Source organism: Rhipicephalus microplus, chromosome X, assembly GCF_043290135.1.
Source record: "Rhipicephalus microplus isolate Deutch F79 chromosome X, USDA_Rmic, whole genome shotgun sequence".
NCBI classification, from domain to species: domain Eukaryota; kingdom Metazoa; phylum Arthropoda; class Arachnida; order Ixodida; family Ixodidae; genus Rhipicephalus; species Rhipicephalus microplus.
The window spans coordinates 328,312,704-328,556,748 of record NC_134710.1 but is presented as its reverse complement, the minus strand read 5'-3'; the positions used below and the strand labels follow the sequence as shown (position 1 = coordinate 328,556,748).

General features: G+C 44.1%; 3 protein-coding genes and 1 long non-coding RNA gene across 9 annotated transcripts; 2 read left to right on the top strand and 2 right to left on the bottom strand.

Moving 5' to 3' along the window:
* Positions 1–43,509: 43,509 nt before the first annotated feature.
* On the bottom strand, positions 43,510–93,988 carry LOC119161267 (aldo-keto reductase 1B). 4 transcript variants are annotated; one of them, XM_075879623.1, is made up of 12 exons: positions 93,315–93,453; positions 93,008–93,145; positions 82,745–82,912; positions 80,192–80,308; positions 67,363–67,440; positions 67,145–67,261; positions 62,640–62,746; positions 59,729–59,810; positions 48,166–48,249; positions 47,277–47,359; positions 44,882–44,926; positions 43,510–43,643 (listed from the first exon to the last, which is right to left on the bottom strand). In XM_075879623.1, the coding sequence occupies exons 2-11, from the start codon at positions 93,080–93,082 to the stop codon at positions 44,902–44,904; spliced, it is 936 nt and encodes a 311-aa protein (XP_075735738.1). In that variant the 5' UTR covers positions 93,083–93,145; positions 93,315–93,453; the 3' UTR covers positions 43,510–43,643; positions 44,882–44,901. The 4 variants fall into 4 exon arrangements, with proteins under 4 accessions (XP_075735738.1, XP_037269552.2, XP_037269551.2 ...); XM_037413655.2 differs by lacking the exons at positions 44,882–44,926; positions 93,315–93,453 and adding an exon at positions 93,853–93,988; XM_037413654.2 differs by lacking the exon at positions 44,882–44,926.
* On the top strand, positions 93,563–117,937 carry LOC119161268 (dnaJ homolog subfamily C member 12). The gene is made up of 5 exons (XM_037413657.2): positions 93,563–93,797; positions 95,250–95,328; positions 97,490–97,620; positions 102,428–102,503; positions 117,747–117,937. Exons 1-5 carry the CDS (start codon positions 93,708–93,710, stop codon positions 117,836–117,838), a joined length of 468 nt encoding a protein of 155 aa, XP_037269554.1. The 5' UTR covers positions 93,563–93,707; the 3' UTR covers positions 117,839–117,937.
* A 12,271-nt stretch (positions 117,938–130,208) lies between these two features.
* LOC119161269 (inhibitor of nuclear factor kappa-B kinase subunit alpha) lies at positions 130,209–234,165 on the bottom strand. 3 transcript variants are annotated; one of them, XM_075879621.1, is made up of 19 exons: positions 234,027–234,165; positions 226,182–226,321; positions 225,239–225,457; positions 223,064–223,222; positions 220,142–220,231; positions 209,343–209,467; positions 209,154–209,261; positions 207,107–207,227; positions 203,952–204,146; positions 199,077–199,303; positions 191,058–191,159; positions 177,877–177,923; positions 173,074–173,153; positions 167,995–168,107; positions 167,857–167,903; positions 154,843–154,945; positions 153,838–153,985; positions 138,691–138,845; positions 130,209–130,546 (listed from the first exon to the last, which is right to left on the bottom strand). In XM_075879621.1, the coding sequence occupies exons 2-19, from the start codon at positions 226,293–226,295 to the stop codon at positions 130,477–130,479; spliced, it is 2,223 nt and encodes a 740-aa protein (XP_075735736.1). In that variant the 5' UTR covers positions 226,296–226,321; positions 234,027–234,165; the 3' UTR covers positions 130,209–130,476. The 3 variants fall into 3 exon arrangements, with proteins under 3 accessions (XP_075735736.1, XP_037269555.2, XP_075735735.1); XM_037413658.2 differs by lacking the exon at positions 234,027–234,165 and adding an exon at positions 226,675–226,809; XM_075879620.1 differs by lacking the exon at positions 234,027–234,165 and adding an exon at positions 226,575–226,707.
* A 1,400-nt stretch (positions 234,166–235,565) lies between these two features.
* On the top strand, positions 235,566–240,153 carry LOC142777246 (uncharacterized). The gene is made up of 2 exons (XR_012887988.1): positions 235,566–235,688; positions 239,176–240,153. It is a non-coding gene; the product is annotated as an uncharacterized LOC142777246 (long non-coding RNA).
* The last annotated feature ends 3,892 nt before the right edge of the window (positions 240,154–244,045 follow it).

Genomic DNA, 244,045 nt, shown 5'->3' with positions numbered 1-244,045 from the left:
CTCCGGGGCATTGCCGAAGAAGGACTGTCGGACACGCAAAGCTTTGTCACTGTTGCGGGAACGCTGGATAATGCGGCGGACACTTCGGGCCTGCGACACCTAAGAAAATAAATGACAAATACGATTTCTTTTTGTAGTGGCACCAATGCGAATAACACAGTTACATCTAACATTATTAGAACATATAGCGTTTGCCGGAAATCAAGCGGCGATTGCAATATGTGGTGAAAAAAATTTCAAAGATGTGGCGTACGACGCCGTGACAGAAAAAAAGGGATTTTTTTCTGTGGTTAAGCCTATGTCAACAGCTATACACACCTAAATCTAACAATAAAAGATATAGAGTTTTCTGTATGTCGAGTGGTCATTTAATTAAGTGGTGAACCAACTTTCAAAGATTTGGCGTAGTTTAACTTTATCATTACGTTGTTGCACCGCCAATGGCGTCGTCTTCGATTTAGCCATAGAACGAGGGGACAAGGTTTTCATATATCACTATTCTCACAAGTGAGTATTGCTAGGCAAGATAATTTAGTTGACTGTAGTTGCATCAAATATAGATCTGAAAAGAATCGGGGAAGCTTGAGTACAGCGAGTATATTTTTGCCAGAAGAAAGACCACTCAGACTAGACGAGGTCTCCTGCAGTTTCGACATGCCAGAACGACGCATTCCTATGCTGTGGAATTTTCAGATAAGAGCCCGAGCTGGAAGTTGCAGGAGATATCTGCTATATGTTTTCCACAGTTTATATTTCTTTAAGAAATAGTATATGACAGCCACGCACCCTTTAGAGGAGAGTTTAACTGAAAAATCGAAGGTTACCACCAACGACCGGAATGCCTTTTCTTTTTTATTCACAATAATTTCACGTGATCCGACATGGCATTTGTATGCCGATAGAAAAACAACATGGAAGAAGTGCTCAGACCGTAACTATCCCAGGCGAGGAAGTGGCTTAGCGTGAATAACAAGCGGAATGCATACACTAGGAAGACCTGGGATTACTTGTGGCACCAGAGCAGTGGCCAAACAGAGAAAAAAGCGCGTGCACGAAAAGAGCGAAGGAAATAAACCTCACCACCAGAACCACGCGGCGAAACATGCCTCATTTACACATTTCGAGCGCCCACCAATGTACGTCAAACGTTGTGATGGAAAAACTTGGCCAGTAAATTTAAAAGGAAATATTAGGAACCGTGGTTTAGAATTCCAGCGCGTGCTTTCTGGCACGAGCACGAGAAAAGTGTTCTCTCGTGACGGCGTGCTCGTGCAGTAGCGTGACGTTTCACACACACACCCACAAAATACTACCCGAATGGGAATTTCGCCTTCGGAAATAGGCAGTGGGTATCGATCGATCCAGGAAGTATTGCTCGCAAGCCGTCAAGTCAGCTTTTCCCATACGCCGAGTTTTTTTCAGGACCTGAAGGTCAACGCCAATGGAGGTCTTGAGAAACACGCGGCGTATGCCAAACACTCGGCGTATGCAGGAAGCCCGGACACTGGCGATGGCGGCACTCAAGTGCTCCACCTATAACCTTTGGGAGGACGATGCTTACCTCTGGCTGCGGACATGACTGGCACCGAGCAGCAGTGAAGTCAAGCCTCCGACGAGCGTCTGAGCACATGAACGACCTGCCGCTGGAATGGCAAGAGCCACAGAACGCCTACCAGCGCGAGCTGCACGTGAGACCGAGCTCGCTTCTTCGTCTTCTACAGAGCACACGCAGCCCCCTAGCGCAGTCGTGGCGCGCAGCGCGGCAAGCAACGAATTATTTGTGATTGTTAGCCACTCAACACGATCATTCCTTGTTCTTGTTTACCTTCACTTGAGGCTCATACCCACTGTGGCAGATCGGCCACGAATTGAGTGGTCTTATAAAATCCAAGGCCTCTCCACAGAGTTCCTTCCTGTTAGCTGTGTGTTCTTTTAGCAGCAGCACGGCATAAGCGGGCGTGTCCAGAAGCTTTCTCCGGTCTTCTACGACCGGGGTCGATATTACAATCGATGCGTTGCAAATGATAGAAGCACTAAGCAAAAGTCGAGCATTAATTCTCCCTATTCGTGGATTCGCGTAGCTATAGTTACAATTTGTGTGAGATCAAGGAAGAAAGCTAGGTCTAAAAGAACTTGAGACACAGCTTGTTCATTTTGACTTTCCTGATAATTAAGCCAATATGTACGCGGTAAACTAAAGTATCAGGCCAACATAGTATTATAATTTGGATGGTTAATCTCGTATATTATAAATCGTTAAGCAGTACCATGAATTCTTCAGGAGTACCTGGGGGGCGATACACCACGATAACTAAAAATATTGAAAATATCCATCTGTGTCGTGCACGCAACTCGTTCTAATTCCGGTGAGGTGAACATTTCAGTACAATGAACTGAAATTTTTGGCTAGCTCACATATACAACATTCATAAAACTGGATAGCCAGCCCTGCAACCACAATTGACGTTTGGCCATTACGCCTAGATAGGGTCTTTTTTTCGAAATCAGTGTCAAGATCTGGCGGGGTTCTGTGGTAGTATATTTGACTGCCACACTGAATGCTTAAGTTTGAGTCCTGCTCTGCTGTGATACTGACTTAAATTCTTTGAATTTGTCGGGCCGACGCTGCCGATGGAATAGCTTTTCTTAACGCTTTCGCATCAAAATTAGCCAATGTTCGCGCCGTTCTAGGGTAGAACTGTAAGTCACCTGTGGCACATACCCGCATACTATGGCGTATACCCAATCGTGTTATACTTGTGCGTACCATACGTATTTGGAGGAAAGAGTTTGATGAGGTACGTGATGAAATTGTCACATTTATGTTATGACGAGGCTGTCGCATTTGTCAAACCATCGTACTCTGCCAAACTAATTTTGGTTCACTCCAAGTGAAGGGGGTGATCGTGAGGGCACCCAATCGTAGCTGGTCAGATAGATAGATACGCATATACATTTATAGGCTCGCAGAATTCTCTGCAGTCCGCGTAGAAATGTCTCATATTTAAAACCACCGGCCCTTCGCTCAACACGGCGAAAATACAGCGGAAACTGGAAGGGTGGACTTGGCACATTTTTTAAACACTCTTGAGGCAACTACTATGATTACACAACACTTGTAAGGTACCCACTACGCCATTACTAGTTTTTTTCGAGTAGTGAGTGCACTATGCCATTAGTTGTCATTCTTCGGAAAAGCGTGGTATTCGCTTAACACTTGTAAGGCATCATGTGCAATTTGTTGATGCTGTGGCGGACGACGGTAAAAGATGGTGCCTGAAACATTTGTGACGAGTGGGGGAGGGGGCAATACTCACCGACTAAGTCGCTGTGTCACCTGGGGTTCGTACTTCAATGTTGTAAAACGTGCTATTAGAAATGTCAACGTGATTCCTCAGCCGACATGAATCCTGCATAGGGTCAGTCTGGAACGTAGTTAAAACAACATCGTAGCTTAGTGGTAGAGCACTTGCTTGTCACGCCGAGCTTCGGCTCAAGTCCTGCCCTTGGTTTCAGTTTGTGTAGTTTCTTTTTTTTTTTTCGCGCGACTTTGGGTGCAGACACTAGCGTGTGTGGCGGTGGACAACTACGGGACCAGAATCAGTCATTTTTTTGCGATCTCAGAACAGCTTTGGCTTTAAATTCACTTAGGAGGAAAATATCTCTGTCGCACTAGTCGCGTTTTAGCTACGTACATGGACTCAGTCAAACATTTGTTTTGTTTTGATGATTGCTCTGCGCATAAATGCTCCTTTTAGAGACAGGGCGATCTTCGTTGTCAATCAAGTCTGTGAGCGCGAAAAACAGCGTCTGTGAGCTTTCGACCCCCCCCCTCCACACTCTCTTTCCACAAAATAAATGTCAGAAGGAAAACACAAAGGCTGGTCGTGGGGACGTCGACATTTGTGTCTCTGTACAAAAACAAGATACAAGTTCTGCACACTTCGTATTTCGGTATGAAATAGGCCACAATATGAAGCAAACGGGCGACCGAGGTGATACGAGTGGCCCTGCAATCGCCACATTGATTAGTAACAGCTTCCATAGTTGTACATGCAGAGCTCTAAATCGTTGCGGCGGATCTGTATATGGCACACCTCCTTGGATTCGTGGCGTCGTTGCATTTCCAAAAAAAAAAAACCCCACGTGAGCTCTTTTGAAGTGAATAACGTCATTACGTCACATATCTTTGAAATTTGTGATATCATCGTTATGCCTGCATATTTGGAGTGTCATGCGGTTGCATCACTACCGCATTACGTCGCACAATTACGTCATCAATCAACATCGTAGATTAGTCAAATGTTTGTCGACACCGGAGGTAGTGCCACGCCTCATGAAGTGGAGAAAGTTTTAGTGGAGCGGCACGCCTTTCGTAGGCCTTTCGTCACATCTGTCGTGTGAAGGCACCGGCCACCTTGGCGCAGTTGCGCGTGACAAGTGTGGGCCCACCCCGCATACCCACGCTAGGGGATTTGCCAAGAACCGGGTTTATTTAACAGAATACTTTAATTTTCTTTGCCTATGTTTTTTAATGATGAAAGACCTGGATAAAAATAATGAAATAATAGAAATTGACTAATAAAATATACGAATATAGAAATTGAAGTAGATGATTTCAACAACAAGCACAATAAATAAATAGGTAAATAAATAAGTAAGTATATAAATAAATAAAGTACTTTGGGAACAAGTATTCAATACCTATTCCCTTTCGTCATCCTTTTGTTCTTGCCTTTCTGTCCAGGTCGCCTTCTCTACGCTGTTCCTGATTGGAGGCCAAGTTGAGATCCTGCCTACGGAAAACTAGGTCAGAATTCACGGATCTGTTTTATCCATACTCGGGGAAAGATACTCCTACTAAGAAAGCACTTGTGCTAGCCCGGCACTTCAACACTTTTTTTTGAAAAGACGGCACTCTTGTTTCCCGTAATGTGGTGTTAACGTACCCCTTCGCGATCAAACACAGCACGCGGTCAGCTTTCATCAGCTGCCATCCACACCCGCCTTGTTTGAACATTCTGGGGGGGCGTTAACTGGTCCAGTTACAACTCGCTTCACATGAACGTTCGCGTACCGTGGCAGCTTCTTCGAATTCGGCGTCCGAGACCAGCCCAGGCAAAATGAACTACGTCGTCGTGGAGAAGATTGGGAAAGCATGGTGCGTACTGCGTCGTGTGCAAGGCTAAGTGCAAGTTCAACGGCGAAATCCTGGGAAGAAGGTCAGAGTCAAGGGCAAAGAGGAAGGCGTGCCGGCCACGTTCATACGAGAGGTGTCCATCCACATGGCAGCTAAAACACGACAACGTAGTGCGTCTCGTGTACGTTATCATGACGGCGTCTGAGGCTGCACACTTGCTCTTCGAGTGCATGACCATGGACCTTAGGAAGCGCTTGGGTGCACGGCCCGAGCGCAACATCCTATAGACGCCTCCGTCGTTAAAAGGTGCCTCAGTCAGATCGTTCTTTAGTGTGGCAGCAAGGTCAACAACACTTCGAAAAAAAAAAGCAACAAAGGGGTCTGGGATCCTCCTACGTAGGCGCTTCCAGCTTATTTCATTGGGGCGTCACGGGATAGTTAAACGTCACGGGATAGTTAAATCTGGTCAAGTGACCCGCGAAACTCGAGTTGAGGGTCGGCTTTTTTATATTTTAAATTTTGTAAGCGTAACTTCAGACTGCGTGGCGTTATCACTGCCATTTTGTCTGCATTAGCCTGTATGTGCTTCAGTATACAGAATCTACGAATAAAACATGCTGCTTTGAATAGTGGTTGAGGGCACCTTTAATTTTCCGGAGTCCTCCAGTACACCATCTCTCATTATCATGTGATGGTTTCGGAACGTCGAACTCCACATATCTATTTATTCATTAGAGGCTTCAAATACGTAGGGGGTTGCCGTGTACTCTGCTCCCCGGCCAACTCTACCCAGGGTGTTCTCGATAAATACATCTTATCTTGTCACCTGTTTCAAGAAAAATGCCTTTGCTGGTTCGCAACAGCTTGTATTTCGTACTCGAAGGTACTATGTCAAACGTTGCCAAGACGAGCACCAATTACGTTAGATATTGATGTTAAAAAGCATCGACACCATCATAAAATGCTAATTGTAAATTTACGGACTCATTAGTCGACTTACTCGTACTCCGACTAAGATCAAGCCGCGAGTCCGAGCGAGTCCGGTCGAAAAATGTTTTTCGTAAGCGTGACTCCGCCTGAGTGAGTTCGGCTCAGGAAATCTTTGCGAGTCCATGTCCGAGTGAGTGTTGAGCGCACAGTATTGTTTCGGAGTGGGTCTGACTGAGCTCCATCTGTAATCCTGCTTTTTCTGTAGCGTATTATACGTCGAGAAATATTTGTGAATGGGTGCCATTATTGGTGAAGAGTAGGATGTCATCTGTAAACAATGAGGTATTCAGAGTTAATCTTTATTTCTAACTTTTTCAAGGCTTCAGTCATTTTTCTTCTAAAAATGCATATAGGAAATGATGAGAGGATCGCATCCCGTCGGCTGATCCTTTTTTCGTCGCAACATTTTTCTTTCCTTCATAAATCTGTGTATATCGGAGATTTTGTAAATTGCAGATAACGGTTGTGGTATTCAGACATGTATAAGTTTCTCTTTGCGATGCAGTGTATAAAGCTTCTTAAGGGTAGATGGCTTTTTCGCATCCATGAACGTCGGATATGGATGATTTTTTCAAAATATTTCCCTATCGCTGGATTAGTCGAAAAACGATGGTCCATTCTACATCTCTCCATGAAGCCATCTAATTGTCTCGGTTGATTGAAGTTAGACCTTTGTATAAAGTTAGTGCAACTGCCTTTGCGAATTTTTTTACATATCGGAGAGAATAAACTGACGGGCTTATCAATAATGCGTTGTTTGTTTCGTACTAGGGCTATGAAAGTTCTACCTATAAATCTGTAAGCGTGCCTAACTTAAAATTGCACATTTATTGGCCAAACTTGTACTCCTCAGCCCCTTTGCTCAAAAAAATAATTTTCTTGTGCAGGGAAAAAAAAGCTTTGTAGCAATTCACCGCTTTGATAAAGAATTGATTTGATTGATTTGTGGGGTTTGACGTCCTAAAACCACCACATGATTATGAGACACGCCGTAGTGGAGGGCTCCGCAAATTTCGACCACCTGGGGTTCTTTAACGTGCACCCAAATCTGAACACACGGGCCTACAACATTTCCGCCTCCATCGGAAATGCAGCCACCGCAGCCGGGATTCGATCCCGCGATTTGCGGATCAGCAGACCAGTACCTTAGCCGCTAGACCTTCACGGCGGGGCGCTTTGATAAAGAATGAAGTTTTACATAGGTGTGGGCCTTGGTTGCTAAGGCATGCTTGCATTCCTCGCAAAATTCACACACTAAAGCGACAGCTTCACGTTTTATTTCGTTGCGTTAGGTTAAGCTCAAGTCTCCGATATTGCAAGCGAAATATTTTACAAGCGAAACAGTCAGATATTACAAGCTAAACACAGTCTAGTGCGACAACATCGGTGCGGCCTTTGTCGACGTACCAGAGATCCGCCAGAATATTGATGCCCGCAACATTTTTTGCGAATGTCCTTCACCCGTGCGCGCAGTGCCTGCCTGCTGTAGTCTTTCGGCAATGCCACCACGCAGTACATGCTAACTTACGTCTTAAACATGCTGTCGCTCCTTCGTCGGGGTCCATACCGAGTTGCGAGGCGAGATTACGCTGAACTAGCATACCATGTGTCCTCCTGAGGCGGAACTCAGGGAAGGCATCAACACGGAATCCTTAAAACGTTGATAACGCCATAGTTTGTGGTACTACGTAATAGGAAAGTTAAATTAACGAATTTGTACGAATCTATATTGACTGTACGAAAAGATAGGTCAATCACGCATAAAAATGTTCGCATAAATTACGCAAAAATAGCAGTCGCTTGCAGCAAATCAGGCTGCCAATTCGGACGTGGCGCTCGTCTGGTGACCTTAGCAGTCGGCCGGTCGTGATGTCGTGCATCTTTTTGCTTCTCCCGCCTTCCGCTTCGTTCAGCGACGTGTCAACGCAGGCACCCTCGTCTTCAGGGTCATCGTTGTTAAGGCGTGGCCCAGTGGCCACGAGAGCCTCAAACTCCTTCAAGAGGTTTCTATTTCCCGGACTGAGGCTTCGGGCAGAACTACGTCAACTGGAGCAATCCGTTGGCTCTTGTATCGCTGCACTTCGGACTCAGGTCGCTGTCGACGTGCCCTTTCGTAACGACGTATTGGATTAGGGCTCAGGCCGCCAGTGCTTCTGCTTCGGATTTGTTGCGGCCACTGCCTTCGTACACTCGCATGGCCACTCCAGTGAGATACATCGAAGGTGTTTGCAGAGGACATTGTTCACCATCCACTTCTAGGGCTGGCCTTTGTTTAATGTCTTGAAGAACCTATTCTCTGCAGAACTTAGCACATGCGACCACTGGCAATCTTGATAGCACCCTTCTTAGTTGATGTTATTGCATCAACCGACAATTCTCTGGGCCAGGAGACAAACTTGTGCTTTTCATAACTGCTGGCCATCTGCGAAAAGGATATCAGATTTCAGGGAACGATTTCATCACGGGTGCTGCCACATGTGTCCGTATGCTGCTGCAATGCTCGTCAGGGCGCGTGCAAGATGCTCGGTGTTCTTTACAGTTCCGCTATGCTTGAGACCACCCTCAAGGCGCACATGGCCGACGGAAACTGCGTTGTGACTCGTTAAATCACGATACAGGCCGTGTCGGGAAGAGGGGCGAAAGCGAATCTGTTGCGCCTGCAACTCTTTGGCACCCGAGGGCCTCATCCTTCCCGTAGACTTTTGTTGACGCTTCACGAATAAAGCAGAGACAAGTCTTCGAGAGGTGGGCGCCTTTCGTAGCTCTGGCCACCTGAAGCGAGTTTCGCGGCCTCAGAGAAGTCGAGTGTCTGAATGGCGTGTACAAAACCAAGCTCAGCTCGCCGCTTTCAGCTCGACACTGTGACCGGTGAAATTCATTTCCTCTTCCGATGGTCTTGGGCGTACGAGATGCCCGAACCTTGCTGCTTCGACGATGTGCGTAAGTCGACCCGTAGCGGCAGTTGTCACCACTGCAACGAGTTCGGATCAACATCGTCCGGCTGGTGGACGGGGACAGGCAGGTCGTCGATCAGGCACGGAGGAACCAGCAGGCCGCTTCCTAATCCACTCCGGGGCGTTGCCGAAGAATGACTGTCGGACACGCAAGGCTTTGTCACTGTTGCTCGAACGCTGGATAATGCGGCGGACACTTCGAGCGTGCGACACCTAAGAAAATAAAAGAAATATGCGATTTCTTTTTGTAGTGGCACCAATGCAAGAACAACACAGTTACGTCTAACATTATTAGAACATATAGCGTTGGCTGGATATCAAGCAGCGATTGCAAAATATGTGGTGAACAAAATTTCAAAGATATGGCGTACGACGCCATGACAGAAAAAAGAAAAAATTGGATTTTCGTTGTGGTTAAGCCTATTTGAACAACTAAATCACACTTAAATCGAACACTACTAAAAGATATATCGTTTTCTTTATGTCAAGTGGTCTTTTACTTAGGTGGTGAACCAATTTTCAAAGTTTTGGCGTAGTTTATCTATTTGTTACGTTGTTGCACCGCCAATGGCGTCGTCTTCGATTTAGCTATAGAACGAGGGGACAAGGTACTCGTATATCACTATTCTTACAAGTGAGTATTGCTAGGCAAGATAAGTTAGTTGACTTCAGTTGCATCAAATATAGATCTGAAAAGAATCGGCGAAGCTTGAGTACAGCGAGTATATTATTGCCAGAAGAAAGACCACTCGGACTGTACAAGGTCTCCTGCAGGTTCGACATGCCAGAACGACGCAATCCTATGCTGTTGAATTCTGAGATAAGAGCCCGCGCTGGAATTCACAAGAGATATCTGCTTTATGTTTCCCACAGCTTATATTTCTTTAAAAATAGTTTATGACTTCGGCGCACCCTTTAGAGGAGAGTTTAACTGAAAAATCGCAGGGGACCACCAACGACCAGAATACCTTTTCTTTTTTTATTCATAATAATTGCACGCGATCTCAAATCGCTTTTCAATGCCGATATAAAAACAGCATAGAAGAAGAGCTCAGACCGCACCTATTGCAGGCGAGGAAGTGGCTTAGCGTGAATAACAAGCGGATGGCATATACTATAGGAGAGGTGGCATGATTTGTAGCACCAGAGCAGTGGCCAGAGAACAAAGCGCGCGCACGATGAGAGGGAAAAAATATACCTCCCACCAGAACCTTGCGGCGAAACATGCCTCATTTATACATTTCGAGCGCCCAGCAATGTACGTCAAACTTTGTGACGGAAAAACTCGGCAAGTAAACTTAAAAGGAGATAATAGGAACCGTGGTTTCGATTGCCAGCGCGTGCTTTCTGGCACGAGCAAGAGAAAAAAGTTCTCTCGTGACGGCGCGCTCGCGCAATAGCGTGACGTTTCACACACACACGCAGAAATACTACCCGAATGGTAATATCGCCTTCGGAAATAGACACTGGGTATCGATCGATCCACGAAGGATTACTCGAAAGCCGTCAAGTCAGCTTTTCCCATACGCCGAGTGTTTCTCAGGACCTGAAGGTCAACGCCAATGGAGGTCTTGAGAAACACGCGGCACATGCCAAACACTCGGCGTATGCAGAAAGCCCGGACACTGGCGATGGCGGCACTCAAATGCTCCGCCTATAACCTATGAGAGGACGATGCTTACCTCCTTCTGCGGACATGACTGGCACCGAACGACAGTGAAGTCGAGCCTCCGACGAGCGTCTGAGCACAAGGACGACCTGCCGCTGGAATGGCGCGAGCCAGAGAACACCTACCAGCGCGAGCTGCGCGTGAGACCGAGCTCGCTTCTTCGTCTTCTACCGAGCACACGCAGCCGCCTAGCGCAGTCGTGGTGCGCAGCGTGGTGAGCAACGAATTATTTGTGATTGTTAGCCAGTCAACAAGATCATTCCTTGTTCTTGTTCACCTCCACTCGAAGCTCATACCTACAGTGGAAGATCGGCCAAGAATTGAGTGGTCTTACGAAATCCAAGGCCTCCCCACAGAGTTCCTTCCTTTTTGATGTGTGTTCTGGTAGCAGCAGCATGGCATAAGCGGGCGTGTCCAGAAGCTCTCTCCGGTCTTTTAGGACCGGGGTCAATATTACAATCGATGCTTTGCAAATGATCAAACCAAAACAATTCCTGGCATCGCGAACCACAGCGGTTTTCAATTTCTCTGTGCTTTCTTTATAACTCGTAGTCATAGGTGGCGGCGGTGACGACGATGGGGGCGGCGCGTGGTGACGAACACATGGGTCTACGTGCGCACCTAGCAGACGAAATGTCAGCTGAACTTAGAGGTGCGCGCTGAGGACTAGTTTTCTCGTGGCGATCGGAGTATCATTTAAAAGGTACGACTAAATCTTTTTTTCACCAAGCATACCTTTATTTTGCACCTCCTGTCACTGGTAAATACTCAGTGCTTTCTGGATTCTGCCCACTAGCAAATACATCGCATTCGATTCGCCTGCTGCTTGAAGTTAAATAACTGGACCCGCGAAACTCCTTTAGTGCTCCAAATAATGTGGGAAGGTATTGTTGGATCAAAAGAAAACATCGATTTCAATATACGTTAGAGTTCACAGATGCAGCTTTTATGGACATCGGCGTTCAGTTCACCTGTCTTTCGACACGTGGAGCATGACCTTAATCTTTATGAATCTCGCGCGATGGCAAGGAATGCGGCACTGCAAGAAAGAAGAAAAATAAAAGAAGAAAGTTTTAGACGTGGCTTAGTTTTCCACCGTTCATCGTTAATGGCGACAGAGATAAGACAGGTGAGTTGTAACGTTAAAGAGGCTAGCCGTTCCGCGATTATACGACCACAAATCGTTCTACGCACCAGAAAAAAAAAATGCTGCCCAATGTTACGAGCCGCGTCGGTGGCCGTAGCAGACCCAGTAGGTAGCATGTAGCTGGGTGGTGGTCGTCATTCCGCAGGCCACGTGGACGTTCAGAACTCTCGAGAGCTGAGGCCGAGGGACAGGCGTAAAGGAAAACTTAACTAGACGTTTATTTGCAACATGTTGGACAGTAACGTCCGAACGACGACTCTTCTCGCGACACTCTCCTGATTGCCTCTGGCGGGCTGCTCTCCTCCCTCGCCGTGCAGTTCCGTAGATATATAGGCGGAATGTCTCTTCGGGGAACCAATTACTCATGGAGAGCACAACACAAGTGTCACTTCACACACGTGACAGATGCACGTGGCACACGCGCGGGGACTCGGAAGCGACCACGCAGGAGAAATTCACGGCAGTCCCTCCTGTAGCACACAACCGGCCTTCCGCACATTCCAGAGGGGCCCGCTTGTAGCCACTGCCCCGCAGGCAAAGCGCACAGCCGAGACAAACAGAGCCGGTGCAGGTGACAACCCGCCCCCACACAGAATGTCCGAGATGACGGGAAGGCACGCTTGGGGCCAAACAGAGCCGGTGCAGGTGACGACCCGCCCCCACACAGAATGTCCGAGATGACGGGAAGGCACGCTTGGGGCCATCCGGCCCAAGGACTTCGTTACTGCTTTGTAACAGCTTCCCCGGCGGCCGGCCGAGACCTCGTCGTACGAAGGTCATCCACCTTTGTGGGGAGAGGTCGATGAAGACAATGCTGGTGTGCTGAAGCCGTGGACACCTCGATGCGGCTCTGCAGCAATCCCCTGGCACCCTGGTGATCTGCAGCCTCTGGTAGCGTCGTCCGAAATTGGAGAAAGGCTCCCGCTCTGCTGGCCAACATTCTTTCTCGAAAGACAGCACATGTGTCTACCACGCGAGAAACACAACTGCCAAGCAGGCAAGCGCCCATACTCTCTTCCTGAGACCCACCAGGCTTTTAATTCATCCAAAACGACCTGTTCTTCATTACAATAGCAGCAGCAATTCTAACAACCCAACCTGAAATAGGCTGCTCAAATTCACAAACACGTGTCGTGATAAAACACAAATACAAAAAAAGCAATTGTAAACCTGTCGCACACACAAAAAAAAATGGAACCTAAATACCCAAGCCAGATTACCTGAAGCCATCAAGATCCCTAGAAACAACGACTTAAGCCGTCAGCGTTGCCATTCAATTTGCTTCTCTTGTAACGAATTTCGAAAGAGTATTGTTGCAATAGCAAGCTCCAGCGAAGTAGCCGGCCGTTCTTAGGCGACATCGTTTGCAACCACGTGAGGGGACAGTGGTCCGTCTCGATAATAAACTCTGATCCCGCGAGATAGCATGCGAGCTTCTGAACCGCCCGTACAACACAGGCGCATTCTTTCTCTGAAGCGCAATAGGCTTCCTCCCTTACAGTTAGTTTGCGGCTTGCATATAGCACGAGATGTTCCACTCCTGCGTCGTTTCTCTGACACAATACTACGCCCATGCCGCGGTCACTTGCATCGCACTGAACCACGAAGGGTCTAGCGTAGTCGGGGGCTTGAAGTACAGGTTGGCTTATGAGCGCATTTTTCAGCGCTAAGAATGCCCTCGCTTTCTTCTCATCCCACTCCAGAATTTGAGGTTCGGTTTTTCTAAGAGCGTCAGTAAGCGGGCTGGCCAGCTCTGAATAACGGGGAATGTAATGCTGGTAGTACCCTGCCAATCCTAGGAACGACCGCACATCTGTCTTTGTCCGGGGCTGCGGAAAATTATTAACTGCCGCCACTTTGACATCGGAAGGTCTGCGGTGGCCTTGCCCCACTATGTGACCCAGGTAAGTAACCTCTGCTCGGCCAAGTTGGCACTTCCGAGCCTTCACGGTCAGACCTGCTTCGCGGAAACGTTGAAGCACTGCTCGCAAGTGGGTGAGATGTTCGGACCATGACCCTGAAAATACTGCTACATCATCCAGATAAGGCAGGGCCAACCCCTCTAAACCCCGCAATACCTTGTCCATGAGAGCCGAGAAACAGTAGGGGGCATCCTTTAAGTCGAAGCTCAACACCTTAGGGCGGTATGTTTCTATGGGAGAAATAAACGCCGCATATCTGCTGGCCCTTTCGGTCAAAGGCACCTGCCAATAACCCCGAATGAGGTCGAAGGTAGAGATGTACTTAGCACTGCTTACTGCCTCAATTCTTTCCTCTATATTTGGTATGGGGTAGGTCTGATCCTTCGTTATGTGATTTAACCTCCGGTAATCAACGCATGGTCGCGGATCTTTCTCAGGAACCTCCACTAATATAAGCGGAGAGGTATAATCGCTTTCACAAGCTTCAATCACATCGAGCTCGAGCATTCTTTTAATCTCGGTCTCAATAATGGCACGCTGACGCGGCGACACTCGATACGCTTTTGACCGCACGGGCTGAGTGGCCGCAAGCTCTATGTCATGCACTACCAAATTTGTTCGGCCCGGTTTCTCCGAGAACATGTCCTCATATTATATCAGGAGGCCTTCTAGGTCACGCTTCTCGTTAGCTGTGAGCTCAGCTACCTCAACCATGGCCTTGAGCGTTTGACCAGCGTTATCCTCCTTTATTTCCGCTCCCGAAAAGGGGAAATCTAGTGGTGGCTCTTCGGGCACGTTTACCGCCATGTTTACGATGTCACATAGTCCCGTAAATTGGGGATGCGATCGCCGGGCTAATTCCAAGGGCCGAAGTATTGGCCCCCCGAACCGCACCACGAAAGCGTGGACAATTTAGAAGTGGTCCTTTTTGGCGCGCCAGCGGTCGCCGGCTGTGGCCCAAAGAACAAGTCAGAGCCGAGAGTTGATAAACAAAACAAATATTATATTCTCAAAAATGGCAGATCGAAAACAATACACAAGAATGCACACTCCACAGTAGTTACATACAATACGTCACCAATCAAACAACGTACTACACAGTACAATCAGCCACACTCAAAACAACGGACACAGACAACGATACGCACTACAATGCAGTCGCATGCATTGAACCACCAAGACACTTAAAGACTAAAGAAATAGAAAACCTATCCAGTCCAAAGTTCTTGGAACAAAAGTCTGAATGATACTCTTCCGAGAATCACTCACTCAAAGTCCAGCGTTGTTGTCGTTCCGCTGCCCCCTGAAGTTTTTCTTCCAGGAAACCTCGCGTCTTCAATTGGCCACTCTTCAAGCTTCAACTTCTTCGCCGGAAACACGTCGGCTTCACACACGCAGCTGTTGCCTCGCGTCTTCGCTCGATAGCGGTAAACACACGCTCTTGCCTGTAGCTCGAGCCTTAACCCCGCAGGTGGAAATCCTCTTCTTTTCCTGCTTTGTCGCTACCGACAAAACCTTCGCCGACTACACGGCGGAATCCCTAGGCGCTCTGGCGCTAACTCCGTCTTCTCCTGATCTCTCATCTCGGCTGCTCGGTTAAATACCTTGCGCGCGACATTCCAGACGGTTCTCGTCATTTCGTCGGCGCGATACGCAGCGAAGGCTGGGAAGAGGGCGAGACGGTTGGAATGCCCTCCGCGGCCGATGACTCAACTCGGTATGACCACGCCCCTTTCGTTTTAGAACTTTCGCGGGCTATCTCGGCCGCCGATGTGGGGTGAGGAGGTTCGTCGGCGAAGCCACGCTTCCGAGGGGAGAGCGCGCGCCCCGGGGGGGGGGGGGGGGGCTTTAGATGTTTGTTTTCTTTTTCTTTTGACCTCGCGGCGCCACTCCGGCGTTTCGTCGCGACAATTTGGCGGCGCGCCCATTTTAGCGCTCGTTCTGTGACATACGACAACCTCTCTCTCTCTCGATACGGTTTGAGCAGATTGCTGTGGTAGATCTGCTGCGTCTTACGTCTACCTGGCATCCTTACCAGATAGTTTGTGTCGGACAGCCTTTGAACGACTTCCACCGGACTTTCCCATTGGACATCTAGCTTATTCATTGGTGAAGGTTTCAGCCGCATTACTTGATCTCCAGCTTCAAACCGGCGTGATCTTGCCGACCTGTCGTAGTAGCGTTTGGCCCGAGCCTGTGCCTTGCTCATCTCATCCCCTGCCAGCTCCTGTGCTCTATGCAGCCTTTCTAGCAGAGTTAGCACATATTCAACCACCGTAGGGTCCTCCGCTCGCCCTTCCCATGACTCCCGAAGAATACGGAGTGGGGATCGCAGAGAGCGACCGTAGACCAATTCTGCCGGGGTAAATCCAGTGGCTTCATGAGGTGCAGTCCGGAGCGCAAACACGGTTGCTGGCAAGCACACATCCCAGTCGACTTTGCGCTTGAAACAGAGTGCTCGAAGGACGCGTTTCATTACCGAGTGTAACTTTTCTACTGGGTTTGACTGGGGGTGATACACCGAGCTGTGGATTAATCGGATTCCACATTTCTCTAAGAAAGTTGTAGTCAGTGCACTCGTAAAAACAGTCCCTTGATCGGACTGTATTTCAGCGGGAAAACCAACGCGTGCGAAAATAGACAACAGCGCGTTTACCACTTCTACCGAGCTCAGTTCCTTTAAAGGCACTGTCTCAGGAAACTTGGTCGCGGGACAAATTACTGTTAAGACATGACGGTAACCGGATGTTGTTGTTGGAAGAGGCCCTACTGTGTCGATCACGAGTCGTCGAAAGGGCTCAGTGATCACTGGCACGAGCTTCATTGGGGCACGAACCTTATCCCCTGGTTTTCCTACACGCTGACAGGTGTCGCAAGTTCTGACAAAATTCTCTATTTCCCGGAAACAACCCGGCCAATAGTATTCCTGCAGCAGGAGATCCTTCGTTTTTTTGACCCCCAAGTGACCCGACCATAAGCTACCGTGAGCTAAGTGTAAAAGATCACGGTGGTAACGTTCCGGTACCACTAACTGATCAAACTGCACCCGTCTGCGATCTAGATACTTACGATAAAGTATCCCGGCCCTGTTCTGATACATCACGTTTTTCTTTGAAATACCCTCATTAGTCCGACTCCTTATATTTTGAAGAGTGGGGTCTGCTCTTTGCTGCTCTATAAGGAATGATCGATCCACTCTCAGCAAAGTCTGCAGGCTACTAGATGCAGGAGTAATCATTTCCTCACCCACACTTCCAGATTCAAGAGGGTCTTCCTCGTTTTCATCCGCACCTTCATCGCTCACTTGATCAGTGCGTGTTGTGATCGTGTCTACCGTGTTCGTGGGCTCTCCGTCTCCGGCTTTCTCGGTGATTCTCGAGGGAACATCGAGCGGTGCGGCTCTAGTTGCGAGTTCTCGCGCCTTTGAGCGAGTGAGCGCGCACACAACCCCATCCCCGTACGCTAGGTTCTTCTGTCCTAGTAACCTATCGGATCTGTTTGAAAACAAGTATGCATACTGCTTTGGCAAATAAGCAGATACTGCAGCCTCTGTGTGCAATGCGCCAAAGGGGCCCGCGATGCATACCTTAGCAATCGGAAGGCATACGCTTGATGGCTCCGCTGCTTGTTTAATCCAAGCGCACTCTCCTGTGGAATGTTCAGCTTCAACATACGAGGGATGGACTACGTCCATTGTCGCTGCCGAATCCCGCAGCACGCGACACTCTTTTCCATTTACTATCAGCTCTCTGATATATGGCCCCAGCAGTCGCATGTTTTCACCCTCGCTGTCGACTGAGAAGCAAACAACTTTTGGACTCTTGCAGACGGCCGCAATGTGACCTGGCTTGTGGCATTTATAGCACACAAGTGGTCGCTTCTTTTCAAACGCACTGTTTTGGTGCTTTTCCTCAACCGTGGTCTCATTACTTACCTCCTGTTGCTTTTCGGGACCAGTGTTGCGCTCTCGATTCTCTTGGACTGAATGTCCCCTCCACCCAGTTGCCTTTTTGATTTGGCCCTCCCGCTGGGGAATTTCTCTTCTATCAAGCGCGCGGCGCGAAACAAAATCCTCCGCTAGCTCCGCGGCCCTCGACACAGTGGTTACCTCCTCCCTGTCTTGCACCCAGAGCCTAACGTCTTGGGGCAAACGACGGTAAAACTGCTCGAGTCCGAAACACTCCACGATTTTCTCTTTATGCTCGAACGCCTTAGCCTCTTTGAGCCACTCCCTCATATTAGACATTAACTTGTATGTGAAATCAGCATACGACTCGTCTTTCTGCTTTACGGCGCTCCGGAACTTCTGCCTGAATGCTTCGGCTGACAATCTATATTTATTTAGCAGGCTCGACTTAACTTGGTCGTAATCATCTGCTTCCTCTTTTGTCAAGCGGGCCATTACCTCGGCAGCCTCACAGGGTAGTAGGGTAAGCAAGCAGTGCGGCCACATCGTTTTGGTAACACGCGCCTTGTCGCATGTGCGCTCGAAATTTACCAAGAACAGACCCATGTCCTCTCCGGAGCGGTAAGGTTGCATTAGGTCTTTCATCCTGAACGACTTCCGTTCTACTCCGCTAGACGCTTCGCTACCTTCACTACTACCTCGAGCCTTGAGCAGCTCGATTTCAAGGCGCTTCATCTCAAGATCTCTTTCTGCTGCTTCGCGTATGAGCCTCTCATTTCTCTCTTCAGCTTTGCGCCTTTCATGTTCGTCTATCAGCTCTAGATACTCTGAGAGCTCGTCGTCGTCTGCGTTAAGGTTCTCAATAGCATCGATAATCTCTGGCTTTCTCATTTGTTCACGAATATCCAAACCCAAACTTTTAGCTAACTCTAGCAAAAGCGGTTTTTTCAGTGCCTTCAGATTCATGGTTGCTACAAGTGCTGCTAACTTCACTACTACTAGGACACTACGTTCCCATGCACAGGTCAAGGTAGAGTAGTTATCCAAATTTACCACCTTTCCTACAAAACTCTAGATAAAGCCTGGTAAAATCTCAGTGAAGAAAAGTCAAGCACTCGCCGCACTCTGCAGCCATGATCTCAGCGGAGACGATTCCGATGCTGGCCCGAGCTTGTTGCGACTTGGCGTGAGCAGAATCCCATCGCTGCCATCCAGTTGTTACGAGCCGCGTCGGTGGCCGTAGCGGACCCAGTAGGTAGCATGGAGCTGGGTGGTGGTCGTCATTCCGCAGGCCACGTGGACGTTCAGAACTCTCGAGAGCTGAGGCCGAGGGACAGGCGTAAAGGAAAACTTAACAAGACGTTTATTTGCAACATGTTGGACAGTAACGTCCGAACGACGACTCTTCTCGCGACACTCTCCTGATTGCTTCTGGCGGGCTGCTCTCCTCCCTCGCCGTGCAGTTCCGTAGATATATAGGCGGAATGTCTCTTCGGGGAACCAATTACTCATGGAGAGCACAACACAAGTGTCACTTCACACACGTGACAGATGCACGTGGCACACGCGCGGGGACTCGGAAGCGACCACGCAGGAGAAATTCACGGCAGTCCCTCCTGTAGCACACAACCGGCCTTCCGCACATTCCAGAGGGGCCCGCCCATAGCCACTGCCCCGCAGGCAAAGCGCACAGCCGAGACAAACAGAGCCGGTGCAGGTGACAACCCGCCCCCACACAGAATGTCCGAGATGACGGGAAGGCACGCTTGGGGCCAAACAGAGCCGGTGCAGGTGACGACCCGCCCCCACACAGAATGTCCGAGATGACGGGAAGGCACGCTTGGGGCCATCCGGCCCAAGGACTTCGTTACTGCTTTGCAACACCAACTACTCCGCGAATTTTGAAAAGTCAGCCAGACGTACTCCTTTGTTTTCTTCTTTACAGAAACGGTACGTGTTATGCCCGCCGTCTGTGCGGTGCGCGACGTAGAAAAGAAACGATGACCATGCTGGCGCAGCGCCTGCGTAAAGCAATATTAACAACAGCTGTGCCTAGCTAAACCAATGTAACCATAGGCAAGTATTGTAAAGCATTATTTGGCATTGAAAACCTAAGTAGCCACGCATGACTCCCCTAGTGAAATCAATGCAACTAGCACCTATTCAGGCTGAGAGGAAATTCTTGTATGCCTAATATTCCGTGCAAGGTAAGATGCGCGGAGCTTAGTCTAATACTAGTCAAGATTGAGCCTAACTGTAGTGCTAATTTTGGTCTATTAGCTAATTAAGGTTAGTATAACATATCACGCGACTTAATCGAGATAACACGCGACCTAACCAACGCGGTGTCAGCCAACATATGGCTCAAAGCAAATAGTATGGCCGGTGTGACCACATTTTTGATTAAGGCAAAAATACTTGAGGCCCGTGTGATTAATTGACCTTGATCCCATTAAAGCATCCCGAGTGGTCGAAATTTTCGGAGACCTCCACTCATAATCATACGGTCTCATAATCATACGGTCGCTTCGAGACGTTAAACCCCCAAAATTACTATGGCTGTCGAAATACAAGGTCATCGTTCTAGAAGATGTTGGCTCGCGGTACACACTGATCGGTGCATATACGCACGCACGTGTTATCTGCCGGTCATTTCGCTTCATTCATCAAAGTACTCAACAAAGCAAGAAACACTACCATAATAATGTCATTGTCATGCTCGTTTGTACATGATTTCATTAATAAACTCGACTTATACCAATACAAATATCTGGGGTTTTACATGGCAGTCCACGATGCGATAATGAGGACCACCAGAGAAAACTACAGAAATTTCGACCCCCTGGTGTTCTGTAACATCCACTGATATCGCACTGTTCCCGGTACTCTAAGGTTTTACCTCCATCGAAATGCGACCACTGCGACCGGTACCGGACCTGCACATTTCGGGTCACCAGCCGCCGATCTCCTTAGCCGCTATACTATCGCAGTGGCATATCTGCAGTGTCCACACATACACCATAGCCCACGACCTCCTCTAATCTATAGAGGAGGTCGTGCCATGGCCCCCAATGAAAAAAAAAACGAAAAAAAGCAGAATAACATTTGATTTAGGAATAGTGTAAGGCATGTACGGTATCTCCGATGTTGTTCACCACATTTTTACAGGAGGTTTTCAGAGCGTTGAACTGCGAACAGCACGCGATAACAGTTAATGAAGAGTAGCTTAGTAAACTGTGATTTGCTGATGAGATTTGACATGTTGAGTAACTCGGGAAACTATTACAAATCATGATTACTGAATAGAGAGGGAAAGCAGGACTATGGGTCCGAAAAATAAAATTCCAAAAACTGAAGTAATGTGGAGCAGCCTTGGAAGAAAACAGTGGTTTGCGATATTGATGGAGACACTATATAGTGGTAAATAAATAAGTCTAAGTTAAGAATGGTTTTGATCACAGACGCGAATGATCAAATAGAAGTATTTAGATAATTGAGAATGTTGTGATATAGATTTGGCAGTTATTATGAGATGAGGAAAGTTCATCGCTAGAAAAGTTTTATAACAGCTGCATTTTACCTGTACTTACCTATACAGGAAAACATGAAGCTTTACGAAAAGGCGAATAGAGTTGAACTTAAATTGAGTACGACGCCAAGTGCCATGCAAATTACAGTGGGTGACAGAAGAGATGAGTCTAAGGATATTTTAGTTAAAAATAAGAATGCAGCGAGAAGGCCAGAAAACTGGTGGCCATGAAAAGGAACAGCATGGATTGTAACAGAAGGCAAGTGCTACAGTTGAAGGGGCAGATGAGATTCCCAAGTTTTAGGGGTTAACGTGGGTGTAGTATATGCACAAGACCGGCCTGATTGGAGAAACATGGGAGTGGCTTGTATCCTGCAAATAGCATAGTCATGTTGCTCGTGATGGTGATGGTGCAGACAAGCCACTTGTGAAACTAGAATGTGCAAGTTTCATTACGTGATTGATACACAGTTTTTATGATGTTTGGATGTGCTTAGGCTTTTGTTCATTTATTCGTTTATCTGAAACCTGAAATTCAGTCAAGTGCCTTGGCATTCTAGAGGGGAGTGGAGTACACGTGTGCAACAATAAAAATAATACTAATGTTTCAGCGAACACTTGTTTTAGCAAACACAAATGCTAATGTTTCAGCAAACACAAATAATACTAATGTTTCAGCAAACACAAATGTTTCAGTGTTCTTCAAGAAACTTGATCATACCATAGTAGCTATGTGTTCGATAATTTTGCAACATTGTGAACTTAGCGAGATTGGACGGTAATTTCCTAGTGCTTAATGGTCTCTCTACTTAAAAATTGGTACAACATGGGCTGTCCTCCAGTCACTGGGCAGTTGGGAAGACAACAAAGAACAGGGAAAAATAATTCCCAAGAACTTTGCTAGAGATAAAGCATATGGTCCTAGAAATACATTCAGTATATTATCAGTGCCAAAAGACGTCCGATTTTCCATATTTAGCAGCATAGATACCACACTGGGATAAAATATAGAGAGTGCTTCATCATAAAGAAAGGCTGTCGCATTAGATATACAGTTGAAATCGGAAGTGTTGAACACACTCTGGAAATATTGATTAAAATGCCAAGCAATGTCTTTCTGATCGGTCACGTTGGTTCCATCAATTTATATTTGCGATACCGGTTTTGTCTCTTCACAGATAAAATTCCATTATTTACTGGGGTCATTTGCAATAAAGTTAGGCAATACGGTTTTAAAGCAATACTTTCTAGAGTTGTTCACAGCTTGAGCGAGGCTGTTGTGTGCATCGTGTATCAAATCAGCTGTGGCCACCTTTTTTTCAGTTGCTTAACTTTGCGCTTTGATGTTTAGAGTTATCTAAGGTGTCTGTTTATTAATTTTTTTGGAAGGCACAAAATTATCTAAGCAAAAATGACACATTTGTTTGAGTCGTCTCCAGAGCACACTAACTTCGGTGTAATCAAAATCGGTAAGGCATGTTTTCATGTGTTCGATTATGTCTACATCATTAGCTCTTGAAAAAGCAGCGAAATACTGTTTTTATGGCCAGTTACTGGAGCTAGAGGAAAAGAAGCGAAGACATAAATATGATCAGAAAAACCTTGTCCCACCTCTACTGTATGTTCAGAGAAATTGCGGTTCAGAAACACATCTAATATTGAAGCCGAATCACCTTGTACGCACGTGAGTACGTGTACTACCTCCAATAGGTCATGTATAAGCATAATGTCGAACACTATGTTAACATGTTTTGAAGTGTTAATGCCAGCGTCAAGGCGCTCGCAGTCTATTCCAGCTAGGTTCAAGTCACCAATCTACCTTTTTATTTTCAAATTTGTCCATACAATTTTTCAGTGGGCAAAGGTATTTTGGATTTTGGAGTAACGTCTGTGGTTCTGTACAACCCAATTACAACAAGACTATGACCCCAGCATCTAGCCCTAATACATAAGCATATAAGTCAACAAGATCATCCAACAAAACAGCATCGGCACCAATATAGCCACCCCTCCTCCCATAGCACGTCTGTCCTCACGAAAAAGCAGTGTAGGACGAGTGGGGGGGGAGACATCATCAGGCAAACGCTCGTGTAGCCAAGTCTCAGTAACAACTGTAATATGTGGATCATGCTGCAGCAGAAGCACTTCGAATGCTTCAGTTTTATTCGCAACGCTTCGGGTATTAATATTTAGAAGCCTTAACTGTTTGTTACCTGGTGCTGGCATAGGTCACGAGTGTGGTTTGGAAGATTGACGGTCTTCTCTTTTATTCGCCTGTTTTGCAATTCATCCCAATAAAATGTATCTTTATCAACTATAAGCCTGTCATACACTAAGAACACTTTTTTTTGCTTGTCACTTTTCTTTCAAAGCGCTGTCTCACAGCAATTTTCGTTTCTTAAGTGTCAATTGTGAATAATCGTTCTGAACACATCAGATACTATAGATCCTTTCAGTTTTTTGGCATTTTCTAATATTACTTTCTTTTAATTGACATCTTGAACGTGAAGGACGGTGGGTCTTTTACTAGTTTGTGTTCCTATTCGGTGAATGCGTCCGATGGAATCACATTTCACACCAAGCTTTTCTGTGAATATTTCCTTAACCACTTTTTCTTTCAGGGTTACATCAGTTTCAGTAGGGCATTCGGAAATCCCATAAATAATGAAATTTTACCATCTGGAACAGTCTTCAAGGTCGGTAAGCTTTTTGTTTTGAAAGTTTATAATGTGTTCCTGTCATTTTAACGTATTTTTCACCTTTACCCTGTGAACGGGAATGCTGCGTTCCTGGGAGTCTTTTTATGCCGTAATGACATCATGTACCATATATTTCAATTCAATAAACTGTTTCATTAGTTCAAGCACGTCATCGTGAATTTTCGCTTGGCCACTTAGCATTTCTTCATATAGTTCTTTCTGAGTGGGGCCAGGGTTTGTTTCCGCATCACCGCACAAAATCAACCGACAAGCAAGAAAACACTCATATTGTCACAATGCAGAAACAGCAGCAGTCGAATCCAGGGAACTCACTTTAATTGTACCAGAACACTGGCAAACTGATCGGAAGAGAACTTCGTTGTCTTCTCTCGCTGCGCGTGTTCTTCGTTGTTATCTTGATGCTGCATATTCAATGTGGCATTTGCCCCCCACCAGAGAGCAGCGTCCCGATGCTCTTCTACAAAAGACGGTGTAGTAGATGTTTGGTGTAAATCAGTCCGAAAAGTAGGGCTTAATTCGCACAACGTGCACAATTTCTGGTTTTTGCTGGCGAGTTGTCGAGGGGCTGTCAGGAACGACCACGTAATTAACGTCGCTCAGGCGTTGTAAAACTGTGTAGGGGCCAAAATACTTCTTCAGCAATTTTTCAGACAGTCCCCGGCGGCGGATAGGACTTCATACCCAGACTGTCGTTGGCCCGATAGACGACATGTGGGTGTCGCAGATTATAACGTTGGGCGTCATAATCTTGCTGCTGGGTGATTCGGACGTGCGCAAGCTGCCTCGCTTCTTCTGCTCGTTGGATAAAAAATGCAGCGTCCAAATCGATGTCATTGCAGTCGTGCAGTAACATGGCGTCAAGCATCGTCGTCACTTCACGGCCATGAAGGAGACTGAACGGTGTTCTTCGTGTAGTTTTTTGCTGCGCTGTATTATAGGCGAACGTGATGTACGGTAGAATGTCGTCCCAGTTCTTATGATCCACGTCAACGTACATACTCAACATGTCGGCAATAGTCTTGTTCAGGCGTTCTGTTAAGCCGTTGGTTTGTGGATGATAGGAAGTGGTTTTCCGATGGGCTGTTCCACTGAGCTCAAGCACTGTCTTAAGGAGCGCGGCCGTGAAAGCGGCACCTCGATCCGTTATTATGATTGTTGAAGCACCGTGCCTCAGGACGATATTTTCTACGAAGAATCGTGCGGTTTCAACGGCGGTGCCACTTGACAAAGCCTTTGTTTCCGCATAGTGCGTAAGATAATCAGTGGCGACTATTACACACTTCTTGCCAGCATGGGAAGTTGGATATGGTCCAAGGAGATTCATTCCAATTTGGGCAAAAGGTACCGTGGGCACTTGAATTGGTTGTAATAGTCCAGCTGGTTTTAACGGTGGCGATTTTCGTCGTTAGCAATCGAGGCACGTGCGCACGTAATGCTTCACAATAGCTGGAAGTCTTGGCCAGTAGTATTTCTGTTGGATTCTGGCCAATGTGCGTGTGTATTCAAGATGACCGGACATTGGCTCATTGTGGCAAGCACAAAGTATCTCCTCACGAAGTGACGTCGGAACGACAAGTAGGTGGCTGCTTCCTCTGGGAGAAAAGTTCTTCTTATAGAGAACACCACTACGTAAGCAGAATGACGGCAGGCTCCTTGCAAATCTTCTAGGAACGGTTGTTGTCCGGCCATTCAAAAATTCAATAAGAGGAAGCAACTCACTGTCTTCTTTCTGCTTGCGCGAAATCGTAGTGGTGTCAACGACTCCTACAAACGCCATGCTGTCATCTTCTGTGTCATCGTCGTGCTTTATCGGTGACCTTGATAAGCAATCGGCGTCGGCGTGCTGCCGTCCGGACTTATACACGGTCGTCATATCAAACTCTTGAAGGCGTAAGCTCCACCGTGCGAGCCGACCAGACGGGTCTTTCAAGTTGGTCAGCCAGCAGAGGGAATGATGGTCGCTGACTACGTGGAAGGAACGACCATAGAGGTACGGACGAAACTTTATAACCGCCCATACGACCGCAAGACACTTTTTTTCTGTTGTGGAGTAGTTGGACTCGGCGCGGGAAAGCGTCCTACTAGCATATGCGGTCACACGCTCGGCTGAGTCTTGCCACTGGACGAGTACAGCGCCTAAACCCACGTTGCTGGCATCTGTATGGACCATGGCAGGAGCATCCTCATCAAAGTGAGCAAGCACAGGTGGGGTCTGCAGGCGTTGTCGGAGATCGTCAAATACCACCTGTTGATCGTCGCCCCATGTGAACGAAACGTCTTCTCTTGTGAGTCGTGTTAACGGCGAGGCTATGAGGGAGAAATTGGCAATAAATTTTCGGTAGTATGCGCATAAGCCAAGGAAATGCCTGACTGCTTTCTTGTCTTTTGGTACCGGAAATTTTCTGACGGTCGCAATCTTATCGGGATCAGGTCGAACACCTTCATGGCTCACCACATGGCCTAAAAATTGAAGCTCTTTGAAACCGAACTGACACTTCTCGGGTTTCAGTGTCAGGCCAGCAGACCTTATTGCCCTGAATACCGACAGCAGCCTGCTCAGGTGTTCCTCAAATGCTTTTGAAAAAACAATGACGTCGTCCAGATAGACCAGACATGTCTGCCACTTAAGGCCTGACAGAATGGTATCCGTCAGTCTCTGAAATGTAGCGGGGGCTGAGCACAATCCGAATGGCAAGACTTTAAATTCATAAAACCCGTCAGGGGTTACAAAAGCCGTTTTTTCTCTATCTCGCTCGTCGACCTCAATTTGCCAATACCCACTTTTGAGGTCCATTGACGAAAAGTAGCGTGCATACCTCAGCCTGTCGAGTGAATCATCGATGCGCGGTAATGGGTATACGTCTTTCTTTGTCACACGGTTCAGCTTGCGGTAGTCGACACAAAATGGCAAGCTTCCGTCTTGCTTTTTAACCAGCACTACCGGCGATGCCCAAGGACTTCTTGACGGCTGGATGACATCATCATCGAGCATTTTCTTCACTTGTTCCTGGATTACTTCACGCTCTTTCTGTGCTACGCGGTATGAATTCTGTCGTATTGGCCTTGCCGTCTCCTCCGTTATTATCCGATGCTTCGTCAGTGGCGTTTGACTGACCCTCGAGGTCGATGAAAAACAGTCTTTGAACTGGTGAAGAAGATCTACTAGACGCTGTCTCTGCGCTGATGACAAATCCTAGTTTACGCCAGTAGGTAATGGGGCTGACGTGGCTTGCGGCTCGTCCTGTTGTACTACACAGCACTTGCCAATTTCGGTGATCTCGTCGAAGTAGGCAACTGTAGTGCCTTGTGTAATGTGTGGTCGCTCGTTGGTAAAGTTCGTCAACAGAACCTCTGCTTCGCCGCACACAACATTGACGATACTTCTGGCGATTGAAACACCGCGAGAGAGTAGGAGCGTCAATACTTGTTCAGCGATTCCTTCTCCAGTATTCTGCTCGCTGCACATGACTGAAACAAGGCGGCACGATAACGGAGGTACGGTCACATCGTCAATGACTCGTAGGGATTTTCGGTGTAGCGCTGCGCTTTGATCCGCTGAAAAGGTCAGTATACCGTCCGGAATATTGATGATGGCACCATATTTACGCAAGAAATCCATCCCCAAGATGGCCCGTTTGCAACACTCAGAAAGGATAACAAAAGTTACGACGAAGGATGCATCCCCTATCTTCATTCTTGCGGTGCACTTTCCGGTAGGTGTGAGTAGCTGCCCTCCAGCTCCTCTAATCTGCGGTCCTGTCCATTCCATTCTAACTTTCCTGAGCGTGTCTGCCAGACTCTCACTCATTATTGAGAAGTCCGCGCCAGTGTCGACCAATGCCATGACGTCATGTCCGTCAATCGTAATCGCAACTTCGGCAGTAACAACCCCATCTTTCGTCGATTCATTGAAAATGTGTCTCTCTTTGCTCGGCAGTAATGGGGGATTCTCAGCACTTCAACGATTCGCGTCCTTCCCCCTGAGGTCGCTGCTTTTAGTTTCCCTGGCGTGGACTAGGAGATCTCCCTCTTGGCATGTCAGTGGTGCTCCGTCTAGAGGATGGAGAATAATGCCCAGGAGAGGGTGAGCGTGACCGAAACCCAAGAGGAACATCCCGCGGGGTCATAACACTTGTGTCGACGTCAGGTGTTCCATTGAAATGGCGCCGAGGAACCGTAGAAGGAAACCCTTGGTACCCTGCGGCGCAATACGGGCAATACCGAACGATGTGGCCTGCTTCCCCACAGTGAAAGCACAGGGGCCTATGATCAGGGGTGCGCCAGATGTCAGTTTTGCGAAGTGGTGGCCGCCTCGGCATCGAAGTTTCTCTGTAGTACCAAGGCGCTGTCGGCGGATGTTGCTGGTGGTACTGATGTGGTGTTGGCACGTTTGCTGGCTGTCGGCGGACTACGTCTGCATAGCTTGCCCTGGGAGTGCTCGTGTTCGGCTCAGGAAGCGAGAGCGCTTGCCTGATCTCCTGGCGTACAACTTCCCTTACTGAGGTGATCGCACAGTCATTCGGTTTGGCGACGAGCTTCTTGACCTCTTCTTGTACGTTTTCTCATATTAGTTGGCGCAAAGAACCTTCGTCGGGTGTTGTTGCTGTGGTCGTGGCTGCCACGCTCATCGGTGCACTGTGAGTTGGGCGGTCATACTGGCGATAACGTAGATGCAGTGCGCGTTCGATAGATGTCGCCTCTTTGGAGAATTTCTCCACACTTGTAGGCGTGTTTCGTACGAGACCAGCGAAGAGCTGCTCCTTAACACCCCGCATGAGGTGGCTAACCTTTTTCGCTTCGAGCATATTAGGATCTGCTCGACGAAATAGCCGCGCCATGTCCTCAACAATTATCGTAACGGATTCATTTGGTTTCTGAATCTGTGACTCGAGGAGACTCTGTGCGATTTCTCGTCTTTCAGTGCTCGCGAACGTGTCGAGAAACTTCTGCCGGAACTCGTCCCAAGACGACCACACGCGATTCGTGAACCACGTTAGGGCTCCGTCTTGAAGCGGAAAATAAACGTAGCCCTATTTCTGTGTGGTGTTCCAACCGTTAACATTCGCTGTGTGCTCGAATTCCTCGAGCCAGTCATGTGCATCCTCATGCGTTTCCGTGAAAGTCAACCGGAAGTCGAGGGTTCAAAACAGTCACCTGTGCCGTGCTTGGGCTGGACATGTTGGGGCCAGTGCTTCCAGGCGCCGCCATGCTTTCTGGCACAGTCACGCTTTCCGGCAATGGACCAAACTCCGGGCTGAGGCCTAACAGGAGCCGGCTGCTGCGATGAACGGGGGTGTCGATGCGCGGAAGTCTTTTTTGACCAGATGCGGGGCTGTTGTCAGGCGTCCCGAACATGTACCCAGTGCCTCCACCAGTGTCACAATGCAGAAACAGCAGCAGTCGAATCCAGGGAACTCACTTTAATTGTACCAGAACACTGGCAAACTGATCGGAAGAGAACCTCGTCGTCTTCTCTCGCTGCGCGTATTCTTCGTTGTTCTCTTGATGCTGCATATTCAATGCGGCAATATGCTATATTCCGACAATGCCGAGGGCACGCCAAGACCAAAATACAGCGAAAATCGCTACGAAATGAAGCCATGTTGGAACTAACTTGCATGAGGCAGAAGATAGACTTTAGTGCCATGGTCATACCGGGTCTGCCGTGCCCACGAAGGTCGAAGGCTTGCGATGATCCTTTTATAGCGATGTCCAGCGATAAAGTGGCTTTGCGCTGCGCACAGGTAGCTACCCATAGACGGCCTCCTGTGCAGTGCGCGGTAAGTTGCACTGTCATGCTTGCCATATCATTTAGTGACAATGGCCCCATAGGATGACGCATTGGCATCCGTTGGTTCGCATGGCTGAAACACAGTTTGCCGATTCGTAGACAGTCTGCTGTTGGGAATATAGAGAATCCGAGAATGACCTGCACGGGGCAAAATATAGACGTAAGTGCGATGGTTGCGCCGGGTCTGCCGTGCCTACAAAGGTCGAAGGCTTGCGGTGATCTTTTTATAGCAACGTCCAACGATTAAGTGGCTCTGCGTTGCGCACCCATAAACGGCCTCTTGTGCTGTGCGCAGTAAGTTGCGCTGACGTGCTTGCCTTATCATTTAGTGACAATGGCTCTATAGGATGACGCATTGGCATCCATTGGTCCGCATCGCTCATACACAGTCTGCTGTTGGGAGAATCTGAGAATGCCCTGCATGAGGCAGAACATACACCTAAGTGCCATGGTTGCGCTGGGTCCGCCGTGTCCACGGCGAACCCGGCGTAATTGGGTTTGGTTTGGAAATGCTTAATTGTTATTTTGCCTTAATTATTTTTATTTATTGAATGACGGAGAAGTGTTGCCTTCAACAAGTGATGGGACGCTGATGTCGGGTTGTACGCCACCACTGGTTAAAGGTACTGTTGCTTTCATCGCATATACTCGAGTCAAGCAAAAGCAATGCAAAGACGCCAAATCAGTACTGGTTAAAGGTACTGTTGCTTCCATTGCATCTACTCGAGTCAAGCAAAGCGTCAAGTCAAGCAAAAGCCATGCAAAGACGCCCTTGACTGAATTCGAAATGTGTGATCCGGTTGCTTCATATACGAGTTTGCTGGTGAACGGCTGTACAGCGCGAGCAGTCAGTTTTTTACTAGCAGATGCTGCCTGCGACGGCCTTCAAGTTATTACTCTCTCAAAGACATTTCGTTTGATATGCATGAAGGCAGGTTAGGACAGCGCGTGTGTTTGTGATAGGCGTGATAATGTGAAGTGAGTCACTAGTGATTACGTCACTAGGCCTAGTGATAGATTTCAAGTTATTACTTTCTCAAGGACGTTTGGTGTAATATGCCTGAAGGCAGGTTAGAGAGTGCTTGCGCGGGTGTCAGGTGTGATAACGTCGCGCGAGTCACTAGTGATCACGTCACTAGGCCGAGTGACAGCGTTGAAATTATTACCCTCTCAAAAACGTTTCGTTTGATATGCATGAAGACAGGTTAGGACAGTGCGTGCTTGTGCGATAGGCGTGATGACGTCACGCGAGTCACTAGAGATCAGGTCACTAGGCCGAGTGGCAGTGTTCAAGTTATTACCCTCTCAAGGACAATACATTTGATATGCATGAAGGAAGGTTAGGACAGCACGTGCGTGTGTGATAGACGTGATGACATCACGCGAGCCACTAGTGATCAGGTCACTAGGTCGAGTGACAGCGTTCAAGTTATTACCCTTTCAAAGACGTTTTGTTTGATATGCATGAAGGTAGGTTAGAGAGTGCTTGCGTGGGTGTTAGGTGTGATGTCGTCACGCGAGTCACTAGTGATCACATCACTAGGCCGAGTGACAGAATTCAAGTTATTGCTCTTTCAAAGATGTTTCGTTTGATATGCATGACGGAAGGTTAGGACAGTGCGTGCGTGGGTGATATGCGTGATGGCGTCACCTGAGTCACTAGTGATCAGATCATTGGCCTGGGCAACAGGTATCAAGTTATTACAGTGTGGACGGCATTTCCTTTGATATGCACGTCGAAGGTGTGAATAGTGCGAATGCAGGTGATAGGCGCAATGAAGTAACACGAGTCACATTGTGTCACTAGTGACTCATTCATTATTTATTTTACGCATCTTGATAATATCTCCTCCTAAATTCACTCTGAAGCTGTTCACTCCACGGGTTCCCGAAAATTCTGAGTCGCTTTGAAGTCATGATGCCGTCAGGATTAAATTCTCTGGTGTCTGGATTAAATTGGCTGGCAGTTGGATTAATTTTATTGGCACTTAGATTAAAATGAATGGCACCTGAATTAATTTGAGTGCCAGCTAGATTAAATTGACTGGCACCTAGATTAATTTCACTGTCGCTTGGATTAAATTGGGTGGAAAAACCTGTAAAACTCATATAGCGCCCATTATGCTCGCAACGCCCGCAAACATTATTCTAAAACTCCCTATTCTTTACTTCTGCGTGCGTGTGTGCTTAGTGGCAGGCGGCAAGCCAGAGCAAGAACACTACAAAAGCATTACGGTAACAACTCAACCGTCTTCTACCCAGATGCCTGTAGACTGCAAGGCAATAGTTACATGATTGTTGCGACCAGCGGAACTATAACTATAGCAGTGTCGATTAAAACCCCGTCCGTCAGCATGGCCAAAACGGCGGCGCATGCTTTGGCGATCTGATGCGCTGAACAAAAAGGAGACTCAGCCCTTGTGATTACCGACCTTCAATCAACCTGCCGTATGTTTCAGGGCAGCTATGAGAATTCTAGGAATGCAACTACAAAATAAGCATGCAATACTTGGGTGCCCCGCACATGTGGGACTTGAGGGCAACGAAAGGGCCGACCGGCTTGCTCGTGAAATAAGCATCCAAGCACCGGTCGCAACCCTCAAGGAACCCTCAATAACTCCACGCGATATCCTCGAAAACCAAAGAGGAGAACAAAAAAGATACAGTCATCCCCATCCGGATCTTACCAGAGAACAGGCGCGAAATTGGCGTCGAGTACACACCAACACATACCCACGCTTACAAAGAAAATACTACATAAATCCCACAGTATATGCACGAAGCTGTCCGTGGTGTGGCGAACAGCCAACTCTCGCACACATTACGTGGGAATGCAAATCATGGCCCCAAAATGTCAATTCTCCCCTTTTAGGGGCAACAAATCGACCGAGGCTGTAGGATACCTGGCTTGCTAGCAAGGATCGAGAAAGCCAGAAAGTCAGCAGGCTTTGCTCGACCTGGTCCAGCGAGCCGCAAAGACCAGTGGAGCCCTAGACTGAGGACCCAACCACTTGCCCAGAAACCTTTTATGGAATAAAAAGAAAGTTTATTATTTCTCTTTGTATCCTACTCTCCGATTCCTTAACCGGATAGACCCCCACCATTTGCAGTTGTGCCCAAAATGTGGCCACGGCTTGTGTTCTTTTCATCCTATGCTCTGGCTGTGCCCAGCCCTAACCGTATTTTCGCCCGTCACGAAAGATCAATGGGATGCATCTTTGAAGGGCACCAGCCTTCACACACAACTCCAGGCCGTACAGAGGACCCACGACATCACGATTAAAATTCGACTTCCGGTCCCATTGTGGGTAGAGCCACAGACTTGATATGGTGGGAGGCTTATGGCTCCTCTAAATATCTGTCCCCCAGGACCTAAATAAACTTCTTGTCATGTTATGCACGTAGTCTGCGCAATCAAGTTGTGACTGTGATGGTGCCAGTGTGACCATTTACTCTATGGTGTGACTGTCAAGCGTTTGATGCGGTGAACGCTGCGTGGCCAAAGCGAGAGAGCACCCCTGCGCACATACGATGCGCTTTTTATCGCCCTCTGTGCCCGTACACACACTTCTCCTGAAACGCCGACTGTGTTTTACAGCATTCCTGTGCGACCCGGACCGCGTGTCACTGGCACGCTGGTGCGCGTTCCTTGCAGTGCACTTGGGAGTGTTCCCGTGCTCTTGTGGAACACGGACAGCATTCTCGTCGACGAGCACCGCTTGAGAGAGCTCAGCTGATGGGCGTTTCTTGCACTGCTAGTCCCCAGTCGTGATAGGGTGCACTTCTGCATTCAGTGGAGCGACAAACAAATGTAAGAAGACGCCTCTGGTTTGAGAACACCGCCTAACTTAGTCAACTGTCCTTGACGCGATGACTGGTTTCATCGTAACCAATGAAACTCAGCACCCTGGGAGTGGATTCGATGTCTTCGTACTGTTGGCTTATTCATGAGGAGGTGTCCTTAGAGCTCGGGGAGATCCCGAGTTTCGCGAAACTCGGCTGATCCTGCATAGCGTCCCTGGTGTAGCTCTGTGGTAGAATGCTTCATTGCCACGCAGAATGCTTGGGTGCGATTCCAGCTAGGACCCTTACATTTATTCTTTGCGTTCGTCGGGTCTACGCTACTGATGTCAGGTATTTCTTAATGCTTGTGCATTAAAATTGCCCATGTGTGTTCTTGTTGTTCCTCGGTAGATACTAAGTGTCAATCACCTGTGGTGTATACACACATATCAGTAGCACATACTCGCCCGTGGGTGTGTGCCACTGTCTGGCGGGAAGTGTGTGATGACATACGTGACGGGAATGTTACATTCACGTTTTGACCAGCGTGACATATTCGTCGAACCACCTTACCCTCCCATGCTAATTTTAGTTAATGCCAAGTTAAGGGGGTGACCACGCGAGCACCCAAATGTGAGCGGCTATATAGATAGATACACTCAAAGTCACTAAAGTTCGCTAAGAAATGCTTTGCACTTAAAATACATGCACAAACTAATTAACATAGGCTAATTAGTGCACTGCTATTTCAAAAGAAGCAGTCGGCTGAATCGCCCCACAGTGCCAACAATGTGGCAGTTCACATTAGCATTTGCAGAGCCGGCCAAACCATCTGACGGGCCACCTAGCAATTCGGGAGATTCGTAAAGTGAGAACGAAAGAGAGTGGCAAAGAAAGAGAACCGACGCATGGTTTTGTTTATATTGATACGGTATGAGCGGTATGTAAATAAACATAGTTAAACTCAATCTAACCGTAACAATATTGTTTCACACCGCGCTCAATAATTGCCAGTAATTTTTTTGGCTTATAGACGATCGGAAACATTCTACGATACCGGTACAGTCACCGGCATTCTGGTTCCTGAGATAAGTGATAAGTGCACGACCACTGGCGAAGTTTTGTCTGCATTCACCTTTGAAAAGAAAATTCTAAAGTTCGGTACTCGTTACTATATGGCTTATGTATGCATGAGTAATGAAGAAAAAATTTTGCTGTCTCCTGTGACAGCGAGTACACTTTACCGCATAGCAAAAGTGTGCTGCGCCAAAGTGGCTCAAAAAGTGTGCTGTACGTAATAGAATGCCAGAAAATTGTACAGCCACTGTCCCCTCGCCCTTCTTTTTTCTTTCTATTGCAGTCAGGATGGGTACAGTAATCTAGTAGTTAGGATTATGGTCTGTGTGTCTGGATTTAACTGGATGATGATGCTCGAGCTGCAGGTGATTAACGCATTCTCCATTTCTTGCTAAAATGAAAAAAGGCCCTGCAACACTTTTTGAGCATAGTCAGAAAAGTCGGCTGATTGGTAGCCATCGCTCCTGAGAACACGTTAGCCAAATATTGTCACGACGTCAAAACAGAGGTCTTGCCGTAGAGACTGAGACACTAGAAGCAGGTCAATTTTTTTAATTAGAATGCGCAAGCGAGTTCTTCTTCTTCGTCCATTTCGTAGTTCTTCGTGGCACATGCACAACTGTCATCGTCTTTCTTGGGCAAGCACGTGACATTTGCCTCCCTCCGAAAGAAGCATCGTCCCGATGCGCAACTTAGGTGCTCTACCAGGCGTATGAAGTGGTCGTACGAAAACGGTAACCGGGAGCTAATTAACTCGATAAATACGGTTTCATACGCACGGCGTGCTTGACTTCGGGCAACGCTTTTGGCGCTTAGAACTACAATTAGTGTCGAGAACGACTTCGTAGTTCACGTCGTTCAAGCTTTGCGTGACGCTGTATGGACCAAAGTACCGTCTTAGCAGTTTCTCAGACAGTCCACGTCGACGTATCGGAATCCAGACCCACACTTTGTCGCCTGGTGAGTAGCTAACAAACTTGTGTCGGGTGTCGTAGCGTTGTGCATCTTGATGCTGCTGATAACAGATGCACACGCACGCGAGCTGTCTGGCTTCTTCGGCACGCTGAGTGAATTCTTCGGCGTCTACATGGATGTCGTCACCCTAATGCGGCAACATGGCGTCCAATGTTGTCGTGACTTCGCGACCATAGATCAGACTGAACGGTGTCATTCCTGTGGTTTCTTGTCGAGCGATGTTATAAGCAAAGGTCACGTACGGCAATATCTGATCCCAGTTTTTATGCTCCGTGTCAACGTACATACTGATCATGTCTGTGAGGGTCCTATTGAGGCGCTCCGTCAGTCTGTTTGTCTGCGGATGGTATGCAGTTGTTCTCCGGTGAGCTGTACCGCTGAGTCTGAGAACCGACTCCAAAAGCTCGGCGGTGAAGGCAGGTCCTCTGTCTGTGATCACTGTTGTCAGAGCGCCATGCCGAAGGACGATGTTTTCGATGAAAAACTGAGCGGCTTCTGCTGCTGTACCACGCTGCATAGCTTTAGTCTCCGCATAACGGGACAGGTAATCAGTGACCACAATAATCCATCTGTTACCTGTTACCTGTTGTGGAAGTTGGAAAGGGACCCAGGAAATCCATTCCAATCTGGGTGAACGGCTTTTCTGGTGCTTCGACTGGATGTAAAAGACCGGCTGGCTTGCTGGGAGGCGCTTTGCGTCTTTGGCAGTCGGTGCACGTTCGCACGTGATGGTTAACAACAGCAGGTAACTTTGGCCAGTAGTACTTGCATCGTAGTCGGCACAATGTTCGGGTGTAGCCTAGATGACCAGAAGTTGCTTCATCATGGCACGCTTCCATAATTTCTTTTCGAAGAGAGGCAGGCACGACGAGCAAGTGCGGGTTACCGGTTGGTGAGAAATTTTTCTTATAGAGAACATCATTTCGCAAGCAAAAAGATGGCAGTCCTCTAGCAAATAACCGCGGCACGTCTTTACGTCGTCCTTCTACATATTCAATGAGTGGTAACAGCTCAGGGTCACTGCGCTGATCTCGCGCAATAGTGGCCGTGTTGACAACTCCCGAAAATGCCGCGTCGATGTTTTCGTCATCAGGAGCGACAGTTTCTACTGCCGACCGTGAGAGACAGTCGGCGTCGGTGTGCCTCTTCCCAGATTTGTAGACGATGGTCATGTCAAACTCTTGAAGTCTTAGGCTTCAGTGCGCCAAACGACCAGATGGATCTTTAAGGTTGGTGAGCCAGCAGGAAGAGTGATGGTCGCAAACAACCTTGAAGGAGCGGCCGTACAAATACGGACGAAATTTGATGACTGCCCACACCACGGCGAGACACTCCTTCTCGGTGGTCGAGTAGTTCTCTTCCGTGCGAGAGAGAGCTCTGCTGGCGTAGGCTATTACTCTTTCACGGCCGTCTTGCCACTGCACCAGAACGGCACCTAGACCTACATTACTGGCGTCAGTGTGAAGTACTGTAGGGGCGTCCTGGTCGAAGTGCGCAAGGACTGGAGGTGTTTGCAAGCGTTGTCGCAGTTTATTGAATGCCATTTGCTCCTGTTCACCCCAAAAGAAGGGGACGTCCTCACGTGTGAGTCGTGTCAATGGCACCGCAATAGACGAAAAGTCCTCGATAAATTGCCGGTAATAGGCGCACAACCCTAAGAAGCGTCTCACAGCCTTTTTGTCACGGGGTGCAGGAAATTGCGCTACGGCGTCTATTTTGGCCGGGTCAGGTTGAACACCCTCGTGACTGACGACGTGGCCTAGGAAGCTGAGTTCGTTGAAACCAAAATGACATTTTTCTGGTTTTAAAGTCAGGCCGGCCGAGCGTATGGCTTGGAGTACGATGGATAGACGGCTGATATGTTCCTCGAATGATGCTGAGAATACAACAACATCGTCCAGATATACCAAGCATGTTTGCCACTTCAGGCCCGATAGTACGGTGTCCATGAGACGCTGAAAAGTGGCTGGCGCCGAGCACAACCCAAAAGGAAGCACCCTAAATTCGTAAAGGCCATCAGGCGTCACAAAGGCTGTTTTTTCACGATCTCTCTCGTCAGCTTCTATCTGCCAGTAGCCGCTTCGGAGGTCCATTGAAGAGAAATAGCGCGCATGACGCAGCCGATCGAGTGAATCGTCTATGCGAGGCAGTGGATAGACGTCTTTCTTCGCGACTTGGTTCAACTTGCGATAATCAATACAGAAACGCAAGCTGCCGTCTTTTTTCTTGACCAAAACCACAGGGGATGCCCAAGAACTTTTCGAAGGTTGTATGACGTCATCCACGAGCATCTTCTGTACTTGCTTCTGAATCTCCTCGCGTTCTTTCGGAGCCACAGGGTAGGGGTTCTGCCGAATCGGTCGCGTGTTGTCTTCGGTAATGATGCGGTGCTTGGTCAACGGTGTCTGCTGGACCTTTGACGTACGCGAAAAGCAGTCTTCGAATTGGTGTATAAGTCCAAGCAGACGCTTCCTATCAGAGGGCGGTAGCGTGGAGCAGATGTCCACCAACAAAGTTGTCGAGGCAGGGACTGTCGCGTCATCTGGTTGCAAAGCACAGCAATCCCCACTTGGTCTATATCATCGAAGTAGGCAATTGCAGTACTCTTCTGGATTTGACGGCGCTCGTTGCTGAAGTTCGTAAGGAGCACTTCTGCCTGTCCACCAGTAAGCGTTAGGATGCCTCTCGCGATGGAAATGCCTTGCATGAGCAAAAGAGCGACTATGTGATCCACTATCACATCCTCATAGGAAGGCCACCCACTGGACACAGACACAAGGCAGCAGGATCTCGGTGGGAGCGTCACATCGTCGGCTATTCGCAAACTGCCGCGTAGTTCGTCGCTGCTGTCGTCGACATACGGATGTGTGCAAAACGTCACCATACGTTGAGGGATGTTGATAGCGCCATGATCTCGAAGAAAATCCATGCCCAAAATTAGCTCTTTACAGCAGTCTGGCAACAGGACGAAAGTGGCCACGAAGCTAGAATCCCCAATGCGAAGTCGAGTGGTGCATTTACCCGTGGGAATCATCAGCTGACCACCAGCACTCCTTATGTGTGGCCCTGTCCACGGTGTCGTGACCTTTCTAAGGCGGTCGGCGAGTTCTTGTCGCATGATTGAGAAGTCGGCGCCAGTGTCGACCAGTGCTGTAACGTAATGTCCGTCAATGAAAACGCTAAGATCAGCACGTACAACTTCACCGGCATTAGTATTCGTCGTCGTATTCGTCGTGGTTGTCGTCATATCTTCTTGCGATGATAGGAGGAACTTTACGGTGTCTCGACGATTGGCAACCTTGCCCCCGGAGGTCACAGCAGTTAGTTTCCTCTGCGCGGGCTAGGCGAACGGCCTCTGGTGACGTCCGCGTAGCTCTGAGGGAAGTCACGGTGACGCGCAGGAGATGGAGATCGCCAGCGACGCGGTGTAGTTGCTTGGCCAGTCGACAGTTGATCGGCATCGTGGGCAGGGCGGTCTTCAGAGCGAAAAGAAGCGGGACGAGAAAAGTTCCCGAAGCCGGAACCGCTATGACGGCAATAGCGAGCAATGTGACTTGGTTCTCCGCAGCGGAAGCAAATAGGTCGACGGTCGGCCATGCGCCACAAGTCAGTTCGGCGAACTGGTGGTCGTCTCATGGAATCCCGTTGCCACCAGGGTACGGCCGCGGGTCGTGGCTGGAAGGGTGTCGCCACAAATGACGGTGGAGGACGACGGACCACATCAGCGTAGCTCGCTGGATGTGGCTCAGGACTTGGTGCCAGTGGTGTAACGGCTTGCCTCAACTCCTGGCGGACGATTTCGGCAACTGATGCGACGGGCGGTTGGGTAGGAGGGACGCAGAGGGCCCGAAGTTCCTCACGCAGTATTTCCCTAATCATTTGTTGCAGGGAACTTTCACACACGGCAGTGTTCTGAGCTGCAGCACTTACTGCCGTGTGATTCGGCAGGCGGTCAAAGTGTCGGTATCGTTGTCGCAGCGCGCTCGATGACAGTCGCCTCTCTTATGAATTCATCTACTGTTGTAGGTGGATTTCGTACGAGGCCCGCAAACACTGGTTCTTTGACACCCTGCATTAGGTGACACACTTTCGCCTCGGGCATGTCAGGGTCAGCTCGTCGAAACAGACGGATCATACCCTCTGCGTACATGGTGGCTGTTTTGTTGGGTTTTTGTGCGTGAGCCTCAATCAGTTGCTGTGCGCGATCCCGTCGGTCCGTATTGAAAAATGTGGCGAGGAGCTTTAGACGGAAATCTTCCCAAGATTAGAAAGTAGCCTAGTGGTTCTCGTACCACGCGCGAGCGCCATCTTCCAGGGCGAAATATGCATGGCCAAGTTTGTGCTGTTCGTTCCAGTGGTTAGATACAGCGACCCGTTCGAATTGTTTGAGCCAGTCCTCGACATCCTCCTACTCTTCCCCATGGAAAACTTCAGGAACGCGAGGATGTTCAAGAGTCACCTGGGAGGGAAGAGTGGTCTGCGATGGAAGGGTAGCTGTGGATGTGGTAGGAGCTGCCATGCTGGTTAGAGACGGAACAGGTACGGACTCCGGACTTAAGCCTAGTAGGCGCCGACTGAATCGGTGCACCGGAGTCATGACGAGGGGCTGGGTCTCTGGACTAGGTGAACGGGTCCGAGCAAGACTGTCCTGCATCCGGTTGTAGGCTCCAGCACCTCCACCAGTGTCACGACGTCAAAACAGACGTCTTGCCGTAGAGACTGAGACACCAGAAGCAGGTCGATCTTTTTAATTAGAACGCGCAAGCGAGTTCTTCTTCTTCGTCCATTTCGTGGTCCTTCGTGGCACATGCACAACTGTCATCGTCTTTCTTGGGCAAGCACGTGACAATATTATAGTACAGCACGTGGCCTGGAATTTACAATAAATTCTCAGCTAAACATTTCTCTCTCTCCTCTTGAAGAATACTACTATGAACACAAAAATCATCGCGTCATAGGCCAAGGTATCACGCCATTGGCTGATTTGAGCATGGTGCGCTTGGAAGTTACCAGGGCCTCTGCAAAAGGCCGCAACGTGTCTGCGCACGTGCACGATCGCACTGAAAAGCCACACGTTCGAAGAAAAAACAAAGAAAAGAGCTCGACATCATGAGGAATGCGTAATCTTTGCAACTCCTCTCGTACTGTACGGATTCTAAAAAGCCATTACATGGCTACTTGGAAAAGTGCTGCAGGGCCTCTTAACAGTACCGGGAAAATGTTGAGGCTGGTCGAGTTTTTTGGCGCAATGTGGCGCAATATCAATAAATTTAAGCTTTTACTCAGCTTGGTGCGACAATGAGAAATTGTATCCAATTGGCACAGCTTTTGCATCCTTGGCACAGTCACAAAAAAAAATAAATAAATGGTAGATTCCACATAAAGTGGGAACCGATGATAGGCGAAGCATGAATTCGGAAGGTTGATATGTCACTTTAAAATCACCACAACGTTATGAGGCGCATGGATGTTGTAAACAGAAGTGAGAGTGTTATGTGCACTTACGTATCTAGATAAGATGCAAAGATATTATTTATAGTCGTGTAACTTAGGCACCACAAACGTTTGTGATACCAGCCCAAGCAGTGGTAGGCATGTAAATTATGTCGCACATGACTTCCTTGCCACGATTATCATGTTTGTGCCTGGGATTTGTGTTCATCGTCGATTCACGTCACGTAATGCCAAATTTGGTATATGTGAAGCTAGAAAAATGACCGCGAGCGCGCTATGACCGTAGCATGTAGTCATGTTTTACATGACACTAATATCTTGATTAGCATGTTTGGATGTGTCACTTTTGTCATCTATTCATATCATGTAATAGCAAATTCAATAAATGTGAAGCTAGCGAAAAGGCCACGTGTGCATCATGAGCATGGCATGTAGTCATGTTCTTATATCACACACGTCATGATTATCATGTTTGCACCAGTAATTTACCTTGGTCATCAATTCACGTCATGTAATACCAAATTTGGTATATGTGAAGCTAGTGAAATGGCTGCGAGCGCGCTTTGAGTGTAGCATGTAGTCATGTTTTACACGACACGAATGTCATGCTTATCATGTTTCGACGAATCATTTACCTTCATCGTCCGTTCGTGTCACATAATACCAAATTTAATATATGTGAAGGTAGCGAAACGGCCACGAGCGCATCGTGAGTGTGGCATGTAGTCATGTTCTTACATGACAACCATGTCATGATTATCGTATTTGCACCACTCATATACCTTCGTCATCAATTCACGTCACATAATACCAAACTTTGTATATGGGAAGTTAATTGATTGATTGATTTTTGGTGTTTAACGTCCCAAAACCACCATATGATTATGAGAGACGCCGTAGTGGAGGGCTCCGGAAATTTCGACCACCAGGGGTTCTTTAACGTGCACCCAAATCTGAGCACACGGGCCTACAACATTTCTGCCTCCATCGGAAATGCAGCCGCCGCAGCCGGGATTCGATCCCGCGACCTGCAGGTCAGCAGCCGAGTACCTTAGCCACTAGACCACCGCGGCGGGGCTATATGTGAAGCTAGGAAAATGACCGCGAGCGCACCATATGTGTATGGCATGTAGTCATGACTTGCATGACGATTTCCATATTAGAACCTGCCACTCATGTTCGCCATACAGTGACGTCATACCATTCCAGTTTTGCAATATGTCATGTGAACAAAACCACCACAAAAGCAGCAAGACTAGGACATGTAAATCATGACATTCATATGATTTTTATGTTATGACTAGCCATTTATGCTCTTCATACAGTCATGTTATGTCATAAAAATTTCAGTATAGATCCCATCATCTAAACGGCCAGGACAGCTAACAGCCGTAGGCAGCTAGATAGATAGATACATAGATGGATAAATAGACAGATAGATACGCTCAAAGTTGCTGAAGTTTGCCAAGAAATGCTTCACATTTAAAAAAACATGCTGTAGCCTTATCAAATGATCATCAAATGCACTCTTTGGTGTGCGGCAATGCCTCGCACATGCATGGAATCTTTTGTCCCGCATAATCTTAGATTTAGCCTCCCCCCTGTCCTCTCCACACCTTGACATTCAGGGTGTCTCTGAAATACATTTTGGCTTGCAGAGTATTTGAGTTGATCTTCTCCCTATGAGCTACAAACTGCACGAGAACATTAAAAAGGCCAATTTGTTGTTGCTTGCCGGTTAGTGAAGTGAAAAACACAGCGCCCGATGACTTCGTTATATTGTATGGAAGGGTGCTGCACCATTAACTAGTGTTTTCACATTACGTGTATGCAGAATGCAACACTGCAGTGAAGATATAACTCACGACCTGCTGCTAAGACACACCTGGAACGAAACAGCCAGTAATTCATTGCAGAAGCACAAATAATTCGACACAACAATGAATAGTTCCATCTACAAACTAAGGAAAGGTTTAAGTTTGCAGAACTCAGTTTCTCTACATTTTCAGTGGAATAAGAAGGCACACGTGTTTAGCCCACAGGAGCAACACTCTCTTTTGATGCTGGCTCACAGTCATTAGGGCGTTGGGGCAGCTAGAAGTGGGCAGGTTCGAACAACTTAAAATTTTGACAAATATAGTACATATATAATATTACATGCATGCCAGCACACACACATGCACACTGATGTATTATACCCTATACACCGCTTGGGTTATGTGCCAGCCTTAGTGGGGTAGATTTTTCACTGAATTATTCCATCAGTTAAATTAAAAATACTAATTCACATGCCAAGAGAACAATTATAGTATTAGAAAAAAGAAAAATTTTCGCACCTAGAATATAGAACTTAGTGAAGTTGGCAACAACTACATTATATCAAGGTCACATAGTGCTTATAAAATCAATTTAATCAGAAGCATTTATTATTAACACATGGGACACAACAAGCAGTATTTTGAAACTTGCTTTATTTAATGTAAAATGGAGTCATTGAAGACTAACATCAAACTTGCCAAATGAGGTTAGTAAAGGTGTTGTCTCATACTTAAACCTTGAAAGGGTAGTACTTGTGGCTGCTGATCCTGCACACACAAAAGAAAAAATAAAGTACAGACAAAAAAAAAAAAAAGCTGTGAAACAAGCCACGTGAGATTACATACTTGAATGCTGCACTTTCAAAACTATATCCTGCAAGCCTGCAGTAATAGCCAAGTGAAAAAGCGTGGGAGTGCAGGTGGCAGCTCCAATGATAGCTTCTACAGAACTTGGTGCATACCTTTGGCATCATTTACACAAAACATTTATATGTATAAGTCGCCAATTATTAAAATTTAGTAGTTGAGTAGAGTAGAAAACAATACTTAAATGTGTGTAAAGGTACTAATTGTAGTCAGAAAAGAATCTTGTTGATTAAACTATACTTGAGACAAGTACTTTGTCATCCTACTTTATTGGAAAAAAATTCACCTTTAACCCACTAAGGCACAGATGTAAATGAACTACAAATACTCGCAATGCCCATAGACTGTCGCGCCGCCAAGCGGAATTTGGGAGCATCCTCTTGAGAATGCAGCAAGCAGATGCTCCCTTGTTCCACTGTGCTAGCCTCACTGTTACCCCGTTAGCAAGAAATGAACACTAGCACTTTGCATGTTTCCCCCATCAATAAACAAATCGGAACATCCATGATACAATAAAATCTAATTCGTTCTTGCACCACACGAAGTTGAAAATACGTGGCAACCCGCACTTTCGATGATAGCCCTTAGTAGAATACACATATCAGCTTTGTGAAGTTTTCTGTAGCCACGTAGGTTAGTTAATATCGCCTGACCGATTTAGTCAAACTCAACATGTTTTACTTGTATATTGCATTCGTCAGTGCTCTTGTAGTGCATGAATCCCATTCATTGTACGAGGGAAGTTGCGTGGGCTCGCACTTTGCAGTCTCAAATTGGCCAGCGCTGCGCAGCTTGTTGACAGGATGGCGAAATGTTCTCTGTGCAGTGTGGTGACGGAGTGTTGTTGGTGTTGTCAAGTTGTTCGGCAAGAGGAAATTTATTGGATCACTTGCAGCAGTAATGTTGAAAAAACGTGGTTTTAATGATGTTACATGTAACACAATTACTGTGGATATTATGGAGCGCCGCATGCTGCCAACATGCTCGAGCTCGACCAATGAAGCGAAATGATAAGAGCGATGAAATGTGCAGTTATGGATACAATTCACTCATCTCAACTTCTCCTGAACTACCGGTACCTTCCGAACGGCGATTTTGTTCAACGAATTTTTGCAATTACGAAGTTCCGAAAAACATACCTGCGTACTCTTTCCGATATTCAATTTCGATTGTGCCGATCGAACCTGCAACATCCGAGTGCAGTGAATGACGCACGGCTAGAGTCTGAGCATAGCTGTGACACAGGTGCTATTTATTCAGAAGTTGCTTGCGCTCAGTTGAGAAAGCATCTCTATGTTTTTGACAGCACAAGTAATGAGGACAGCATAATATGTTTGCAAGCCATCACCACAAACATTTGGTCCTGTGCAGCAGCGATGACACTACTGGCTAGCTGCCTGCTGCGGCAAGTCCTTCAGGCAGGCTCTGTACATACTACCTCGAAGCGCCGTCAGTTCATATGTAAACTCAAGTTTGTGCAGTTTTCTGTAGCAAACACAGAATGTTGCAAAGCATCGTTCATGCACGGTAATGGAGCTGAAATATTATTCTCACATTGCGGCAAATAATCAGGTGGCCAGCTTTCTTGGTTTTGGAAAGTATCTTGGTCTCATATATATTTCAGTGCTGCTCATGACTTTATTCGGTGGAAGTAGCACGGTTCGTACGTTCACTTGTTCTATATGTTCCTATGCTAACAAAACGAGTTAACCATCCTCCAGGAGCCACCTTGAATCGTACAGCGTGCCATCTACAGTTCGTGGGCATCCCAAATATTTCTTCTCAACGTTTTACAAACTAGCATCATTTTGAAAATTTTTTCTTTGACTGCACCAGTCTTGTGAACCCGCCAGCTACAACTTGTAAGCTTCAGCACATGCCATAAGGTAAGTAGTTAAAATTTAATTCGTGAATTATAGTCATTATTATCACTCCAGTTTCTCATGAAAGTAATGTCTGCTTCTTTGAGCAATCTAGCTCAAGAACTTGAATTGTGTGATAAAATTAAAAAAGTATAAAAATGGCACATTCACTCCTGAACACACACTCACATTCGTGCAGCCAAAATGCCTAGTATTATAGTTCAGTAGGGTTGAGAGCTGGGCTAGTTGGTGAGACATCATTTAACCATATGGTGTAGTAGCGCAAAATTTCACGGGGACGAAGAGGACAAGAAAACACGACACTCGCTACACTCGCAACTAATTTTTATTTCAGAAGCAGCACTTCATATATAACCCATAACCCTAGCGACACAGAAAAGAACTACAAACACTGAATCATTGCCAACAGAAGCCATTGCGCAGACTCAAGCTAAAGTACACGGCAGTTAAGCTTAGACACTCTTATAGATGACATAACTAAAAACAGCCCTGGGTAACATCAAATCTAAAAAACCAAAAAAACCAAAAAAATCTTTGCGGGAATTCACACGTGTTTGAAACAAAATTTTTTGAAACGACAAAAAGGAGAGTATGACACATGCAAACACTGATCTCAATAAAGTCCTTCGAGGTAGCTGGCTTCTTGGTTACTTAACGAAACCGATGACTGACTAGAGAAATTGTCGAAGCCTTTCACATTAAAAAAAGAAAAGAAGGATGCATTAGTCAGTCATCGGTTTCGTTAAGTAACCAAGAAGCCAGCTACCTCGAAGGACTTAATTGAGATCTGTGTTTGCATGTGTCATACTCTCCTTTTTGTCGTTTCAAAAAATTTTGTTTCAAACACGTGTGAATTCCCGCAAATATTTTTTTGGTTTTTTGGGTTTTTTAGATTTGATGTTACCCAGGGCTGTTTTTAGTTATGTCATCTATAAGAGTGTCTAAGCTTAACTGCCGTGTACTTTAGCTTGAGTCTGCGCAATAGCTTCTGTTGGCAATGATTCAGTGTTTGTAGTTCTTTTCTGTGTCGCTAGGGTTATGGGTTATATATGAAGTGCTGCTTCTGAAATAAAAATTAGTTGCGAGTGTAGCGAGTGTCGTGTTTTCTTGTCCTCTTCGTCCCCGTGAAATTTTGCGCTACTACACCATATGGTCAAATGATGCCTAGTATTATGCGCGTTTGCTAATATGCTGTATGTGTTTTGGTTTCATGACTGTGTGGTTGTGTGCACGAGTGAATGCGCCACCTTGGTGCTCGTTTAATTTTATGCCAAAATGAATTACTGACTAGATTACATCTAGTTCTTTTAGAGTTAAATTATGATACCTACGCGTGATGTTCTAAGAATTTTCGGCAATTTATGCAAGAACATCCAGGGTGCATCATGTATTGTCTGAAATACGTTGATTTGTTAGCGTTGCTGTGCAAGTCGGTGGTAAAGACAAAAAATGCCAGCGAATTAAATTGTCTTGCACAGTGCACACATTTTAAAATGTTTGTTGATTAAAAATTATTAGAATGCTTCTAAGATTTGTTCAGTGTCTGGAACATGATTAACAGCAAACATTTATAGAAAACAAAAGCTCATAATTTCAAAACTTGTTGACACAGAAATTTTATAATATAGTGATAATGGTACATTGAGCTTACCATGAAAGAACAAGGAATCTGTGGTCTCTATTAAAACCATTAATTGTTTTCATTTCTTTTTGTGTGAGCTTGAAGTCGAACACCTTGGGGAATATGCAACCAACAAAGAGGAAAGAAAGGTCATTAAAATATTTAAATGCCACTCATGCAGGTATGAAACCCTCTGTTGGAAAAAAAATTTCACTCTGCTTTAAAAGCTGGAGAGAAATCAACAAATAATTATTAGTGAAAGCAGCGTGTTATTGAGCCAGCACAATATTCATAGGCACCCAGAAGTTTACAGTGAAGGGCCTTAGAGATACTTTCAGGAACATTTAATGCACAGCACATTACTTTAAGAATGAAGCAAGTGCTAGATAGTGTACGGAGTAAAGACATACTGCAAACCTCCAAGTTTTCTCATGGTTACAGATGTGACATTACAGTCAAGCTTTGCTTTAATAAAAGGCACATAACATGCTAATGAATATGAATTCTTAACCTACGAAATTTAAAACCTCCCAATAAACAAAGCATCTTACAAATGAATATGAAGGATGCTTTTTTTTTCATAATTAATTGCAGATATTCATTGGTCATTTCATCCAACTTGGGTCTAAATCTGGTGATGTGCAACATTGCCTGCTGTGAAAATTCAAAACTCCCAGCTGTCAGCCCTCTGTATTGCAACAGAGCTATTGTACCATCCACGAACATATGATACTATACAAAGCACTCAGCATTCAAGGCATATATTCCTATAACCAGAGGCCGAGATGAAAAATGGGAGCTAGGGTAGGAAACAAGTCCAATACAAGCAAGTGGTGTATTGCAACTTGTCTCCATGCATGCAGACAGAATGAAAATTTCTGAGTTACAACAATACGCATTATTATAAAAGCATACATACATTAAAGTTGGAGATGATCCTCTCTTTCGTCACACTTTTTGGTATGACAATCACTCCTCTTTCAATCTGGTACCGAATCAAAACCTGGAAAAAGAAAATTTATGAGGCTGATGCTGTTTCCTGCATGGAATGCAACAACGTTCCTATCTGGTAACATTACATTATGGTCCACTGTTAAATGGGTAAGAGATATTCTCTGTTTCCTCCACTTGAAAGAACACTAAAGAGAAAAGCTTTTTTTTGCATATTAGCGAACTACAATTCCACAATACTGAGAACATCACTCTCACCACGAGAAGGCGCTTGGTAAGGTAGAAAATGCATGAAAAGGAAATGCGGGTAGCAATGCCACCTTGAAATTCCTGCATCAAATGCCTAGACGTCATAGATTTTGATGGCGTTTACTAGATGATATGTGGTTCCTAATTGGTAAAAATGAAGTAGTAGTGGAACCCCTTTATAAGGGGCACTGATATAAGAGACTATTGTGCCTACAGTGAAATACAGGTTGATAAGAAAATGCATACCAGGTACCCTGCTTATAAGAGACAGTTGATAACAACATCATCAGCCTGACTATGCCCACAGCAGGACAAAGGCCTCTCCCATGTTCCGCTAGTCAACTCGGTCCTGCGCTTGCTGCTGCCACTTTATATACGCAAACTTCCTAATCCCATCTTCCCACCTAACTTTCTGTCTCTCCTTGACTCGCTTGCCTTCTCTGGAAACCCAGTCAGTTACCATTATTGACCAACTGTTATCCTGGCTATGCGCTACATGCCCAGCCCATGTTTATTTCTTCTTCTTGATTTCATCTACGATATCTTTAACCCCCGTTTGTTGCATGACCCGCTCTGCTCTCTTCTTTTCTGTTAAGGTTACACCTATCATTTTTTTTTCCATCACTTGTTGCGTGGTCCTCAATTTAAGCTGAATCTTCTTTGCAAGCCTCCAGGTTTCTCCTCTGTAGCTAGGTACCGGCAAGATGCAGATGTTATATATCTTCCTCTTGAGGGATAGTAGCAATCTACCAGTCATGATTTGAGAATGCTTGCCGAATTTGGTCCACCCCATTCTTAAGCCGCGTTCACACTGAGCATTCCAGCCGCCGAAAGTGCTCCGAATTCGGTTCGGCGGCGGCGAGATCCGCCGAAAGGGCCCTTTCCACGCCGATCGCTCTCGGACCGATTTTTGCGGCGTCTGCCGCCGAATCGGTCGCCGCTGACCAATAGGAGCGCTCGTCAAGGAATTTTGAAAAATGGCGCTAAGCCCTACTCACTTGTTATGCCGCAGTGCACGTAACTGAATGTTGAAACCAACGGGAGTTTAACCTACTCTGTGCCTACTTCGCCTCCGTATTTCGTGAAAGAGGTGACCGAGCTTGCTGTTGGCGTGACCGAGCTTGTTGCGGTCTTGCAGAGCAAAACGAACCCACCAACGCTGCTGGCGTCGGTGGTTTTTCTGCTCTTTGTGCATTACAAGACAGCCACTTGCCAGCAAAGTAAGCAGTACTGTCTTTTCTTGCTTCTTGCGTACGAGAATCGTCAAGTATACACCTCTGGATAGCGTAGTAGCGTTTACGAGCCGTGACAACAACCGGGTGACAGCGCATCCATCCCGTGTTTGCCCCGTGGTAGATGGCATATTCGGCGGCGCGGGGCGCGTCCAGTGCGAACGACACTGCGTTTCGGCGGCAGGGGAATTTCGGTCGCTGTAGAAAGCGGATGTTTCAGTGTGAACTAGGCATTATTCTTCTAGTTACTTCCATCTTGTGGTTCAGCTCCGAGGTTATTACCTGTCCTAAGTGACATAGCCTTTTACAACTTTAAGTGCACTGCTACCTATCTTGAAGTGCTGTTCCATCCATGGTTGTAGTACATTACTTTCATTTTCTGCAGATTGAAGACCTACCTTCTGCTCTCCCTGTCTAATTCAGCAATCATGAATTGCAATTCATCCCCTGAGTTACTCTGCAATGCAATTTCATTCGCGAAGCGTAGGTTGCTAAGATACTCTCCATCAACTCTTATCCATAAGTCTTCCCAATCTAGGCCTCTGAAAACCTCCTGTAAGCATGCAGTAAATAGCATTGAGGAGATTGTATACTCCTTCCTCACACCCTTCTTGATTGGTATTTTGTTGCTATCTTTATGGAGCACTATGCTGGCAGTTGATCCCCTGTAGATTTCTTCCAGGATGTTTATATATGCTTTATCGACGTTCTGATTCTGCAGTGCCTGCATGACTGCTAATATTTCTACTGAATCAAATGCCTTGTCATAAACTATGAAGGCTATGTATCGTGGTTGGCTGTACTACTTGATTAATAGTAAGAATGTGGCCGATTGTTGCGTAGCCTGTTCGAGATCCGGCTTGTTCCTTTGGCTGATTGAATTATAATGTCTTAATTCTGTTAGCAATAACCTTTGTAAATAGCTTGTGTACGATGGAGAGCAAGCTGATTGGCCTGTAATTCTTCAAGTCCTTGTCATCTCCTTTATTATGTATTGAGATGATGTTAGTATTCTTCCAAGATTCTGCTACTCTTCCCGCCAGGAGACACCTTGTAAACAGAGTGGCTAGTTTTCTAACACAATCTGTCCTCCATTTTTCAGTAGATCTGATGTTACCTGATCCTCACCAGCAGCTTTGCCTCTTTGCATTCCCTCCAAGGCTTTCCGGACTTCTTACATCATTACTGGTAGGATGTCATCTGGATTACTGCTAATTCTTACATTATGGTCGCGGTTGTCCCGGCTACTGTACAGATCTCTGTAAAACTCCTCTGCTATTTTAACTATCCTATCCGTATTGGTAGTCTCTTAATGCATGCATCTGGTTTTTGCCTATTCCAAGTTTCCTCTTCGCGGCTCTGAACCTTCCTGCGTTTTTTAGAGCGTGTTCAATTCTCTCCATGTTTTACCTTCTTACATCGGAAACCTTACGCGTATAATTCAACTTCTACTGCGCTTCCAGTTCCATTTTGTCGGTTGTGTTTGAAGCTTTCATGCTTTGACTTTTTTTAACGAGGTTCTTCGTTTCCTGGGACAGCTTGCTAGTGTCCTGTCTAACTACCATACCTCCAACTTCCACTGCACACTCCGTAATGATACTCGTCAGATTATCATTCATTGCATCAACACTAAGGCTGGTTTCCTCAACAAGAGCTGAGTATCTGTCCTGACGCAAGACTGAATTCCTGTACTTTCCCTCTCAGTGCTAGCTGATTGATTGGCTACTTGCGTATCAGTTTCTGTCGTTCCTTCTTCAAGTCTAGGCAAATTCAAGACCTTCATTACCATTCTATAGCCACTGAATTGTACCTTACCGAGCACTTCCACATCTTGGATAATGCCTGGTTGTGCAATCAGCATAAAGTCTATTTCGTTCTTACTTTCGCCATTAGGGCTCCTCTATGTCCACTTCTTGTTCACCCGTTGTCGGTAAAAGGTATTCAAGATCCGTAAATTATTGCGTTCTGTGAATTCAACTAATAACTACCCTCTGGCATTTCTAATACCGATGCCATAATCTCCTACTGCCTGGTTTCCAGCCTGCTTCTTCCCTACTTTAGCATTGAAGTCGCCCATCGGTATAATATACTGTGTTTTTACTTTACTCATTGCCGATTCCATGTCGTCATAGATGCTTTCAATTAGTGCATAATCATGGATGGATATAGATGCATAAGCCTTCATACCTTCATCTTGTATATCTTAATGAGTTTAATTATGATACCCTTTCATTAAGGCTATAGTATTCCTCTATGTTACCAGCTATATTTTTGTGGATAAAAAACCCCACCCCCAGTTCTATTCTGTCAGCCAAGCCACGATAGCAAAGAATGTGCCGATGCTGTAGCACTGTATAGTAGAGCACCGCACGGGATGATATTTTTGGCTTGGGCCCAGTCCGGCCTGGCCTGAAAAATCAACGTTCCGGCCCGCCCAAGCCCGGCCCGGTGTTTTTAAATACGGCCCGTACCAGGCCCGGGCCCGAAAGGTTTGGGCCCGACCCGGCCTGTTTTAGCTAAATATGCCTTCGGCATAAACGAAGCACTGTCCCATCTTCGCTGATTGTGTAGACACCTGCGGCACACAAGGTAACTTCTAAAGAGTGTTTTGAGAACTTCTTTCAGGGCCACAACTAACTTTTCCTGCGTATATTTACGGTTAATTGCACCTGTAACACTTTCGGGAAATAATTTTAGAGCAATATGAAATAAAATCCGAGTCATAGCTGGCTTTTTCATCTATACTAACCCCGCTACCTTATTTTTGCATCTCAAAAAAAGACTGCAAAATAGAATACCCCCATAAAGTGGAAAAAATGCCAGACATTTCTACTTACACTATATACAAAGTGCTTATGAGCTATGGCTATTGAGTTAATATAGCAAGTCTCCTGCAAATTTCGTTTGTTGCTCGGAGGAATGAAAAAAAAAATTGCCTCCAGCATCTCCCCACGAAAGGAACCCAAGTACAGTAAAACCTCGTTAATTCGAAGTCACTGGGGCTGCGAGAAAGCTTTGAATTAAGCGTGTTTTCGAATTAACAGAACATACAAAAAGTGGGATGCAAGGAACTTGTAAATATTCAAACTAATCGGTGCTCGTCGTGAGCTGTGCCGGCTAGCTTGTGGCTCCGAAAGGTATGTTTTCCATCAATACCTGGTCTCTATTTTGACATGAACATGGAGGAAGGTGGGCCTCGCTGCTGCTACTGAAAAAAAAAAAAAAAAAAACGCAGTCGTGATCGATTGAAATGTGCGCCTGCAGAAACAAGACATCTTCACTGCAAAACAGTAGTGACACGCGGGCAGCATGTCACCTGCTCCTCGCTTCGTCAGCACGCCATAATGATGCGACCATTCGCACATTCTTTCCATTATAATTATAAATTTATTAATGACCAGTATGACAAAGATCACGATGTATTTTGGCAGGAACAAAATTATCTTTGAAACTTTTGAACTTAGTTTTCGAAGTAGGTGTTGCTGGCAAGAACTGCGCCCGCAGTGCAAAGACGCGAATTGCTGGAGCAACCGGCAATCGGAGGTTCGAATACATCGCGATTAGCGCTAAGCTTTCTTTATTAATTTCTTTACAATCCCAGAAAGAATAGGTAAAGCATGACGCGGTGACGTTGCGAGAAACATGCTATAAGCTGCCCGCGTGTCACCGCTGTGTTGCAGTGAAGCACAGCTCGTTTTCCGCAGACGCACGTTTTGGTTGACCACGAGACTGTTCTTTCTTTGTTTTTTTTTTTTGCACTGGAAGTAGCGAGACTGGGGTGCTTAAGCTGCCACTCATTATTATCAATACATTGCATCGCCTTGTGGCAATCAATGGCCGTCGTTTCCGCGGATTCGCGGCGAAATCGGGATCTGGAACTGGCACATGGCAACCAAATTTTTCGAATTAACCGGACTGGTGCCAGCCACCGCTTCAAATTATTTACCCTAGCTTACATTGGAAAACACGGGCCCACAGAAATCTTTTGAATTAAGCGGGATTTCGAAATAACAGAGTTCGAATTAACGAGGTTTTACTGTAAGTGCATCACACAGTGGGGGGTGCTTGTCATTGTTGCAAGAGGTTTGACAACATATGCGACGGGATTGTCTCATTCTTTATGTCATGAATAGCTAGTCATAATTAGTTATTTGGGTCATCACGCGAGCACCCAGACGTGATAAATAGATAGATAGATAGATAGATAGATAGATGTAGGAAGGTAGGTAGGCAAGGAAAGGCAGGGTAGGCAGGGCGAGCGGGCAGGCAGGCAGGCAGGTTGGTAGGTAGGTAGGTAGGTAGGTAGATACCCAGGCTAATGGTGCTTACAGCACGCAAAGGAATGCTTCGCAAATTAAAGCCACGTATCCACCAAACACAACTCGACAAGCCAAGTGATAGGTATTCTTAGAATTTTTAACAAACATATGGTATGCAGTGCACGCCGCCCCCTCATGTCGTGATAATGCAGCAACTATGCAGCTTGTGAAACTATGCAAGGCAAGCAAGTTGGACCTCTGCAGACACAAAGCAGAGATTAGCTAAGCACGTACAACCTGTATACATTAAAATTTTGCAAGACACAGGGGTCATATCACAACTTTTGATCCGTTTTACTTTTTCGTTTGATATCCAAAAACTGCAGACGCTAGGGGAAGGAGTTTGAAAGAATCGAAAAAATGCTCGGTATGGGGTGTCACTGGAGCCTTTGGAAATTTGTGCAATCAAATGTGTTACTACAGCCGTGACAGTACACCTTCATGTTACAAAGGGTGCAGCAGCAAATCATCATCATAATCATCACCTTCTTTAGAGCTTTTACTGACTTTCACTGTGGGAACATTTTTACGTTAGTTTGTTGAAGCGCAAGCGCCATATGCTTGTGCTTTGACGAATTAGTACACTTATAAATAACTGACAAAATATGGCAAAGATGAAGGAGGCCGTATACGATGCAAATTCTAGTTAGGTATTATTAGTTAATTACCAGGTGCTACATACATGAAGCTGCCTCGCTAGCACATCACATCGGCAGCATTGGCATTGATAGGCGCGCCTGGGATAAGAGTCACTCCGCATTATGAACTTCAAGTGCATGAAAAACAGCTCCTGATATATTAATGACTCATTAGTCGTGTCTAGCAGTCTACGAAGTCACGCAGCTGGAAATGGGCGCGGTGGGCGAGAGAGCGTAGCTGCATGGTCGAAAGTTTTCCCGAGATAAGCGTATGTACTAAATACGCTACTCTAGGCAATGTATCGTTGAAGTTGCAGCAATACCACCTCATAAATCTTTCATTAACCGGTACTCAAAAGCGTCTTTCATTCAATGGTGTAAAGTCATATTAAGGGTTTTTTAAGCATTCCGATGGAGCAAATTGCTAGATGCCTTGTATTGTGCCATTACTGTGCAGGCTAATGAACTAAATGTGTTCTCAATTGTAACGTTTGAAATAGTATGTGTCCCATCGCTACATTAAACCCCACAAAAGAAAGTAAAACAGCATACCCTTGCCATTATTGAGTTTTTTTTATTGAGTTTTATTGACATAAAAATAGTGTACAGTATACAACAGTGTAAAAAAATGGATCTGAATCCCTAGCCAAAGGCTAGTTGAGATTCATTCAAAAAAGTAATTTAGAAAAGGGCATGTCATTTACACACAAAAGAAAGTTTACAAATGCAAGTATTTTACACATGGAGAACTGAACATAACGTAATGAATTTACAGTGCTTGGCGAATGATCATGATCATGGATGCAGGCAGAAAAAAAAAGATAAAAAGAAAGGTATGTAAGGCATCGTTTGAGAACATTTGGCTGGAAATGAATGTGACGGATATGAATGCGACGGATATGAATGTGACCCGGACCTAATTCGGGCCTAAGGCCCGATGCTTCCAGGCCCGAGCCCAGCCCGGGCCCGATCCAACAACCCCTTACCCAGCCCAACCCGGCCTGCAGGCCGGGCTCGGGCTTTCAGGCCGGCGTGGGCCTGGGCAGTGCTAGACTGTATAGGCCTCATCTGTCTTCCTTATCCCATTAGGCCCAATAGCTTTATCCCAATAGCTTTATCCCAATAGCTTTATTATATCCCATTTAACACGATGACTTGCTCCTTGAATAGCACAGCTAGACTTTTCTCACTAGATAAGGCTCTAGCGTTAAACATTGCCAAGCTCAGGTTCCAATGGCCGCCAGTACGGACTCTGAGATTTTTAGCACCCTCTGCTGCGTCGCAGATCTGACCGTCGCCATGGTCAGTTGCTTTGCAGCCACTGAGGACTGAGGGTTGATTGGCATACCCACATCTCATATAAAAGACAATAATTGCTGCCCGAAGCATGCCTCTTATCATCATCATATCAGCCTAAGTACGCCCACTGCAGGGCAAAGGCCTCTCCCATGATCCCCCAACCAACCCAGTCTTGTGCTTTCTGCTGCCACATTGTACCTGCAAACTTTTTAATCTCATAAACAAGTTCAACTGACAACTGTTCCTTGTGCTCTGAGGGGCCATAGGATTAACATACCGATTTTCAGAATACTTCGTTGAGCCAATCTTATTAAAATATGAAAAGTACACTTTAAAATCCGTGATGTAACATGCAAAGATCTGTGTGAAATTTAAAAAATAAAATTTGAACGTCATTTTTCGCACAATTAATAAGCATATTATGGTAAAATTAACAACATTAGATTTTTAAAGGTACTATTTATTAATCTAAGCAGATTTAGTGTTCTACTTTGTTGTCCCTTTTTAGGCTCAATTCACAAGCAAAAAGTTGTTGCTGGCATTGCCAAGATGTTCCCTAGAAAGTTCAAGAGCGATATTCTATCGTGCCCAGTAAGCAGCCCATTGAAATCAAGACAGGGCATGTAGATGTGCAGTCATTGCTCGGTGGGGTGACTGAGCTTGCCAAGGCAGCGGAGGGGTGGAATAGTTGGTTGCAGGTGAAGTGTGCATCTCCCGATTTAGTAAGTGCGACTGTTAATATTTAGTAAGTGTGGCTATTACTATTAGTAACAGCAGTGCCAAAGTTTGTAAAAAGTAGTGAGAGTGTGCTATCTTGAGAGTAATGATTAGCGGTTCCAAAAGGTGGGTGAGGTGTGCTGGAGGTGCCGCAGTTGAGACCCTCAACTGTCTCCACTGTCGCACCTACAGCAGAGTCGCCAGTTCTGCTTATAGTAAGCAGACTTGGTATCTTTTTTTTTGTTAACCGAGTAGCTAGTCGAATTTACTAGTCACTTGTCACGCTTTTTTTGGCTTATCGACTCGTACAAGGGTCGCACTTTTTTTCCGTGATTTTGATGGGATGCAACCCTTTCACGAAAGTGAGAAATTTTCATACAATTTTCGTTCCACGTATAAAAAAGCCTATTTATTCACACAATATATCTAACGATGGAATATCTGGCATCTAGCTGCGGACACCCTCGCTAGATCTCTTCACCACTATCGCTGCTTGGGTTCGGCTCATCGCCACTGCACGGGCCACCCACATGTTTGTGTGTCCAATTGTCCCCAGTGTCGCCCATTGCATTGGGAATCTCACTGATTTTGAAACTCTATACAATAATTTCTGCGGACACCGCATGCCCACGATTAAAATCTAAGAGCACACCAGCTGAAGTGACACCATCCTTAGTCATTCAGTCGGCGTTTTCTCATGCTGGCCCACTGCCATACATTCAGAGTACTGTCATCTGAATTCTGCCTTAAACGACCTATTAATAGACACATCTGGTGGTTGCAGTATGCTTGTTAAACCACTGGGAATGACCGTCAGATCCAAAAACTACCTTTCACACAGTGGTTCTCATGACATGCGCTCTATGCGAGACGTGACGACGCTGCTGTTTTCTGGTGAGATTTTTTTAAAATTTGGATTGCCAAGTTGGGGAGAGTGAACCTTGCATGACCACGGCCCTCAGTCAAGTGCATACTGTGGTTAATGTAGTGCTCATCACAATCACTATTAGCATGCTTGTTGATGACTGTGGAGCCGAGCATCGAAATCAGACATACTGTGGGAGTGAAAAATTAAATGTCAACCATGCACTGGCAAAAGCACAATGAACGCAGTGCAGACTACCCTGGAGATCATGTTAAAAAGTACATATGTGCTTTCGTTTGTAGTTGTCTATATTTCTACTGTACAAAGTGACGACAGTTTTATTTCACCTTTCCTTCATATTTGCACAACTTTTTTTTAATTCAAAATATTTTCAAGTAACACTTCTGGCTCTTTTTCTTTTAATGCGAAAGTCACACAGCTTTATGAAGCTGCTTTATGAGAGCATTATGGGAGCTGCTTTTAGGATGATTATTCGCTTTTTAGCTTGGCAGCATCTGGCAATGCTGATCTCTCGGCCTCCAAGAGTTTAATGTTGAAGCTCCTGTCATCTCAAAAAAAGCGAGAAACAACTGAACGACTTTATTCGCTTATGTTTATGCTGTTCATCCCACCATCACTGTGAAATCCAGCGTTTTTGGTCATAGAGTGAGACGTGCTAGTGTATCTCCCTGCGTGCAGGCACCACGCTCATTAACTTCATTAGTATGCAAATGTTTACTCCAAATGTAAGGCCAATAAAACTACAAACATTTTTATGGTGTAAGATGCACTGCTATACCTATCTGTGGTTCACCTTTTGGGTGAACTCACCTTTTTTTCAAACTTTACGCACCATGTTGATGAGCACCATGCACCATGCTGCCTATATCTTGGCAATTAACAAAGGATACAGGGAGATTCTGCACATGAGCTCCCATGCAAAGTAGCCCTGTTTGATGTGTGTTTTGTACTGTTCTGGAAAGTAATTGTTACACAGCTTAAACGCTGCATAGCATACCATTTGCGTTGACTGCGATGAAATTCACTCACAAATGGCGATTTGTGCGTGAAGTTCATCGCAAATTTCTGAGGTGAGTATACAGAAGAGCCCGCATCTGACGGATGCTCACCTTAAAATGCAGACTACTCTTAGCGCTTGGGGTGCATTCAAAGGGTGTGAAATTCTCACACATGCAAGGAGGCAAAATGCTAGAATGTAGGGTAAAACAAATATACATATATATCTTATTAGTGTGCGTTGCATTCTCTGTTAAATCGCTTGTTGTATAAAATGAAGTAATGTTTGCAGAAGTTAGTTCTTGTGTAGAAAACACAGATGCCACTGTGGAATTACATTTATTACAGGTATGCCCTCACGCAATGCGGCTCTGTAGCCTTCGCTTGACTGTCACGAAATATCCATGAGTGTACCAAAACACGGTTGGTGCAGTGCATGAATCTCTGAGCCAGAGCCTTGTTTGATTAATCCAAGGCAGATTTCTTTCCATCAAAGCAGATCTCCAAATTACACTCTATGCATTGGAATGTAGAGATATCAACTAATAGATCAGTAGATAAGCTGTAGGAGTGGAACATGAAGAGTATAGCATTGAGCAGTCTTATGAGAACAGATATGAAAAATAAATTTCTTTTAAAGGAAGACAGACGTAGAGTTACTTAAAAATCAAAGGGACAAACTGTTTAGAGAGGAATGTTGGGGCACCTGTGTGCCTCAGTGATAGAACGTCTTTAAAATTAGACTCTGCATGCATGTGTAACAGGACTTGAAATTTGAGTATGCAATGCACAATTTGTAGAATTTAAAATATCAATGTACAATCCATGTATTTTAGGTATTAGTAGTAGTTACTAGGTATTAGTAGTAGTTACTAAACATCTGAGTCCATGTCAGAGGTACACATTTAAAAATGTATGATGAGATAAACACAGCACATGCATGTGCAAACTTCAAGTGATTGGAGGTGCGTAAGAAAGTGGATTGTATATATATGGCTCAGAGCAGCGAAAAAGAAAGGTTTTGAAAAATAATTTCAAATCTTAGCATGTAATTATGAAATTCTGATGCTGAAAAGAACTGACTGTACTAGTTTTTGCATTCGGATGCTTATTGGTGCCCTCTAAGAATTTGACAGGCTGAATATAGCTTTACGTGAGTTTCAGAACTATGAACACAAAGAGTACAGCTACATACCTGAGCAGGAGTTTTCCCATGAGCTTCAGCAATGGCCTTGATTGCAGGCTCTTCCATGAGAAGTGGGTCTCCTGGCTTTGCCCTGAGAAATGCGTGCATAAATTGTTAATGCACAAAGACACTTATCTGCAGAATTTCAAACAATAAAGGAATATCATTTCATGAATGTTAAACTGTCTTAAACATACAGGAAAATTGGGAATAAATTTTGCGAGGGTATAGCCAGATCACCTTGGTGATCAAAAAATGCTGAAGAAGTTTGACAGGAACTGCAGTAGCACACAATGCAATTAACATGATATAACACTACTCGACTGTTATGGTGAGTATTTCCTACAGCATTGAGCACGAAAGGCAACAAAAATTATCCCACACACAAAAAATACTGGAACAGTCAGATATACAGCCTTATTCAAAATTACTACTTGTGCACTGCATTGTTATATGATCAACAGAAGGTATACACGACACAACAGCCAAGAAATGTGGCAGATAGCTTTGCAAATATTGTCAGTTTCTCGAGACGCTATAGAAAGAACTTAGTTCAATATATTGTTGCTCGTAGCATACCTAGGAATGCAAATAATGAACACATGTTTCAGACCTTATTTGCATACCTATGTTACTAAAATATACCCACCACTGTGATATGGCTTTAAGAACATGATGGTGACTGACTGCTGGGATTGCATGCCGTGAGCATGTGAATGCCTTCGTATGGTTCTCTTCCACTCTCAGGGACTTCAAACACAAAAGCAGGAGAACAATGAGCCCTGCCCTTGATTCTTGAACAGGTATAATAAGCCTTCATAAGTCTCTAACGGAGCTCCCAATTCACCCCGTGTAAATCATGTCTCAAAAGGAGCTCTCAATTCACCCCATGTAATTGAGGCGAGCAATACTACTGCATGGTGCATAGTCCATATTTCTTGAAATAAGTAAAACCTTGTTAATTTGAACTCGGCTATTTTAAAATCCCGCTCAATTCTAAGTATTTCTACAGTCCCGTATTTTGCAATGCAATTCCCTATTCCTGTTTCGTCGCAAATCCGCAGAAACAACGGCCCTAAAGAGTTGCAAGACAATGCAATGTAGCGATACTAATGAGTGGCAGCTGAATCACTCCAGCCTCGCTACTTCCAGCACACACACAAAAAAAACACGGTCACGTGATCGACTGAAATGTACGCCTGCAGAAAACAAGACATGCTTCACTGCAAAACAGCAGTGATGCGCGGGCAGCATGTCGCATGTTCCTCATGCAAAATAATTTACCCATTTACCTAGAAATATCTAAAAAAAACTGAATTAATAAAACGCAGTCTCGCGGAATTCATGATGTATGCGAACCTCCGAGTGCCGGTTTCTCCAGAAATTTGCGTAATTGCACTATTGGTGGAGTTCTTGCCTGCAACACCTACTTCAAAAACTCTGTTCGAAAGTTTGAATGGTGATATTTTGCAGCCAAAAGACATCGCGAATTTTGTCATACTGTCCATTTTACGAGAAAGAATGAGCAAATGGTCGCATCATGACTGGTGACCCAGTGAGGAGCGAGTGACATGATGATGATGATATGTGGGGTTTAACATCCCAAAACCACCATGTGATTATGAAAGACGCTGTAGTGGAGGGCTCCGGAAATTTCGACCACCTGGGGTTCTTTAACATGCACCCAAGTCTGAGCACACGGGCCTACAGCATTTTCGCCTCCATCGAAAATGCAGCCGCCGCAGCCAGGATTCGATCCCACGACTTGCAAGTCAGCACCTGAGTGCCTTAGCCACTAGACCACCGCGGCAGGGCGTGTTTTCACAGGAATGCATTTCAGTTGATTTTTTTTTTTTTTGCGATGGCAGCAGTGAGGTCCGGCATTTCCCCTTGTTTGCGGCAAAATTGTGACCAGGTATTGCTGGAAAACATAACCCCTGGAGCCGCAAACTAGGCAGCACAGAAAACGACCATCTCTGATTGAATAATTTCAAGTTATTGACATCCAACCTTCTAGATGTTCCATTAAGTAAAAAACCTGCTTAATTTAAAGATTTCTCACGGTCCCAGTGACTTTGAATTAACGAGGTTTTACTGTAATTAAGCAGAGTGTAGTAAAAATAACAAGGCAGAACACCAAGACAATGAATACTATGTCAATAGGAAGTTTTTAAATAGGGGCGCCAGTTGTTTTGGGACCCCCAAAAAATAGCATCTAGGCCACTGCACATGCGCAAGACCCAGACAGGGTTTGGGTTTTGCGTTGGGGACAGTATTTCTCGAATTTAGCCGGAGTCCCAAAGCCTGCCCCAAAAGCTTTATGCCAGACACACGTGACGGCACTCACTGAAGCCTTGGGTCTTGGCCAAGGCTACGTAGCAGACCCTATTCAACAACTCTCCACTCCTGCTAGACCCAAGCAAAGCGTTTTAGGGCATCTAACTGTTTAGGCCCCTATTCGAAAACTTTCCATTGTTATAACTTTCACTGATCCATCGCCTACGCTAGCATACATAGCTGTGGCTGTTTATCACAAAGTGTCTGCAAAGAAATTTTTAAATATGTTTTTGAAGGGAACAACACAAGAATATCAAGCAAATGAAAAATACCACATAGAGACAATTATATGAATATAAGTCATTCAACCAAAATTAATTTATCAAATTTTTAGTCTGAACTAATGTTCTACAGAAAAGTAGAAAGCCACAGCATGATGTGGTTGGAATTGCTGTCAATGACACTGTGCACAGAAATGCACATGAGAGGACAATAGCATGGTACATCTAGTGTAAAGATGTTTATCTTTACTGAATGCAGGTTACAATTATACTAAGAGCTCCTCTAGTAATAGCATACTATATGTTTTGGTTGGTTGTCATACAGTGGTAATTTAGAAAAACAATTGCACGATTCAGTTTACCATGGGCGATCGGGAGAACCCAAGGGACTGTAGGCAGTAACAGCGATGTTATGCTTTTTGCAGAAGTCGATCAATTCACTCTGGTTCAAATAGGGATGGCACTCAATCTAAAAATAGACAAAAATAATCAGAATAAGTAAAAAATGCAGTTTAAAGGACTCAACACTCCTCGAAGTCAACAGTACTTTAAAAGTCAGGCTAATTGAAGCACTATAATTAGACGAGAGCAGATAAATAAAAACAGACACACTGTCCATTACACTAATTTAGCTTTCTGCGACACTTTTCCAAATGAGCACAGGTTACAGCACCTATCACAGGAGTAAGTCCTGGCCATCTAGTGCAACTTATAAGCATCCCCACAGCTGTGCTGCTTTGAAAAATGAAGGACACTCTTACGCTGACCACCGATTCTCTTAACATCTAAGAGTGCCGCATAAGCACCATTACAGGACTCGGCAACAGCATTATTTGGTCATATGTGGAATGGTTTGTGTATTTTTAACAAAAGCTGCTCGGTTTTCAACAATTTTTCTAAAAGGGGAGAACAGTCTGCTTAGATGCATGTATGCATGTGCACAACAAACTGCACGTCACGAGCCTAAAAACTTTACCATGGGCTAGCAACAACTTAGTGGAAGGTTCCTGCTAGTTACACTGTCTTATAGGCAGCAATGATGCTGATTGTGAGTAATTAGTACCTGAATGAGGTGAAAAAGAATGCTTTCACTTTCGAGCTTGGCAACCGCTGAGAGTAGGGAAATGTTATGGATTAAAGAAGCAATGAAAGTCAATTTCAGAGTAAGAAGCACATTAGCCAGCTCATTCGCATGCTCAAAGTACAGCAATATCTCGCTAACTCGAACGTGCATATCTTGAAAAATCGACTAAGTCAAAATTTTCCGTGGCACCGAACATTTTACTATATGTCCCATGTATAATTTTCCCTTTATACCGAAGTATTTTTGGTTCGGATTGCAGATAACTCAAAATCTTGACTCGGAGTGGAACAAAAATTCCGCCGCTGGACCATTTCACAAGATTTGCGCAATGCTGCCATGCCTGAAGCCTGTCAACTTTTGTTTCTTATTTAGCTGCGCTTGCCACTACGTCGATGCTTTTAGTGAACACGAAGTCTCAGCCCAACAACATATCAACTTTGTCACGCAACCCAGTGGCACGTCATGTGACACATGCACTGAGCAGGGAGACCCTCTGCCCACGCTTGGCGTAGTTTGTCTCGTTCGCTTTGTGCAGGGCACATAACTTTCCTTGAGGTGTGATTTCTGTTCATCTGTGCAAACCACGTGGTATAGATTTTTGTCTGACTGTGAGTGCAGTAATCGCGACTTTCCCCGAGGTGCAATTTCCGTTCATCTGCACAAACCGAGTGGTACAGATTTTTCGCTTACTGTGAGGGGCGGCAACTTAGCGTTAGAGCGGCAAGCATGGCGTCAAAACAATGCAAGTCACTAATGCTAGAAAAAAAAAGGTTGCCCTAATTAAAGAAGTAAAGAAAGGAGGCCAAACGAAATTGAGCATCTCACAGGAATTCGGCATTCAGGCTTTCGACAGTGCTGAAATACAAGCAGAAGGCGCTGGATGGATTTCTGCATAGCTTCTCCAGCCAGCAGAAGCGGGTTCGAGGGTCGAAGTTCCCAGAAGTTGAAGCGACGTTGATGGTACGGCTGCAAAATGTCAGAACGCCCAACCTTCCTATCACCGCAGCAATAATGATGGAGAAGGCAGACACTCCGGCCTTGCAAATGAGGCACTTGGACTTCAGTTGCAGCAGTGGCTGGTTTGACCGCTTCAAAAAAAATAACAGTGTGGCATCCAAGTCAGTGCACGGTGAGAGCGGCACTGTCGACACAGCCACTACAAACAATTGGCGCAGCAGCCAGCTCGCAGAGTTGCAGGAGAGTTACGCCGACAATGACATTTTCAACCTTGACGAGTCAGCACTTTTTTTCATAAAATGTTGCTGAGCCTCACCTTCACACCGAAAAGTGGAGCATGCTCAGGAGTGAAACAATGCAAAGACTGGGACACTGTCCTTTTCCGGGCAAACACCACAGGTGAAGAAAAGCTGCCGTTACTCATAACTGGCAAAAAGTCTAAGTGCTTAAGAAATGCACGAATGCCAAATGGTGTTATTTATCGCATGAATAGAGCAGCGTGGATGACTGCTACTCTTTTCGAAGAGTACAATTGCACTATAGGTAACAAGATGGCCAAGAAAAACAGAATAGTCCTGAAGTGTTGTGGCTCGGGCGAGTTGGTTATCCATGGACTTAGTTTGCATTAGCGCGGCCTATATGAAAAAAGGAAAAGACGACACAAACTTCAAACTGCTTATTTCATGCCCTTCACATCAATCTTATACATGCGTAAAAACACAGCTCATCTTGCACGTGGTCTCATTCCAAGATACGACAGTTATTTATCTGTCAGTGCATTTGATGGCGTACTCACACAGCGACTACCTTTCTTGGCATCTGTGTCGTCTTTTCCTTTTTTCGTATGTGCCACGCTAATACAAGCTAAGTCCACAGAAAAGTCCTGTTCAATGGAGACATCTGCCTAGGCCACAGCACAATAAAGAATTTGGAGGCAGTGACAGTCGAGTTTCTGCCTGCAAATATGACGTCTGTGCTGCAGCTGATAGACCAAGGTGTCATCGAAGTGGCCCGAAAAATCTACCGAAAACGCCTTCTCCCCAAAATTTTGTTGTCATATGAAAATGGCAAAGGTTACGAAATTACACCTTCTCAGCAGCCTTTGGCAGGAAGTTCGCGCAGCGGCTATTGCCAACTGCTTTGCACACGCTGGGTTTTTATGTGCCGCCAGTTTGCCACAAGCAGAGACAGCAGTGACAGATTACTTCACAGACTGTGAGGAACTTTGTCAAGAGGTCATCAAGCTTACAGGTAACAGTGCCACCAAAAATGACGCGACTTTTCTGGAGTATGCGCCGTATGAGCAGGATGTGGTGGTGACCAAAAAAATGATGGAGACCGAAACCATTCAAACGGCCACTAATATAGGGTACGGCGGAGACAATGGCAATGACGAACCACCTCGAGAGGTGCCAACATCTTCTCAGACGAGAAATTTGCTGCACTTGCTTCGAAATAAAGTTGAGTGCAGTGGTGGAAAAGATCAACTTATGCTATGCATCAAGCAGCTCGCGGACGCCTTCCTAGGCCCGAGTACGACCGCAAAGCAGACGAGCATTAGGCAGTTTTTCTCTACTAAATAAAATGGCAGTGCGGCAAAACCCAGCCTGTTAAAGTCTCTTGTATGTTGTTTTTTTCTCTTTTAAACCTGCATGAGAAGAAATATTAGAAACCATCGCTGAAGAGTTGGTAAGTCGTAGTAATTTTTCTGAAATGTGCCGATTTTTCGTGGCAATTAGCGCAACTTTGCTTATTTCGAAAATCCGTTCATCTTAAAATTTTACCTGGTTTTTACTACTTTGAGTTAACGAGATATTACCGTTTGTTGTCTTGACTGTAGACTTCCAGTAGATGGCACAAATAAACATGTGAATGTGTTTATATATGTAGCAAGGTACTTCATTATGTATAAAGCAGGAATGATGATTGATTGATTGATTGGATTGACATGTGGGGTTTAATGTCCCAAAACTACCATATGATTATGAGAGACAACGCAGTGGAGGGCTCCGGAAATTTCGACCACCTGGGATTCTTCAATGTGCACCCAAATCTGAGCATACGGGCCTACAGCACTTACAAAGCAGGAATGTCATATGCACAGTCTACATATATATGGTTGGCAATGATTACATGAAAACTCAATAAAGTTCATGAAAACTACTTATAAACATTTAGTGCCATAATTATTGTATCTTTGTTGGTTTCCTTGTGTATAAAACTCGGTAATAAGCACAACATTGTTCCAGGTAATTGTGCAGACTACTGTAAGGCATTCTTAGCTCTTTCCACAACCCATCACTAGCCAAAATGTAACAAAAGAATGGTGCAGTAGGATCAACTATTTCCTCTCCAAATAATTACACATAGCTGCACACATGACAAATTATGCATAACATCATTTAGCTCTGCTATTAGCTTAAGTTTACTTAGATTTCTGTGAATAACAGCACAAATGTAGTCGTGGAATTGAAACCAATGAGCACTCAAAGCACGTTCATTTAATAGGAGTGCAGAAACCAGCATGCTCCATGACAAGCATTCTAAAACTTTTGTGCAGATACACTCTTGTGTCATCTGTTATTTCCCTACAGTTTTTACAGGCTTTCTTGTATGCACTGAGAAGAAACATCCAGATTTTTTTTTATCGAATTTCGAGATGACCACTTAAGCAAAAAAAAAAAAAAAAAGACCCAAAGAATGGAAACCTAACTTGGCAGCTACTGGTTTAAGGATTCCTACAGAACAGTAATTTATTGAGAGCTTGCTGGCTTCAGTTTTCTAACTAGTACAACATATTTCCATGCTACAAATGAATGTGTGAACCTGTAACATAGCAGGTTTGATCTTGGCTGCTTCTATGAGACGATGTAGCTGGTCTTTGTTGAAGTTGCAGACACCTATACTCTTTGCAAGCCCCTTTTCTACACATTCTTCTAAGGCCTGTACAGAGAAAGGAAGAAAAAAGAAAGGATAGCACAAACAAAGGGGTAGTGAAACTTTTATGTAGAGCTTGCCAAACTTGATAACCAAGATCAACTTACTGCCCAAGTTTCAAGGAAGTCCACATCACTAAAGATGAAATCTCCATTTTCATTACGAGGAAACATATCACCACCTTCCTACAGAAAAACAAAGCAGCGAATTAGTCACCAATGAAAGGGTGCTTAGACAACACTTATAGAAATATTCATAAATGATCCAGAAGGCCTGGACTCTGTTACCTCAGACAGTATAAGCAGGGCAGAGGCGAAAAATTTTTGGCACAACTGATAACTACTATCACACAAAAAGCAAAGCACTTCCAAGACCAGAAAATGTTAAGCTCTAGCAGGAGAGTGTAGGAGAAAAGTAGACCGTCGCTGCTAGAAGTTACACTGAAGCAGGTCAGTGATTATACAAGAACCATTGCCTTGATATCGTAGTGATGTTTTCCTTCCCATAGCAATTTTCATATTGGGGAAGTCCTATGGAGGTTTCAGGCTCTGGCAGTTGTAACATCTACCACCACTTGAGGCTGGTGCACAACATCTAAAGACTGCATCAGATATTTACAGTTGGATGTTCACTGTTTGCTGTACCAGAGATGGAAGTGACTTTTGACTTTTTGGAGCATACTTTGGAGCAGAAAAAGTAATGCTTTCGAGCAGCCATAAGTGTTTTTGGAATGGAAAAAATGCTAGTTTTGATCAGCTATTGGTGCTTGAGGAACTACAAAATTTGGCATACATTAATGGGAGTTTAAAGTATTGTCAAAGCATCTCGTAAGTATTATTATTTTTATGAAATATATTCAACAGAGAATAGCCAATGTAAATTTCAAGAAGCAAACAATTTAAAAGTTGTCAAAAATGTGCTGCAAAATGAGCTATATATTTAAAATAATAGTATTTATGGCAGAAATAAAATGAAACTGGTAATTCTGAGTGTCACATTATTTATTATTACGTTAAGTTTTATTGGTGCAAGGGCATTGAAGGCCAAAGAGCGCCAGTACAAGCGTTGTTCCATTTCCAGTTATTAGTCTAAAATTTAAAACAAATGCTATATAGAGAATGTCTATAAAATATTTAAAACAGTGTGTTTAAAAAGAACGCCACTTTGTTACAGGCCTTCATTTCGCAGGCTGGAGTCTGATGATAAATGTGTCAGCAAGGCTCACGGTTGAAGTTCTTGCCTGAGCAAGAACTGTGAAGGCTCAGATTGGATTGGATTGGATAAACTTTTATTATGAAAGCTCAGATATACTTGTGTTTTTTGCACCAGGCGGTACCTCACACGTGAGGCCCAGTCTGGTGTCTAGGATGGAAAGATATTAATACGAGGCAGTGGGCATGACTCCGCCGTCGTAGACGCATCGATGAAGAAGAAGTGGATTCAGTTCACGAGATCCTAGCAGCCTTGGGGTGTCCCACCTACCTGTAAATATTGCAAATACACTCGTTTGTTCCGTGTATTTGTAATCCCCATAACAAATTGGTGGACGTGCTGGGTAACGAAGCGCCATACAACGGAGCTCCGCAGTGGTCGTCAAATCAAAGTTTCCCTGATGGAACATGGGACTGATCCCACAGCCACCTCTCCATCGGCATCGGTGACGCCTGCACCATCTACGGCAATGCCGCCACCGGTCCCAACCCCACCCACATACGTGCTGACGCATCCGAAACTTCCAGGAACGTTCTGCGGTACGGACGAAGTTAACGTTGACGACTGGATAGCTGACTACGAACGTACCAGTGCGCTCAACCGGTATAACCCGACTCTCATGCTGGCCAACGTGCTGTTTAACCAGAAAGGCACGGCCAAAGTCTGGTGCGAGAACCATGAGGAGGAAATCGGCAGTTGGGACACATTCAAGGAGAAGCTTCGAGACTTATTTGGGAAGCCCATCGGTCGAAAGGCGGCTGCAAAGAAGGAGTTGTCTATACAAGCTCAGACGTCCACAGAGCTGTATATCCCGTATATACAGGACGTGCTGGCTCTATGTCGTAAAGTCGACAACAACATGTCGGAGTCAGATAAGGTTGGCCACATCCTCAAGGCGATAGTGGACGATGCGTTCAACCTGCTAATGTGACGGAACTGCGCAACCGTCGAGGAAATTATTCAGGAATGCCGGCGTTTTGAACAGGCCAAAAGCAGGCGTATTTCAAGATCATTCACTCGACTGCCAAACACCGCTGCGACGTCCTCCTGCGAAGATGGACTGACCTCTCATCGGCAGTCTTCACCGGCGTCTGAAATTATGCGAATCGTCCGGCGAGAAATCGAAGCAATTACACCTGCTCTTCTCACGAACGGTCACGTCGATATGCAAGTACCTCAGGTTTGCTTGGTACAGTCGATTGTGCGGGAAGAACTCAGCCATTTGGGCTTCAATGTCTGCGCCGTTGCTCAGTCTCGACCAATTGGCTTCCGTTCAAGGTCGCTGCCTCGCCATAGGTCACTGCCCCAGGAACGGTCTTTTCCATGCTCTCGCAATCCGGCCGAATGACGAACGGCGGATGATCGGCCGATCTGCTTTAACTGCCGCCGCATAGGGCACGTTGCACGGTATCGCCGCAACCATTGGTCTTCGTCCCGAACACAGTATAACACTGCTCGCCTCGCCGACGGCTACCGCCTTTTCCAGCCTCCTGTGCCGATAACCAACAGCTACCGCCACCTTCCACCCTTCGATGCCCTTGATACGCAGCACAGCCGCTCACCCTCGCCTCGACGTCATCAGTCGTTCGTCGCCTGGACGTCGCCCATCGTCCCCTTCTCCTCTATGACGACGCCCGACCTCCCCGCTCAATTCTCATCAGGGAAATTAAGCGGTTCAGCTCTTAGAGGTGAAGTTGCCTCCTTGATCCCGACCTCAAATCCTCTCCTCGTACTGCCGACCCGATGAAATTCAATCGACATCGATGTTGACGGCCTGACTGTTTCTGAACTTATCGACACCAGGGCGCATATTTCTGTGATGAGTGCCCGACTTCGTCGCCGCCTGAAGAAAGTTCTCACAGCGGCTGCTTCTGGCATTATTCGTGTTGCCGGCGGAAGAAGTTTTGCCATCACAGGAATGTGCACAGCACGCATCACAATCGCAGATCACCCCACATCTGTTCTCTTCGCAGTTATTGAGCAGTGCCCCAATGACCTGATTCTTGCATTGGATTTCTTGTCCACTCATGCCGCTCTCATGGACTGTACAACTGGCGTTCAACTTGAACTGCCTTGACTTGGGGCTGTGCCGTCCTCACCTTCACACCGCTTGTGCGCTGTTAAGTTCGGCTGTCACCGCAAGCCACCACGTTTGTGGCCATAATGATATCACCAGCTCTTCCTAACGGTGACTACATAGTGTCTCCATTAGTGGATGTGCTCTTGGCGCGAAGTGTTGCTGTGCCGCATACTATCGTGACAATCGTGGACAACTACGTTCAGCTTCCTCTTCTCAGCTTTAGTGATTTGACCCAAGTTCTCCCGCAAGGCATTTCATTAGGCCATGTTTCCCAACTTGATGCATGTAACATCGTGGCATTAGACCCTGAAGACTGCTCATACCCTATTGCAGCCAGCCGAGCAAACGCGCCTACCGATGAAATCAAGATGATGATTGCCCCTGATCTTCTGCCCTGTCAGGCTGCGCAACTCCACCACATTCTGACCATTTATTGAGATATTTTCGACAGAGATGACCACCCTTTAGGTCAAACATCCGTCGTGCGTCATCAAATACATACCGGCGATGCTAGTCCTGTTAGACGGCGCCCATATCGTGTTTCCCAGTCCGAACGCCAGGTCATACAACGAGAAGTCGAGAAGATACTCTCTAAAGGATTCATAGAGGCCTCTTTAAGTCCATGAGCGTCACCTGTTGCTTTAGTCGAAAAGAAGGATGGCAGTTAGAGATTTTGCGTTGACTACTGTGCCTTGAACAAGATAACCCGCAAAGACGTATATCCGCTGCCACAAATCGACGACGCCCTTGACTGCCTTCATGGCACGCGATACTTCTCATCTATAGATCTGCGTTCGGGCTATTGGCAAATTTCTGTCGACTTAGACCGCGAAAAAACTATCTTTGTCACACCGGACGGCCTTTATCAGTTCAAGGTTATGCTTTTTGGGCTGTGGAACGCCCCGGCAACGTTCAAACGCATCATGGACTCTCACCTCCGTGGTTATAAATGGTCCATCTGCTTTTGCTAACTCGGCAATGTGATTGTTCTTTCCCCAACATTTGAAAGCCACCTAACTCGTTTGTCGACCATTCTAGTCGTTTTTTGTCGAGCGGGACTCCAGCTGAACTCGAAAAAGTGCAATTTCAGCCAACGAGAAATCACGGTCATCGTGTAAGTGCTGCTGACGTCCAACCGGACCCTGATAAGTATAGCGCTGTCAAGAACTTTCCTCTGCCTTCTACGACCAAAGATGTTCGTTGTTTTGTGGGCTTATGCTCATACTTCCGACGTTTTATACACAATTTTGCTACAGTTGCACGACCACTCACTCATCTTCTCAAAAAGAATGCGCCCTTCTCAGGGGGCCAACACCAAGCAGCTGCGTTTTCCACACTGATCCAGCTGCTCACTTCACCACCAATATTGGCTCACTTCGACTCGTCTGCGACGACTGAAGTTCCCACAGACACCCGTGCTCACGGCATCGGCGCCGTCCTCACTCAACACCAGGGGGGCCAAATGCGTGTTATTGCGTATGCCAGCCGCCTTCTCTTCACATCTGAGCGAAACTATTCGATAACGGAGCGCGAGTGTCTTGCGTTGATCTGGGCTGTGGCGAAATTTCGCCTCTACTTGTGTGGACGGGAGTTTTCAGTTATTACGGATCACCACGCTCTGTGTTGGTTGTCGTCGCTTAAGGACCCAACTGGTCGCCTAGTTCGCTAGGCTCTACGTCTCCAGGAGTATAACTTCGACGTAATTTATAAGTCTGGCAGGTTACACCAAGATGCCGATTGTCTCTCGCGTTATCCGGTGGACCCTGCTAGCCTCGCTGTCCATGAAAGCGATTATTGTGCCGATTTGCAGCGATTATTGTGCCGATATCCGATTTGCACGACATCAGCACAGAGCAGCGCCGGGACGCAACCCTCAAGACGGTCATTGACCGAGTATCTTCAGGACATTCCGACCCTTCGTTCCATCAATATGTCCTCCACAACGAAATTCTGACCCACCACAACATGAAGCCTAATGGCCCGGAATTTTTGTTAGTTATTCCCCGACACCTGCGTGCCACCAGTCTTCAACATCTGCATGACGCTCCGACGGCAGAACACCTGGGTTTTTCATGCAGCTATCAACGAACGCGCGCGGCAACGGTTCTTTTGGCTTGGCCTGTATAAATTTGTGCGCCGCTATGTCGCTGCTTGCGAGCGCTGTCAGCGTCGCAAACCTTCTGCTCTTTGTACGGCTGGCCTGCTCCAACCTATCGACATTTCCCAGGAACCATTCTTCCGCGTCGGCCTCGACTTGCTCGGACCTTTCCCGACGTCCGTGTCAGGCAACACATGGATCGCTGTCGCAACTGACTATGCGACCGGATACACTATAACTTGTGCCTTGCCAAGTAGCTGCACTACAGACGTCGCAGACTTTCAACTGAATGACGTCATTCTGCGGCATGGGGCTCTGCGCCAGCTTCTGACGGATCGGGGTTGCTGCTTCCTCACAAAAGTTGTCAACGAAATCCTCAGTAGCTGCTCTACCGAACACCACCTTACTACTGCCTATCATCGCCAGACCACGGTCTCAACCGAACTCTTACAGACATGTTGTCCATGTACATCTCTGCTGATCACGACGACTGGGACGCAATGCTCCCCTATGTTAAGCTTGCGTACAATTCATCAAGGCATGACACTGCCGGCTATTTGCCATTCTTTTTTCTGTACGGCCGCAACCCTGCGTTGCCATTCGACACACTCCTTCCTTCCGATACTACCAAACCAATGGTGTATGCTCAGGACGTTGGTTTTCAAGCCCGTGTCGCTTGCCAAATTGCGCACACTAGGCCCGCTGCTTCTCGGGCCTCACAAAAAGTCCGCTACGATGACTGGCACCACGATGTTGACTACCCTGCTCACTCTCTAAACCTACTTTGGACGCCGCATCGGCGTGAAGGCTTGTGCGAGAAGCTCCTTCCACAATACACTGGGCCTTACAAAGTTCTCCGCAAGGTCACCGACGTCGACTACCTCATCACTCCCGTTGAACCACACTCGTCTTCTGCCACACCACCTACTGATGTTGTTCATGTGTCGCGACTAAAACGCTACTACACTGCCAGTCCTGATTGACTTAGCAGCGCCGTGACGGCGCTTCGCCCGCCGGGGGTGATGTTAGGAGGCAGCGGGAATGGCTCCACCGTCATAGACGCATCGATGAAAATGCGGATTCGGTGCGCGAGGTCCTGGCAGCCCTGGGGTGTCACACCTACCTGTAAATATTGCAAATACACTCGTTTCTCTTTTCCGTGTATTTGTAATCCCCGTAACAATACCACTGTGAGAAATTTTACTTTCACAAGATAATCAAACATTGCATCGAGTGATAAAAACAATGCTGGATGAAGTGGAATATGATACCGATAGAGCTCTCTGAAATGTGTCAGTCGTGCTTGGTAAAGCACAGGGCATTCAATCAGAACATGCAAAACAGACTCAGAACATGCAAAACAGACTCTCTCCACAGTGTATACATGTAGGCGAATCAGTGCCTGACAAAAGGTGTTTATGTGTGGCATAAGTGTGGCCTATTTAGAGCCGTGTTAGACTTCAGTGAATCTGTTGAGTTTTTGTGGAATAACTTTTTTAGTTGGGGTTTTACAAGTTGGAGCTTGTTGTCGACCTGCTTGTCCCATTCATCTTGCCAGTGGTTGCGTAGCCCTCTACGTACAATAGGTTCTAGATCCACCCCCGGAACAGTGATTATATCTATAGCTTGCCTATCAGCGGCTTCTCGTGCATTTTTGTCTACTATTTCATTGTTCGCAATCCCAGAATGACCTGGAACCCAGCAAATAACAATACTAGAAAGTTTCAGGTTATAGGCTGCATAGATTTCATTAGGGAGCTTGTTGAAAGTGGGGTTCTTGCTCTACTTACCACAAGACAGGGCCGTGACAACACTTAATCTGTGTACACTAAAGACTTAGTATCTTGTGTTGTATAATAAGCAGGATACCATCGCATTCCGCCGTAAAAATGCTCGTATGTGTACGCATAATTTTGGCGTCCGAGAACTATTGTCCGTAGGCTGCACAAGATACAGATGTTTGAGACTTTGAGGCATCGGAGAAGAATGCGGCTGAACAATATTTGTGTTCAAGGGCCAAGCAATGTTGCTCAAGGAATGCGCTAGGACAATTTTTCTTTTTGAGGTCTTTGAAGGACCAGTCACAAGTGACTGGACGCTGCTGCTAGGGAGGGATGTGTTCGGCATGGTTACTTTCCTGTAAGTCATTGAAAAAAATTCCAAGTTTTTCTACAGCAGGTCTTATTGCCAATGGAAATGGTGGGGCGATGGAAGGACGGTTTAGATATAACTGAGTAGTGGACAAATCATTCATAAGTGTTTTGCATGGGTGCTGTTCATAGACATGATTCTAACTGCATAGTTGACTCCTAGATACGTGCGCTGATAGTCCAGTGACCATGGATCTGACTCAGCATAAAGGCTGTGGATAGGGCTGGTACGGAAGGCACCAAGTGCCAGCCGGATACCTAAGTGGTATACCGGGTCCAATAGCTTGAGTGCTGTCCTTGAAGCTGACTGATCTACTATGCATCTGTAGTCTATGCGTGACAATACTAGGATTTTAAACAGAGATATGAGACAGTGCCTGTCTGTCCCCCCCCGACTGATGCGATAAAATCTTTAAAAGGTTCATGGTCCTGAGACATTTTAGCTTCAGCTGTTTTATATGCTGGATGAAAGTGAGTTTAGCATCGAAAATAACACCGAAAAATTTTCTTTCTTTCGCGATGACTAAGCTTTGTCCATTCATTAGTATGCAGGGGTCAGGATATACACCTCTTCATCTAGAGAAAAGCACACTAGTAGTCTTGCCAGCGTTCAACTTAAAACCCTTCTCATCAGCCCATTTAGCAAGGCGGTTAATACCTAACTGTATCTGGTGTTCGCATACAGTCAAGTTACACGATTTGAAACTGATTTGGATGTCGTCCACATATACAGAGTACGATATTGCAGGTGGAATAACAGAGCGAAGAGAGTTTATTTTAACTATAAATAGTGTGTAGCTTAATACTCCTCCCTGAGGCACTCCATTTTCTTGAAGAAATGTACGCGATAACACAGTGCCTATCCTTACACGAAACTTTTTTTCAGACAGGTAATCTTTTAAGATGATAATCAACCTGCCCCATACTCTGAAAGACAATAGGTCTTGCAGGATTCCGTATCGCCAAGCAGTATCATATGCCTTCTCAAGATCAAAGAAAACAGACAGACAGTATTGATCGTGTACAAACGCGTCACGTATATGTGACTCGAGAAGGACAAGGTCGTATTATATATTGTATGTATGTAGGTATATACCATTGTAGTCTAAGTAATAGACCAAACGGCAGTTAATCATTTTTTCAAGCACTTTGAGTAGGCAGCTTGTGAGGGCAATAGGCCTGTATCTATTTACCGAAGAGAGATCTTTGCCCAGTTTGAGGATTGGTAGTACTATTGCCTCTTTCCAAGAAGAGGATATTTTGCCGGTATTGAAAATCTTGTTGTAAAGTGCTAAAAGGCAGTTCAGGTTTCCGTCAGGGAGATTTCCGATCATTTCATAAGTAATTGTATCAAAATCAGAGGCAGAGCTTCCACTGGCACCAAGGGCAAGCTTCAGTTCATGTAGTGTTAGTGAATTATTGTATGCTTCTGATACAGGCTTGTGCGGGCGCAGAGGTACACTTTCAGCTATGCTTTTGTGGCGCAAGAACTTTGCGGTATAATTTTCTGAGCTTAATATTTTCTCGAAATGTTTGCCAAGAGCATTTGCCTGTTCTTCTATCATATCACCACAGTCATTCACGAAGGGGAAGTAATTTGGGCGTTGTCTTTTAAGTTTATGCACCCTATTATACACCTTGCTGGTATCTGTGTAAGTTTATTGAGGATACGTAGTGCGTCCAGCTTTCCGTTTGGCTATACAGCGGATACGCCTGCCATTCACTTTGCAACTTTCGAAGTTTATCAAATTTTCTATAGTTGGGTATTGAGAAAAAGTGCTCCACGCTTTGTTTTGCCATTTTTTAGCAAGTTCACACTCATGATTCCACCATGGCTTTGCGATGATATTATTGCTAGACTCTGGTATACACTTTTTAGCACAAGTGAGGATATATTTGGAGATATAGTTGGCCATCTCTTCTACGCCCAAATGGTCCACCTCTTCGAGGCGTAGTGTACATAGCTCTCTAAATTTCACCCAGTTTGCACCGTGAAAGTTCCACTTTTTAGGATGAAATGGTCGGTCATCCCATTGCCTTGTTCCTAAAAGAGTCGGAAAATGGTCACTTCCATATGGATTATTAATAACTTTCCAATCTAGGCAAGGTAGGAGTGACGGTGACCCAAAGGCTAAATCTATGCATAAATATGTATTGTGTGTGGTACTGTAGTATGTCGACTCTGCCTTATTGAACAGACATGCTCCAGATGAGAGAAGAAAGTTTTCTATAGCACGACCTCTCGCATCACATCTGGCATCACCCCATAACAAACTGTGAGCATTAAAATCTCCAATAAAACATATGGTTCTGGGAGCTGATCAATCAGCTTTTCGCACTCTAATTTATAGAACGATTCGTCCGGGGGTATGTAGATGGAACAGATAGTTATCAAATGATTAGCACGAACAGCCAATAGCGCGAACAGCCACAACCTCAAGATAGCTTTGTAGCGGAATGTGCTGGCATGCTATGCTTCTTTGTGCAATTATTGCCATCATTCCGATCTTTGCGAAAAACCACGTATTTATTTAAAAAATTCATGTGAGTTGACTTTAAATGAGTTTCTTGTACAGGGAACACTTTAGGTTGATAATCATTTAGTAAGTCTTTGATATCATCAGGGTTATGAAAACTGCGCCTGGCATTCCACTGTAGCATTTGTGTGGTCATATTGAGGATAATGTATGTGTCCTGTGTTCAGATTAACATGCTAGAGATACGTGTTGAAGGAAGGTAACCCTTCAGGTTACCGGCCCTTTGGCGGAGTGGCTACGGGATGTTTCTTTTTCTTATTGAGCTCCAAAGAGCGCTGATCTTTGGGCATCGACGAAGCTGGTGCTCGTCCATCGATTTCCATTGCCTTCTCCGAGACGCTGGAAGGTCGAGAACCAGGCACAGAGACTTGCGTCTCTGGCCTTGGAATTCGATACAGCTTCGGGGCCTGTTGAGCCGAAGCCTGTAAACCCACCTTTGATGTTGGTGGCGCAGCAATAGCAGCAGCCACCTGGGGGGTGGACGAAGTGACCACTGGGCCACTGTTGGTGACCGCAGTAGACTGTCGCGGCACTTGTGGCACTACCCCCCGTTGCACCACCTCAGCAAAACTGGTGGGATCAAGGTATGACAGACGGTTCCTTGCTTCACGAAATGTTAAGTTTTCTTTTACTTTTAGTGAGATTATCTCGTTTTCAATCTTCCATTTAGGACATGTTCTAGAGTAGGCTGGATGACTTCCATCACAGTTCACACAATGTGGAGATGATTTGCAATCGTCCGACTTGTGTTCATAGGAGCTGCATTTCGCACATGTCCGATTTCCCCGGCATGTCTGGGATCCGTGTCTGTACCGCTGGCACTTAAAGCATCTCTGAAGGGTTGGGGATGTACGACCTCATGCGAAGTTTGATGTAGCCTGCATCTAGTGTGGTAGGGAGCACAGAGCTGTCAAAGGTTAGTATTATGTGCTTAGTGCGGATCTATTATTTCAGCGAATCAGGATTCTTTCAACCTTTATAACATTTTGATTCTGGAAGCCATCTAGAAGTTCGTCACTGAGGTGCAAGAAGTCATCTTTTGATAATTTACAATGGCTCATGTTCATTGTTCTATGTGCAGACACGGTAACTGGTATGTCACCAATACATTTCAAGTCATTCAATTTCTCAAATTGGTCTTTTTCCTTAAGTTCGAGTAGCAAATCACCGCTAGTCATTTTCGTGGCCTTGTAGCCTGGTCCAATGATGTTTCCAAGGCATTTCGCTACCAGGAAAGGAGACAATTTACGAGCAGAGTATGTAATCCCTCACTATGGATTACATGATATTGTGGAAAATTGTCAGTGCTTTGCAGGAAGAATTGGAAAGGTGCTTCGGTGCGCCCTTTTTTCTGAGAGCGATCAAGGAAAAAGGAAGTTTGCTTAGCCATAAGGTACTGCTTGTGTTCGGCGACAGCGCCAACTGCCCACCACGAAGCCCAACAAGGGGATGCTGCAAGACTTGAACGAAGTCTGCACAACGGCAGCTGTAGGCTATCACTATAACTGGATATACAATACCCAAGGTTGGGTACGCCACCAGGAAACAATGAAGTAAATGGAAAAGAGAAGAAGACAGGGTAGATTTAAAGAGTAGAAAAAGACGAAGATGTAAGGAGAGAGAGATAGGAAAAGGCGACTGCCGATTTCCCATGGGTGGGTCAGCCCAGGGGTGCTGTCTACGTGAAGCAGGGGCCAAAGGGGTGCGTTTCCTCTGCCGGGGGGCCTTAAAGGTCCAATCACCTGGCGTCAGCTCAACCCCCAGAATCCCCTTTTCCCCAGACACGGCTTAGCCCCCACAGCTAGGCATCGGTGAGGTCGAGAACCCCCATTAGCTCGGGTCCGTAGTATCGCTACACGCCAAACACCTGCTTGCGCAGACGCCCCTGCGGGGCTGAGTGCCACAATTTAGAAATAACTACAGTCCCATATAACTGTTCCGAATAAGCAACATAATATAAAAGCAATCCTGCTTATTTTTACATTTCACCACACTAACCTGAATGTCTAGCTGAAAAAAAAAAAAAACAGCCAAATGAGCTATATGCTTAATATGGCAGTTCTTGTTGCATAAATGAGATTAGAGCTGATAATGCTGCACAATAGTAGCACACTGGGATGATAGTATACAGATACTTTTCAGTTTCTTCAAGACTTACGAGTTGGTCAAAGACTAAAAATTTGACATTCTCATTCTCTCATGCCATTACAGAGCGGGTTCGAAACAATTACCAACGAAAATTACTGTTTGTAACTACACTGAGCAGCATTTTTCTTTCGGAGCAGTTTGGAGCAGCACTTCCATCACTCCAAGACTACCAATGAAAAGGCATGACAGGCAGATTATTGACTGACTAGCATGAAAAATATGCAGGATGGCTCATGGCTAACAATTTTTTAAATTGTGTTTCTTGCATTATTCAATGACACTGGTTTAAAAAGTTTTGTCTCCCATTTACTATACTCTAAAACAATACCTGCAAATTGGGAGGAAAAAAAAGGTCAATGCCCACTTATGTTAATCCTTTAGAAAGATGCAAAAACAGATAGTTGCAGTGAATATTAAACTTGACTGATGCCATGTGAGAGCATACTACTCACTGTGCAATGATGGTGATTGCATATTCCTTCAAATATTCTGAGATGAATTACGTGCTTGTCCTCTCCCATCAAAATGCAAGGAAAATAGCCACAGCATTTTATTAAACTATGATGTATTATAAACATAGCTTTAGCAACAGGGAGCTTTGATTATGAAACAAAAAATTCTCAGAGCTTTAAGAGCTCCCTTATTTCCTTTCTTTTACGAATTGGCTCAGAAATTCCTATAACAGCATGAGGAAAAAAACTTCACTTTCACCTGGTAGCCCATTGGCCAGTGGATGAGATATAGGTCAAAGTACTCCAGGCGCAACTTTTTCAGAGACAGCTCACAGCACTCAAACACTTTGCTTCTGCTGTGGTAAGTGTTCCAGCACTGAAATGTCATAAGACCATTTATATACCATTGAAGCGACCATTTCATCATTGGGAGCCTGCAATGCATTGTTTGAAATAACAGCTCCGAAGCAGCTTCAAGTGTTGACACCACTCTGTAGCAGAACATTTGCCTGCCATGTGCAATGTCTTGGTCTGATACCAACTGGAATACTTTATTTTTATTCTTTATATCGACTATTATTTATGTTCATGGACAACGCTGCCTACATCGGAATCTGTGACATGCACTCTTCACTGCTATCATGCTGAAGTGTCTTTTTAAAACCTCGAAAAAGGATTTTGTGAGAAGCTTCCTCGTGACCTTGGAAGTCATATTCCGACCAAAACTTTGTCTTTAACGGTTTATGACTAATATTACCGATTTTAACAGACCATACTAGTTCCCAGTAAAAAATATTTCTTACACTGTTAATCTCAACTGGTAATGTTTAGTATATTACCAACATTTTTCAATCAACAATTAACTTACATAAAATCTCTCATGCTAGGAGCAAGAAATTATAGAACTTCAGGTATTTGCCTTGTAGCCCTCCAGAACAAATTTCAGCAAGAACTGCCTGATGGCACTCAAGGACTATATGTCAAATGCTATAGGTACAAATGGCTTATCATAAGGTTAGATGCTGACACTGCCTTCACATTCTGAGGTGCTTCATCGAAGGAAATGCCATAATGTACCAATAATGCAAAACTGTTAGCTTTTCATTCACTTCTGGGAGCATGACACTGAGCACACCAATGTTCCACGTACTACTAATTGAAAAATGAGTCAATTTGACAGGCAGTGAGAATTAGCATGAGTCCACAATAAGCAGAATGTCTATCTCCTCACTAAGTGAGTGAAGGACTCAATGTGTCCATTGTAAGTCTGCATATGTTTGTTACACATGAAACATAGTGGCACTGTTCCTATGCAAATTACAAAATAGCACTATTTCCTCTGTACACCTACATTTCTATCCCACCACTATTTATCACTACACCTCCATTTTTAAGATCACATGTTTGTTGTGAATGAGAGTACTAAAGAGCCAGCTAACATGTATTTATAGACTACAGAAAATATATGAAAAATCTCAACGAAAAAAATTCTGTTGCAACAGGCACTCGTAAAATGTTGACAGTTTTAAGGTATGTTGCCAGCTTTTTAGAAATCTTTGAATTTTGACCCGAAATTGATAGTTTTGCCTTTGCCTATGGGAGGTCAGTTGAAAAGTAAACTTCAACTGTGTTCAGTAAGAGAACCAAAAATAAAAAAAAGAAGGAAATAATTATAATTATCAAAATTACCCAAAATACACTTAGCACACTAACAGTCACAATTCTGTATATCTGTACATTTTAAAATCATTAAAAATAAAACTTTATCTTTATTTTTAATGAACACAGAAAAAAAGAAACAAAGAAAAGTCCCTTTAAAGGGTGGCAATATACCTTGAGAACTGCCAATGCTAATGAGCAAGCATCAATCAGTTACTGAGCATCTATGTAAGAGGACGAGGTAAGCTGGATCCATTATACCAAGGTTGATATCAATAGCGCATTATACTTTGTTTATATATATACAAGTCATTGCTCCTGCATTTTCATGATTCAAGACAAATTCAAGTCAGCTGAGGTTTTACTGTAGACATTCCAGTTCAATGCATGGTTACGTTTGCATTCCATCAAGGTCTATTAGAAAATGCAAAGATTGCAGAATTGATTATAATAACATAAAACTACTAGTACTACAGTATCCAGGTTTACCAATTAAACACTTAAGTGTCAACTGACAGGCTGCCCAAAATTATGTTCACACAGGTCATTATTTTCCCTGCGAGATATAACAGACAATCATGCCAAAGAACATATAGGAGACGTTATTCGAAGTACTTGTAATGTAAATGTGAAGAAAAAAATGTGTACGAAAGGCTAACTTGCCGTGGGCAGGGGCCGAACCTGCAAGCTTCAAATAACGTGCCTAACTTGGTACCTTCATGTAGTATACGAGGTATTATTGGTCAGCTGCCAGCTCGTAATAAGAGCACGCGATGCCAAACAGGCAGAAAAATGGTATTCCACACTTGCCGTCACTGCTACTGGCGACGCTGGCTGATGGTCCTACGTTTAATGCGCATATATGCCCCATAAAGTGGACGGGGGGATAGCCGCCATGGTAGCTCAGTTGGTAGAACATTGGACGAGTTATTCGAAGGTCACAGGTTTGGTCCCTGCTCCCAGCAAGTTATCCTTTTGTCCACTTTAGTTTCTTCACATTTACCATCACAATAATTTTTAATAACATTCCCTATACTCTTCTTGGCATGATTGTCTATTAGATCTCATTATTATTTGATTTAACAAAAAAAAGAGCCTTTAAATGTACACTTTTTTTTCCTAAATTTTAAATGAGTATTCAAGCAGTGCATACCTTCCCTGTAATCCAGAGGTCTCCCCTCTCCACAGTGCCATCCTTAATTTTGTCTTCAATTGCTCTGCCTACTTCTTCTTCATTTTGATATGCAAATGCACAATCAATGTGCCGGTATCCTGTATCAATGGCAGTCTTCACAGCCTCATACACCTGACCTGCTTGAGACTGCCGGATAAAAGAGCACAGCACTCTTACGGAACGTCAGTCAAGTCACTAGACAAGTATGTATGTGTTTAGGAAATAAATCCATGTGGCCTTATATGCATTGCTAAGCTGGTGAATAAAATGTTTTAAAGATACATTTTACACGTTCGCTCGGATGTACAATACACAATAACTAGGAAGTTGGGGGGGAGGGGGGAGGGGGGGGGGCACTTGTTGAAGGTTTCGAAAATGCTTATTTTTACTATTTTTTTTCTCAGTAAAAGACCCCCCTGGCTAGAGGCCTGACTATAACATACCATAAAAGTTGCATAAGTAAACACTATGCAGTTTGCCTCATAGAACTTGAGCCAAAAATTTAAAAATGAAAGACATTCCGGTTGCGAGTAATGCATACTAGTGACGCTCACATCAGTGTTTTGAGCAAGTATATATAATCTTGACTCCAGTCAGCATTTTTCCGCACGGTCAGTGCAAGAGCTGCAGGTATGATTACGTCGCAGCAGATGGTGAACAAATAGCAACAGCAAGCATGCAAGAAGGAGAGGCTGGACAGAAACCGCTGACTGCATCCACCAATCCTGGTATGATAGTTTTCACAAAGTTCTTTTTCCCATGCTTCAAAGAAAGTCCATGAAGTGTGAGAAAAGCCACAGGACGAAGGCCTTACTCACTATTGTGCTGTTTTGAAGCATGCAAATGGCAAACAAGATCGCCTGCAGTGTTATTGTGGTCATGGGGAAGCAGTAGAGTATTCTGATGGTCGCTGGAATCTGGGCTGTCAGCTTTTGTAAAATGATGATGCAAATGCATACTTAAGGTTGAGTGCTGCTTGGGTGGTAAAGCACCCATAAAAAGCTGCAGGTTACCTTGTTCATTGACTGCACACTTACAAGCAGCATGATATCCGTGTGCAAGGGCTCTGTCACATGGCTTTTCCTATATCGCCGGCTTTCACGGACTGAGAAAAACGACTACATGAAATGCATCATACACGAAACAATTCAGCCAATAATTAAAAAGTTGAGTAACTAAATTTAATTAATAAGCTAGTGAAAGGAAAAATAAAAAATAGCTTGAGTAACTATAGGCTAGTTGAAATCGAATAAATTAGATTCAATTTATTTCTAATGCACCTTGAATTTTTAATTTTATGGCTTAAGTTACATGAGACATCCTGTGTTGCAACTTTAAAGCATACTAAATTCAGTGTTTTTTATTCATCTGCAGTGTTTAAGAATTGCTCAACAAGAAATGCACTCCAGTGACCTTTCCTAATAAACGATATTCAGTCACTTCAAACCATAAGCTTCCCTTTAGGTTGCGTCATGTTTCGATTTCTTTAAATACATACTGTACTCAAGCCGATCTACACTAACAAAAGAAAAAACAACTATAGACCTGAATGGTTCCTGCCAACAGAAAATGAATGATAGAGTGCTTGTGACGATTATTTTTGTTTTCATAATGATGTGTATACTAGGATAGATCTCAATTGGCACGAATTCATTTTATTGATTGCAATGAGCTGATTTACTTGACAAAACAGAGCAAAACCAAACATTGCGGCTATGTAGCATGTTCTGTACACTTATGTAGGTTTAGTGAATTGGTAACCTTAATTGGTCCCCAATTCAAAGCTACGTAAGTGTACAGAATATGCTACTTAGTGTACATACAGTTATGTGAACAAACAAGTGGGAATATAGGACATTTTCATAGGATGAAATGCAACAACTTATTTATGGTATTGCAGATAATATTCTATTGCTCATTAATATTTTCTGTCAATTCACTGATGAATGCATCAATTTAAATATAAATAAAATACCTTTGGAATACGAAAGAGTTTTAAAACAAGCTGAACGAGAAAATCTGATTCTGTGGGCTTAGGAGCATGTATGAATACATGATAAATGCCCTCAATGCCAAAACTAGGTTAACCTTGCATGAAGCCAGCTTTTGATATGCGGGCAGATGTTACAAGCAGGTATCCAGGCAGGGAATCATCAACCGTAGCATGCCTTCAGCACTTGACGCTGTAGGTAAGTTTGCATGCTTATACTGTGCTATCAATAAACGAAACAGGCTGGACAAACATTAGCCATATACACAGTGGCGTAACAAGATAGGAAGGTGCCTACGGCAAATATATTTCGGTGCCCTTCAGGATGGTAATGACAGTGATTCGTTTTATTAACAATATTGTTTTGCTTGTAAAAAAATCCATTTGGCTATTTTGGGCAACCAAATAAACGATCTCTTGATTGACTACTTGTTCACTACAGTGAATTAGTTGTCTTGTACGTCTGCGCATCGTATGACACACCAAAAGTCCACAAGGTTAGAAAAAGATGCGACAAGAAATGGGCCTTGTCGTTTTACACAAAATATGTCATGTTTGTAGATTACATACATCCACACAAAAGAGAACGACGAAGTAGGCATGCAAACGATTCCTATCACTACATCACCATAACAGTTGTTATTCCAAGTTATTTATTGTGCACATTAAATTTGCATATATGTCTACTCTTTTTTTATTATTGCTAATGATACATTCAAAAATTTGCTCTGCCAAATCCTTTTATTCTATATATCATCATACCTTTTGCGATGCCAGCACTAATTTTGATGATGCACAATAGTTGTAAAGAAAAACACGTTCTTTATATTTGACAGGAACATGGTGCACTCGAATTACGAAAAGAGCTGTCACTCTCTGGTTACATTTCCCCCCTTGGCTGCCCTAGACCAGCCTTCTCAAACGCGCTGCTTGCAGACTTTTCGCCAGTGAACAGCGGCCTTCATTGCACTTTTTTTTTTTCGCTCATTTTCCCTAATGAGCTAAGCAGAGATGACTCTTCTAGAGCTAGCTTCTAGAGCTTCTAAGGTCAATGTGTTTTAATACATAACCACAAAGCAAACTAAAATTATTTTGAAATAGTCATCCACATTTTAATCGTTTTAGGTACAGTAAAATCTCGTTAATTTGAACTCGGTTCTTTCGGAATCCCGCTTGATTCGAAGGATTTCTGCGGTCTGGTATTTGCCAGTGTAAACTAGAATGGATAATTTGAAGCGGCGGCCGGCACCAGTCTGGTTAATTCGAAAAATTTGGGTGCCATATGTGCCACTTCCAGATCCCGATTTCGCCGCGAATCCGCGGAAACAACAGTTATTAATTGCCACAAGGCAATGCAACGTATTTATACTAATGATTGGCAGCTTAAGCACCCCAGTCTCGCTGCTTCCAGCGCAAAAAAAAAAAAAAAACGAAGAAAGAAACGGTCTCGTGCTCAACCAAAACGTGCGCTTGCGGAAAACTAGCCGTGCTTCACTGCAACACAGAGTGACACGCGGGCAGCTTATTGCATGTTTTTAGCAACGTCAGCGGGTCATGGTTTACCTATTCTTTCTGGGATTGTAAAAAACATATTAAAAAAAAAGCTTAGCGGAAATTGCGATATATGCGAACATCAGATTGCCGTTTGCTCAAGCAATTCGCGTCTTTGCACTGCTGGCGGAGTTCTTGCCAGCAACACCTACTTCAAAAACTAAGTTCGAAAGTTTCGAAGATAATTTTTTTCCAGCCAAAACACATCGTGATCTTCGTCCTACTGGCCATTACTAAATTTATAATTATAATGGAAAGAATGTGCGAATGGTCGCATCATCATGACGTGCTGATGCAGCGATTGATTGATTGATATGTGGGGTTTAACGTCCCAAAACCACCATACGATTATGAGAGACGCCGTAGTGGAGGGCTCCGGAAATTTAGACCACCTGAGGTTCTTTAACGTGCACCCAAATCTGAGCACACGGGCCTACAACATTTCCGCCTCCATCGGAAATGCAGCCGCCCCAGCCGGGATCCGAACCCGCGCCCTGCGGGTCAGCAGCCGAGTACCTTAGCCACTAGACCACCGCGGCGGGGCTGCTGATGCAGCGAGGAGCAGGTGACATGCTGCCCGCATGTCACTACTGTTTTGCAGTGAAGATGTCTTGTTTTCTGCAGGCGCACAGCGTTTTTTTTTTTTTTTCGGTAGCAGCAGCGAGGCTCACCTTCCTCCATCTTCGTGGCAAAATAAAAACCAGGTATTGCTGGAAAACATACCCTTCGGAGCCGCAAGCTAGCCGGCACAGCAAACGACGAGCACTGATTAGTTTGAATAGTTTCCTTGCATTCCACTTTTTGTATGTTCTGTTAATTTGAAAACCCGCTTAATTCGAAGCTATCTCACGGCCCCAGTGACTTCGAATTAACGAGGTTTTACTGTACGTTTATGTTGCTGGAATATCAGTGCCAAATTGCCTTCAGAAATCACCCACATATGAGAGGGGATAAATGTATTTCAAATGGCAGTGTTGCACATATGAAACATAGCCTTTTTTGTGTTTTTTTGGCCCGTCTGGTATCTATATTGACCAGATGAAGCTGATACCATCTCATGTAGCCACCATAACCTGTTTACATGAGACATCAAACACTAAATCTTGAGCTTTAATTGCAGAAAATAAAATGTCGTAGCTTACAGCTTCACGGACGCCGACAGTGAAGTCAATGTTCGTGACTGCCTTGTCCACCGAGGTATAGTGGGTAAAACATGAGCATATAGATATTTTGTGGTGCAACTCTCCTGCTTGGGCATATAATACACACAATCAGTTAGAAACCTTAAAGGTGCGATAACGAGAAACACGAAGTTCATGTGGAATGAGCAGGAGCATTGAAGAATGCGTGCAGTTTTGGGTGGATGTGAAAAGATAAGTCAAAAGAGATAAGAAAGCAGGGACTAAATATCTTTTACTCAATTTCTCTAACCTAAGACTCAGTGCTGAAGGGAGGTTGTCAAGATACTGATGGGTCACAGCGAATTAGAAAGTGCCATCACACGTCACCATGCGTACAATTGGCCGCTGCTTGGCCGTGGGGCAGTGAAGTCGGAGCTTTCACGATTGCCACGATGGATGTGGTTGCAGACTTTGAACCTTGTAGTGAAGAGCAAAGACCTCAACATGGAAGGAGTATTACATTTCAGTGAGTCTGCATCGATCCCCTGTGCTCTCGGAGCGGTAGCAGCTTTTTTTGCAAACGAAGGGTGGCTTTGTCGTTTTCGTCAATGGCATATGGGAGGCCTCCGATTGCCGAATGCTGTTTGGGTACTTGCATATGTATTTCTTGTTTTTAATAATGGCAGTTTCGTTTTGGAGAACTCAAGCAGAGATGCCGGGTCATGAAGACTCGCAACAGAGCAGTGAGAGCAGAGCCATACAGGGCTACTCAATGTGGTCCTAGAATGCTGCACGCAACCGAAGAGCAGGTGCGAGGGTACCAGTGAGAATAATCGTAACATGAGATCAAAATCATTGCAGCTCCATAGTTTGCTGCAGCACAGCGGCAGAACACGTGCAGAATCCGACACAATCACTGCGAGGCTTGCTTGTTTATATAATGTCATGTCAGACTACACCTGGATGCTGTTAGTGCCAACGCGCACAGCGGCAGATAAAAAATATAAAGATAAATAGCTCTATGCTAATCACGGCTGTAACTGCGTTTGTGACCATTTCGAGAAACGTGAACCGCAGCAAGCATTAGAAATGGTCTAGTGCGCCCCATCTAGTCATCCCCGTGGATATGCACAGTGTTAGAAATGGACGTGCCTTTTGTAGATAGTGAAAGAAGATGTCGACGCGACTGAGAGACTTTCGTGCAGTGTTTGGCCTGTGTGGCATTTGAGTTTAGCCTGTGTGGCGTGTCTTTTATAATGTGTTAGTGAATTGTTCTTTTATTACGAGGTCCAAGACAACACTTCAGAAGTAGGATGAAAATCTAGTCGCCAACAGATGAGTAAGTGCGAGTTTTACCAGTGCACGAAATCGCTAACCCTAACTCTGGAATGGAACACACCGACGATCGAGTCAACCTGACTGGCGGCGGAGACACGGACTCCAACGACGGGGACACCATCCTGGCTCATGAACTGCTACAAGCCCTTTAAGAAATGAACAGACAGATATTTACCCTGCTAGAACAACTGTCTGTGGCCAGCGCGACGCAACCTCAACCAGCGCCAACGTTCCAGGTGATTCTCAACTTGAGCCGTAACATAGGCCCCTTTGACGGCTTTGAAGTCGCTCCTTCGGCGTGCGAGTGGATTGAGAATATTCGTCCAACATCTAACCTTCATGGGTGGCCAGTAGTGTACACGCTAGAAACTGCCAAGGCCCGACTAGTTGGAGCTGCCAACTACTGGTACCATTCGAGGAGCTCCCAAATCCCATTGTGGGAGGATTTCGAGGTACGTTTTCGTTGCACCTTCATTCACCATGGCTCTAGAGTTTACGCGACAGGCCATCATCTACTGTTAACCGGAAGCCCCGTAGTGGAAGCAGGGGACGTCCAGTGTCTACAGGAACCAGAAGTCGTGCCAGTTGTGGCCCGCAAAAGACACGTGAACCCGTTTTTTGAATGAGCCCCGCCACACGCCGAGAACTCCGGAGATAGTAAGGTACAGACTGCAAAGATAGGTGAAGAACTAAAGTTCGAGGCGTCTACTGGAGCCAACGAAAAGCTGGAAGACAGGAATGAAGCCGAAGCTGAGGGCAAACAAAAGCAGACAGACTTGCAACATGGTACTACGGAAAAAGACAGCGAAGAAAAACCCAGAACGACGAAAGAAAGAGCAGTACATTGCGGCGAAGAAGGAAAGAAAAAGGAAGATGCCAAAGGAGCAGCCCAGGAACAAAAGGCGACACATAAGGATAATCAGGAGGAAGGTGACGTTGCAGAAGACAAAAAGCCAGAAGACCAACGAAGCCAAGACTACAATACGGAAGACGAGACACTAGAAAAATCGTAAAAAATTGCCGTAGAGCAGACGGAAAAAAAAGAGAATGAACAGTCCTGGACCGACCCAAAGGAAGATACTGAGCCGAAAACAACAGAGCCAAACGACATCAAAAAAATGAGAAACGCGAGAGCAAATCGGCAGGAAGATTCACCGCAGACGGGCTAAAAGCTGAAGCGCAAGCTGGACCAAGCATCAAAGCCAAGTCTAGGCAAGAAAACACCAGCATCGTGCGTGTTGTGCCTTTCCCCAAGGACAAGCCAGCCAAGATGGCCAGAAACTATGACATTCCCTTGCACGTTTCACGCTACGAATGGGCAAACTTCTGCGTGCGATGAAGAACTTGACGCTCTAGTGTATAAGGTGTAGCTGTTTTTTTGTGTGTTGTTTTCCGATTCTTCATTTTGTTTCTTTCGTGTGTCATTTATGAGGTATTTCACGTGAGAGGATGGCTGAACATTTGTAAAGTCAGTCATGAACATTCTCGGGAGATCCTTAACGAGGACATTAAGCATTGCAGGATGGCCGAACGTTAGAAATGCACATGCCTTTTGTAGATAGTGAAGGAAGACGTCGACGCGAAGGAGAGACTTTCGTGCAGTGTTTGGCCTGTGCGACGTTTGAGTTTAGCCTGTGTGGCGTGTGTTTTATCATGTGTTAGTAAATTGTTCTTTTGATTGACATGTGGGGTTTAACGTCCCAAAATAAATTGTTCTTTTATAATCAGGTCCAAGACAATAGCAGTGATGCCAAATAGGGCTGATGTGCACCTATCAAAGGTGATTACTAGAGGGTGCGCACAATACAATTTTTAATGCCTATTGCTGTTCACATTCCACTGCACGCCAATAGTACATATCCTTTAGGTTTTCACAATTTCCTCTCTTGTTCAAGCTCAGTTGACAGCAATAATGGCATGGATGTGATCATAAAAGGGCAATTTGCCACTGCAGTTTTACTTTCTGTATCTCTTTTGTGCTATAGTGTGAATGAGGCCAAGCACTAGAGACACGGGCGCTGCAGTCGACATATGCTACATCACGCTCACATGATGGCCTCTCGCTTTAAAGACGGGGCGCCGCCGTCTCGAGCACTTTTATTTTTCTGCGTTTCCCCCTTCAATCAGCCCAGTTTCACAACCACTTCATGTGCACTGGCATCTATAAACAAAGAGCTTAGAAAGCGTGACCAATGTCTTCGCTGTGACTGCATGCCACAATTATTGCACCACACATATAAAAGAGCAGAATGTATTTCCACATTTACACTTTTACTTAAAAAATAACGAACATTAGACACATGGCTGATAAAGCTAGCTTAGAAGGGTCAATTAACCAAAGTCCTACGCGTGTGTTTGCTGCAAGCACTTCCGAGAAGGTGACTGTCTGCACACTAGGGAACACAAATGTTAATTTGGTGAGTGATAGTGAGTTCACATGCGACACCTCCCTCTCCACGTGAAGACATGAATACGTTGAAGTCTTCTAAAAAATTACTTGGGGAATTCATTCGTCATAGTCAACCCCCTCCAATGCATGCTGATCGAGGAAAGTGCCATGGGGAAATTACCCATAAACAGAGAAAAATGAGGAGATGTGATGCAATTTGATAGGAAAAAGCAGTATGTGAACAAGTTCCTGATTTGAAAAAGGTAAGAATGAAACATTGTAGAAAAGCCTATACATACTTTTTTTTTTCCTTAGATCTTGACATATGCCTATAAAAGTCGCTGTAAGCTTGGATACTGACGTGTCTGATGAGATGGTAAAGAACTTCTCGATTCCAACTCTCCAGCAATAACACCATGGGCTGGGCAGCACTTTTCCTTTCAAATTTTACTAGGGTTGAAGGACCAAGGTGGTTTGGGCCAAACCAGAAGAAAACTAACATTTCAAACGATAAGTTCAGTGGCCAAGCTAGAAGGAGGTTTGGGCAGTTCTACCTCCCACTGCGCTGATATTATTACCTTTGTACTTGTATATACATCTGCACACATACGAAGACAAGCCAGATCACAAAGTGAACACAGAACGAGAAGAAAGCTTTTGTACAGGGCCCTGGATACGCACATTCATGATTAAAATACTGATTATGCGGAAACAGGCTTACATAGACCTATTTATCTCATTGTTTTTCATGGGCTTGATTATGAGCAAGGGGCCACGGGCTCCTTGTTTATGTGAGCCACAGGTTCCCAGAAGTCCTAGGCTCACAGAAGATTGTGTTGTGTTTGTTAAAGGAAAGGAGCAATATCTAGCAGGTAAAAGGAGTCTCTAGCCTCCTGGGTGGTACCAGGGGAGAAGAAAGCAAGGAAGGGGGTGTTGTTGAAACAGTGTGGCCACGTGCTCTTACTGGTTTTGAACCTGCATGGGTGACCTTTCCACGGGACGCGGGGCACTAATGCCCCCGTTTGGGTCCTCAGGAAGCCCTCGAGCCCATATTGGGCAGGGTTCGGCTTGGCACCCCTCGCGAGTGGCGCCCTAGGCATTTGTACCACCTCGCCTTGCCCTAGTAGCAACACAGCATATATGAACAGATGCTCGATCCTTGTATGTGACCGTCCACTCTTTGAATTATGAGTGGCACACAGTCGCAAGGTCTCCATAAATGCATAACATAAAATTTGTGCCAACTATCTTGCTTCACTCATTACATTTGTAAGGAATTTGATATCTTATTTCTCAAATAATCTGTTTGAAATTGCTGCACCAACATGATTCAAATGCAAAAGCATCCAAGTCTTAACATATGCATGAACATCACAAGGTCAATATGAGCTGCATGCACAAACGCTTAGGGTTAGCAATGTCTCGCGAAATCTATATCTCCCCGTGGTATCCTAAAGCTTTTTTCCGGTCCGAGAACACTGGGAGACAGTGCTGCGTGCAGAATATTTTTTCTCATATATTGCATGCTCCAGTCGGACAAGATGCAATCTTGCACCAACTTGTAATCGAACTAACCTTATTTAATTTAGAGAAACTCAAGAATTAGGCATTAAGTTTTTTCTACTTTGAAATTTGTATTAGTTGTAAATATACTTTGTTTCCACTTTTTACTGGATCACAATGGCTTTACCATTAATTTCTACCCGTTCATCTCTCATAAGCATCTTTTTAAAAGGGCATTTAGTTATTTGGACGAAAGCTAAATAATCGGGGGAGAAAATGAAAGCTGCTCATTTTGCCCAACACACGTTTAATTTGAAAAGCGCGCCGCTTTTTCCGGACATGTATGTTACCTTCCAAGTTCCAAGGCCAATCGCGGGAATCTTGTACCCTGATGAAAGAGTCACGAGAGGTACCTTGCTCGCCATGTCGCCGCAGAGACTGCAAAGTTGTGTTTGTCAGTTGACTTTTCCGGCGCCAAAGGACGTAACCTGTAGAAAAACGGTTCAACGTGTTTGTTGACAGGTGGAAGTACACAAAATATGCAGTCGTAAACTTTGGTGAACAGTGCAAGGTGCATGCCGAAACACATTGACTACGTAGGGCCACAGGCCGAGTGATCTACGAGACGTAAACGGAGAATAAATGATAGAAACGAACCGACGTGCACTACCGCTGTGAAACGCAATGCAGACCGAAGAGGCGTCCGCCAACACTTCGGAATCTGGCGGCAGGTCAACACTAGCTGTCTGTCGTTTCCCGGCGTGGCTTTTGAGTCTTGAGAGCTTTCTTTACCCTTTCTGCCGCTCCCGCTGTTGCCGGTTTCCGCCCAATTAACTTTTAAAAACAGATAAGCTAGAGAAATAGCTCTTATCATGCGCTGTACCTAGCACAGTCTGTATCCCTAGTTCCCTAGACATAACATGGGCAGACCGCGGTGACCGCGACTGACCGCGATGCGAAACCATATTATTGATCTGCGAATAGTGTAAAGTTACCCGAGTGCTGAGCATATCTGACCCGGATCAGCGAAAGTAAATCTATTTGGTGCTAATGGAATCCTTTCTGGAAAATGTTATGAAGGGCCCTTGTAACACGCAGCCAGACTACTACGAGATACTTGGTTGTGACGAACTCTCGTCGGTACGTATATTTACTGAACAATTCAATCATTATGCTGTGTTTGAATACTACGCACCTTTATCGGGCTTAGAGTTCACTCTACTTGTGAGGTGAATCTAGAGCAAGTTCGTGGAAAGCTTGCAATTGATAAGGCTCGCACGCGAGGTCGTCCAGTGATCAACAAGTGGCTGATTACGGAAACTTGTTTAGCCTCTCTCCTTTCGCTTTATCTAGCTCGAATATGTGCTCGAACTGCTGCTTGCGTTTAAAGGAGGCTGTCGCATGAGCGTTCACTCGAACTTGTAATGCAATAATATTAATTTTATTTACCGATTCTGGATGCGTATAAAATAATACAGCCGACTCTTGAACACAGTTAGAACTGCTGCATGGTGGACAAATGAATATCCGAAAAGTATCGCATGAATTACGTAATTTTGCTGATATTTCTTGTACAACGCTGATGCTCGTCCCTCTTTTTTTGCATCCTCGATCTCTCAGGATGCCACCAACTTTATTTTCGCTTAATTCGATCGCTTTGTTTTTCAGAAATACGTAAGTTGGTACATTTCGCACATCACGTTTATGTTCCTAGAACAACGAAAATAAATGCGTAAGACGGTAGCAAAGGCGAGCTCGAGCTGCACAAAAGACAAATTCTACGAGCTGGCGTTATTTAATATATAGCTATTTTTCGGACATATTTATTTGCCGATGCGCATATGTGGGGCAGCTGCGGTGCTTAATTAAATTTACCAATCATAACCAAGTGCAGCTGATTCTGATATGAGAAAGGTCTTTCGCCAGCAAATATTGTAAGAAACTCTATGCTATTAGCCAGATTCTACATTATCATACAATGAAAGAATCCGTAAACAGGGGTAAATTGTGTGCTCCAGCCGACGTTTCGACAAATGGACTTAATTGTCATTTTTAAGGCTAGAACGAAAAAAAGACAAGTCCACCTGTCCAAACATGGGCTCGAACACATAACCTATTTTTACGGATTTTTTCATCGCAAGCTTAAATCTGCCCCTTCCTGCCATTTTTTGGACTAGTGAGCATAATAATTTCACGTATTGAACATGCGGAAACTGAATATATTGGTATGTTGAGCTTGGGGGGGGGGGGGGGTGATCAGGAAAAAAGCTATGCATAAAAGGCAGCATTTGGTAGCATGTGAATGCATCACCCACGTCTACTTTTACAATCTCATGAACGCATTAAACATACACTTGAATTTCCTAGCACTAAATTAAGGCCTTTCTCATATCACAATAATCAGCACTTAGGTGTGATTTGTAAATTTAATTAAGCTCCATAGCTGCCATAAGTTCAAGATTGTATTCATAAAGAGATGAGTAATTATATAACAGCATATATTGCATGAAACAATTGAATTACTTGCAAAAAATTGTGTATGCTTACAAGAATTCATAAGAGATCTAATTTTTTACTTTGGCCTCATTGTAGGATGAACAACTCCTCTGCGAGTATAAAGTAAAAGCTCTTAAATTCCATCCAGACAAGAACCCAGGTGACCCAAAAGCAGGTACCCTTTCAATATCCTGAGCGCATGGAATATGTGATTAATCCACCCAGGAATTTTTCTCTGGGAGATGTTTATGTGTAGAAGTGCTAACTTTGGCCACTGGTGGTTGATTTGAAGGTATGTAAGTAATTTAGTGTCACTTGAAAAGTTAAAGCATGAATAAACTTTGGGGCTGTCTGAATCCCCTCATCTCCCACTTAGTTATGGCCTTGTCTACAGATGGTGTTTTTGTTGCAATCTATATAGCACCACAAAAACAAGGTGTGTTGCATGGTGTGCTTTCTTACATTTTCATTTAATTACCTATCAGGTAAACTTGATATATTATACATGCACTGGGGCAGCTCTGATTGAATTACCAGGCTAGTCTTGAAACCAAACCCTACAATCTGTGAATATACATTTTGAAAGTGACTGGACTGGTTGAAATTTGTATCCATTTATTTTGCATGACAGTACATTGTGAGAAGCATGTGTTATGTAGTAATTATGTTTGAGTTGCAAAGTGCATGCAGAATGGCAAAGGAGGACCAGGGTGATGTAATATGATTCTATTCTTTTTCTTTCTTCATGCGATTTGTGGCTTGAGCAGTGGTCCACTTACGTTATCATTAGGCTTGGCCAATTGTGACTGATACAGGAAAATAATAGCATTGGACAAAAATAATTCTACCACACTATTCAGGGTTGTAGCCTCAGTGCTTTTCATGCAGTTCTGCTTCACAGCTAGTGTGAGTACCTTATAAATAAAGGCTCCATTATGACTGCATGCTAGTACTGTTGGCTGTTTTGACAAGCACAAGAAGGAGGAGTGTCAGCGATCTGCATAAATTATATTTCATAAAGAAAGAAATTTTGAAGAGCAGGGGAATGTATTTCGGGCAGTAATGAGGGTGTCCTCTCTACTTGCATAGCCTTCCGCCTTGTTACTTTATTAAATTGCACTTCAGCAGTAAAGTATACACCAAGTAGACGTTGGCACATTTTTTTCTCTTGTCTAATTTTGTGCATGTTATTCAATTCTATGATGAGGGAAGGGATTGTATTTTGATAAGTAAAGAACAGAAGGGCCCGTGTATGAAGGTTTTTGTGCACAATAGCATGTGGTATATGCATATGAGCTGTCCCATTTGCCTTACTTCATAGGCGATATATAATGCACCTAAAAGGCTTGAATGACCAAGGAGTTATTTTAAAGCATTCTAGATTAATATGGAATCTGAGATAGAACAATATATTTCTAATGCTCATTTAGAATTATTTCTCATTGATTGTTTATGAGGATGTGATTATGGTGATAATGTGGGTGGGGTCATCTTTGTGAGCTCTGTCGCCAACTGCTATGTTGAGATTTATGTACTTGGTATTCAGAGGGCTCATTGAGCTTTTGCAAGGTTACATTATAGGTCCCTTTAAAAGATTGAAGCTATATGCTGAGTAGAAAATGGTTGTTGTGCCTTAGCTTCTGGTACTTTTATGTAGAGAGAAAGCCAAGTATGTTTAATCATGCTTGCAAGCCTTGAGCTCTAGTTTATATAAGTCAACACTCAAAAAGCCAAGTGCTCATGCTGTTTTTTGTAAAGAAAGCTACGCTATGTGTTCATGAGCATGGCGTACAATTTAGCGCATACTCTTGTTGGAAACCTTAAACGCTTGAAGCGCTGTAGACTTTTTAGTTTCTAATAGCTTATTGGCTTTGAAAACTGACTGAACAGTGGTGTAGCCATTAGTATTTTAGTCTAGCCTTAGTATGAGATAGTCTTGGCTAGACTATAGCCTTAGACTAGCATCATTATTGTATCCACCGGCATAAATGGAATCTGTTGAGTTGATTTACTGACGAGGTGCCATATGTTGGCGAATGCAGTTGTGAAACATTTTGCTTGCTGCTTTCACATGGATCTTTTATTGTACACATACTGCCAAAATGCAGTTTGCAAAGGTTTTTAAAACTGGAACTCCAGGCCAAAATTCCTTTGCTAAATTGTTTCCTGAAAAAAAAAAAAAAAAAGTATCGTCTTTCATAAGAACGTAGTGCATATGAGATTTTTAGTTCACTAAATGTGAATGTTTACTCCTAATAGTATTTTTAAAATTAAGGTTCAAAAATTTGTATAGCTGATGCTTTAATAAAAACATACCTCTTTCTCTTTGCAATCAGCTAGGCAATTCCAGAGCATTCAGGAAGCACGTGATGTCCTGTTGAACCCTGAAAAGCGTAAAAAATATGACAAGTGGAAAAAGTCAGGCCTCGGCATGTCGTTTCAGCAGTACGTCAACCTTAATGTGACGGTACGTTCTTGTCTGTATTGTGATGACTAATTGTTTATTGCTATGATTGAATTTTTTTAATTGGATGTGGAATACTTATGAATTAGTCTATTTCTTTGACTGCATTGTTGACTTGTACAGGATGTGCTTATTACTGCTTTAACTTCTGCGATATTGCATGGGAAAGAAATACTCGTCTGCCTAATTGTTAGAAGTGTTCTGAGAAAATGAAATCTACAGCCAGTGCGTGGCCCTCATCTTCAGTGTCTTAAATATTTTGACATATAGACGGTGTCTGCTCAGCTATTATGCACCAAGTAAAAAATATGTAAAGAAAAAGAACAAGAGCAAAAAAAAAAGTATCGTTCAACACAATAAGTACCATCTGTGCATAGTTAAGAACCTTGTTCAGAAACTTTCAGTAATATTCTGGGCCTCATTGTCAGATTAATTAGATAAATAAGGTAAATTAAACATTTTTGTATCTGTAAAAAGGCAAGTTAGGTTATTATAGAGAAGGAATCTTGAACGGGTCATGGCCAGCAAAGTGCACATGCTCATGGTATTTACTTTTTTCACAAAGCAGGAAAATCATGAAACGAGTGGGAAAGCAAGGTGTTCATCTGAGGCTTGCCATTTAAGGCTACCTAAAAACCTGCTTTTCAGCTCAATCATAGACTATTATCTTGATTTATCACTGAGACTGTTTCTTGGCAGTGCTCTCCCATGTGCAGAGGTGCATGGCAGCATGTTCTTTTTATGTTGCAGAATATTTCTTCATTTGCTTGTAAAAGCAAGAAATGTAATGTGTAGTACTTCTCTGTTTCTGTAAATGCCTCATTTACAATTTTTTTATATCTCTTATGGTTTATTACAATACCGCGACATACTATGCACAGATGGTACAAAAAAAATGCAAATGCTTTTACTACATGTGAAAGTACCTAAATAAACGTGATGGTTTCTCAACAGTATTCTCAATAAAATGCACTTGATCTTAATGGCATAGTATAATTTGTGTGTGTGTATTTTAATTTTGGTTGTAGGACGGCTGCAACACCCTGCATGCACAATTGTAATTGTAACTTGTAAATTTTATACTGACGAATAGTTTTATTGTGAGAATAGAAGGCAAGTACGTAGCTGCAATTAACAAATTACAAAATTGCTTATGTTCTGTTCTGTTGTGCATTTTTGATGTGAAACCGTAGAAAAATAATCAGCACTGTTTACATGTTCATTTTGCAGCCTTTTTGTATTGCACATTTAAAAATGCTGAACTTTCATAAATGATTATTCACAGCCTCTCAACGAGCTCTTACACAAGAAGGGCCTTCATACGTTTTATTAAGTACCCACATATGCCACAGGACAAACTCTTTGAACTAACAAACAAAATAAAATGAAGTCATTGTGCTGCTGAACTAACAATTTGTAAGTTTACGTGGTGCTTTTTTTTACTGAGATGCTTAATTGCCACATTGTTAATTGTATTCAGTAGCTACTCTGTCCTAAATCTGTAAGATAAATTCAAAAGACTTTAGGACTAGGATTAGGATGTTGTAGGTAGTCGGCAGATCTAGCCTTGCATAATTTGCAGGCGATTGCCCCGCCCGTCCGAAAAGACAAAAAGTAATGAACGAATTGGCTCTTTTAAAATTATTCAATATTTGAAATTGCATTTGTAATATTTAAAGGTATTCAAAATTATTGGGTTGCTTACTTACTTTGTAGTATACAGGCTCTATAATGTTAAGTGAGAGAGGTGCGAAACTAAATCGGTCAGTGCCAAAAATATCACAGTTCTTTCATAACACGAATCCGCATTGTTGTTCTAAGAGTGATCCATTACATTTACAGTACTTCTTTTTGTAAAGCTTTGGCGATGTTGGTGATCTGTCCTTGGTGTTACATGTACAGTTGACAGTGATTATTTTATGTGTTATTGTTGCATGTCGTCTTCCTGCGTTTCTTGACGCTGTGCTCGTTCTGACTTCGATGAGTTTTAATGTAATTCAAATACAGATGTAAAAAGAATTGGGTGAACTGCACTTATTCAGCTGGAAAATGTTGGCATGCACAGTGGAATAATTGCTCTCAACTGATAGTACTACTTACCATTTCACCAGTTTATCATATGAAATACTGTGTACAGTAGCAAGCTATTATAATGTATACATGTTGAAGAGCTTGCCTATCATGATTACCTATTTATTGTAGCCTACTGTTTGTAGCATAGTGTTTCCCACAAAAAATTACTGGAGAGAACTCTCGTGTTGATGTGACCTGCAAGTACGGAGGTTCAGTTGCCTTAGCACTAATGGACATTACACAGATATGACAACTTTTTCTCCTGGCTTCAAATGGCTTTGCAATTCTGCAGCGCAATGATCATTTCCAACATAGTGCATAATATTCAACAAAACAAGGCACAATCATTTAATGCATATGTACAGTGGTTAATTGTATGCAGTACTTAGTTTTTAAAAAATTTGTGCTTGTAAATCTAGAAAAATTCTGTGCAATAAATAATGTCACAAGCACTGTTGAAAGCGCAGGTAGGAACATTACTCAAACCGATATTTTAATTCTCATTTTCATGGTAGCTAAATGGTTTCACAATCATTTAGTGCATATGTACAGTGGTTAATTGTATGCAGTACTTAGTTTAAAAAAAATTTATGCTTGTAAATCTACAAAAATTATGTGCAATAAATAATGTCACAAGCATTGTTGAAAGCACAGGCAGGAACATTACTCAAACCGATATTTTAATTCTCATTTTCATGGTAGCTAAATGGTTTCAGTGTAATTTTCATGTAATTTTGTAGGAAGCTCTATTGGTTGTGGCAAGCAAACAAGTGAAGTGAACTGATAGAATACTTGAAATAGGAATAATAATCACAGTAATTAACTTTGTTTAAATGCTTATTAATGACAGCTCATAACCATGATTTCATTTGGCTTTAAAAGCACCACTAGATTCTCTGGCTTGTCTATTTTATCTGGGTACCAATCTCTAACTTCAGTGTGTGCACTACATGTGTTCCTTCTTTCTCAATAATAATTTGGAAGGCTTACTGTTACAAATGTGGGAATCAAGGCTAGCCCACTTTGTTTGAGGCTCGTTCGAACTTCGCTAATGGCGCCTCGCGCCTGCGGCAAACGCTTACCTTTTGTCGCCCCTTTCGAACTCTAGGCCGAACAGCGGTGCGGTGTCCTAGTGAGTGGTCAAACTCCGTTGACCCGTATCTCTCCGAAACCAACACGAGCACCTTTGCCTTTGCTCGAGCATCCGGGCCTTTGTCCTGGTGCCTCTGTGAATCACTTTTACCATGGAGACGTGCTCGCGGCCCCCCTGTATAGTACTTCTCGCCCGTGGCATGGATAAGCCCATTTGCTTTCCCGCCACACCTTTGCAACAGGCTCTGTACTGCGTTTTTGGTGCTGCCGCAGGTAATAAAGTGTTGCGACCTTGAGCAGTACAGTGTTCTCGCCACGGCGATGGTTAACGCTTGCTCTGCACCTCGCTAAGACCGGACCCACGCTAGTGGCCGTAATCCTTCAAGATACGTGTACACCGCACAAAAGGTGTGTTCAGGAGAGGCTACAGAATATCAGGAAGCTAAGTTAGTCAGTGCTGGTTCATTTTATAAAAGGCACACATAATGAAGGACAAAGTAAAGCAGTGTAAGATTGGCCGGAACGTGTGAGAAAGTACATAACTAGAATTGAAAGAATTGTTTGCGCACGCTACCAGTATGGCTTCCTTGTTTCCTTTTTATGCAATTGCAACACGGTGTGCTCATTTGGAGGTGCGACTTACTTTTGCCATTTCTGTGCACTATTGGCAAGGATGGGACTGAAAGAACCGAGCTTATGGTAAATTAAGCGTTCTTGTTGCCTAAAGTTTTTTATCACTTCGAGTTAAAATACAGTATTTTGCTACAAAAAATTGCTTTAGTGAAAGCAGTACTGTGTTTAACAGAACGTTGACTGTGGGGCATTTTGGCATAAATTTCAAAATATTTTTTACCTTTTTAATAATGCTCATTGCCAACAGATAACTATTACATGTAATTTGAGTGGGTTGTTATATTCAGTTTTTAAAGAAATATAGCATGACTGATTGTACAATGACTGTATAATTGTTGCTATTAAATACACTATAACTTATTCTAACACTTCTGTTTTAAACTTAGCTTTCAGGACGTTGACATCAATCTATGCAAATTTCACCCATTGACAGATAGTCAATCATAATTTGTGCCGCAAGGGACTCTGCGAGATTGGATAAAAGTTGTGGGAGCATGACTAAATCTGTTGAAGTCTTCGCATGACTTATTGATATGTGGGGTTTAACGTCCCAAAACCACGATATGAAGTCTTTGCATGACTGACCGTATAAATGAGCTGAAATGCATAACTACATGGCTTGCTAACAGTTTACCCTACTCTACTGCACTTGTGCTGTAAAGGTTTCTATTGATTGCTTTGTGTGCCTTTAATTAGCCTAAGTTGAAACCTGTAAAAGCTGTCAATGCAGCATACCATGCAAACTATTACCAATCAGGCTGAACCACATTAGTCACTTTTACAATTATAAATGTGTTGTAGTATTGTCACTTATTTAAGTGTGTTTAATACCATTAAATAATAAAAAAATTGCTCAATAGTCTAGATGTAGTTAATTGTTTAAAACAAATTATAAAAAGCGAAAATGCAGTTGAACATATTTTCTGAACTTCATTCTTTGTGTGGTTGCAATAGTGCTTCATGTTATGATTCGACACCCTTTACAACTATTCTTCTTGCATTGTCTTCTCAGTCTCTACACTGGGTCACCAAAAAGACAAAGGAGCCAATGCTGATGGACCACTCTCATCAGGCACTGATGCAAACACGTAGGCAACATTCCTTACTGTTTTGCATTAAATGGCATAAACCCTTGAATGCCTGAATTATGAAACTGACCAAGATAAACTTCACTTTTCGTTTTTGAGCATTAAATATCAGCTTTTACTTAACTCTGCAGTTAAATTGTACGAAATGCAATTTTAATGCATACTTTTAGGTATGTTGCAAATTCACAGTAGCAGGCACTTAAGCCATTATGTGTCTCAATACAGAGAACGTTCAAAGTCAAACCTTGAAAAGACAATTCTTGCATGTGTCATGAGGTGATGGATTGTACTTACTTGCTTAAATGCAAGTTTGGCTAGATTGTTTCCTCAGTGACCATGTGATATCGTGTCGGCGACTGTGTGGGAACCCTAGGCTATGCCTGCTATTATAGCAGATTTTTTGGGAGTCAGAAATGACATAAATAGGACGGTGCCGTGAAATTGATCTAGCTCATTACGAGGTCGAGCCAGTCCTTAGTTAGGATTTTTTTTTGTGTCGCAAAAATATCACTCTGTTCAACAGTGTAACCCATGAAGGCAACGCATCAAATTGGCAATGCATCAATGGAACCTCGGACAGTGTCATACTAAGAAAGAGCAGCTTTTAAATGTGAAATTTTCTGCTGCTCTTGACAGGCTTTCTTTTTCATTGCCTTGTATGTTTTAGACACGCACTTGGTTCATGTACTGCATTTTCATCCTCACTACTTGATGAAGGCACTCATGCTTGTGTATGAGCATCACAATCGATATCATCGTCTTCACTGTCACTAAGACAGCTATGTAACCTTTATCTTGAGGTGACAAGCGCGTGCAAAGCTCTATTTTTCCATAAAATGAGTGGACATCCATCATCTATCAATAAATAAAATACGAACTCTTCATACCAGCCGTCACCACTTACTGCCAAATGCCGGATGTGACGAATTCGCAACATACCTCGAAATCGAGGATCGTGCAAGAAAAAACATACTACAGAAAAACATAACGTGTCTTTTGCAACCTCTTTGATGTGTGCACACCAAAACAATTTTATAGAAGATTTAACTTTGATCACTCAGGCAAAAAAGAATGAAGAAGTGAGAGCTGCTGCATGTGCTTTGTGCACTCTGCCATCAGCTACAAAACATTTGGTGTTAGCTTAGAATACCTTACACAAGATGGTGCTAGATGTGTCATGCTGAAAAACATGTTTACCGCAAATGAGGCAGCACGAATTTCGGGGCTTGCATGGTTGGCATTTTTCGGTGTGTCGCATTTTCCGACACCCGACAATAAAAGGTTAATGAAGGTAAACTGCTAAACTTACAGCAACTATGTTTCGATCAGTTTGCCATGTGTTTAGACCACAAAATCTTGGTAATGTGTACCTCTCAGTCAAGGGTGGTCCAACTGTGCCATTTGCACAATTTTTTGTTGCAATTCAGCCACTCTGCACCTTGCTGTGTTAAATCCAGTTTTAGTTGCATCAACTGCGCCAGAGTTCACAATTCTGGCCTTTCACGCAGAAAGTGAACCCTAAGAGCTTTTTGTAATCACTGCGGAACGCCTCCCGCTCAAAAAATCAAAGAGACAGAAAGACTGAAAACCGTGGTTAGAGCAGGAATTCAACTCAGGCATTCTGTGTGGCAGTCACATATTCTACTACAGAGTGCTTGAAAGAGCTTACAAAAAAGACGGCATCGTATCACACCAACATGAACTAGTGTTCACTATCAGCTGTTGTAACAGCACCACAAAAATTTTATGTGAACTCCTATGTCTCGTGAAGCTATGGTCAATCATTGCATAACTCAGACGAATATCTATAATGAAAACTGTTTCTCATCGCTCATCATCAAACCGTAGCGTGCAGCTCATTTTGATAAAACTGACACCTGTGCTCTGATACAAGTACCAACATCATGTCGTACCATAGGATAACCTTTGGGCGTTAGTGTAGTCTACGTGTCTGGTAAGCTCATCATCAATGCCGTAGCTGAAGGGGTTGGGGAAGGTCCCCCCGCTGTAGTATTGTGCGGCGGACGCGCCTCACAGAGAACACAGGGCATGGCGCTGAAGCGCCGGCCGACAACAAATACGCAGCAGCCGGTAGCCAAGCAGGAACTCCTTTATTATATACAATGCCATGCATATATACAGAGGGTAGTGCCCCCTAAGGGCGAAAATGCTACATGAAACGGAAACCGAAACATCACATCATCCCCCTTAGAATAAAAGGGGTATGTGGCTCTAAGATCCTTATATAATGATTAATGAAGATTGTTATCATTATTTTAAATTATTATTAGAATTATTAATGGCACATAAGTAACTTATATAATCTTATACAATTTTAGAGGAGTGGTATGACACATAGAACTTGTACAACCTTATACTACTGTATTTACAACCTTAACATCCCCCATCCCTCATTTTGTCGCAAAGTAACCAATTGAAGAAGAGAGAAGTGGCATGAGAAGAAAAAAACATTGCTATGTACACAGGGCACCATGGCTGAAAGCACTTATATGAACAACATACAACAAAACATCACAGCATGCCAGTGTATCCCTTATACCCTTATACAATAAATAAATGTACAGCATACACACAACAATGCACACGTATGGTACAGATTCCAACATGCGAGTAATAAAGAAGAATTTAGGACACCAAGTCCTTAAACCTGAATGGTTTCTTACGTGAACGCTTAGAACGCCGAAGCTCATTGCGCTCTGAAGTGCTTCCTTGCGGAACAGCAAGTTCGGTTTGTGAGGAGCCTACTGGCTCGCTTACCCGCTGCTAAGGCACAGCTGAGATCGTACAGGAATAACTGGAGTCCGACGACTCGCTTAAGCATTTCTCAGTTGCAGCTGGGGGCGGAAAACCCTGACGCGAAACATGGGAACCTGAAGGTTCGAAAGCACGTCTATTAGTGTTAGGAAGGATACTAGCATGGGAACTGGGCTCGTCAGTCAAGTATTGAGACGGAAGAGTCCGAGGACTCTGAAGCATGGCGGTGCACGGTAAAACTTCCTGGTGGCTGGGCACCACAGCCGGACTTCTTGCAACCGGTGCCTGAATACCATTTTTTCCTGGGAAAGATGGTGATGCTGCAGGAATAAGGATAGAAACTAATTGTGGAACCGAGGCAGAGTATTGCGACTGGTTCTGCAAAGGTATTGAAGAGTGCAAGTGTGAAGGTGGTTCCCGTTCGGAATGGACGATTACAAGTTTAGAAGCATTCCAAACTGATCCATCACTGAGCTTAAATGCTTGGGACCCCACTGCAGACATAACAGTAAACGGACCTCTATACTTGTGTTTTTTCCCTGGAACACATACTTTGACTCTTTGGCCAACCTGAGTGACTGAAGGTTTGGCTCCTTGCTTCTGATCCACATAATTCTTCATGTACTTCTGCCTATGAAGAACTCGCGCCCTTATGGTATTGTCCGAAAATGACTGAAAAGTAGACAGCAACGGCAGGTCAGTTATGTCAACCGCTGTGCAAGGTTGATGCTTATGAAGCAACATCGCGGGAGACGATCCCGTAGTTGCATCGGCAGAAAAACTGTAAGTGCCCAAATACTCTGTGATTGCCTTCTTTAAAGGACGTTGTTCTAGTTAGGCTAGTTGAATGTACTCTTTCAGGACCCTGTTGAACTACTCAACCTGCCCATTCGCTAGAAGACAGTAGTTGGAAGAACAGAGGTGTCGAATACTTCGTTTGGAAAGAAAAATTTCGAACTGATGAGACTTAAACTGGGGACCGTTTTCTGTTGCTAAGCATGTTGGAAACCCTTCACAGCAAAAGACGGACGTCAAGATGGTTATGACTGCATCAGACATAAAGTCTCGAATGAAACAAACCTCAGGCCATTTGGAGTAATAGTCAGTTAAAGTGACTGCAAAGCGACAATCTTAGGGAACATATAAAAGAGGACCAACAATGTCCATGCCTAACTTCTGCCATGGCTTCTCAGGAAAAGAAACTGGTTGTAGGGGTGCAAAGACAGGTTTCGCCGATTTGTCGGCAGCCTGACAGATGTAACAGTTCTGAATCGCACTTTCCACTTGTTTGTCAAGGCACTGCCATCAATACCTGTCACGAAGTAGCTGTTTTGTACGGATTATGCCTGGATTAATTGCCTCCTGCAAGTTTCTCTAACTGTAACATGTTCTCCGCGGAAAATGAGCCCATCGGCATAAGACTGTTTGTCTTTCACTGCAAAGTAAGGTACAAGCAATGAAGTCATATGTTCCTTTGGAGGCCAACCCTCAGCAATGTATTAAATAAGCTGCTGGAAGGTACCATCATTAGCAGTGGCTGCCTGTAGCTGGTCTTCACATAAGCATGCAGCAACCAAAGATATTATCTCTTCTTCTGGCGCCTGTGCTGGCAAAAGCCAGACTAGCAGCCGAGATAATGCGTCCGCTACGACAATATCAGCACCTTTGCAATATTTTACAGAAAAGTTATAATATTGTCACATGGTCTGCTTGGGTGAGATCGGTGAGTGAAAGAGGACAAAGACGATCTATCTAAGCTGCTGATTGGCTGGTCGACTCAACGAGCCCATTATATCAAGTTTGTCGTGCAAAACGTGACAAGACTGGTGGAAGTGCTGGGTACAACGTCTCACGATCTACCCGATGCCCAAGACCCCGCCCCGCAGCCGGAGCACAAGCCCTGCACCCGTGGACACTCCTGATCACAGGGTAAGCCGCCAACGAGGCCTACCGCCTGAAACACCAACTACTGACACAGCGACTATGACTTCGACACAAGATCCCGTGCAAGCTCCGACACCTTCCACGCCAATCTACTGTACCGTCCAGAAACCGCTCATGCCTAGCCCCTTTCACGGAGAGCAGCATGAAGATGTTGACGACTGGCTGAGTGAGTTCGAACGTGTTGCAGCGATCAATTACTGGGGTGATGCCGTATAGCTCCGGAATGTGTACACTTGCCTAAAGGAAGGTGCCAAGACGTGCTTTTTGAACAGGGATGATGTTCTGACATCTTTGCGCGAGTTCCAGCGTCGCCTTCCGGAGACCTGAAGGAGTCCCGACCGCTGCGATTGGGCGGAGCGTGCACCTACAATCACGCATCCAGATGCCAAACGAGACCGTCTTGATGTACGTCGAGGACATGACATGGCTTTTCAAGCGAGCGGATCCTGCTATGGCAGAAGAAAAAAAGTTGCGCCACCTCATGCGTGGTGTAAAGGAATAACTTTTTGCTGGTTTGGTGCGTAGTCCACCCAAGATTGTTGCTGAGTTCCTTACTGAAGCGGCAACAATGGAGAAAGTACTGCACCAACGGTCTGCCTTGTTTGACCGTCTAGTGAATGCTGCCTCAACTCTTGAAATTTTTGCCACCCCTGAAAGTAAGAGCCCCGAATGGATTCACGAGGTCATCCGCTCTGTCGTTCGCGAAGAAAAGGAAAAGATATATGGGACAAGGCAAATCGATGTCGGCTCTATCACCAGTGTCATCCGTGACGAGGTCCAGCAGGTGCTGCATGCCCATCGTTTTCCGCCGATGTCGGTTAATCCGGAAATGGCTCCTGTGTCTTTTGACAGTCGCTGTCATACGTACGCGGAAGCCTTGCGATCTGCCACGCCTCTTTCTGGTCAAGGAGTCCCGACCCATACAATGCCACACGTCCCGATCCACCCAGTGCTGCACGTCCCGATTCAGACAGTGCCATACGTCCGGATCCAGACAATGATGCCGTCAGTCGCGATTCAGTCAGTGCATGCTGGTTTGGACATCGATGGTCTACGTGCACCGACGCGCAAGTCTGATCTCTGGCGTACGCCAGACAGACGACCCCTCTGCTATCATTGCGTTGAGGCTGGTCACATTTACCGCGAATGCCCATGCCAGCAACTTGGACTGCGCGAATTTTCTGGCAATTCTCCTCATCCACAAATTGGTCAAAGGCCAAGGGATATCGAAGAGTATCTCGCGCAACAGCGTGCAACCTTTACACGACGCGGTCACCATCTCCAAGGAGACCTGCAACCACTGGGCCACATTTCAAGGTGACGGCACGGGAACGCCCCCCAAGCCCTCGTCAGGAAAACTGAAGGCAGCGGCCTTCGGGGGCAAGGTCGCTGGGACTCAAAGTGTGGAAGACCTTGCATCGACACTTGCACGCAACGCCGAAGGCATTTCATCAGAGATTGATCGCAGTATCGAAGAAATGCCAACATCCACATCTGAACAGAGTGATTGCGTGTCATTCAACATACCTGTGCTGATTGACGGTTTCCTGGTCAATGCCTTGGTAGACACTGGTGCAGACTATTCGATTATCAGCGGGAGGCTAGCAAAATATCTCAGGAAAGTGATTACGCCGTGGAATGGAACGCGAATTCGAACAGCTGGAGGACACGTAACACCGCTGGGTCGCTGTATGGCAAGAGTGAAAATTCGAGCATCAACGTTTGTACTCAGCTGCCTCGTTCTTCACGACTGTTTACATCAGCTGATTATCGGTATGGACTTTCTTCGGGAATACGGTGCCATCATAAATCTCCGTGAGCATATCGTGACCTTCTCGACTCAAGGCGCAACAGATCAAGATGCTGATAACTGCCGTAGACCTGTGCTGCGTGTTACTGACGACAGTGTGACGCTGCCACCTCGAGCGACTGTTCCCATCGAAGTCACTTGTGAAGACCTCAGAGACGGTGACGTGGTGGCTGAAAGCAACCTATCACTTCTGCTGCTCCAAGGTGTATGCGCCGCCCGAAGTGTTGTACGTGTCCGTGACGGACAGTCACAGATACTAGTTACAAACTTCAACTACGAGCACCGGCATCTTTTCTGCGGAACCACCGTAGCCTATGGAGACCCTGTTGCCGATGTCACGGAGTGCTTCGCGTCCGAGGAAACGCATGAGGATGAGGACTTTCTAGACCTCATCAACATTAATTAGACGCTGTCAGACGAGAAAAGGGCTGCACTTCATGACCTTTTAAGGTAGTTTCAATCTTGCTTCGCCTCTTCTTCCAGTCCATCAAACACACCTAACGAAGCATCGAATTATTACCGATGATGACGTCCGCCCCATCCGGCAGCAGGCTTATCGCGTTTCTGCCAATGAACGCGAGGCGATTCAGACACAAGTATAACAGATGCTCGATGACGGGATTATTCAACCATCCAGCAGCCCTTGGTCTTCGCCAGTTGTTGTAGTGAAGAAAAAAGACGGAACGCTGCGATTCTGTATTGACTACAGGAAGCTAAATAGCGTCACAAAAAAAGACGTCTACCCGCTTCCATGGGTCGATGACTCTCTCGACAGGTTACAACGCACGAAGTATTTTTCGTCCATCGATCTAAAGAGTGGCTATTGGCAAATCGAATGGATGAACGAGACCGAGAAAAGAACGCGTTTGTGACTCCAGACGGACTTTACGAATTCCGAGTTTTTCCCTTCGGCCTCTGTTCTGCCCCAGCCACTTTTCAGAGGATGATGGACACTGTTCTCGCTGATTTGAAGTGGCAAATCTGCCTTGTCTACCTCGATGATGTGGTCATCTTTTCCGAGAGCTTCGAAGAACATCTGAAGCGTCTGAGAAAGGTTCTGGAAGCCATTCGCACAACTGAACTTACGCTGAAACCTCAAAAATGCCATTTCGGCTATGAAGAGCTGAAATTTCTGGGACATGTCATTAGTGCGAATGGAGTGCGACCTGATCCAGACAAAACTGCTGCCATCGCCACCTTTCCTGTTCCATCAGATAAAAGAGCAGTACGCTGTTTTCTCGGCTTGTGCGCATATTATCACCGATTTATCGCCAACTTCTCGAACATAGCTGAATCTCTCACAGGACTCGCCCGAGATGAAGTGCCCTTTACTTGGAGCGCAGAACAAGATACAGCGTTTACAGAGCTACGAAATAGAATGCAAACAACCCCTGTTCTTGCCCATTTCGATGAGGACGCTGCTATAGAAATTCATACACATGCCAGCAATGTCGGACTTGGCGCTGTCCTTGTACAACGACACAACTGTTGAGCATGTAATAGCTTACATCAGTCGTACTCTTTCTCGAGCTGAGACCAGCTATTCTACACCAGAAAAAGAATGCCTTACAGTCGTGTGGGCGGCGACCAAATTTTGGCCTTACCTCTACGATCGTCCCTTCAAAGTGGTGACTGACCACCACTCGCTCTGCTGGCTGGCCAATCTCAGAGATCCATCCGGCCGTCTCGATTGGTGGAGTTTATGTTTGCAGCAGTTTGACATTATGATTGTGTACAGGTCAGGGTGCAAACACTAAGATGCCGATGCGCTATCTTGAGCGCCTGTGGGACACACTGTCAGGGGCTCCGAGGATGAAGATGGCTTTCTCGGAGCAGTTAGCGATTCCGAATTCATGTCAAAACAGTGGGCAGACGAAGAATTACGCCCAGCTATTGATTCCCTAAAAGGCCGGAACTCTCAGGTCCCTCAGCACATTGCTCGCGAGCTGTCCTCTTTCTGTCTAAGAAGAGGCATTCTTTACAAGAAAAATGCCCGTGGTAGCAACAAAGCCTTCCTACTCGTCGTTCCTACTGACATGCATGATGAGATCCTCCTTGCGTGCCACGACGAGCCCACGTCAGGGCATTTAGGCTATTCGTGAACTCTTGCCAGAGTACACCAACGGTATTACTGGCCGTGACTATCAACTAGTGTAAATTGCTATGTCAAAGGCTGCCGTGAGTGCCAGCGCCGCAAGACTCCGCCTGTGAGACCCGCGGGCCTGCTCCAGCCGATTGCACCACCACGGACCCTGTTTTACCTTGTGGGAATGGACCTTCTCAGACCCTTCCCTTTGTCGTCCCCTGGGAACAAATGGATTATAGTTGGCACAGATTATCTTACTCGTTTTGCTGAAATAAAAGCGTTACCCCGTGGCACGACCTCTGAAGTCGCGCAGTTCTTCATGCACAAAATCGTCCTATGGCATGGTGCCCTGTCATGCGTGATTACGGACAGAGGGACATCGTTTACAGCACGAATGATGGAGGACATTTTTAAATTGAGCTGCACAAGTCATCGAAAAACGACGGCTTATCACCCGCAATCCAATGGACTGATGGACTGACTGAGAGGCTTACCAAGACCATAGCAGACATGCTGTCAATGTACGTGGACGTACAACACAAAACCTGGGACGAGATTCTTTCATACATCAGGTTTGCGTACAATACGGCAATGCAAGAAACAATGCGATTTCCACCTTTCCGACTTGTTTACGGACGCAACGTGCGAACCATGCTCGACACTGTGCTTCCATGCGACCAAAGCAATGAACTTGCTCCAGACGCTGAGCAATACACTCAATACGCCGAAGAAGCTCGTCAGCTAGCTCGCATAAACACCAGTCACCAACAAGATGCAGACACACGGCGTTACAACCTCCGCCATCGAAATGTCGCCTACCACCCTGGAAACCGAGTGTGGGTGTGGATCCCTGTCCGGTGACCAGGCTTATTGGAAAAACTCCTAAGCCGTTATTTTTGGCCGTATAAGGTTCTCAGACGTGTCACAGATCTTACCTACGAGGTATTTCCAGACGGCGCAGCGTCTTCTCGTCGACAGTTTCGGCCCAAAACCGTGCATGTCGTTCGGCTGAAGCCCTACTTCACACAGTAGCCCTTATGGTTTCACGTGTTACGACAGGCCGTGACATTGCATTGCTGCTGCTGTTTGTGTTCTCCTGTGTTTTTATGCCTTGTCTTTTTGCGCTTGGCGCAAGTGTTGGCAAAACTTCCTTATTTTCACTGCGACTACAGGCACTCTCCCTCTTCTGGTTCTCTATATGTGCCTGCGTATGCCTTCATTTCTTTTCTTTCTTTACAAGCATTGAGTCGATGCTTTCAAAGGGGGGGACTATTGCCACATGGTCTGCTTGGGTGAGATCGATGAGTGAAAGAGGACAAAGACGATCTATCTAAGCTGCTGCTTGGCTAGTCGACTCAACGAGCCCGTTATATCAAGTTTGTCGTGTGAAACGCGGCAATATAACAGCCGGGTACACCATCAAGAAATTCGCAAGGGGCGTCGACTTACTGCGCCAGCTGACAGCAAAGTAGTTAAAGCCTGGTGGTCAGTCCGTAGTGTAAAATGCCGACCCCAAAAATACACATGCCATTTTTCTACTGCGAACAAACAAGCAAGAGCTTCGCGTTCCCCTGCTGAATACTGGCATTCTGCCGGGGACAATGTTCTAGATGCAAAAGCAACAATTAGCAGCTGATCTCCTCTCTGTTGTTGAAGCACTGCTCCGATGCGGACATTGGATGCATCGGTGGTCACCAACACTGGAAGATTGTTATCAAAAATATTCATGACCGGGCAGTCAGCAAGTAGTTCTTTAACCTGGTTGAAACTAGCATTGGCCTCAGCGGACCATTTAAAACTCTGACCTTGCCGGTGCAGAGGCTCAACAACATCAGCCTAATGCGGTAAGAACTTTGCATAATATCCAACTAACCCCAAGAAGGATTGAAGTGTTTTAACATCAGTAGCAACAGGAACATCAAGAATGGCAGCGACCTTAGACTCAACCGGCAGCAACCCACGAGCACTGATGTTATGACCTAAGAATGCAGTTTCAGTAGCAGCAAATACACACTTGTCATTAAGCTTCATGCCACAGGAATCTATTTGAGACAAGACACTTTTCAAGTGCACATCATGCTCTTCCCGATTACGGCCTCAGACTAAAATGTCGTCTAAGTAACAGACAACACCTGGGCACCCCTTCAGTACATTGCTCATCATTTTTTGGAAAATAGCTGGCACAGATGCCAGCCCAAAGCACACTCTGCGTAATCTGTAAAGCCCTTGATGTGCTACAAAAGTAGTAAGATCATGAGTCTCCTTCGCTAGCACAACCTGGTAATATGTCAATGCAAGATCAAGTTTAGAAAAATTTTAGCACCTGTTAACTGTTGTAAGAGTTCCTCGATGTGAGGTAGAGGGAACCCATTCATCACAGTGGCCTTGTTCGGTTCACGGAGATCTACGCACTGTCAGATGAAATTGTCCTTCTTGCGGACGACGACCTTGGGAGACACCCTGTCCAAAGCATCCACCCTCTCAATGATGCCAGTCGACTGAAGTCGTTGCAGCTCATCGGCAACTTGTTGCCTCAGGAAGAAGGGAAGACAATGCAGTTGGGCCGCCGCTCGCTGCGCACCATGTCGACGCTTGACGCGGTGAATGTAATTCCAGACGGTGCCGATGTCCGACGAAAACAGGCGGTGATACTCCGGTGTCGCATTCGCCGGAACCCCCGAGGAGTCATGAGAGAACACGTGAGAGTCTCACCTCTGACAGTTATCTTCAGAGCTCGGATGGCGTCTAATCCCAGTAGTGAGGTGCCTTTTTCCGTGACGTAAAAGGGAATCGTGGCACAGTTGCCATTGTACGAGACTGTTGCCTTGAAATAGCCATGATTATTTATGGCTGGTTGTTTGATTATTTATGGCTAGTTGTGTTAGAAAAACTAGCCACCCTGTTTACGAGGTGTCTCCTGACAGAAAGGGTACCAGAGTCTTGGAAGAACGCTAACATCATCTTAATACATAACAAAGGAGATGAAAAGGACTTGAAGAATTACAGGCCGATTAGCTTGCTCTCTGTAGTATACAAGCTGTTTACAAAGGTAATTGCTAACAGAGTAAAGAAAACATTAGAATTCAATCAACTAAAGGAACAAGCAGGATTTCCAACAGGCTACTCAACAATCGACCACATTCATACTATCAATCAGGTAATAGATAAATGCTCACAATATAACCAACCACTATACATAGCCTTCATAGATTGCGAGAAGGCGTTTGATTCAGTAGAAATATTAGCCGTCATAGAGACACTGCGGAATCAGGGCGTCGATGAAGTATATATAAACATCCTGGAAGAAATCTACAGGGGATCAACTGCTACCATAGTGCTTCATAAAGAAAGCAACAGAATACTAATCAAGAAGGGTGTAAGGCAGGGGGCACAATCTCCCCAATGCTATTTACCGCGTGCTTACAGGAGGTTTTCAGAAGACTAGAATGGGAACAGTTAGGGATAAGAGTTAATGGAGAGTACCTTAGTAACCTGCGCTTCGCCGATGACATTGCATTGCTGAGTAACTCAGGGGACGAATTGCAACTCATGATTACGGAGTTAGACAAGGAGAGCAGAAAGGTGGGTCTTAAAATGAATCTGCAGAAAACAAAAGTTATGTACAATAACCTCGGAAAAGAGCAGCGCTTCGAGATAGGTAATAGTGCACTTCAAGTTGTAAAAGACTATGTCTACTTAGGGCAGGTAATAACCGCGGAGCCGAACCACGAGATTGAATTAACTAGAAGAATAAGAATGGGGTGGAGCACATTTGGCAAGCACTCTCAAATTATCACAGGTTGATTGCCACTATCCCTCAAGAGGAAGGTATATAACAGCTGTATCTTGCCGGTACTTAGCTACGGAGCAGAAACCTGGTGACTTACAAAGAGGGTTCAACTTAAATTGAGGACGACGCAGCGAGCAATGGAAAGAAAAATGGAAGGTGTAACCTTAAGAGACAAGAAGAGAGCAGAGTGGATTAGGGAACAAATGGGAGTTAACGATATCATAGCTGAAATCAAGAAGAAGAAATGGACATGGGCCAGGCATGTAGCGCGTAGACAGGATAACCGCTGGTCGTTAAGGGTAACTAACTGGATTCCAAGAGAAGGCAAGCGGGTTAGCGGGAGACAGAAGGTAAGGTGGGCAGATGAGATTAAGAAGTTTGCGGGTATAAATTGGCAGCAGCAAGCACAGGACCGGGTTAACTGGCGGAACATGGGAGAGGCCTTTGGCCTGCAGTGGACGTAGTCAGGCTGATGATGATGATGATTATGATGATTTATGGCTTGCTCTGAGTAGTTCTGTAGAACGAGTTGCGAAGGTATCAACTTGATATGCGAAAAGTTCCTCTAATAATCTTGGACGTTGAGTAATGACACAGCTGCCCCAGTGTCGATGAGCATGTTGAAAGTGGATTCATTGATTCGTGCAGGAAGATGAGGAAGTCTAATAGTGGTGACCGTTTCGTCCACTTGCAGGACAGTAACTGTATTGGCCACTGTCGATGTGCCTTGATGACCGGTTGACTCCGTAGTAGTGCGAAAGACCTGTGCGTGCGAAGTGTCTACGACGTCCGCACCATGAACACGTTTGGCTCCTGGCAGGGCAAGGGGCGGAGTTGGCACAATGCCGCGTCAAGCCGCAGCGGTAACAGGCACCCGTGCGAGCCAGCGGCGAAGCTGGAGAGGAGGTGTCCGCAGCTGCAGAGGACGAGGAGGTGCACGCACGAAAAGTCCCACCAGCGCCATTTTGCGGTGAAGCTTGGCGAGGACGGCCACCATTTGGCCTGGCATTTTGAATAGTTCGGCGAGCTGAGCCGCCATCTTGCATCGGACGCAACGACACAGCGTCGACTTGTGCTCCTGATAACTGTAGCAACGCGTGGTTGACGTGCTCCTCCTCCCTCGCTACATCGAGCGCCTTCTGTACGGAGAAGTCTTTGCCCATCTTCAAAAAAATTCTTTGTAGGTGTGGCAACGCGATGCCAGAGACGATCTGGTCGAAAGCGAGGATACCGCCCGCCGCGCCAAATTCACAAAGCTTGGCTAGTCAGCATACTTCCTGAGTGAATTCCACTGCCGACTGGTGTGGTCCCTGACACAAGGATTTGAAGGGCACCAACACACCCCATCTGGTTGAGGTTGAAAGATTTCATTAGGCGGCGCAAGGGCTGCGTCGTACACAATCGCCGTCGTCTCCTGAGTTGGTCGGTTGGCTCCCGGCTGCTGCTCATCTTCGGCGTCAGGCAGGTTGGTATTGTGTCCCTCGACGCCTAGGGCGTTCAGGAGCAGTGCCTCTTTGTGCTCTGGCGTGGCGTCCCTGGCAGTGGCGTCGATGTAGACCTGTAACACAGAACGCAACTGCCTCCATGGAATAGGCGGTACACTGGGGCACTGGAGAAATAGAGGCGGAAAGATAGCCGCGTTCGTGTTTGCCGAAGAGAGCATCGAGAAGGCAGTTCAGGAGAAACGCGCTCGTCGGTAGGCTTTGTGAACGAACTGGCACAGAAGTGTAGAAAAGTAGGATTCAAGCAGAAAATACAGTACCGGTGGTACAGCTAGCATGGTTGCTGAGTCGACAGCATGAAGAAGAAGGCAGGATGCTCATCTTATCGCCTGATGCTCATGGATTGAAGATGCTCGTTGCCAAAATGTAGTATTGTGCGACGGACGCGCCGCACAGAGAACACGGCATGGCGCTGAAGCACCAGCCGGCAAGAAGTACGCAGACCTGGTAGCCAAGCAGGAAGTCCTTTATTATATACAATGCCCCGCATGTATACACAGGGTAGCGTCCCCTAAGGGCGGAAATACTTTACATGAAACCGAAAGTAGCTTTGCATGAAACCAAAACACCACACCCCCCTTTTCATGTTGTTGCTTCTTCAAATAGGTAGTTTCCTTAAATAGGGTGCTTTTTTTGAATGGTCAAAGCCTTCAACAAGTCCCCCCCTCCTCCCCTAAAAAATCCTTGCTATGGGTTTGCCCACGATATGCTCATAACTATTCAATATGTGCAAATAAGTTGGTTGAACTGTGAGAGGCTTCTGCATGCCTTCTACTTTGCATGACATTGACTCCCAGAATTATTGGTAGCTGCTGCATTTTTTATGCTCCAAAACAATTCTAAATTACTATTATTCCTGTTCCAGAACTGCCATTAATTAAGCAAAATCATTTCTGCTTTATATGTGCTAAAATGCCAATTTCCTGCTCTGAAAATTGCTCCAAGTCATAAATTGCTTTCATGACAGTTGTCAGTACTGTAATAATTTAGCAAATCTTTTGTATTTATTGTAACGTCACAGTATTTTATTGCAGTACTTTGGTTATCAGGTTATATGTCAAGTGAGCCTGCATGTGAAATTAAATATGCACTTCTGCATACCTATAGAGGTATTTTTTGCCCACACGTGTTCAGTACTTGTTCTTTTATTTCTCTGTATTGAAGCACGCTACAGGCTCTGTGTAAAACTACTGGTACAGGATTTGTTATATATTGCAGACCTAAATAGAGCAATAATTGATGAACAAGAGGGAGAGAACAGAAAGAAGACATATCTGAGTAACAAAGTCTTCTTTTAGAGATGCCTGTGCAATTTACGCTTATTTTTGCATTGCAGGTGTGGATGAATCACGTGATGTTTTGTCAAATTGGAGGCGCAAGGAACCTGCTGATGAATTACTGAGAAAATTCAGAAACTACGAGATCTGACTTCTTTTGAACAAATGTTATTGCTTTGATGCAGTGAAGGCCGCATTATGTGCTGTGAATGTAAATATGTCTCATTAAAAAGTAAATGTTGCAACTGAATGATATAAGCTGCAAGCCTCAATTCACTTTCCTTAACATATAGTACGGATAACGCTCACACTTTATGCACATGTTTCAATGACATTGATTCACAGTTCATCTTTCCTGAGAATTACTTTTGTAGCAGATTTCACAGCTAGTGTAGATGTGGTTGACTTAATAACAACCAAGACTGGGTACACTGTACCTTGCTGTGCCGCTTCTCACGAGTTTTGCAGTTTCGTTTTGGCTCCATCAAGTTTTACCAGAAGCTGGATCACCCTTTCCATTAGCTTTGCTGGTTGTGGTGACCTCATGCAAACAACGCTTTACAATCAAACTTGGAGTTTGTCTGCAATGAGAGATTGCCTCCCAATGGTCCACACCCCTTTTTGCCAGTTTTCAACCACTTGTGCTATGGAAGAGGTTTTAGGAATTCAAGTACAGAAAGAAAGGAGAGTAATAAGTAGAGAACACAGTGAAAAAGATTTTATCTCCCACAGGGAAGTTGAAAAGTACCAATAAAATGTAATATGTTTCCAGCTAATGTGCCCGATCAACTGTGGAGACAGCAGAGTGCTTTTAGCAGAGCATTGACTAACACTGGTACACACCATGTATTGCAGCGATGCCAAGGTATGAGCTGACCTGTCAAATGCAGCAAATTCTTTAGTAGTGGTTGTCGGGCTTTTGTATAACATGACTACGTATGTTATTTTAATAAAATGCAATATTAAAAGAGGGCTACAGATTTTACTGCTTCCAACAGCATCTTTCAATTGAAAATATCTTTTTGTCAAGCTCAAAAAGTTTTTCCGCTGAAAGATTCCTTGCTAAAATTTTATAAGTTAGGCAACATTCTTGGGGTGCTATTCTGGACATTGTCGAATTCCGCCATGTTGTCAGAATCTGCCATTAATTGATGCTAATTGGCCCAGTGAGCTGCTATGATCTCTCTGATTAGCTTAAAATGCTGCCATTGTTAAATTCGACAATATGGCAGAATTAGACAGTGTCCAGAATAGCACCCCTGCACAGGAAATCACTTTGACCTCAAGAAGGTCACTAAAAGAGACAGACAAGGTTTTTCATAGAAATTTTATTGAGATCGAATAAATTTTTACATTATCAAAGGAGCCATAAGTGTAGCAATTCTCCAACCTAATAGACATTGTTTTGAAGTTGTGAATAAAAGAAGCCAGCCAATGCCTACTCTTGAAAGATGCCTGCGGCACGAGCCAGAAACTTTGTGCCCTTCTCTTTCCCTCCTTCCTTGTTTCCAATGGAGGCAGTAACTAGGGATACTTGTGGTGGCCGCTCGCAACACACATGTTCGCGTGTGCACAATACCACCTTCAATGCCACAACACTCTAGCCTTTTGAAAACAAGAAGGAGAACGTGGTGCCATTCCTTGGCAAGTAATGAAAACTCAAGGCAGGGTGGGTACAATAGGATAGCGAACGTCGCCACAGGCATCTCTCTAAAGGAGAGGTTGGCCAGCCATAAGGACGCCATTGAAACAAGTGCACGGCAAACGTTTGTAACCTTGTTGAGTTTATAAACTGGAAAAGAAAAAAAATGACAGCATATCCGTGGGGTGAATGATAGAGACTGGGGCAAAGCTGGGTCTGCACGTCGCTGCCGCGCCGCTTCGGCCTTTCGTTGTCGTACTGCAGGATCTTCGCGGCAGGCTTCTAACTTGCGCGCCCGCACGTGGGGGTCCCTTCTTTGAGCACGAGGCGCCGCTGCCCTGCGGGCACGCTGCTCAGCAGCCTTGTCTATCCTCTGTCGCCAAGTCTCTGAATGCGTGCGTGCCAAGACAGCATTTTTATTGTACTATAGAGCTCCCCCTGGCGTACGGCATTGCCGAAAAACACGTGATCATTTCTCTCTCCTTGCGTACATGTGAGGTCAATCCTTCTTTTCTACAAGTCATGTCCCCTGGTGTCGTGCCATTTGCATTTTTCAGCGTATAGTACAAGTGCCGCCCTCTATGGTCGGTTTTAGGAAGGGGGGTTACCCACAACGGGGACGCACAAGCCACATCATAAGGAGCTTCGTCTCTAAAAAAAAGACATGGCTAGAAATAGCAGCCAGATCGAACATTTCCATGTACTGATGGCAAATACATGCACAGCTTATGAATTTGTTGGTGCCATGCCTCTAGAATCGCTCAAGCAACACATTAGAATAAGCATAACGCTCATTTAGGAACATGCTCCTGAAAAATTTCTTCTAAGGAACTTAAGAGTAAAGGAAGCACAACAGCAATTTTACTACCCAGTTTCCCCTCCCCTCATGGGATTTTCATAAGTCGACTGGTGAAGTATTACAGCAAAGCTGTTTTACGTGTTGCCAGGTGGAGCACTGTGGCTAGCTTGCAGTGGTGTTATCGACAGGAATGAAGAATGGTAGTGTCAAAGGGGAAAGAGTGAGGCAGTGGTGTAAAGGTGTAGCTGCAGTATGACGTAGAGCACTGTGAGAAGTTGGGGATGGTGAGGTGGTGCACAACCTTCATGATGAAGGTGCAAGTGGAAAGACATTGTAGTGTAGCGCTAGTGGTGGCCAGCCGGCTAGAGAAAGAGATGATGAGCGCCGGTGGCTTGTGGCGCGAGACGTCTAGAATGTTCGTGGGCTTTTAGCTGGTTGGACGTCATGGGCGTTGCTCTTCTTCGGCAGCTCGCTTTTTGTATGTCTCGTCTCTCGTCCTTTCATTAAACCAGTGACGACGGCATGTCTACGTCAGACGCTATCACGTCGCTACAAATTGGTGACCATGGACTCACGGACAAGCGACCGACAATACGCAACTACCCCTGAGCTCTGCGGCCATGTTCCAGCGAGCACAAGCTTGGCAGCCCCAATTCGACCCGCCACTGCCACCATTCCGGACCTCTCGCCTAGAGTCGTGTTTCGGGGAGTTTGTGGCGGCCTTGCATCTGGACCTAAGAGTTCATTGGTGTATCACCTTCCACATGATCTTAAGCACTGCCTCACATACTTCTCCTGGAGCCCTCGCCCTAACAATGACCTGCGAAACACCGTGCTCAATTTTACGGCATCAAACATGATACTTCTCTCAAAACCGATATAACTGCACTTGGCTCATCACCATCTAGGATGCCTCCCGCACTACAGCCGGTTCAGACTGCTCCTCTGCCGACACTAACTGGCCAAACAGGTAACAGAAACCAACCTTCCGTGCCAATCGACCCGTCGTACCAGAGACCCACAGCCCTAAAGTCCATGGGGCTTGTTTCCTGCATGCCGAATATGCCACCTCTCAATCACGGATTCGACGCTGGCCATTGCTTTGTGCTACGGCGGATTCACTGCAGAAACATACTCAGCTGTACTGTTCGCCTTAGATGCTTCGACGATAACAGCCGCGCCAGCTCATCCAACTGCAGAGCCCATGCCTGTACCAACACGTGCGGAAGCCTGTGACACGACGCCCGCCATGGAGTCAGAGCCCGCTGTCCGGCCTCATGCCATCAGTTTTCCCAACACACTGGTGTCGGCTGATGAAATGCTTGTAGGCTGTCAGCCGGACCGCGAGTTCTCCTCCTACACCTCAAAGGGCAGATAGGGTTTTCGAGACCTGCCTGCGAAGATTTCCGCTCACCTGTCTGAGGAGCCAGGTCACACACCCTGTCACCAATCCACAAAGCAGGTACCAGCCAGTGTCGTGGACAGCTATTTTGCATTGCTCCCACCTTCTTGTGAAGACAGGAGGGGCCGCATCACGTCTATGCACAGCGCACGTGGTCTGTCCAGAACATGCATTCCGCTGTCGCAAGACGCACCGTTGTCGGCACTCAATCAGCTGCAGCACGCTACGCTTGGAGCGGCGTCGGCCTTGGCGTTGGTACAAAGTTCACCACCACAAATTTCAACGTACCTATCTGCTTTGCTCGCTGCTAGCGACGCGCAACCATCGAGGTCCTTGCCCGCTGCGTGGTTTCCAATGCCACCCACCGGAACCATCGGACTCCTTCGTACGTCTTTCACCCTGATGACATTCGGACTTCGTTCCAAGTGGACACTACAAGACCTGCCGCACATGTATATAGTGTTTATGTTTTTTTACACATTTTACATTCTTTTTTTATCGCATAACACGCTAGGTAACACGCTAGGTAACACGCTAGCCCTTGTTACGTTGCGCTAGTGGTGGCCAGCCGGCTAGAGAAAAAGATGACGAGCGCCGGTGGCGCGAGGCGCCTAGAATGTTCTTGCGCTTTTAACTGGCTGGACGCCACGGCCGCTGCTTCACTTCGGCAGCTCACTTCCTCCTGTATGTCTCATTGTTTTATTTAACCTGCAACGACGGCACGTCAATGTCGGACGCTGTCACGTCACAACATCGACAGCACCTACGTGAATGGACAGCAAAATAAGAACTGTGTAAAAATGGAAAGTGTGGAGAGAGACCATAAATCCTAGGAAGAGCGTTGACATCTGCAGTTGGTCATACCGCAGGATGGAACAGAGAGGGCAGAACGCAAATACAGTTTCGTTGATCATAAGAATGCTTTGGCCCCATGAATTTGTTAATTCCCCACACATCCTTCCTTTCTCTTAATCGTGTCTTCCCTGTGTCAGCCTTCCAATGCTGACATGCGTATACATATCCCATACAGCCAATGCCAGCGGGCCAAATGTGAAGCTTCGTTGCTTTGTTTGCATAGTGTGCAATAAACTTGAAAAGCTTGCACTAAGTTGCATAGTGCTTGAAATGGCAAAAATGGATGATGCTGAAGACTAATCTCGGGGCTTCTAGGCCTTAGCTCAGCGATGCAGGTTCCAGATTGCTTCTAGGTTGTTAAGATTTAGCTAGGTGTTGCTAGGCTGTTTCTACGTTGACTCTCGGCATAGAGAGGAGGAGGATTGGAGGAGGAAGAACAGGGATCAGCACAAGAGAGATTCGAGTTAAACCACAAATAATGACAGACACGACACGGTTGTCCCAAATCCAGAGATGGACTCTCTTGCAGAAACGAAGCGTTCACACCTTTTGTAGATCTAACGGGTGTGTCGTCATTGGTGTAGGCTTTCCATCGCTTCAGGGTCTTTCGCTGTTGCTTTACCCGTTCTCCAGTATTCTCTCATTGTATGTACATGGGGTCTTTGGCTCGCCATGGTTTCTTCACAGCCATTTGTTGGGACAACCGTTACCTCCACTTTTAGTGGATCATTGTTAAGTAGAGCGATTTACCAAATTTTCGTGGCACATACCTGTTTATGATGATAATAGCTTTTTGAGTTGACTCGCAAGGGATGGTTTTTTAAACAGATATTCCGTTAAAATTGAGTCAATAAAAATAGCCAGGCTTCAGACGCTGCAGGAAAGATCAAGAGTTTTCAGGAGTGCATGGAGCGATTACTCGGTAGCAATGTTTCTATACCCTATTAAAAAAGTGTTTCAGTTCCCACTTCAGGGGGATATAGGTTAAAGAAAATGATGTTTTTCTTCCAAACTATGCTTAAAAGCTACTTCCACTTGAAAAAGTCAAAGCACTTATCCAAGCTAAACACATAGAAAAATTGTTGTGATAAAGGCATAATGCCTGTACTTATTTCCCTTATTATGAACTGTATGAGAATCATGATTGTAAGTCTTGTTCAGACGGTGGGCTTTCGAGCACAAAGACAAAAAAAAAAAAAAAAAACAGCTCCAGCTGAATCAGTATAGGCTCAGTGCCCAACTTTAACTACAGCTCAGACAAAGGCCACGATTTTATATACAAAGATCTGACAGATGAAAAGTTGTTGTCAAAACAAAGTCCTAAATAAAACAGCGCCTCAGCAGCAAATTTCGGTTCCTACACTGAAAAGATGCACTCCATCAATGAGAGAATCAGACCTCTTCCGCAGCCATCCTCCGGGGTCATCAATGGCCACCAAAATCAATGAAGTTTGTTAAACAGCATATTTTATTGATGCGAAACATATATAGCACTAACATTGAAGCACTGCACAGAGCCTTGAAATGGCAACAATTGCAGTCTCTACAACAAAGACAAATTGTAAAAAGCACTCTTGTTCATGTATACTTCGCTATTAACATTGCTGTACAAGTTCAAAAACTAACAAAAAACAACTGTCCATTGAACAGAACAGAGTAGCGCACTGTACGACAAGTAATAATGACAAGCAAATGTGATACACACTGAAAAATAATAAATAAAATTGAACAGATGGCAAATCAACAGGTTTGTTAACTACAGAGCATTTTTCAAGTAGTAGTCTATCTATATATACCATTCTGACAATGTATGCTTGGAACACGTAATTGAACTAAACTGAACCGAATAATCCTTTTGCGTGAAGTGATACCAAGTACACCTAACACATGTAGCATTTCTGGGTTGCAAAATGTCCTTAAAAGTGGGTACATCATTGCTACCCCTTATGTATTAGAAAAACTGTCACCTTAGTTTCATAGTTTCTTTTGTTTATATTTAAACTTCCAACCTTACGCACAACCGGGACATCAAAAATATGCACAGCAACAAAAACCGCATGACTTGCTGAAAAGCTCACAAAGTTCTCGCATAAGTTTCACATAAGGGATGTCTAAGCAGTAAGGTTGAAAGAACATAACAAGGTATGATGCCTGTCTATGCCCATTGTTTCTGGAGAATGTATGATGGTAGTTTGTGCTTCATTGTGGCACCTGGCATTTTTTTTCATCACCAGTGCTAATCCACTCCCTGTTAGAGCATCGCACAAATTGCAAGAACAATGAATGGCTACCAAATAGCTAACTCATCGCTCTTTTATACCCAGCTATTATGTAGTTACTAGAAACTGCTCATGACACTTTGAATTAACGAGGTCTCTTAGAAAAGTATTCGAGCTTATTTATTTATTTTTTTTTTTTTGCAATCACCTGATGAACATAAAACAAGCGCGCTTGCGTCAGCCCCCCTTAAACCTTTGGGCGCATGCGTGAATTTTTTCCTGCCTGCCAACAGCGTCAGTCGCTGGCACGCAGCGTTTGGGTAAGGCAGTGCGCAGTGCTCTCGTTGGCTTTTCATTGCAAAGAAAATGACAGAGCGAGTGGAGCATCACAAACAATTCGAAAGATCAAGACGGTTTTCGGTGACCAGGCTATGGGCCGCACAAAGATTAAGAAGTGGAACAACCGATTTAAAAACGCCCGCACATCGATGGAGAGCGAGCCATGCTCCAGTCGGCCATTGACATGCTGAAATGGCCAGGTCATTGTCAAAGTGAACGCTGTGATGATGCACGGCCATTGTGCAACTATCTGGAAAATTGCGGAAGACGTGGGCATCAGCACTTTCTGCACATTCCAATATGACCGAAGATTTGGCCATGAATAGAGAGAGAGAGAAGGAATGAACTTTATTAAAGGCCCTGAAGGAGCCTAGGCACCCCTTAAGGGGGCCCGCTCGGTGGCTCCGGCCATGTGGGGACTGGGAGTCGGAGCTTACCAGCCACCTTTTGGGCCTTCTGAACGGCCTGGTATTGAAGGGGCCTGTAAGGACTCCTGAGGTGGTTGATAGTTGCGGCAAAATTCGTGCCGAAAATGCTCACGGTGGAGCAAAGCAACTTCGTGTTCAAGTCTCACAAGACATGCTGGATTTCACAAGCAGCGACCCTGACTTCATGAACACCATTATCACTGGTGACGAGCCATTGGTGAACGGGTACGACCCGGAAACCAAGTCCCAGCCGTCACAGTGCAAGAATTCCACGTCACCAAGACCAAAGAAGGCCCGCCAAGTTTGCAGTAAAGTCAGTGATGCTGAGTGCTTCCCTTGACTCCCGCAGTGGGTACAACACAAGTACACACCACAGAATCAAACAATCATCAAAGAGTACTAGAGGGATGTCCTCCATCGCCTACGTGATGCTGTGGGCGCAAGAGACACGAGTTGTGATCAATAAGAAACTAGCGCATCCATCACAACAATGCTTCTGCACATTCCTCACACTTGGTTCAGACTTTTTTGCCGAAAGTCAGACTCCTGTAGTTCATCAGGCTCCTTACTCTCCTGATATCGCCCCCATGCAACTTCTGGCTGCTTCCCAAACTCAAGAGGACATTTAAAGGAGAGTGATTTCAGACAAGGGAAAACATTATGGCTTCAATGACAGCTGAGCTAAACTCCATTCCGAAAGAGGCTTTCTCAGAGCGCTCCCAACAATGGCAGCACCGCTGAGAGAAGTGTGTGGAGTCCTAAGGGGAATACTTTGAGAGTGATCAGGTTTTCAACGCTCCAATTACGCTACTTTTTTTTTCTTCCACCAAACGTCGGATACTTTTATAACAAACCTCGTATTGTAAAATCACAGTAAAAAAGTACCAACTATAAGATGCAAGTGTGAAGTAAAACTAACAAAGAAGAGACCGCAAGCTCATTTACTAGAAGAACGAACAATATTAAAACCAGAAGAGTTTCATGTACTCGTCAAACCATTTCCCTGACTGTGCACACAGATGTCAGGCAGTGATGTTTCACCTAAAAAGATGCTATGCAGAAACAGTATAACACTGAGTGCACATATGTGCTGTGCATACAATTTCTGCCATGTTGAATATGATGAAATAAGGACAATTTAGCATTAACATTAGCTAGCCTACCCTAGAATCATAAGCAAACAGCAAGATATTTGTTGCACTTTGCATGACATGTATTGAAATGAGTGTTTCTCTTGAGAAAACACAAGACAGCCTCTTTTCCAGAGAGCTGCACGGCTGAATAGTGCCACAAGTAGGTAGTCTGGCTAGCTTTAAAGGGACACTTAAGTCAAATAACAATTTGCGTCAAAGTGAAAGCTCAATCTATGACAACATCTAGAACAACAATACCGTATTTACTCGTGTAATGAATGCACTCGCATAATAACGCACCCCCAACTTCAGTCATCAAAATTTGGATTTTTTCTTCCGTATAATAAACACACCTCCTATTTATTTATTTATTTAATCATTTACCCTCAGGGTAAACAGACATTACAGAGGGGAGTGGTAAAAACAACAAAACAAGTTTGTAAGTGCAAGAGGCAATGCAATGTTTTTGGTTATACAACAGCAGATTGAAACAAAACAAAAGAAAGAAAGAAATGAGAAATATCAAAATGGCATATAAGAAAATAGAAAGATACATTCTTATAAAAAAGATAAAATAACATTTCTAAGTATACAATGAGCATTGTTACACTTCAGTACAACAGGTACAACAAATACAACAGGTAACAGTGAAATCTTATTTTTATAAATGTATAAGGTGAAATACTATGACCAGGTATTCAAAGAATTGGTTAATACAGTCACAAATGGGTCACGATCTGAAATTGTTACAAACGATTCAAGAAGGCAATTCCAATCACGTGAAGTGCGTGGTACATATGATTGTCGAAATGACTCTTTGAGACGATGGGATGCCAACTTTATGAGCGTGATCTAAACGACGAGAAATATTATGCGGTGGAAGGATTAGTAAATCACGCAAGTATAAGTGGTGATATATTTTATGGAAAAGGGTTAAGCAGATCATAGTACGACGAGAAGCAAGTGAAGGTAATTTAAGGGTAGGTTTCATTAGTGTGATGCTCGCGTTTCAATCGTAATTAGCTGTTATGAAGCGAACAGAGTTATTTTGCACCATTTCTAACGAATACACCAAATTATGGTGGTATGGATCCCAAACAGACGCGGCATATTCAAGTTTAGTACGAACTAGTGTTTTATACAACATCAGCTTGACAGAAGAAGGTGATTTGATGAAGTTACCATGAAGATATCCGAGCATGCGATTAGCGTTACAAACAACATAGTTAATATGAGTATTCCATGTTAGGTTGTTACTGATATGAACTCCGAGGTACTTGTATGAGGTGACACTGTCTAATTATGTGTTATGTAAGTTATAAGTAGGTAAAGTGGTGATCTTTCTTGACACACGCATGAATTTACATTTTTTACTGTTTGATTCCATGAGCCATGTGTTACACCAATTAAGGACAGCAGTGAGGTCAGAATGAAGAAGGGCGACTTTCGCGAAAAGTTACGCAATCATCGGCAAAAAGATGAACAGATGAGGTGACGCAAGATGGCAGATCATTAATATAGATTAGAAAAAGAAGCGGACCTAGAACGGAGCCCTGTGGTACACCAGAATGTACCGCACATTCCACAGAATTAATTCCATTAGCGAAAATGAATTGTGAGCGGTTAGTAAGAAAACTTTTAATCCAAGTTACAAGGCAGGGGTCAAGGTTAAGTAGTTGTAATTTAAAAATGAGCAGTTTGTGGCACACCTTGTCAAAAGCTTTGGAAAAATCGAGGAAAATGCAGACGGCGAGCAAGCTTTTGTCAAGAATGGTGTTTAGTTTATGCACAAAAAGTGTTAATTGAGTTTCGCAAGAGTATGATTTGCGAAATCCATGTTGCGATTGACAGAAAAATGAGTGTGACTCTAAAAAATTTGCTAGGTGAGAAGCCAAAATGTGTTCTAATATTTTACATGGTATACTAGTGAGAGAAATGGGTCTGTAGTTTAAGGGAGAATGCTTATTACCCGATTTGTGGATTGGAACTACCTTCCCGACTTTCCACTCTGATGGGAGAACACCGTCGTTGAGCGACTGTTGAAAAATTTTGGTTAGTATTATGGATGAATAACAGACAGTATTTTGGAGGAATTTGACGTTTATTTGATCGCTACCCGGTGCCAAGGATGGTTTCAGTGACTTAATATTGCTTGCGACATCATCGTAGCTGAGAATGACAGGAAACATATGATCGTGGTGATATGGTTGCACATGGGGAGCGTTGGTGGTGGTGGGTAAAGAAAATTTTTTTGAAAAAACATCATTAAACATGCTCGAGCATTGGTCGGTCGGTATAGCGATACCGCTAAGATCATTAAGTACTATAAGATCACTTTCTTGAGGATTGATCACTAGCCAAAATTTTTTAGGGTTAGTCTTCAACATTGTAGGTAAGGTGTTGCTTAGAAAACGATCTTTGGTAACTTTTAAGGCCTGCGCGTATTCATCAGCAGGAAGCTGATGAATACGCGCAGGCCTTAAATAAATTCATCCGCTGCAGTCCCGCTAACCAACACTGGCGCCTCCACATCCGTTGGCTCTCTTTCATTTTTAATTACTTTGCCAACCCCCCACAACCCCTTCGGCTCGCTCCCCCCCCCTCGCCCATTGCCACGTGCCTATTGCTTTTCCTACTATCTGTGCAAGGCACCTCCCCCGTCTTAACCATGCTCCACAGCGGTGGGGGTTCACCAGTGGTGCCAGTGTAGAGATATGTCAGCTGATAAGCACACAGAGAGCGAAAGTCACCAAACTGCCCACACCAGCCAACGTTGGTCGCTTCCTGCGACCCCCCCCCCCCCTTTTTTTTTAGCTTACTTTCTTTCTTTTTCTTCACTCTGTCCCTTCATTCTCCGTTCCCCCGTGAGTGCATGCTTTTGGGCACTCCTTGAGATCACAAGCAGATACCACAATTGCGGTTAGACGATTGCCAGAAAAGATGGTCACAAAATTTGTGCACGGGCGGCCCGGGGACAGCTTGCAGAAGATAGCGCTATCAACCACCAAAGATGAGTAAAGTGCAACAAAGAAGCTGTTTCCAAACAGTGTTTGCGTATCTAACTTGCGAAAGGCTAAGAAACCAAACTTTTTCTTGCATTACCGCATTTTTTCCTTCTCCCGAAAAAAGTTTTCATAAAATTTACCCCATGTAATAAACACACCCTCCAACTTTTCTCAGATTTTTCTAGAAAAAAAGTGCATTCATTACGCAAGTAGATACGGTATTATCAACAGTAGCGCCCTACTTACCGAGAAATTAAAGTAAATGTATGAGAACACATGTGCTGTGCGTAGGATATTCCCAAATGATCCCGATGACGTGAGTGGTACTGCCTAAAATTAATCACTAGTAATCGAACCAGCAGCACTAAATAAACAATCTTCCATGCATCAAGAGGCATAATAAAATGCTGCTTGTTAATTTCTGTTTGATTCATGGAAGAAAGAACCGCCGCATGTTACCATCAGAAAAGACGTGAGTGGTTCAAAAATTAAAATTTTTCCTGGTTAAACTGGACACGTCGTGCCATGTAGTAGGGCCCAGTTGAACCAAGCACATCTGCAATCTTGAAGGCCACGGCAGGAAATTGTTCAAAAGGTGTTAATGCTGCTGTGGCTCCCACTACTTTCGTTCTGCTGCTACTAGTGTCAGCGGCTGTGCAGTAAACCAGGGCAACGTTGTGCATGGCCACAGTGACTCAACACGTACCGCTTGAGGTGGGTAATTTGGAGTGTGCTATCCTGATGTGGACCACCAAAACCATAATTTTGTTTTAAAATAAGCACTTTCTAGGAATAAAAGTAACACTACGAGGTTTCTGGGCAGCTACTAAAACAATCAACGTCGACTTGATAGTTGCCTTTAGTGTCCCTTTAACACTTTGGATAAGTCTTTCAAAGCCACACTGAACAAGGAAGAGACCGATGGGATGGAATTCTAAGCACAGGTAACAGAGAGGTAATTTCCTGCTTATTTTGTGGCCATGCTCTTCAACAGCTCACAACATTCTTTCTCCAGCTTGGCGATGTTTGCGTCGACCCTGCAGAAGAAATTAAATTACCAAATGCAATACCAGTCACGTAAGTCACAAATATTTCTCAAAATCTACACTTAAAGGTACAAAAAAAAAGGCAATAACAACTTAAGTTACAGTGACAGATTAAAAGAGCCTTGCAACACTTTTTCAGCATGGTCAGAAAACGCTGCTAACTGGTATTTGAGGCTCCTGAGAACACACGAGCCAAACATTATTATATCCCAGCATGCGGCTTGGAATTTCTCAAAGTCAGCTAGAAATCACTCCCCCTTTCTCTCGACAATGCCATAAGCTCAAATGACCGTCCGTCCACAGCCGTTGGCTGACTTCAGCATCGTGAGCTGCATAGTTAGCGCGGCCTCCGCGGAATGCTGACACGTACCTATGTGCATGCTCACGATCGCACTGAAAGTAAGGTGCACTTGCGAAAAAAAGAAAAAAAAAGCGCTTATATTATTAATGGTGCTTACAGACAGATGCATCTTCTTCCTCCCTTGTCTTATACTCCCTTCCCCTCCCTCCTTGTGTACCTTTCAGCGTGCTCGCTGGTACGAAAAGAGAAAGCACTTGAAGCGTGCAACAAATCCCTATAAGTCTCCTTGTACTTGATGGATATTAAAAATAGGCTCGCGGCATTTGGCCTCAGAAGTATATACACTTAGAAACAGAGGTACTCCGCAAGGAGCGGTCATTTCCGTCCTTTTATTTAATATCGTCATGAGCAAACTATCAAGGAAGCTTGCAGCAGTACCACACATAAGCCATGCACTATACGCGAATGATATAACAATTTGGTGTCCAGGAGGTTCAGAGGCTGCTGGGGAACAAGCTCTCTAACGCCAGGGCCATAGCCCATTTTACCAGAAAGACAGAAAACATAATTAGGTTGATCATGAGAGTTTCCGGTAGGAAAGGCGGAATAGGGCAGGACATGCTTCTTAGGGTTCATCATACTTTTCTTAAGAGCCACGTGAACTGTATAGTATGGGCTCTTAATTAGACACAATCAGAAAAGAATAAGATAGATATACTTATGCGCAAAAACATCACGAATTTGCTCTGTATCCCAATAACAACCAGTACGGAGATGCTTTTTAAGTTAGGGTCCATAATACGATGGATGAGCTAGCAGAAGCACAAAGGATGGCATAAATTACCAAATTATCCGGTACCAAAGCAGGAAGGGACCTGTTAAGTGCCGCAGGCATGCAACCTGGCGTTAACAAAGGTGAGGCAATTCAGCTTGACAATCATGTCAGGGAATCATTCATTGTTGACCCATGCCGAAGAAACATAATACCACAATTAAACAAGGGTCGAAGGCTCGCGAGGGCAAGAGCATTCCTAAAGAATCTGATGAGTACAGAAGCATTCGTAGATGCAGCCTATCACGAAAATGCTGGCAGATTTTCAGTCGCTATCGTGGACCACAAAGGAGACCTCTTGTTCACCTCACTTTGCACCTCAATGGCAGAAGTAGCTGAACAGGTAGCAGTGGCTATGGCGCAATTAGATCCTAAACGCACCACCATTTACACTGACTCCCGAACTGCTGTGAGGGCCTTTCCATCAAGTCTAGTCTCAAAAGAGTCAGCTAGGGTCTTTAAAGGCAGGTCCATGCGAGATGAACTTCACCTCATCATCTGGTTTCCGGCTCACTTAGGCTCGGACGTAATACTGGGCCGCCCGAACCCCAATTAGATCGGATCGTGCGCAAGGCATACCTGCCAAGTTCAAGGATTCTGAATCTGGGAGATTTTGGTAACGAGGAGAAGAGGGGGGGGTGCGCACGGCACAAAAAAACAAAACAAGGACATACAAACAAACAAAAAAACATCGCAAACAACAAAAGGGGGTGGGAGGTGGTCTCACTCGCAAGCGCCAACATCAGCGTTGCAGTCTTATAGTGGCTAGGAGTGGCCAAACACACGAGGGTAGAGTTTTTCACTAAAGTGAAAGTCTCAAAGGATCAACACAAGGAGCATAATGTATTTCAGTCACGACAACGCGCGTGTGTCTTCCTGGGAAACACGTGAATGGATGAGACGGCGCAGCTGGCTGCCTCAAAAGCGCGGGTCAAAGCTTTGCTCACTACTAGATTCTTTTGACAGGAAACCCGTCTTGCCCCTTTTTATTACCATAGCAATTATATGAACAGTCCAGGCTAAAACTTGCGCCATCTTATACATCACTAAGTAGGTAGACATTAGGCAAAATTTCAAAGATTGTGAAAAAAGGAGCCCAAGTGTATAAATGAGCGCACACAGCTCTGCTGAATGACACTGGATATTGGCTTCAGTTGAGGACTGTCGATTAACAGCAGAATATTTGCAGTACTTGAACAAACAATGTTTTGGGCCGAAAACTCTTCTATTTCAGAACATCCGCACAGCAAAACATATGCCAATGAATTAAAGGAGCATTGACATCAAATTTCAAAATCGAGATGTGCCCTTCATTTGATTTCTCAGTGTGCGCAGGTCCTCTTGGCCAAATTTGAATGGTGCCTGTCACATGGAAGTTGTTTTATTTCGACGGCAAACAGCGCATGAGAGCTTAATAGAAAATGGAGTGCCCCTGCAACATCAATACCAGTGCAACGTGTTCGGTGTGATACATTCCATGCATACCATCTTTAGTGACACTGCTTTAGTAGGGATGACGAGTACAATCCGAGTGTTCTTATCCTCGCGCCGACTGGTGCTGAATCTTGGAAACGCACTCACTCGTCATGTTTGATCTTTGTCGTACTGCTTTGAATGCTTTCGTGAAATTACCAAAATGCAAACCGCCCATAAAAGATCGGCGAAAGAAAAGAGCATGATTCAACGTGTCCTCGTCAGTAAGGGCGTCGGGAAGCCATTGTGAGTTATAGTTGTCTGATTCAAAGCGCAGAAAAAGTGCAATGAGGGTGTCTTTTAATTACGCGTATGTTACACGCCAACACGACCATAAGCTATCGAAATGGAGTAACATATAGCAGATATCATCGCTAACAAGTAGCATGTAGGTATCGCTAATAGTGAATTTTAGTTCATCCATAGGCTTTGAGTCAGCATAATACCGAGTTACTGCCGCAGCCACCATGAGAGGTCGGATAGGTGGGGCCATCTGGAGGCACAAAGAATCTGGCAGCAGGGAACGTACTCTATCCTCCGCTGGTGCTCTTTCCCTTAACCCGTTATTCCATTGACCTTTTTGAGTATACCTGGATGCTCTGCACGCCACACACACCAATATAGCTCATTTAGATGCACGAGTGAGCGTGACCGAAGCAGGCATTCTCGGGCACCTTCTCATTGCTGCTTGGAACAGTGTCCATTTTGGAACCACTGTTCTACAAAAGGTCAATAGAAGCAAAAATGATTCCCCATGTCGTGAATCGCGGTGAATCCAAGCTCCAGACTGTTGTATTCGACCCTAGTTGACATTTTGTATGACGATGACGGCAATGCAGGTGACAAGGCATGACTGAATGTGTGCGCCTAGCAGACGAAAATGACCCGACATAAATTTTTTTTCTGTGGAGAATCGGTCAGCTGTGGTGCAGTCTGCAGGTGACCGCGAGATAGCACCACTGGTTGCTCTCCCAGCTTTAATAATGGCAGGATTGCCGGTTGTTTTGAATCGTGCTAGATAGCAGTAATATACCGTATTTACTCGCGTAATCCTCGCATTTTTTTTTGCCGTAAAACCGATGAAAAGTTGTGGGGTGCGAGAATTACACGGGGAAAACGTTCTACGAAAACATACAGAGCGAAAAAGAAAACGAAGTGGCCGCAAATTGGAATTTTCACACCAGCAACTAACAGCAAGCTTTAAGAAGTACTAATTAAAACTTACCTCAACAATTAAAGCAGAGGTTCAACACAAGACAAGATTTATTTGAGACACGAAAATTGGATACATATAGTTTGCGTATGGTAAAGAATACCATACGCAAAGCTTGCGGACGTTGCGGAGGTAGCGGTAGCGTTCGTCGCTCAACAGGGGCCCTCAAAAGGTAAGCGTGGGACGTAAGTATTGGGCTGATGGCTATTTAACAGAATCGTCCGCAGTTTCCTTCTGAAAAAACAAAGTTTAACATCAATCCCACTTTTAGGCACACGGCAGGCCCAACGCGTCTTGGTGGCTTTCAGCTGCCGTCACCAGTAGTGAATACAAAACTCGTAGACTCCGAAGGGCCTTCCGGCGGCCCTGTTGGCGTTGTTTAGTGCATGATCTATCACTTGCAACTTGAAAGCAGCCGTACAGCTTCAGTATCGCCTCATAACGTGACAAGATTACCGACACAACATACAAAACACGCCGCAACGCGCACTGGCCACTTTGGCTTGGCTTGGATTGAACTCTGCAATAGTACGCTTGATGCTTAAGAGATGGGGCCAGATGGCGTGCTCTCATCATCAGTGGCTGGAAAGAGCAGACGACATTATTGCAGCAGTTTTCGGGGGTGCGATAATTACTCGAGGAAAAAAAGAAATCGGACTTTTGTTGGGCGATGTAGGGGGTGCGAGAATTATGCGAGTGCGAGGATTACGCGAGTAAATACGGTAAATCAATAAAAGTGATGCCATAGTTATGCGTCCCTCAGTTGTGTTATAGGTTCCACATCGCTACTAGGGGGTTGATAGCTACTCGTTGACGCAAAAATATTGCCATCAGTAAATTTGATGTCAGGGCTCCTTTGATGAAAGGTGAACAACTCTGTCCATGTTAAACTTTTTTTATTCCTCATGATGAAGTGGCAGAGATGGGGTTCACTACATAGTATTGCACGGTGCTAAAGGGACAATTGTGTCTCGCACAAATGCCACGATGTCACCGTCCTTCGAGTGGTGACCGATACAAAGAATCGTGGAGTGTTCGCCCTGCTGGCATCGACAACCAATGCCAGTCGTCGTTTCTCCTGCCTTTCTTTGTGACTGAGCAACGTTCCTGAGTGGAATAGAAGGAAGAAACAATAGCACTCCACGAATATGCGGTGAGTGTTGACTCGCTGATGCTGTGCAGGTCTTGGCTGTCTGGCCATTTCCTGTCTACGTCCATCTTCAATGAACCGCCACATTCTCAAAAAGGGTCATACGAGGTGGCGATAACCAACCATTGTCAACTGGCCATTGGCCTTTGGAGATTTAGGCATGCTTAACATTACGCTTTGGCTAGTCCTGCAGGATCGGTGGAATCCCGGCCACTGCGTGAAGAGGAGAATGTGCGGGGCTGACCCTAACCTTCCAATTTAATCCGGTGCGTTGAAGAGCGCCGCGTCTGTTTTCTGTGATCTGAACCATGTAAATACTGTATATAAAAGTATTTTCCCTCTTTAACTCACCGGGATGAATGCTCCGGGCACGACATTCACTCTAGGTCCCACTGGCTACACTACCCGAGTCGCAGCACAATGAGAGCATTGTTTGTCTCTTTCTGCATGTCATCTATTCCTTTATGTTTATTTACATTTCACGTGGTCTTTTGTCATACTGTGGCAACAATTCACAGCTGGGCAACAATTCACATCACATTACAACCGCAGTCTGCTTGTTGCCTTTGTGGAATAACCTTCATATCATGTGGAAGTGGTGCTTAGGTTGGTGCAACCATGCTTCGAATACAGCAGCAGCATAAAAAAGTTGCCTGGACACTGGCCTTGCCAACCATTTTAGGTTAAAAGACCAGACAGTACCCCACTGTAGTCACAGTTGCCACTTGCTTGGTTTTATATCAGCCCAGCCAGTTTTTTAGCCAGTGGTTTAGCAAGTTTTAGCCAGTGGGTTTTTTAGCAAAAGCTGGCTGGGCTGGTTGCTGGTCCCCAGCTGAGATCAGCCATCTTCGGCTGGTTTTTTGGCCATTGTGTTGATATTTTTTGTATTTTATAAGTATAAATTCAAAAACTTCAAAGATACTAAATATTTTTCATCAGTCACCAAAACTTCAGCAAATTTCAACTGATTTTTATCTTGTGTCCTGTGTGAATCTGAGGCGTGCCCGCGACCATTTTGCGAGCATTTTCACCGCTCTGCCGCTCTCTTTACTTCTTTTGTGCTTTTGGGACGGTGCAGCGCGTGCTCTCAGGGCTGCAAGAGTCAGTGAGACCGAGTCATGTGCGCGGGGAAGGTTCTCTCTTCGGGCGGCACACGGTAAGCACGTGTTTTCCTTCATCCACGTCCCCTTTGGGAATTGTCGAACTGTAGCCTGCCTGGGTTCCTAGGCATCCACAGGAGAGCAAGTTTGCCTTGGTGCTAGCTTCGGTTCCGTACGATAAGCCAAACAGCAGTGCCTAGTGCTTCACATGGTCGTACTATGCCAAGCCGCACTTGCCTGAGGCCTATGCATACAAGGTTTGCCCTAGCTCTTGGGGCTTGTATTTTTTTATATCGAATTATTGATATGTCGAAGTAATTTTTTGATCCTATTCATGTTCAATATATCCATGTTCAACTGTAGTACCAATTATTTAACTAGAGAAAAATAAACATCAGTGGTTACATGCTTGCATCATGAGGGCATTTGAAGTAGCGCAAATAAGTCGCTGTTTGTTTCGAAAGACTGGAGTTCTCAACCTGAAAACGAGAGCTGGCTTCTGGCCATAGACGACAAAAATTATTAATTGCTGGGGGCTTTATGTCCCAAATAGACAGCTTACATATCGACAGCATTTATTTGTATGTTAACAGAATAGATGGTAAACTACATTTTCTGTTTTTCATACATGAGCATTGTGTAGACTTCTAAGCAAACAATGCAACAATACATAGCAGTGTGTGCCAAGGACTGAACATGGCATGTTTTATATCATAAATTTAAACACTTGTAGAAGTACTCTTATCCCCTTCTCCCCAAAAAGCACCCCTTTTTCCCCTTTGGGTGGCAAGAATTGAAAGGTAGGCTAGTTGGTGACTGTACTTGAACATTTTTGAAACAGCACAACGATGACACGAACCTAACAACAGTTCTGGAAGAACTTTTTCCTGGGCAAGTTGCTGCGTAAGTTTGCTGAACATGTTATTTGTGGTGCAATGCTTGGAACATGAAGACTGGAAAGGACTGGAAAGAAAGAAAGACAGAAGGCGATCATCTGTCTTTCTTTTTTTTTTGCGCCTTCAAGTTTCAAGCTTTGCACCACAAATAACATGCTCAGCAAACTATCAACAGCTGTTCCCTCAGACATCTCGTAAATGTCTTTGTATGTCTTCATTAACTGTTAAATGTGACAAATAAGGAGTCCTAACTGACTCACGAAGTGCGCTGAAAGAGGCTTGCTCATGCACATTTAACCTTATTATGTCTTGCTCAAGCACATTTAACCCTTTCACAATTATTGACGTATGTGTACACCATTTGCGTGTTTAAAAAGCGCATCTTTTTCAAATCGTTTCTCTTGTTTGGCATAGTGGGAATAGGATAAATTTTCTTCATGCAGCTTCGTCTCTGTTTGTTTTTATACTTTACTACAGTGTAGCGATGGCTATCGCTTGTGCATTCTGTCATGCCTGGGCATGCAGTGGCTAGTTTTGGTTTCATCTGTCAGACAATTGGTTCTGTTTTTCGCGCCTGCAAAATTGAAGCAACAAAGCGGCCGCTTTGTTGCTTTCTCATTTACTGTTCACTGAGGCACAATTACCTCTGTTTCCACGCAGGTGATGACTTACACAAATGATGCCACTGTGGTTCAGTTAACTGTTTTGAGGACTTGCAAGGACCTATTCCATCTTATTGGCGATAAGCTGAAGGCATGTTATATGTTTTTCACTCCTTTCACTTTCCGGACGCATGCACAACTATAGTTTTTTTTAGTGTGCTCACCCTCTCAGTTTGCTTATGCTACGGAAGCGCGTGCAGGTTGCTCAACCGTAAGCCAGTCTAGCTGCGGGCTCTTGTGTGCTTATTTTTGTACATCTCTGAATTATGTTTATTACAATGCATCATTTTTAAAAAGTTGTATAAGCTCTTGTCACTTGCAAATAAACCATGTCCAAGTAACAATGCAAACAACTTTTTCACAACTTTACAGTCACCCTAACAGAATTAGGGCAATTTCAAAAAAATAGATTGATTCACTTAAATAACTTCAATTAGCAATAAAGAAACTTAGACTTGGTGGTTCGTATTTTACAAAAAAATTTGATTCTAAAAGGGGGCATACTTACAATTCAACCACAGTGTCAGCTTCATCGCGCTGTGCTCTGCTTTCTTTCAACTGCTCATCCATCTGCTGACATAAAGAACTCCACGAAGTACTACAGTTTACAGCGGAAAGCAATGTTTGATCCCGAGGAGAAGGCACAACTGGATGCACGCATGTCTGAAAATGAATAGCAAGGAATTTCACAATATGCAGCACAAAAGATAAAACAGTACCTGTGTGAAAATGTGATTGTGACACTTTTAGTACATACTACCGTAATATATGAATTTAAATTCACTTGTAACATCTATCAAGCGGAAAGATTTAGTTGAATGTTCTACTAAAATTCACTTGCACATGCAATCACACGCATTGTCACAAACCAATAATCGTGCAAGCAAGCAAATATGACTGACGACTGTAATTGTCACTGAAGAATATCTCCTTTTATATTTTTCCATCTTAAATTTCTGAAACGCTTAATTACTAAGACACCTGCCCGTGCAGGCATTGGGTTTCCTATCAATCGAAATCCTATTTTATGAATGAGAATTAGTGTGACATGTCCAGCCGCAAAATGTTAACTGTCTTGACAGAAGAGCATTTCTCTGATTTTCAAATGTTTTCCTGTTTTTGCAGCAATGATGTTTCGTATTTAGACATGTAGAGTATGAATTTGTGATGGTAGCCTTGCCTTATAACATTGAAAAAGAATGCCTTCAGCATTTCAAAAAAGAACAAATGATATTGTAGGCTGGTATCGTAACTAATACTTTGAGATGTGAAGAGCCTTAATTTTACAGATATCTGACAGCGATTCCGTATGAGAGTCATTGTGGTAAATTTGTGAAACATTCATTGTCACAGACACACATACGTACACATTTGCATTTCTATTTTTCTCTCTATTAAATTTTCATGTATAATTCTTTTGTGCTGTCTCATATGCCATAAAGTGTGACAATCATTTTCTGTACTATTTCCTAGAAATATCTGAAGAGTTTTTAAAGTAGTATAAGCTCTATTGAGCTTCAGACAGGGCACCGACATGCTCCTCACAAAGTGGACTGTTCCCTGATTTTATACCCTTGTCACCATGTTTTGATGATGTCACGTGGCAAATAAGACACATTAATGTCACAGCCACTTCTTTCTGCTATAATAAGTTTCGCAGGCAAAGCTCAATCTAAAAATAAGTGAACGCCAGTCGAGTAGTGCTGACAATAACCGACTCGGCCTCATGTTATTTCCGTTAGGCTATAGCTTGTCTTGCCTCTGTTTTTTAAGTGCCATTTTTTTTTTTTTTTTCACTAAACCACCACCTGTGCAAATTCCACTAAGGAACGGCCATGTATGTAATGACAGCATGGCAATATGTCAAAATTGTGTCAATAAAAAACTGCCAGGCCTGCACGGAACGTGCAGCCCTGTCACAACAAAAGCTGGAAGAGTGGCCTTTCTAGAACCTTTTTTAAACACTTGCAGGGTAACCCCTACACCATAAGCTATCATGATTCTTGTGTAGTAAGGAGGCATTCACTACGCCATCCTTCATCATTTTTTTGAAGAGGAGAGGTACTCGCTACGTATCTTTAAGGAATTTTGTGCGATTTCTTGGTGCTGCGATTGATGAGGAGAATTAATTTACATAAATTATGCATGAAGATTTTGTAATTGGTTGGAGCGTTCGATGACCAACTCGTTATGCAATTCACATTGTGCGATGCCTGGTTGTTCCTCTACAGTTCTGAAACGCTTTATTACACGTATTAACACGATTTCTTTCCCAACATGATGCTTGGTTAGGGTCAGTTTGCAACGAAGTTTCAAGTGCCGACGTGGCTCATTGGTATGGGTGTCAGTGACACAATCCGATCAACTGCTTGTGCAAAAACTGAAGGGCTCAGAATCGGAGCTGTCGCAAAACATGAAAATACGCGACAGCGGCAGCGCCGCATAGCAGGCGAATGTGTTAAAGAGATTGCACCACACCGAGTTCCGATCCACTCCGCAGATTTCGGTGGTGCAACTTTTCCCGCTCTTCAGAGCCACTCCCGCTCTAAATCCACTCCAACCCTCTCATTGGAACACTTGACTCCCGCCCTCACTCTTCCTATGGAACACACTTGCTCCGTAAAGAGCACGAAAAACTTGCTCCGACTCCGCCATTTGAATTCAACAATAGTTTCTTAAAGTTGCATACGTAATGACTTTCAGTATGACATGAGTTGCAAATCTTTATTCAGATAGAAAAAATAAGGGAACAGTTATTACACAATGACTTGTTGCCTTTTCTGAATTTTCATATCAATATCCACTATCTTCTGCAGCTTGGTCTTGGCAGTCTTCCTATGGCTGTCTGACTTTATGGTGCACGTCAAGTCACTAATTGTTTCTGTCTTTTCTGCATACGAGTCTTCTAAAGCTGTTAATTGCTTAACACTGGCTTCTAGTTTCTTTTCTTCTTTTGTAAGCATTTCGACCTCCTCCTCAATGCAACATATATTTTTCTGTTTCTTATCCTCCTGGGATGAGAAACAGATACAGCTTTTTGACCCTTTTTCAAGACTCTTCTGGTTGCCCATCCGCTCAGCTGAGCGCGCTAAGCTGAGGCTACGGTGGAGCGGCCTCAGCCTCTACGCACGGAATGTCTATGCAAGTCTCTGTCATGGGGCGGGTGTCACTCCCGATGATCTTCAAGATTCTGGATGGTCTGTGGCTACCACTAAACGTAAGCTTCGTGGGACGCATACCCCCAAGACCGAGACGCAAGCAAGCGTCTCCATGCACGACGGCGCATGGTCGTCTCAGCGCTCCCGAGCTGCGGAGAAAAAGCGTCTTACCGCTGCTTTTAGACTTCCTCACCTTCAAAGAGATCACCATCGAGTCATCGTGAAACCTAGAAATGGCCTGGATATGAAAACTGTGAGTCAAATTAAGTTCGCGAAGTCACTCGCAGTGGCTGCAGCGCTCAGTGAGGAAGAAGTCGCGGAAGACGTGGTATGCCCTAACATGAAGCAGAACATCGCAGTTATAAGCACTCCAGCGGAAAGGAACGCCAGAGCGTACTCCAAGATCACTGCCATTACTCTCGGTATCGCTAGTTTTGATGTTAGTGCCTACCGAGCTGCCCCCGATGACACGTGCAAAGGTATCATCAAGGGTATTGACGCGAACATCGGTCAAGAACAACTTTATTCACTTATCGTACACCCAAGGAACCCGAAAAGAATCAAGAATTCCACCACAGTGATCATCCTCTTTGACGGACTAAAAGTCCTAAATCACGTCATACGTGGAAATAGTTTTGTTCGCTGCACACTGTATCGTCAACAGACGAATGTCTGTTATGCCTGTGGAAAGCTAGGTCATCGAGCCGATGTCTGTCCCCATCCAGAAGAGGAGGTCTGTAGAGGTTGTGGTATGTGATCTCCTTCGAAGGATCATGTCTACACCCCAGAATGCAAGTTGTGTGGGGGTCCACATCCCACAACAGACAAGACGTGTAAGCATCGTTTTCAAGTGCTCTACATAGCCCGTCGATGAAGATGAGAGCGACGGATGCGATACACGATAGAATTTGCGGAACAAGACGCTGACGACATGAACTTCACAGATAGTGGAGGAGACTGCCCATCGCTACCAGCCGCGCTACGACTTAGCTAGACGGAGTAGCAGCTGGCGCCCGCCTGACGTCAGCCAACAGCTGCAACCACCACGAGGGCGATCCTGCTCCAGAGGCGGAGCAGGGGCCGTTTGAGATCCAGAGGACATTCTAGATCCAAGGGCCGTTCTAACTCACGGGCGCCTACCATCTGCAATGGTATGCAGCAGGGAAGTCAGCACCAGACCTGGGCATCCATGATCAAGCGCTCCAAACCACAGGTAAAGAGGGGGTACCAAACCAGAGCAACACTCAGATATATACGCACAGATGCAAAGGGAAAATGCTAATCTCAGGGCCATTGTCAAGCAACTCAGGGCTGAAACAGCCGACTTAAGGAAATCACAGCAGGTTTCATCTCCGTCTCCTTCAAACACAGTTTCCTGTACAGAGGCCGCATCGGATGCTAGTCACGATGAGGTACCCATGGACGTCCAGCCAGCGGCAAAACCAACAAAAAAGAGAGCGCTAGAACAACTTGCCAATAACGAGGACACAGATTTCAAAACACAGGTGAAGAATACTTTGAATGAAATCAAAAAGGCTCTCAAGGCGGTGGTCGAGTCGATTGCGGTATTGGACAACAGAGTCACAAAGATCGAGGCTGACCAAGTTAAAGCTTTACAATCTGCCGAGGCTACTCCGGCCCAAGTAATACCTAAGGTCAGGATCGTGCAGAAGGTGGCAACCTGTAGCGTCTCTCAGGAGAGAGCTTTTGAGGGGCCCACCAATGGTAAGACACCTTAACAATTTTGTAATTTGGCAGTGGAACTGCTGGGGCTTCCAATCAAAGAAGGCAGCTCTACAACAGTATATTAAATCCCAGCTGATCTACACCCATCACGTCACGAAACCTCCAGATGGCCGCGGTATCTGCACGTTTGTGTCCAAGAAGTACACTTACATTGAGCACAATTTGCACATGGCAAATAGCAAGATTGAACGCTCTCTTTTAGAAATTATACCAGGCAGCAACCTTAAAAATAGCATTTTCATACTCCACATATATAGCTCTTCAAGAGGCAGGCACCATCGCTTCACCTAAATGTTATCAAAAGCCATTACGATCGCTAGGAAAGTGGACGCACCCATAGTTATAGTGGGAGATTTGCAACGCACCCCATCATGCTTGGGGCTACCCTCACACCACTGCCAAGGGAGCCGAGCTTTGGCAAGCGGTATCGGATCTGAATCTGATTTCGGTCACTGACCCCATGTTTCCTACCCGCACTGGAAATTCTTGCTCTAGGGATACTACCCCATACGTCACCTTTGTCGCAACCACGGGGGAGGCAACACAGTTAAACTTGGAAAAGGACTTGGGGAACGACTACTGTATTTTGAGTACGACATTACGAATTCAGGCAAAGGCCCCTAAAGCTTTCAAATTCACAGATTGAGACCTCTTCAGTTAGACAAGGGCGGAGAGCGCAGAGGAGATTAATGACCCAACGAATTTCGACAAGTGGCTGACTCAGCTGGTCGAAGATGTCAAGTCACCCACCAAAACGATAGAGACTGATCTTCCGGTCAATAAAACGAGTAGCAAGCTTGCTCATCTTGAGGCGAAAAGCGCCCTCCTTGCCAGGTTGAAAGCACACCGTATGAATCGAAGACTGCGAGAACGCATCGCAAGTCTTAACTAGGAAATAACCGCTCACTGTCAGACGCTGGAAAAACAGCATTGGGACGAGATTTGCAACACTGTGGATGGTCAGATGAGAGTTGGGGAAAAATGCAACCTCCTTAGACACTTGCTGCAGGACACCAAATCTAAATCCAACCAGACGCGCTTGGTAGACTGAATACTCCACTCAGACAGGAAGGTTAAATGGGACACGGAAATGACGGAGTGTCTGCCACAGAGATACCCCCCTTTGGACACAACCCGGCCTCCTTCTGGCTACGCGCAATACACGGGATCACCAGCCTTTGAATTGGACAAGCCCTTCCAGGAAGCAGAGGTTCGGACCACCTTAAACAATCTTAATGGGAACTCCAGCCCATGCCCGGATAGCATTACAAACAAGACACTACACAATTGAGACGATGACTCTGTCACCTACCTCACCAAAGAAATCAATTATATTTGGGAGATGGGAACTTTCCTTGAGCATTAGAAAATGACGTCGGTTATTCTCATACCTAAACCTGGCCGGAGTCCCAGTCTTAGCAACATACGACCCGTTTCACTGACATCCCGTAAGGCAAGGTCGCCAAGCATGCCATCAACGATTGGATATCAAAGCACATAGAGAACACTAACCTGTTCTCGTACAACATGGTAGGTTTTAGACTACACCTATCTACTCAGGACGTCATGAAAATGCTGAAGCATCAAATCATGGATAAGGAGACGAAAGACGTCAGAGCTATTCTCGAACTCGATCTTGAAAAGGCCTTTGACAATGTCTCGCACTCCCACATACTTGCCTCCATCTCTTCTCTCAACTTAGGAGCCAACTTTCACAAGTTCACCAGCTCGTTCCTCAGGAATAGAAAAGCCACTATACAGCTTGGGGCACGGACAACTTTCATGGCACGGACAACTTTCGGCACCGCAGGCATGCGAGGGCCTGTTGGGCCTGTCGCGCCAACTGTTCCCTTCATTTTCTGCATCCGCGCTGCAACTTCGGAAGTTTAGGATACGTCATCCATCCGTCGGGATTTTATTGTTTTCTTGCGATGGGCTACAGTAATTGCATATACGGCAAAATTCTAACTCGCTGTTATGAAGTTGGTCGAAGAAAACGGGAATTGTGCCACCGCCAAGCACTTCAGCGTGAAGTTCTTCAATGTGTGACGATCAGTGCGATCGGTATGGGAGAAAGCAGAATAGTGTGCGCTTGCTAATACAGTCGATTCATGATATATCGAACTCGAATATATTGTTACGTGGAAAATAACAGCTGTCATTCCGCAGCCACAACGCAGCTCACCAACAACGTCCACTTCTTTACTATCAGTCCGAGGCACCTTTTTCTTGGGTATGCCCCACTATGCCCTTTTTCAGTCAGGCGAAATCACGTAACACGACCCCCGGCGGCAAAAGCGCCGACCCGGCGAGTTTACGGGGCCACAGCAGGAGCAGTGTGGTAACGCTTGAGCCTTGATACGTGGACGATGTCCCTTGACAGCAGAGCGGAAGAGGTTCATGGATTATCAGGGACAATTTCATATGTATTGTCGGTCACTCGTCTAAGCACACGGTATGGGCCCGTGAAACGAGAGAGAAGTTTTTCTGAAAGGCCTGCATGTTGCGTAAGGGACCAAAGAAGAACGAGGGAACCTGTTGGAAAGTGTTCGTCGCGATGCCGCTCGTCGTAACGATGCTTCTGTGAGTCTTGGGACGCCATTAATCTGCTGCGGGCAAGCTGATGAGCGTGGGCAGCTCGGGTAATAGCATCACGTGCATATTCAGAAGTAGACTGTGCAGCGGCTGGCAGGAAGGTATCCAACGGCAATGTTGGTTCGCGTCCAAACAGAAGGTAAAATGGCGAGTACCCAGCAGTGTCATGCCGGGAGGAATTGTATGCGAACGTCACATAGGGTAGTGCAAGGTCCCAATCACGATGGTCGGCCGAGACGTATTTCGATAGCATGTCTGTCAGGGTGCGGTTTAAACGTTCTGTAAGCCCATTTGTCTGGGGGTGGTACGATGTCGTGAGCTTATGTTGGGTAGAGCAGGGACGCAGGATATCATCAACCACTTTCGAAAGGAACGTACGGCCTCGGTCTGTCAGCAGTTGTGAGGGGCTCCATGCACTAAAATGAGATCGCGTAGTAGAAAATCAGCGACGTCTGTAGCGCAGCTTGTTGGCATGGCTCGCGTAACTGCATAACGGGTAGTGTAATCCGTAGCCACCGCGACCCACTTGTTTCCGGAGGCGGATGTTGGGAAGGGACCGAGGAGGTCCAGACCAACACGGAAGAATGGCTCCAATGGGATGTCGATGGGCTGAAGATATCCGGAAGGGAGTCCCGACGACTTTTTGCGACGCTGGCAAATTTCACAAGCGTTGACATAACGACGTACAGAGCGTGAAAGGCCAGGCCAGTAGAAGCGGCGGCGGACACGGTCATATGTGCGAGAGACACCAAGGTGACCCGCGGTTGGCGCGTCATGGAGCTCACGTAGGACTTTGAAACGCAGGTGCTTTGGTATGACCAGAAGTAGGTCGTGACCATTGGGCGATAAATTACGCCGATATAAGGTGTGGTCCTTTAAGGTAAACATGCGAACAGAAGCGTCTTGCGGTGAAGATTCGAGCTGTTGTATTAAGCGGCTGATATCCGGATCGCGGCGCTGCTCGTCCCCGAGATGAAGCAGCTGGGAGATGGAAAGGACGCAGCCCACAGAATCAGTGCTCGTAGGATCGCAGTCGGCCACAGGGTAGCGTGACAGACAATTCACATCTTTGTGCAGTTTTCCTGATTTATACACTACGGTGTAAGAATACTCCTGAAGGCGGAGTGCCCAGCGGACGAGATGACCTGTGGGATCTTTGAGGGAGGCGAGCCAGCAGAGAGCGTGGTGGTCGGTGAAAACTATAAATGGTCGGTCGTATAAGTAAGGGCGAAATTTCGCGACTGCCCACACTAGCGCTAGGCATTCGCACTCTGTGATGGAATAATTACGCTCCGAGGTGGACAGCAAGCAGCCTGCTGGCATAAGCTATCACGCGATGCTGCCCACGTTGTCGCTGAGCCAACACAGCGCCTATTCCATAACCGCTGGCATCGGTGCGCACTTCTGTCGGTGCCGTAGGGTCGAAGTGAGCCAGCACAGGAGAAGAAGTGAGCAAAGTGGTCAAGTCGGAAAATGCTGCTGCTTGCGAGGGACCCCAGGTAAACGTCTCATCTGGTTTGAGCAAATCTGTTAGGGGCCGAGCGATTTCCGCGAAGTTCTTGATGAACCGCCGAAAATAGGAGCAGAACCCCACAAAGCTGCGGACATCTTTGGCGGTTTTTGGCACAGGAAAGTCCTTCACAGCTCGAACTTTTTCTGGGTCAGGCTGTACGCCGTAAGCGTCAACAATATGTCCAAGTATTGTAATGCGACGGCGACCAAACTGGCACTTGGATGAATTCAGCTGAAGGCCGGCGAGACGGAATACATCAAGAATTTTCGACAGTCTCTCAAGGTGCGCTTCAAAAGTGGGAGCAAACACAATCACGTCATCCAGGTAACAAAGACACGTAGACCACTTGAATCCATGGAGCAAGGAGTCCATCATTCGTTCAAAGGTGGCGGGGGCATTACATAGGCCGAAAGGCATGACTTTGAATTGGTAGAGGCCATCGGGTGTTACAAAAGCCGTCTTCTCTCGGTCCATGGGGTCCACGGCAATCTGCCAATAACCAGAACGAAGATCGATGGAAGAAAAGTAGGCGGCACCATGGAGGCAATCAAGGGCGTCGTCAATGCGGGGCAGAGGGTATGCGTCTTTCTTGGTGATGTTGTTAAGGTGGCGATAGTCCACACAAAATCGCCACGATCCATCCTTCTTTTTAACTAATACAACCGGGGATGCCCAGGGACTGGAGGATGGTTCAATAATGTCCTTCGCTAGCATCTTGTTCACCTCCTTCTGAATTATGCTCCGCTCAAGAGCAGACACTCTGAAGGGACGGCGGTGAACAGGGTTGGCATCACCTGTGTGTATGCGATGCTGGACAAAGGACGTCTGCCCAAGAGGTCGGTCGCCAAAATCGAAAATATCCTGGTAGGCCTCGAGAAGATGTTGTAGGGCTTCAACTTGCGGAGGCGGAAGATCAGTGGCGATCATGTCTACAATTTGACGGCTGCCCGAATGTGTTGCGAGTGATGTGCGCTGCAATGAAACAAGTGTGTCTAAGGCAAGCACTTCAATTTGTGAATCGAGCAACGGACACAGGTGGGCCACAGAAATGCCTTGTGGAAGCACCTGATTCATGTAGCCGAAATTGACAAGAGGTAAACAAGTTTTGTTATCTGTGATGCTGAGCACCGTATAGGGCACTGCAACATTGTGCGCAAGGAGTACGTCAGTGAGAGGCGTAGCGTAATAGTCACCATCGGGCACAGCTGGTGAGCACAGAAAATTGACGTACGTCACAGTTTTGGAGGGCAGGCGAACAAAGTCGCTGCATTGTAATCGGCATGTAGGTTGGTACGGGGCGGCACTGATTTGTGGCAGTTCAAGGCGGAGCACACCAGCGGAGCAATCAATTAGAGCAGAATTGGCGGCAAGAAAATCGAGGCCTAGTATGAGGTCGTGGGGACATGTTGCAAGCACGGTAAAAAGGACGACCACTTCATGACCGGCTACGGTAAGTTGAGCTGTGCACATACCGACGACAAGGACTGTTGCACCATCTGCAACTTGGACGACACTGGTCAAGGGGGGCGTGAGAACCTTCTTCATGCGACAACGAAAACGCGAACTCATAATACAGACGTGAGCGCCCGTATCTATCAAAGCTTCAACAAGTGTGCCATCAACATATACTTCTAGGGTGTTCCAGTTCAAACGTAAGGGCAACAAAGGATTTTTTGGTAAGGTCGACAGGGCAGCTTCACCTCCAGAAGCTGCGCAGCCTAGTTTTCCGGGGACATGCGGCGGTTAAACGATGGTGAGGGAGAGTGGCGACGCGTATTTGAACGAGAAGGGCGGCTTTGAGGCGGTGGCAACGACGGGACAGGGTGGCCGTAGTCCTCAGGGGCAGTAAATTCTGTAGACTCAGTGCGGGTCGGATAACGGTGGTTTGGTGGACGGAATGAGTTACTGTAAGCGGGGTACGAGCCAGAAGACATAGATGGCCATTGGCTGCGGCAGTAACGAGCGATGTGTCCAGCGCGACCACAGCGGAAGCAGATCGGCCTTATCATCAGCTGTTCGCCATTCAGACAGGTTCCTGGTTCGAATTGAGTACGGACGGCGACGTCTCATGTCCACAGAAGCTATCGAGGGACCAGTATTATCCAGGGTGGGTGCAGTGGACAGGATACCAAGGTTAGCGAATTCCTGGTGGACAACAGCCTGGATCAAGGCGACAGCTGGCGTTGAGGCGTCGGGCAACGTCGGTTTGTTGGCAGCCGGGTAAGCGGCCTCGAGTTCACGTCGGACGATGCGCGTCACGTCTTCGGTTGTAGACGGATGACAAGCAGTGGCTTCGCAAGACGACGTTGTCGCGGTGTTGGGTAGGCGCTGAAACTGCTGCAAGATGCGTCGACTCTTCGCCTGCTAGAGACAGCGGCACTCTTTGATCACGGCGTCGATGGTCAATACGTTGGTAAATACAAGCAGGCTGAACGCATCGTCGGCGATTCCTTTTAAAACGTGCGAAATCTTGTCGGCCTCAGTCATGTTGGGATCGGCCCTTTGACACAACGCTAAGACGTCTTGAATATAAGTCAAGTAGGGCTCAGTGGACGTCTGTGTACGTACGGCCAATTGCTTTCGGGCATCAAGCTGTTGACAAAACGGGTTGCCAAAGAGGTCGCGGAGCTGTTGTTTAAACATTTACCAGCTTGTGATTTCGTGCTCGTGGGTCTCAAACCAGATGCGAGGGGTCTTGTCAAGATAGAAAATGACATTCCCAAGCATAACGGTTGGGTCCCAGCCATATTGCTTGCTGACGCGCTCGTACATGCTAAGCCACTTGTCCACATTCGCGTTGTCCTCTCCAGTAAAGGTACCGGGATTACGGGGTTGCGTTAGGGCGACGTACATGGTTGCTGTCGTTGCTGAGGTAGGTGGCGAAGCCGTATCCTCACCCGGAGCCATGGTAGCAGACTTAAGGAGGCGTCCACTGCGTAGCTCCGTTGTCAGAAGAGCACCCAGCACTTCCACCAAAATGTTACGTGGAAAATAACAGCTGTCAGTCCGCAGCCACAACGCAGCTCACCAACAACGTCCACTTCTTTACTATCAGTCCGAGGCACCTTTTTCTTGGGTATGCCCCACTATGCCCTCTTTCAGTCAGACGAAATCACGTAACAATATCAAACTATTGGCCATATTGAACAGTTGAGAAATCCCCTTGCATTTCCCATGCAAAAGTATGGGACCAGTGCACCCGTATACCGAACTCCCGCACAGCCGGGCATCCGATATATCGCATGCTGCGCCGCGCTGGAGCCCAGAAAGTGCATTTTCCCTAACAAATATTGATTAATTTTTGACCGCGTTCTATCAAGTTCCGATCCTTTTTCGTGCGCAGGTGACAAGAGCTAAAGTCGCCCATCGTCTCATATAGCGGTGTCTAGCTGACAGTGCACCACTGTCTGGCAACATGTGGCTCGCATGTGCATGAGAAGCTGGACATGGCCATATTCGCATTCAAATCCAGTAGCAGGTTGTTTTTTTTTCTCTCTTGTCTGTTTTTTTCGTGTTTGTGATTTGCCTCCGATCTGTAAGTTCTCGCTCCACTTGACATTGTGTTTCATTTTTAGTGGTCTTTTTTTCGTTCATTGAATATGAGTAGCGGTACGAGAAGGCAGTTTTCAGCTGCGTTTAAACTAGAGGTTGTTGAGTTTGCAGAAGCGAATGGGAATATGGCTGCTCAGCGCCGCTTTGGTGTATCAGAAAAATTCGTGCACTATTGGAGGGTGCAGAAAGGGAAGCTGCACCTGTGCAATCATTGGAGAATGTTTGTGGGCGAAGTGCGGTTCATCCGCAGCTGGAGAATATGCTAGGGAACTTTGTGTGGGAAGTTGATGCATGCTCGCTGCCAGCGATCGTGGATACCATTCGCAAGAAAGCTGCGGAACTCGCTCTAGAAGCTGGGCTCACGAGAGAAGAGTTTCGTGCACCAAACTCTTGGGTGCGTCGATTCATGAGAGGCAAAAAATTTTCTTTCCAGTGGGGCACATCCATCTGTCAGAAGTTTCCAGACGAGTTCGAGGACAAGCTTATAAACTTTCAGGGCTTCGTGAACCGGCTTCGGGAGCAGAACAACTACTTGATGAGGCAGATTGACAATGTCGATGTGATTCCCGTGTGGTTTGACATGCCTTCATCGACCATGATCATGCAGCATGGCGTCAAGGATATGAAGCTGTTGTCTACTGGCAACGAGCACTGGCGCTTCACCGTCATGCTGGCATGCATGGCAGATGGTAGAAAGCTTCCGCCCTTCATCATTTTCAAACGTAAGACAATGCCCAAGGAAGTGTTCCCGCCCGGTGTTGTCGTTCGCGTCAACAAAAAAAGATACATGGATGAGGCCATGATGCTCGAATGCATACGAGTAGTCTGGAATCGTCAACCAGATGCACTGCTCCGTCTTTGCAGCATGCTGGTGTCAGATGCGTTTTGTGGTCACTTAATCGACGCTGTGAAGCGCGCACTGGGCGATAGAAAAACGGATCTCGCCGTGATATCAGGTGGTATGAGGTCCACCCTTCAACCGATCTACGTGCTAAACAAGCGGTTAAAGGACAGAGTGCGGCTGGAGTACCAAAAGTGGATGTCCGGCGACAACCCCAAGACGCCGACGGGCCGTCTACAGAGGCATCCGCTTGCGACTGTTTGCGGCTGGGTGCTTTCCGCCTGGCGTTCCTTGCCAGATTCCATGGTGGAAAATGCTTTTAAGAAATGTTCCATCAGCAACTCGCTGTATGGCAGGGAAGACAACGCACTGAGGGAGGCGGACAGGGACAAACTCTCATCTTCAGAAGACAGTGGTGCTTCGTCTGACGAATAGGAACAGTTGCGATGATGGTTGAGGGGAGCTCTTGCGATAGGGGTGCGGTGCGCCTAATTCGCAAATGAATGTCGTTCGGCAATTTCGGGTTGTTTTCTTTTTTTTTTTTCTTTTTCGGTAACTTGAGCTTGGGGGGTCGACCTATATTCCCACTTGACCTATAGTCCGGTTTGTAAGGTATTTCAAAAAGACTGATTGCAGAGGACAGCAAAATGAGAATGCGAAGTGTCTTGGCAATTTCGTTACAATGTTCGCATTCCCTTCCTTGTTAGCGCACAATGGCATGCGAGCCTGAAAAGCATGGCCCTCGAGATGTGCAACCTCGCGACGTATTTTTAGTTTTTCAGTTTTGAAATGCCCGTCTCGGAGGCTGCGCCCTTTCTAGCTTTTCGCATCAAATATGCTAAAAGCAGCAGTTCCCAACATCAAAGCCACAAGTGACATTGATATCACTAAAATGTCGACGGAGGGGGCTCATCATTGTCTTTTGGTGTACTTCTCTCCTCGTTCCTTATACATAAATCCTTATTCGGGAGTTGAACAGAACGTTGACCTACATGCAGCGATAAAAATTATGACTGGCACATAGAGCAATGTCAAGTAAAGCACCATCGTAAACTTTGCTTGCGGGCCAGTTGACGACTTCGTGTGCATCATGAACACTGACAACGACGTACAGTGCCTCAATGAATTATGTGACTTATCAGCATTTCTGGGCACTGTCTCGGACTGTGAGCGACTTCATCAGTGCAGATGACGATGTAGCTGTTTCTGACTGCATCGATCCTGAGATCATGGCTGCCATTGCCGTTGCCACGCAAGTGTACCGATGCGGTTGTGAACGTTGTTGGCTGTGAATATGCCACTGCTTTCACTGCTGCCACTAACCAACCTTTTGCCGCACAACAAAGCTTGCATCAGTGTTCTGCGTCAATCACCGCTGTTGTGGCCTAAGAAGCTGAATTCGCTTATATGAAAAGCTTCGATGACATTGAGGATGACTGGAACTTGACATTGTGCAAGCACTAAGACAAGTTTATGGACGTTTTCATACGAAATAAAGTGCCGTAACTCGCAGTTCACACTTTGTCCTTCCTTATACTGCGAGCGAATCGTTATGTTAGCACTTGTAACGATTTCTGAAGCCTGAAATGCTTTAGTTTAGGCCTTAAATATGCATATTTTGTATTTCAAATTATCGATATCTCGAACTATTTTGCGATCCCCTTTGAGTTCGATATATCCGTGATCGACTGTACAAGTTTTCTGTCGCTCAAGAAGGCCTTTTCAATTATGTGCGAACGCTTAGGTCCTCCAGTATCACCGTGTCATGAGACCTAGTTTCTACCAGCATTGTCAAGAAGAGCTTAAAGAAAATGGGAGATTCGAACGCGCTGTACAGAAACAAGGGCGATGCACTTTAGGAGGGCAGGGACATCAGCTAAAACGATTTTCAATCGGACCTCTCGACCGGTGATTCCAACTAGACCGCGCGTGACTGGATCTGACTGGTTAAAGTAGATGCTAATTCTGTTAAATAAACAAGTACACTTCGTTGATGGTCCAATTTATTTTATTTTCTTTAATGTATATACTGCGCGCCTTGGGACAATTGCACATCATTTCGTATGCGTTCCCGAAATCCCCGCATAATTTGTGCACCCCTTCTTGGAACCCCAAAATTGTGAAAAAAAAATGTGCACAAATAATGCGAGTAAATACAGCATTTTTTTGTGAGCAACAGCTCGGCTACAAAATCTAGAAAGACAAATTCTTATAAAACATACAGTCATGCATGTATAACTGTGTGCTTACACTCTCTGATCGAAGCAGGTTCCAGATAGATTGCTGGCGCTGCCGCTGCATAGTAGACAGTCCTTGGCTGATAGACACTATACGGTAAGACAACTTTTTTATAGAATAATGCAAGTTGCCCAGCTCATGATAGACTCCAAGCATACTTCTGCAAAATAAGAATGAACAGACACAAATTCGTTTCATGAAAAGGTCTAAGCATATACGTTGCATAGTCCCATTGTGCTATGGATGCAAGCATTACCAATAAGCAGAAAAGGAAGGATTATAGGAGAAGCAATCAATTGATGTGATGGCATTGTCTTGGCAGTTTCTCAATGGTGCAGAATTCCTATTCGAGTAAAGTGAGATTAAATCAGAGTTTGTCAATGAGAATGCATGTGAGAATACCAGTCACTGTCAATTTTTTTTATCTGCGGAGATTGAAAAAGGAAACTTGCTGTAGATTTCACCATTTTTCTAGCTTATCTAAAATGGTAGGTGTTACTTGCATATCAAATAAATGAGTTAGCCAACAACCTTGAGCTAATAAATTTTTTAACATGTGTTTAATTAGTGGGAGTTGTAAAATTTTGCTTATTTGTACTTCATTCGTTACAAGTTGCAAGGCAGTCTTGAAGAGACCTAGTGCTCTAGGTTCATACACTCAGTAGGAGTGCTGAGACCACCTCAAAGCTACGTAAATAAATATTGGTATGAGAGCAGAAAACTCATTAATGAGTCACCTAAAAATGGTCAATGCACCTTTTTGTTTCCCCATGTTAAATAATAAACTTTCTTTTTTTGTCATCGATTGACATATTGGTATCACCTATGAAGATCTCACAAGTAAAGTTCGTGAAGCCAGTATACTTGGCATTTTTCGCTGCACGGGTGCAAACCTTGCATTTTGTTAAAAAAAGTCCTCAAGTTGGAACATCTCAGAAGCACTTAATTTAGTGTGACTTGGCAATTTGCTTTACTGTTTCCTTACAGCAGTATACTACAAGGGCTCAAGTGACAAACCTCATGTAAGGGCTGACATGCTTCATCACCCGCTCCTGTTCTTGGTCAAGTTCCTGTATAGTTCCACACATCTCCATGCATGTGGTGGATACACTTCCATAATCTGCAATGAGAGCCATACAGGCAGTCAGGAAATAAAAGTATGTGATTTTGCAAGTACACACTACTAGTTCATGATGCACATCTCACTAGATGCCAAAAATGAACTTCATAATTCAACAACTGCACAAGCTCTACATGCAAACATGAATAATCAGTTACAAGACAGCTCCTTTTATGAAGGCCGAGATTATGTGTCATTTAAGATGAGCACAAACAAGTTCTTCTGTCATAACCAAAACAAAATATGGCATTAGTACATTCATACCATACTCATTAAAAAATGTGGAGCTCACTGACTCACTCATGAACTATACTTCGGCCTTAGGGCTCACTCAGATTTCGAATCATCAAAATTTTCATCCATAGGACTCGTCCAGACTCGGACTCACTAAAATTTTTCAACCAGACCTACTGAAACACGCTCAGACTCAGACTCATGGCTCGATCTGAGTCTGAGTGAGTCAATTTATGAGTTTGTTAGCCTGTTATTAGCTTTTTCGACCATAGTTTCAACGCTCTTTAACACCAATAGCTTGCATAATCAGTGCTTTATTTGGCCCTGTTTGATCTTGTACCTTCAAATACCAATTATCAGTTGTAATCCCATAAAGCCATTTTTATACAAAGAAATCAATCAGACAAGATGTTTTTACCTTGAACTTCCCTTGAAAGATCAAGAGGGGGAGGAGCAGCAAAGGTCACTACTCCCCCCCCTCCCCTTTTGCAACTCACATCTCTGGTTAACAAATATTGAGCTGGCATATAAACACTAGTGAGTTAAGTATGCGTGAGTAAATGTGAGTATCAACATGAGCCGACATAAGGCTGATAGTAATGCTGAAGTCAAGTAGATACTAATACAACACATACTAATGCTTTTGTTCCTTCCTTGAATATAATACCTGTGGGCTTTTCAGAAAAACACAAGAATATCAAATGATATAAGACAAACATTCATGCAGGGTTTCCGACATGATGTAGGCCTAAAAAAGCAAATTTTTGGATTACTATCTGCAATGTCTAGTATTTTGTTTTTAAACATAACGAGTGCAAGCAAGCTGCAATATTGCGTGTGCAAATATATGGGAGCACTGGCGGAGGCCCTCACACAAAACTCCCTACACCTCTGAAACTGCCACAGCTTACTCAATATAGTGTGTGCCTTCCATTTATTGCCTTTATCAGCATGTAATGCATCATCTCTCATGACTTTCACCTCCCCGGGACTAGTTGACCAAAGGAGAGACCTATGCTCCTCCTCCCCAACCACCCTGCTACTATGCTTGCCTGCCCATCCTCTTTCCCGACCCCTACTCCCCCCCCCCCCCCCCCCAACATAGGCAGCCTCCCACAAGTGTCTGCAAAGACAGGGCACTACATAGAGTGCTCTTTCTCACGACTCTATGGAGTACTGCACACAGGGTATGACAGAAATAATTGCACTCTGACCTTGTACAGCAATTGTTTGGCAGCAAGTGTTTGGTTTAAGCATTTTAATCACTATCGTTATAAAAAAGGCTATGCAAAAGTGTGTGTAGAAGGGAGGGGCAGAGGGTAGACGAGCAATGACTTCACCTTTAAATTTGTTCAAATGGGTAGAGCATAATATATCAAGGAATCACAAAAGCCAACTTTTTTTTTGTTGACTGATAAAATATCATCACCATCAATCGTCAGCCTGACTACGCTTACTGCAGGGCAAAGGCCTCTGCCATGATCCACCAATCAACCCAGTCTTGTGCTTTCTGCTGCCACGTTATACCTGCGAACTTTTTCGCAGGTATAACATCCAGAGAACTGGATGTTGAAATCGATGAAAAAATAATAAGTAATAAAAAATATAGTAAGTGTTGTTCTTAAGCTTGAGCCGGTAATCATAGGACGAATTCACAGACTAGGTAGAGTTGCCACAAACAAGACGTGGCTTGTGATATTGAAACACCTAGATTTCCGTGACAAAAATAAAACACTGCAAAATCACTCCAATCTTAAGGGATCAGCCCTTGCAAATTGAGAAGACTTTTCACCTCGAGTGCATGATATCAAAAGGTACCTATTGAGAACAGTTAAAATAAATAGAGTTGCCGGTGATAAGGTTTCTCTGATATTTGACAAACTAAAAATTAACAATGATTTCTTTAGCTGGGATGAATAATCAAATTGCATTCGACCACCTTTGTGCAGTTCCCATCAAAAAAATGCCAAATCAGAAATGCGGACCTTGTGTTCACGCAACAACCCCTCGCGCATTGAATAATATTTGCTAACATAAATTCCCGCAGCATTCAGCAAAAACTGAACTTGCTCGAATGTTTTTTTACTCAGTTTTAAACTACTTTGTCGCCTTAACAGATACATGGCTAATGGATGATGTCAAAAATTTTAAGATAACATTCCCAAACTACGCAATCTTACGCAAAGATAGAAAAACACGGGGAGGAGGCGTTGCCATCTTAATAAACAAAAACATTCTTTTCACGCCCCTTCCAGACGTTGAAGCGATCTTTCGCGAAATACACTTTGTTGCCTCCTATGTGATTGTTGGCTGCGTGTATTGAAGACCTTCATCAAACAGTGAAGTTTTAACATCCTTGCACACCTATCTTCGTTGCCACGCCACAGGAAAGAGACTAATACTACTAGGTGACTTTAATCTCCCAGATATCAACTGGTACATGTTGCAACATCACTCCACTTGCTCTGACATAATTTTTGACATTATGTTAAGCCTGAATATCTATGAAGTTGTGAAACAACCTACTAGTGTGCAAGGTAATTCTGCAAACATACTCGACCTAGTTTTCTTGACCGATCACTTTCTTTCAGATAAAGTCAATATTCAACTTCTAGACGGTATATAAGACCACCACGCAGTGGCTTATTAGGTCCCTGTCCATAGCCTCATAATACCTTCCAGCCTCATAATACCTTCCAAGTCAACTGTCACTTCTTTTGATTTTAAGAATGCGGCCGATTCTAGCATCATAGCTCATCTTTCCTGCGAATATTGTTCCTTTCAAGCACTTGCTAATAACCCTGAATTAGGCATTGAATTGCTGTGGCAGAAATTTAAAGCCATTATATTCTTCTGTATTAAAGGTTACATACACAGCAAACTAAAATGAACAAAAAGACACAATCCTTGGATGAACCGTGAAATTAAACATGATAAACACAATGTAAACGACTTAGAAAATTGTTGAAGAAGATCCCGAATGCTGAAACTGGCTTATCTCTCACTTTGTGTATCATTTTCATGAAATCAAAAATAAAGACTATAAATGCTTTTAGCTCTCTAATATGCTAATTTTCTAAAACAATCAGCACAAAAATTTTGAAATTACCTTGGCCCTAAAAGCCAAATTCATGGCGCTATGTCTCTAGAAGTAAAGAAAGAGCAAACTTAATGAACAATTACTGTAAGTTTATTTTCACTAATGATGAAATACTATGCTATGTACAGCCCCTCAGTTCTGATACAATAGATGAGATCTCCTTAAATGAAGCAGGAATCTTTCATTGACTCTTAATACTAGACTGCAAGGAGAAAGCCAGTCCCGATGACATACCTAACGAAGTTTTAATGCAGTATGCTGAATGGATGGCAAAATACTTATTTTCATTATTTACTAAATCATTAACAACATGTTCTCTCCCAAGTGAGTGGGAAACTGTTGAAATAATACCAATTCACAAAAAAGGTAACAAAACAGACGCTTCCAATTTCCACCCTATTTCGCTAACCAGCACAACGTGCAAGTTGCTTGAACACATCATCCTCAAACACATTACTACGTATGCCAAATAAAAACGCATTCTATCACCACTTCAGCATGGTTTCTGCCAAGGCCTTTCTACAGTTATGCAAATAACAGCATTAGTACACGAATTATCACAAGCCATTGGCAATCAAAAACAAATATATTGTGACGAAGGAACGCGTTTATTTACAGGAAAATGGTTGAGATCGGTACAGCTCAGAGCCAGAAACCGGCGACCGAGCTGCTCGTGACCCAGACCGCTTCTACCTCTTCCTCTTCATGCGCCCATCGAGGTGTGTCATTTCCCCCGTTCGCAGACGATGCCCACTGGGCGAGTCAATAGGAAGGTTGGTGGTGATATGGCTTGAGGCGCGCGACGTGTGTCAGCTGTGTCTTGCTAGAGCGCCGACCATTGCTTGTGACGCCGGAGATGACGTATGTGACGTCACTGAGACGGTCAATGACTACAAATGGTCCGGAGTAGTGGGCCAGAAACTTTTGGCATAAACCACGTTTGCGGACAGGTGTCCACAACCACACCAGGTCACCCTTTGTGTAGGCAACGGAGTGATGGTGGGCGTCGTACCGGGTCTTGGAGCGCTGTTGAGATGCAATGGTTCGAAGGCGTGCGACGCGACGGGCTTCTTCAGCGCGGCATAGTGACTCGGCAACCGATGTTTCCACATCTAACGTAAAAGGCAGAATGGTGTCGAGGCAACTGCGAGGGGAGCGGGCGTAGAGCAGGAAAAAGGGCGCGTACCCTGTTGTCTCGTGTTTCGCGGTGTTGTAGGCGTTGTGATATAGGGCAGTACTTCGTCCCAGTTTTTGTGCTTGGCATCAACATAAATTGACAACATGTTCGTTAGCGTCCTGTTGGTCCGCTCTACGAGGCCATTCGTCTGGGGGTGATACGGGGTTGCGTGGCGGAATTGGCTGGCAGACAGGCGTAGGATCTCTTCAACGATGTCAGCGACGAACTGACGTCCCCGGTCGCTAATGACGACTCGTGGAGGGCCATGACGGAGAATGATATGCCGAAGCATAAACTGCGACACGTGAAAGGCTGTTGCAGTAGGTATAGCCGCAGTTTCTGCGTAGCGCGTCAGGTGGTCGACGCACACGATGACCCATCGATTGGCACTGGCTGACCGCGGAAACGGACCTAGAAGGTCGACACCAACAATCTCGAAGGGAGAGCTAGGAGGTGGTACGGGATGGAGAGGTCCGGGTGATGTAGTCGTGGGACGCTTGTGACGTTGACATTGTTCGCAACCCGCTACGTATTTTTCTGTGTCGCGTCGCATCTTGGGCCAGTAAAACCTTTGCTGGATGCGATGAAACGTTCTGGCGAAGCCCATGTGCCCACTGGTTGCGTTGTCATGGCAGAACCGAAAAATTTGGGGACGTAGAGCGCGTGGAACTACCAGAAGCAGACGGGCGCCTTGGCCAGAATAATTCTTCTTGTAAAAGACGGCGTCATGGACTACAAAAGAGCTTGAACTGGCCGGGTCATTCGCGGAGGCAAACAGGTGATCTAAGCAATGATCCTCGTGCTGTGCTGTCCGGAAAGCCGCGATGTCAGGAAAATGAGAGTCAATAGCTGTGATAAAATCGTCAAAATTATCAGCTTCACACTCGGTCGTTGGTAGAGGAAGCCGTGACAGGCAGTCAGCGTCTGCGTGGCGATTACCGCTCTTGTAGCGGACCGTGAAGTCAAATTCTTGTAACCGTATGGCCCATCGCGCAAGTCGACCAGATGGATCACGTAGGCTCACCAACCAGCAAAGAGAGTGATGATCGGTGATGACTGAGAAACGACGACCGTAGATGTAGGGGCGAAACTTGTGTACGGCGAAAACGACGGCGAGGCACTCCAATTCGGTAACCGTATAATTACGCTCTGCCTTGCTCAGGGACCGGCTTGCATAGGCGACGACGTGTTCAGCATTGTTGTGTCGTTGAATAAGCACCGCGCCGAGACCAACTCCACTGGCATCGGTGTGGATTTCCGTGGAAGCAGAGGGATCGAAGTGGCATAGTATTGGCCCGGAAGTGAGAGCGAACTTTAGTTGCTTAAACGCTGACTCACAATTTGGTGTCCAGTGGAAAGGGACGTCCTTGCGCAGCAAGTCAGTCAGTGGCTGGGCCTTTTCAGCAAAATTAGGTACAAAGCGGCGAAAATAAGAGCATAGGCCCAGAAAGCTTCGTAGCTCGCGGATAGACTGTGGCTGCTTAAACTTGCTGACGGCGTCCACTTTCTGCGGGTCCGGCCTAACACCAGCTTTGTCCACAAGGTGTCCTAAAACCAGTGTTTGCCGTTCACCGAAACGACATTTTTTTGAGTTCAGTGTCAAGGCGGCTTTCTCCAAACATGTTAGAACAACGTCAAGGCGATGATTATGTTCTTCAAAAGTTCGTCCAAAAATAACCACATCGTCCAGGTAACATAAACAAATTTCCCATTTAAGGCCTCTCAAGACGGTATCCATATAGCGTTCAAATGTTGCCGGAGCATTACACAAGCCGAACGGCATAACATTAAATTCAAATAGACCGTCTGGCGTTACAAAAGCCGTCTTCTCTTTATCAACTGGATCCATGGGAATCTGCCAATACCCGGATCGCAAGTCTACCGAAGAAAAGTAGGAAGCTGAATGAAGGCAGTCAATTACGTCATCAATGCGGGGGAGGGGGTACACGTCCTTCTTGGTTATAGAATTGAGACGCCGATAATCAACACAGAACCTCCAGGACCCGTCTTTTTTCTTTACCAAAATAACAGGTGCAGCCCACGGACTTGACGATTCTTGAATTACACCAGTGGCTAGCATCTCGCCAACTTGTTCAGCAATAACTTTGCGTTCGGACACGGACACGCGATAGGGCTTTTGTCGGAGAGGATGAGCAGAGCCAGTATCGATCTTGTGACGAGCGCGCGTGGTCGGTATCTGAGCCCTAGGCACCGTCCGTGCAAAATCAAATACTTTAGCATGTCTCGCCAGCAGTGCAACCAGGTCTTTGCGCTTCTGTGAGGAAATGGACTTGCTAACCATTTTTGAAAATTCAGCTTCCATACCAGAAGTTTCCGGACCCGCCCTTTCAAGATCGCTTAAAGCTCCAATGCAGGTGCTGCTCTGCTTTTCGAACAGGGCAAGGCGCATACCAGCCGGTAGTACAACCGACTCGGGTGAGCTGTTTATCACCCATAATTGAGCCGTCTCGTCTGCGAGAGATACAATGCACCGTGGTACAAAGATGTTTTTCTTGAGACAAGCTACAGGCAATGGCTCAATCACTATGTCACGTGAATTCAAACTCGAGTTGGTTTCCGAAGTGGTCACTTGTACGCTGGCCGTGGACCACGCTGGGAGAAGTACATCTTTAGCTACAGTGAGGTTACCTTTCTCACAATCAGGCTGCTGGGCGAGAGTAGACAACAGAACCTCACCTGCTCCACAATCCACGGTCGCACGACACTCTCGCAAAAAGTCTATGCCAAGTATAACGTCATGCGTTGATTGAGCCAGTACTGTGAATTCCGCCTTGAACGTTTTACCGGCAACACTAACAGACGCAGTGCAGACGCCGACAGGACGCAAGAATGCGCCGCTCACTGCCCGAAATGTGGCAGGTTTGTCCCAGTGAAACATAACCTTACGGCCCAGTCGTTGCTTAAAAACTAAACTCATCACGGAAACACTTGCGCCAGTGTCTATCAATGCCATCGTGGGAACGTCGTCAACAAGTACCTGAACCTTATTCTGAAGCATAGAAACTGGTGGAGGCATTCTTTGATGAAAATCGGTACGTCCAGCGACCTCACCTCCGTCGGCCGCGCTGGCTAGTTTCCCGGTGGCGGAGACGACATTCGTGACCGGCGCCGTGGAGACGGTGACCGAGGTGGACGGGTGGTGGGCGGCGTTAAGCTGCGCACAGATCCGGGCGAATCACTCCGGTTGATCGGCTGGTAGGCGTGCCGCTCGTCAGTTGGGTTGGGGGGCCAGTAGGTGTAGTCAGGCCGTTGGCTTCGTTGTGCAAACGTCGCGGATCTCTGAGGGAATGTCGAACGTGGATTACGTCGCATTGGGCAAAATCGGGCGATATGTCCACGAACACCGCACTGGTAGCAGACGGGCCGTTCACGGGGCATAGGGAACGTCGCTGGATGTTGAGGGTACGCGGCGCTCTGTTCCCACTGAGACGCAAAAGGAGGTGGATGGCTGTTGTAGCCGTAACGACTGTGGGGAGCATGAGGCGGCTCTACATAAGAAGACGCCGGTGGTGGAGCCCTTAGCTGAGGGCCGCGGTTGGAATAGCTGCGCTCCTCGAAACTCGTAGCATTGATACTTGTGGACGGTGTATCGCACGGTGGTTCTCGGGCGTTCAAGGGCGCGTAAAGGTGACGACGGAGTTCCTCACGTACAATGAGGCGAATCGTTGACGAAAGGTCGGTAGGCACGGAGTCTTGGCACACATCGACAGTGGCGACGGTCGTAACATTGGCAAGGCGTCCGAACTTCGTAGTGATGCGGCGAGTCTTCAGGGCCTCAAACGTTCGGCAGTGCCCAATCACATCGGCCACAGACTCAAGACTCTCCTTGCCGATAAGGAAGTGGTAGACGTCTTCCGCAATTCCTTTGAGAATGTGGCCCACCTTGTCCTCTTCCGTCATGTTGGTGTCCACACATTTGCACAGTTTCAGTACCTCCTCAATGTAGGTTCTGCATGTCTCACCACAAGCTTGAGCTCTCTGCGACAACATTTGCTCTGCACGTTTCTTCTTCGTCGCAGGGTCGCCAAAGCACTTCTTGATCTCCTCCATAAACTGGTCCCATGTTGTCAAGGTGTCTTCGTGATTCTCGAACCACACTAAAGCACTGCCATCGAGAAATAGACCCACGTGGGACAACTGGCTGGCCGCATTCCAGCCATTGGCTCGGCTCACCCGTTGATAGTGGCTGAGCCATTCTTCAACGTCATCGCCAGGTTTTCCTGTAAATGTGCGTGGCTCTCGGTAGTGGAAAGACGGCGCCCTCGCGACCGGCTGCTGGATGTCTCCGTCCAAGTTCATATCTTGAGGTAGTGGTGGCAAGCCCGCTAGTCGACGGCTGCGGCGAAGCTCGTGCTCTTGCGGTTCCGTCGTTAGTAGACGGCTGCTCTCCGGTCTCGCTTGACAGTAGCTGGCTTACCCAGCACCTCCACCACAACTGTGACGAAGGAACGCGTTTATTTACAGGAAAATGGTTGAGATCGGTACAGCTCAGAGCCAGAAACCGGCGACCGAGCTGCTCGTGACCCAGACCGCTTCTACCTCTTCCTCTTCATGCGCCCATCGAGGTGTGTCAATATCTTAAACTGCTGGACTTCTCCAAAGCTTTTGATCAGGTGTGTCATAAAGAACTAACCATAAAAATCGGAGAAGTGTTAGATAAAGGGCAATTAGTGACTGGAGTAGTGCCTACTTATCAAACCAAACACAGTTTATCAAAATTATTCACCAAAAATCTGCAATAACCATAGTTATGTCAGGCGTACCTCAGGCAGTGTCTTGACTCCATTTTATTCCTAATTTTTATAAATGATCTACCTGCATCTATTAAAACTAAAATAAGGCTTTTCGTCAATGATTGTATTATATACAAAGAAATTGACTGTTCCAATGATCACCTTGCCCTCGAAAGTGATCTAAAATCTGTGTTCCAAAAGTGTGTGCAGTGGCAGATGCCATTAAATTTAGGTAAATCAGCTTTACTTAGAAAACCAGGAAAACCATTCAATCAAATTTTTCTTACACAATTGCGAACACTCAGCTAACTCCAGTTAAGGAACACAGGTATCTTGGCTTAATCATATCTGAAGATATAAGATGGGAGGCACATGTAAAACCCGTAATTTCATCTGCAATAAAACGACTTCTTTTTCTCAAAAGGTGCCCACATTCGACACCGCATGCAACGAAGCTGCTTGCCTACTACACATTTGCGAAACCAGTGCTCGAGTATGCAAACGTTGTCTGGTTTCCATCTACTGAAAACTTAATAAATAAATGGGGAAACATGCAGAGGAAAGCAGTTAGGTTTATTTTCAACAGATACCACACATTTGACTCCACCTCAGAGTTAATGCAAGAAGTAGAAATACTGACCCTCCGTAACTGTGTAGAACTTGCTCGCCAGAAAAGGCTCTTTAAACTTTTTCACAATAAGCTTCGTATTGATAGAAGCAAATACCTATCTCATCCAGAAATCAGGCCCTCGCGTCATAAGCACCCTATATTTCTTCAGGAATACCTGAACAGAACTGGCTGTTTTAAATTTCTTTTTTTTCCACAAGCCATGAGTATGGAACAGTCACCCTACACACATAACTACCTGTAATAACAAAAAAAGCTTCATGTCACTCCTGGAAAATTATCTATGGCATTCCCAATCATAAACTGTTAATATAGTACTAACTGCTGTTTTTATTTGTATTATCACATCATTTTCATCCTTTAAAGACATATACACACATTATATGTGTTTACTATATTATACACTACTTTTACCCTATTATTTTATTTACTTCTTTTTTATTTCTTTTTCATGGCACTTTTTTTTGTAGCTCTCTATAGGTGCATTTTTTTATACTCCCACATGTCTTCCTGCAAATGATGTTTATGTTGAACTGATGTTTATGTTGAACTTGCTTATATTTGTTGCATATTGTTATTTCTAAAATGTTCAGTTTTGTATATTTTATTTCATGTACGCCCTTCCTGCGAAAATCTTCGCTAGGATTGGCAGTATGTCTGAAATAAATAATCAAAATAAAATCTCATTGACCCACCTAACTTTCTGTCGCCCCTTAATCCATTTGCCTTATCTGGGAATCCAGTTAGTTACCCTTAACGACCAGCGGTTATCCTGTCTACGCGCTACGTGCCTGGCCCATGTCCACTTCTTCTTGATTCAACTATGATATCCTTAACCCTGGTTTGTTCCCTGACCCACTCTGCTCTCTTCTTGTCTCTTTAAGGTTACACCCATCACTTTCCTTTCCATCGTTCGCTGCATCGTCTTCAATTTAAGCTGAACCCTCTTTGTAAGCCTCCAGGTTTCTGCTCCGTAGCTAAGTACCGGCAAGATACAGCTGTCATATACCTTCCTCTTGAGGGATAGTGGCAATCTACCTGTCATGATTTGAGAATGCTTGCCGAATGCGCTCCACCCTATCCTTATTCTCCTACTTGCTTCAATCTCGTGGTTTGGCTCCGCGTTTACTACCTGTGCTACTTCCAGACTCTCTCCACCTATTGCTAAGTGCTGTTTTTTGCCGAGACTGTTGCACATTACTATAATTTTGTGCATATTAATTTTCAGACCTACTCTTCTGCTTTCTATGTCCAGTGCAGTAATCATGAGCTGTAGTTCGTCCCCTGAGTTACTCATCAAGGCAATGTCATCAGCGAATCGCAGATTGCTAGGACATTCTCCATTAAGTCTTATTTCTAACTCTTCCAATCTAGGGCCATGAAACCCTCCTGTAAATACGCGGTCAATAACATTGGAGAGATTGTGTCTCCCTGCCTTACACCCTTCTTTATTAGGATTCTGTCGCTTTTTTTATGAATATATGGTGGCTGTGTAGTGATGGAAGTGCCTTTTTACTTTTGGGAGCATACTTTGCAGCAGGAAAAGTACTGCTTTGGAGCAGCCGTAAACGTTTTTGGAGCAAGAAAAAATGCTAGTTCATAGCAGCTATTAGTGCCGTAGATTAGCTGGAGTTAAGAGCATTGGTGAAGCATCTCTTAAACATTATATTTCTTATGAAATATCTATGCCAGACAACAATCAATGTAATTATCATGTAGCAAACAAAGGCAGGTTGTCAAAAATGTGCTGTGAAATGAGCTACAATTTAAAATGCTATTATTTGTGGCAGAAATCAAACCAAACCGGGAAAGCTGAGCTGATTATAAAAGTAACCGCAGTCCCATGTGGCCAAATAAGCAGTAGATAATCGGTATGCGATAAAATCAATCCTGCTTATTTTTACATTTTACCACAGTAGCCTACATGTCTAGCTGAGGAAAAAAAACAGCCAAATGAGCTACATGGTTAATATGCCAGTTCTTGTAGCACAAAAGAGATCAGACCCGATAATGCTGCCACTAGCAACACTCTGGGATGATAGCACCCAGATTCTTTTCAGTTTCTTTAGGATGTACGAGTTGATCAAACCAGTAAAAGTTCATTCTCATTCTCTCAGTGTCACTTCGGTGCAAGTTTGGAGCAATTATTACTAACAAAAGTTACTCTTTGGAGCACCATTTCTCTTTTGGAGCAGTTTGGAGCAATTTGAGCAGCACTTCCATCACTGCTGTGAATTCACTAGATTTCTTCCGGCATGTTCATCTGGGGTTCGTTGATGACCTGATTTCGTAGTGCCCGCATTACTGCTGATGTCTCGACTGAGTAAAACGCCTTCTCGTAATCTATGAAAGCTATGTACAGATGTTGGTTGTATTTCGCGCATTTCTCTATTACCTGATTGATAGTATGAATATGGTCTATTGTAGAGTAGTCTGTACAAAATGCTGCTTGGTCCTTTGGTTGATTAAACTCTAATGTCACCTTAATCCTATTAGCTATTATTTTTGTAAACAGTTTGTAGAAAACAGACAGTAAGCTGATCGGCCTGTAGTTTTTCAAGTCCTTGGCATCTCCTTTTTTGTGGACTAAAATTATGTTAAAAGTGTCTTGCCTGTCAAGAGGCAAGACACTTCGTATATAAGGTGGCCAGTTTTTCTAACATCCTTACCAGTAGCTTTGCCTCTTTGCATTCCTTCCAGGGCTTTCCTTGCTTCCCCTGCCATTACTGCTACGATGTCAAATTCCTCTGGGCTATTATTGCTTCTTACGCTATCACCCTGGTTCTTCCGGCTTCTGTACAGCTCTGTAGAACTCCTCCGCCACCTTAACTATCCTATCCATATTGGTTATGACATTGCCTTCCTTGTCCCTTAATAACAATATATAAATCAATCATAATCAAATAAAAATCATATAAATAACAAAATTGCACATCAAAACTAAGTCGTGAGAAGGAATGTGTGGATTCTGTTTCTCTTCTTTCTTCTAAAGCAAAAGAACTGGGTTATACAACATACCTCTTTTTTGCTTGCCTTTCTCATAAAGTTGCAACATTCGAGCCATGCTGAAGAAAGAAGAAAAAAAGTGTTCATTTTTTCAACAAAGGAAGACAAAAATCAGAAGAAATTAGAATTGTTCTCACACACAAAACTTACATGTCATCAAGGATTTTCAACAATGTACCCTGGCCATATGGTGTTCTCTGACTCTCCTCAAGTATGGTGCACAGTTTGTTGAACTTGTTGAAGCAGTACTCAACTTTTTTACGCTGTGGACAAAAAGTGACTGCCAATGATATAGTTCAAGATTCAACACATAATATAGAATATGAACACAGAATATAGTTCAAGATTCAACACATAAAATTGAAGTATTTTTGCTAGGCACTGACCACAATTTATCGTGTAAATTCAACAATTCAGTGCATCAGACATGCAACAGGGACACTGTTATTAAGCACGATGGTCACAAGTCACTTTATATTCCCACTGATAGCCTTCACTGCATTCATTCTAATCTGCAACAGTAATGTCCAGAGTGACTGCACCAACAATTTTGTTCTTACGATGTGCCCTAATTTCAGTTCTTGTAGAAAGCTTGCGCCCAATATTTTTACCTCTCCCAAAACAGAACACCCCCTAAGTTGCTTGCAATGCTGTAGGCAGTATAAAGCTTTCAAACTGAGACTGCACAATGTCATTTGCCAGAGCGCCACAGTGTCCATAGGAAACAATGTACAGTTTTTCACAATATAATGAAGAGTCTGCCTGCGATTTCCATATACAAAATGTTCCACTGCTGCCACCAAGAAATACCAAGGCGACGAACAGAGACTTCTATAAATGCCACTGGAAGACAGGCTGTGCAACACAAGGTTCTCACAGGCACATTTTTGAACTCATGCACCACACAACATAGATCAGCCACTGAAGTGGAGCATGTCCTTATCTGGTAGCACTGGAGAGAAAGAAGGGAGAGGGGGGGGGAGAATGTAAGGGAATCTGAATGCTTGCCTCCTCACTACACGAGTGGGGAACACGAAAAGCATGCTCATGAACAATCTAGTGCTGTGCACTATACACTCAAACCTCGTTACAACGAAGTTGAAGAAGAGCCACAATTATTTCACTATATGCTTTACTTCATTATATAGATTATAACAGTTCGTGGCAATGTATGCTCAGATGGGCGCACACCTATAAGCATGCAAAGAAGGAAACCGCCTCGTGGCCCGATGTACCACTATGCGATCACGTGTGGGACAGAAAATAAGCACAGTCAAATCTCATTATTTCGAGCCCACTTTATTCGAATTTCCAGTTAATTCGAACTCATGCTGCGGTCCCGTCAAAGCTAGGTGTATTCCAATGGGCAAAAACACCCTGTATTTCGAATGTGCAAGCACTTGCGACAGTTATTTCGAATATACCGCGCTCCGAAAATGCTCTCAGCACCATCCCCAATCCTGCGGCGGCACCATTCAATGCTGCACGCGAAGAAAGAACAGAAGAAAAGACTGTGGCAGATTGTTTACTCTCTCTCAAATGCCGATCTGTGACGCGCCTGTGCCACGCTTCTCCCTTTTCAGTCTCTGCACCTAGAGACCCTTCTCCTTTCAAGGCTGCGAGCGAAGAGAGAGAGAGAGGGAAAAAAAAAAGAAAGCTGTCGCGGAGAGTTGGCTTTCTCTCTAATGCCGATCTGCTTTTCTCCACATGGAGACGCTCCTTTTTTCTCGATGCAGAGGGTAGCAGCGGAGACACAGTCGTTGCCGTTATCTTTAGAGAGTGTTGGCGCTGGACTTAGCTGCACTGCTATGCTTTGCAAACTGCGTGCAAAATTGATTGACTTGCTGCAAGGCAAACGTGTGCAGATGCGCGTCATTGATTACTTCAATTAATGATGGATGTCCTGATAGATTTATGAATAAATGTAAGTCTTCTGAAGCTTCTCCACCGTCTGCTCTTAGTGAGAGGGAAATCGCTTTGCACCGTGGCGCCGCTTCTCGGTCATGTGACCCGCTGAGCGCTTCCTCAATCCTCTCCGCTGGCTGTGTGAGGAGGACGGCTCTCTTGGCCGCGTGTGGCGTGGCTGTAAGGTCGGGGCGAAAGTTTTGAAAGAGCCGCGTTAAACGAGCATCAAACTCCGCAAAAAACAATATAATTAACACACCACGGTCGTTTTTTTTTATAGACTATTTATTAGACTAGGTAACTTAGTTCGTTATATACATCTACCAGTCAATTTTACTTCGTTACAATGAGGTTTAAAATGCATGGTTCTCAATGGAGCTGTCAAGAAGAACTTCATTTACTTCGCTATATCCATTATATTGTTATATCGCATTACGTTACAACGAGGTTTGAGTGTACTACTACCAATATAGTTCTATAATCTATACCGCCTGTAACTTTTACCAGTGCCCAGTCGGGTGTTTTTGTTGCTGCCACGTGTCAGGCAGCAAGCATGAGTAGCCATGGAAGTGGCAGTACTAAATGCAATGAGCTCTCACTAATTTTTCAGTTGCAAACATTCAGGAAGCAGATGGCACTGACAAGGCTAATAATCTATTAAAGGAGCCAAGAAACATTTCCAAGTAACGATCAAACGGTTTCATTATTGCTTTATGAATTGACTGCTGGCAAGTACGAGCGGAGTTATACCGATTTGCCACACACTTTAAGCACTTTCTCCTTTTGTACTCGCGAGCGCACTAAAAGTACGCAGGGGTGGGATGACAAGGGGGTAAGAAACTATGTGCACCCCTCAGTGCACATCATAGTTTAGAGAAGCTTTTTTTACTTTTGTCTCTATAAAAACACTGCTTACGTTAATGTTATCGCGAACATGCGCACGGGTACATGGTGGTATTCCACGCCGGCCGTGGTAAGTATGCAGCTCAGGATGCTCAAATCAGCCATTGGCCATAGATGACATGGTAATTGGGATTTATTGCATCATTTTTCAAGAGAAGAGAGAGGGATTTTTTGCCAACTTTGATAATTAATTCATCATTTCCAGGCTGCATGCGGCATTATATTGTTTCGCTCACATACTTCAAGGCACTTTGACTATTGATCAGCAGCATTTTCTGACCACGCTGAAAAATTGTTGCAGGGCCCCTTTGAAAGAGAGTCTTGGTGAAATGCTAGAGCAGATAACTAGGGGAGAGAAGGGGGCAGTACCCAAACCGACTGCTCAGTTCAGTATAGGTACTCATCTTGAGAAGGCAGCCTTTCTTTTCTACTCTATTCTATTTCTCATTTCCCTTTCCCCTCTCTGCTTTCTTATGGGTTAAATAGAAATCAGTGTAGTTGTAAAAATTGGCTTTAGCAACCTCAATCTACTATATTTTTTTTTTACAGAATAAACATAGAAAATTGGGCTTGTAAGATTATGTTCATGACTAACAGTACGAATGATGCAGACAATGAAGAAAGCATCATTGCTTGTATCATTCTCTCTCTTCTATTACTGCATTGCTTTGCACTCTTACCCATGAACATTTACTTTTTTAAACCAACTAGATCGCTGAGAAAAAGAATGTCATCGTTTGTTTCAGAATATCCCATAGCCTGCTTTTCATGGTCTCAAAGAAATTATCTCTGGGCTCTGAAGTTTAAAATAAATTCCAGCCAAAGCAATAAAAGTGGGCACTTTTAATACAAATGAAAGTTTTTTTGGCAAGTGCACCGCTACAACAAGCTTTTAAATGCCTGCCATGCTTCTGGAACTGCATGCAGTTACCCACCTCTCTGCTAGAAACACTATAAAATCGTGTGTTCTGAAATAAAATTTCCTTACATTACAAAACTACTCTTGAAACAGTGCGCGACAGCAATCTGAATTGGTGACACTGGAACAGCTCTTGCTTCATTCCTCAGACAAGGTGTGTATGCAAAGTTGCAAAACAGAAAGTGTGGCCACCATGAACAAAGGTGCTATAATTCAGCTTGTCGTCTTGCTTTCTTCTGATGCAATTTGAAACTTTTGTTTCTATGGTGTGCAAATGGTTTTCAATGTTCCACACTCATTAGACAGGCTAGAGTGCAAGTGGTTCAGGTTGGGGAACATACAGCATCAGCGTTGCACCAATCAACACCTGCAGTTAGGACACCAAGCCGCAATGGCTGAATGGGCACGATGGTTTCGCTTAAACTAATTACTATAGTTGGGCCTACATTTTTTTCAGCTTTACATATGACATACGACCAGGGTGAAAAGGTAGAAAATGTAGATTTCACAGATTTCATCAAATGGAGGTTTAATATGGTTCTCAGATTATTATCTCTCTCTTCCTCTCCAATGTCTATTTACTAAAACAAAAAAAGCAGGCCAACGTGACCTAGCGCATGCTGATCTCTCGAGCTAAAGTGGATGCTTGGGCAAGTTTCTGCAACATACTTAAAATGAAAAGTGCTCAAAAGACAGAGCAGCAGTAAAGGAAAGACACAGCTGAGCCCTCTAGAAATGTTCTCATGTTCTAAAAAAGAAAATTTGAGACACTACAGGTAAAACTAACTTATACAAAATATCTTGGATTTCACTTTCACAACCAATACTATTAAAAATCAAATTTTCACCAAACTTTCATAATGTTCGAAAACAGAAGAACAAGCACTCCAACAAAAGAGTTTCTCGCAGCACGTGTAGATGAGCAATAATTTCGCCATAACCTGAACTGTTTACATCTATGACACTAAGCAATTATAAAAACAATGCATCTAGCAGAGCACACCCGCCCTTTATTCACACAAATCAGCATCCATATTTTTTTTCCAGGCTATGCAAAAGCTTGCAAGGAATTTGCACAAACAAACTATAAGAATATGAATGAGCATAACACTCAAGTTAAAGCTAATAATTGCTGGGGTTTTACATGCCAAAACCACGATATGATAACGCATGCAGTAGTGTGGGACTACGAATTAATTTCGGCCACCTAGGGTTTCTCAGTGTGCATATAAACTTAAGCACTCAGGTGTTCTTTGCATTTCGCCCTTATGGAAATGTGGCTGCTGTAGTAATACTCAAGTTATAGGCCAAATAATACTTCTAATAAATATTTTAGAAAAATATTTTAAGTAGTAGAAGTAATTTTATGTGACAATCACAATACACTTAGTACAATACGCTTAGTACTTGGGCAATATCTCACAAAGCATTTTTGCTGTAATAATGAGGCAAAGGCATGTACTACTTCAGGCCTATTTGGTTTTAAAATCAAGCCAGCATACCTGGTCGTAAACATCGCTGAAAAATTCATCAACGACACACCATTGTTCCAGCAAACTGGCTGTATCAACTGAAGATTCACCTGTTAGAGACATAAGAAAAACACGCTGTACTTTAAACAAAGCAAAACTTTTAATATAAACAGCTTAAAAGTGCTAAAGCAGGTAACACAACGCTGATTGTAGTCTTGCTCAAGGAGCAACATTGAGAGAAAAAAACTGAAATTTTAGAGCTGCTTTAGCTCATGCTAAGGATAGTACATGCAAAATCCTAAGTTTTCACACAGTATACATTACATTTGACGTTCTCAGTTGACTGTGCTGTTACTTCACATTATACTTATTCTCTTTTGGTCGTCTTAACATCACTACTGATTCTATATGCAGAGGCTTCGTTGCCGAGGTGTTAATCAAATTTGATACTAATTAAAATTTCAGACTACCCAAACATTTGATACACTATTGAAATTATACACTATTACAACTGTAATTAACAAATCACATTTGATTTGTTTTCATATCACCTTAATTCAATTTGATTCATCTATCATGCACCTACTCAACAGAGTGATACAGGAAAACTAAAGAAAGGCACTGTTGGTATTCTCAGCGATGTCCAAAATGATGGAGCGAGGCAAGGTTCGACTTAAAAGGAAACTATATTATATCAAAGATCTGAGTGAATCCGCGGTCGCTACATGTACAAGGTAACGCGGTTCGGTGCTGAAGCTCGCTCGGATGCGTCCGACGCCACTCGTGTCTCGGCTCGCTTTACCCTTCCATGGCGATGCATTGTCATGCGTTCCAGGTTCACGAGACCATTCTTGTTCTTTTTGTGTTCGTTGAATCAACGCCACATGGCAACAGCCCCGAGAAGACGCGTTCTGGGCTCGTGTGGCGTTTCTTGTGCGGACGCCGAGATGCTGCTGGTGAACACGGCCGTTGTGAACGCAAGTGCTGCTGACAGTATTCCCCGATTACTATGTAACAGACTTGTGTGAATATTCCAATTCTTCGAATATTCAAACAAATAGTATAGTATTTGAATTCGCTTTGATTCAAATTTAAATTATTTCCAATTTCCAAGTATTCGCAATGAATGAATCGATGTATATTAATCTGCATTCAACCGTCCGTAAAGGTAGTTTAACTGCAGTGTAGAAATGCTAAGCCATGAAAGCACCTATCCAAAAGAAATCGGCTCTGCGGCAAAGCCCCTCTTCAAATTTAAAGGGACCCTGCGACATTTATTAAGCATAGAGAAAACGCTGCCGATCGGTAGTCCCGGCTATATAGAGCACACGAGCCAAATATTATAGCACAGCACGCGGCCCACAAATCACAATAAATTCTGAAAGTCAGATGAAAATTGCTCTCGTCTCTCTGCTAATGACGCCACATGCTCAAAAATCACTCGTAGAAGGCCATCTATCAGCCCAGTGCCTGATTCGAGCATGGCACGCTCAGTTGTTACTGGGGCCGCCGCAAGAGGCTGCCACTTACGTGCGAGATCACACTGAAAAGTCACGCATCCTAAGAGGGGAAAAAGTGCTCAAGGTCATGAGGTGCCCATGACTTATTTTCTTCCTCTGTGCCATGTCTTCCTGCATCCAGTGCTTTCATCGGGACGAGAACAGAGAATGCAATTGCAGCATGCAACAAATCTTTGCAACTCCACTCGTACTGAACGAATTCTGAAATTTTTTGTGGCGGTGAATCTGAGAGGCAATAAGCTTCTTTAGTGAATCCATTCCATGGCTTCTTCAAAAAATGCTGCAGGGCTCCTTTAAATGAACATATTACCCTCAAATCATTATTTTATGAAGCTTAAAAGCTCGTTATGACGGTTTATGTGCTCTTCAGTATAAAAAATTTTTAAGTGCTACGTATTTTACAGGTTATTACTTGCATCCTATCAAAAGTCAAATCCTGCTACTACTCAAAGTTGTTTTTACTTTCTTCAAACGAAAAAAAAAAAAAAGTTCTGTCCACAGAGGCCCTACTTCAATTTTTTTAAAAATCTTGGTATGTTACTTAGTTCATGATAAATGTGCTTATTTTCCTTCATATGCAATATATACTATTCAAATTTGATTTGAACTTATTCGACTAAAATGAATTGGCTTTGAACCTAAAATTCACTATTTGCATAAGCCTACTATGTAGCTACTGGTCAAAATATGTGTGCCAATATCGTTCCACTCTTTCATGAACATATTCATGCAGGGGGTCCCACATTACGGATGGAAAAGAGGGTTGGGGTGGTGGAGGCACTGTAGCCTGGCAACTGCCCCCTTCCTTATGTTGATGCCTTTGGTGCTTACTGTAACCTGAATTTATAAACCAAACAAATGTTTCATACACAAACTTCGAGGTTAATTTTCAGTGAAACAAATTTCCACTTACTGTGCAAGAGGATTACAACACAACATAACACAAGGCAAAGAATCTAAGAAAAGAAGGGCTCGTGTTGTGCTGTACTTAATGAACCAACTAGCAAAACAACACAATTTGGTAAGTCGCAGCGCTGTAGCGTGGAACTACAGCCAAACAGTTTCCTAAGCTGATCCTTAACACAATTGTATGTAGAGTCAAACAGTTTCACAAAAAGCAACGAGCATGTACATTTCCCACTTGCAGTACCATTTCTGTATTTTATTTAGATCATTTTTAGAGCTCTTCACCATCATTCAAACAGAGATATATGAATCTTGTGGTGTTTGAAAATGATAAAAGTTACAATACTGACTTCGCAACCCCACTTGATTTGATTTGATGAGGGGTGAGTGCAGAGTTGCCAGTTCCACTTATATTAAGCGGATTTGAGCTCCTTTTTTTGCCAAGTCACTTGTAGAATTTTCTTGTCATTTGTCACTTTTTTTGGGGGGGGGGGGGGGGGGGCTTATTTGCACTTATTCAACCAGTATAGTTACTTTAGTGTTCATCACGCTCACCAATAGCGAGTTTGTCGATGACTGAGTAGTTGAGTATTCAAGTCAAATGTATGTTGGGGGAATCAAAAAGTAATGTTAACCATTCACTCGCAAACTTGCATTGAATCAAATGGAGCACTACCCTGGAGACAATGTTCAAAAGTAAGTAAAAGTAAATATGTAATTTTATTCATAGTTGCACTTATTTTAATTATTGTGATCTTTCAAGTTATCTTCACATCTGAGTGACATTTTTTATTATATTAAAGACTCCACTTTACATTTGAGTGACCTTTCCTATAATATTTAAAAATATTCTGATCAGAATTCATTAAATCTCCACTTCTTTTGGGCTTTTTTGCAAAAGTCGGTCGCTTTTTTGCGCTTCCTTTGTGATGATTATTCGTTTGTTAGCTCGATAGGATCTGGCAACACTGGTTGGATGGGAGCATCATGGCTCTTCCACAGTTTTGTTCATGCCTATTTTTATACCTGTGTTATTCAGGGTACTTTCAACTGCTCTTGAATTGAATGACAGAAAACATCAGAACTTTAGTCCAACAAAACAGTGGTTTTCGAGGAGTTATATAGTGCATGCCATGCTTAGTTACATCACGTGGTCACATGAAAGTGCCTGGATAGCATCTGCGATTCTTAAGAAAACTTCCTAAAGTTTTTAAGTAAGTGTTTTAGGAAAAACATTGTTTTGGTCTGTTTTACTATAGCATCTGATTTTTTTTTTTAAATCTGACAACCAGTTCAATTGAGGAAACAATACAAAAGCCTATTTGCTGGTTATCTTTCTTTACATACATTTTTGAGTGCTTTCGATCCTTTTTGTCATCTGCGTGGTTCCAGTAGATGGTTTTACTAGATTCAATCATCAGTTGCACTGACACAACAGTTCGTTCTTTACTGAGCAGCTGATTATTTGCAACAAAGGTGCATACACCAAAATGGATGTGGCTACGCTATCAGTTGGCATCTATCAACTCGGTCCACGAGTCTCAACTGAAGTTAACTGCTGTTAAGGATGTTGATGGCAGCTGCTGTGTAACACTCCTGTGGTTGAGTTCAACTGTCATTAAGCTTAAGTTTAAAGCACTTTTGCACATGCTGCAATATAATTCAAGGTAACAACACACTTTTTGTGACAGTGTGTGTTGCTATGATTTGCATTTTTAATTCTTTCTAAGCCAATGCAACATAAATCACATGGAAATGGCTGGCCATAACTGTGAGGAGGAATATGGCACAACTGGCCAACAAGCTGTCAGGTTTGTTTTCCATAATACCATACGACCATTTCAATAGTTAAACCAGCGCAACGTAAACACAGACGAGATGCAAACAGGACTAGCGCTTCAAGAATGATTTTAACACGCACTAGAATCTCATTATCACAAAGCTGCATATTACAAAAAAAAAAAAAACAAGTTTGTTATATTCGAAAATTCATTATTAATGTTACTCCTAACTCTATCTATTGCAAGACTATTTTTCATTTACTTCGTTATAACTGACATTTCTTTATACTCGTGCTCGTTATATTGAAGTTTGAGTGCACATGGAAGGTCCGGCAGCCATTTGAGCAAAATTACAGAATGTCCTAAGCTGTATGCAGAGGTGTGCTATTTGGCTCAGATGTGTGTCATAGTATGACATTGCTAACCATAGTGTTCAATCCCAAGGCCAAAACCTATTTCTTTATGATGTTGACTGTGAAAATTAAATTGAATGCTTGTCTATGTTACTGACAACAGTACAGCTAAGCCAACCTAAAGATATGCACAACTCTCAGCAGGCAAATGATATGTGGTCTCATTAACAAACTTTCTTCACATGAAGAAAAGGCTTCACAGCTTTGACTAACCTTGGCTTCTCTTCCAATCCTGTAGAAATTCAACATCAGTAGTGTAGCTGAAAAAAAAAAAATATTACAGATATTAGGAATGCATAAAAATCAGCAAATAAGAAAGAAACATGCCATGGCAGCACAGAAACACCATTAGGCAATGGGGGAGGTTACAAAATGAAGAGGGGAAAAAATCAAGGAATAAAAGAAAGACAGCTGCTGGGACATATCGTCACATCTATTGTATGACGCCTCTTTTATTAGCACAAATGTGTTAGGTTAGATGTGCTCAGCTGTATTAATTAAAGGGAACTTTCAATGCTTTTTAAACATACTAAAAAAAAAAAGAAAGAAAAGAAGAAAGACTGCTAATCTGTAGTGAACGCTTCTGAATGTTACTGCATAGCATGTAGCAGGACATTTATAATTTAGTGTAAAAAGGAACTCAAATCATTCATCTGCTGTCTCCTGGGCAATTTATTTATTTACCCTCAGGGTCAACAGACATTACAGAGAGGAGTGGTTATATTTATAAAAGAAGTGTTCCAGTTATATAACAATAGTATAAATTTGAACAATATGTAAAGATTATTAGGATAAATAGCACAAATAAGTAACCTAACAATATTATACATTGGTATTTGCAGAGGACAATAACAAAAAAGAAATAATAGTAACGCAATGAAGCAGTGAAAAGTAAGTTGGCACCGACATGCAGTAAGAGGGTGCCAGTGGGTGTAACAGGTACTGGCTGATTACTTGAATGCCATGCCAGAAGACTATCTAAAAGGGTACATGCTGTGTGTTTAAGCTGAAGGCCACAAGACTATCTAAAAGACCACATGCTGAGTGTCATAAGCTGAAGGGGTCCACTGATATGACAGTTCCTTGAATGTGTGTTCCTGTATGACTTTTATCACATTTAGGTGCTTTTCTGCATACATTTCGTGGTTCAGTGCAAATACCCGTTTTCTATATAGTATTTCGGTTGTTTTGCAAAAAATTTTAATTGTTAGTTCAGCACCATTTCTTTGTCTTCCTGTCCTGCCTTTAGCGCTGTTTTATTCTTCGTCTAATAAATTTCCTGAAACTAGGTATGTTGAGTCTCTGGCTCCATCAGAAGACAATACACATCATTTTCGCCGATTAAGATCTGCCCCAGCAGACGTTGTCAATATTCATGACGTCACAGTGACTGGTGTGAGAACTTTAAGGTAGCATTGCCACCCGCATTTTCTTTTTGCGCATTTTGTCACTTACTAAGCATCTCCTAGCAACAGCTTTGGTGTTTTTGGCAGAATCAAAGCATCATTACTAATACGAAAAAAAATATAATTTTTCTCTTCAGTGTCCCTTTAAGCGGAGATGCTACTCGAAGACACTTTTTTTTAATATTCACTCACTCTAGAGCAATAAAACTTGAGCTATCTATAGAACTTTTTATGCTGATTTCAAATATATAATTAGTTTTCTTGGAAGTTACATTCTTACTGATGCCACCGAGGTCTTCCGATTTGGAGCAATTTTTGGAGCAGAAGATTTTCATTTTGGAGTACATTGGCACAGCAAAATTTTTCATTTGGAGCACATTAGAGTAGAAAAATTTTCCATATTGGAACAATCTGGAGCACCTAACTTCAAATTCTGGAGGAGAAGCAAGTTGCATTTACATTCAAGGACAAAAAAATATTCTAAGGCTCTTGTGAAGAGCTAGGAATACTTAGATTCATTGCAAATTCCATAGAGCCAATCATAGAAGCACTTCCTATTTCAGTTGATGATGCAAGAATAATGGCATCATGCTGTTGAGCATTCTGGAAAAACTTGTTCAGGGATTATTTCTGTAGCAAACAAACAGAATACTGGTTGAATAAAATTGTACTTCATGAAATAACTATAAAAGTACACCTATGTGGTTATCAGCAGATAGGTGGACAAATGCTATGATAAAGAATGCTAGAGACTCACACAGTCCCAAGTGAATTTCCCTACAATGACTTGAATAAAAAAAGGTTCTTTTTCTTTATGACTGATTAGACTGTTGGGCATAATACGACACTATTCAGCTAGTCTCAGAAATCCAGACTTCTCCAGCCCTCATTTCTGTGCTGCAACTACACAACTTAACAAACTTCATTTTCCTTTTGCAGCGATACTTTATATGGCTAGGGCGTTCTTTCTGTCTATACTCTAAAAACACCTTACCGTGTCCTCTAAAAACCAGTACATAAAAAAAAATCTCACAGCATACCTTCTGCATACACCTGAGACAACTCTAAGGCAAGATCCATTTTGTTTTTAATGAGACAGCAATTATGTGGACATTTTCGACTGGTTTTTGTCGTTGCCAGGGGTGTAGCCACACCTTTTTAAAAATTTGGTGGGGGTTGCACTTTGATTTGAAGGGGCATGGGGGGCAGGCAAAAGGTCATTTTGCACTATATATGCTACGGCAAAAAAATTTCGGAGGGGGGGGGGGGAGGACATTCCCGATGTGACCCCCCTTTTTGGCTATGCTACTGGCTGTCATGTTTTGTGTGATGTCCCAATCGATAACATCCCCCAGCGCATCGTGCTTTACACGTGGGTAAAAGCGCGCGAGCAGGGTGACGAACGCGAGTGAAGAAGAGATAAGAAGAGCCGAAATATCTCTTTTGCACTGAGGGCGGATGCAATAACATCACCCCATGTGCCAGACCTTCTAGTGATTGTTGCTCAAGCAGAGAGGAACGCGCCGCCAGTCTCCAAGGGACACGAAGGATCGAGCGAGAAACATGAGGGGGGGAGGTATTGTTATGATCTTTGACTTTTAAGGGTAGATCGCTGGTGCACACGCTATTTACGGCTGGTATACCCTTCCACCTTGTACTTTCAACACGAACAGACTGTGCGAAAAGTGCTTCGCTTTATAGAGCGGCCATATGAGGGTATGCACTGAGCCTTCATCGCAAGGCGGCCACACCATCATCACGCCATTTCAGAGGTCCATTCGTACGTGCCATTCAGAATGTACAGATAGAATCACACTAGTCTAGAGCAGTGGAACGTGTGCCTGTCGACACTGTTGTTGGCCGCGGCTTCTATCTCAGGTTAGCTACAAGCTTCCATTGATGCTTACATTAAAGCACAAGGACCTAACACGCCGTACAAGCATGTCTGGTAGCATTACGACGCCTCTCTTTACACATTTCTGAAGAAAACGCCAGCAGGAGTGGCCGGTTTGGTGCTCTAGACAAGTGTGATTCCATATGCACGTGCATCGACGTGCAAGAGACGTTTCGGGGGTCTGTGGTCACCCAAGTCGCGGATATCGAGCACAGCGCGTGCAGCAAGTTTTCAAGTTTTTGCGAGTGTGCGAACCTTAGAAATGGCAACCCCAAAGCTAGCGCTTCTCACGGATGATGTCAAGCCCTATTATTTAGTATAACAATGCAATTTGTTGGTATCACACTCATTGCTAAGAATGTAAGTGAAACTAACAAATTGTATCTTTTAGATCCGATATCACGCAACTCAAAAGAACGCTGGCTAAAGGGACAATGATCACTTCAGTTGCCGAAGCTTTCGTGCTGTCAGTTATCTAAACGCGAAGCAGATGTTAGTAGCACAGAAAGTTCATGAACAGTCTCATTACACCTCAAGATAACGCATGTCAGCTACTTCAAGCGACGCACCAGCCTCCCCTCCACCCCTCCCTTAAACGAAGCAATAAATGCGATGCTGTGATGTTCATCTTTTACTAACCGTCAGCTATTGACTCTGGAAAGCGAGAGGCGGATGTGTAACAGGATGTAGCCGCTTTACAAGCCTTCCGACACCAGAGCCGTCAGCGATGGCCTCCCTAAAGCTGCGCATATTAAAACCGAATTGTGGCTGCTCCGACCAGGACGCATGCTTTTATAAATGATATGACATTTAAAAAGAAAGCATGCAAGAATTTTCAATTTGGACCCTAGCAACCTCAAGTTCAAAAGGGCAGGGTCTTTTAGGGGGCTTTTACCGCCACAGGGATTTTAAACGCGGATGTGCTGGTGGAAGAAATTACGACACAGAACTTCTGTATAATGATCCATGGATTAGAGAAAAAGTGTCAATGCGTAACCACTATTTACGTATTTTTCTGTGGACGCGAAGCACAAAAAATTAGATAGCGATGTGCAGACATAGACGTGACAGACATTCTGGCGGCACGTGCAGTTATTAGTAGAATTGCTTTATTACATGCCACGCAACTCTTCAAATGAACTATCAGCAGCGTTCCTGGAATGGACAACATTCACCCATGAATCGCCACCACAGTTTCAAGTTACCGATTGGACTATACACCACGAGCCTGTGCGGAGAGCCTGTTTCGCCGTTAAGCGGACTTGCACAACAGCGTTGTGCTGGCACCGAACATAGCATCGTGGATTTTAGGACGCACGCCTAACCGTTGTTTATACAGCACAATAATATAATTACGCCAATGTAACTTTGGTAGTCCCGAGAACAAGGTGCCCATGTATTCATGCACCCACGTGGCTAATGCTGGTGATAGACGCTCCCAAATCTGACTTTGGCATAGTTTGGCGCAATTCCCCTTGATATTATCAGGATGGGGCAGAAAATCTGATTTGGCACACTTTGGCGCAGGAGAGGGATCACTGCATTCTTTCAGTTCTGCGACATGACAAAGTCAGAAACTTAAGCCTTTTGCTTATCTCTTTTCATCACTAAACTTCCGTAAATTTTTACCATTGATAGTTCATAATGTTTCAAATGAAGTGTAGAATGGAGGAGCCCTGCCGTGGTGGTCTAGTGGCTAATATTTTCGGCTGCTGACCCGCAGGTCGCGGGATCGAATCCCGGCTGCAGCAGCTGCATTTTCGATGGAGGCGAAAATGCTGTAAGCCCCTGTGCTGAGATTCGGGTGCACCTTAAAGAACCCCAGGTGGTCGAAATTTCCAGAGCCCTCCACTACGCTGTCTCTTATAACCATATGGTGGTTTTGGGACGTTAAACTCCATATATCCATCAATCAAAGTGTAGAATGCAAAAAATTAATTAGGAAGTGCTTAAAAAATATGTAATAGACATGAAAAATAATAACAGACATGAAAAACACCATATTTCCCCTGCCCTAGTAAAGGTTTACATAAAATATTGCAATATTTTCATTATAGTATAAAGATATTGAAATTTCATCAAGATAATTGCATTTCTCACACTTTGAAAAAATTTGGGCAAGGTTTCATGCAGATCCAAGCACTAGAACTACCCGAAAAAGAAGGAGCACATTGAAAAAATGGCAAAATCTGTGTTTTGAGAAAAAAATGAGTTTTAAAGTTAGAATTGAATGTTTAATTATGAAAGATGACATTAAATACAATGAAACTTGTGCAAAAAAGAACAATCTTTTTTGTAGTGGCGACTGCCACTAAAATTTGCCAGCACCAAAAGTTCGTCTCTCACGACTATTTCGAGCCGACTCCTCACAGACATTTCACTCACAGAGAGGGCCATAAAACACTTGCAAAACTTTTTCGCTCCATCTAGCAGAGCCTTGTGCTGACTGCAAGCTAGGCAGAAGTTTAAGGGGAGATGCAGGTCGAAAAACGCGAGTTTTTTTTCAAAATTACCGTTTTTTTATTTTTGCCTGTTTTGATAAGATTAGTACCTCTACTGTTATGGAAAAAATATACAGGTGGAGACTTAACTAGAAATGCTTTAACATTGCATCTAAAGAGCACAAGGTGCCTGTTAAAAGGTCCAAAGTGTGCAGTCTTTGAACACCTTGCTGCCGATAATGCGCCGCCGCTCGCCATTGTTGATCACATTAGCTGAAGAGTCGAGCCTCACTCTTCAAGCAACAACAGTTTCCCTAGCTGATGCGGCGCAGGAAATAATAAAAAGACTCACTCTTCTGCGCATTTTTTGAGCGCCGCAACTGGCTTATCACTTGGTAGGAATCGGAGACCGCCATTGGCCGCTGCGAGCCTGTATGTGCTGTGAAACCTATTTGCGGGGTCCATGTCTTGTCGAGCAGCGCAGCTGAACAATGCTTTTCTAGTGTAATCGTCTTCGTTATGAATGAAAAAAGCATTGCTCGAAAGTGAAAGCCGTTGTGCGGCGCACTCCATAGGAATAAGCTACAAGCAGCTGGTCCGATTTGCGGCAGTTAATTTGGTGGCTTGCAAAGCCAATGCGTAAAAAGTCATTCACACCCATCAGCCGGAAAGTTCGTGATACGGCAATGGATTACGTCACCGCCAATCTTGCGAGGTCGAAAGAGCTCGCAGTGAGAGAACTTAGCAGGGACAACATTCCCATTATGTACGACGGTATGTGGCACAAACATGACCGCAAAATGGCATGACACTGGACTTGGTTTGGATTTCACAGTCCTGTCGAAATTCTTCCTAGCTTGTAGTTGGCACAAGGCTCTGCCAAATGGAGCAGAAATTTGGCAAGCGTTTCATGGCCCTGTTTGTGAGCGAAATGTCTGTGAGGAGTCGGCTCGAAAAAGCAGAGAGGGACAAACTCATGGGGCTGGCGTATTTCAGTCGCAGTGGTCACTACAAGAAGTATTTTTCTTTTTGGTGCACAACTTTTGTTAGATTTAATTATATTTTTTATAAATAAAAACTCAATTTTAACTTAAAAACTTGTTTTTCCCAAAACACAATATTTGCCATTTTTTTCAATGTGCCCCTCCTTTTTCGGGCACTTCTACTGCTCGGATCTGCATGAAATTTTGCCCAGATTTTTTCCAAACTACGGCAAATGCAATTATCTAGTTTTAATTTCAATATTTTATTGCATAATAAAAAATTCTATGTAAACCTTTACTAGGGTAGATGAAATATGAACTTTTTTTGTCTATTATTTTTCACGCCTATTACATAATTTGTATGTGCTTACTAATTAGTTATTTGCATTCTAGACTTTATTTCAAACATTATGAACTATAAATGATAAAAAATTACGGAAGTTTAAGGATGAAAAGAGGGGGGGGGGGGGGGGCAAAAGAGTTAAGGTATTCACTTTGTCATTTCGCAGAGCTAAAAGTAGGCAACTTGCAAGAAAACTAATTATATACTTGAAATCAGCATAAAAAGTTCCATAGAAGGCTCAAGTTTCATTGCTCTAGAATGAATATTAAAAAAAAAAGTGTCTTTGAGTAGCATCTCCCCTTAACAGGACTTTGAAATCTAAACAAAGTCCACTGTCGAGGGACACAACAGTGCCAGTGCCACTGTGGCTGTTGTAACCATGTTTGTGTCACGTACCATCATAGATAACCGCAATGTCATCCCCGCTAGCTTCCCTCACTGTAAGCTCCCTCGATCTCGCAAGATTGGAGCAGATGGCATCCATTGCTGCATCGCAAAAGTTCCGGCTGATGGCTGTGGTACTGACTTATGATGCATTGGCTTTTGCAAGCCAAGAATTGCTGGAAATCAGACCAGCTGCTCATAGCTAACTCCTACAAAGTGCGCTGCCACAACAGATTTCCTGTTTACAGCGTAGCTGTCACGCTAACTACAGCTTTCGTCATCCATAATGAAGATAAACACACAAGAAAAGCATTGCTAAGCTGCGCTGCTTGACGAGACATGGACCCTGCAAGTAGGCTTCAAAAAGCCAGTCGCAGCACCCGAAAAGCACAGCAAAAGCATGCTTTTTATTATTCTTGCGCTGCAGCGGCGTGGGAAACGGTCTTTAGTTGAAAAGTGAGGCTCCGCCCTTCGCCTCAAGTGATCGACAATGGCAAGCGGCGGCGCATAATCAGCGGCAAAGTGGTCGAAGACTGCACACTTTTGGCCTTTTAGCAGACACCTCGTGCTGCTTAGACACAATTTTAAAGCATTTCCAGTTGAATCTCGACATCATTTTTTTTTAGAATAGCAGAGGTAATAATCTTATCAAAACAGGTGAAAACAAAAAATAGGTCATTTTTAAGAAATGACCTGCATCTACCCTTAAAAGTTCAAGTTTGAACATACATTTTCATAAAATATGATGACCGTCTTTGAAAGGGCCCTGCAACACTTTTTGTGCATGGTCAGAAAACGCTGCCAATCGGCAGTAGAGTCTCCCGAGAACACGCGAGCCAAATATTATAGCGCAGCACGCGGCCTGCAATTCACAATAAATTATGAAAGGCAGCTAAAAGTTGTTTTCTATTTTTTTGAAAAATGATGAAGGAAGCTCAAAAATCGTTCGTAGAAGGCCTCGTATCAGCTATTGGTCGATTTGAACATGGTGCGCTCGGTGATTACAGGGATCGCCGCAGGAGGCCGCGACTTGTTCACGCGTGCACGCGCTATCACACTGAAAAAGCTGTGTACTCGAAGAACAAAAAAGAAAAACAGTGCTCAAGGTTTCGAGGGGCACGTGACGTATTTTATTTACCCATGCCATCCACCCCTGCTTAGCTTCCAGTGCTTTCGTCAGGACGACGAAAAAGAGAATGTGATTGGAGCGCGCGACAAGCCTTTATAACTCCGCTTGTACTAGACGGGTGCTTGAAATTTTTGTGCCCTTGAATTTGTAAGGCAATAAGCTTTTTTAGTGAATCTATTCCAAGGTTACTTGAAAAAGTGTTTGAGGGCCCCTTCAAAGTACCCCAGAAAAAAGATTCTTAAATTTGTGGCCTAGGGCATTGAAATTTTTGCTGTTCATATAGGTTTTTAGGCTGATTTCAAATTGTATGTAATCCTATTTAAAGTAAGTTGCATAGTTTTCTGTTTCAACCACAGCAATGTGTAAAAAATAGCTCTTTTTTGGACATACTTTTTCTGCCGCTAAACCTACATGATTATGAGCCATTAATGGCTCATATTGCACCGCATTAAGTGTAAAATGCAAATAACTAACAAGGTAATAAACAAGAAAAATTGTAATGCAGGGGTGCAACAATACAATTTAGAGCAATTTTTATAGCAGCAAAATGTTACTTTTGGAGCACTAAAATACAAATTTGGAGCAGGCTACGGCAGAAAAATCATACATTTTTTATCATGAAATACCAAATTTGGAGCAGTATAACTAAGAAGGCTTACATTTTGAAAAAATGTATATATACAGTGGAACTTCGATTATACGTCCCCCGGTCCTGCGACGACCCACGCTTTACAACGAATTGGCTTGGTCCCAGCAAAACCCCCATGAAACTAATGTATTGAAAACCTCAATTCTACGATGCAATTTTACGCCTGTCCCGCCTCGTACGACGCTTAGCTGGACTGTCCGAGAAAAAAAAAAACTATGATGACGCACGCAGGCTGCCACGCAAGCACACTGCGGCCAGATGAAAAAAAGTCGGGAAACCGAGGAACCGAGTTTGTTCCTCCGCACGTTCTAGCACACTATCCGCTCTGCCACCACTGCCACCACAGGGCCTCTTCAATTTTTCGACACGCTGTCGGCCATAGCTAGCCACAGCCAACGTTGTTCAGAGCCAGCCGGAGAGCATTCATTTTGCTTAGTCGCATTGCACTGCGCACTTCTGTTGGGGCCTTTTTTTTGTTTTGTTTTCTGCCTTCTTAGTAGAGACAGCTGTGAGCAGGTAAAATGGCAGATAATTTCGAGCTCGCTTTCTAGTATGCGATAACTTTCAGTAGATTTCACGTCGTTGTACCGGACGTGTTGAACGCAGATTGTTGAGCCTGTCTACGTTTGGGACAGCCGCGGGAACCAAAACTAGCTGCTGTCTAGCTACCAGAGGGCTAGACAGCAGCTAGTTCCGGTTCCGCTACCAGAGTTCGGCAACCTGGAGCTGCCTGGATCCTTCACGGACTATGTTGGTGCGACGACGACGTTGCAGTGTGCAGTGCAGTGTCGCTGGATGACATTATCGAAACTGTGCGTCCTGACACTGCGGGAACTTCCGACGAGGAAGAGATAGATGACACTACAGAGGCTAGTGCGTCCGTTCCGACGCACGCGGACGTGTTGTGCTACGTCGACAACATTCGGCGGTTTGCTTGCGCACGCGACAAGATCGATGACTTGCTGCCAGATGTCGCAGCTATCAAAAGAAAGCTGATGCACCGTGGCTGAGCAAACTCGCAGAAAAAAATCACAGGTTTTTTCAAAAGGTGAGAATAAAGATTTGTTCACTCCTCCGATAAAATGCGTGGTTGTCATTTTTTCAAGTAATTTAATCTACCTTCATCGGAGCAGCGTAAATTTGTGCCGCGGACTTTCTTACGCATTATGTGACAACTGTTGTGGGGCAACAACGACCATCAGTGCCTATATTCTTGGTTTTTCGATTATAGGACACCTGGATTATACGAAGATTTTGCGTGGTCTCCTGAAAGTCGTATATTTGAAAGTTCCACTGTATATATGTATAAACCATTCAACATCACCTAAATCGTGCAGTGTGAACATGAGCACTGCTATTTCAATAAAATTAGTATTTTGAACCACCTCACTAAGCAAACAGTGATAAAGTCCATATTAGCATTTGCTGTGCCTGTCAAATAATTTGGCAAACTCTGCGAATTTATATATGAATCTGCCAAGCTCATGGCCCTGAAATTTGGGTGATTCGTAAAACCAAGGAGCAGGGTTGTGAAAAAAAAAAAGGAGTCACAGCTTCACCGCAAAGGCGAAGCAATGAACGTGATAGCAACAAATTGGAAGGTCACGCGCAGAATGGCAAACAGATTGAAACGTGCCCCAAGTTTCTCACGCACAAATAACGTATGAAACGTACTCACAACTACTGAAGAACACGAATAAGCATCTCAGTTGTTACTTCGCTGTATCTGAAAAGTGCGCTGTATCTGAAAACTGTGCAACAATTGAAGTTACCTTTGTGCGCTCAGTAACTACAAAAGAATCATTCCGATGAAAGCCAAAGGCCAGCCAAAACTTACTATCCTCCCCACACCACGAGATGAGGGCACGTGAAGGAGCATCTACCCCCTCCTCTGTGGGGCAAAATACACGTAGAAAATGAGAGCGCGCATCGCCGCGTCGTTGCGCCATCTTGCTGGTAATGCTGAAAACACGATAGTTCCCCCCTGAGATGCCCGTCACCAACGGTAAGTGGTGGATATAGATAGCTTGCCATTCCAACATTGAGGGATGTGCTTGGCTCAGTGGTTAATGCCTCGCACTCACGTTTAAGAGGTCCCAAGTTCGATTCTGCGTGCCGCAGTCTTTTCGTTAATTTCTTTCTTGTGTTTTCATAGATATAGATACTTATACATACATATACTATGAATGACGGCGACGCCCACGTCAACGTTGCAAGAACGGCAAAGTCCAGCTGAGAATGTCCATATAATTGCTCTCACAATAAAAAACTGGCGCACAATTTAGTTGTTTTTTTTTTAGGAAAGAAGAAATGTTATACACTGCTCCATATGATTGCCAGTAGCTTATTTAGACATCAGCTATTATACTGGTACTTACAATTATGTGGCATACAAACGCATGAGTAACTTAGCAAAATGTTTAGTGTCCCGTGAATAGCACTAACAGGCTCTTCCAAATCTCAATACGCTTTTCCGCAGGATACTGGTGTAGTGAAGGTGGCTTAAGCAGCATTTTCTGCCTGGGTTAGAACTAAACTCAAGAAATTTTCTAACCGCTACACCTCCCCCAACTTCCCACCTTTTTTCTTCTTTTACGGGAGGGGGGGGGGGGGGCGGGAGGGGTGCTGATTTGGCTCCTTTGCAAAGCACGTTCGACCAGGTAAAGTAACAACAGCGTGCGCCCATTGGTCCGGCGACGGTACCGGATATCTATCGCCAGGACCAGGGCTAAGATGAAGCAACTAAAAAAAGAAGAAAAACACTGCATACACTTCCAGCTTTAGTTACTAACAAGCCATAGCCACGTTCTCAGGCTAGAAAATTTACATTTCCCGCGAAGCTTTGGAGGCTACAGCAATGCATTTTTGTCTTGAAGTTCTGACGACCCACCAATAGGTATTCACTGCGGTCAATGCACCGATGGGTGCGCAGCACTGTTACTTTATCTGGTCATATTTGAAGTACATTCTAGGTACTATGATTAGGGTCTGCACGCTTTTACGAATGGCGCAAACTGCAGGTGGCTGACGTGGCCTGCATTTCCTACCGAAATTAACGCACCAGAAAAATTTTGAGGCTGGCTGGGCGTTTTGGAGCAGGGTGGTGAAATTTGAGCAAAGTTCACGGTTTTAGTGCAGCTGTTGTACCCCTGATAAAGTGCTAAGCCCTAAGATTCTCAGTACATACTAATTGCATGCTGTGAGATTATGAATAAGTTATATCAAATTTGATGGAGATAATTACAATTTTCACATATTAAAGAATACACATGGAAAAAATTTCATTGCAATCTGGTCATTAGAAGTACCAAGAACATGAAGTCCGAACTCAAGAAGCTGCCCAAAACTGCACCATGAGGAAAAAGAATTTTAAATGTAGAATCATCTATATGGCAAAGGTATGTTTTTTAAAATTATTTCTTCCATCATGAGAGCTTGGGAATCATTGTTACATTCAGCATGAGGCTTCAGCGAACTCCTTACGCAAAATGCTATGGCAAGCAGCCAGGTAACAATTTTCAGGGGACTCTATACAATAAGCTTTTATTAGTTTTGAATGGGCACCTAGTACTTTTTAAAAATAAGTTTAACCTATTTCAAGTTTAATTACAGCCTTGATTCCTTTTTTGCCATAAAAGCAGTAAAAAAACTAAAGAAAACAAGTAAAAATAAGAGACATGTAATTTTTGATATACATATCTCTTTAAAATTCATGTTCTAGCACTTAAGTCTTACCTTGATAATTATAAATGTAGTAGTGCACCTATCAGTACTTTTGAAGGAACAGAAAAATGAAAAGCTAAATGACTGTCAACTTATCGTAATGAAAAAAGCAGAGCAGGCCAGGAACGACAACTGTGGCAGTTAAAAAAAAAGCTGAAATACTTGCAATACAGCACACTGTTAGCAGCGGTAGTTGACTATTTCTTTAATCATTCATTTAATTACGACCCTGTTGATTTCAATAAAAAAATAGGGAAGGGCTACATATATAGACAGAAAGGAAATAAAAAAATAAGGAACATCCTTAACAAAATTTCATATATTTTGTTAAAAGTTTTCCACCCTGAATTTCTACTTGTTTATAGTTTTGTTAACCACATGCACGTCTTTTTTCTCAGCTGTATGCTGAGAAGGAAATGCCAAAAAGGACAAAGCAACTTGCCTTTCATGCACGACTTTCATCATTGCTGTCAGCTTGTGCACATCTACATGAATGCTAGACAATGCCTTCTGCAGAGCAGGAATCTTCGAACTCAAGTGGGCCCTGTTGAAAAAACATGTTATACTTTCAACACCTCTCAACTGTAAAAAAGTCCTCTGCTGCTAGCAGACACTGCTGAGGCATGGTAAAAAGGACCAAAGTCAAAATACCATGTGACAACTGGTGCCACGAAAATGTCCACTCTGACTGCCTAAATTTTAAGACACGTGGCTGCATCAGAGCTAACGAACAATGCAGTGAGAACATACTACGTACTTTTATTGCTTGGTATTCTTGAAAAATTGGCATCCTGAAGTGCCAAGCATTCTGTTTACATTAACTTAATGTATCACCATTGTTAGATATTTCACTTTTAATGGCAAGGTGTTGTCTTGCAAACACTTATTAACCAAGGTTACATGCCAAGCTTAATTAAAAAATCATTCCCAATAAAAAATAATTTCCATCTTTGATAATGGGCATGCATAGACAAATCGTATAAAGTGGACCCTAATTAAAGAGAACCTGAAGGAACTGAAAAAATATATTCCATTTAACAGGAGTTTTGTTTACTAAGAGATGAATGGGGGTACACAATACAAGCACGAAACCAATTATATTAGAGGCAGTTGTTCCAATTTGGCAACAGTTCCATTTAACAGATTTACGCTTTACTGAGAGTCTACTGTACAATGCACGGGCAAGTGTAACTTGTATAGCAAAGAAAAACAGCATCATCTGTTTCCTAGACTAAAAGCAAAAGCATACATTAACTGCTTCTAATAGTATTTTATACAGTGTCACAGTGCACTGGGTGTGCAAGGTTCATTGTTATGTAACCGCTAACCATTTGTGTTCTTTGTCACTTTCTGTTCTAGTCAAATTATATACAGGACGTCCTAACTATCACGCAGCATGACTTCAAAAAAGAGGAACGGTGTTACGCGAAGTAAGCCTAGTGCATATCGTTCCCCGTATACTAAAGTAGTGGCTACTAATTTTTTGGCAAATGACTATTACCTAATTATTCTAATTATACTTATAATTCGAAAAGTACTCTTTCAATTATCAAAATGTCATTGAGGCAGATGTGCATCTCTTGAAATGACACCTGTCTATGCTACATCCAATAAAGTATTGAATGCGTGCTCATTTTTTGTGTGTGTGTGTGTGTGTGTGAATAAAGAAAGCCTACAAAATAGGAAAATAACATGTGACTGCGCTTACACCTACAAAAGGAACCAGCACCCTCAAATAATCTTAGTGGAAGCAACCGCTTTGCTTCTTTTCTGTTGCCAGAGACGTTTTGCATATTGGCAAGGGTACTACAGGTCGGGTGCCAACAACATGTTGCAGTTTTTCTGGGATACTTTCCGCTTGATCGTAAATCGCTATCACGAATAATATCTCACGGTCAACTGTTCGCGGCTGGATCACTGTTTTGATTAGAGCGATTACAGCTTAAGTGTGTAAGAATAGGGCGTCTCGCTTCTTCAGACGTGGTGTGGCAGATAGCACGATAAGTATTTTTTTCATTCTACATTTTTTAATCGCTACTGGCTATCTAAAAGTGAGCTTGTTTGAGGGTGCTTCTTTTTGATGTAGGCAGCTGTCTAGTCACGTGTCATTTTTGGTATTTCGTGGGCTCTCTTCATCAAAAAAAAAAAAAAAGAGCATGCAAGTATGTGGCAAAAAGTAGCTCAGAAAGATGTTTCAACATAGGCACATCTCCCTCATTGAAATTTTGATAATTAGACAAGCACTTTTTCAGTTACAAATATGATTGATTGATATGTGGGGTTCAACGTCCTAAAACCACCACATGATTATGAAAGACATCGTAGTGGAGGGCTCCAGAAATTTCGACCATCTGGGGTTCTTTAACCTGCACCCAAATTTGAGCCCACAGGTGTACTACAGCATTTACGCACGAGTTACAAATATGATTATGACAAATTAATTGTAATTAACAAAAATTAGTAACGGCTACTACAGAACACTGGGAACAGTACGCACTAGCTTTGCTTCTCGTAACGCCGTTCCTCTTTTTTTTGATAATTGGGACACCCTGTATGCGTGTGTGTTTGTGTGTGTGTGCGTGATTGAGTGGGTAGCATGTTATAAAAATAAACTTTCAGTTGATAGTCTGCACTTGCTCCCATCTGCTTGCCACCCTTCTTTTCTGCCACGCAGTATACCTCAATCATGAATCATCCATTGGTCCAATCATCCCCTATGATTAGTTAGCATTATGATAGAGAAAAGCTCATGTATAGAAGTGCCCATGCTTATAAGAACCGCACAGATTGAATTAGCTCATGTTCCTCTTTTAATGCACTGTGCACTACAGACAAACTCGAAACACTGAGACACACAACACGAAAATGATGAAATGCAAGCTACAATCCAACTCACTTATAACGATCCCAGATTTTGGTGCACTTTTGGTGCACTTTTGATTTTTCCTATGCTACCGATCAAAACTGAGTCCACATACAGTGAACATTTTTCAAAGCCTCTTACTTTTACAATGAACACTTCCGACACAGTCGCGGTAAAAATATGGCGCATGCAAAGCGAAAAATATTTTAAAACAGGCATTCTAAAACATGTGATAGGCGCACACTCGAGTGTGCCCCGTTACAGATTACTTGCGCTGAAGATATTATAGACCACTGTGACCACCGCACGCAGATTTCGGACGTTGTGAGCAAGGTCGCTCACTTCTCCAGACGTCTCTTCGCCAGCAGAACGGAAGCGAGGAAAAAAAAAAAGGCAAATAAATAGGAGGTAGCATGAAGACTTGCAGTCAGCTTTCGCACGAGAAACTTTTATGACGCAGTTCTCGGCATCTATGGCCACTGACGATTAACCAAAAATGTCTTCGAACATAAGAAGCCATAAATGCAAGAAGCGATAACTTTTGTCGCATAAAAGTTAACTGCAATGCTCAGTTCTTAACTGCAATGCTCAGACCACAATGTGCTGCAAAAGGTTTTCCACCTTTTGGTAATTACGAAGACCCGTCGATTAGTGATAGCTTCCACGCGGATGCAGTGGCGCCTTAACAGATAAGCATCAAAAAAGAGGGATGGCAATGTGGCTGGTGGCAAAGAACGTGCCATTTTGACTCATGGTCAACAACCTTATCACAGTCATCTGCATATAACTGCTCCGCAGAGTTATGGTGGTACAAGTATGTCATGCGAGGCCACTTGCGTGCGTTTCCTGCAAATTCTTTGTTGTGTTAAACGAACAAGCTACTCGTCGTATCCAGGTGAAGCATGAGCGATGAATGCACAAGCACGCGTATACATTGGACAGCAAGCGAGCTGGCATGCAACGGCGAGAGCTGAGTAATTGACGTGCTGCATGCAACTAGCCAGAGATGATTGATTCAACGTGGTTGTATTGCACTTCAGTGGAAGGGCGTTAGTTCATTGCATACGTGGTTGAATTCACTCATGAGCAAACGGCCGTCGTTTAACTCTTTCTTTACCGTGCCTATTCAAATCGATCATCGGTGATCAAAACCTTGGTTCGTCAATTTCGGCTTCTTAAACTTGTTTTTTGTGCACCCAGCACTTTCTAATAGTTAGTACAACCACTCAAATTCCAGAATCAATTTGAATTGGTTCGTTTCAACAACATAGTGATTTTTAAAAGACGCTTGCGCAAACCAATGCATGTGTGTTGTTGGAAAAATGTACTAGACTGGCGAACTTGACCAAAAGTGTGTGCCCCTCTTGATTCTGCCACAATAGTATCGACGGTCTGTAAGGAATAAAATGTTCGCAAGCCAAATATTGAATTAAAAAGCCAGCTTCGCAATTCGACAGCGTTGAGCAGTAATAATTGTTGGAAATTAAAGCCAGCTGTTCAATAAAGGGGTGTTGCTGTGAATCAGGCAGAATTTATTCTACAACAAATATTTTCGAAGGTCTGTCACATGTTTAAAGTATCGATATGGCCTTCTCAGCCATTTTACAGCTGCTTTTGTTTCCCTTATATTGTATATCAGACACAGGGTTGCATCTAATGTCACTAGTCTCTCCTATGGCAACGTCACCATGTGCGCACCAGTGTTGCAGGACGAGCTTGGAGTTCGTGATGACAGAACCCCAGCTTCGAGTATTGTGGCGACGATGTTTTGTAGCCTGATACATTCACAGCCGTTCATGGGTTTGTTTTGTTTACGGCCTCAAGTTGTCTTCTTTGTTGCAAGTGCGTAGCTACTGACCTTTGTGCACAATCTTATAGCTCTTCTGGTTACATGCGAGGTGCACACTTCACTGGTGTGCGGCATGCTGGCGCCGGAGACAGAGCTTCTCTTAACGACAAGGAGGCCACCGGAGCACATCTTGGCCCTTACTACGGAGCAGCGCGAAATGCTTTAGAACTTCATGCTATATCATTCTTTTTTTAATACAATGTGCAATATGCTAACAAATATGCTTGCATGCAAAAATAAGAACGCCAAGATATGTGGAATGAGATGGCTCATGCGAACAGGTTACGCTAGACGAAATAGCAAAGTTCATTGGACATCTTTTTTATAAAGGTATTATTCACATCACGGGCATCCATCTCTATTTGAGCACCTGGAGGCTTTTACAGCAAAAAAACAAAAGTTCACTGAGAAAGGTGTACGAGTTCGCTTGTTTCTCAAGAAAAAAAACACAAGCAATGCTTCACAGCATGGCACGAGCAACGAAGCAGCACCTTGGTTCTGATTGTCTTTGTCTATGTGAATAGAAACATTTTCCACAACATTTATTATTGTTTATATTGTTCCTGGGTCATTTATCTTTAAATTGTATATTCTGAATTTTCTTTGTTTTGAATATTTTTACATTTATACTGTTTTTCTTGCACTGTTTACCAGACTGCAACTTGACATTGCACACTTTTCACATTTTTATTCATTCTAAAATATTTCTGGTGCTCTACAAGATATATTTTTTGGAAAGAGCATTACATTTTGTATAATTTGGTATGCTGCAATGCGTCCTGGAGTACTCTTCAAACTGGCAAAAGCAATATTACTGAGGAGGAGGAGAAAACAACTTTAATGACAATATTCCTGAGACATAAAAAATAGCCATTTTCGCATGGTAACAAAAGAGTTAACACGCAAAAAGGCCTAACTTTTCAGTAGAGGAGTTGTCCGCACTGTTTATTAAAAACCCGCAGGAAAGAAAAAAAGCCGATTTGGCCAATAGTGGACGTTTTTTGGGCAGGTCTATATACAACGAACTACTGATATAACGAGCAAATATCGCGGCACTTTAGAGTTTGATATAAACGGGTTTGACTGTACAATCAATCACTGCTGACATGTCACCCTTATGAAACGTGGTCAAGAAGAAATCTACATACTAACAGTCAAATTAAAATGTCTAAAAACAACAAACTGAAACTACACAAAAAACCTGAAAATGAATGCACTCTAGCCCAATGCTTGATGCCTTGAAGATTTCTTCAGATGCTTTTTTTTTCTCAGTGCAGGCAAGAACAGTAATCCTTCGCATTGTGATATACAGCAACATATTTTTCATGGCATAGCTCAATTCCCAGGTGCAAACTGCTGCTGATTTACACATCTATGCCCTCTTCACTGAGCAAACTCCTATCTGAGCCCCTACAATTACGCTACTGTATGAAAGCCGGATTTTGTAAAATCACATTTTGTATGATCAATCAAGTCATTCTTGTGTTTGACAATACTTCTAATGAATAATAGTGAATAGTATGCTCAAAGGGACAGATGACAGACTAGATATTGCAAGTTATCATGCAGTAGCAGGCACATATACTACTGGCAAGGCTTCCTTTCTCTCTGCTGTCTCCTTCAATTACAATTCTATGGTAAAGTTTTCTAGCCCACTAGAAGTCAGGGCATCGAGAAATGTATGCTTTGGCTGCAGTTGCAGTAATTCTTGAGAAATTGTAGTGTTGCATCGGTACCTTGACATGCACCCAAAATATGAATTTTCATTTTTTAGTGGACCTAGAAAAACTGTCTCTTAATAATATTTACCTAAAAAATCATTCTGCTCTTCGACTTGCTGTTGTATAAGGATTTCATTATTGTCTTTTGTTTCCATATTGGTCTCTAATAATCTTTCGTCACCTGCGTGCAACTGCCACTTTATTATGCCTCAAATGCTGCGAAAATTGCCTATTCCAAGGGAGGAAGTAGACTTTAGTGTTTTGGAGCAGCTTTGGTGCAATAAAATGGGGGTTTCGGAGCAGGTTCAGAGCACCAAAGGGCGTCTTTTGGAGCTATGCAAGTTGTTTTTGGAGCAACCTTTTCAGGTCAAACATGATCGTCAATCGAAATTATTTCCGGTAAAAATTTCTGGTGTGTATGCGTGTGTGTGTGCATACGTGCATGTTATCATCATTAAACATCACATCTTACAGAGAAATAACTTGGAGAAAACAAGAGATAGGCAATGCTTATCTCTTGTTTTCATGACCGCTAGATAATCACGGCGCACTTCACTTGGTGGAAGTTTGTTATCCCCTCGCTAATTAGACAAGCTGCTGTGCTCATTTGTGCTCAGTATGGAGTAGAGTGGGGATAAGCAATGGACACGGCAAATCCCCGCGTACGGTACAGCGAGCCGTCCGGCAGAAACTGCATGGGCAGCATAGGCACCGCGCTGCACGCAACTAAGAGATGATAGAGTCCACGCAACCACTCTGTGTTTGAATGAAACTGTCAGTTGTTGCTTAGTATCAGATCGCAGTAGAGAAGTGCACATATGTATTGCGAAAAGCTGATAGTGCCTCTTCCATCGCTATCTCAGTTGCTGCGTATCCCGAGTCCTGCATGTAAGAGATTCGAGCGCTATAAAACGCTCGTGCGAGAGTGCCAACCAAGTATCTTTTCTGCACTTCGTCACAAATGGAGAAAATACTTGCTGGTTGGTACTTTGGGCAACAACTGCTGTGGTACTGTATTTTTTTAATGGTGACGATGGCGCACGTCAGGAGATGCACATTTATACTTGTAAACGCTCACTATAACATGCCGCTTTTCCAGCTGGTACAAATTATCGAGGTTTCACTGTATTAATAGATAATTTGCAGTTACTCGTGTTGATGCCATCACTTTTGTGGGGAAACCACAGCGATAACAGTGATGAGATAAGCACTAGCAAGCCCCATGAATGAATCGAATTGCGCAACCATAATTGAACATGTGATCAAGCTTCACTGGATATGGATGCGGCCGCGTCCTTCGGGTAGCGAATGCTCGGTGTTGATCGGTCGACGATAATAATTGGTTAAATTTAGCGGTTTACGCTTACAATCGACTGTTATCGCGGAAATCACCGTTTATGCGCAGCAAGTCAGATTGGTGCAGAATGGCGCAATTGGATCAGCACTTTCACCCCTGCTATTCCTACAAAATACTCCAGCGCAAACTTTATTACATCTAAAAAATACATTAGTACTTATGAAGTTTTCTAAGGCTGATGTGACGTCAATGTGTAAAATACCTATGTTGCTGTATGCACTTGGTGTACACCTAAGTGGTCAGCCTGCATACGGCTGTAAAGTTAAACTGGTGTGCTGTGCTGCTGTGCATGCACTATATCCCTTAATACCTATTATTATATACTAGTTTTCCTTTCAGATAACTGATGTTAAAGTGTAATAGATTCTAACGAGTTCTGAATCCCAGATGACTTCAGCTAGGATGTGGACTTTCAAACATTAAAACTGATCTCGATGGAGACAAAGAGCAATTTCACTCCTAAAGCCACTTATCAACCAAACCTTTGAATGTGTAACTATTTTTAAATAAAATTTTTAAATTTTTTAATATCTACGGCAGTTCATTCTAATGCAGTTGTTCTCCGGAATTATGCTGAAGGCTTAGCAACTGATCATGAAACTAACATCATAAATGCGGTTTTTGTGCAGTGCATAAAAGGGAGACATGAATCAAGAAAGAGTAATGCTCACTGGAAGCTGCGGAAGGCACGTGGAACATTCTGAAATGTGTGCACTGACTGGCGCACAGTGTAGGCTGCTACAGCCCACTCCCTCCTGATCTCAATACTCTTCAAATAAGTGCGATTGTCTGAGAGGCGAGTAGTGCAATAATGCAGCTGTTGAATCCATAGCGACTCTTCCTCCTTGTGACCTTCATCAGATGTGTCAATAAGGTAAAGCATCACCTCTCCCGATTCCTGCACAAAGCAACAAAACATTAGATAAGAGCGTGAGGAGAAATACAAGAGCCAGAGCTAGAAAGTGAATACAATGAAAAAATTGATGTGCGATCAATTTATATAGTTCGATACGCTAAGACACAGGGGGAACCAAGCATGTTCACTAGTAAGAATAATTGCACAGTAAAAACAATTTACATGTTGTACCAACATGTATAAGTATATCGAGAAAAAGTACACTTATATACTTTAAAAGTAAATTGAGCAGGAGAGCTCAGCTTTTGAAAACCAGCACACTGTGAACGTCATAAGAGTTAAAGAAGGACCTACACAAAAATTTTGGTTTTACATTCTTTTGTTGCAACCCCCCATGGTGGTCTAGTGGCTAAGGTACTCGGGTGCTAACCCTCAGGTTGCGACATCGAGTCAGGCCCGTGGCAGCTGCATTTTTGATGGAGGCTAAAATGCTTGAAGCCCATGTTTTTAGGTTAGGGTGCACATTAAAGAACTCCCAGGTGTCGAAATTTACGAAACCCTCCACTACGGCGTCTCTCATAATCATATGGTGGCTTTGGGATGTTAAGCCCCAACAATAATAGTGATTCTTTTGCTGCAATATGTTGTTGGGTGCCTCTTAGCCATAACACGACACATCGCTTCATCGCTTGCTTTGCCGTCTAGCCTGTCAAACGCCACACAGATCTGTGACGCACTTCCACATTGCCTGTATTGTCTGCTGGTGTTCTTCCGCCTGCCACACATGCTGAGCCATCATTGTCGGCATTGTCACTGTTCTCGACCTCTGATAGCAATGCCTTACTTGAGCCTTCCACACTTTGAAAGTTTGCCATGGGAATGGACTCGCGAATAGCTGCTGAAAGTACTGTAGCCTGCTAATGCAAGCGTGGCAAAAGCCCAATGGCATCTATGACATCATCATACCAGCAGTACCAGCTTGGAGCTCGGCCACTGTCATAATGTCTTGGATGTCTTGGAAGTTGGGGGTCTCCTTCAAGTCACCCTAGATGACGCCAATGTCACGAGGTATGGCATATAGCGCTAGATCATGCATGTGAACTTCAAGATTCATATAGATTACCTTCAAAGCTATTTTTGCTGTTGAGACTTGGTAGATGATACGCGCATGCTAACAGGCATTGATGCGATAGGCTATTTTGACCATGAAATTTTAGTGTCGGAACCCCTTTAAGGGGGGACACGGGTTGTGGAGACCGAAAAATTGCGAAAAAACTCGTTTTTTTTTATTGCGTTTTTGAAATCTACAGCTACAAGTGCAGTTATACCGTGAATTTCATGCCTATAATATTATTTTAGCCGCTAAGACCCTTTATACGGCGCTTTCTAGCTAAGTCTGAGCCGAAATCGATGTTGAAATCGCATACTTTCCGTGACGAATGAATGAATGAAACCATGTTTATTCCACTTTGTTCGCGCCGAAGGCGCTGCGGTGGACAGTCAGGGCACTATAGCAGGGGGGGGGGGGGTAGAGCTGCCTCCGTTTTATTACCGGACGTCATGGAGGCAGCTAAGTGGGGGCCGCTTGAATGGCTTGAATCTTGTGGCTGTCGCGGAGCCGGACGCGCCCCTGCCCTTCTATGTGTGCCAGCGCAGCCCGCTTGTTCTCATTTGAGAGAGCCGTCTTTCGCCTTTAAATTCCCGCCAGAATGGGTCCAATTCAACCATTGGCAGCTTGTAAAATGAGCAGAGTGCACGTGACTTGAGCTTGCCTCCTTATTGGTGGAGGCTCCTGCCTTCATCTGCTCCGGGTATTGAGGCGCGCGTCCATGCGCGCCATTTTGCCTCAGTGTCAGCGGAGAAGTTTCATGACGTCAAATCCTGAGCGCAAATTCCGCACGCGGCACAAGTGTGGTGCGAAAAAGGTGCGAAAGACGCTAGTCACGAATTTCAAGAAGCGCTTCGTGATACAGCAAAAACCCCGAGACCAACACTCTCCACGGCCCTTGGGGAAGTCGCCTACGCTACCATTAAAGGCCTAGTTACCGCATCAGTTGTCACGGAGCCTGTGCAAAGTCCGTCAGCCGCGGAGCCTTCGAGCAGCGGTCGCGTGCGTCTAGATACTATCTATCGGCAGCAATCTGACTTGGAAGAGGAGCGAGCTAAAGCCGAAGATAAGTTATCGGAATTGTCGTCCGCTGCAGTGACGGAGCAGAAACACGCATTCGTGGTTGACGGCTTGACGGGCGCATTCGTGGTGATGGCCACTTATCATCACATCACGTCCAATGATGATGTGGCAAATTACACTCTGTGCCCACCTGATCCAAATTCCTGGTGCAAACAAAATGCTGCAAAGGCCAAAAGGGAGCCCATTCCCAAACATCGTTGAAAGCTGCCTCCGCATGTCTGCCAAGCCTTACTTCCAATTTATGAGCGCTCGTCAGACAGAAAGCTGTTGCAACGATGCCAGCGAGGGAAAACCCAAAATAATAACGAATGCCTGCATTCAATGATCTGGGCGTTGGCACCAAAGGAGCGGCATGCTTCGCTATTCACGGTGGAGGCAGCTGTGGCAGAAGCAGTGCTCAAGGTCAATGCAGGCAATAAAAGGCATCAGAGGACATTATGAAAGAGCTGAGCCTAAACCCCAGCTGGCAAAGCCGCAGCTGCATGGCTGAAAAGGATCCATGGTGCACGGCAGCATCAGTCAAGTGGGACAAGCAACGGAGAACATGCACCAGTCCCTGAAAAAGCGCCACACAGGGACTCATAGTGAAAAGGACTACATGCCCGGTGCATACTGAACATTTTCAAGTGCAGTTATGTAAATGAACGAGTTTTATTTCTTTTTCTCAGTTTTCTGAAAACATGCTTTTTGGTGACTTTATTAGTTTGTCGGGTTGATATCTTGCAATCTAGAACAGCTAGAGCAATAGTTTTTTCATTAACGTAAAACCCAATCTGTGTATTACAAAGTGCTGAGAGTAGAATTTCCATTTGCTGCCCATATAAATTTAGAAGGTATTAAATTTCTTTGTACGTGATAGCCATGACATGACTCCTCAACTTTCATCATCTGCAGAATCACTAGTTTTTCTTCAATTTGAAATCTGCTTGCAGCATTGCACTTATTGCTAATTGCACTGTCTAGCTATGCAATAATATTTACTTTTTGATAAGCCCTTTCTTTTCTATTGTCTCTGAAAACAATAGCGTGGCAGCATCGTGTATTCTCTAAATTAATTGACCTACAATGAAAATTTTTGCATATTTAAAATCAGCAAGATAAACTACATAAGCATGTATATTTTCATCATGTTTGGTCCACAAATACAGAAAATATCTCCACACACCATGTCCCCGCTTAAGACATATTCAGTAATGCATCCTAGAGCACTAAATTAAATGATCAGAAAAATATTTGGTTAATCTCAATGCCACTAGACAGCACAAGTTTGAAGACCCCATACAATGCACTTAAATACGTATGACAGAATTAATTCTGAATATTGAAGTGCAACGAAACTTTGTCTTGCCAGACTGAGGCCAAAATGAAAACCAACTCAACTTTGAGATACAGTAGACTCTCATTAAACGGAACCTGAAGGGACTGGGAAAATGTGTCAAGTTTAACAGGAGTTTCGTTTACTGAGAGGTGAAGTGGGTTGTAGCATTCAAGTATGAAACCAATCACATCAGAGGAAGCTGTTTAATTTAGGCAGCAGTTCCGTTTAACAGATTTCCGTTTACTAAGAGTCTACTATATTAGAATATTAGACTTTCAAAAACCATGCTCACTCTGACTGTAAGCCCTCAAGTGATCTGTAACACATTTAAGCACATGACACAACACAAGAAAGGCATGCAGAAGGACAAAAGAAACACTAGCACTACAATTATTTTATTAATGGTTGCTTGATTTATGTTATAAAGCTACGTGCTGCCACGTGCGTATGCGCATGAAGCTTTTCTCACTTTTTACGTGCACAAGTGCTTATAGCAACATTCCATTTTCATGCTGTATGGAAATTAAGGAATTTTTTATGGAGCAAACTTTTGCACAAGGCGACATCCAAGCTTGTTTGAAAAAGGCTACTTCATTGAAGAGCACAGGACCAGTGCAATGCACACATATCAATTTCCTCTTCGGTTGCTTCTGCAATAGTACACTTTCCTCATTAATTGCGACCTTTTGACAACAATGAGATGCCGGAATACACGTCCGCAGCAAATTGAAAGTTCTTAAGCACGCTTGAGCGAAGTTGGCATTTTTGTGACAGCACAGAGGTTGCATGATTATGGGTAATTCTTGGCAGTAGCGCCATGCTAAATAAGGAATATGCTAAGTAAACCTTCGCTTTCACAGTGCCATATGCTTAGCTCATAAAATTATACACAGATTTGAAAATATGTGCCAAGATTTAGAGTCTTAAATTGGGCTGGTTGGTACATACTGACTTTGATCAAAGAAACAGCGCTAGAACAGGACGAAGACATGTTGATGTTAGCACCATGTTTGAGCCCTCTCATCTTCATCCTGTTCTAGCACTGTTTCTTTGTTCAAAATCTATCATGAGTCAGCCAGTGACAGCAGACTGAAACACTTGGGTCTCACAATAAGCCAATTCAGTTATTCAGCACCTCTACCGTTTGAGTAACAGTAAATAAGATAATGCTCTTCACAGACCTGGAACCGCTTATAGTGGTCTCTTATGTAGTTGACATCTGCAACTACTCCACTTTCGGTAAGAAGCAACTGGTCTGCAGGTGCCAGGTCTGTGGCATCCTTCAAGGCTAGTGACAAGCTGTCCATAATGAGTTCTTCACTGTTGAACGCAACTGATACCACGGACATTGCACCAATGCAGAACACGTGTACTGTCTGAAAAAAAAATATATATATAGAAGCTTAGATGCAGTGTCTTGTAGAACAATGACCAGGCTTGCACACATCTGGGACTGTCAGTGAACAACTGTTGTAAGACACCCATCCTACTGCAATTTATATACACCAAATGTCACTTGTAGTCAGGTATATCAACAAATAACTGCAGTAAACTACCTATGCTTCCCCAATGAATCCTGTTCCTGTATTAAATGATGCAAAATGAGCAGTAAAACTCTGCCAGGTTTACACAAGCTGGTCATGCTAGTGCAGAAAGAAAACACGCAATCTTATTGGTTGAGAGTGTAGATTTACTGCAAGCAAATTGAGAAGCCTTCAGGGCCTGCCAAAGTAAAATGCATGCCAGTATGTGCATAAGTATGGAATGAAGAGTATAAGAGAGAGTGGACAGATCTACAGTATATTTGAAATGCGCCTAGCCTTGGAAAAATTCCTTTGAGAATGACTCACAGACGCTACAAGACGGCCACATTTTTTTTACTGCTCTGCCGAATGCTCAAGAATGGGATAGAGAACCCTCAATGCTAACACACCCATTGCAAGCACTGTCGGCCGAGGCACCACATTCATCTACATTCAACAGCACATGCACAGATGGCCACTCCCGAAAACTACATATATATGTGCATTTAAACATGGGAGTGCTAGCCAGCGCCGCCTGTTGCCATTCCAACCCTATAGAGTGGACGGATTGACAGCTTCCACAGTAGCTCAGTGGTAGAGCATTGGATGCATTATTTGAAGGTCGCAGGTTCAGATCTAGTCGGTGGCAAGTTATCTTTTCATCCACTTTTCCTTCTTCACATTTACAATACAATGATTTCTAATAACATTTTCTATACTTCTCTTGGTATCATTGTCTATAAGCTGTCATTAATATAATGTGTAACAAAGGAAACGAGCTTGTGAATTTACATTTCTTTCCTTCATAAATAGCGAAGGCCTCGTTGTGGCAGACTTGATGTCTTCAACTAGTATGTTAGGGATTATTGGTCAGCTGCCAGCTCGTAATAAGATTACGTACTACGTGACACTAACAGGCAAAAAAAGTGTTCCACACTCGCCGAAATCGCAACAAGCGGCAGTGACTGACTATCCCACGTTTAAATGCAAATAAATATAGGCCCTACGAAGTGAATGGAGGTATGACCACGATCGTAGCACAGTGGTAGAGCATCGGATGCCTTACTCAAGGATTGCAGGTTCAGATCCTGCTGGTGGCAAGTGATCTTTTCGTCTACTTTTCTTTCTTCACATTAACATTACAATTACTTTTAATAACATCTACTATACTTCTCTTTGCATCATTGCCTATTAGTTCTCATCAACCTAAAACCCGCGACACATGAAGGTGTCTGTATGAGAAAGTCAACTCCCTGAAACTTTTGACTACACGAGAATAGGTAGGCGCTACAGGATGGCACACTTATGCGAGTTCTCTGTGGGAGGGTGGTGATGGCTGTGGATGGAGTTCGCATGTTTTGTTACGTTGCAACAAACGAGGGTGCACTAGGCTGACTTCAAAGGAAGTCATTCAGGAAATAAAGATGTTATATCAAGGCTGCCGTGCATTATACGGCAGTGGTACTGGGTTCAATACAAGGATGCCTATTTCATCAACAGAAAAATTTGGAGACAGCTGCATTCACTTCGACCACAGGAAGCAAGAACACCACTTCCTTTATTACCAAATATAAAAACAGTTATCTTCATTTAAAGCTTCCATAGAACCACATGTGCCTAAACTTTAAACTTGAATGAATTTTTAAAAAGTAGGTCACTGATCAGTGTCAAAACAAAACAAAATGACCTTTCCGGTTCCTTGTTCACAGTGCAATGGCAGCTGAGCAGCAAGTTCTTAAGTAGCACTGTGCGCATGACACGAAGTCCGAGTGTACACACACGTGGTATAGTGAGCGAGACGATCTGTTGCTTGTGTTTCTCTCAATTGTTAGTCATTCGAGACTGAGCCTCGTTGTCAAATTCTTCTCCGTGGCCATGATGAACACATTGTTCTGGCTTATTTCATGATCAGCCTTCTAGGCATGCTCTACAAGTGCATGTGTCACTGTGTGGCCTTTCGCGACATAATTTTTATGTTGCTTCAAACGCCTGCAAAAATTTACGCTTTCACTAAAGAACCCCGATTCGCAGTCGACAAATGAAATCTTGTAGACCACAACAGGGTAACGTTGCTGAGGGGGAGAGATGCCTTCTAATTCAGCAAGACACCCTTAAAACTTGCTTCATGGCAAATGCATGATCTGCACACCACATTTTCTAATATGCGAGCTAAGGCTTTGCTTACACCTCGAATGTACGGAATCGCTGCACATTGATGTGTTGACGCTGTACTATCTATGGCTCGACTGTTTGACTGCTGGTTGCGTGTGATGAAGTTTGTTGTCTTCCTAATAAAATGTTTGAGATATGCATTTCAAGTAAGGTCATTTTCAATGGTATCGAGCTCCTCCTGGAGGCATCTTGCATTGGAAAAGGTGTGAATGGCACCTTCTTCTTCTTCTTTTTTTCTGTTTACACATTAGTCATTGACCTGCTTTTTAACAATGTCTTTACCTGACCGGACGGTATTCCATTGAATCTCAACTAAGTTTGAGTGAAATAGCATATGCTTTGTAAATGCTTGAGAATAAGGACTCAGAAGAACTATAACATGTCAAAGGATGGTCAAATCTATGAAAGTTCCTCAAGCTCAGCACTCGTTAGTCTTACAGTTAACAAGCAGCATGATTGTATAGTCAGTTGCGCGATGAAAAAATTTTATGACTTCAGTATTTTGAACCTGGTGCACATGATACAACACATGAGAAGCTGTACCACTAGGTATAAGACATTCCTCATTTTAAATACAGGTATGAGCGTACCGAGATGAAATGGCACAAAGACAAAAAAATAATAATAAATAAAGACCGTACCGGTTGTGCCAGTAGCTTCTCAAGAAGTTCAAATACTGTTAAGCCACAATGGCAGCTCCTCTGTTCTGGTTGTGTCTCAAGTAGGATTTGAAGCCACTTTTCAATATCTTTTTTGAAAACACTGTCAAGAAACAAAGAAAACTCAAATGAACCATGCAATATATTTGATAAAAATTACATTGTTCGGCAATTTCTACCACATAGCTGTCCCTATAACTATGACAAGTACCACCAAAAGTAACAGAAACAATACAATGGAAATTACAGAAAATACAGAGGTTGTAGGATCGGCACATACTAGGGGCAGCTTTTCAATATGACAACATACATATTTGGCTACCTCTACTTACTTGGACCTGGCTAGCTGTCTGGCTTCACTACCATCAATGCACCCTATCTCACCATTTTGGGCCTGTCCAACCTGTCCAACTCAAAATTTAAACAATCATTGTAGATGAATTCAGGCTACAAGATTGGGCGAGCAAACAAGAACACAGAGAGAAAACCAAGACACTACAATGGCTGGTGTTCGTGGAATCTCGATTTCTCTTACGTCCATGTTTTCATGCCCAGTCTTTGCCCGTGCATACTTACCAACTGGCTCAGCTCTCGGCTATTGTTAATTCAAAATGGATTTTTTCGTTTCTGTGTGTCTTAATTTCTACACATAGACTAAAAAAAACTTTTCATGGTCTTGCCAGGGCAGAATTAACATGCTCACTGCACTGGTTGCCAACAGTGGGTACAGCCTGCGCTTCTCTTCAGGTGTTAGCGCAACTTCTTTGATGCATGGGGAAGCTGGAAACGAGTTTGAATAAGTGGGTCACGACATACTAAGATAATATAATGTATGGCCCACTGGTGAGCCACAATGTCTGCAAATAGAGTCGTAGAAAATGACTCTACGCTGACTGTATTATTAAAATTCGCAGTGTGCAATTACAAAGATCTGTTGGCATGCATGTTCTGCTATATATAACTTTCTAGTAAACTGTGGTGATTTATAAAGGGTTAAAACACACACAGAGACCAAAAGGAGCACATAAATATTGTGATTTGTAAACAGAGTAAAAATATTATTACATATACCACCACTTCATAGCTCATGTTTCCAAACAATGTTTTTCATGCTCAACAATAAAAAATACTGGTGAATCTACAAAACAGTACAGTAATTGACCTACAATATTCTGCATGACAATGTTAGATCTACTGCAATGCAATCACCGCAGCATTAACTCTCAAAACAGTACCTAAGAACTCTAATTTTTTTTTACGGGTACATAACCACTGTAAGCAGCACAAATTAGAGGGCTCTCAGCTATATATAATCTGCAGAAAAAAATTTTGCCCAGCTTCACTGACTTGATGTCGCAAAGGCTGATGAAACAGCGAAGCTTTCTCTGTCACTTTATCTCGCCTCGTTCTAAACTCAGGGGTCCAATGCAAGCCATTTACATCTAACCTCAGCTTCTCCAACTCAAAACGCTGAATCATCAGCCCTCAGCTTGGCTTCAACATCACTTCTGTGGGTACCTGGATCAGAACAGCGTTGTCGTTTACATTCAAACGCCAACACCTACCGACGCTCCTGACGGGCAGCTTCTTCTTGCGGACAGCTTTACTCATTCAAACTAACTAACTAACTAAACTACTCAACTAAACATCTGAGAAAGACTGCCTCCCTGACTCTGTGCACATGCACTTGGTACTTGCTTTCCCTCCTCACCACTACACTGCATCTGTGCTTGCCGCTCGCCCCACTGGGACGTTCACGCTAGTTTTAGACAGCTTCATCATTTTTAGTAGACCAGAGATAAGTAGTGGGGCTTGCTCAATTTCTAAGGCACATACCCACTAGAAGCTGCGAGTTGTGTCTTGGGAAAACCTTGACCACGATCAGCTTCGCTATTAAAAAATATCCTGCAAGGTAACCCCTGCCGCATAACTTCATGGGCATGTTATGTTTACAGGTATCCACATTAAAGTGAAGTTAAAATTTCCAGCAATACTTCAATCGGACATATCTCAACCAAGAACCACTCACCTGGTCAAACAAGTTTCAGAAGGTAGAGTTTTCCAATAGCAGCGCTCTCCATTAGGTGCTATGTCTCCTCGGATATCGCCACTCTTCTTATTGTGCACTAAAGGGATCCTGAGACAAAAATCCATATAATAAGTAAAGAAATTATGCCATGACAGCATGGTCACTTCTTATGCTTCCTCATGCACCTACCACTGCGCAGGAGAAGCTGTAGGAGAAAATGGGCGCTGTCCTGTGATAGTTTCGAAGGCAAGAACGCCCAGACTCCAAATGTCCACTGCCCTAGTGTATGGCTTCTTCTCAAAGAGCTCAGGTGCCTTATCAAAAAAGCAAGCATACACTGTTAGAATATTTTCACTGAAATGTCACAAAATTGTAGAACTGGGGCAATGTACAGTTACAAGCAAGGTAATGACCAGATGATCACATAATTAACAGAAGTTTATTTGCAGAAAGTGCTACCAATTTATACCATGTACACTGTAAAATATTACTTTAACAAAATTAAAGGAGCACCCAAGGCTACTTCTTTGATAACCTTCGAGCACTTTCATCCCTTAAATCGGCTACCTAGTGAGAAAGAATGAGGGGCAGCTGCCACAAGGTACACTGAAGCCAACATTACAAGCTGAAATTAACAGCTCAAGGACCATGACAGAAATGAAACAAGCACACAAGCCAATTCATAGTTACGCCTAAGTCTATAGCACATTTTGCGGTGTATACAGTATTGCATGACCATGGCTCTGATGACCTGCTGCACATATGCAGTCAATAGCAGTCAATATACCAACCTCATGATCTTAGCTATAGCTTAGTTTTACAGAAGTGTGTCAACATGCTGTCAGAGTGATGCAACACCACTATGAACATAACATCAGGACGCATACAAATGCGCTGAACTTACATTGTACATGCTTAGCAGCTCATCACAGCACCAGTCCAGAATTAGGTGGCAAAACATTACATGGAAACCCTTCACTACAATGTGTATCTTCCATTCAGTGATGACAGCGCATTACCCTCACACAAAGTGTAGCACATTCACAAACTGGCAGGCACAGGATTGCAGTAGAGGGGTCCACTGCTATCAACTGCCTTATCAGGCAAGTTGATAGCAGCAACAAGCACTGTCATATTGAGGCCCCCTAAGCCCAAAATATTCACCAAGTCTTCATAAACTGACTGCCTCAGTTTAGCTGCCGCACCGGTACACTTCCGTGTTTCACGCCAACCATTTCACTGCCGTACTGACACTCTATTCATCTCCACCGGCAGAGTAACATAAAGATGGTGAGTTCCACGTGCATTTACTATCCATCCATTACATTCTTCTGGAAACTTTTTTTTCTTGTCTGCGAGTTTGTGCAGTCTTGAATTTCATTAGCAGCTGCAGAATGCACCCAGTCATGGATATGGTTGTGTTGCATAGAGTGCCAATGCCTGCGGAAGGGTGGCTACCAGACTTGGTACACCACTACGGTGCACTTACCCATCCAAATATTTGCCACATAACTTGAGGTCACCTCCTTCGTGCGCCTCAGCAATGTGTAATCTTTTGACAGGCTTTCTTCTTTCATCTCTTCCTGTCTCTGCTTAGACGTCTCCGTTTCAGTGATAAGAGTGCTCCTTTAATTCGTGTGCTTTATAACGATGGCTCTAACCTGTGTCTTAGTTTATGTGTTTCTTTCTGCTCTGCTTTGGTGAGAATATGAATAAATAAAATCACTATTTGCTCGGAGAGTGACTGCTTGCATGAAGTGTGATGAGGAAGTCACACTCCGAGGAAATCACTATTTGCTCAGAATGTGACGCTCTGCAGCGCAGCCATGGCAAGTCAGCATGCCTCGCACGCATGCTGTTAGACAGAAGGAGAAATTCAGGAGCTCTATATTAATTCAAATCCCAAAAAATAGTTATTTATTTCATCACTACTTATTAAAAATTAATAATTTCAATCATTAGTGTATTGCTTATAATGAGTGTTACTTTTATTTCATTGATATAATTCCCTATAAAATGTTTACATGTTCTTCACAGCATCCTACTGCATTGCTAACAGAAAGTTTCTCATAGCAAGAAGAAAAAAAAAAAAAACGGCAATGAAGAGTTTAGAGGGCCACACCGAAGGTATCTTCACCTTATTAGATAAAAACATGAGTTTAAGAGATAAAATACATGAGATAAAAACATGACTGTAAGTGATGCACACCCCAGAATTGCATGAAAATTGAATAGCTGAACCAGATATTTGATGCTTTTTTTGCAGTATTTGATCCGAAACCATTTTGCGGTCAGTTAATTTCAACTAAATTTAGTTTTTCTGTGCATGCAGTGATGCATTTGGAAAAGCAAAGCTAGTGACTGCGAAATAATAACAGTGAGCAGCGAACAACTGTAGGTTCGCTTCTGTTCTTATGCATAAAAATCTCAAAAGGCCTTGGTTTAGTTGATATGTTTTAATTGAAACACATACACTGGTGGTGCAAAGATACAGTAGACTTTGAGAAAATGAAAATATCTTAAACAGAACTGCTGGTTGAATGGAAGAGCTGCCTGTGATATGATTGGTCTCATACCTGAATTTTGAACCCCTTTTCATCTCTAGGTGAATATAACTCCCGCTAAACAGAACATATTTTCCTGGTCCCTTTAGGTTCCATTTATTGAGAGTCTACTGGATGCACTCAATGTCAGATTTTTTTTACTAGGTTGTTCTGACAAATTCTGCTTCAATTCATGAGACACTGCGTAACAATGGAAGTGGACATTAAACACTAGTATTAAGGTCAACATTATAGCCACACAAAGTAATAAAAAAAAAAGAAAATTGTCAGCCCCTGTTCAGACTTGAACCTAGGTCTAGGGGGAATCAGGAGTTCTAACTAAGGTACGTCGGTAAAAATCTTGTGGAAAGCAGGTGTTCTATCTCAGCTTGATGGTGCCAAAGCCACAGCTGCTATCCTCCTTTTGCTTCATTTTCAATGCTCTGGTACTGCAGACGTTTCGAGCACACTCTACGTTTAAGTCATCCTACCGAAACATAACCTGGTTCGTAGAAACAAACTCTGTTTTAAATTATTCGGCTACTGCAAAGCTCAGCAGTATTCTTCAAGGGCTTACAGTTAGATTGGGCTGTTGCAAATGAATACAAAAATTAAAATTACAAGCATAGAATGTTGTCCTGGTCTCCTTTAATGTACACTTGCACAAAATTGTAGCCATTTATTTTACAGCAAAGCTGTCTTATTCTACCCTGTGCCATCGTCATTGTCATGATAGTAGTAGCAGTAGTAGTAAACATGCAGGTCACGAGACCAGAGGTGCAGTACAGAGAAAAACAAGTAAAACAAAATTTGATACTAAATGATCATGATTATGCTCAAAATATGTAAGCACAGGTGTACTTCAAATGTTATATCAGATTTATAACCACATTACCTCGCTAGCCAATCAGGTACACTCACAATTACAGCTACACTATCCGATAGTTTTTACAGCGTAGTGCTGAAATTTTTTTTCCAACTGAGGTCATAGCTTCTGCACACATTCACACGTCTCAAAACCCACTCACACTCATATCGAGCCACGAGTCTCAGTGTGTCAGGGGGGAGTAATACAGTCAAATCTCGATAACTTGAACTCGAAGGAGCCCGAAAATCGGTTCGAATTAAACAAAGCTAAATGGACGGAGGGCTCACCATGTAGTGGCGCATGTGCTTTGAGCTAACACACGAGAGGGAAGTTTAAGAAAATTTACATTTATTCACAAATCACAGGACATTCATCATTAATTGAAGTAATTGGTGATTCGTGTCTACACACGTTGGCCTTGCAGTGAGTCAATCAATTTCATACGCAGCTTGCAAAGCATTTTTACTTCAGCTTCAGCATTCTCCTGGCAAGAGAAGTTGCGCGTGGCAATGTCCAGTGTCGAGACTCTCTAACGACGATGACAACGACTGCGTTTCCGCTGCTACTTTTAGCCATAGCGTGGCCAGCACGTGACGAGAAAGAAGGAGCGATTCTACGCAGAGAGGCAGATCGGCATTTGAGAGAACCAACACTTCAAGGCAGCTTTGTTTTTTTTTTTTTCACGCACGGTATTGAAAGGATTGATATGCGGGGTTTAACGTCCCAAAACCAGCATGTGATTATGAGAGACGCCGTAGTGGAGGGCTCCGGAAATTTCGACCGCCTGGGGTTCTTTAACGTGCACCCAAATCTGAGCACATGAACCTACAACATTTCCGCCTCCATCGGAAATGCAGCCGCCGCAGCCGGGATTCGATCCCGCGACTTGCGGGTTAGCAGCCGAGTTCTTTAGCCACAAGACCACTGCGGCGGGGCTAGGTGTTGAAAAGAGAAGGGTCTCTATGTGGCAGGGACTGGAAAGGGAGAAGCGTGGCATCGGTGCGTCGCAGATCGGCATTTAAGAGAGAGCCAACACTTCGTGACAGCTTTCTTTTTTCCTCTTTCTCTCTCCGTGCACGGCGTTGAAAAGAGAAGGGTCTACGTGGCAGGAATAGAGGGAGAAGCGTGGCACAGACGTGTCACAGATCGGCATTTGAGAGAGAACCAACATTCCGCCGCAGTCTTTTTTTTCCTTTTCTTCACTTCCATATTCGCGCGCAGCGCTGAGATGTCGGAGGTGGCGCCGAGGGATCGGGCGTGGCACTGAGAGCATTTTCGGAGCGTGGCATATTCGAATTCATCGTCACAAGAGCTTGTGCATTCGAATTATTGGGCGTTTTCACTCATTGGAATACACATAGCTTTGAAGGGACCACAGCGTGAGTTCTAATTAACCAGAACTTCGAACAAAGCGTGTCCGAATTCATGAAACTCGACTGTATTTCAATGAACTTGGGTCTAAGTGAGCCCTAAGCACAAAATATATTTCTGGAGTGAGTCCGAGTGTGCTCGAACAGTAACGTTTTTGCCAACCTATGGTCCTATTTACTCATCTACAGCATTACTACAAGCTTTATGGCAGCTAACATGTATGCGAATGTCTATTCACGCTTATTTAAACACACTAGCTTTCATATGCCAGCTCAGTATTTAGTCAGAAGAGGTGTGAGTAGCAAAAAAAGGACAAGGAAGTACCCAGCCTTCCTCCCACAACCTCCTCCACCAGAAGTTCTTAATAAACTATCTTGTGTGAGCCATATCATCTCATAAAGATATCCTTACATAATTGCAACCACTGATAACTCGTATTTACATGTATGAGAACAAAAAACATATTGCTACGATACTGAGGATGCGCGTGGAAGAAGAGGAGAACGAGGTTGGCACGAGCAGTGATCGGCCAGATCCCTGGACTCTCGCATTGATCATCTCCTGTAAATAAAGGCATCCATCGCACCGTAACAAGATTGGTGGAAGGTGCGGGGTACAGCGGAGCGATCCAAGGCCAACGATCACGGAAGCGCTACCTCAAGAACTACGCCGAAGCCGCCGACTGGCTGGTCTACCACCGCTCTCTATGGATCCGATTGCTGACGGCGACACCACGCACTCTTCGTCTGGCGCTGCGTGGCCCCGGCACATGGTACCACGAAGCTTCTCAGGGAGGGTCGGAGAAGACGTTGACGAATGGCTGAAACACTTCAACCGTGTAAGTAAATACAACTGTTGGGATGCGGCCTCCCGGTTGTCCAACGTCGGATTGTTTCTTCAAGGGACGGCGTTGGTGTGGTTTGAAAACCACGAAGAAACAATAATGACCTGGGAAGCGTTTGAGAAAGAAATAGCGAGCTGCTTAGGGGACCCATTGATGAAGAAGAAGCGCGCTGAGCAAACTTTGATGCAGCGTGCTCAAGTCCCCGGTGAAACATGCACAACGTACATTGAAGAGATCCTGAAATTGTGCAAGTCTGTAGACCCACGCATGAAAGAAGACGACAAGGTAGGGCATCTTCTCAAAGGGGTTGCTGAGGATGTCTACAATTTCCTCATCGGCAAGGACACCTTGGCGTCTGTAGCGGACGTAATACAACACTGCCGCACGTTTGAGACACTGAAGGCTAGGCGCATCACTCCCAAATTTGGTAGACTTGCCAACGTCACCACCGTTGCAAGTGTCGACGTCCCTCCAACATCCCCCTGTGATCTTGCCTCAATGATCAGGCAAATCGTACGCGAAGAACTTGGACGACGTGATGCTGTCAACCCGCCGAGAGCACCTGCTATCAACACCTCCCCGCCATACGACGCAATGTGTGCTGCCGTTGATGCCACGCTATATGATGTGCCCCAATCAAGAGCACCAGAGCCCCCAACCGACAACTTACATCATCGCCGTGGTTTCCAGAACGCCTCCCGCCAACCACCTACAATGGTGTCTTCGTGGGACGATCATGGGCACATGGCGCCTCGTGGAAGGTTTGGCGACGTGCGTGAGGCCCCTGTGTGCTATAACTGCGGTTTCCGTGGACATGTGGCTCGATTCTGTGGTCAAAGGCGTCGCCCCCAGCAACGCTACTACGAGGGACCATCACCTTCTTCTCGACAAAACCGCTGGCGCGGTGGTATGCGTTCAATGCGGGACGCGTACGATGGGGACGGTTTCCAGCAAACGACCCACAGTGATACACATGTAGGACGCAATTTCCACCGGAATTTACGCAACGACTCGCCTTCCTCCGTGCGAAGCTTGACGCCCCCCACAACATGCCGGTTCCGTTCCCCATCTCCTGGTCGACGCGTCACCTCCCCGCCTCCGGGAAACTAGGTGGTGCGGCCAATGGAGGCGAGGTCGCCGAACATTTGTCACTACATCCGCCTATGCCTCCACCCGTTTTTATGACTCAAAATAGGGTCCCCGTGCTTATTGATGGACTTCCTACGATGGCTTTGATAGATACTGGAGCAGCTGTTTCAGTGATGAGTCTTAACTTCAAATTGCGGCTAGGACATAAAGTGATGTTTCGCTGGGACAGTTGTGCATCATTTCGTGCAGTGAGCGGGGAGACATTGTGCCCAATCGGTGTGTGTGTTGTTAGTGTCACTTTGGGTGACAAGGTCTTCGAGGCTGAATTCGCCGTCCTGACCAGCTCCACCGATGACATCATCTTGGGCATCGATTTTCTACGCGAGTGCGGGGCTACTGTAGATTGCGGTGCTGGCGAGATTATGCTATCGGCATTTACTGACGATCCTAGGTGCTGTCAAGGATCTATCACCATCATTGAGGATGTTGTCTTGCCGCCCAACTCGATGAAGACCGTACGCATTGATGCCTCTGCCTCGGACGCCGGAAAGTTTGATGTTCTTGTGGAGCCCATTCCTCTTAATTGCGCCAAGAAAAATGTGCTCATTCCACATTGTGTTCTGTCGATCAGTGATGGGCGATCGGCCTTATGGGTGTCGAACTATTCAAATGAACCTGTTATGCTACCCGGCGGAATGCGTCTCGCCCGCTTTGAACAAAATGTGACTAGTTTCATTGCATCTTTAAGTGACGAGAGAGTAGATTCCTATTTGTGCAACGTACCATACAGAAGCCAACTTTCTGAGTATGGTAAACAAGTCGCTAACATCAGAAAAACGTCAAGCTTTGGTCGAAGTCCTTGCGAAGCACGCTACTATATTTGACTTTGCGCAGAAAGAAGAGCAAATAAGTGTACCCGAGTGGCGTACTCGCCATGGGATTGACACAGGATCCGCTCACCCTATCCGGCAGAAACCATACCGTGTCTCATCTGCGGAGCGCAAGGTCATTACTCAACAGGTAGAAGAGATGTTAAAGAAAAGGGTTATTCAAGAGTCGTGTAGCCCTTGGGCTGCCCCTGTGATTCTTGTCCGAAAGAAGGATGGTACATGGCGATTCTGCGTGGATTACAGACGGCTCAACTCTGTTACTAAAAAGGATGTCTACCCGCTTCCCAGGATTGATGATGTCATTGATTGTTTACATTCGGCATCGTACTTCTCATCCGTGGATTTGAGATCTGGTTATTGGCAAATACCCATGCACCCGAATGACAAAGAGAAAACGGCCTTCATAACCCCAGATGGTCTATTTGAATTCAATGTAATGCCGTTTGGCCTATGCAACGCTCCAGCCACGTTTGAGCGCTTCATGGACTCTGTGTTACGTGGACTAAAGTGGGAAGTTTGTCTTTGCTACCTGGATGACATTATAATATTTGGCCGTACATTCGATGAACACAACCATCGTCTAGACATTGTTCTCACCTGCCTTGAGATTGAGAGAGCTAAGCTCACCCTGAACTCTAAGAAGTGTCACTTTGGCAGCCGCGAGACTCTCGTTCTCGGTCACCTGGTGGACAAGCATGGCGTTCGACCCGACCCCCAGAAAGTGGCAGCAGTCAGCAGCTTCAAACAACCTCAGTCGGTACGAGAGTTGCGAAGCTTTTTGGGCCTATGCTCGTACTTCCGTCGCTTCGTGCCCAGGTTCGCCGACCTCGCTTACCCTTTGACGTCCCTACTCAACAAGAACGCTCCTTTTCGGTGGTCAGCGGAATGCGAGTCGTCTTTTTCGCAACTCAAGTTTGCTCTTACGTCAGGGCCTGTACTTCGCCACTATGACCCATCTGCTGCCACAGAAGTTCATACCGACGCCAGTGGTGTAGGTATTGGCGCCGTATTGGTCCAACGCCATGGAGCTGCTGAACACGTCGTTGCCTATGCCAGTCGCTGTTTAAGTAAGCCGGAGCGAAACTATACTGTCACAGAGCAGGAATGTCTCGCGGTCATATTCGCCGTGCACAAGTTTCGCCCTTATATCTATGGACGCCGATTCTCGATTGTCACGGACCACCATTCTTTATGTTGGCTCACTGGACTACGGGACCCATCTGGTCGTCTTGCTCGTTGGGCATTACGATTGCAAGAACACGACTTTGAAGTCTGCTACAAGAGCGGTCGTCGTCATGCCGACGCTGATTGCCTTTCACGACTTCCCCTTCCGACAACCGAGTGTGACGCTGACAACTTTGATGAATATTTGGCTGTAGTGGATACTCCGTTCCCCGACCTAACAACTTTTCGAGCAGAGCAACGCAATGACAACAGTCTCGCTTCTTTCTTTATTTCCGGAACGAACGGTCAACGTGGTTTCGTCGTAAAGGATGGCGTTCTCTACAAAAAGAATTATTCCGGCATAGGCCCTCGCCTACTTCTAGTTGTGCCTACAAGTCTTCGACAACACGTACTTCGAGCAATGCACGACGACCCAACATCTGGCCATATGGGTTTTTCTAGGACATTTTATCGCACGCAAGAGCGCTTCTTCTGGCCGAAGATGCGTAAAAGTGTGACTGCATACGTTGCGAGCTGTGAGCAATGTCAACGCCACAAGCGTCCTACAACTCCGCCAGCCGGACTACTTCATCCCATAGCACCCCCGAGTTCACCATTTGACGTCGTAGGTGTCGACCTGCTCGGCCCTTTTCCGCGATCAACGAACGGCAACCGATGGATTATTGTGGGCGTTCACCACCTCACACGTTACGCCGAAACTGCGGCGATTCCTGCGGCAACGGCCACTCAAGTTTCACAGTTCATGCTGTCACACGTTATATTACGCCATGGATCCACCCGTGTCATCATCAGTGATCGCGGGCGGCAATTTGTTGCCGATGTAGTTGAAGACCTCCTTCGTCTTGCTTCGTGCCATTTTCGTCACACTACCCCGTATCACCCGCAGGCTAATGGTTTGACGGAACGAACAAATAGGACTCTCGTCAACATGATTTCCATGTATGTTGATTCTGGACACAAAACATGGGACGTGATTTTGCCATTTATAACTTTCGCCTACAACACTGCACAGCACGAAACAACGAGATACAGTCCATTTTATCTGCTCTACGCACGCCAACCCCGCACAGCTCTTGACACAATTTTTCCTTTTTCCGAGACTGATCAACCTACTCTCGCCGAAACCATTTGCCGCGCAGAAGAGGCCCGGCGCATCGCCTGTCTTCGAACTTTCGTCTCACAGAAACGCTCCAAAAACCGTTACGACAGAAGTCACTGGCACGTATGGTTTGAGAAAGGGGATTTGGTGTGGCTTTGGACGCCGCTTCGCAAGCGCGGCCTCTGCCAAAAGTTTCTGGCCAACTACACCGGTCCGTTTGTTGTCTTGGAACGTCTAAGCGATGTCACGTACGTGATATCTCAGCTGTTGTCAACTGGCCGCCGCTCAAGCAAGACCAATGTCGTTCATGTTGCCCGTTTAAAACGCTATCATCATCGCAACGAAGCCTAACTCGCCCGGTGGGCATCGTCTGCAAAGGGGGAATTGCTACGATACTGAGGATGCGCTTGGAAGAAGAGGAGAACGAGGTTGGCACGAGCAGTGATCGGCCAGATCCCTAGACTCTCGCATTGATCATCTCCTGTAAATAAAGGCATCCATCGCACCGTAACAATATTATAGAGCACAGATTATATGAGATAATGGTGTTAAAAAGTATTGACAACTGGATCGAAAAAGCTCAACGTATGCTAATGCACTCATCGTTGTTCTTGTGGTGGACTCACTCAGACTCACATAGTGAGCCATAAGTATGAGCAATAGTGAGCCTAGGGGAGTAATATTTTGGCGAGTTTGAGTGCAAGCGAGTCCGGTTGAGAAAATGTTTAGCGAGTCCGAGTGTGTACGGTTGAGAACAACTTCGGCGAGTCAAAGTCCAAGTGAGTCCCAAGTGCAAGATATATTTCTTGAGTGCGTATGAGTAAGCTATACTTTTTTCATTCAATTTATTGCACATTCTCATTAATGGCTTATAAACAGTAGCCTCAATAAAATCTCTTGTTCACCGCTCCTTTACTAAAGTAAAACAATGTTTCTAAAAAAAAATGGTAGCTGTATCTTTCTGCACTCATTCGACAATAGTAAATACCAAGCCAATTTAGCAGCAGCCTAATTGGATTAAAAAATTAGAAATCGCTAATGAAATCAAATTATCAAAATACTGACCATAAAAGTGATGCAACACCAAAGTAGTACTCACAAGGTATTGCAATGTTCCCACGAATGAGTTGCACAAGCTGCTCTGGTCAAACTCCTTTGCATATCCAAGATCAATGATCTTGTAGATAGCCTAGGGAAAAAGAAAATAAAATCACTGTTTTACGAGGAAGCTAGAAGGTAATGAAAAACAGATCATACTCATTGTTTACACTCATTAAGTCAATCATTACATGAATGATCACACTCATAAGGCTGCCTAAGAAATATGGTACACTAGAATGGGGTAGTGTGTCCGGTGCCAAAAACATGGCTCTTTTTGCAATTGACGGCCAGCAGTGCTGAAGCACACTGTACTATTGGGTCGCCACTTATCGCTGCTCCGTGAAGTAATTTAGGGCACGCTGCGGTACAGAGCCTCTGAGAGCGGTAGTTGTAGTTGTTGCTTTGGTGTTGTGCGTGCAGAGAAAACTCGTCGATTGCTGCCTTCTGTTTCGCAAAATGCGTAAGTGAAATCTAGCGTGTGCCTGGAAGGCGCGGTATTCGCGGAAGCCTGATACATAGCAGTTCTTGCAGGAATTCCAGCTTTACTCGTATAAACTACATCCCATCACCCCCAGTACATTGCGGAGAATTTATAGTTACGTTCCTGCTCTTTGGCGTCCCTTTGATGAGTAAAATATCTGAAGAAAAGTTAGGGCAGTATTCATCATTACGTGTTTTTTTGTTTTTATATGGAAAATATTGCAACTACTCTTCTGGGCTGATGCGGGTAAGAGGTGGTCATTGAACTCACACGATGGTAACATTATCTTTCAGGACCTCCTCGCTTGTTTTGTTGCATGACATTAAGTTAGTGCATGACTACGTTAGTGTGTTAGTGTGGCAGGGGTACATATAAATATAATGAGTAGCGATGTGCTTCTTTATGCCTTCTGCAAGAAAAACAGTAAGCATACACACAATCAAGATTGCTGTTTGGCGACAGGAATTGTACAAGCTCAGATGACGCAAAAACAGCCTCATTTATATTATTAATGCATCCAATTGTGTGGGATGTGTTTAACTCTTGCAAATCTTTTTAGTTTTTTACTGAAGAGCTGCATGAAGTTCTACAATGTAAATTTAAATTATGCGTGCCGGCACACCGTTCAATTGATGGCATGCTCCTGCTAGTGGCGTCATCGCAAATGCGGCAACCGTTCTCTCACTGGTTTGCCATGAAGACGACCTACTATCCCATTATAGTACACAAGACCGCAAAGCTCCACAAATGCTAACCAGAAGTTTTGATAAATTAATAAACGTTGGCGCTTATAACCAAAGGCAGTAGAAAAATGCCATATGGCGTATTAAAACCACACCCAATGAACTATAGAATCCATGTTAGAAGGGTTACAAGTTGGGCTAGTTGGTATTTCAAACTGAAAGAGGAGTGTAGCAAAAAAAAAAAAAAAGGAAGGAAGGAAACAAAAACAAGTTTTGACAAGTGCTTACAGCCAACTTGAAATATGTTGCATGGAATGATGATGTGAATAGTGAAAAACAGACAAATTTCTGTAATGTCATGCCACATGTGAACCTACAGCCCAGAAACTAAAACGTAAAATAGAAAGGAAGAAGCAGGAAAAGAAATAAAATTGTTGCGGCCACATGCCATACGCTCGAATATTCTTGACTAGATATTTCAGCCCCCTTTCCAAAAGACAAAGTGATGGTTTACTTTTACAGGGGCCTTGCAACACTTTTTCAAGTAACCACTGAATGGCTTTATTGAAGAAGTTTATTGCCTTACGAATCCACTGCCACAAAAATTTTTAGAGTTTGTCAAGTACAAGTGGAGATAAAGATAAGTCGCACGCTACAATCGCTCTCTCTCTTCTATTGTTTCAGTGAATGTGCTAGAGGCTAAGCAGGGAGAGGTGGCATGGGGGACAGTTATGTCCCATGCGTTCCATGACTTTAAGAACGTTTTATTTTTATTTCTTAGAGTGCGAGGCTTACTTTTAATGCGATTGGGAGTATGCGTGCAGGCGCATGGTAGCCTCGTTAGCTATGTAGTTCACGATGCTGCAATCAACCAATGGCCGTGAATTTGGCATATGGTGTGGTCATCTGGATATAAGGCATCATTTGTAGAAAGAGGACGGAACGATTTCTAGCTGCCTTTGAGAATTGATTGTAAATGCCAGGCCACGTGTTGCACTTGCCCAATGCTAATGTTAGGCTCGCGTATTTCCAGGAGCCTTAACTACCGATGAGCAGTGTCAAGTGACCATGCTAGAGAAGTGTTGCAGGGCGCCCTTTTAAGCATGCATTTCCCTGAACAGCAATTTTAACTGCTTTGACAATGATGCAAGGTAATTCATTGTTAGGCCTGAAGATTAGAGACATTTGCTTAAAACAGGGAACCCAGCTCAAACAACGAACAATGTATCTAATGTAACGGATAGCTTTTTAGCCGTGCGCTGCTACATATCTACTGTTCCCTATTCCCTATGCACTATGTGCCATTAGGAAGGTGCTCCACTAAATTTAGCAAATCTTGGCCGAGGCCCGTGGTTTGGCTTTTATGAAGGGGGCAGCCATCTCCCTGAGACAAAGTTTACTACCTGAAATCTGTGTCTTTGTCAATTGGTAGGACGATGGCTGTCCCCCATGCAATGTGATGTACTACAATGATTGAAAAAAACACGAACAGTGCACTGTCTACATCCTCAGTTGTTTCGCATTTCAAGTGGTTGTAGCCTGGATGGTAAAAAAAAAAAATAGCCAATAGAGTCACCTATGATGCAATCAAGAACAAATATAGCAATTTTTATGGCTAGCAAGGTCAGACCTCAATAAAAACAGCGTGCCACGCTTTTCAAGTTTCTTTTAATTCCTCCTGTACATTCCAGATGATTCATTGCATCAGAGGGGTTAGTGTAACCAAACAGCAGTTTCAATGTGAACAGGAACCTACCTTTCCATCAACCTCCTTGATAACTATGTTTTCTGGCTTCAGGTCCCTATGGATAATATGGTTACTATGCAGGTAGCGCAAACCTGCTGTCACATCCCTCAGTACACAACGTACATCTCTCTCGTGAAGGCCACAAGAGTTTTCAGGGCGCTGCAGCACCTGTTGGTAAGGTATCACAGCATGAAAATGCATAATCAAAACACAACAATAATAAAGTTTTTTTTCTAAGCATTAATATGCATATCTGAACATTTTCAGTACATGAAATAGGAAAACCAATTTGCACACCATTTTCGAATTGCGACTAAAGTTTTTTATGAGCGAGATACAATGCAAGACATTCCTACCAAAAGGTGCTTAAATCATGACACAATATACTTCAATGAACCTTGGGCTAGTTGGTGCTTGCTACGAGGAAATTAGACATCGCAAACCACCAAAAAAAAAAACAGGTGAAAGGAAAGAGGGTCCTTTCTTTCGCCTAATTTTCCTCGTGGTTTGCGTCATCTAGTTTTCCTGTATTATGACACAATATGTTCACATACTTTTCCTGCTATAGCACACATTTTGATGGGAGCTAATTAAGGTGCTTATTAAGAGTAAATAAGGAAGGACAGAAATACAAACACAAAAAGATGCAAGCACTAAATGAAACTGACCAATAGTACCACAGCACTCACTAGAAAAAATTTTGCTACACCACCATCATTCAAGATTACCATTCAACTGGGAAATTTCTATATGTGAGATAAGAAACAGAGATCATATGATAATTGCATTAAACCATCAAGACAAAGCTCAGGCACTCCTTCCACAACATAAAAGTTCATTCCTATAATTCTGAATAGGCCACTTAGCTTGATGACAAAGCTCAATGAATTAAGGTTAGACGCAAAAAAGTGTAGTTACCCACACTAGCACCTACAATAAATTTATAAAATTCTTCCCATAAAAGGTGCCAGATGCAGCTGTTTCTTCAAAGTAGTATTCTCTTTTTATCACTGTTGTCTTAATCATATTTTTATGAACACTGCCAGGATGAAGGTACCTTCCATCAAACTCCAGGTGCCCCCTGTATTATACTGCCCAATTACAAGTTATGCCTGCAGGTTTCTCACTTTCATCATGCTACCTACTTCGCTACCACCCTCTACTATACTTCCCTGAGACAATAATATACCAGACTTTGCCCTACAAACTGCATGGCCTGCCCCAACTCCATTCCACTCTATTAGAGGCAACTAAAATATGACTACTCTCATCAACTTTATAATCCACAATGCTATTCTCCTGTCTCTGAATGTCACATTGAACATTTTATCCTAAGGCACTTTTTTTTCAATTTTGATATCTTCTGGTTGACCTTAAAGTTTTTGCTCCATATGTCAGCAACAACAGAATGTAGTATACTTTTTAAGGATCGTGGCAAGCCATCAGTGATAATTTGGTAAAGCCAACAATTTATACTCAAACCTATATTTATATTTCGATAAATTGTCTAGTCAGCTCCTGAAGTACATAAAATCAGTGAAAGTATGCAGTGAAGTGGAAAGAGCCCCAGTGGAAAACGCAGTAAAGTAAAGCAAAAAATGTTGGAAAGGATTGTTTATTTTGGCTAGGTCATTTTTATGGAGGGGTGCTGCAGAATGGTGCCACAAAGTGGTGCTGCCCAGTTGGATAATAAAGAATGAGGCAATGAGACAGGCTAATCTGCATTTATTGACATGATTTAGCACAATCAGAGTAACCTCAACACTTTCATGCCCTCTTCTATTTTATCACCGGGACAGTATACATGGAAACTTCTCACAAGTTTTCTGCTGATGTTAACACCAAGCCTACAACTTCGGCATCAGACTCGTTGCAGCTACTTGTTACGATATCATTATGCCCACTAATGTTACACTGCTTTCAGAGAAGTTAAAGGCCAACTGATATGACGGGCAAGGGTACTTTTGAGTCAAGTATTACGAACTTAGCTAAATAATGCTTTTCCATAAAAACCATGGCAGTCATGTACACATTATAAAATTCTATAACTTTAATACAGCAGCATTATTTTAGAGAACATTTGTAGCATTATTTTAAGTCTAGAATGGTATAAAGCTGTCACTATATAAGAATTTCCATGTTCAGGGTGGTTTAGGGGTATAAAACAATAAAGAGACTGCCCACCTTTCTAAGGTTCCCTCCACTGCAGTACTCCATTGCTAGAAATGGCAGGCTCGAAGCAAGCACTAGCAGTGGCTCTGGCACAGGAAGTCCTTTTACAACATTGGGGTGGTCCAACTTTTTAAGGATTTCAACCTCTTGCACCCAGCGTTCTCGTAGCTTGTCTGTCATTTCTGCCACGTCTCGCAGGCATTTCTTGAGTGCTATGGTCTCCCGTGTTTTCTATATAAGGTACAGGAACAGCTCTTCATTACATTTTATGGCCGGGGTCATGGTGACTGAAAGCACACTGCTTTTATAAGTTTTCTGGCATGATGATACTTGATAACACCAGAAGCTATGGTATAAGGTCATGAAATTTTATATTGTGGCTGAATATATAGTTTTGCATCCACATACATCCAGAAATGTCTTGGTTAGAGAACTATGCTACTAACTTATTTCGTTCAAAGGCTGAGGGCAACTTTTAGCCACCAGCAAACCTTTGTGAAGCTTAACTAGCACATTAAAGTCGTAGAGGTCGCCTAGTAATTTTCAGAAATTATGTTGTATTTATGGTTTAGTTGTTTTATCGAATACCGACAGCTACTGAATTCATTTGCACACGACGCAATGCTAGTTTGTTTTACATTACAGTGATGAAACGAAGAAAGGGGTATGGCTCCAGGGCTCGTTTTATTTATCAGGCACAATCAAATGAAACCGACTGCCAAGGACAAGGACACATTATTTCTGGTCTTCTAACTGCACAGTAGTTTACAACCTTCCACAGAAGTGTTGATTACAATGAAGAAGGAGATCAGCCAAATGCTGCCTACCGTTGTATAGTTAGAGCAATACCATTTCCTAATATGCTACTAACAATGACAAAAATTCATTGCGACACCTAACACCACTGAAGCGCTTCGCACGGTGAGCACAAACGATGCGCCAAACTTGAACTTGCCGTGTTGTGCCATAGTGTTATGCTTCCAAAAGTGCCTCGGTCTAGAACTATTCCTTCGGTCCAGCATCCGATAATTAGCCTGTCCTCCTCGGTAGATTTCACCATATTTTCCATTCCGCCTTCGAAACAGGTGTCAGCATCTGTAGAGGTACAAACGCCCGTTAAAATAAGCTCTGAAGATTGCCTGCACCCTACGCATCGAAAACAAGCATGCAACAAACTGTCTCGACAGCAACACGACTCCCATCCGCGGCTATTTCTTCCTGAACAATATTTTTTTGTCCGTTTACAAAACGCAGACGTCTTTGATAATGATAAAATGATGTCACGGCGTTCCAAAAGAAGGTGAAGATCAAAACAATACCAGTACGGTGAAAAGAAGAAGAAGATTACATGCAGTGACGACTATTCAGTCATGTTCACGGAAATGCAGAAGGGCGACGGCACACACATAAACGAAAGTTCGCGATCAAAGCTAATATCCACAACATACCCGGCTATCTATGCGCAAACAAAGCACGACGACGGACACGAACACCGCCAATCCCACCGCACGGAGCGGGCACGGTAGAACACGGGTTGCGTTTTTGTCACGTGCACAAGGCTTCCGGATCCGGATTGCTGCTTGGCTTTTAAGCTTGAAGCGGCTTCTGTGGCTTGGGTTGCAGTTGCGACTCACGAGTAGCTAGTAACACAGTCCCTGGACTCTGCTAGTACGTTGTTGTGCGAGTTATCACGCACTAGGCCTTGAACTACGCGACAGTTCAGACAGTACTGTGAGCCCGGCACAAGCTTTGGTGGAACCACCGCGGATGTACCTGCCAGCCTGCAAGTGACCTGTAGCACGATGAGTCACAGTGAGCAGTTGGGCCAGCTGGGCTGTGGCGCCGGAAAGGGCGGAGGATCTGGTGGAAGCATTCGTGAGGCCGGTGGCGCGTTCGGAGTAATGGGCGCTGCCAATGAAGAAACTTACTTCAAGAAAAGGCAGGCTGAGCAACTGGAGCAAATGCGTAAAGCGCGGGAAGCTGCCCCGAGCTCAGGCGTCGTGCAGGAACATCAGCGTGGTACCACCTAGCATAACTTTGTCCGCACATATGATTGCCAAGAAAAGGACCTCAATTTTAAAATTTATTTGGCATTTAATATTGTATATTCATGTTCAAGGAATTAAATCAGCTTATGCTGAGCTCATTTGTCACGTTCGTTTACGTTTTTGGGGAAGAGCAGAGGGATTATGAAGGGATTCGTGTAGAATTCGAGCTGTGCGTTGAACAGTCTACACAGGCACACAAAACGGAAATTCGATGCAATAATAGAAAAAGGAAACGGCACGCAAATGCGGTTAGGCAGTACGATAGCGCTTCTTTTTTTCCCAGTGACACTGCGTGCCTCAGACGATAGGTCCCTCGTTAAAAGCTGACAGGCCACAACTAAAGTTCCTTTTAGGTAGCTAATACAGTAAGTTTAGCCACAACGAGGCGTCATAATCCCACAGTAATTTCTGAAAAAGTTTTTGTGTTGTTGGCACCTTGATTAGGATGCCTTCATTGGTAAAAGGTCAACGACCGAGAAATAAGGAGTGCTACAGTAATACCGTACCGTAACTTGCTAAACGGCCCTAATATTACATGTCTGTAAAACGAAACGAAGCAGGTTTGCGGCCTGGTTGAGAGCGCAGTGACGGGACGAATGGGACCAAGGACAGAAAGAGTGCTTGCCATAATCCCTTTATTTTTTATTGAGCAAGAAGGAGAAGAGGAGTAGAAATAATTATAGTCATATATATGCTTAGTGTATACAGAAAATCTAGAAATAACCCCCCCCCCCCTCGAATCCAGCACTGTTTTCTGCCATGCACTTACGTAAGTCATGCATGTCTAGAAATTTTTTTCGAGCGGCAAGGAATGAAACAAATATGTTTCTGTGCGGGAAAAAAATGGATTCTTTTTATAGAGCTGATGTGACAGTCACGCACCTGTTATCGTCACACACAGGATCTATGTCGTCGAGGCTACACTTAGTCGTCCCTAAAGTTGCACAATTTTAAAAAGAAGGAATGAAGTGTATATTTAAGGGCTAGTTTTCATTGTTAGACACTATATTATTGAGATCTAACAGACAATCGTGCCAAGCAAAATATTGAGGATGTTATCAGAAGTAATTGTGAATGTCAGCTCGTAATATGTTCACATGCTATGCGACGCCAAATAGGCAAATGAAGAGTGGCCAAGGGTTCAATACTGGTTGCAGCGGTCACGTTTCGATATAGACACGAAATGCTAGAGGCCCGTGTACTTAGATTTAGCTTGGTGCAGGTTAAAGAAGCCTACGTTAATAACTCATTCATGCATATGTTTCGGGAACCTCTTGTGGGCTGGTGAGTATAATGAGGGACCACTTGTAGGGAGAAAAAAACGGGGGGGGGGGGGGGGGGGTGATAATTTAACACCTCATGCTGCATGAAATAAGTGCCCCATCTTTCTCCCCAGCTATGAAAGTTCGATCTAAAGTGCAACACCAATTCAATCCCATGAGCTTGTCAATAAGTTGTCTTGTATTCAGCCACATATTAAGCCTATTTCTAGCTATGTTAGTTCCTCAGATACGCAAGCCCGGAAAAAGCATACTCGTGCGCACATGTCGTGAAAACTCTACGAAAACTGTTACAACAATCTGCCTCTACGAAAGCTGTTACAACAATCTAACAAGCTGCCTTCGACCCGGTGAAAAAGATCTTCGGTGGTGATGTATACTCTGTTACAGTGAAATACTCTTCTGACCAAACCATCACAAGAACACCCGTCATCATGCTGTCTAACAACGAGGTCTTCCCTAGCGATGAAGCATTCAATCACTGAATGTGAAGATATAAGTGGAAGGCATGCCCTGTGCTGAAACGCCACGACAAAAAAGTGCACCCCATGTGTCTTATACATTATTATGACAACTTTGTATTGATACAGACTACCGTCTTACGAGACAATTAACTTAACCCGAGTACTTGGTCAATGCTTCGCGTTTTTCGATGACGCCAAAAACAATACACAAGGTTAGGTTAGGTCTCTCAATAATTAGAGGTGTTAACACAACGGGGATCTTGTTATTCAACAACTGCAGCTGGTGTCGTTGTCGCTACCGCTACCATGTGTTCTCATGAAAACAGGACCATCTTTCCAGGGCACTGCTACCTGGGACTAGGCAACTGCCTTGATATAAAACGAGAAACAAAAGCGAGCTCCGCTGCAGCACAGAAACGTTAAGCGGTGAAGCATACCTAAACTCAGGAGTCACTGTGACCACATATTGTTCAGCCCCCCCCCCCCCCCCCCCAACGCCTTGTTTGTTCATTTTTTTTAATGTTTGGCAGACACCCAGAAATAGCTTCGCGGACCCCCATTTGAGAACCATTGTCTCATTTTGTCGAAATATCTGGACCTCAATATCATATTGCGGATTAGGCACGTAAAACTCCCCAAATTAAACAAAATCTAACAACTGCCTTTACTCGCTACAACCTAGGTTACGGAAACACGCATGTTGTTCACAATGAAAATTTTGGCGCAATTTCGAAATCCATTGTTTATTTTCGTGATCCCTTCTTAAATGCTATCTTTCAATGGTTTCGCCGTGTAAAACATGGCCCCGAAGACAACGAGAGAAAACTTTAGCGACCGTAAAGAATACCAAGCATTCGCGGCCAGCTTACGCCTTTAGGGGTACAAAGAGAAAGGGAGCATCAGCGTTTCGAAACGCGCGCACTCACTCGATCACTCGTCATTACGTGGCAAAAAAAGAAGACCGAAGCGCGTGATACTTAAACACCTGTTCTTCTTTTTTGAACAAATTTTTAATTCTTCATTCCGTTAAAAAAAATTAAACTTGGTTCAAAAGACTACTCGCCAGTTCCATTAGAAAAAATTATGTCGAGAGGTATTCTATAGTGAACTAACGGTATTTTCTTTTTCACACAGAAATGGCTCTCTATGGATAGGGAGATCAATATCGAAGGCTTCGTTTATGATAAGTACACGGCCGGTTAAAAGTTCCCAGGCCACTATCCCATGTATTCCTATGGCAGCACAGCCTGGGAACTTCCGACCACCTAATCTGTACATCTATTGGCAGCAATTTCGAAGCCTAATTCGCGCGCGCGCGCGCACACACACGCACACACAGACAGAGAGAGAGAGAGAGCCATAAACATAGTCTTAGGGCTTGATTCCCCTATCCAAACAGAATCATTTGTCCGGTGAAAAAGAACACATTTTTAGTGAAATATCTGCTAGACAATACCTCACGCCATATTTTTCTTTCCAATAGTACTGGCGAGCAACCGTTTACTTCAGGCTTTTGTTATTTTAAAAGACGCCAGTCTTTCTTGGGGACCTTCGGCACAAAAATTTTGGTCTGTCTGTCTTGTGGACAAACAGACATTTGTCTGTTTGTCCACAACACGTATGTACTCTGTACGTGCCTTTTTTACTAGAAAAAGCATACAAAAGTAGTTCTAAGGACTGTAGCATTTATCAGGCTGCACTGACCATGCAACGCTTACACGAAAAGGCGAGTGTTTCCAACACTTTGCTTAAACGGCACGGTGGTGGCACCTACCAGTCACATCGCGTTCTACATCTTATCACCTCTGAGACAGGCGCGCACCCGCGTGCTTCATTTTCCAAGAAAACTGCCAGATGGCGCTCATCTTTCAAGTGTGACATGACTTGATGCGCTCGTTCGCCTTTGCTGCATGCTCGAGGCACTCTTAACGTAGTGCCTCCAGAACACCATTCATTGATTTTCTTGCGCAGAACATCAACTAAATGTTTTGTTCACTCTCTCTGCATGCAAGACTATTGTCTTTCGATGACATCTGCAGTATAAAGATATGGGGCCAATTTTTTTTATACAATCGAGGATTTGGAATATGTTCAAACAAGAAAAAGAAGTGTCATGCAACTCCGTCTCCTTTCTCTGCCACGCAATCGCAAGCCATCAAGCCAGGGCTCGAGCTGACCCCGTTTCGAACCGCTGATATTCCTTTTGTGTCTGTGCCTAAAGTGTGAGCAGGCAGAGAACGCTTGGTACGTTTCACGATTGCTGAAGTTCTCACCCCGTCGTCATAGTCGGAGCCTTGTTTGCAACGACGAAGTTAGAAGAGTGCATCGCAGTGAGGACATGCAGAACGACAAAAGTTGTACACTCCTGGATCCCATCGAGATATCTGGCCTATCACGCTGCAGCCGCGGATCGTGGTGCCCATGCTGTGGATCATCGTGCGGCTTCAGTCAGTGTGCACTACAGCCCAGCATTCCCTTCCCAAAAGTGTCGCTTGATGAAAGTGCACCCACACTGGTGTGTGTTCCTGGAAAGTACCCCTGCTTGATGATGCCTTCCGAGACTTTGAGTGACCTGACATTCGATATACAGGTTTTCAAAACGGGGGTCAAAAATATCAGCGTGGTTGAGCGGAAACAACGGACACTCTTGGATCGCGAGACCAAGGCCGTCCAACTCGTGGTCATACAGACAATTCTGACCAAAGATCAGCACTGCGCCCTGGGCGAGGCCGGCCATCGCTGGTCCCGCCCGGTTCGCCATGCCAGCGCCGAGGTCAGCCAGCACAACGATATTGAGACCCAACCGGGGGCCTCGACGGGCACTGTGAACGCTGCCGGCCAGCACCACTGGGCCGCTTGCCAACCGAGTAGCCCCCACACAGCTCAGGAATCTGCCGCCTAAATCCACAGTACCCTGCTTGAGTTGGGAAGCACTGACACAGAAGAGCTCAGAAGCAGAAGGGGCATTTGTTTGTTCAATAGTTGTTATTAGAATTGTTTTTTATTACTTATCGTCTATAAAACCATTACCGATGTGTTCATGAATACTGTCGATCATATCCCGGCACTGTTAATACGTCTATTACGACATGGATTTGAAAATGTATGTTATCAACCATGTCCCATCATTTTTTTTTGTGTTTATCTTGGCTGCAATAAACTAATATATGCCAAAAATCTCTTGTATCCTGCTTCCGTGTTTATGCCTTTCTTCTCAGCAAATGCATTTATATATTTGAAATAAGTATAGATGTATGAATAGTATTTTCGTGGTGCATCTGGATTTTTCTCGAAGAACAGCGTCCCGAATATAAGCTGTGGCCATGGAACTCATTATGTTACTTCTATATTAAAATATGTTCTAAACAAGCATTACTGCGCAATGTGGATTTCATAGATGAACACGGCGGCACATCAGGGGCACCAAGTATATTCCTTATAGCAACGTCACCGTTTTGCCCACTACATATGGCCGCTAAGATGTCATTTTCATCCTAGTTTTCTCCCAGCGCTAGGGCTGAACAAGCACTTTTTTTGGTCTTCTCCTTCCTCCATAATTACAATCTACAATCAGTTTTATATTTCTAGATTTAAAATCTGGAGAATTTAAACTAGGTAGTATGAACTACAGCCTGAACACAATGGGTCAAATAAGAGCTTGGCAACACTAGCCATTACACCAATTCAAGAATATGCATCTAACATCAGTTCACGTTAGTTAAAACGCCCATGGGAAGTGTTTCTGGGCTCTAAAACTTTTTATTATGCAGTGAAAGCTGTTATGAGATCAAAACACGTGTCACGCACAGCACCTTGGTTGTCCGCCTACGTCGCCATTGGTGTCCATAACCACTCTCGCAGAAAAGAAGAAAAGGGAAACCTATGTAAAAACAACAAAGACATGATGTGACATTGTGAGATTAAAACCATATTCCTCTGTGTGGCTCCACAGTATTCTACCGCCGAGTGACGCCGGAGCATGGCACTCGTTTGCAAGCTTGTCAAAGGCAGGCTTGATGTCTGGAAAGGAATCGCGTTACTATGAGTAATAAAGTGTTTCATAATAGCAAATAAACAACTGCAGGCGTCACACAATGTGAATCGTGTAACGAGTGGGTCGTCCAATGCTCCAACACATTATAAAAGCTTGTTGTTCATCATCTTTTAACTGTGGCACATACCCACTTCAGGCATAATTCTTCATATTTGCCAGCCACTGAATGCAACACAAAATTCATTACAAGTGGTTAGTGGATGCACGCTTCTCTGACGAATGACTAAGGATAGTATAGTGAATGCCAGCCTACTATGCAAAAATCACGAATATTTATAGCATAGTGGGTAGCGAGCAAGTGTGTTTCTAGTATGTACTCAAAGAGTGTTTAGAAAAGCTTCTGAAAGGCCGATGTTCATGCTTTCTCTCCGACTGCATTGCGCCTACCGCAGAGGCCTGGGGTTTTTTTTACTTAAAAAAAAGTGCTTTTCGGCGTAAATTATGTGCGTAACCAGAAGAAAGACTCATCACACTTAAGTTAACAATTGGTTACATACGGGCGTAAAGCATAACTTTTTTTTGCATAAAGTTTAACAAACTGTTTCTGACGAATGTACTCATCAAAGCCGTAGCATTCGAGATCTGTTCGACTGTACAATCAGAATGACCTCTGAGATTAAAAAAAAAAAAGAAACTAATCAGTGAAACTATTTTAGTGTTCGCAAGATGATGCTTTGTGTCCTAATATTTTTAATGTGAGTGGTGAGACGTTCTTTAGACCGCTCATTAATTTTTTTTCTACGAACTAAAGAATTCAGAATATGTTCAAAGAAGAAAAAAAAGTGCTAAAGTGTCATGCACCTCCGTTTTTTTTCTATGCCACGAAATGGCGAGCCACCAAGTCAGTGCGCAAACTGACTCCGTTTCGAACCGCTGATGTTTTCTTTGTGTCTCTGCTAAGGTGTGAGCAGGCAGCGAACGCTTGGTACGCTTCACGATCGCTGAAGTTCTCACCCCGTTGTCAGAACCATCTTTTTAACGACGAAGTTAGAGGAGTGCATCGCAGCGAGGACATGCAGAACGACGAAAGTTGCACCCTCCTGGATCCCATCGAGACATCCGGCCTATCACACTGCTGCTGCGGATCGTGGTGCCCATGCCGTGGATCACCGTGCAGTTTCAGTCGGTGTGCACTACAACCCAGCATTCCCTTCGCACAATTGTCGCTTGGTGAAAGTGGACCCACACTGGCGTAAGTTTGTAGTATCATGTGGCGGACGCGCTGCACTGAGAACACAGGACACGGCGCTGAAGCGGCAGCCGACAAGAAGTACGCAGGAGCTGGTAGCCAAGCAGGAACTTGTTTATGTACGCAACCATTGCTATGGATGGATGGATGCTATGAGCGTCCCCTTTATAACGGGGTGTTGACAAGTATGCCACCAGGCTCGACAAAAAAAAAAAAAAAAAAACCTTTTGTCTCTTTTTTTTTTCTTATGTTGACCTAATGCCTCTACTTCGATAAATTCTATCTTAATGGAAAAAAAGGTAAATTTTCAGCTTAAGTTCTCTGCCATTTACGGCACACTGTCCATATTTTATTTTTCCAATATTTATTTTTGTCCTTTCTCTCTAATTTTCTGCCACCAATACTCTAACCGTCTCTTACTTATTTCAATCGCGGGTGTGTTCAGCTTGCCATTGTTGTCCCTAAAACCCAAGGCTTCCTGTAGGCTCGTGCCCAAGACCTGGGAGGATATCTCCACATTCAATCAGAACATGCTCCGCCGTTTCTTTATCTTTCCCGCAGCATGGGCATTGTTCTTCTTCTTTACTGAATCTTGCTTTATAACTACGCGTTCTAAGGCAACCCGATCTCGCTTCAAACAGTAAAGCGCTTCCCCTTGAATTATCGTAAAATGCCTCCCTCCTTATTTCATTTTTGCCCTTTCGGTAGTTACTCAGAGCCGGTTTTTTCTCCATAGCTGCCCTCCAGTAAATCCTCTCCGCCTCCCTGACTTTTCCCTTAACGCTCTTTGTTGACATATGGCTCACAATACCAGCCGTATATTTACTAGTGAGTCTTCTAGTTCTTTTTCTCCACTGTGTGTCCACGCTCTTCCTATACAAATAACGGAACACCTTCTCTGCCCATCTACTCTCCTTCATATTTCTTAGCCTTTCCTCGAACCTTATTTTGCTCTGCGCTTCCCTCGCCTCAAAACCTGCCCACCCCATATCGCCCTTTACAGCCTCGTTTGTCGTCTTCCCGTGAGCACCCAACGCTATATATACATATATACAACGCCCTCTAGAGGCCAGGCAACCGGTTCCAAAACCAGAACCGAAACCACGACACCACATCATTCTCCTTGAAATGAAAATGATGGGTCCTCCACGTAACAAATGCACAATAATACAATGCACAGAATACACAGAAGAGTAAGAAAATGTACAACATAACAGCGTGAAGAATTTCATAGCAAACACATAAAAATGCAAAAGTAATGCACACTTGAGAAGGAACAACCCCCTGGCAGGGGGTTGTTCCTTCTCAAGTGTGGACACGCCAAGCTCTGCTCCGGCGTGTCCCGTCGGAGCAGAGCTTGGCTACATGAGCACACTCGGTCACTCTCACTCAAAAGGCATGACTTACTACGAGTGCATGATGAGAATGTGAGTAAACACCAGTATGAGTAATGAAAAATGAGAGTAGGCATAACCACGAATCACATGAAATGAAGTTTATTTTGATTTGTATTATGAAAAGGACTGTGAAAAAATCTGTTTTTGGAACCATAGACATTTGCACAAGTGGCAGGTGGGCAAGAGGATGGGTGCAATGTGAGTCCTATACATGGACATGATAGAGTGGGTGTGTGCTGCAATTGACCTTTCCCCCCTGAAGGGGAACCCTGCACACACTTATGTTTAGAACAACTTGACTACAGTTCACAACCTCATAACAAAAAATAGAAAAAAAAAGTCGGAGCAGCTACTGAACTATGGCAAACAAAACAGATAAATTGACACTTCACAACTAGCATACTGCAAGAGTGTATACATTGTGAAGAAATGAATGATAAATGTCCCGCTACGTTACTCAGTATTCAAACTAACTGCATAACAGAAAACTTGAGCAGAATACAGTTTCTATAAACATCATAACATCATTGTTATTTTCAAAATAACATATTGAACTAAACACACTGAATATAAAAAAATATTCATATTACCTTCATACAAACACCTAAACTCGGACTACATAAAATACACAAAACAGTTTTGATTTCAAACTGTAACAACTTTCGTAATAAAAAAGAAGTGCCAAGTAGTTGAAATTTAGATTTATATCACCACATTTAACTTGCATCTTGATACGAACAATTGAACAAGTCAAAATTACTCAGATCATAGTGATTTTGAAGCGAGAGGATAGGATAGTTTAGCTGTGGGACAGGTGGGGCAACTTACATGCATGAGCACGAGCGAGTACCAATGAGTGTAAGCAAGACCTTAGTGAGTACTGATGAGTGTGAGAAGGCCTGAGTATAAATGTGAGCGGAGTCATGAGTATGAATGTGAACCAGTACTCATGAGTGTAAGAAGGCGTGAGTAAGCATGTGAGTAAGTTGCATTGAGTGTGTGTGTAAGCAAGTATGAATGTGTGTGAGTACCTGTGAGAAGTCTGTATGAAAAATAGCGAGTTAGAAGCCTAAAGAATCTCAGAGTGACTGAGTATTCTCTTGTATTGCTGACCTACGCTTGGGAGTCTGAATGTTTTAGTTGCACATTGAGCTGAAGCTTATGTATAGCTGAAATATTCAATTTCAATATGTTTCCATATCTAGTAGTGCATAGCATATGTATTTTGAATGGCCGAGCTTCTTGAGCAAGACACACAGGGCACATGGGTGCTTCTCACAATACTAAGCAGAATTCATTGACGCACATCATATATACTTTTGAAAGCATGTCACCAACCATGCATGATTTTTGGTGACAATAGAAGTACAGGATAAGTCTGAGCATAGAAAAAAAAGAATAAAAATAATGCATGAGGGGTACAGTGTTGATATGTAACACATACAGAGAAAATCAGCTCTCTGTCAAACAATCAATAGAAGATTTACTAATACACGATGCATCACAGTAGTCGAACTGCTTGCTCTCAATTGGTAGTTCACTGAGCTCATCCGAGTATGTTGGCTTGATCAAACCGAAATGCACACCCACAGTTTCTATAGTGAATCACCAGAAAGCTATCAAAATGCATTCCATTCACCCTATCAAGATGCTCTGTAAGCTTCTGATTTTTAACCACCTAATTAGTCCAACGTAACGCCGGTTACGGGTCAACAGAATTCCATACGTGACACTAGATTTATACAATATGAACTTTCTCATGAGCTTATTCTATGTGGCAACTGTCTTTTTCGGTGGATAACTTTTCGGCAAAGACTGCCTGGTTCACATTCTTCAGATTGTGTGAGACTTCGTGTATGTAAGATATCATGACAACACTACACTTTTCAAGCGTTAGGACTTACATTATCATCTGATGCATATAATCGGCCAAGTGTTTGATTGTGTACCAAGTGTTAGAATTGTATGATACTTAGTGTATGTAGAGGATCATGGTAACACTGTGCTTTTCAAGCACTGGATTGTCAATATTGTTGGGTTATACATAGCATTTACCGATTATTTTAAGCAAATATTATTCATTTATGCTTTGAGGGGAAGCTTTAACATTTATTTTGGTGTAACTTTAGGCATGGCTAGCTTTTCAAGTTATGGTGTCTAGTGAAGCATTCTGTGTTGAGTCTGAGTAAAGCATCACACCTTTTGCTTCGAGTAGTTATCTCCTGAAATTAACTCAGTTTAGATAGTACGTTGAGTTTACAACTTTTTGTCTGAATGATTATTGGTCATAGTTAAATTGTGCCTTAATATACACAGGTCAATTTACAAATTTAAATTTGTTTCCAGTACTGTCCAGCGCCTTGTCAAATGAATTCTGAACTTTCCTAGAAGGAACATGTCAACACACAGGAACACAAGCAGATAGATCATAATTAACAGGCGCTTTTGAAGACAACTAACTTGTAAGACCATAAAGTGACGAAAAAACCTCAGTGGGCAACTAAGGTGAAATTGCTTGTGTTAGACAAACAAATAAGACACTATTTTGAATTTTTGTGGGAAATCCGGTTGAGTGGTCTTTTGCAATGTCACACCAACGTCTTTGTCAGGCAGTCAGTTTTGATCGGGCCGTATGCAGATTGAATTAGTGTGCAAATTTGGATGGGAAAACTGTGATGCAAATGTCTGCACCGAAACGAACAAGATTGCAACACCATTGTTGCAACTGTAAGCACAGGTGACTTGACTGAGCAACAGCAGACCGATTTAAAACTACAAAGCGCTGTGGAGTACCTACAAGGCAAAACTGGTGGAGTTCTCAGAATATTAAAGTGTACATTGTCCTCAGTTCACTTATGAAATGACATTCTCATAAATAAGAACTTGTAAACAGTCTATGCAACTACATTTTCATTGTGCCTTTAGCACTATGTAGAGATGTTTGCAGCCTCTGCGTAACAATGTGACTGCTGGCCACTTCGGTTTCTTGCACCTTTACCTGAGATTTTAAAGCTTGCATCACAGTAATGATGTCACCGATTATGTCTAAACATAATAGGACTGTCCATGATACACAACACTACTGACAAGGCCACCAGGATTACATCACCATTGCTATGAAGCAACATAACTGCGATTTCAAAGAAAAAGATCTGCTTAAAGTAGTGCCACTATGGTAGCGAAATTTTTGTAAAGAATGTCGGGCTCCGACAAGATGCACCATAGTTCTCCGGTCAAGGTACCACTTTTATGGTAGAGCTAACTTAAGGCACCCTATAATGTAGCTAGAGAAGCCACCACAAGAAAACAATTTACCACTCACTGGCCTTCAATGCACCTGAATAAAACCATTGCCAACACGTTGGAAATGTAGATCGACATGGTATGCAGATCTGGTATGGTATTCTTCTATATGTCACCTGTGGTGACACAGCAGTGTAAAAACAATGCAAACTTAAACTGCTTCACAGAAGGAACCTGGCAAAAATCCTTGACATCATTTTTCTCATTGTCACAGGTGAAAATAATCTCCAAATCGCCATATATCTGCAGCGCACCACAGAAGCTTGGTAGCTGTTCTGGCTCTCTCGAAGCAAGCAAAGGACTGACTCCTGTTGCTTCAGTTTTTGAAAGTGCAATGTGAAATACTAACTGGGTTACCACGCTTGGGTGTGGATGCTGTAACACTCATGTGGACTAAGTGGGAAGTTTCTGGAACAATACTTTGGACCCTAAACTGTACTGCAGCACTGTGGTGCACTCGTTTATTAGGTTAAGCCCAATTACATGATGCAGTATCACAGTACCACTGCACATGGTTTAATGTTCTTCATCTATTGCGCCATAAACTTTACTACGTTGCTATGTGTGCCACAGGACTGTCAGACATCATTTCTAACTTCTTTTCTTAATTAATTTGATTGCATGCATTCACAGTTTCACATTTGGTCTGCAGTATCAAGGCAATGTTTTACCATTGTACTAACACGTGCTATTCTTAACATTTTCACTGTAACCAGGTTTCCCTAATATAAACTGTTGTACATATTTGTACTGGTCACAAGCCACACCTTTGTGTATCAGAACATTCTTGACTGGTTTTCATCATTCTAAATAGATTACTGTGCAATCAGCATAGTTTATTTTAACATACATGAAAGCACCAGCAATTGTGCTGAAATGTATAACAACTTACTAATTAAAACCTGACATGTTTAATTACTATCTCAATAAATATACTCATTGAGGTATACTATATTAAGAAGTAATCTGGTTCATGTATTAATGAACTATCGGTGATGTTGCACAATTTTTAGACTTGTCCTTTGAGTTTGAATTTTTAGACTTGTCCTCTGGCTTTGATCTTGACAGTTTTATTTTAATTTTTTTTACTAAATTGTAGGTGTGCTCTTTCTGTTTGTGCATGCGGGAAACATACATGGTTTGACTCTTCTAAATGTTCTTTTTGAAATAAAAAGTATAGTTGTGAGCTAGACCTACGGCTTTATGTTCTCTCTTTTATCTGTGTGTTTGTGCTGCCAGTCCATAATAATGTAATCATTATCACAGTCACGTTGTTGAGCTTGAGTAAATGAGTTTTATTCCTGGTGATGGCGGCCACAATTCAATAGGCACCCAGAGCAAGAGCACGAGCGTACTATTAAAAGCAGTACAAGAGAAAACACGAAAGTGCATGGTGAACGGCCTCCAACCACAGTTTGATGGATTCTCTCGCAGATCTATTAAAAATAAGGTGGAAGGGGTAACACTTCTCCGTACATCGTTGTCACTCGCACCATGCATCTGCTTTTACAACAGGTGGAATGTATAACAGTTAACGCTTTGTAATCAAAATTACGAGGACAAGTTGTTATAGCCCACAAAGCACCATCCTATGTCACATTGAGTTTCTTTTTGTGGAGTTGGAACTCACCTCGAAATAAGGAACTATTGTGTTGTGATGAACACACACATGTGAACGAAGTAGCGGATAAACAGATAAATGGCTGTTGTGATACTCTGCTTAGTTTTCCTGCCTTATATTCATAAGAAGATAACACATGGTCAGGTGCTGTTTTGTTTCAGCACTAGCAAGGTGGTAGTGCCATCATTCAGTGCAACTGTGCGAAATTTTTCACACCATTTGCATTAGTTGCCATCGCGAAGTGCCCAACATTGGGTTCCAGGCTACTGGCCACATGCTTATGTGTTTCCTGTCATAGTGCGTGCAATAGCCCTTAGATTTTGATGAATGTTGAAGAACCCCAGGGAATTAATCCATAGTACCGCTTAGCAGTATGAGTTGTACTTAGGGCATTGTGTTTTCAGAGTTAACTTTTTTTTTTAAATTTGCAGAAAACTTTTTGCAATTTATGTTTCTCAAAGAAATTTGAAGTTCAAGTTTATTCATTGTCAATCTACATTTCCTCGAAGTGCAGCGTATTATTGTGTAATAAGTGGTTGCAATGTGTGCCTATTAATTTTATTTCTGGTGAAAATATATTGCATAGTTGCTGATAATCCTGTTTCTCCACCTTTTCATTTTTCTACCTTCCAGCTCACTAACCCTGTTAATAAGGTTGCTGTTCTGCACTGCTGTAAGCTAGCGAAAGTGTACTTTTGGGGGGCCGGAGTTAGTCAAGCTGCTTCTCAGCTTTTTCTGCCATTCTTCCTCACTATCCTAACGATAAATGGAAACATATTAATATTATTATTATTATTATTATTATTATTATTATTATTATTATTATTATTATTATTATTATTATTATGCTGAAGACTCCAAAATCTTCAATGAAATGATATCTAACACTAAAGCATGGGAACACACTGAGTGTATTTTAAATGTCTGGATGGCTTTAATGCACAAACACATATACATAAAACTCCCCAGAACTTGAATACAAAACACATTTATTCGTATTACAACCTTAAACCATGCTGTATACAATCAAGCAAGCTGCTTCGTAACTGATTGGAAATGCAAAGCGTGTGACTGTGGATTCAGAAACAACAACAAAAAAATAATTATCCGCAACTAGATCATCTGAATATCTATGATGAAAAGGCTTCGGCATACATTCTCAAGTTAGAAAATCCAATGCTGCTGGGAGTTGGAAAGGTGTGCTGAGCCAGTGAAGCATCTCGAATTCAAGTGAAAGCATTTAAAGAGAGTACTGCAAAGAATAGCAAGTCAGTGCATGCAGAAAAAAAAAATTGTTCATCACACAGATGGCAATAATTCAAAGTTTGCACAATAAATGCCATGAAAATGTGCTGCACCAAAATGCAAGTACTGTGGTGGTATCCATGAGTGCAAACCACAAGCATGCTCAGCTTGAAAACAAACATGCACCAAATGCAAAAAAAAAAGAATAACTTTGCAGCAGTTTGTAAAGGCAGAAAAAAAGTTGCGGGCCTGGCAGTAGCTAGCGAGCACAAAGTCATGTTGGCAATTGAAAGCACCCAACCAAGCTTCATCCCCACTATCACTAAATTGAATAGAAAATCAATAAAATTTCAAGTGGACAGCCGAGCAGCACTTTACATCATTTCATCTAGGCATGCGTAGCAAGTAGAACCGTACAGGACACTGTGGACATGGAACCTAAGCAAAGTGCACTTCTGAGGCAAAACTTCACTAGAAATCACAACAGCAAGTAAACAGAGGAATTCTGCATTTTGTGGTGTGAAAGAGGACCTCACTATTCTCATTGGCAGAAAAACAGCGCAAAAATGGATCTGATAACAGTAGACTATAACGTCATGGCTGGACTCGATAAAGTTTCCTAAGAATAGTTCATAAGTTTGAACACTTACCATGCCAAAACAGCGACAAAGATGAAGAGGGTTAAAAATTTGTGCACAAGAAAGCCAGAAAGAGAAGAAAGAAGAAGTGATGGGGCGTGTAGCCTTGATAAATAATCAGGTGCACTGCTTTTGCAGACCTTTACAACTCAGATAGCAGAAAAAAAAAGACGTCTTCAGGAACACTCTAGGAACACACTCGGTAACGGTTTATTAGGTAAGTAGGCCAGATACGCTCCCGAAAGCAATAAAAAGTTGCGGAGAGCATGTCGGCATTCAACCACAAGTCGAAAAAACGATGATGAACCTGGAGAAAACAGGTGTGCACAATACAGCCAACACAATGGGTTAGCAGAATGGTTGTCGCAACCAAGAAAAACAGACAAATGCGAATATGAATCAATCTCCAAGTGCTCAACAAGGTTCTCGAGCAAGAACGTCATACATTGCCAATTCTTTATGATGTTCTACCTGACCTTGCTAAAGCTGACATTTCCTCAAAACTGGAATTGCGAAAGGGGTACTAGCAATGTAATCTTGATGACAAATCAAGCTTGCTGACAAATTTGTTAATTTTTAAATGTCGTTAATGATGGCTCAAAGTGCCATTTGGACTTACGGTAAGTAGCAAAATATTCCAGAAGAAACTTTAAGTGGCCCTTGAAGGAATGCTCACGGTTCTCTGCATCGCCGATGACATTCTTGTGTTTGAAGTGGGCGAGAATAAAAGGGGCTCAGGTGGATCAAGACACGAAGTTGGAGCACCTACTTCAGAGATGCCGACACATTGGAATTCTTCTCGACAAGGACAAAAGACAACCTTGGGTTGCATCAGTCATCTTCCTAGCACACATACTGACCAATGAGGGACTCAGAGTTGATCCAAAAGGGATCAAGGCCATTCAACAGATGCCAAAGCCAATAAATGTCCAAAAAGTGCAGTGCTCCTGCAGTATAATGAACTACCTCTCTTTCTCCTGCGTAAATTTTTGTATGTACTGAAGCCTTTGATAAAATTCACTGTCAAAGATTGAACATAGCACTAATGAAAGCTTCAAAAAGAAGCATTCGAAAAGGCGAAATAGTCAGTAACAAAAGCTCCAGTTCTGGCCTACTTCGATTCATGAAAAGCGAGAGATAAAGTTTGCTACCCTGCACTGGGGAAGGGATGAAGGGGAGAAAAGAGGTTGCAGAGAGATAAGAAGGCACACAATCACGAGCACACTCGGGGGAACACACACAGTCTACAGGCGGTTGCTCAGGTTTGTTGACTATAAGTAAAGTAGGAGTGTTTTAGTCGCTTTCTGCGCAACTGAGGCAGATGCCCAAGGTCCTAGAATCTTCTGCACACAAAATGGTCTGGAGTGAAGTTGATTCAAAACCATCCGGAGCTGGCATCGCTGTGTGTCGTAGCAAGCTGTGATTCACGAAAGCAGCTAGAAATCCAGTGTGCTGCGAGCAGCCTTAGACACGGAGCAGCCCTTCTTCAAGATGGACAGCCAGTCCCCTTTATCAGCAGTGCACTGACACCGACAGAACTACGTCACACAATTGGAAAAGAAAATGTTTGCCATGGTCTT

Bases quoted from the DNA above. Each gene is read 5' to 3' on its own strand.
- LOC119161268 (XM_037413657.2), top strand. From the start codon at position 93,708: ATGGAATCCTTTCTGGAAAATGTTATGAAGGGCCCTTGTAACACGCAG. The intron at 93,798-95,249 runs GTACGTATATTT...GCCTCATTGTAG, and splicing joins GTTGTGACGAACTCTCGTCG to GATGAACAACTCCTCTGCGA. The intron at 102,504-117,746 runs GTAGGCAACATT...TTTGCATTGCAG, and splicing joins TCAGGCACTGATGCAAACAC to GTGTGGATGAATCACGTGAT.
- LOC119161269 (XM_075879621.1), bottom strand. From the start codon at position 226,295: ATGGAAAATATGGTGAAATCTACCGAGGAGGACAGGCTAATTATCGGA. The intron at 191,160-199,076 runs GTGAGCATTACT...TTTTTTCAACAG, and splicing joins CGTGCCTTCCGCAGCTTCCA to GGCCCACTTGAGTTCGAAGA. The intron at 130,547-138,690 runs GTAAGTATGCCC...TTTCTTCTGCAG, and splicing joins GCTGACACTGTGGTTGAATT to GGTCGACGCAAACATCGCCA.
- LOC119161267 (XM_037413655.2), bottom strand. From the start codon at position 93,082: ATGGCGAGCAAGGTACCTCTCGTGACTCTTTCATCAGGGTACAAGATT. The intron at 67,262-67,362 runs GTAAGTTGATCT...TTCTCTGTACAG, and splicing joins ACTTCCTTGAAACTTGGGCA to GCCTTAGAAGAATGTGTAGA. The intron at 48,250-59,728 runs GTATGTAGCTGT...TTCTTTTTCCAG, and splicing joins ATGGGAAAACTCCTGCTCAG to GTTTTGATTCGGTACCAGAT.